This window comes from Eulemur rufifrons, chromosome 17 (genome assembly GCF_041146395.1).
Source record: "Eulemur rufifrons isolate Redbay chromosome 17, OSU_ERuf_1, whole genome shotgun sequence".
In the NCBI taxonomy this organism is placed as follows: Eukaryota; Metazoa; Chordata; class Mammalia; order Primates; family Lemuridae; genus Eulemur; species Eulemur rufifrons.
The window spans coordinates 26,071,561-26,276,193 of record NC_090999.1 but is presented as its reverse complement, the minus strand read 5'-3'; the positions used below and the strand labels follow the sequence as shown (position 1 = coordinate 26,276,193).

General features: G+C 36.5%; 3 protein-coding genes and 1 pseudogene across 8 annotated transcripts; 3 read left to right on the top strand and 1 right to left on the bottom strand.

The window, feature by feature from the left end:
• The first annotated feature begins 12,348 nt into the window (after positions 1-12,348).
• On the top strand, positions 12,349-85,088 carry LOC138398015 (rapamycin-insensitive companion of mTOR-like). The gene is made up of 7 exons (XM_069492228.1): positions 12,349-12,616; positions 55,758-55,855; positions 70,852-70,916; positions 71,772-71,903; positions 77,272-77,335; positions 82,392-82,518; positions 84,880-85,088. The coding sequence occupies exons 1-7, from the start codon at positions 12,349-12,351 to the stop codon at positions 85,086-85,088; spliced, it is 963 nt and encodes a 320-aa protein (XP_069348329.1).
• On the top strand, positions 35,001-35,057 carry LOC138398509 (U6 spliceosomal RNA; annotated as a pseudogene).
• A 6,142-nt stretch (positions 85,089-91,230) lies between the features above and the next one.
• Positions 91,231-134,031, top strand: RICTOR (RPTOR independent companion of MTOR complex 2). Of its 3 annotated transcripts, XM_069492108.1 has the most exons (30): positions 91,231-91,279; positions 94,978-95,060; positions 97,374-97,461; positions 98,544-98,634; positions 98,750-98,816; positions 98,947-99,027; positions 100,891-100,991; positions 103,214-103,379; positions 104,395-104,496; positions 104,614-104,660; positions 106,007-106,142; positions 106,555-106,754; positions 107,221-107,347; positions 107,718-107,882; positions 108,055-108,131; positions 108,905-108,983; positions 115,894-116,003; positions 116,751-116,838; positions 118,061-118,153; positions 118,505-118,611; positions 119,564-119,793; positions 121,224-122,232; positions 122,521-122,592; positions 125,788-125,965; positions 126,960-127,044; positions 127,813-128,046; positions 131,809-131,964; positions 132,319-132,442; positions 133,687-133,825; positions 133,957-134,031. In XM_069492108.1, exons 1-30 carry the CDS (start codon positions 91,246-91,248, stop codon positions 134,029-134,031), a joined length of 4,344 nt encoding a protein of 1,447 aa, XP_069348209.1. In that variant the 5' UTR covers positions 91,231-91,245. The 3 variants fall into 3 exon arrangements, with proteins under 3 accessions (XP_069348209.1, XP_069348210.1, XP_069348211.1); XM_069492109.1 differs by lacking the exon at positions 122,521-122,592; XM_069492110.1 differs by lacking the exon at positions 122,521-122,592 and having other exon boundaries at positions 91,246-91,279; positions 127,927-128,046.
• Positions 134,032-140,320: 6,289 nt separating this feature from the next.
• OSMR (oncostatin M receptor) lies at positions 140,321-204,398 on the bottom strand. Of its 4 annotated transcripts, none has more exons than XM_069492008.1 (18): positions 203,998-204,398; positions 184,295-184,380; positions 178,093-178,265; positions 173,124-173,295; positions 170,795-171,073; positions 169,447-169,582; positions 168,771-168,922; positions 159,344-159,486; positions 158,890-159,043; positions 154,672-154,748; positions 153,277-153,499; positions 150,634-150,813; positions 149,520-149,624; positions 147,767-147,940; positions 147,006-147,173; positions 143,474-143,555; positions 142,908-142,980; positions 140,321-142,576 (listed from the first exon to the last, which is right to left on the bottom strand). In XM_069492008.1, exons 2-18 carry the CDS (start codon positions 184,365-184,367, stop codon positions 142,001-142,003), a joined length of 2,940 nt encoding a protein of 979 aa, XP_069348109.1. In that variant the 5' UTR covers positions 184,368-184,380; positions 203,998-204,398; the 3' UTR covers positions 140,321-142,000. The 4 variants fall into 4 exon arrangements, with proteins under 4 accessions (XP_069348109.1, XP_069348112.1, XP_069348110.1 ...); XM_069492011.1 differs by having other exon boundaries at positions 158,890-159,040; XM_069492009.1 differs by having other exon boundaries at positions 204,105-204,398.
• Positions 204,399-204,633: the final 235 nt, after the last annotated feature.

The following is a 204,633-nucleotide window of genomic DNA, read 5'->3' as shown; positions in this document are numbered from 1 at the left end:
AGAATAATTATTGTAGTATATTGTATCATGTGAAATTAGTCATTATAAATATGATCAGCCAAATTTAAGAAGGAGAATGAGATTCCAGCCTAGCCTTCTTGGTCACATTATTTTGGTACGTCTATATCTGTTCTCACTGTATAAGCTAATTACTTTTTAATGTAGCAATGTTGCTTCAACAACATTTTAAGAAATAATTTCCATTTTCATTTTTTAAAAAAGGAAATAAAATGAAAAGCAGTTTCCAATCAAATCATGCCCCACCAGGAGTATAAAATCACGCCCCCAAAAACTACTTTTCAGAGACATTACAAGGGCAGAGGTCCAACACAAGAACATAACAAAGTGTCAATTGTGAGCTTTATGTTTATCAAAGAATCTGGTATTTCTTGCCATGAATTAAATTTGAAAAGTAAAAAATAGCATGCACATTTTTACATGACATTTTTGGATTAATTGCACTGTTATCAACACTGGAAGGTGAAAGTATTTAGAAAGTCGAGTCATAATTTCTCATAACATTACTAAGTCACCATTGGGTCAGATTTTCTTAAAGTCTACTTCCCAACATCTCGTTTTGGCCGAAAGTAAGTAAAATACATACGTGTGGATTACCATTACCACTCTTTGCAGTGCAAAGGATTAGCCTCAGTCACAGCAAACTGAAAAGGATATAACTGAGATGAGTATAACTACTAAAGATTTTGTTGCCTCAACTTTTAAAGCAATAGCTATAAATTCTGTTTCCCAGACTACCAGGCAGGCAAGAGGGTACTTAAAAGAACCAAGAAATTTTCTCCAGAAAATGATGTATTCCTCCAAACATTCAGAAGAAAATCTGTGGCATCTAGCTGATACTCTCAAACTATATTGAGCATAATAATCACCTCCATGTTGAATATTTGGTATTTTTGGCCTCTAAGCCTCCAATCTCATTTTTATTAGCACTGTATGCTGGATTGTGGGTTTGCAACTTGGCAGTAAAGCATAGGTCGAAGGCTGTGTGCAGAAAGAGTTAACAGAGCAGGCTGGAGACTGCTGCCTTTAAAAGTCTTGCTCATAAAGTTGGCTTTGGGTTGGTGTCTGGGGACTTGGATTTGGGGAGGATTTCAATCATTCCCAGAACTGATAAGAGTGGCTTACTGTACCTAGACTGTTTGGACAAACTATATGATTTATGCGGAACATCTGCTTTACTCTGGAAGGCTGGGATTTTGGTACATGCTAGGCAGAGGGCACCTAGGTGACCAGCCCCTGATAAAAACATCGGGCACTAAGTCTTTACCAACCTTCCCTGGTAAACAACATTTCACATGTGTTGTCACAAATTGTTCCTGGAGGGATTAACGTATGTGTGTCTCTCCACTGAGAGAGAATTCTTGGAGTTTCTACCTGTTTTTTTCTGGACTTCCTCCCTTCTGCCTTTTCCTTTTGCTTATTTTGCTTTTATCTTTCTGCTGTAATAAATCATGGCCATGTGTACGACTGTATGCTGAGTCCTGTGAGTTTTCTCAGCAAATCATCAAACCTAAGGATGGTCTTGGGGACTTCTGACACTGGGTGAAAACAACACTTCCCAGAACCACTTTTCCTGTATGGGTTAGCCTTGACCAGTGAGAGATTTGGAAGACAAGCATTAAGTAGAGATTATTTCTCTCAAAAAGTCATGGCAGTCAAACATGGTAATGGATACACACAGACATGTCCAGTGGATCCCAGATGATCCTTACTTTCCTACTCTGAGCTCATTTCATCTTGTCTGCTGGCCTCACTGATCATTTTCAGCCTCAAGTACACCACCAAGCCCTTGGCTCTCAGCCTACATAGGTGGAAGCTTCCACTGAGGCAGTGGCTTCCACAACCCCAGGTGCTATTCATTTGGCAACCACATATAGACAGTATCTTGGACTTTTTATTCTTGGGTATATACCCAACAAAGATGTACACATAAAAGGGCATGTACAAGAATATGTGACAAAGATTACTCCTAAATCACAAGTTATTTTTGTCCAGTATTTCATTTCTTCCCTTTTCAATTCCTTTAAAATTTAATAATATTAAATTATTACTAAATGCAGAGTGTTTTTGTTTAAATTTGTCTGCATATTTTACCAACTTCTTTACTCATATCTTTCTTGTATCTCAGGCTATCTTTCCAAGGCTTCTTGAAGTACACATAAATAACATTACTTTAGTCAAGCCTGGTGGTAAATGCTCTTTTTTTGATTACCTAGAAATGTCTTTATTTTTCCATTTTCATTAAAGATAGATGTTTTTATTTGGGAGGCTAAGTCGACAGGATCACTTGAAGCCAGGAGTTCAAGACCAGCCTAGACAACATAACAAGACCCTGTCTCTACAAAAAACAGAAAAAATTAGCTGGGCATGACGGTGGATGCCTGTAGTCCTAGCTATTCGGGAGACCGAGGCAGGAGGATCACTTGAGCCCAGGAGTTCAAAAACAAACCAATAATTTTAGGTACTGAAATTTTGGTTGACAAGTAGGTTTTTTTTTTTTGTTTGTTTGTTTTGTTTTCCTTTGTTTTGTTTTGTTTTTGAGACAGGGTCTAGCTCTGCTGCCAGGAGTAGAGTGCAGTGGCATCATCATAGCTTACTGCAACCTCCAATTCCTCAGCTGAAACGATCCTCCTGCCTCAGCCTCCCACATCCAGCTAATTTTTCTATTTTTTTATAGAGGTGGTGATCTCACCCTTGCTCAGGCTGATCTCAAATTCCTGGCCTCAAGCAATTCTCCCACCTAGGCCTCCCAAAGTGCTAGGATTACAGTTGTGAACCACCGTGCCCAGCCATTGACAGTTATTTTTGGTCAGCACTTTAAAGATACTTTTCTTCTGTCTTCTGGAATCTATTATTTCTGTTGAGGGGACTACATAATTATTCTAATTTTAGTGTCTAAAGGTATCTGTCTTTCCTCTTCACCTGTTTTTAAGATCTCTTTGCTTTTGGTGTTCTGTACTTTCACTATATGGCGTCTAGGTGTAGATTTCATTTTATTTATCTTGATTGATATACATTATCTCTCCTGTACTTGTTAATTTGTCTTTCAAATGTCTCAGAAAATGCATAATCTCTTCAAATATTGCATCATCTTTAATCTCTCAATTCTTTCCTCTGGGAATACTGTAAAAGTGCACTAGATCTTTTCATATGATGCTCCATATATTTTTTACCCCTTGCAATAATGATTTCTGTTATTTCCATTTTTTATTAAGATACAAATTACATACAGATAAGCTCACCCTTTTTAATATGCAGTTCTGTAAGTTTAACAAACACATACAGTCATATAACCACCAGTATACACAAGAATTAAAACCATTCCATCACTCCTAAAAATGACCCAGTGCCATGTTACTGTAGTCCCATTCTGTGGGTTGTCTTTTTACTTTCTTAATGTTGTTATTTGAAGCACAAACATTTTTAATTTTGATGGAGTCCAATTTAGGTACTATTTTTTTGTCACTTAAGCTTTTGGTGACGTATCTAAGAAACCATTACCTAACCCCAAATCATAAAGATTTATTCCTATGTTTTCTTCCAAGTTTTATAGCTTTAACTCTTACACTTTGATCTATGATCCATTTCCAGTTAATTTTGTGGATGGTCTAAAGAATCCAACTTCATTCTTTTTGTATGTGGATATACAATTATCCCCAGATCACTGGATCATTTGTTGAAGACTATTCTATCCCCCACTGAATTATATTGATATTTTTATTGAAAATCACTGACCATAAATGTAAGGGCTTATTTTTGGATTCTTATTACATTCCAATGATCTATGTTTCTACTCTTATGCCAGTAGCACACTGTCTTAATTACTGTAGCTTTGTAGCAAGTTTTGAAATCAGGAAGTGTATAGTTCATTTATTTTCAGTGTGATCATTGATATGGCAGGGCAGAAATCTCCCATGTATTTATTTGTATAACTAACTAATCACAGTATATCTTGAACTAATATTGCAACACTTCATATATAATATGAGAACCTTACAACACCCTATTTGTCATACTTTTACTTCTACAATTTAAATGTAAAATACATTATTACTGCCTTTGCTTTAAATGAAAAATTGTCTTTTAAAGTTGTTAAGAGTGAGAAAAATATCTTTTAAAATTTATCCATATATTAACCATTTTCTCCATTCTTTGTCCCTTCATGTAGATCTGAATTTTCATCTGGTATTATATCCCTTCCATCTGCAGAATATCCTTTAATATTTATTTTAGAACACATCTGTTCATGATAAATTCACCTTTTTAAAATCTGAAAATGTCTTCATTTTACTGTCATTCTTGAAAATTATCTTACTAGATATAGAATTCCAGATTGTAGTTATTTCTTTCCTTTTGCACTTTAAAGATGTCATTTCATTGAATTCTGGCTCCCATTGTTTCTGACCAGAAGTCATCAGTATTTCTTATTGTTGTTGCCTAGTAGTGAATTTACCTTTTGTTCTCTTTTCTGATTACTATTCAGATTTTATCTTTGATATTTGGCACTTTGACTATTATATGCCCAGGAATGGTTTTCTTTGTGTTTATCCTTCCTGCTTGTGATTCTTTCAGCTTTTTGGCTCAACATATTGATAGTTTTCATCAAATTTGGAACATTTCAGCCATTATTACTTTAAATATTTTTTATGACCCAATCTCTCTCTCTCTACTTCGCCTGGGACTCCAATTATACATATTTCAGACTACTTGATTTTTTTTATATAGGTCACTGAGGTTTTTCTTTTTCTTTCTTTTTTTTTTCCTTCAATCTTTTTCTTCTCTATGCTTTTTATTGGTCTGCCTTCAAACTCACAGTTCCTTTCTTTTTATACAATCTGTCATCATCTAGTGGATTTCTAACAAGTATCATATCAACGTTTCTGTTATTGTATTTTTCATTTCTAGAATTTTTACTTGGTTCTTTTTTATAGAATACATTTCTCTCATGAGAGTCTTCATCTGTTTACTTACCATGTCCAACATTTCTTTTAAATTTTTGATCATATTTATGAAATTCTACTAATTCCAAAGCCTGTGTTTTCTCTGGGTCTGTTTATATTGACTATTTTTTTTTCATGAGAATGAGTCATGTTTTCCTGATTTTTCATATCAAATAAAATTTTTATTGTATGCTGGACATTACAAACGCAATGTGTTAGAGAGTTGGTATATTGTTTTCTTTTTAATGGGTTTTGTTCCTTATCCATTAGTTAGTTTATTGGCAGATCAGCTTGATCCTACTGTGGCTTGGTTTTAGGCTTTGTGTAGCCATATTTATAGTAGCCCTCATTCTAGGGCTAGTGCATCCTATTCTCTAAGTTATAGCCTTTTGGGGGTCTTGATGCAAACTTTTTCCTATATGATATCCTTTTGGGGGTCTTAACTGAAAGCTGAAAGTGTTCACCAAAGTCTCTCTACTTACTCTAATGTCTTTCAGCAATCTGCAACCTCTGGACTCTCCATTCAGTTCAGAGTCCCCCGGAGCTGTTGTTTGCCAGGACTGAGAGTCTCACCCTGTGGTTGTCCAGCTTAAAATTCAGCTAAATAAGCAAAGGGATGCATGTGTAGATTTCTGGATCTCCTACTTTAACAGCCCTCTCATCTCTAGTATTCTGCCTCAAATTTCAATTGCCTCATTATTTCTGTACTTAATCTTTCTTTCCTCCGTTCAGTGAAACTGCTGTTCTGTTTGGTTTCTACAATTTGTGTGGTATTTTAGAAGGAGTCCTCAGGCAGAAAACAAAGACAATGTGAAACTCATCATGTTTGTTTCTTTTATCTCAGTCACAATGACACACACACACACACACACACACACACACAGTCTATTGTCCAATGCCCTATTGTCCAATGCCTAAACACAGTTTTTTTCATACATTTGCCTACATCAGTAATTGTTTATTGTGGGAAGGTAAGTCCAATACTCATTTCTCTACCATGAATGGAATCATAAATTCTTCATTTGAAAAAAATCATTTAATATATAAAAGCTACTTTATATTTTGTTTCTTATCAATATCTGAATTCCTTGGGATATAATTCTGTTGATTTTTATTTCTACTGATTCTTACTTATGGTGACTTTTTCCTGTGTGTTTGATGATCTTTGAATGTGATCTTTTATTTGTTTTGTCTTAATCTTGTGAAGATTCTAGGAGCTAATGGAGTGCATGATTTTCTCCAGAAAGGGTTTGTAATTGCTACTGCTAGAAGCCAGGGGGCACTACCAACCTGGGTGCACTTTGGTCCACCTCCAGGATCCTGGGCTTAATGCAGGAGTCTTATGTTCTGTTTTTCTTCTACCTTGTGGTGGCTTAGTCTGCAGATCTAGATAGTTAGATAGTTCCACTTTTCTGGTTTTCTACTTGATCACTGTTCCTCTCTCTGATTTCTGTGTCCTATTTTATGTTTTTTGGTGGAAGAGTTTTGGGAATTATTTTAGCCTCACTGTTCCCCTCCAAAAAATATGAGTAAAGAAAGAAAAAATTAAACTATTGATATTTATTATACAGATTGACAATGGACCTGTTATCTGGCCAGTAGGTTAAATTGCCATGAGTCACATGGAGCAGTCTGCAACCTTTTTGGCATCAGGGACTGGTTTCGTGGAAGACAGTTTTTCCACGGTGGGGGAATGGGGCCGGGGTGCGGGGTGGGAGGCAGAACTCTAGCAGCGATGTGAGTGATAGGAGCCGCTGTAAATACAGATGAAGAAGATGAAGCTTCCCGCCACTCACCTCCTGCTGTGTGGTCCAGTTCTTAACAGGCCACAGATCTGTACTGGTCTAAGGCCCTGGCGTTTGGGGATGGCAGATATAAGGCATCCTGAGGCAAGACGGGGAGTTCTACAACTGAGAGGAGTTTCCCAGGAATTATTCCCACTTTGACATATGGCTATATACTATGTCTAGTTAAGTGGATTTAAGGAGTATATTATAAACTATCCCTCACAAAATATACACATGGCTTAAAAAGAGTTTTGCAAAGAAACTATGTGTATTTAACACAAATAATGAAGGCATAAGCACAAGATTTTGAAATATGGCAGATCCGATAGTTCTCCTGCTTTTAGCACTTTATCAGCTTTGTTATGAGGAAAGAGCAATGATAATGTAATCAGAAGTCACAATGTTAGCCAAAATTTTAAAAAATTGAAATCATTGGGATTATGTGAAATACAAATTTACATGCATTATCCTTTACTATTACCTAAGCCTAAGTATATAATGTATCATGAGATGTTAGCTAATGCTATAAAGCTATCAAATTAGCAAAATATTTTAAAAATAAACAGAACATGAAGATAATTTTCTATATTTTTTCAGTGATGTTAGAAGTCATGCAATATTGAATCCATTACTTTGCACAAAGAAAGGCTTCTTATTAGCAAGAGACAAAAAGGCACCTATCAGTGGGGGAATAGAGTGGTATTTCCAGCTATGGTAAAAAATGGCTGGAAAAAGCAACAAAGAAAACTATTTGTTGACAAACTAAAATGCAGCTCTATTGGTCAACAAAGGCAGAAAAAGGAAAACAACAACACCACAAAGTATTTGAACAAATAGGCATTATGGATGCTTTACTGTGCAGATGGGCGAAAGCATAAATATTTCTAATCTTGTCTCAGTGCAGGTGTTTGCTTAATTCAGTTTAGTAAGGAATTAGACAAATAACTTTTTTCCTATGCTACCAAAGTAAAAAGTATCAAATAACATGTATCCTTATCGGTAAACAACTTTCTTAATACCAGCAATGTTTTATGAAAATTTATGCAGTTTCTGTAAGTAGAATTTAAAAAGGGTCAGACAGAAGTATAGAGATAGTACCACGTGATAACCTTGTATAAACAAGACCTTTAATTTTACACACTTTGAAATGAGAAGGGGAGTGACTATGAAAATCTTTTGTACCATGCAGATGTTTGATATTTATTTACTGGCAAGCTTTTTTTCATGATGGCTGGTGGCTTCTAGGAGCATGTGACTTATCAAATATTTTTTTTAAAAGTTAAATCTAATCTTTCCCTTCAGGGTAAATGTGGTAACAATAACTAAGAAAGTTAATACTTTTGGGAAAAAAATCATGCTAGGATAACAGCATTTAGAAAACAGGTATTTGGAAATGTTTCACAGTTTTGTGATTTTTTTTTGAAACAATTTAAAATATAAATATGTCACACATATAAATTTTCTTATCTGCACACTTCAAAATCATGGAACCAGAGTTTTCTAACCTGCTCATAAATCTTTCAGATAAATGGTTTTGTAAACATTTTGTCATCATTTACTGAAAATTTCTAAATGTTATGTCTTCTAGTTTGCTAGGAAAATTGGTTGACATTAGGTAAGATGGACATTTGTTAGCCAAATTGCATTTAAAACCTTTGTATAATTGATGGATGGAATTGAAAAACAAGTGTTATGGTTTAGAAATTGCAGCTAATAGAGTAGTTCTTCCAATTTTAACTTTGTTATTTAGTGAGGTTTCAGCTATTAAAACCCAATATCCAAATAAACTCTTCTTAGAACTAGTCTTTTGAATTGCTGTATCACAAGTATTTAACAAGAAATTTAAAAAATAATTAAGTATATTCAGCTCTATTGTTTTTATTTGTGCCATTAGTGAAGTAACATTAAAATTACTTCTAACCATTTTTATTTCATTTTTATGTTTTCATTAATAAAAAAGTAAATATATATGTATTGAGGTTCATGTGCAAATGTTCTTTTTTTAATGAGATGCACAATTTTGATTGTTTATAATATTTGATTGCTTATAAACTTGTTAAGCAAGTTATTACAGTCAAATGTTTATAATTGTGGTTTAGAACAGCCAACAAATTCTCTAAAATAGTTTTCCTAATCAAAATTGCACAAATTTAGTTTTAGAGCAAGTAAAATCAGAAAAAGGAAAAAAAAATCATTCAAAATTCTACCAACTGGAGATAATCACTGTTGAAATTTTAGTGGATACCCTTCTACATTTTATTTCATGGATATGTGTATGTGCCTCTTTCACAAACCTAGGTTTATTCTTCATTTAAAACTGTTTTCATAGAAGGTCTTTATATATTATAGAATTGTTTAAAATAAAATTAAAATGACATTTTGGGATAGAGATTAAAATTTAAAGGAACAATCACTAAGGGACTCCATTCTGCTGTGACCAAAGCTGAATCTTAATCAACCTTGGGTAGGATTAAACATTTGTTTAATTTAGTCCATTGCCTGTCATTTAAATGGCCTTTATCTAGTTGTTAAATGTGTGGTTTAACTATGAAAAGAAGTTACCAAGAAATAGTCTGACCAAATTTTGTGGTTTTTGATTTGCTTTATCTTCATATGGTCTATGTAACCAGGCAGATAGATTAAAAGGAACTAAGATTTTGGCAAGGCTTTTGTTTCTGTTCAGCATTACAACTGTATCTGAAACTGATAAAATATGGTTTATAAACTGGAATTAACTGCATGCAACAGGATAGAGTCTAGAACCCAGAGAGTGACTATCAATGGAGTCACTGTATCTTCAGAATCAACTAGTTATCTTTTTTTAGAAGTGTGGTCCTAGACCCATCTTTTTATATAACATTTTTTATCAATGACTAATACTACCAGAAAAAAACATTCATTGACACAGCAAATGAAACCTAGCTGGGAAATGAAAACTAAGAAGAGGAAGTCACATTCTCAAGGACCAGATTAGAATCAGAATGAAAATTGGAGAAGTAGCAAGAAGTAAACAAAATGAGTAAGTCATAAGGGTGGGCTAAAATAAGCATGGAAGAAAAACAAGTTTCACAGGGAGGAATGGGTAGCTATTGGAGAGTATCAAGGAAGATATCTTAGAGATTTCACCAAATAACAAGCTGACTAGGATCAATAATGTAGTGCCATTGTTTAAAAAGCAAACAAAACATTGCAAAATGTATCTCTTACTAAAATTTACCCAAACTCCTCCTTCCTAGTTGAGTGCCACTTGCAAATATCAAGAACTTGTTCTTTTTACCAGAAATGTCATTCACTTTATGTGTACCATATGTGTAGAACTTAACCACTTAAATGACTTAAATAGTAACAGAGGAAAAACTAGTTTCATTGTAAGATTGAAGAAAGATGATTTCTTTTTTCTTCTGGAAGAGATGGAGTAATTGAATAACGATCTTTAATAGGATCATAGTTATAACAATAAAAGACTATTGATTCAGGCACTTATGTACCTCAAGTAATTTAAAAGCAGATCAGTCATGAAAGACTGAAAGAGAAAATGAAGTTAAATTGTATTAGGAAGGAGTTAACTTAGTACAGATAGGGATAAAAAAATAACAGAAAGGATCGGTTGAAAGTTAGAACAATTGTAAGAATCTGGTAGAATGTCCATTGATAGATCTCTATTTTTCTGTAACGGTGAAATATGGAGGGATGAAATACAAAATTTTTAATGTCCGGGCCAGATTCAAAGACCTCAAGTTTTGTAAGTTTTGTCTTAGGTAGCAACTAGAATAAATAACTTTGCACCAAGATTTTAAAGCTGTAACCAGTAACGTCAAGATACATTTCCTTAAAGTACTGTAACTGTGTTATATTCTCAAATCTATGTGCAGTAGCAGCTGCAGATATCTGAATGCAGACATGGTAAAAAAAATCAAAACTGGAATTTTATTTTCCTGATGATGCTATTTTATGCTTTTATTTTTCTTTTTGAAACTTTTATGTTACAAATGAACTGTATTTAACTACAGAACATTTAAAAAGTACAGACAAACAAGACCAAAAATGCATGTGCAATTCCACAACTGAGGGGAGAAAATCAGTAACTATTTTGATGTATATCTCCTTTTTTCTATATACATGCATATATAAAATATTTTATAAAGTATACTTTTAATTTTTATATATATTTTAAACATTCACAAAAACAGGAAATTTGTAATCTTTTGTTTGATTTACTATCATGAACATGACTTCCTATTAACATACTAGATCTACATCTTCATTTTAAATGGCTGCCATAATCCCTAACTTTGGTCATCTAAGTGTTTCCAATTGTTCACTATTAAGAACTGCAGTAAGTATCTCCAATATTCCTTTTTTTATGCAAGAAGAGAATTGGAACAAATAAAGAATTCGGGGCATTACTTATCCAACAGATAATTATCGAACACTTATTTGTGCCGAACATTACAGTAACTGGGATCTGGGAAAAGAGAAGTGGTTAAGGCAAGATCTCCACTTTCAATTAACTTTCAGTCTCGTGGAATAGAAAGGCGAGTTGAGGAATTGGGAGGCGCCAAAATGCTCATCCTTCCTTTAAAGTAAATCTAGTTTAAGAGAAAGTTGCTGAGTTAGGGGTCAGGTGTAAATATATGTTAATTAACTAAAAAGTTCCTAGAATTGAAATCCCTACGGTTAATACGTTTATGTATAAAAAATATGAATCTACAACATGTACATGAGCCACGATCCTAGGAGCTACTAGACAGCAAACCCGGACAGCAAACCCCGGCAACCTCGCCCTGGTTCCAGGCGGGGAGGAAGCACGTCCCCGGGCCTCCGGGCGCCGGCGCGCGGGAGCGATCCCCCCGCGGGACGAGCTCCCTGCACGCCCGGCTGCTGCACCCACTTCCCGCGTTCTGCGCCAGGCGGCCACAAACAAAACCTTCACCCGACCACTTCCACTTGGAGAAGCCCTCCTAGCCGAGCGTGGCTTTGAAGACCAAGTGCAAGGCTCCTTAGCACGGTGGTCAGAGCGAGGGTGGAAAACAAACTTTGTTACGTGTTAACTTGGTTGGAGCAAAGTGATTCTAGGAAAGGAGACTGAAACTGTGTGCAGCTTTTTCATAAAAATCGTTTTAAATGATGAGTACGGAAGCGGAGCCGTCTCTTCCAGGGCTTGGAAGCAAACAGGAGGAGACTCTGGCAGGACGGTGTCAGCAGGTGGCCAGCCGGCCGCATCCTGACCTCCTCCACCCCTGCTCGCCTGGGTTAGGACTACGGTTTCTGCGGCGGGCGGAGAGGACGCATCCTCCACGCTGCAAACTCGCATCAATGGGATTCCTCTCGTGGAAAATGCCCCCTCCCGGCAGACAAACCCTTGGACCGCCGGGCTTGTGGCCGCGCCCTCCAGGTCCAGGACGGACGGGCGCCCAGAGATCCATCCCGACCTCTGGTCGGCACGGCGCCCCCTCCGCAGCCGGGCGAGCCGGCACCACCCGCAGCCTGCGGCCGAGGGGGCGGGGGAGGTGCCGCGGGGGGCGGGCGCGGCGCGCGGGGAGGGGAAGGGGTTCTCGCGCGATTGGGCGAGGTTTCCGGTGTTGTGACTGAAACCCGTCAATATGGCGGCGATCGGCCGCGGCCGCTCTCTGAAGAACCTCCGAATACGAGGTAAGCCTGCTGCAGCCCTCACTCCCCACCGCCCGGCGTCCGCCACCCCTAGCACTTGCTTGCCCCTGGCCCTGGGTGGGGGGAGCGAGCCGGGGCGCTGGCCGGAGCCAGGGCAGCCGCAGCTGGCCTGCGAGCGAATCCTAATTGGGGCTGTGTGTCTGTTTCGCGCAGGGCGGAATGACAGCGGCGAGGAGAACGTCCCGCTGGATCTGACCCGAGGTAACGCGGGGCGCCGCGGGCGCCAGCGAGGGCGCGCTGCTGGGGAGGAGCTGGGCCCGGGGCTGGGGGCCCGAGGCAGGGGCGGGCCCCGCTAGGGGCCGGCGGGGTTGCGGGGGACAGAGCCGGAGCCCCGCCTGCCGGCCCGCGGGAGCCGAGCCCGGGGCCGCCTCGCCGGACCCATCCCCCTTCCCGGTGCCCGCTTCCCTGGCCCAAGCCATTCTCTGGGCCTCGGGCTGCTGCGGGTGCGGGTTAGCATTGAGTAGAACTCGGCGGAGCCGGCGACCCTGACGGTTCTCTGGACCCCCGGGGGTGGGCGTTTTACACCTAAACGGGAGCTAGGGCTGCTGAATTCTGGGGCGGCCGGAGGGAGGTAGAGGCTGTTATTTAGGTTGCAGGAGGATGTTTGAGGGAAGAGCGACCACATCCTGCCCTCCCCGTCCCCCAGAGCAGAAGCCGGACCTGCTCGGTTCTTGCTGACTGCGTGACTGCTTTTCTTTTTGCCCACCGTCCTGTGGGGACCCGCAGCATTGATAACTCGGTAGTGAAACCTAGAGCTGGTCATTACTGCTAAGTGTCTGGTTTACGCTGTGTTTCCCTTCTGCTTCCCTTTCCCGGGCCGCTGGGACTGTAGTTGGCAAAAGACCGCCTCCTCACCCTGCTGCATGCAGGTTCATTGTTTACCTTCCGCAGTGATGGGTTTGTTTACACCTCTAGGAAGGGATAAACCCGCTTGTATTTTAAGGACCTAATCCGGCTTCTGGCCAGTATTTCTTCTATCAGTCACAGTACTAGAGTTTATTCGACAGTATTTCGCTGAAGATTTAGTAGTTATATACGAGATTCTTTTCTCTTTCACGATAAACAGGATTTGGTCTACTGATTCCGCCGGAGTCATATTTCTCACGGGCTGTATCTTGGGTTCAGCTGTACAGAATCAGTTTGTTTTTGCGATCTGTAAAACATCTTAGGAAGTTTCTTAAAAAAAAGTCGCTGTCTACATTCTATATGAGATCAATTTATGTAGTTTTTACTCTATGTTGTACTTAACGTGATGACTATTATGTACGGTATTTGTTAAACCTGGGCTCATTGTTGGCAACGGCTCATCTCTGTAGTGAAAGCATAGTGTATTCTCTAATTTGTTTTATTTTGTGTATCTTACTGTAAGATTACTGTTTTATAAACTGGATGGTCAGCTTTCATTTAGCTACAGGAGTACATTTTTGTAACTTAATATTTTATTCTGAAAGTTCAGGGACTTAGTTTTGGGTGAACCAGGTCCTTTTTACAGGCAGAAGAGTTTCTAAAATATAATATAGTAGGGGTTGAAGTACTAGCTACTAATTAGATCACCAGTGCACTAATTTGGAACATTTTTTTCAGCAGATAGGTATTGAGAATTAGTATAGAAAGATGTCAAGTTTTGACTTTGGTCCAACGGTTTGGAAACTTGACTATATAACACACACATGAAAAATCTATATGAAATAGATTTTCTAGTAAAATTCCTAACAAAATAAGGATAATAATTTAGTATTTCAGGTCTGTAAAAGGAGTTTATTAGTGATTTAATTTATATACAATTATATGTATTTTAGATGGAGGTGAAAAGAGAACTAACTAGGTAAATTTGAGTCTTAATCTGTGCATTAAAACCTGCTTAAGGCCAAGCGTGGTGGCTCATGCCTGTAATCCTGGCACTTTGGGAGGCAGAGGCTGGAGAATTGCTTGAGGCCAGGATTTGGAGACCAGCCTAAGCAAGAGAGACCTCATCTCTACAAAAAATAGAAAAATTAGCTGGGCGTGATGTTGCAGACTTATAGTCCCAGCTATTCAGGAGGCCAAGGGAAGAGAATCACTTGGCCCAGGAGTTTGAGTTTGCAGTGGACTATGATGATGCCACTGCACTTGAGCCTGAGCAACAGAGTGAGACTCTGTCTCAAAAAAAAAAAAAAAAAAAAAAAAAGGCTGCTTAGATGTGGTGCTGGAAATAAATTATAGTTATACTTTAAATTGAGTTTGTTGAGCTCCTATACATAGTAGTTTCTCTGGTGTTAAAATTTTGGGTTATAGAAAAGCTTATGTACAATTTGATTTGATACTTTTGATTTATTACGGTTTTACTCAGATACACAGATAACTCTGTATGTTTACTATTTAAATGGTGTCTTACTTTAGTATTTAGTCAGCACCTAATTAGGTCCATACGTGTTTCCAAGCTACTATAAAAAGTGCAGGAAATGTTATTTCTGCTTGCCCTGACAAAATGTACTGAGGTTTGAAATGAAATGTACACAGCCATTTGAAACTGATTGCAAAAGTACAACAAAGAATGAGAGGTTATATGATATCTGTATTCCTAAATCATGAAGTTTGGAATAAAAAAATAATCCGAGTTAGATTCCTTGTATAGTGACACTTTTGTTTTAAAAATTGTTATTCTAACAGACATTGCATTGTTCAAGGAAGGCTTGTGGATGTAACATGAAGAAAATTCACGAGGAATTAAACTTCAGTAATAATTTGAGAACTGAGGCAGTCTAGATGGCCACTGAAGGGCAGCTGTTTGTGGATTGTATTACAATATGTAAAAAGATAAAGTTTGGGCAACTGAAATTGTTTTTGTTTAATGCTAAGGCAGTGTTTTCTCTTATTCTAATTATTTTTATATAAGTTTTGAGAAATTCATTGTGTAGATATCTAGTAAAGTTCATTATAAAATAGAGGTTGTGGTCATTGTCATCCCTAAAGGAGCCATCAATGCATAGTGAAAAGAGAGCTGACTATAAAGTCAAATAATTCTGGGTTGTAATCTCAGCTGTGTTACTTAATAGTTGAGTGATTTGGGGCAAGTTTTTTGACCTTGGTTAACTCTTGATTTCTTCATCTCAAAAAGCAGAGATAACTTCGAAGGGTTATTAAGAATGTAAGAAGCAAATGAGCTAGTTCTTAATTATTCATCATAAGATGGGATACTTTGTGAGTGATATTTAATGTTAGTTGCCTTCCTGTATTATGAAATCAAAATTCTTTAAATCACATTAGAAATATTTCATACAATTGTTTTGAATATTACAAACTTGTTATTAAGGAATTATGGTATTCAAGCTTCATTGTTTTGCTATTGCTATCATTAACTACTCTCTCTATATTGCATGCCAAAATGTATTTTGAAACCCAGATGCTCTCCTTAGCTACTGCTACTACAAAGATAGACTGTTTATCATTCTAGTAGTTCATCTCTTCCCGGTACTGAATAACTTGAAAAGGTACAGTGTTCTTGGGTAAGCCCCTCCTGGTATGATTGAATTATTATGTTCAAAATGAATTCCCAGAACATGGACACAGCTGTATTAAATATAATTATTAGGATATAATTTATTTAAAAGTACAATTGAGTTTTGCAATTTTTGATTATCTAACTTAGATCTTTTACTTCTCCATTGGTAAGAATAAAAAAGTTGACTATCTTGGTTGCTGTTTAATACCTAGAAAAGTAGGAAGGTTATCTGAAATGATGTAGATTTGAACACTTTGTTTTCTTATTTCTTCTAGTTAGGAGTTTACTCATTTGTTCACTTTAGTTAGACCCAGTAGTTGTTGACTGAACACCTCTTATTATATACCAGATGCTGAATTAAGTGCTGGAGCAATAAAAATGAGGAAGATATTACTCCCTTTTAAGGAGTTTTTTGGAGCAGACATAAAGAAGTGATTGTGATATGCAACAGTAATGTACAAGGAACAGAGAAGTAGACCAATAGTAGCCAGAGGAGAGAATGGTAAATTGTCTGATGGGTATAGGATGAGAGAAGTCTCAGAGAGGGATTGACTTCTCTTAAGAGTTGTTGTGGTGGACATAGTAGAAGGAAATATGAACTTCTAGGGAATATACCACACTTCTGGAAAGGGAAAGTCAGTAGCTGCCTAGGAGGCTACCGACATAATCTGGCAGGTTGTAGAGGACTGGACCAGCGTGTTGGCTACAGATATGAAGTCAACTATGTATTAGAATGAGGGAATCAACTAATTTATTTACTTCAGATTTCAAGCTGCCTTTGTAATACCTCTCCTCTGTGCAGACAACTTATTATTTCTTTATTAAAAAGGTAGAGGCTGCCCATCCAATGTGAATTCCCTAATCTTCTCCCTATATTTAACCTTCTGTTCCCCTGATTCAGAGAATAAAGCATCTCTGTCTGTTCCTTTCCAAGGATAATTTTATGCTCCTACTACTGTTTTCTCTAAGATTCTTTGTAGAACTAAGATCTTCGCTTCTTCATTTCTTCTTTCCTGTTGGCTCAGTTTTCTCATGTTCAGTAAGCATTTGTTATAGCCTTCATATGGACTAAGTACTATCCCAGGCATGGATTGAAGATGGCATATGGGGTGATAAAAAGATTACAAAAGAGTTATTTTTCTGTAGGCTCTACAGAGAAAATAGTTTATCCTCACTCCACAACATTATTTCTTAATCACTATAGTCTTGTAATCACAACTCTCCCCTGTACTGAAAATAATTTTTTAAAAGATGCTAGTAACGTCTTGCAAAATTCATTGGCATTCTGTTAGTACTATTGCTATAATATTAATTTGTGCCAGGCACCAAAATGTATTATCTCACTTAATCTTGAACAACAGTTTGAGGTACTTTTATTATCCTCAGTTGAGAATATAGACTTTGAAATTTTAAAGGACTGAAACTCAGAAAATTAAGTAATTCAGCCAAGGTCACAGTGTTAGTGACTGGTATGTGTCTGATGATCATCTCAAGGTTGTGATGTATAAAACTTTGCACCCCAGAGTGTACCCACTTTTCACTTTCTATGTACCATCACTATCCTCTGTTATTCAAGCTAGAGACCAACTGCTTATCTTCTTTGTTCTGTTGCTAAATTCCTCTGTGTGCCTCTGAAATATCTATTGAATTCAGTCTTTCCTTTTATTCACACTGTCATTGGTCTAGTTCACATCCTCATTATCTCATTCCATGACAATAAAATGTTGCTTCCGTTCTCACATTTTTTCACTCCCTCTGCTGCACAACTGCCAGGATTATTTCCCAGAAATCTAGATCTGATCTTGTCATTCCCTTAAATAAAAAAACAAAACACATACACACTCACATTTTATAGGCTCATTTTTTATCACAAAACAAAGTCTCAATTTCTTAGATTGGCATTCAAGGCCTTTTCTGATTTATTCCTGTATTTTCTTCTGCACTACCTTAACTAGTCTCAATATATCTGCCTGTCTGCATAGTTCGCTACATTATACACAGTGCTTCTCAAAGAGGATTGGGAAGAGTTTGCTAGTTTAAAGCATCAAAACCCCCTAGTCCTGTTCTTTCCCCTTAGACACTGTTATGCTCCTAGTTGAGAATAATTGCTTTAGTCAAAGAAGACTGTTTGCCATTTCTTGAACATGCAATTTCATATTTACTTGATCTTGCATAGGTATTTCTTTTACCTAGAATTGCATTTCCAGAACTCTTATCTATAGAAATCCTAATTTTTTAAGGTGGAGGTCATGTGCTGTTTCTGGGACTCCTTTCTTATCATCCCAGTGGTAATTTATTGTGTCCTTCTCTACTTTTCCATGTCTTTATTTATTCTTTTCTAAGTTGCACTTACCATTGTCTTATTTTAATTCTTTGTCCAGTTTTCTTCCCTATATCTTAAGCCTCTTGAGGGCAGGGGTTCTCTTTTTCTCATTTTTAACATACCCTCCCCCCCAGCATCTATCATATAATAATCACTGAAGCATTTATTGATTGGAAAAGTGGAGGGGTAGAGTTGGGAAAAGGGATAGTACAGTATCAAGGAGAATAGAAGGAAAAAAGCACTTTAAGTTTGCAGTCCTGAGGGACAGTGAAATTGATGGTGCCATAAAGTGGAGGGATGATAATGAGTTTAGCTTTGCACTTTCAATTTCGGCTGATTGCCACTGCCAGAGATGCGTAAGGGGTAGCAGCAAATACTGAAATGGAGGTTGTAGTTGTTCTGAACTTATGATTTGATTGTTCTTTGCATAAGGTGTGGAGAAAAGGAAGACTGTAAATGGAGAAAGAGCTACAGATTTTTAGTGTTGGAGGATAAGATGATTAGGATGTATGTTGTAGGGTAGGAATCAAGAAGAAATGGGTCAACAGAAGAGAAGACAATTGAGATTATGATCTCTAAAGCCAAGAGAAGTGTTTGGAGTTGAAGGTGCTGCTAGAATATTGCACTGAAGTTGAGGTCTGGAGAACTATGTTGTATTCAAACTTGATCTGAGGACGATCTTGGCATGCTGTCTAACTAACCTCTCCAAGGCTTCAGAGTTTCCTCATCTCTAAAATGCAGAGTACTTTACATTTGTAGCACTTTCACTTTTGTCTTTGTGATTCAGTTGCCTCACCTCTAAAATGCATAATGCTTTACACTTGTAGCACTTTTGGCTTTCCATTTCTGTGATTCTGAGATATTATGTTCCTTGAATATTGAAAGGTTAAAAAGAAAGCATTTATAGCCTTGCTAAATCACTGTAAGGAGTATTCCTATAAACAATAATGAATACATGTAGGAGGGGTAGTATTTCATAGCACTTTAAATGTAAATTACAGTCAACTCTCAATTTCCTTTTAAGTAATCCACCTGCATTGACTTGCTACCTCCCCTCTCCCCTTGCTAGGTCTCTGGCTACTGAAAATAGGGCTGTGAAAAGCACAGTGGGGTGATTGAATGGTTCGCTTGCCTGTGTATCTATCTGTACCTCTATCACCAAGCTAAATACAGTCCACTTTCAGTTACCTGCCTTAAAAGGGGGAATAATGGTAGAAGAGTGCTAAATATATAATCTAAATATTTATTTTTATTTATAGTGGTTTGAGAAGATTTTGTTTTTTCCTCCCTACAGTAGACTGATGTACCTTTTCTTTTACATTTTATTTGAATTATTAGCATTCATTTTTATTTCTTAAGCAAATACATTAGAATAGTGGAAGAAAGTAAACAGATTAAAATATTTATTAGGTAATCCACATAATGAATAATTGATAGTTGACTGTTAATGTTTTGTGGGTCATCCGTTGTTTTGTATTTATGCTTTTTTGTGGACAAGTTAAAGCTGAATGGCTTCTTAAAATTATATCCCTACAACGAATGTAATTATGAAATTATACAGATGCCAAAGTAAATTGAAAATAATTGTGCAAAACTAGATAAAAATGTATTACATTCATATGTCCAAAGTAATAGACTTGAAAGAGAACCTAAACCTAAGTACATTCTTCATATTCATCTTATAAGTCTTCCAGCCAGATTGCATAAACTGAGGAATGTACCTGGTAGTGATGAAACTCATATGAGATATAGTAAAGTTGAGAATATTCCAATGCTTTAAACATATCTTGTTTAAGGAGTCAATTGAATTTAATAAGAAATAGAGAAAAGATTTTTTTAACCTTAATTACCTGGATTTTAAAGAATCTGGCTTCTGCAGTTACTTTTCCATTTTTTTTTTTACCCCAGTGTGTTGAAGAATTTGAATTTGTAACAGTTTTGTTAATGCCAACCAGTGTATTTTTGATAAGTGTATTATATAATCATGTGGGTTAGTACTGTTGTGATTGAGAAAGGCATAAATCTTTTTCAGGAAGTTTATATTATAGTTGGGATAGAGCTGTATTAGTGTATAGTATAAGACAGTAGTATTTGAAGTACCTGCCAATTATCTTTAAAAAGTACTCAAAAAGCTAGAGAAATTCAGAAAAAAATGGGAGATAGGTAAGGAATGACCTAGAGCAAAGACTTCTTAGAAGTGATGCAGTGATGACATTTGAAAGACCTTTGCATAAAAGCATAGCATTTAAACAGGTAGAGCTCTGGACTAGAGTTTTAAAAACCATAACTTAATTTTTCAAACTAACATATTCCTGGCATATTATTCCACATTTCAAGGTAATGTTAAGAAAAAGTTGGTAAATTTTTTTCTTGTATATAAATCCCTTAACTATTGAAGATTGATTATATTTCATACAGGCTCTTCTGACCTTTGAAGGTAGTGCTAGACTGAAAGATTTTGGGTATATTGTGAAGTACTACTTGTGTACTTGTGGCCATGAGTATATAAATGCCTGGATTCCAAACCCGAGCATAAATGATTTTTTCTTCCATTGTTTTGTATTGTAGTACACATCTCACACTTTCAGTTAACCCATCTGTTAATGGAGGGAAGTATGCATGCTCAAGTGGCTCTGTGAATTTGGTATCAAACTTATTTCTAGATGTATGCACCTAGAAATAGAGACTGTAAATAGAATGGGTAGTGTTTTATTATTTTCCACACTGAAAACCCTATTTTCTGATTTGAAAATTTAAACATGTAGCCTAATAATGAGATACAATATTTGAAATGAAGATATTCCTGAAACATGCATAACGTTTCATTGCCAAATCCAGACACCCTACCGAGCCCTCTAGTGATTTGGGTAAAGGATAAAAGATATTCCTGAAGCATGCATAACGTTTCATTGCCAAATCCATGCACCCTACCGAGCCCTCTAGTGATTTGGGTAAAGGATAAATAGTGTTTCAGGAAATAATTGCTCCATTATAGCAGCAAAACAAGACTTCAGTTTCCACTTGCAGGGATTTTAGTAATCTTGCTCTGAATCCAGTGAAATTTCATGTGTTTCTTATAATGAATAAAAAGTGAAGAGACACAGAAGCTGTAAACAAAGAAGATTGCCAAGTAATTTACTTTCAGTTACTAAGAAGGAACAGCTTGTTAGATAAAAGTGTATTTAACTGTTTTAGATGTGTGCACATACATATTTTTATCAGTAGTTTCATACTTTGAGAAATCACATCTTAAAATAGTATTGCTAATTATTTCCATGCTTAGTTGCTTAGTGTGCATCCTTCATATACTAAAACGTTTTAATTGTCCTATTTTTCACTCATAATTCTGTAATGCACTCCCTAATGTTCACCACACTTCTATCACCACCACCTCCCTCTCTCAAGAAAAAAAAAAAAAAAAAAAGGAGAAATGAAAAACTCTTGAGAGGAATAGAATTGTAGAGAGAGACTGTAGTGGTTGGGAACACATTTTGAGGTAGGTGAGCTGTGCACTCTAACATTTAGCAATATTATGGTTTCAGTATATGTGACCAGGTGGCAAGTGGAATACTGTGGAACTTTTTATTCAGCACGTGTGTTGTAGTTTTTAATCATATCTGTCACATGTGATATTAGCATAAAATCATGATAGTGGATGTTTGAATACTAATATCTATTTCTTACCTTGTTAACTTAGAGTGACTTGTGGTTTTATTTTACTATTGTAGGCTATAACTTCTAGTGTTATTTTTGAATGGTATAACTTAGTACAAAGCAAGTCAGATTAATTCTTATCCCATGTAAGTTTTCATATTTTATATGAGAATAATTCTTATATTAAATTTATAACAACATTTAGTGAGCTAAATTTTAGAATAGCTTTAAAAATGTTTAAATCACTTTATATATTTTGATAAGAACCTTAAAATTGTCTTTCTCCTTTCTTATGGGAAGTTTGTTGCATGTTCATGTTTTGATGTTTTGAATACACAAATACATGTTATTGTTTTACCTAGCAAAATGGAAGCAGTTATATATTTGAAAAGATTTTGGGTGTTCTTCAATAGAAAATAAAAAGATGATTAAGAGATTTGGGTAAACCATGGCAGTTGCCTTTTGCTATGTATTGTTTCTTCAGTAGTTATTTTATTTTATAAAAAAATTTAGTCTTGATTTTTGAGTCCTAGGAGGAATTTTTCACATACATCAAGGTTGTTCCTATGTTGTAAAAGTATAGTTATCTTTAAAATAAATATATTGCCACTAAGTGTTCACCTGGGGTACTTGAATATGCATGGATTTGGGGAAGGTATGTGTGTGTATAAATGTTTATTTTTAAGAATATTTGGAAGCTGCTTTAGAAATCATTAGTCCTCCCTCTCAAAGCAGGAATCTTCTCTGCAATATTAGACAGCTGTCATCTACCATCACTCAAACCTTTCAGTGATGGGTAGGTTATTCACAGTGGTTTGCTCTTTTGTTGAGCAGCTATGTTTGCTAATAAAACTCTTAAATTAGCCAAAAATCTAATGAAAGAATGACTTTCAGTAATTGGTCCTAGTTCTTTCCTTTGAAACAATTATTTTGTTTGATAAGTGTTTACACATAAAAAGTAGTGAGTGTAATGAAGTTGGACACTGCTGTATGCTATTAGAGATTCTTACTCTTTTTCTCACACAGGCCAGTCACCAAGTATTTATTGAGTACTGGTTATTTGTCCAGCATTGTTCTGATTACTAAATGTTTAAATCATCATCTTTGATTACAAGAAATAGTAGCAGCAGCTGCCATATTTTGAATCTGCAGTCCCCAACCTCCCAGGCAGCAGACCTGTGCTGGTCCGTGGCCTGTTAGGAACCAGGCCACATGTCAAGAGGTGAGCAGCGGGCCAGCAAGTGAAGCTTCATCTGTATTTACAGCTGCTCTCCATTGCTTGCATCACTACATAAGCTCCTGCCTCCTGTCTTACCAGCAGCGGCATTAGATTCTCACAGGAAAGCAAACCCTGTTGTAAACTGCATGTTTGAAGGATCTAGGTTTGCGTACTCCTTATGAGAATCTACTGCCTGATGCTATGAGGTGGAGCTGAGGCGGTGATGCTAGCGCTGGTGAGTGGCTGCAAATACAGATTATCATTAGCAGAGAGGTTTGACTGTACAATAAATATAACGTGCTTGAATCATCCCAAAACCATCTTCCCCCCGCCTTCTTGCCCCTGCTGTCTGTGAAAAAAATGTCTTCCATGAAACTGGTCCCGGGTGCCAAAATTGTTGGGACGACTGTTGTAGAGTATTGATTTGGAACCCTCAGGAAGCAAGTTATTAACTAAGCTCAGAAACTACGTTTTAACCATTTTGGATACTGTTTCTGGAACTGTTATATTAACGTATTTCCCTCCTTTCTTGAGAAGAATATGCCAACTATATTTTAACTTTTTCTCTTTGGCTAGAATGTTGACTTTTGTGTTTGGGGTGGGAGGAAGACGATTATTACTGCCCTCTGACATCTGACTGCTCTTTTGATTCTTATATGCTGCTTCATTTCTCTCAGCTGTCACTTTACATTTCAATTATTATTATATTTAGCAGTCCTTTATTTCTTTAGTTTTTTACTTTTGTACTGTAGAATGATAACTGTATAACTGGGCTTATGTTAATATTATCTGTAAAAGAAGGATAAATAGGTTGTGATTATGAAGGATTAAGGGCCCTACTGTCAATTATATATGTGACCTGTAGTGAATAAACTTGGTGACAATTCCTATTTTGAATTTTTATTGTCATTTTATGGATGCCTGCATTTGTATTCTAGATATTTTCCAGATAGATAATTGCTTTATAGTGTAGTTCAAGGTAGATGAAGTACGGCTTGGTATAGACTTGGCATATATATGTAATAAGAATAGTAGTATTATACGAAGGTAAGTGATAAGGTACAAAATATGATTAATATGGACAAAATAACATCTAACAAGGTGTTAACTACACGATACAAAGGCAGTGTAGCATTGTAGCTAAGAGCATAGCTTTGGAGCAAGTTGGATCTGGATTTGAACCTTTTTTTTTTTTTTTTTTAGACAGAGTCTCACTCTGTTCCCCCCGGCTAGAGTGCCGTGGCATCAGCCTAGCTCACAGCAACCTCAAACTCCTGGACTCAAGCAATCCTTCTGCCTCAGCCTCCCCAGTAGCTGGGACTACAGGCATGCGCCACCATGCCCAGCTAATTTTTTCTATATATTTTTAGTTGTCCAGCTAATTTCCTTCTATTTTTAGTAGAGATGGGGTCTCGCTCTTGCTCAGGCTGGTCTCGAACTCCTGAGCTCAAACAATCCACCCCCCTCGGCCTCCCAGAGTGCTAGGATTACAGGTGTGAGCCACTGCACCCGGCCTGGATTTGAATCTTGATCCTGCCTCCGGGCAGTTTAAGACTTTGAGTAAGTTGCCATTTCTAAGCATGTTTTCCTCATCTCCATTGGAGATAATATGTATTTAACGAGTGAATGAGATATTTGTAGAATATTTATTACAGTTTTAGCACATAGATATCAATAAATAGATATTGGGTGTTATAATTTATATGGTCAACAAAGAAAGGCAAAAAAAGAGAAGGGAGAGATCTGCAAGCTAGGAAAAAAATCTTAGAAAGTAGAGCATTGTTTTAACTTTGGATTTGTAGAATGTGGTTAAATCAAGAGGAATTAGGGCATGAATAAAGGCATGAAATGTTTTACTGAGAGAGGAAAAATATGGATATAGAATTTTAGTATTTATATTGGATTTGTAGAATAGGGGTAAATTGTTGAGGGCCTTCAAAACTATGTGGAGAGAACACATTGCTGTTTTGAACACTTTTTTATTGAAAGATAGCATAGATCCAAAAAGTATTTGTCATAAATGTACACTTCTATGAATTTTGAGAAATTGAACACATGAGTAATCTGAACCCAGATCAAAAAATGTAATACTCCAATGCCATAGAACTCCTGTTCTGTCTCCTTTCAGGCACTACTTCCCCTGTCAAGGAAGCCACTGTCTTGACTTTGACACCATAGATTAGTTTAGCCTGTTTTTGAACTTCATAAAACCTACTCATACAGTATATACTCCTTTGTGTCTGGCTTCACATGCCCAGTGTTATGTTTTGTCACCATGTTGTGTAACTCTAAAGTTACTTGAATCCAAATATGCTCATGTGTATCAGGTATGTCATGATGTGAATGGATTGTTTCCTTTTGGATTGACAGTGGATTTATATGATAGAGTTTGAAATAATTATAGTAATTCCACCTTAATTTAAGCATTTTAGATCATTCTCTGTGTTTGTTTTATTCCACCTCTTCAGGCTGACCTTTTGATTGAATTAGGTTTTGGCCAAGTAACACATCTAGATAGATGAATTTTTTTTTTTTTTCTGAATCACTATTTAAAGAAAAAATAGATAATCCAGTTACCATAAAGAGTTCAAAGCTACAGATTAGAAAATTGGTAAAATTAGAATTCCAATTCAGTAAAGGTTTTATGTTGACCTGATTAAGTTGCTGGTATGATTACCAAAATTGGTTTAGTATTTCTATAGAGAAAAAGGGAAGAGGGTAAACATTATTTGGTCCTCAGTTCAATAGCATGCTTGTGTGAGAATATCAGTATCTGGTAATATGTTAGATTTACGACATGTAGTTGTGCATCAAAGTTAAAAAGTTGTTAGAGTACAGAGTAGAGATGCTTTTCCTTTTCTTTTTTTTTCCTTTTTTCTTTTGTTCAAGACAAAGTCTCTTGCTGTTCTCTGGACTAGAGTGCAGTGGAGTCATCATAGCTCACTTCAACCTCTTACCCCTAGGTTCAAGTGATCCTCCTGCCTCAGCCTCCCAAGTAGCTGGGATTACAGGCATGAGCTACCATGTCTGCCTAATTTTTCTGTTTTTTTGTACAGACGGAGCTCAAAATCAACCATTAGAGCTATCTTATCCTGTTCCAGGTTTCACACAAGGAAAATCATAAAGTAATGTGATTGATTTTCTAATAGGTGTATTAGAAATTTATGAGACTAAGTAAGAGAGTCCAAGATCTTGTTGATAGTTATAACCTATCTCTGTTTGATTGTTTCTCTCTTTGCCTTGTTTTTCTCAATTTCTCTCTCCCATTGGTTTCTGTTTCTATTTTGCTATTTCTAGCCTTCTGGTGACTCTTCACTGTAAGAGAACATGCTACATAGGTGAATTACATTTTTCTTTTGCTGTACTTGATAGTGTTTATGTTCCCTGATTTAAAATAAAATTTAATATTTAAAGTTTTCTGGACTATTTGATAAAAGCCATTCTCACTAGGATTAGTTGATATCTTGTTGTGGTTTTGATTTGCACTTCTCTGATGATTAGTGCCGTTGAGCATTTTTTCATATGTTTATTGTCCATTAGTCTGTCCATCTTTTGAAAAGCTTCTGTTCATGTTGCTCACTTTTTAATGAGGTTGTTTGATTTTTTTCTTTCTGAATTGCTTGAGTTCTTTGTAGATTCTGGTTATTAACCCTTTATCAGATGTATAGCATGCAAATATTTTCTCCCATTCTGTAGGTTGTCTATTTGCTCTGTTGATTGTTTCCTTGACTGGGCAGAAGCTTTTTAATTTAATCAAGTCCCATTTATTTATTTTTGTTGTTGCTGTGATTGCCCTTGAGGTCTTCTTCATAAATTCTTTGTGTAGGCGAACATCTAGAAGAGTTTTTCCAACATTTTCTTCTAGAATTCTTACGGTTTCACATCTTAAAGTCTGTTATCCATCTTGAATTAATTTTTGTGAATGGTGAGACATATGGATCCTGTTTCAGTCTTCCACATGTGGCTATGCAATAGATGCTGGTGTGGATACAGAGAGAAAGGAACACTTATACAATGTTGGTGGGACTGCAAACTAGTTCAGCCTCAATGGAAAATAGTATGAAGATTCCTCAAAGACTTATCATTTGATCCAGCAATCCTGCTACTGGCTATTTACCCAAAGGAAAAAAGTCATTTTATCAAAAAGACACTTGCACTCAAATGTTTATTACAGCACAATTCACAATTGCAAAGATATGGAGTCAACCCAAGTGCCCATCAGTTGATGAGTGAATTAATAAATGTGGTATATGTATACCATGGAGTACTAGTCAGCCATAAAAAATGAATTAATGCCCTTTGCAACGATCTGGATGGAACTGGAGTCCATCCTCCTAAGTGAAGTATCGCAGGAATGAAAAACCAAATACCACATGTACTCAATAATAAATTGAAAGTAACTGATCAGCACTCATGTGCACAGATGGAAGCAAAACTCAATGGAAATCACACAGGTGGAGGGGATGGGTGAAATACCTAACAGGCACAATGTACACTATCTGAGTGATGGGCACACTTACGACTTTGACTCAAGCAGTACAAAAGTAATCCGTGTAACCAAAACATTTGTACCCTTGTAATATTCTGAAATAATAAATAAATAAATAAATAAATTTGTGTTGCTGTTCTTTTTTGCCTTAATTGTATGCTAATCTTAATAATTTGTAGCCATTCTTCTCTACGAATATAAGCATCTGACACTATACATTTCTAAGTATTTCTTAATCTTCATCCTGTAAGTTCTGAATAACATTTTTATTATTCATGTAGAAGTATTTAAAATGCTTCAATATGATTGATTTTTGTCTCATGGATTACAAAAAATTTATTTAAAGTTTTCTTCACTGATGTCTTTTTTCCCTCTAAGAGTTGGTAATGTGAGAGTTGTGATAGAAAAAGATTCCACTGCCTATCTCTTGGTGCTTGTCCCCAAGAAATTAAAATAGAGTATTTCATAGGAAATTGATTAAATACTTGACAGTAACTTGGCAGAGTATGTTTTGCATAGACTTGTAGAATAAAGAAAATTTTACTTATTTCAATATGCAAAACCAATAGAGTAAATGTGAAAGTGAAACAAAAATATCGAGTTATACTGAAGGCAAAGAAGTTTCTGATTGTCTTTTATAAATGCTGATAATTAAGAAATACTAGTATTAATTTTATTTTAAATATAATACTTGAAATGTATTACATTTTTATACATAAACTCTTTGGAAGGATGGAAAACGATGAGTTTGGAATTTCCTGAAGGTGGAAACATTTAATAACCTTGAAAAATTCTTGCTGATTCTGAGCCTAGACTATTTAGTTCACTGAGTGGATTTGAACTAAATATGAATTGTTAGCCTCCAAAAGAATACCTGTGTTTAGTGACTAATTTTAGGTGATTGCTTGTTTGATTCTATTAAAAAATGGCACAATGCAGTAAATATTTTTAACCAGGATTATATTATTTTAATCAGGATTGTATTACTTATTGCTCTTGTATGCACTGGCAAGTCATTTTTTTCCCCAAGTGTTTTAAATGACTTTTCCTAGAATAGAACTGAAGTAGTATGGTAAATTGTTGACATCCAACACGATCAGAACTTGGTGTCTAAAGTGATATTTTGATTATTAGAACATTGCCAAATGTGAAGGATTTATCAAGTGATATATTGTTTTAGCATACATTCCAGAAATAATATATTTCTAAGTAGGTGTTTTTTTTTGTTTTTTTTTTTTAAGCAATCTCTTTGGAAGGGCATGTACGTATTATCCTAGTGATGTTGCTACTATTCAAAATTTTTAAAATTCTACTTCTGAAGATTGCTAAAGCTTGTAAGTCCTTTAAATTTGTCCTTTATTAGTTTTTTAAATTGCTGTTTGGCACATCCTTTGAAGATGAATTGGAGTTTGGGAAATGGTCAGATATATTAATAAATCTGGGTTACATTTTGGAATTCATTAATTTATTCACTCATGTATTTGAAAAGAATTCATTAAACACCTGCTCTTTTTTCAGCACTGTATTAGATACTGTAATGTGGTATGCACAAGATGGATAATGTTTTTAATAAAGCACCACTATATGCAATGACTGCCATTGTAATCAGTCCTTGGCTACCTCTATAGTCATTCTTATTTCCTAACTCTTTACCCCTTATTCACTATGTTTGGTGAAATGATTTTCTTGCTGGCCATTCCTCATGTTAGTATCTTTGTACATCTATTATTTTCTGTCTGAATTGTTCTTCCTCTAATATTTGTATTATTAATACTTACTCCTTCACTTCAACTCTGTTGAAATGTCACCTTATTAGTGAGGCCTTTTCTGGTCATTCTGTCTAAAGTAGCCCTCATCTCCATCACTTTCCATTCTTTTACAGCATTGCTTTTTCTTTCATAGCCCTTGCCACTACTCACATTATAGTATATATTTGTTATTTGTCTCCCTAGAATGTAAGTTTTGTGAGGACAAGTAGTTTGTTTTGTTCACCACTGTTTCCTCAGTTCTTAAAACAGCCCTGGCATTTTGCATGTGCTGGATAAATATTTGTTGACTGAATAAATGACTATCAAATTTGTGTTCTAGCTTGAGGGCTCCAGACCAATTTTTCACTGCTTACTTAACATCTTAACCATGTAGTCCAGTACATAAAACTTAATAGGTTTCAGACTTATTAATTATCTTATTATCCTAAAAGTCTGTCTGTGTTTCCCATGTGGGTTAAGAGCAGTACCTTAACTGGGCCACATGAGACACCCAAGAGACATCCTAACCTGGTTTCTTGTCCTTATTCCACACATCAAATCTGCAGCTAGGTGGTAATGATTTTATCTCTGAAATACTTGTAAAATCTATTTTTTCCATTTTTTTTGCCATGCCTTTATTCAGGCCCTCATTTTCTTTTCTGGATGATTACATAGGCTTTATAACTACTCTCCCTATTCTAGTTCTCTTCTTTTCCAATCTACTCTCTTCTCTGTAGCCATCAGTAAGTTTTCTAAAAAAAGTCAATCTTCCCCAGCAGGGTTGAGCATCTTCTTCCTTTTGGCTTCTGTAGCATATTATGTTACCTTTCTTATAATATTGGTATGCTTTTGTTTACATGTCTGCCTTTCACTCTCAGTTGACAAATATTTATTGACCTTTACTATGTACTAGGTACTGATCTTTTGCTGGTGATTCAGTGGTGAAAAAGAAAAGAGTCCCTGCCTTTGAGGAACTTATATTCTAGTGGGAAGAACACAGACAGTAAACAAATGAACACAGAATTTTAGGTACTGATAAATGTTCTTAATAATGTAAAATTGGGTACATGAAAGAGAGTTGACTGATGTTAGGGGAATTGTCACAGAAAGTTTCTCAAACAGTAACATTTAGTTGGTATTGGACTAACAAGGAGGCACCATGTAAAGATGGGAAAGTCTTCCAAGTAGAAAGAAAAACTGGTACAAAGGTCCAGAGATAGGAAAGAACCAGTATGGCTGGTGCTTGAAAATGAGAGGGACAGTGGAGGAATATGAGATTAGAAGAGATAGGTAGACAAGTAGGAACTTGGAGAAGGCAGTACAGTTGCAAAGGGAACTCATTAGAGGGTTTTAGATGGGGGAGTAATATGATCTGATTATTTAGAAAAATCACTGTGCTCTAACGGAGAATAGACTGTAGCCCTTGGAGCAGTCTTTGCATGGCACGTTATCACTAAATCAGGGTTAGCTGGGTGAATAAGTGAATGCATTAATCCTTTAATTTTGGTTACAAGGCAGGCAAGATTATTCAGTGTGAATTACTTGAGACTTAAGTACTATATTGTCTTTCAAGAGGAGAAAGCAGCAAAACCAAATGTAAAAATGATAGTTGTATTAATTTTTTACTTCCTTGTAAACTATGTATGTATAACCTTAATATGATATTTTGCAGTTATCAAGTAATACCTGAACTACTATTTTAATGACAGTTCTTCATTGTGAGTAGAAGTTCATTCATTTGTTCTTTCAGTTAAAAGGTAGATTGACAAATCAGGAGGCCCAGAAGGGACTTGTTGCTAGCCTTATGTTTTCTAATCTCTGTAAAAAATAATTCTATTCATTTGGTCTACTTTCCTGCTGCTAGATGCTTTCATTTAGATGTTGAATCTGTCTTTGGGAGTATAGAGAAATAAGGAAAATAGAAGAATGGGTGAAGTTAGTGTTAACCTTTATTCTCTTTAATTTTTTGTAAAATTTTTATTTTGAATATGAGCTTTATTTACCTGTTTTTGCTTTCTAATTCTGTGGATTTAACAGACATTTATTTGATACATATTTATTTTTGTTTGCAAGGTGCTGTGCTAGATCCTAAATATTTTTTTAAAGAGATTACAGCATAAGCACATTTGTGCCTTTGGTGAACTAAAATCATGCCTCAGGGTTGGCAGATACATGAGTGCTGCTGTGGCAGAGATTGCTCAGCAGTCACCAACCACTCTTTCCTCTGAGTGACACTGAGGGTTTATAATCCTCAGGATAATATTCCTGGCAGTGCTAGGGTCAACACTAGAGTTGAAACCTATTTTGCCCTAACAAGTTATAATTGAATAATGTCTGCATTTTGGTTTCTTAGTTGAGGGATGTTTTGTACTTTTAACAAATAGAGAAGGAGGATTTAACTACATATTATGTTATTTTTTACTGTTAGCATTTTCCAAAGAAAGTATTATTGGTTAGGTGCATCAGGGATTGAAATAGCCTAAAATAAATTAAAGAAGGATTATGAAAAATTTTGGCTAGTGATTTGGCTTTTAAAAATTTAATAGATGAAAGTGTTTGTGTGTAAGCTAATCAATTGAACACCCTTCCATGTTGTATAAGTTTAATTGCTAGAAGTAGCATGGATGTTGTTCTTAACGGATACTGTTTTTTATTTGATATTTATCCCTTGGTCTAAACTGAGCATTCTTAGTAAGCCAAGCTTTGCACTAAAGAAGGGCTTTATGGGTTATGAAATAGTGTAGTTGAAGTTTACTGGTGTGACCCACAAAGCTGAAGCTGAATAAGGACATAGAGTTTAGAACTAGCAGAAACTTAGAGATCACTTAATGTAGTGAGTCTTTTAATGAAAGAAGAGGGCTTTCTATGTGCTAAAGGTAGATTAGCTGTCAGTGTGCTTTGAGGTACTAAAGGTAGATCAGCTGTCAGAGTACTTTGAGGAGACTGACAGTATTAAGAGGACTATTGGGATAAAGTAGTCATTTTCTCTGCCTTCCAGCACTACCCCCCCTACCTGCCTCCACTGGTTTTATTTTATGTGTGCTCACACAAAATAGGAACTGCAAATTATGGAAAACCTCTTTATTTCAGAGTTTATTGGTAATTTGTACAGGTCTGGGTTAACTGCAGTTTACCTTTGCAATACTGTGAAAAGTTGTTCTTTTTTACGCAAATGCTTCTTTACTTACAATGGGGCATGTCCTTAATTAACCCATTGTAAGTTGTAAATAGTAAATATCGTAAGTCTAAAATGAGCATTTTGTAGACATGATGGGATGAGAAAACACAAAACAATATCCCCCAATATCCAAAAAACGCTGATGACACAGTACATTGTAGGGTATCAGTTTTTTACCCTCGTGATCATGTGGCTGACCGATAGCTGTGGCTCGCTGCTCCATCACAAGAATATCATATCACATATTGCTAGCTCAGGAAAAGATCAAAGTTCAAAGTATGGTTTTAATGAATGTGTGTTGCTCTCATATCATCTTAAAGCCAAAAAAATTATAAGTCAACCCATTGTAAGTTGGGGACTGTCTATATATAAAGCTATTTTGTTTTTGAAAATTAGCCTATTGCTCCTCTTTTGCAAAACTACATTCCTAATTATTACTATGAAATGAAAACTGAGTTTGTAGTAGGCAAGATCTAAATTCAGATTTTTGCTCCACAATTTTCAAGGAAATATCAGACATAGTAATTTTCTGATCCTAAGTTGTTTTATTCGTAGAAATATTATATATCTTACAAGGTCATTCATTACAAGTATTAAGTGAGAAAATTTGTTCAAGACCCCAGCACAGTGTCTGGCAAATGCCTATTAGGTGGAAACTAAGAGGGCAAATGTTAGTAAATAATAGTTACTTATCTGTTCTTTTGATCATGGATATTTGTAGTTTCTTGCTGTTATAAACAATAATTTTATAGGTAGTCTTGTACCTGAATCCTGGTACTCATGTGTACGTTTCTCTAGGTTATATGATTTGGTGTGCAATTACTGGTTATATGGTGTGCATATATATATTAATATACACACATACACACAAAACAAGAGAGAGAGAGATTGTCCATTTATATATCTTTATCCTCATAGTAGCAATGTGTAAGAATTGCTGTTGATCATACTTTTGTCAACACTTGGGATTATCAGATGTTTATTAAAAATATTTCATGAGAAATTTCAAACACATATAATTAAAGAAAAATGTATAATGAACCCTCATAGATCCCTCACTCTATTTCAGCTATTATAAACATATGGGGCAGTCTTATTTTATTTGTGTATCCGTCCCCAACCCCTGTGGATCATTTTGAAGCAAATCCCATGTATATGTTATATCATTTGCAAGTACATCACAGTATGTATCTCTAAGGGATAAGGACTTTTAAAATATGCAATCAAAATGCCAATTAATACAACTAAATCAACAATAAATTTTTACATCATCTAATATGAAGTCAGTGTTCTGATTTTCTTGATTGTCTTACAGGTATTTTGAGTCATGATTCATACAAGGTCAACATACTTTTAGTTTTTTTTAATATGTAAAAAGCAAGCTGTTCATTGAATTGGTTGTCTTTCTGGGTAGTTTGTTTTTTCTGCCTGTATTAGCAGTTTCTCTTTTGCTTTGGTCATAAACATTGTGAATAAAATGTGTTTAGATGGTTATTTGTTCTGCTTTGGGATTCATTGGGCATCCTAATTCTGAGTATTTCAGGTCTTTAAATAATTCCAGAAAAGTCTCAGTCCTTGCCTTTTTAAGTATTGCATTTCCCAGTTTTCTCTTGTCATCCCCTTTAGGAGCTCTCATTAAATGTATGTTAGACTTTCTCATCATCTTTCTTGCTTTTTAAACTCTTTCGCATGTTTCATCTCCTTTCTCCTTAAGGGCCAAGTTCTGTATAATATCTTAAGCTAAGTCTTTGAGTTCATTAATTCTTCCTATAGCTGTGTTTATTCTGTATCCCTCCCATTGAGTTATTTGAAGAAATTCTATTTCGATCTCTTTAATGTCTTTTTTAATGCTCTCTTGAATGTTATCTTTTCAGTTCTTTCTTTCCTTCAAACTAGAGGTCTGCAAATTATGACTTGCAAATCTGCTTGCTGCTGCATTTGTAAATAAAGTTTTATTGGGACATGGCTATGCTCATTTAGGTATCTCCGTGTCTGCTTTGGTGCTCCAACTGTGGAGTTAAGTTGAAACAGAGACTGTATGAACTTTGAAGCCTAAAATGTTTACTGTATGGCCCTTTATAGAATAAGTTTTCCAACTCCCTTGCTTTAGATATATAAGCATAATTATTATTTCATTGTATGTATATGATATGATGATTCTGATATTTAAAGTCTTTTTTTCCTTGTTTTTTATTTCTGTTTATAATGGCTTATTTTGCTGTTTTCTTGTGTTTTTGTGGTTTTTTGTTGGCCCTTATATTTGTTAGGTTACCCAGGCTGAGGGTGGTTACCTGGTTGGGTGGGTGGGTGAGTTGGTGGGAAGTGGTTGATAGTTGAATTTACTTCTGCCTGCTGCCTGAGAACAGTGTAGACCAGGGCTACTTTAAATTAAAATTATCACCTTGGTGGTTTTTTGGGGTTTTTTTTGACCATGCAAAAGAGCACATCTGTGTCCCAAAGCCACATGTAGTGTCTTGAGAGTTTCAGAGTCTCGTGCTCGCTTCGGCAGCATATATACTAAAATTGGAACGATACAGAGAAGATTAGCATCTAAAAATTAAAAAAAAAAAAAAAAAAAAGAAGCAGAAGAAAAGAGTTTCAGAGTCTCTTTTTGTTTTTATTTTGTTTAAAACTTTACCCAGAGCTGCTTTTCTTTGCTCTTTGCCTCTGTTGGAGGGTGCTCTTCTAATTCATTCTTTTTCTTATGATGGACTTTCCTAAGGTCTCAATTATGTATAATGGATTGTTTGTCTTGTACTGGCCCACAGCCTTCATGTCCTGCTCTTAAGCTTTGGGAATAGGATTTCTATGTGGGCTCTTCAGAGCAGAGCTTCTGAAACTTAAATGTTTTATTGGAGGTCCCAGACACCACCCCTATGTTGAATTATTTGCTAGGAGGAGTCACTATGACAAAAAGATACAAAACAAAATCAGCAAAGGGAAAAGATGCGTAGGGCAAAGTCTGGGGGAAACCAGTGCAAGCTTTTAGAGTATTCTCCCAGTGGATGTGCTTAATTCCCTCCAGCAATGAATTATGACAACACATGAAATGTTGTCCACCAGGGAATCTCAGTGCCCAGGGTTTTTATTAGGGTTTACCAAGTAGGCAGTCTCTGCCTGGCAGGTAACAAAATTCTACACCTAAAGAGGAAAGCAAGTATATAACAGTTTGGGCCCAGTGAGCCCCTCTTACCACTTAGGGAACCCTCCTAAAATTTAAGATTTAAGTTCTCATGTGCCAGTCAAGGGTCAATCTTGTAAGCAGACTTTTTTTTTTTTCTTTTTGCGACAGAGTCTTGTTCTGTTGCCTGGGCTAGAGTGCTGTGGCGTCCACCTATCTCACAGCAACTTCAAACTCCTGGGCTCAAATGATCTTCCTCAGACTTCCAAGTAGCTGGGATTACAGGAACTGCACCACCACTCTTGGCTAATTTTTTCTATTTTAAGTAGAGACTGGGTCTGTGCTGTTGCTCAGATTGGTCTTCAACTCCAGACCTCAAATGATCCTCCTAACTCGACCTCCCAGAGTGCTAGGATTACAGAAGTAAGCTAGTGCCCCCGGCCATAAGTAGGCCTTTTTAAGGATAAGGAGGCCTGCTAGGTTAACTTTTTTTTCTGCATAAATGTACCAGAGAACCACATGAGGATCTTCCTATAATAAAGTGATTCAGTAGGTCTGGAAGGACCCAAGATTCTGCCTTTATACTATGCCCCCAGGTGTTTGTCCATAGACACACTTTAGTAGCCAGGTAGTTATTCTGAAGGCTACAAGCCCTTTTTTCCATTAGTATTTTTATCCTAAACGGCCAAAGTTTTTGTCTTGAAGTGGTAGAAAAATTCTTTGTTTGGGATTAAATTATTTCTGCTGACAAACAGTAGTTATTTCTGGAGTGATAGGTTTATTTCTTATTAAACTCTTTCCAACTTAAGAAGATTTAAATTTATACTTCAGTATTGCCACATATTTTGTGTCTTTGGAAGAATGGAAAAAACACTTTCAATAACTTTGTTGTAGAAAAGAATGCAAGATCTTCAGTTTGGTAGTATTAATTGTACAGGCCCACAGTCTCTTCACAACTTTGAAAACTCCAAAACTCTGAAAATGAAAGCTTTTTCCATAAATAATTTGATCTGATAAAACCTGACCTAACCTAAACTCATTTGGCAGTGAATCCTGACCGAAACTTGTATTCTTAATATTTATCTCACTTAGTGTGTCTAGTCATGTGTTTTACCTAAAAAGAAATTACTATTTGTGAATAGGCAGTTCTGCTCCTAACCCTGTTTGAGGATGTTAAATCCATGGCATATTAATTTTTATATGAAAAATTTTGAATTCCTAACCTTTTAACCCCAAAATTTCAGATGAAAGATCATGGTTCTATAGTAGAAGTATGGAGAACAAATATGTCTCAAAGGTGCTATCAGAATGCATAAATAAACATAAATGTATTATTTTTGCAAGATATGCCTAAAGAAATGCATTATACTGGTTTTATTTATAATAGTTCAAAGCTTTTAAAGGTTAAATTCAAAGAGCATTTGTAAATTTATTTTTAGATTTTGACTATTAGTGTTATGCAATTATTTATGACTGTCCAATTATGTGAATTGTGCATTATGGTATTTTTGGCAGATTATAGGGTCATCATTGACCAAGGTTCATGAAAAGGCTTAATTTAACATATGTTTCCTTTCATGCATGAGGCTTGAGATTAGCCAGTGTTTTTGTTCTGTTAATTTTAGGTGAGCTGTGTCTTCTTTGATGTATATAAACAACTATATTTAAGCATAAAAGCATAAACAGGATACTAAATATGGTAATATTTATAAAGTACTGATTCAGAACTTAATAGTGTATTAAAACAGGATACTGTTGTGCTATAGTCTATATAAGAGGTTATTAAGATAAATATACTAAGATGTCTCAGTGATACTTAGTAACTACCTGGATGTGAGTGGATTCCATGGAGTCCAAAATTTCTAACAGTAGTAATGTCTGAAGAAGGAAGTTTTTTTTTAAGATTTTTTTTTTAGGATGAATTAATTTAATTACAGAACATGCTAAATTTGAGGTAGACAGACCACAAAACACACAGACTGAGATGTGTTGTTTTAATCATGGATTAAAGTTTAGAATTGAAGTTTTAAAACAGTGTTCAGTTGTATTTGTTAAAGTTGATGGAGACAGTGAAAAGAGAAACCTGAGGGCAAAGGATATAGAACTTGAAGTAATGTTAAAGGACGTCAAACAGGAGGAGAGAATATAAACCTTTAAGACCAAGACACAAGGAGCAAAGGGAAATAAGTATGAAAAGGACTGAGACAGTGTAGTTGCAGAAACCATGGGAAAGAAGGTGGATTTGGTTAGCACTGGCTAATATTATAATGAAGAAGTCAGAGTTTGGGAAGCTGAGAAGAAAACCTTTGAACTGGGCAGATGGTAAGCTTGAGGGGGACAACTTCATTTGAATGATGGCCTAGATACTAGGTTGATGGAATTTAGGAAATGATGAGGTAAGAATAAATTCAGTTGCATCTCAGATTGGGCAAAAGAAAAGTAATGTTTCAAAAATGAGAAACAGTGGGCAGAAGCATTTTTTAAGACCGAGCTAGTGAAAGAGACTGAAGATTCATAAGAAATAGTAAATAATTAATGATAGCAATATTGGAATGAGATAAGATGTGGAATCAAGAATAGAAAATGGAAAGATTAGAAAGTAACATGGTAACAATATATTTTTAAGGTTTCTAACCCATAGTCAAATAGAGTGTTCTGTAGTCAAGATGTATTTGTACCTGCTTCCTTATTCATTTCTAAGAGGGAAGCCCTTAACTACATTCCTAGAAGCCACCTGTCAGACAAGTGATCTGAACTATAGCTTTGTTTCTTAGAGAAAAACAGAAACAAGAAAGTAGCTGTACATGCAAAATGTACAACTGACTTATAAATAATTCTAATAGACTGGGTGTATATCACAATTAATTGTCTCAGTCTTTAGGCACAGCTGTTCCATTCTTTCACAGGGTTCATTTACATAGTGAATTGTTTCAAAGACAAACAGAATTTTTCTCTTATAATAAAGGGGATTGTGGAAGCCTAATGATGTTACAAGTATCTGTAAAATAAAATAGATTAAGATGTAGAAATTGTAGCAGAACGGGCAGTAATTGTAATCTTTAAATAATAATTGCTTTTAGTTATTTTTACTATCTTAGAAAAGGTTTTAGTTGTAGACTACATTTTTCATATTGTTTTTCTGCAGAAAAATAACATTAAAATATTATAAATGACAAAGATTTCTTTGAATGATAACCATTTCTGTAGCCTGGTGAATGGCCTTTGTGAATTTTTTACATATACCTGTGTATACTTTGTGTTAATGTTTGTGTACAAAGTAAAAGTGCTTTGGGAATTTGGTTCGGTTCTCTACCACAATTTATCTTATAACAGGTGTTATGAGCCCCAGTACTTGATTCTGGCTTTCTTGTGAAGAAGGGAAAGAGATGAACTCTGAGAAAGTACTTGATACTTTTTTTACATTGAGTAGTTCTTAACCCATTTTCTACCTTAAACGTCTGTGCCAGAAAATCTTTATAAATTCTCTAATTACTTACCAAGTAAAAATAGACAGGGATGAAATGATTAGAGGATTAGGTAAAGTGAATGGTTAGGGTTTAGTTCTTTCTCCAACAGTGCAACCTGGGAACGTGATTTCTAGTGTTGTGTGAATGTAAATATAATATTTGAGGGAGCGGGGTAGAGAAGAATCAGGAATGTGATTTTCTGAAGATAGGTAGCAGGCTTAAATTTCTCTCTACCACTTTCTTTTTGTATTCCTAGGCATTGTCATTTGAAAAATTTTATATTTGACAAATTTGAGTGGGTGAAGACCATTACATTGTTAATTATATTAAATAGGTTTGCTCTTACCTTAGAAAGTGAGATTCTTTTTCAAAGCAATAGAAAGATGTCTGGTTAGGTTTTTGGAGAATTGTATTATTTCATGTCTTCTTGGTTTTCAGAGTTTGAAAAATAGATGACATTTTGAAGCAGCATGATCTTTTTTATTTGCTCTTTATATATGTCCATATTATTGGCTATCATTATTATTTCAAAATATTAATTTAAAGGGTCCAAGTGCTTTTGTAACATGGATATCTTGTATAATGCTTAAGTCACGGCTGTTGATGTGCCCATCACCAGAATTGTGTTCATTATACCTGATAGGTCAGTTTTTATATCACACTCACCTTCCCACCTTCTTGGTTTCTCATCTCCTTTATGTTGGTTTATGCCCAAGTGTGCCCGTCTATTTGCTCCCACTTATTAGTGAGAACATATGGTGTTTGGTTTTCTATTCCTGGGATACTTCACTTAGGATAATGGTCTGCAGTTCCATATAGCTATCGTTATTATAATTAATCATAAGACAGTATTTCCATTGTTAATTCTTATGTTTTAATATTCACAGTTCTGACCTGGAGACTTCTTTTTTTAGTAAATGCCAGATTTTGAAAAGTCAAGTTCAGGTAGCATAGTTCCTGTTGACTATGTAAAGAGAATATATATAGTCTGTAGTATCTGGCAATGTAACACAAAATATTTTTTCATTCTTGTTTTTTGACTATTTATTGAATTATACCTAGAAAGAAGTGAATTTATTGTAAATGTTTTTCTCAGTGAATCTTCAACAGATTGGGTTACCTGTGAAACCAGTACCCAGATCAAGAAGCAGAGTTTGGCATATTTTAAAGGTCTTTTTAAAAAAAAATTTATTTTTAATTGACATATCATAGTTACATATTTAGGGAATACAGTATGATGTTTTGATATGTGTATACATACATAAAAATAAAATCAGAGTATTTAGCATATCCATTTCCTGAGTTAGTTCATTTTCTGTTGCTTATCATGGAATACTTGAAACTGGGTAATTTATAAGAAAAGGAATTTATTTGTTACAGTTACGTAGGTTGAGAAGTCCAAGGTCAGGGGGCCGTATCTACTGAGAGCCTTCTTGCTTGTAGGGACTCTCTGAAGGATCCTAAGGTGGTGAAGGACATGACATGGCACTGGGGTGGAGCTGGCTGAGGAGCTATTAATAGCTCAGGTCTCTTCTCTTCTTATAAAGCCACCAGTTCTTCTCCCATGATAATCCATTAATCCATCCAGAGCTTTCATGATCCAATCACCTCTTAAAGTGCCCACCTCTCAGTACGGCCACATTGGGGATTAAGTTTCAGTATGAGTTTTTGAGGGGACATTCAAACCATAGCAGCCACCTCATGCATTCATCATTTCTTTGTGATGAGAACATTCAAAACCCTCTTTTGTAGCTATTTTGAAATATATAATACAATATTGTTAATCATAGACACCCTGCTATGCAAGAGAACACCAGAACTATTTTTCCTATCTATCTGTAACTTTGAAGTGTTGACCAATCTTTCCCCAATCCCACTCCTCACCTCACTTCCCATCCCCAGCTTCTGGTAACCACTATTCTACTCTCTGCTTCTATGAGATCAACTTATTTAGATTCCACATGTGAATGAGATCATGTGATATTTGTCTTTATGTGCCTGGTTGATTTCACTTAACATGAACCCTCCAGGTTCATCCATGTTGCTGCAAATGACAGGATTTCATTCTTTTTTATGGCTGAATAATATTCTATTGTGCATATATGCCACATTTATCCATTCATCTGTTGATGGACACATAGGTTGATTCTATATCTTGGCTCTTGTGAATAGTGCTGAAATAAACATGGGGGTGCAGATATCTCTTTGACATACTGATTTCATTTCCTTTGGCTATATACCCAGTAATGGAATTGTTGGATCATCCATATGGTAATTCTATTTTTAACTTTTTGAGGAACCCCTGTACTGTTTTCCATAATGGCTATACTAATTTACATTCCCACCAACAGTGTATAAGAGTTCCCTTTTCTCCACATTCATGCCAGCTTTTGTTATTTTTTATCTTTTTGATAACTGCCACTCTAATTAAGGTGAGGTTAAACTAGCACTCAGATCAAGAAACAGAGCTTGGTATATTTTAAAGTTTTTATGTACTTATTTCTGAATAGTATAGTCACTTATTCAACAAATATTTTTTGATTGTGGTTACTATGTGCCAGCCATTGTTTTTGGTATTAGGATGATACCACAGTAATAAACTAAAGCAGAGTAACAGTATAGGGAGATAAATGTCAAACAATCATACAAATGAATGTATAATTACAAACTAGTATGAACACCGAAGGTACATTCTCCTATGAAAGGCAGTATAATGAGGTAGTCTGTAATGTATTATATATTGAGGAATAAAAGGTGGGCTTTAGAGTCATACTGCTTAGGTTCAAATCTCATTACCACTTTTGGTATTTGTGTGACTTTAGGCAAGTGAACTAAAGTCTCTGAGCCTCATTTCTTAACACGAGGACAATAGTAATAGTACCTACATTATACAGTTGGTGTAGAGATTAAAAAAGATCATTCATGTAAAAATAGCACAATATAGGCTCTATGTACAGTACTAGTAATTACTATTTTTATGTCACTGGTGTTTGTTTTATATTGTAACATTTGAAGATGATACAGAAGAATATTTCATAGAGTAGGTTCTAATCTCTTTTAGATTTCACATCAAATAATCCAAAGGGATATCAGAATCTAGCTGTATAACACTCTGGCAGTCTTTACAGTATGTTTCAAGTTATAGTCTGGATAAAGATCACTGGAGTACTTCCTATAAATGCAGATTACTGTGAGCCGCTTTCTAGCCATACTTGACTCTGCAGTTGGTATTTTTTTATAATAAACTACATGTTTTTTAAGAACACAGATTTGAAAACTGATGGTCTATAAGTCCTATTTTGTCTCATCATTTTAACACTTAACATTGTAAGGGTTTGTTGTTTATTTTTAGTGCATATGCTTACTACAATGGTAGAAAATTTTCTGTAAATCTATACTTGCTCTAGGATTTCCTATCAATGAATGGAATCAGTGACTATCAGTTTAGCCAATCAAGAAATCTAGGATTCATCCTTGATTCTGCCCCCTGTGTTTTCTCCATCTCTGATTCATTATTGATGAAGTTTCTTGCTTAGAAAATTTTTGTAACTCCATTTAAACTTGCCCTTCTCCTCCCCTACAGTCCATTCTCCAAAGTTGTATTTCTATAACACAGAACCAATTGATCATGCCATTTACTTGCATAAATGTCTTTGTTAATAATTACCCATTGCCCAGAGATATCTAAGTTTCTTAACATGCCTTAGAAAGCCATGGGAAACCAGCTCTGTTTTCCTTTATTCTCTATCATCCTATTTTCGGGTGATATAGCATTTCTTGCATGTCCCTTGAGTTCATTGAGAAAAATACTTTTTTTCATGTTTCCTTGTTAGTGTGCATACTGCTCTTCACATTTGATATGGCTATAAGACTTACTGCTTATTTTCAAGAATAAGCCCCAATGTTAAGCATCCCCAAATAAGATTTGTCTCACTTACTCTCTTGCTCGGTCTTTCTTTCAAGCACTGTTTATTGACAGTCCACCGTGAGCCCTGCACTGTGCCAGAGGACAGGGACGCATCTGTGAACAGACAGGTTTCCTGTCCTCGCTTGTCTTTCACTCTAGTGAAGTCTCTATTAAACACCCTCCTTTATTTCGTTCCCATAGTATTTAATACCTATCTCTCTTTTATATTGTAATACTATTATGTGGATATATCCCTCTCTTTTCCTATTTAATTTTGATCTCCAGGGCTGAGGCTGTATCTTAGATTTTCTAATGTTCCTCCCCTGGCAGTTGGCACAGTATTTGGCCCATGATGAGCACTGAAATGTATTATTGACTAAAACTTAGAAATTGAAATATCCATGTAGATGTACAAAGTGACTCCCAAGATAGATAACTGTCATTTATTGAATAAATTTATTTTTAAAAATTATATAAGTAACAAAATGGCTAAATACAATCTAGGGGAAAACCTGTGTTCTATTTTATTGATAATGTTTGTGTTCTAAATTTTTTTTAAAGAACTTTGGGAGCACCATTGTTTAAAGTTTAATTTTAAAATATTTTGAGCTATTTATGTCAACTTAATTTATATATTCTAAACAAATGAATTAAAATACATGTTATAGCTTCTAATGATTAAGATTATAGGCCAGGTGCGGTGGCTCACGCCTGTAATCCTAGCACTCTGGGAGGCCAAGGCAGGTAGATTGCTCAAGGTCAGGAGTTCGAGACCAGCCTGAGCAGGAGCGAGACCCTGTCTCTACTAAAAATAGAAAGAAATTATCTGGCCAACTAAAATATATATAGAAAAAAAAATTAGCCGGGCATGGTGGCGCATGCCTGTAGTCCCAGCTACTTGGGAGACTGAGGCAGTAGGATTGCTTAAGCCCAGGAGTTTGAGGTTGCTGTGAGCTAGGCTGACGCCACGGCACTCACTCTAGCCAGGGCAACAAAGCGACACTCTGTCTCAAAATAAATAAATAAATAAATAAATTATATAGTCATATGACTTTTAATAAAAGTTCTATTCAAATAAATCATTATTTCCAGCTCACTCTCTTTATTTATAATCTTCTATACTTAGGTCAATCCTTGTCTGAATCTGGCACTTACAATATAGGATAACACTTTTGTAATAAACCAGTCCAAACAATCACTTCAGTGGGCTGGTAGATGCCCCTTGTTTACTTTATCCAAAGGTACAAAATGATAAACTTTCAACAAGGCCTTTTGTTTCTTCCATTGATATATAACTTTTTCCCCTTGAAACCAAAGTGAGCAATCCTTTAGAATCATAGAAAGGAAGATATGTTTTTATCTAAACATAGAGAGGAAAGTGTAAAATGAGGTAAATTTATAATTGAAAATTGAAAGAGAGAAAAAGAGATCTAAACCCCTGGGTCATTGGGAAGACAATCTTAATACGTTACAAATCAGAAGTTTCTATACCTCTTCCTGCCATCATTATTATAAGAGTAGGACACTCGTACAAGAAGCCACCAAAACTATTCCCTTACAGTCTCTGGCAGAAGAAGATAATAGAGCAGATGTAGTCCTACAAAAAACAGACACTGCAGTTGAAGTGTAACCATCTGTGCTTAGGGTGATCATATTTATAATCATTATTTATAATACAACCTGGATACTTTTGGAAGTGAAAGGTGGTATTAATAATTTCAGTGGAACAACAGGTGGAAATTGGAACCCTGGCAAATCAGATATATGTACTATGTCATAAGTACTATAACAATAGTGTGAAGAATGTGTTATGAGAATATTGTAGGTCAGGCAAAAACCTTTTACACACCTAATCTGAGCTAGACTTATAAAGAATGACAAAAGTTTTCCCCAAGTTGGGTGGAGAAACAAAGGGCATGTCAAAGGGACCCAGTGCCATCTTGCTGTGCATGTTGCCCTGTGTCTATCGATATCATTCCCACTCAAGAACTGCTTCATGGTTCATCATTGTTCTAAAATTGCCATATGAAACATTCAATTTTTATTTTACTTTCCACTTATTTCTTCTTTAATGCTCTTCTTTTCTTAATGAAAATTTAAGTTTCTGACATATTGTTATCTTTTTCTTTAAAGAACTTCTTTTAACATTTCTTGCAAGCCAAGTCTACTAGCAACAAATTCTCTCACTTTTTGTTTGAGAAAGTATTTCTCCTTCACGGTTGAAGGATAATTTCACAGGATACAGAATTCTAGGTTGGTGGTTTGTTTTTTTTTTCCCAACACTTTGAATATTACACTCCATTCTTTTCTTGTTTGCATAGTTTTTGAGAAGTCAGATGTAATTCTTATTTTGTTTCTCTATAGATGTTTTTTTCTTCCTTTCAGAATTTTTTCTTTACCTGTGATTTCTATAGCTTGAAAATGATATGCATAGGTGTAGTGTTTTTTGTTTGTTTGTTTTTGTTTTTGCTTTGCATTTATCCTGCTTAGTGCTCTCTGAGGTTCCTGGATCTGAGGTTTAATGTCTGACGTTAATTGGGAAAATTTTCAGTCATTGTTGTTTCAAGTATTGCTGTTCCTTTCTTCTGGTATTACCATTATGCATGTTACACTTTCTATAGTTGTCCCATAGTCCTTGGATATTCTGTTGTGTTTTTCAGTTTTTGTTCTCTGCTTTTCAGTTTTGGAGGTTTCTTTTGTTATATCTTCAAGTTCAGAGATTCTTTCCTCAGCTGTGTCCAGTTTACTAATAAGCCCATCAAAGGCATTCTTTATTTCTGATCTCTAGCGTTTCTTCTTGGTCCTTAGGATTTCTGTCTCTCTGCTTACATTGCCCATCTGTTCTTGCATGCTGTCTACTTTATCCATTAGGGCCCTTAGCATATTAATGATAGATTTTTAAAAATTTCTGGTATGACAATTGCAAGATCTTTGCCTTGTCTGGTTCTGATGCTTACTCTGTCTCTTCATACTGTATTTTTTGCATTTTAGTATGTCTTGTAATTTTTTTTTTTTTTTCGATAGCCAGATAAGATGTACCTAGTAAAAGGAACTGCTGTAAATGGGCCTTTAGTAATGTCATGGGGAGGGGAAATGTTCTATAATAGGTTTCGTTCAGTCTTTTAGTGAGCCTGTGCCCTGGACTGTGAACGTCACAAATGTTTTGCAGGGTTGTTTTGTTTTTACTCCCCTCTTAGGTGGGACAGGATGGCTAGCATGAGATGCAACTTGACATTTTTATTTCAGTGGAAAGCTAGAGCTGGCTGGAGTTGGGTATTTCCCTTTCCCCAGGTCAGATAAAACCTCAGCAGATCAGGTTCTGGTTATATAGCTTCTCCTAAGGGCAGGCCTTGCTAAGAAAAACAAAGTGCTTTGGCCTATTTCAAAATGGTTCCTTTTCCTCTCCCTCTGCCAGAAGCACAAGAGATTTTCTTCAGTGTTTACTGTGAGAATTGGTCAAGCTCCCAGAGGTAAAACTCACAAAAATATGGGGGCCCCTCATGCCTGAGTTCCCCTGGTGTTTTTAACACTTAAAGAATTATCCACACTGAGCCTTCAGCAATTTGTCACTTGCAGTATAGGTTTTCCTACCCAGGCACTGGTCTCACAGAGGTTTCCACTCATGAGTTTTTTGCTGGGAGTAATATGTAACTCCCTGTATTCGTGTGTCTGTCTCTCTGATCCTGGGAGTAGTGATTTTTCTCGGTGTCCTCACCTCTCTTAGGAATCCAAGAGTTGTTGATTTTTTAGTCTGTTCAGCTTTTTACTTGTTAGAATGGTGTGATGACTTCCAATTTCCTTATGTGCAGAACCAGAAATGAAGTCCTTGTTCAGTTTTTAGCATGATAAACCTAACATTTAGGAACAGTATAACTCAATTAACCTGATTTACTTGCCATTGTAATTGACTGATAGGTTTTCCTTTCCTGTTTCCACTGTTGCATATTTATATTTAAAAATATACCAATGATTAAAAGATTATTACCTGCTACAGTTGCTTGAGAGAAAAAATGGTTATTTTCAGCACGTGAAGGGAAGCTAATACTTGTTCTGTATTCCAGATGGTTACACTAGAACAAATGGATAAAAATTATAAAAGGGCAGATTTTGGCATCAGTATAAGAAAAAAATGTTCTGTTGCTCTATCCAAGGATGGGATAGCTTCTCTTGGCAAGTTCTGACTTCTCCTGTGTTAGAGTTATCATAATTTAGAAGGCCCTCAGGATGCTATCCTTGGGATGGATCCTTTCCTTACTAAATTATGTAACTCTTTGAAGTTAATAATTGTAAGAATTTCAGGCCGGGCGCGGTGGCTCATGCCTGTAATCCTAGCACTCTGGGAGGCCGAGGTGGGCGGATCGTTTGAGCTCAGGAGTTCGAGTCCAGCCTGAGCAAGAGCGAGACCCCATCTCTACTAAAAATAGAAAGAAATTATATGAACAGCTAAAAATATATATAGAAAAAAATTAGCCGGGCATGGTGGCGCATGCCTGTAGTCCCAGCTACTCGGGAGGCTGAGACAGGAGGATCGCTTGAGCTCAGGAGTTTGAGGTTGCTGTGAGCTAGGCTGACGCCACGGCACTCACTCTAGCCTGGGCAACAGAGTGAGACTCTGTCTCAAAAAAAAATAAAAAAAAAAAAAAATTAAAAAAAAAAAAAAAAGAATTTCAGGAAATGTTAGATAGTTTAAAGCAATGTTTCCTCATTTTTTGGACTTGTGGATAAGGGTGAGAAGATGTATTCCCAGTGTCTTAGCTGTTGGAGGAGACAGTTTTGCCTCTGGCTTTTTGCAAAGGTAATACTAACTATAGTAATTTTCATATATTAATACTTTTAGTCATTTATGTCTGCTCACGAGAATCACAGATTATATTAAAGACATAATTACATATCAGATTTTTATAGGTGGTTAGTTTTGACATAATACTAAAATCTTGTATGTACCCAATGTTTCTGGCTTGTTGCTTAAGTATTTTTTATGCGTATTCACAAATAAATCACAGGAAATATTGTCAGCTGTACTCCCACTCCCAATTTCTTTTTTAAATTTTCAGAAAGGCAGATAAGATGATAAAAGTTACATTTTTACAATTAATCTCTGAATGGTATGGAAACTGGATTAGAAGGGAAGACGATATAAGCATGAGGAATCTGTTGTATAGCTTTTGCCATAATTTAAATGTAAGGTAGAAGAACAATTGAAATGTGGTGGTGGTTGATAGAATAAAAAGAAGGAAGAGATGTCAGAAACATTGGAAAGGAGTAAATAACTTCTTGGCCAGTTTAAGATGGGAGATCAGGGAGAGGAAAAAGTCAAAGATAATTTTTACAGAGAGATTTTCCATAAGGTGGAAAAGAACTTTTAAAGGAACAGTAATCACTCACAGTTTGCCTTAACTGCCTTTTGTTTTCATTGCCTTTTCAAGGTTGTTATCAAGAAGCTTGGCCAGTCATTAACTGTAATAATCATTGTTTCTGAACAGTTATGGATAGAGAAGATAAATGAAGATACAATTAGACATTTGTTTTAAGATTCTGGTCAGCGTCCAGCCTTCTGAATGATTTTAATTGGAAAGAGCTGCTTGTTTGAAGCAGCCTTGAGGAATAGAGATAACGGGAGGAACTAAAAGTTTCTTTAGGTCCATGCTGCCTGGTATGCCGTTATACACCTGTGACCCTCCTTTCATACAGTCCTTTTACAGTTTCTTTTTCTTTTTTCTTTCTCCCTGTCCTCTTGCTGTTTTGCTTCATAGGGCTAATGGTAGGGGTAATAAGCAATACTACCTAGAATTAGGACATGACCAGACATACAGTCGATGTTCAGTAAACATTGGTTGGATCCCCCTTTTCCTGAGTACTGTTAGCAGCAACAACCTGGTTTTTCTTCAAAACAGTTTATTCACATACATATTTATTTTTTAATATAGAAAAATAATTCTCAAAAGCTTATGTGGCAGGGACTGCTAGGCACTTGAGATATAGTTGCAAGCAAGATTGTTCCCCTTGCTCTCCTGTAGCTTCAGAACCTTCATAGAATTTTGGTTCATGTTACAAATGCTCACCTTTTTTTTTTACTGTCTCATTTTGGAGTGAAAACATTGGAAATTCTTATATACAGATAATGGTCTAGTCCAGAGTATATGACAAGTCATTCAAAATAAAGAGTTTAGGTAAGACAAATGTTGGGAAATTACAGGTTAGGTAAGTGGAAAGTTAGTGTATTAAGAATTGAGGGTTTATCTTTAAAGTGACCATTAGGTGTTGGGAAACATATTCTAAGAATATACGTATGATAACAAAGCGGCCTGTTGAGTTATATTTGGCATTATTAAGCTTGTACTGAGAACCCCCTTAATTTATTATAGTTTACTACTCTTACATGACTAAAAAATAGTTTCTTCAGGGGTTTATTTGTTTGAGTTTTTATTATGTAATAATGTTAGATAGAATTATGTTAATATATATCATTACTGCTTTTTATAGTAATATAAGCAAAGCAAATTCTCCCAGCCTATTAAATGATTTCACGTCATTCACACTAAATAAAAGAAAGAGGGACATAATTTCCAATATTTGTAAAACACTTTGTGAGTTGAACATTTCTATATAGAATATCTAATTTAATTATTAATATAGCTATGAAAGGTAATTGTTTCTACTTTAAAAATGAACAAATCTTGGATTATAAAAGTAATGCAGTAAAACCCACATAATAAAAATTTATTAGACAGACTAATGTGTGAATTAAACATTTTCTTGGGCTAACCACATAACTTTCACATGATTAGTCCATAAAAATTATTTATGCTAAATAAATAACTTTTAATTATAGCTGTTACTATTTATTGAGTAGCCATTATGGGCTAGGCACTGTGCTAAGGAAGTTACATCTCACATTTTGCAACAGTGTTTTCAGGATAGGTAAATGTTTCCACTTTAGATTGAGAAAATGGATGCCCCTGAGGTTAAGTGACTTAGCCAAGGCTAAGGTTTATGGGTGAATAAGCTAGATTTGAATGCAGTTCTTTTTCATTCTAAGGTGTTTATTTTTTCCATTACTCTCAAATGGCACCTATATGGCAACAGTTTTTGCTCATTAATTTACTATATGTACTTGAACTCAAATTTATTTAAAAATTAGTTTTGTGCTGTATATTTATTGACAAGTAAAGATAATAGCAATATAGTTTATTTTAGTAAGTTATAAAGCAGTATATGTTGAAGTCATTTTTAAATTAAATGTTTACACACATACAAACATAAATGTGTGTGAACGTGTGCACATACACAGAGAAATTGAGCCAGGAAATAAATGCGTGAATGAATTAATAAATATAGTTTATATGATAGCTTTCTCTTGATATTTCTGTATATGTATTCTGTATATATATGTGTATTTCATATATTTTATTTATTGCATTGCTCATAGTATATTGACACATAAAGAGCTTTATGATATAATGCTAATTTTTTGTTCAGCTGCAATTAGCATAAAACATTATGCTACAATTAGCATAGTACATTAAAAATATATTTTAGGCATACGTTTATCTATTCATTTGATAATTGTATGTACCTACTACCTCTAAACAAGATATAGCATATTTTCATCCTCTTTCCTAAATTCTTCTGCCTGTTTCCAGTTGGTTACTTTGTCTCCCAGCAATCACTATCTAATTTATATCATCATGTATTGCTTTTGCTTATATTTGAATTGCATAGAGATGGAATGATACATACTCTTTGGCCTAGCTTTTTTATCTTAACGTTTTTTAAGATACATCCATGTTGTGTGTATCAGTAGTTTTTTTTTTTTTTTTAATTTTTGATTAGTATTCCAATATGTAGATACACCACAATTTGTCCTTACTTCCGTTGATGAACATTTGAGTTGTTTTCAGTTTGGGGCTATTATGAATAAGGCATAAGGCTGCTACAAATATTCTTGTACAAGTATATTTGTGGGCATATATTTCTGAGAGTGGAATTGCAGAATTAAAATATAGATAGATATATGTTGCCTGCAGTTCTCTAAAGTGGTTGTAACATTTTATGCTTTTCCAACAGTGTGTGAGAATTCCAGTTGTTTTATATCCTCTCCAACATTTGGTGTTTTCAGTCTTTTTGATGTTAGTCATTCTTATAGGTGTGGTTTTAATTTGCATTTCCCCATTGATTAATGATGTTAGGTACCTTTTCTCATCTTTATTGGCCTCTCCCTTATCTTCTTTTATGTTCACATCTTTTCAAATCTTTTACCCATTTTAAACTGGGTTATTTTATCATTAATTTGTAGATGATTTTTATATGTTCTTTATTAAAGTCTTGTCAGATATTTGTATTGTGAATGTTTTTTCCTATTTTGTGTATTATTTATTCATTTTTTTAATTTTTATTTTTAAATTTCCTTTCCATTGTTTAGAGACAGGGTCTCGTTTGTCACCTGGGCTGAAATGGAGTGGCACGTTCATAGCTCACTGCAGCCTTGAACTCCTGCACTCAAGTGTGGGCCACCATGCCTGGATAAGTTTTAAAAATTTTTTGGATATGAGTCTCACACTATGTTGCCCAGGCTGGTTGGTCTTGAATTCTTGGCCTCAGGTAGTCCTCTTGCTTCAGCCTTCTGAGTAGCTGGAATTGCAAGCTTGAGCCATCTTATCCAGTCATTTTCTTAATTGTCTTTTGATGAACAGAACTTGTACATTTTGATGAAACCAAATATGTATATTTTTTCTTTTATGGTTTTATTTTTTACTTAATTTGTTTTATTTGGTATATTGGTGGTTTATATATTTTAATACTGTTTTTGTAAAGTACTACATCTGAAAAAATTCTTTTTTTAAAAATCTTTTTTTAATTTTTAAAAATTCTGAATTATGGGTACATAATAGTTGTATGTATCTATAGGGTACGTATGTTTTGATACAGGCATACAATGTGAATTAATCAAATCAGCATAATTGGGGTATCCATCACCTTAGGCATTTGTCATTTCTTTGCTTTAGGAATATTCTAATTCTACTCTTTTAGTTATGAAAAATTTTTTTAAATCATCACTATAAAAGTGATGCAGAAAAAATATTTAATGACATCAAATGGAGAAGCTAGGCTGTAAATCTGTGTGTGTGTGTGTGTGTAAAAAGTCCTCTTTTCTGACTTATTCTGGACTGATAATTAATAAAGGATTATTCTGAATTGGAATTGCTACGGAATGATATATCTATAGAAAGTTTAGAATTTTGAAATTTTTTGAGCTAACACTTTTGTGTTTATTTCTTAATATTTTATAGTGTGGACTCTGAGTATGGGTTTGATAATGGGAGCTCCATATGATCTGTCTTTCATATTTCATTGGTGTAATTTATTAATGTATGATTTTCATTTTGTTTTCAAGTAGAGTGAAAAGTTAGATGTTTGTGATGCAGTCTGTATGGCTTCCAGTTTTTATGGCTTTTATGTGTTAATATTTTCTACACTTGCTTTCTGTTGTACAACATCATAGTTGCAACAGAGACCTTATGAGCCTGCAAAGTCTAAAATAATTTCTGTCTGGTCCTGTACAGAAAATGTTTGCCAGCCCCTAATCTAGCAGCTAAAGAAGAAACCAAGAATTTTTCATTTCACTACCAGGGGAAATTTAACTTGAAATATCAGGTTAAAGTTTCCCATATCAGCATTGTACTACATGAACGTTAGATAGTAGTTCAATGTCTACAATGCCTCTGATACTATTTTAAGTTGATCTGGGAGGAAATATGTTTTGTCTTTCAACAATGACATTATAAAGACACTTTGAAATACTTCTGTAGTTGGGGGTTCTTGGTAATTAATTGTATAAAGGAGAAAGAGATGAGGAAAAGTAAAGAGAAATGCTGGTGCATTTTGATATGGGCAAACATTTGATCCAATGATGGAATATCAACACCTCTCAGTTTTAAAATTGTGTGCATGGGGTTTGTTGTTGTCAATTTTCTTTCACTTTTATGCAAAGTATATGAGAGAGGGAGCTGTCTTGCTCATTGCTGTATTTCCAGTACCTAAAACAGAGCCTAATCATAATAGACATTCAATTAATACTTGCCGAATAAATAAACTCAAATATGAGGGACTTCATCTTAACTATTATTGGTCCTGTTAGATCATTAGACAGTAGTACTCATATTGTCATTTTAGTAAAACTTTTTGGTGCCTGACATCCTAATGATAAATTGAAGCAAAATGTTTAGGGTATGCATTTCCATTAGGTAAATTTCACACTGGCTTCAGTGTGTGAAGGATCCTTAACCCTGACTTTGTAAATTGCCATAGGTCCTAAATTGTCTTAAGGGTTACTATGAAATTTTTATAAACTAATCAAATGTTTTTAAATCATTTTAACATCATTGAGTTGCTTATAATTTTTCTTCTTCAATCTCCCCAGATACATGCTATAATAACATAAAGGTATTATTAAATACTAACAGTGACCTTTTCATTGCCCCTTGTAATTCTTTTTAATGGATCTGATCTCACCCGATGATGGCCTGTTTTCTTTCCACTTTGAAGATAACTCCAAAGAATCACTAATTATAAAGACATACGCTAAACCACTGAAGATTGAACTTCATTCACATTAAAAATATTTATTAATCTAAAATTCATGGGAGGTGCTGTGAAATCAAATGAATGATCTCAGCATGTATTGAATAACAACTTTAAACTGAATGGAAATAGCTGGGATAAGTATTGTGCTTAATGGTTTGACACGTAATTGGTTGTCACGGCCAACTCCCAGTATGACAGGATGAAGTAAGGTAGGTAGGTGCAAGCTAAATGTAAAGCAGGACAATAAAAACAGTTTAATTTGGTGAGGAAAACACTAATTCAGAAGAAATAGTTCCTTGGGTTTCTATTAACAGATAAAAATCTCAAAGGAAGTCATAATGGCTCTAAAACTAAAATGTCAACATGGCAATGTTTTTTTTTTTTTTTTTTTCAGATTATGCTTTTGTTTTATTTAAAACAAAAATAATGTTAAATGTATTAATAGAAGAATAGTTTATAGAGACCTGAGAAAATTGACATTGTATTCCAGGGGTGACAAGCTATTGTCTACAGGGACATATCTGGCCCATGGTTTGTTTTTGTAAAGCAAGTGAACTAAAAATGGTTTTTACACTTTTAAAGCGGGTTTTTCCTTTTCATTGCTTTATATGTTGCTCCACTGTCTTCTGTTGTGCCTTGTTTCTGACAAGAAATCTGCTATTATCCTTTTCTTTGCTCTTGTCTTTGTAAGTTGTCTTTTTTTTTTTTTTAATCTGGCTACTTTTTAGATTTTCTCTATCAGTGGTTTTGAGCAATTTGATTATGATGTGCCTTGGTCTAGTTTTCTTCATGTTTCTTGCTTGGGATTTGTTGAGCTTTGATTTACTGGCTTATTGTTTTCTTCAAATTTGGAAAGTTTTCATTCATTATTTCTTTAAGTAATTGTTGTATTTCCCAGCTGTTTCTTCTCTTTGGGGTCTCCAGTTGTACATATGTTAAGCCGCTTGAAGTCCCACAGCTCACTGATGGGGTTAAGTCCCAATAAATCCATCATAAGCTGAAAATATCATATGTTGAAAATGCATTTAATATCCCTAACCTAGTGAACATCATAGCTTAGCCTAGCCTACCTTAAACATACTCAGAGCACTTACATTAGCCTACAATTGGGCAAAATCATATAACATAAAGCCTACATTAAGTGTTCAATATCTATGGTAATCTATTGAATACTATACTGAAAGTGAAAAATGAATTGATTATATGGCTAAAGTACAGTTTCTAGTGCATATGCATTGCTTTTGCACCTTTATAAATTTGAAAAAATCTTTTTTTTTTTATTTCAGCATTTTATGGGCATACAAAAGTTTAGGTTATGTATATTGCCCATGGACTTGAAAAATTCTTAACTTAAACCGTTGTAAGTCAGGGATTATCTGTATGTTTTATCCAGTTTTTTGGTTGATTCAAACAGGATGGTATATTTGGTCCCTGTTGCTACATTTGTAACCAGAAGTGAAAGTTGGGATGCTGAGATTTGTCTTAGTCTTTTTTGTGCTGCTGTAACAGAGTACCTGAGACTGTGTAATTTATAAAGAAAAGAGATTTATTTCTTATAGTTCTGGAGGCAGGGAAGTCCAAGGTCAAGAGGCCTACATCTGGCAAGGACCTTCTTGCGGAGTCATCGCATGTAAGGAGAGAGAGAAGGAAGGAGTGGGGACAAGGGGGAGAGAGAAAATGCTTGAGCACAGTGGGGGATGGCACATGCAAGAGGGAGCTGAACTCACTTTTATCACAAACTCACTTTTATTATAAGGAACCCAGTCCTCTTCTCTATGACAACCTTAATTCATTCATGAGGGTAGAGTTTTCATAACCTAATTGCCTCTTGAAAGTCCTACCTCTCAACACGGTTGCATTGCGGATTAAGTTTCTAACACATGAACTTTGGGGGGACACATTTAAGCCATAGCAAGATTTAAGATTTTGTGGTTGAGTAATTCCAGGTGATGATACAGAGTTGGAGCATAGGTATGGGAGTAGAGATGTGAAGGTAATTGGATGAGTTATCCGCATGTCCTTTGAAATCACTTAAATGAATGGATTTGGGATGAATGGTAGGACTTTAAACCAAGAGCTGAAGTTGTGAAGTTTTAGTACTCCATGTTTTATGTGTTTGATTAGAAAAATCCTCTTAAAATTGTGTGAAAGTGTCTTGTCTTTCTTCCTAGATCCTTCTGATAACTTAAGAGAGATTCTCCAAAATGTGGCCAAATTGCAAGGAGTATCAAATATGAGAAAGCTAGGCCATTTGAATAACTTTACTAAGGTAAGTAACTTGAAGCTTTATTATTGTTTAAAATTCACTGTTCCTTAACCATACTTACTAGGTATTTCTTAACCATCATTAAAAAGAAATTCTTGTGTATACAGTGTTAATACTTTTCTCTACTGCTTCCATGGATTCATTCTGTTTTTTAAATTTAGAAATGTATTTGAGTAATAGAAGAATTATATGCTTATTGTAGAAAATTTGGTAGATTCAGAAAAGAATGAAGAAAGAAAATCACTGAGAAGTTCACATTTCAGTCTTTTATTCATATAATCATGTATTTGTTTTGCCTTTTTCTACTTATTTTGCTTGATAATAAATATGGGCATACATCAGAGACATCGGGCATACATCAGAGACATCAATTCTAGACCACTGCAATAAAGTGAATATTGCAATAATGTGAGTCACATGAATTACCTGATTTTCCTGTGTATGTAGAAGTTATATTTACGTTATACTGTAGTCTATTAAGTGTGCAGTAGCATTATGTGTTAAAAAACAATGTATGTACCTTAATTTAAAATACTGATTAGAAATGCTAACGATCATCTGAGCCTTCTGCATGTTATATATTTTTTTGCTGGTGGAGGATCTTGCCTCAGTGTTAATAGCTGCTGACTGATCAGGGTGGTGGTTACTGAAGGTTGGGGTAGGTGTGGTAATTTGTTAAAATAAGACAACAATGAAGTTCACCACATTGATTCTTCCTTTCATGAAAGATTTCTCTGTAATGTGTGATGTTGTTTGATAGCATTTTACTCACAGTAGAACTTCTTTTAAAATCATTCTTTTCAAACCCTGTTGCTGCTTTATCAGCTAAGTTTAAGTCCTTTATTGTCATTTCAACATTGTTTATGACATCTTCACCAGGAGTAGATTCCATCTCAAAAAATAACTTTTTTTCGCTTATCCATAAGAGGAACCTCCTCATCCATGAAAGTTTTATTATGAGATTGCAGTAATTCAGTTGCATTTTCAGTCTCCACTTCTAAATCTAGTTCTCTGGCTATTTCCACCACATCTGCAGTGAGTTCCTCCACTGAAGTGTTGAACCCCTCGAAGTCATCCATAAGGATTGGAATCTTCTTCCAAACTCCTGTTAAGATTGATATTTTGACCTCCTCCCATGAATCAGGCATGTTCTTGATGGCATCTAGAATAGTGAAGCTATTTCAGAAGGCTTTCAGTTTACTTTGCCAGGATCCATCAGAGGAATCACTATCTATGGCAGCTATAGTGTTAGAAAATGTGTTTGTTAAATAATAAGACTTGAAAGTTGAAATGCCTTCTTGATCCATGGGCTGCAGAATGGAAGTTGTATTAGCAGGCATGAAAACAACATTAATCTCTTAGTATCTCCCCATCAAAGCCCTTGGGTGAATAGGTGCACTGTCAGTGAACAGTAATATTTTGAATGCAATCTTTTTTGCTGAGCAATAAGTCTCAAAAGAGGGCTTAAAGTATTTGATAAATCATGCCATTAACAGATGTACTGTCCTTAGGCTTCGTTGTTCCATTTATAGAGCACAGAGTATATTTAGCATAATTCTTAAGGGCCCTAGGATTTTCATGGTAAAATAAAATAGTAAAAGAGAATCAGCTTCAAGTTAAAGTTACAAAGTCACCAGCCAGCTACATTAGCCCGTACCAAGAGAGTCAGCCTGTCCTTTGAAGCCAGACATTAACTTCTTTCTATCTGTGAAAGTGCTAGATGGTGTCTTCTTCCAGTTGCGGGCTGTTTTGTCTGTATTGAAAGTCTGTTGTTTAGCCACTTTCATTAGTTATCTTAGCTAGATCTTCTGTAGAACTTACTGCAGCTTTTCCATCAGTACTTGCTGCTTCACCTTACCCTTTTATGTTCTAGAGACAACTTCTTTTCTTAAACCTCATGAACCAACTTCTCCTAGCTTCCAACTTGTCCTTTGAAGCTTTCTCACCTTTTAGCCTTCATTGAATTGAAGAAAGAGAGTTAGGACCTAACTCTGAGTCAGGCTTTGGTTTAAGGAAATGTTATAGCTATTTTGATCTTCTGTCTAGACCACTAAAACTTTCTCCATACCAGTAATGAGGCTGTTTCACCTTCCTATCATTCATGTGTTCATTGGAGTGGCACTTTTAATATCTTTCAAGAACTTTTCTTTTGCATTCACAACTTGGCTAACAGTTTGGCATAAGAAAGGTAGCTTTCAGCCTGCCTGGGATTTCAACCTGCCTTCCTCATTAAGCTTAGCCATTTCTAGCTTTTGATTTAAAATGAGAGACATATGACTCTTCCTTTCACTTGAACACATAGAGGTTATGGTAGCATTATTAATTGGCTCAGTTTTTAATGTTGTTGTGTCTCAGGTTATAGGGAGGTCTGAGGAGAGGGAGAGAGGTGGAAAACGGCCAGTCAGTAGGGTGGAGCAATCAGGATACATGCAACATTTATTAAGTTTACTGTCTTACATGGGTGCAGTTAGTGGGGCCCCAAAACAATTAGAATGGTAACATCAAAGATCATTGATCACAGATCACCATAACAGATATAATGATAATGAAAAAGTGTGTAATGTGAGAATTACCAAAATGTGACAGACACTAAGTGAGCATATGCTGTTAGAAAAATGGTGCCAGTGGACTCACTTGATGCAGGTTTGCCACAAACCTTCGATTTATAAAAAACACAGTATCAGTGCAATAAAATGAGGTATGCCTATAAGTGTAAGTTTGTACATAAGTACGTATGTGCAATGCATTTTATAGATATAATTCCCAAAGAATGATTAGAACTTCCTTTCCCCTTTCCTGGTGCTATATTCCCATTATCTGGATCAAGGTAAATTGTTGGGGCCCTGGTCCTAGTTAAATATTTATTTTATCTGTAATAGCTGCCTAAAATTCTTGAGTTTGATGCATGGATTGGTGTTTTTCTCAGCCTTGTAATGCTGACAGCCAACTCATGCAAATACTAAAATTCCTGTTATTTTAGGTGATACCCTAAAATAGAATGGATTCTTTAGGATAAAGTTTTTTATCCTCCTTTTTAGTATACTAAATATAAATTGTTGTTAATGTGGGAATAGTTGTATGTTTTAACCCTTTACTACTCAAAATGTGATCCACAGTCCAGCTATATTGCTATCCCCTTGGACCTCTTGCTTGAAAATGCACTGTTTTAGCTTCACCCCAGCCCTACTGAATCAGAATCCATAATTAAATAAAGATTCTCATATGCATTTTTGCATACATTAAAGTTTGAGCAGCACTGCTTCAATTCTTCCAAATATTTAATTCTTTGTTAAGTAGTTGAACTGTGGCTTGGATTTGATTTTATTTCATAGAAGTGGAAGGGGATGAGAATATAGTCACTATGTAACAAAACTGTTTTTTCATTGTGGTATTATACAATAAATATAAAATAGGTTGGGTTTTTTCCCATGGTTAGGGAAGGAAGTACATAGGCATTTATTTTTCCTTAGGTTTTAAAATATTCTGACTTTTTAAAATATAAAAGATGAGCAAATGATTTTACATGATGGATGAGAAAGTGATTTTTTTTTTAAAAAAGCAACTTCCAAAAACATTGAATAGGTACCAGAGAATGGGCTTCCAAAAATATGTTTATATATGTTGTAATTTTTATGAATATAATGAAAATCCCCAGATGGCCTTTCTTCAATGTGCCAGTCAGATAATGTCAAGTCTTTAAGACCCAGCATTGTTCTAATGTCACAAAATTCATTTTCTGGTTTCATTTCCTTGTATTACATTTCATAATTTTTTTTTTCACCAAGTTTCACTCAATTCACAGAAGCCTAGCCACTTGCCTAGTTTTAACTGTTAAAAGTAATTTTAAAGGGGGGGAGGTCTGTGTCCTGTTTGAACTCATGGTTACTGTCATAACCAGGTTTGAGCACCTAGATACATAGTTCCACATCTCTTCCCAATTAGTCTTCTGAAAGTTGGGGATGAATGTAAGACTGGCAGTTATTTCTGTTATTTTGCTTTGGCACTGGCACTGTTCCTAAAGCAATCTTAAAAATCTAGAGCAGTGCTGTCTAATAGAAATAGTAATATAATGTGAGTCACATATATGATTTTAAATTCCCTAGTAGCCATACTTTTTTACACTAAAAAAGTAAGAAGAAATGTGATCTTAATTTTAATATTTTTAATCTATATATCTAAAATGTTATTTGTTATTAGATAAAACATTATAAAATATTATTTAACTTTTTTATGCTAAATTTTCAAAATATAGTATATATTTTACACTTATATCTGAATTCAGACTTAGCTACATTCCCAGTGCTCATAGCCACTTGTGGGTAGTGTAATAGCTACCAGCCATATTGGATAGTGCAGATATAGAAGTTTTTGGCATGGGAGTGGTTTAAACCTTCATTTCTAGGAATCTGTTGGACACCTCTCTTTCTCTCTTCTCTATTCTTCATTTATTTCTTTCTAGGTTCCAGGCTCTCTTGCATTAATATTATTTTCCCTCTTTTTCTTTGTTCTTCCCTCCTCCATTTCCTTGTTCTTCTGTCTTTGACTGAATTTCTCCTATTGTATTTCACTGTTATTCTCTCCACCAGGTGTTTCTTGATTTGTGGCCTCTCTGTTTCTTGATTTGTGGCCCCACACTCTCTTCTGTCCTGTGTCCTTCATCTCATTTCTTCTCTATTACTTCTTTTTTCCCCCTTCATCTGCTCTCTCCCCTCTTATCAACCTCCTCTGTCCTCTTTCTCTTTCTCTTTTCCCTGATTCCTCCCTCCTTTATCGGTTTCCTCTTTTCTTCCCTTCCTACTGTACCATTGTAGAGTGTGCAGTGACTTATTTCTGTAGTGAAGGCCCTAGACTTGTATTTTTTTTGTATTCTTGTTTGTTTTTTGTTTTACCATATCCTTTTTTAAAATAGTTTTCATATTTCTCTCTGGCCTTGATTCCAGCTTTATAGCAGCCCTTTTATAATATTTGTTTTTTCCATCAACTATGTATTTAAAATCCAAATGGCCAAACTTATTAGAATTTGTCTATACTAAGACTGACTAAGCCCTGAGTTGGGGTCTGAGGGGCTGCCCCATGAGTGAAGTCCGTGAACTTTGGACTTGATAAAATCTATTTTGACTGTTTGATGATGAGCTTTAGATCAAATAGGTAGAGACTTGCAGCTCAACTCTGATTAACTAGAAAGGCAATATTGGGCAGATTTCTTAGAGGTAATCGTGCTGTCTTTAGAGGCAAGGCACTCTAACAAGTAGTGCCTTTCAAGCAGGGATTTGTGGGGTTTTTTTGTCCTTTTTGCCACTTTTCTAGTTTTTTTGCTAAGAAGGTGGGTCTGTTTGAAAGTTAGAGTTGCCAGTTGGTAAGCTGTTACTGTAAATCAGTGTTCTTCATTGTTAGCACTATTGACATATTGGACCAGATAACTATTTGTTTTGAGAGGCTGCCCTGTGCATTGTATGGCTTTGAGCGGTGTTCCTGGTCTCTACCCTTAGATGCAGTAGCATTCCACCACCACCAGTTGTGACAAACAGAAATGTCTCCAGACATTGCCAGATGTTCCCTGAGGGACAAAATCTTCCCTGGTTAAGAACCACCACTGTAAATAAATGTCCGTAGATTTTATTATAAAATTTCTTTAAATATCTAGCACACAACAAACACTGAATTTAATCATAATATAATGAATGGGTTTTTGAATTCCATTTGTTAGAGAGCTGGGTTTATAAATACTTATGTGGCTGATATTCTTATAAAATCTGTAAGTTCATCTCCTTATTGAGTAAAATTTAGAAATTCTCAGAAATGTCTAAGAATAGTTCTGTAGAGTAAGAAAATAAGAAAAATAATTATGATGCCAGGAAACCAATGGAATTAGTTGGTCAGCCTCTTCTGTATTTCCATTAGATTACATATATATCTACTAAGTTTTATCTATCTTTTATTATTTGTCGTGGTTACTTACTCAAGAAACTGAGTTACTCGAACATAAGAAATATGTAGTATTTATTTTTCTACTGTCAAATCCGTCTCTACCCCAATGCCTGTCACATAAAAGGTGTTTAGTAAATGGTATGGTATTAGATTGGGAAGATTTTGCATTTTATATATGAGTTTTTGTTTTTACTAGCATTTTTTTTTATTAAGTATAAGCCTGTTAGGGTTAAGTTAGCTTAGTAGACCAATGATGTTAAAATGTCACATAGGGTGGACTTCATCTTCAAAATTAAACCTTCTTTTAAAGTACAAAGAGAGTGAGCTAGTGATGTGATCCTTTAACCATGTGAATGTCACACCCATGCTTGCCTTCTGACATCATTTCACTGGATAAAGTAATGTGCATACAAACTGCTGATGAATATAATCTTAGTATTCTATTTTTAAAACTGATAACATGCTATAATCTAAGGACCTGCTTTTTAAAGATGAAAATATTTCAGCTTTTACATTCTAAGAGTTTTCTTTTTCTATATTTAATCTCATATATTTATATTAAAAGCTTTGAAGTAATCTTTATTTTGTTCTTTTTTGAAAAAACTTAACAAGTATGGAATAAGTTAAATACAAAAAAAAATGGTACAGAATAATATATGGTAAAAAGTGAAAGTCCTCCCTTACATCCCCTTCCCACTCTCCTCCCCACTCTGACAAAAATACCACTCTCCTGAGGTAACCACTAGAAGGTATTTATCCTTTTCCGGTATGATTATACATATTGTGTATATATGTGTATTTTGTTGAGTTGTGAGAACTAAATGAGCTAAACAAAATGAAGTGTTTAATATCATGCTCAGTTTATTTACCACTTATTAGCCAGTGAAGCATTATTTTATTTACCGTTTATTATTCTACAGTCATGTGTTCCTTACCAATGGAATACATTCTAAGAACTCTGTAATTAGGCAATTTTGTCATAGTGCAAACATATAAAATAGAATGTACTTACACATACCTTGACTGTATAACCCACTGTACACCTAGGTTGTATGGTATAGCCTTTTGATTCTAGGCTACAAACCTATACCACATGTTACTGTACTGAAAACTATAGGCAATTTTAATCCAATGGTAAATGTCTAAACATATTTAATTATAAAACAGATACAGTAAAAATATGGTGTTACAATCGCATGGGACCACCGTTGTTTATGTGTTCCGTCATTGACTGAAATGTTATGTGCTGCATGACTGTATATGTATAAATGAAAAATTTTTTAAAAAATGAAAACATGATATATATTTATATGAATGTGTATATATGTGTATGTATATGTATCTCTAGATAGCGATTTGTAGCTTCCTTTTGTCCACATACTGATATAGCATATTAGTATCTATACATATATATCTATACATATTGATGTATTTTTTATAACTCTGTGTTTGTGTGTGTTTCTAAATTGCCTTCTAAAAGACTATGTATGCCGTAGAATTCTAATATGTGTGACAGAATTTTTTAAAGTTTAGATTATTCTTTCTGTTGCTTATTTAGGAGAACTATTCATTTAACCTTGAAAATAATATGAGTAAAATGGGAATAGCATTAAGTGCTACCTAGTTTTAACTGATATTTTTATATTTTTAAAAAATTGGTCATTTTAATAAATATAACAAGGTTTTATTATGTAGAGATAATTTATAATTCTGTTTTAACTTTGTCAGAATATAATTGTTGATAGTGCTTTTTGAATATTTTAGTATTTGTGTAAGAAAGTCATATAGATTAATTATAACAAATAACAGCAGATTGATTCACTGATGGCTTGGATTTTAACAGGCAAACCAGTGACATGTTATCAAAAGCTTTAACTCACTTTAAAAAATGATTTATGTAATAGTATTTGTTTTACTTATATAAAAATTAAATTTAACATGTTACTTATGCTCATAAAATAATTGTGGACTTCTGATGACATTGAATGCTTAACTTGGTTTATAAGTGATAAATTCAACAAAACTAATCTATCATGGCCAAATTACAAAGAAGTTACTTGCCTACCTAATTAGGAAGACCAAATGTTGAGTCTTAATTTCAGACAAAACAACCCAAGGATTGAGAAAGTGTTAGTTACATTCTGTCTTTCCATTTCTCAATCTTGTTTTCTTTTAGGTCAACTTCACTCTCAGATGAATACTTTCCGTATGACTAAGATACATGATCTTTAATACTTTTAATCTTGAAAAGGGGAGGGTAGTCCTCTCTTAGCATGATGTCTGATCCTATTTGGTCATATTTTCAGCTAGGAATTCTGAGTGGTAGTCAGTTAAAACAAACAAATGGCATGAGGAGTGCCATCCTCAATGAAAAAAGTGTGATATCTAGTATAATTTAGCATTTTAGGTGACTCATGCTAACTCTTAGATTTTTAAAGGTCTTTAACAATTTCTGTACATAGTCAATGATTTATTCTTAATATATAACAAACTTATGTGATAGGGTAGGCAGAATGACATTTTAATGACTTATATTAATACAGGAGATGGAATGTCACCAGTAATGGCTAATACGGTAGGGAAGAAACTGCTGCCAAATGCTTGAAGATTAGTGATTCAGTCATTAGTAGAGGCATGATAAAATGCACATTTTTTAAACTCACTCGGTGTTCTTTTGCTATTTCTTCCTGTCTGTTTCACAGAGAAAGAGTTAAAGGATTTGATTTGCACTTTAGGGTTTGGTTGTTTAAATTAGGAGATAACTGGTAAGGTGTAGTGAGCCAGTCATCACAAAAAATTTCTATTAAAATCTTAATCATAATATTTTGAAATTTATATGTGAAATCCTAGTAATTAACAGTGAAAGTATATTTCCTTGATAATCTAAAATTTAGAGTCCTATCACTGTCTTCTCAAATTTCTTATTTGTGATGTATGCGCATTTATTTACACATAGGAAGTTTAGTTTCTGCTTGTGGTAATTCTCCCATCCAAGTACTAACGAGGCCCAACCCTGCTTAGCTTCTGAGATCAGACGAGATCGGGCACGTTCAGGGTGGTATGTCCATAGACTGCTTGTGGTAATTCTAATTCAAAAGGGATATTTTCATTTAAGACTGATTAAAGACCTAGTTTATAATCCTATAAACAACCTGAAAGCATTTAATCACTATTGAAAGTATACCCCTAACATATCTTACTATCCCTGGAAAACAGGTACTGATTTTGGCAAGTATACTATGTTTCTGCTATAAATTGTTCTTCTTAGTTGTTGTTACTTATGATTTTCCAGGTTCTGACTGATTGAACATTTTTCTCTGAAACTTTTCTTTTAGTTGAAATGAGTCAACATGATCAGAAAATGATACTTCTTTCTAAACACTTTCCAAATTGTGTCTGTTTTTTAGAGATCATAATAACTGGATTTTTTACCTTTTCATCCAAACTGCTAACTCTAGCAAATGTTAAGTAGTGAATAGTCATATATTTTTGTGGTCTGAGAAGGTAGATAACTTGAATATTATGTTTCTCTGAATCTATTGTTTTCTATAAGGGTGGCTGGCAAGTATGAAAAAGATAATGCAGGAAATGAGAATCAAGTACACACTTAGGGGAGAAACCAACCCTTGATAGGACAAGACAGGATTTCAAAGCATTTCCTCTTATTAACATTCATTACTACTATGGAAGAAGAATAGAAATGCTGCCTTTTTAGAAATAGAGTTGATATGTATAATTCATAATTTTAGGAAACTAACATTTTTCCCATTTTAAAAGCACAATATTTTGTGTGTTGATATAAACAAATTCTAAGCTTCCTTTTTCTATTAAGTTTATATATTAGAATATGTCCAAAGTTTAAGTAATAATAGCACTATAAACTGACCTTATTTTTCTTTTTTATTCATTATGGTACCACATAGTGACAGTGCTAGTAATCTGAAATAACTGAGGGATCTTACATAGTAAATTTTTTTTTTTTTTTTTTTTTTTGTTGAGACAGAGTCTCACTTTGTTGCCCAGGCTAGAGTGAGTGCTGTGGCTTTAGCTTTAGCTCACAGCAACCTCAGACTCCTGGGCTTAAGCGATCCTACTGCCTCAGCCTCCCGAGTAGCTGGGACTACAGGCATGCGCCACTATGCCCGGCTAATTTTTTCTATATAGATTTTTAGTTGTCCATATAATTTCTTTCTATTTTTAGTAGAGACGGGGTCTCGCTCTTGCTCAGGCTGGTCTCGAACTCCTGACCTCGAGCAATCCACCCACCTCGGCCTCCCAGAGTGCTAGGATTACAGGCGTGAGCCACCGCGCCCGGCCCATAGTAAATTATTTTAAGTAGTGAAAGTGTAGTTTTTTGTGTTGAATTCTTTGAAATGGGCAATTTTTATATGGTTTATTTTTAGTTAACTGTTCTGGAGAAAACAATAGTTAAATTCACTTATTTATTTTTTGTATATATAGCCAGACTATGGTTCTCCAGACTCAATATCACTTTTGAGCCTGGAGAAATTTAATAAGATGGTAATTTTCAGTTGTTTTTTTTTTTTTAACCTCTGCTCCCCCCTCCCTGCCCCTGACCCTTTGTAAATAATTTCAATAAAAAGTTATAGTAACATTTTCCACAGTGGGCTCTGGGCTCACACTGGTTTGGTCTGATACCTGGTTTTACCACTTCCCAAGCCAAGTTAGCTCTGTGGCCTTGGGAAGTTATATTAACGTCTCTAAGCCTCAGTTGTTTTCATTTATAAAAACAACTACCTACTTTCTAAAGTAGAGAAGATTAACAATCAATAAATGTTACTTCTATATATATATATCCATTAATACTGTATATTAATACACACACATACACAGACACATATCTCCATCCCTAAATTGCACAGAGTGGAAAATAAATCACCTATGAATCTACTTTGTTTTTTGTTGTTAAAAAAGTTTTGATGTTGAAAGATTTGTCTTTGAGAAATGTATCTTTTTGACTCTTTTTCCCTACTTAGAAGTAGATTATACATGTTTTTCCTTATGAGTATATGTTATATTAATAGCTGCATAAGTTTCTTGCTTTATGAACATTTTATTTCCATTTCTTTAATATTGTAAATAATGTCTTAACATCTTGAGCTTGAACCTACCTAGTGTATTTTAGATTTTTTTTTTAATTTATTTATTTTTTTTTAATTTGAGACAGTCTCACTCTGTTGCCTGGGCTAGAGTGCTGTGGCATCAGCTTAGCTCACAGCAACCTCAAACTCCTGGGCTCAAGTGATCCTTCTGCCTCAGCCTCCCGAGTAGCTGGGACTACAGGCATGTGCCACCATGCCCAGCTAATTTTTTCTATATATTTTTTAGTTGTCCAGATAATTTCTTTCTATTTTTAGTAGAGACAGGGTCTCGCTCTTGCTCAGGCTGGTGTCGAACTCCTGAGCTCAAACAATCCACCCCCCTCGGTCTCCCAGAGTGCTAGGATTACAGATGTGAGCCACCGTGCTCGGCCTGTATTTTAGATTTTATTAGTAAAAATCTCTAAAAGTAGATCCTGATTTACATTTTCCAGTTTATTTCACAAAATATTTTCAGTTTATAATCCTTACCAATGTATCTTCTTACCTGTACAATAATATTTAAAAACAATTTCTTGCCATTTTGGTAAGTTTTAAGTAGAATTTTATAATTTATTTGATAAAGGTTTTAGGAACCATGAATATATGTCATGTGTATTTGTCAATTTCCTTGTACATTTTCTTTCCCTGTTCTTTTAGGTACTTAGCAGTCTTTCTCCAACTTGTTTGAACCTGTTACATTATAAGGGTCTGTATTAGTTTGCTAGGTGAGAATGGAGTGCTTTGGGCTGAATTGTGTCTCCCCAAAATTCATCTGTTGGAGTCCTTCAGTTGGAGACTTCAGTATGTCAGAGAGATAGGGACTTTGTCAGAGAGATTGGAGATAGGGCCTTTTAAAAAGGTAATTAAGGGGTCATATGTGTGGGCCTAATCCAATGTGACTGGTGTCCTTATAAGAAGAGGAGATTAGGACACAGACACACACATAGGAAGACACAGAGAGAAAATAGCTTTCTACAAGTCAAGGATAAAGGCCTTGAAAAAAAAAAACCAAGGCTGCCAACAGCATCTTGGACTTCTGGCCTTCAGCATCATGAGAAAATAAATTTCTGTTGTTGAAGCCACTCAATCTGTTGTTCTGTTATAGTAGCCCTAGTAAACTATATACAGGGACTTAACCTTTTGCTTATCATATTTGTTGGAAATATTTTTGACTAATACATTAGTTAACTTTTAATTTGGGGTATGCAGTTGGTTTTTTAGAAGTACAGAAAATTTTTCCTCTTGTCTCAAGACTTAGAAAATTTTACATTATTGTTTTAAATTTATATGTGTAAAAATGCATCCTTTTCAATTTTTAAGTACTTGCAACATTTTACAACAAACCGGCATAAAAGTAAAAGAAAAAAAAAACTATTCACACTCTTTGAAAGTCTGAAGCCTCTTTGTTCATCATGTTTCACAATTTTAAGGGTTTTATAGGAATACCAGTATTGAAATACCTACAATATTGTAATATTGGAGAGCAGGTATTCCTATCCCCTACCCTGTTCTATTTGGAATGTCTTTTTTCCTCACCCTCTAAAGTAGAAATTGGACAGGAAATTTTACAAGTGTCCTACCAATAGTTTAGTGAACTTATATTATTAGCTTTTTATGAGTGTCCATTCTCTTCACAGAGACAGATGTGATGATCACTTTGGTTTATTCTGTATGGTTCCAATGTTTATTAGCTCATACTGAAGAAGACTAGTAACAGCACTTTGGAGACCCTTCTGGGTTTTCAATGTTAATTAAATGATCTACCTTCTCTTTAATCCATTTCAGTTTAGCCACAATAAATAACTTGAGAACATTTTATGTAACTTTTAGATATTATAAAAGTCAATTTTTGAAACTCATACCTGGATTAAAATGGTATATAGCCATCCAGGTGGGATTTAGGGAACTAGTTTCAGACCAGTGCCCTCAGTGAAAACTAGGAAAGCCTGTTTGAACATAGCAGGGGACTGCTCAGGCAACAAATACAGGGACCAAACTTTGAAAGAAGGGAGAATCTTGTAGAGGGTGAGTTTCCTTCTCCAAGAACTTTTACCCAGGGAACACTTACTTATGTAAAGTATGGGAAGAAAATTAGGATTCAAGCATTAGGGCTAGCAGTACTGTTGCTAAAAGACAGGAAAAAACTGCACAGAGCTTTTGGTGAAGACCTAGGGTGCAAGTGTAAGGAGATTCTTCCCTCAGTACATTTTTTGAATCCTGAGGCTACCTGGGATGAGAAACTTAAAACCTTAAGCAGGAAATCTTTGAAAATCAGGAGTGGAGCTTATAGTATTTTTATAAGACAAAAATTAAATTTGTCACCTTCTTTGGACTAGGTCCCTTAACAAGTTTTCAGTTGAAACCTTAGGTGGCAAGGAAAAACTGCAAGTAGACAGAGTCTTACCGGGGCAGCCACGTAATCTGTTTAGTGGCCCAACAGAGAGCAGGCTGAACCCTCTGTGGAGACAGAGAACATTATCAAGAATCTCTGTGAGTTTTTGCATAATCAGAGATTATGGAGCCACCAAAGGATAGGATTACATGACTGGAACAAAAGGGAAAACAAATAATAACAGACCCAGAGATGATCTGCATCATTCAGGTGTATTTAGCTGACAAGTACTTTCAATAACTGTGATTAACATATTAAGAAAATATAGGAAACTATGGAGAAAATGGATGTGGATGCAGATTTTCATTAGAATATTAGAATGTCTAAAAAGATTGGAGGTTCAAGGAGGGAAAAATACAATATCTAAAATTAACTTGTTTGATAGGTGTAATAAAAGATTAGGCACATCAGAAGACAGGTCAATAGAAAAGATTCAACTGAAGCATTGAGTAAAAGAGAAAGGAAAAAACAGAAAAGAGGATTTATAGATTTGTGATACACATGAAAAGATCTGACACATTTAATTGAATTATCATAAGAAAACAATAGAATTAAATAGAAGTAATGTTGAAGAGATAATGTACAGAATTTTTGAAAAGTGAGAAAATTTACCAACCCAGAGATTTAGGAAGTTTTGTTTACTGTAAGCAGGATAAATATAAGGGAAACCATACCTGGACACATTGCATTAAGATTGCTGAAAACCAAAGATAAAAAAGAGTATCTTTAAAAGAACCTGAGAAAAAGGGTATGCCTTTCAAAAGAGTCAACAAGAAGTCTGATGGCAGACTTCTCAACAGAAATGATGGAAGCCATCTTGAAACTGATGGAAGAAAATTGCAGCTAACCTAAAATTCTATATATCTAGCAAAATATCCTTTAAGTCTGAAAGTAAAAAAAAAATCATTTCCAGAGAAATAAAAACTAAGAAAATAATTACCAGCAACCTGGGCTAAAATTAAATCAAAATACCAACAAAATAAGTCAGCAGCAACAATAATAGCAAACAGTACTTCAGCTAGAAGGAAGAATATTCCATCAAGGAACCATCAAAATGAAGAAAGGAATAATGAAAAGGGTAAACATAAATTGACATTGATTAAATACTGTTAAAGAAAACACTAACAGTAATGTCTTATGGGGTTTTAAAGATAGGTAGAAAAAACATAACAAAGTGGAATGTGAGGGGAATAAGTGAGATTAAAGTGTTAAAGTCTAGCATCATTAAGGACATGGTAAAATAATACTTTCTGTTAGACTGTAACAAGTCAACAATGCATCTTATAATCTCTATGGTAACCACCAAAAGAATAATTTTAAAATTTGGGGGGAAAATAGAATAATAGAAAATAATTGATTAATTCAAAAAACGGCAGAAAAGGAGGGATAATGAAACTTAAAACTGGTAGGTTAAATAAAAAATAATAACATAATAGAAATAAAGCTGCCTATTTGAATAGTAGAATCATATTTTTCAAAATATTGTAATAAAAATATTATTTTCCAGCCTAAAAATGTTTCTAAGTATGTAAAAAAACACAACACCTATATACACACTTGTTTTGTTTTTCTGACAGCTTCTTTGTGATATTGGCCACAGTGAAGAAAAATTGGGTTTTAACTATGAGGATATCATAATTTGGTAAGTGTAGTTCAGTCCCCTCCCCAATCCCTTCCAGATTTTAGCAATTTTGATTTTAGTAACTTTAAGGTAAAAATAAGATAATATAGCACTTCATACTTGATTTTGTAGAAACAAGTTGCTTGAACATTAGAAAAATTCAAGATCTTCAATAGTATTGTTATCTTGTGATTCCTAGTGATATTTTCTAATTACCGAATATGAAGAATCAAGGCAACTGTCCAAAAATACTTGAAATATTTTATTTGAACTTCTTATATCTGAAGTTTGCAGACTAAATTTCTCATATTCCAGGAATAAGAGGAACCTGTAACTATAGGTCTTACTTAAGAGAAAGTGTGCTTATGGCAAATCAAGTTTGCCATAAGCACACTAATAGAGGCATTATGTTATGCAGTTTTATAAACATTTTTTGGTATATTTATGAATTCAAATTGATATAAATGGTCTATGCCTGCTGTCATTATAAAGTATTTTTATTGGTTTAAACCAATGATTCTTTGGGAGAGGTGGAAGCAAATAGGCAGATAGAGGAGAGTAGATTGTAGAGGCATAAATGATATAGCTTGAACAAGGTGTATTTAATTTCCCATTGTTTATATAAAATACATTACAGAAGCTGGAACAAAACTTAACATCTTGATTGGTAAGAATGTACTAAGGAGGCACAAATTACAACAACATTAAGTGAAATTTCATGGAGTGAATGGATTTTTATATATGTGAAATGCAGTTAGGTAGAATTAACCATGCATATCTAGAAATTTTACATATTTCAACTGAGAAATAATTTGGTACTATAATTTTGTGTGTTTGAAACCCATACAGCAAAACTTCTTTTTTGTTTTCATACAGTTTGCGGTTAGCTTTATTAAATGAAGCAAAAGAAGTGCGAGCAGCAGGGCTACGAGCGCTTCGATATCTCATCCAAGACTCCAGTATTCTCCAGAAGGTGCTAAAATTGAAAGTGGACTATTTAATAGCTAGGTAATTTTCCTAGAGTTGTTTATATGTTTTAAAAATTTTGTATTGAGTTTTAGCATACCTATCAAAGTATATAGATTTTTAGTGTAAAGCTTGATGAATTTTGCATATATGTACCTTCAAATAACAAGATTTTAGAACATTTTCAGCATCCCAGTAAAGGTAGTAAACATTATTCTGACTTTACTCATTATAGACTGATTTTTCTTGTTCTTGAGCATCATGTATTGGAAGTACACAGTAGTCATTCTTTTTTCCTCATTATTTTTGAGATTCAGCCATGTTGATATTTTTTTGTTTATTGCTGTGTAATTGTTTCATTTTATGAATAGACTGCAACTTATTCCAGTCTCTTGATGATTTTCTGGATTGTTTCCAGTGTTTGACTATTTGGAATAAAGCTTCCCTGAACATCTTTTTTTTTTTTTTTTTCTTTTAAAGAGACACAGTCTCACTCTGGAATTCAGTGTGTAATCATAGCTTACTGCAGCCTCAAACTTCTGGGCTCAAGTGATCCTCCCACCTCAGCTTCCCAAGAAGCTGGGAGTACAGGCGCAAACCACTACACTGGCCCTGAACATTCTTGTACAAGTCTGTTGGTGGACCTGTGCACTCATTTCTCTTAGATAAATGTAGAACTGAAATTAGTGGATCATAAGGTATATATGTATGTTTAGCTTTAGTAGATACTGCTGTACCGTTTTCCAAGTGATTACACTGATTTATACTCCTACTGACAATGTATGAGAGTTTTAGTCTCTCTACATTGTCATCAACACTTGGTTTTGTCAGTTTTAAATTATAGCCTTTCTGGTGTGCTTTTCATTAGAGGGTCTCATTTTGATTTTAAGTTGTGTTTCCCTTACAAGTGAGGATGTTAAGCACTTTTCATGTGCCTGTTGACAGTTTGGATACCCTGTCCACCTTTTGCTCATTTGTAAATTGGATTGTCTGTCTTGTAGTGTAGGAATTTTTGATGTCTTCTGGATATGAGTCCTTTCAGATACATGTATTGAGAATATCTTCTCCAGGTTTGCCTTGCCTCTTTACTCTTTTAATGGGTCTTTGATGAACAGAAATTCTTAGTTAATGAAATCCAAAATGCTTTCAGTCTATTTCAAGATGTGTTTTCTTCTAAAGGTTTTATTCCCTTACATATGTTTAAGTCTTTGACCATCTGACTAGATTTGAATTATCTGATATAATTTGATTATATTTGATTGTTTTGTAAGGTATGAGGTAGATGTCAAGTTATGATTCATTTTTATTTATGAATATCCAATAAGTATTAGCACCATTTATTGAAATGATTTTCATTTCATGCCTAGACTCATGTCACCTTTGTTGGTAACTATGTATGGATCTATTTTTGTGTTCTCTGTTCTCTTTAGTTGTTCTATTTATCTGTCTGCTCTTGCACCAGTTTCTCACTGTCTTAATTACTGCAGTTTTATAATATATCTTGATATCTGTTAATGTGAATCTGACTTTTCTTGTGTAAGACTGTCTTGACTATTCTGAGTTCCGCATTTCCATAAAAATTTTAAAATCAGATTGTCCATTTCCATGTATCTAGCTGGGATTTTAATAGGGATTGCGTTGAAGCTCTGGATTAATTTGGGGTGAATTGACATCTTAATATTGAATCTTCTAGACATTTATTTATTGCGAACTTTGATTTCTCTCAGCATTTTGTAGTTTTCTTAGCAGAGGTCTTCAGCATATTTGTTAGGTTTATTCTAAGGTACTTTTATTAATGTAATTTAAAATGTTTTTCTTTTCTGTTTTTTGCTACTAGTATATAGAAGAATAATTGGCAGGGGTGGATATTGAGCTCTTATCTAGCAACCTTGTTAAATTCACTTGTTAGTTCCAGTTATAGATTATTTGGGGTTTTTCTATTGTATAAGCATTCAAATGATGACCATTTTATTTCTTCCTTTCCAAACCTTATATCTTTCTTTATTTTTCTTGCCTTATTGCACAGGTTAGAATATTGCACTGAATAGAAATGATCATAGTGGACAACTTAAGTTTTGCTTCTGAACTCAGGTGTAAAGTGTTCAGTATTTTACTATTGTTTATACTTTGTGTCAGCTTTTAGTAGATTTTCTTTATATTCCTTGTTTGCCTTGTTGAAACAGACACCACTTGTTCATGATGTCTTGTCCTTTTTATGTACAAATGAATTTGGTTTGCTAATATTTTGTAGATTTTTGCATCTATGTTCATGAGAGGTACTGGCTTGTATTTTTGCATTCTTCTAAGGTCTTTGGTTTTGGTGTTGGGAGTATATTTGTTTTGTAAAACAACTAGGGAAGTATTACCCTGTTTTTACATTCTTTGGAAGAGTTTAAGATGTGTATTGTTTTTTTCCCTGCATGATTGGTAAAATTCACCAGTGAATCAATCTCTGGCTGAGTTTTCTTTTTTAGGAAGTTTTAAAATTATGGACTCAATTTTTTTTCACAGATATAGTCCTCTTCAGACTTTTTTTTTTCTTGTGTCAGATTTTGAAGCTTTGTTGTTATATTCATATTTAGAACAAATCTTCGTATTGGGCTAACTCATTTATAATTATAAAATGTCTCTATTCCTAGTAATACTTCTTTTATGAATGTTCGTGTTATCTAACAATACAGCATCACTATCTTTTTTTTTTTTTTTGCCTAGTGTTTGCATGATATATCTTTTTCCATCCTTTTCCTTTCTTTATTTCTAGTTTGATCATCTTTATTTTCTAATTGGAGTATTTAGACTATTTGTATCTAGTGGTTTATTATATGTATAATTTATGGACTATAATGTAATTATATATATTTATGAATATCATCTTGCTGTTAGTTTTATATTATATTTGAGTTTGTTGGCCATCTTGCTGTTTGTATTTGTCACGTTTGTTTTTTGTTCTTTATTTCTCTCTTTTTTTGTTCGTTTTGGAATAATCAAGAATTTTTTTCCTCTTCTATTAGTGTCTTTGTTATAAAGTCTTTTTTTTTTTTTTTTTTAGTAATTGCCTTAGAGATTACATCATGTATCCTTGATATAGTAAGGTCTACCACTTTTGTTACTACCAGCATAGTCCAAGAAACCTGTTACAGTTTAATGTCTCCCCTCCTTTTTGTGCTGTTACGTTCTGCATATTTTTAACCTCACAGATAGTCTGCTTATTGTTTTAAATTGGAACTATTCATACTTACCTAAGTAATATACCTATTCTAGCATTCTTCCTTCTTGCATTTACACACTTTCATATTGGATCACTTTCTGTTTGATGAATTTCTTTAATCATTTCTTAGATCTACCAGAGATAAATTCTCTCATCTTTTGTCGTGGTTGAAGGCTGTTTTTACCACCAGTTATTATTTTTCAATGCTTTAAAAATAAGTTATCGTCTTCTGACTTTCTTTTTTTTTTCCTTCCTTTTACTGTTGAATTAAGGAGTCTCTTTTATTGTTTCTTTGTGCTATCTCTTTTATCCTCTGGCTGCTTTAAAGATCTTTTTTTCCTCTTATATGCTGTCCTACCATCTAGTACTCCATCTATACATATGTATACACATGTTAGGTCTTTTCATTGTCCCACATGTTTCTAGTGCCTTTACTGTATTTTTCAACTGTTGTTGTTGTTAATCTTTATTCTTCAGTGTGCTTACTTTCTACTTACTTGTTTGTTATTTTGATCTTACATTCTGCTAGTAAATCAGTCTCTTGAATTCTTAAATTCAGTTATTATATTATTTATTATACTCATATAAAGATTTCAGGTCTCTGCTTTATTTCTTTCTTTCCTTCTATTTTCTTGAGCATATTAATCATAGTTATTTTGAAGTCCCCTGTGACAGCTCCAATATGTGAATCACCTGTGTTCTATTTCTATTGCCCATTTCTTTTCTTGGTTTTTGGTTCTTGGCCCTTTATTTTAAACTAGGCCTTCTACTGTCTGATTGAACATGAAGATTGGTATTCAAAATTATTGGCTCAGGATCACATTATTTTCCTTTTAAGAGAGTTAAGTTTTGTTTTGGAATGTTAGTTTATTATACTAATTCTGTTAAAGATTGGTTTTAGCTTTGCCTTTGCTCCTAGGAAGTGGCTGTTTGAGATTTCAAGTTAAAGCATAGATATTTATTTAGCAGACTCTCTTTATCTTGGCCAGTCTTGAACCCTACCCTCTTTCTTAGAGTATTATGTACCTGCTGAAATCTCTGCTTTGTTCCTTTGCTTCTCAAAATAGCTTTTTGCTTTGTTTCTTAGAGTCTAATTCTGCTTTTGCAGAACATTGAAGTTGGCAAACATCTTAGAGAGAACATTGCATGCAGATTTTAGCTCACCTCCTTGTGTTTTCTTCTTTCTGGGATGTTTGCCCCTCAAGTCCTAGCTGCCTTGGCTGCCCCTGCCCTGAAGTGAAACCTGTGTTTTCCCAGTCCAGCTGGAGTTTTGCTTTCTGCTAGGACTCTATGCTTTTAAAGCCAGAGATTGACAAGTGCTCCAAGGGGAAAAGCCTGGTTGAATGTGGTACTTACTACCTGTGCTTCCCTTTTTAGGGATTGTTCTCCATTGCCTTTTAACAGTTGTTTTATACTGTGAAGTATTTTTTTCAACCTTTGAAGTTGTTTTTGGCAGGAAGGTTGGTCTCGTACAAGCATCTGTCATGGCCGGAATTGGAATTCTATGTCCATTTACTTTTTAATAGAATTGCCTTAGATTGTATTCAGATAGAAGAAATGGTTTTTTGAATAGCAAACTATCTATATATAAAGCATTGATTAGAATATTGAACTGCCTAAACTTAAATAAAAATTAATTATGCTTCCACATAAACCAAACACTTTCAAATGGGATAATTTAATAAATTTTACAAAGAAATCTCAGTTCAGTGATATTTGACCAAACATCAATTTTTGAAGTGAATTCAGAATTCAAATTATATTTTGGAAATCAGAGTTTTGTGGATAGTGCATAAGACCTTTAGCCATGATATCTAAAATTTAGGCCCTGGTTGAAATCACAATTAAACTAAAACAGGCTTGAAATACTTTCCCTTTACAATTTTTATAAAATGTTTGTGACTTTTATCAGAGATAGGTGTATTTTTTTAATCGATTTTTGATACCTTGCTCTATGTTTGTGAGTCTTTCTTTATAAATAAATGTAATCCTATAAATTACTGAAGTAATTTTTTTAACAAACATTTATCACTGAGATATATAGGTTAACTAAAAAAATGTGCTGCTCCTGAGAAATCATGTATTAAAATTTTAATATACCTTATTGACATTGCAAAGATGGGTCTGATATATAGTGGTATTATGATACAGAAAGTTGTTTAATAAAATTTTATCATTGATTAATTTTTGTGTATTATTTAGGTGCATTGACATACAGCAGAGCAACGAGGTAGAGAGGACACAAGCACTTCGATTAGTCAGAAAGGTATGCTCTATCTGTGAGAGTAAAAGGCAAATTTATGATTTTTGTGTTAAACATTTACATTTTTAGATTAGACTGTCTTATAAAATCTTTTTATTACAATTTAAAGACTAAAATTTATTAAACATTTTTGTTTTGTTAAAGTTATGTATGAATTAAATAGATCCATTAAACTTTGAGGTAAACATAAATATTTTGTGTAATTATTTTATGTGATTGGGTGTAGCTAGGATAATATTTCTTATAAAATGTTGTATGTGAAGCATATTTCTTCCTTCAGTAGACATGTAACTGTAATTACTGATTTGATAAGTTATTGGAAAAAGAGGATTACTTGCCCCCATCCTGATTTTCTCTTAGTTGCATACTTGCATTTAATGCTATTAAAATTGATGTCACAAATAGTTAACAAGCTCCTTGTTTTAAAGATGAATCTGGATACAATCCCTGGGCAGTGGCAATAAACAATTCAGGCCATTGTATAGGATAAAAGGTCACAATTTAAACTTGCAAGAGAGGGTGTTAAGAACAACCCATAATGCTTCTCATGAGAAGCCTTCAAGGAATGCTTTGTTGTTGTTTAATGTGATCCCCTAATGGCTGAGGAAAAGAGTGAACTGAGAGTCAACTTGGGACACAGCCTTTTAGTAAGACAAGTATCATACTTCATCCTAAACATTCGTGAGAATCGTTCAGTATATGTTTGCTAATATAAAAAATGTCTAACATTATTTAACAATTGAATTTTTTTAGCTTTTTCTCCTTTCCTACCTTTGAATTCAGTACGTGCTCCAAAATGGTGGACTAAGTAAGCTATTATACCAGCACTTTGATTTGGCTTTTCAAATTTAAATTTAAAAATTAGATTTATGGGTTTTGTTTGTTTATACAATTCCTCCTACTACCATGACTATGAGAATTCAAGATAAGAAAACAAAATTTGTTTCTGAAGACCCTAGAACCAAAAAATAACTTTTTGGTTATTTGGGTGATGTGTGTCAATGTTTATCATATTAGGAGTCAAAATATATATTACTATGTAAAAAATAGCAATAAACCCATTATATATAAGCAAATATTTTTATGAAAACAACTATTTTCAAAAAAAACTAGTGAGAAGAGTGCTATTGTTTTAGATTTTTGCAAATCTTTTAAATTTTCTCTTGATAGAAAGTGGCTGCATTATCACATTTGATTCTGGATTCAATCTGTTGTGTTATCAAATGCAGTGGAGCCTCTGGAAGAGTTCAGTATACACTTGTGAGAGAATAAGAGTAAAAAGGACAAATAATGTCTTTGTATTGGTATGGGAATAGTTTTAATTATGCAGAATCTTGGAATATATCTTAGGGACCCCCAGAATTTCCTGGCCCACACATTGAGAATTGCTGCCCTAGAAATTGCTTACAAAAGAAAAGACAACTTCAAATGGATTCAAACAAATTCAGCTTCTTTGGATTCAGTAAATATTTTACTTTAATTTTGTTAAATGTTTTGTATAAGTTAAAATTTAATTTAAAATAGCTTAGTAAAAGTAAACAGGCCCTTAAAAACAATTTAATAGCACCATGACAAAATTGTTATTTTATTCTGTTATCTTCTGAAGTGCAGAGTAATTTAAGCCAGATATCAATTTGTGAATCTAGGAGCAGGAAAATTGCTTGTGCTTGTGGTAGGATATAGGCTCAGAGGATGAATTGTGGAGCAGGGCTTTTCCTTGATTTAGCTAAAATGGTTATAGTTAAAGACAAAGCACGTTTGCTGAATGAACAGTGGCCTCTATAGGCCAGAGAAACTATAATTTCATTAGTACTTTTAGCATCTGAAGCACACATTTCTTTTTTCCAGCAACACCTTGGCAACTGAATTAGAGCTTTAGTATCCCTTATCTAAAATGCTTGGGATTTTAGAATTGTTTCAAATTTTGGATGTTTTTTATTTTGGAATATTTGCATAGATACAATGAGATATCTTGGGGATGGGACTCAAGTCTAAACACAAAATTCATTTATGTTTTATATATGCTTTATACACATAGGCTGAAGGTAATTTTATATAATATTTTCAGTAATTTTGTGCATGAAAGAAAGTTTGTGCACATTGAACCATCAGAAAGCAAAGGTATCAGATGTGGAATTTTCTACTTCTGGCATCATGTTGGCAACTTAAAAAGTTTTGGATTTTGGAGTATTTCGTATTTCAGATTACGGATGCTCATCCTGCAGTAGAAATTAATGTTTAATATTTTAATTATTAGATCATTGTGGAGCTTTTGTGTGGATTCAAAAAAATTAAAATTTTTAATAAAATTATTAATATCTTTTAAATTAAAAGCACAGACATTTTTGCTTTGAGATAACTTCTTTGTGAATAATTGAGGAACACTTATGTTACTTTTCCTTTTCTGTCACCTATCTCATTCATTTGGAAATTTTCTGTTTGCCCATTTCTTTTCAGCGTCTCCAATTCCCACCCCCTCTTCCCTCCTTCCCTCCCTCTTTCTCCAATCCAGGCCATCCATTTCTGGCCTTTAATTTTTTATATAATTTTTCCACTAGTCAGCTGTTGCTACTCTTTCCTTTATCCTATGTAAATTCTACTTACTGCCTACTTAATTTAAGCCATTATTTTCTTCATATATCATTTCTTTATTCATGTAATAAGGGATTAATAATTTCACAAATTTTTTACAGTTGAAAAAAATTATTTGGCGGAATCATATACCCTTGGTACACAGCAAATAGTGGCCAAGCAAGAGCGAAAACCCAATTCTCCAAATTTCCAAACCTACATTAGCCTATTGAGTTTTAAGTATTTAATACAACCTGCATATCTTGACATTCATAGCCTACTTTTGGTCTAACCAACTGTTTCTGTCTGGCCTGTCTTACTATGCTACCATAGATATAGACAAACTACCCGACACCACTAACAGAATCATTACTTCCTTCCTACTCTTTTCATTTCATTTCCACTCCTTCCCACATTATATTGATCTTCCAGTCTCAGCTCAAATTTTAGGTATTCCCCTTGGTTAACTCAGTGCTTCTCTAATTCCTTTCTATAGTATTTATTTCCTACTCAAGATCTTTAATTTGTTTTATATATCTGTTCTATCATGCCAAAAAAGATAAAACTTTTTTTATTTTGATACTGACTACGTTCTATTAATATGACTTGTTCCTCATTATTTATTGATTTGTGAGCAAAGCATTCTCTGATTTACCCAGAATTTAAGAGTTTCTTTGCATATATTTCCCTGAAAAATAAAAACTATTTTATTTGTAAGTATTTAAATTTTATACATCCATTTCATAGCACAGTCTATTGAATTAAATAAGTACATGTTCAGCAGACACCTGAGATTCATAGAGTAGAATTTTTTTTTTTATTTTTATTTCAGGATATTATGAGGTTACAAACATTTTGGTTACATTTTATGTCTTTGCCTCACCCAAGCGAGGATTAGAGGCATGCCTTTCCCCTCTACAATGCTCACCGCATCCATTAGTTGTGAGTTTACCACCCTCCCAACCCCCATAGAGTAGAATTTTATGCTGGTCATGAACACCTTTGTTTTACAAATAAGGAAACTGAGGCACAGAAAAAATTGATTTGGTGAAGGTAACATGGTTTATTAATGGCAAATTTAACTCTGAAAGCCAGTTTGCCTGGTTTCTCAGCTAACTCTTTACAGAATATATTTACATGCATTTTGATGTTTGGGGAAATTTTCTTATAAGCTTCTAATAATGGACCAGTAAGTATTAAAATACAAATTAATATCATCAGAATTTTTTCACCCAGAAAGATCAGTTTCCTGTACACCCATTCCTCCTCCTCCTCTTTCCTTTCTTCCTCCGCTTTTTTGATCAATGGAAAACATTGATTTAGAAATGGATATGAAAGCTTTTATAGATTCTATAGTTACTGGGAATGTGTTTATTCTATGGTTATGGAACTGTATTGTATAATTTCAATTGAACTTTGTAATATCACTTAATGCTGCTTAAATGACATAAACTGTTTACAACCACTCTAGCAAATACAGGTATTTCCTCTGATCCTGTGTAGGACTTACTGTTTATCTTTCATTTAGGTATAGTGCATCCTCTAATTGTTTCATAGCACAAGTTTCATTTTTCCAACTGGATCATAAATCCAGGACAGATTAATTTCCCTCGATATTTTATTACCTCCCAAGCAAATGAAACATTTTTTCCTGTCCCCATCCAGAAACCTGTTATTTTAAAATGCTTAATGTACCAAATAGCCTTTATTTATTAAGCAATCATTAGCTACATATTTGTTTTCTGTTTTCCAAATTGATGATATATGTTATGTATTTTCAACATTCCAAATATGTTATTGCCAGTTAGATTTTTCATTTAATGTGAGATTCATCCAAAGTTTTATCACAAGATATATACTATTTATATCAGGATTTTTGAAATACTAAAAGTAAATTATGAGTTATTCTGCTTTCTGGTATAGCAACAAGTTTGATTGGGGGGGGTGGCTAGAGATTAAGAAGATCATTAGGCATCTATGCAGCAGTCAAAGTGAGAGAAAGTAAAGACCCAAATCAATTAATTTTATGGGGAGGCTGGAATAGGGGTAAAGATGTTCATGAGGTAAATTGGTAGGACTTGGTGATGACTGTATATGGGGAGAGAAGCAGGAATGCAGTAGTCCCAGAAGTTTTGTTGCCACTAATATAATTTGTCTAGGAATTGAAAAGCTGTTTAAGATATAGTTCCTATTCTAGATTAACTTAGAATCTCAAACATTAAATCTTCTTTGTCAAGTTATTTATAGTCTGGATTATTAGAAAACAATTCAACACATTTTCCATAGTAATGATTATTAATATTTGTTCTATTAATTATTAGATATATTAATAAATCCTTTGGAATATCCATATGAAGCAGAAGATTAAAATTGGTGCCTGGATTTTATAAATATTCTGTGATATTAAATACCTCCATCTGAACAAAATATGTTTAAGAAATGTATTACAAAGTAATTCACTTCTTTTTCTGATTCTTCCCTGTTACAGATGATTACTGTGAATGCTTCCTTGTTTCCTAGTTCTGTGACCAACTCATTAATTGCAGTTGGAAATGACGGACTTCAAGAAAGAGACAGAATGGTCCGAGCATGCATTGCCATTATCTGTGAACTAGGTCAGAATTTTCTTCAAGTAATAAAAATGTATTTTTATATATTAGAATATATAACATTGTTAATTTTTTTAATACATGAATTCTTTGTTATTGGTATAAAATATGAAAAATTACATTTCTGAAAGGGAAGTAGAGGACTTGTTTCTTAACAGATAATTTCAAAGTGATATTAAAATTCTATAAATTTTAAAATTTTATTTATTGTGAAATTCAGTATAGGAATTATCTAAATTCCAGTAATTATAAGAAAACCTTATAAAGTCTGGCTCTCTGACATTAATCACATTATATCTTGATGTGGGTTAAAAACAATAAATAATCCACTATATATAAAAAATGAATTCTAAATCCAAAAGGATCTAACAGTTAAATGGGGAAAAAACTAGGGGGAAAACCATGGTTGAGTATTTATCTGATCATTGGGAGGAAGAAGAGTTTTAAATTAACAAAAGAAACCACACAGGGACTTCAGTAGTTACAGATTTTACTGTGAGAAGTCAAGAAAATAAGCAGTGTTAGAACAAACAAATTAAAAAAAAAATGCAACAAATAAGTAACTTATTTATATGCAAATCAGTGAGAAAAACAAATACAGTTGGCTCTTCATGTCCATGGGTTCCGCATCTGTGGATTCAACCAACCACAGATAGAAAATATTTAGAGAAAAAAAAATAACAACAATAAAAACAATACATTTGAAAATACAGTATAACAACTATTTACGTTGTATTAGGTATTATAAATAATCTAGAGATGATTTAAAGTATATAGGAGGATGAGCATAGGTTATATGCAAATACAACGCCATTTTATTTGAGGAACTTGAGCATCTGAGGATTTTGGTGTCCACAGGAATCCTGGAACTGCTCCGCTCGTGGATACAGAGGGAAAACTAATTCTCAAAGGCATGGCTAATCAACATTTTAAAAGTTCAGCCTCACTTATTATTAAATAAATTTTAAATGACAAAAAGATATTTTTTTCATCACCTAAAGTCAGAATGGTGTCACATTCCTTCTTGAGATAGTAAATAATAACAAAAGTGTAAGCTAAAGAAATAGAAGAACCATTGAAGATTTAATGGATTTAAAAGTACTATACATAATACCTATTAATATAGAGACAAAGAAAGAAATATGATTAAGGAAGTTTAGAAAAATAATAAAAAATTGACTATGTGCCTATGTATGGGATGCCTGGAAAGCTATAACCAGAGTTAACTTCTCATCATAAAATGCTTTAATAGTTAAGGAAAAAATGAGTGAGTGAACCAGTATACACAAATGTTTGGAAAATGCAAAGGTCAAAAAATTTTAAAAATGAGGAAGAGAAATAATAGGAGTATATTAAGTTATAAGATTTTTAAATATATTAATATAGTTGGAAACTTATTGAAATGAACAGGTTTTCAGGATAAATTTTAATTTCCCATTACTCACAAAATAGAAAACATGATAGATCGAAAACATTAGAAGTTTTTGAAAACATCAATGAAATAATTGCCTCCAAAAACACTCATCCAGGTAGTTTTGTTTTTAAAAGATAAAGAACGGGTAATCCTTATATAATGTAATCAGATTTAGGGACATGTTCAAAATTTATGGAACTGTACAATTAAGATGGTGCATTCTACTATATATAATTACACCTCATTTTAGAAAATGTAAGAGAAGAAGCTTAATTCTAAAATTCACCTAGAAGAATAAACAGTAAAGAACCAACCATAAAAACATTTTTGAAAAAGAATAAATGGAGGAGAAAGGAAAGATTTTCTTTCTTTCTTTTTTACATTAGCCTAGAAAAATGGAAAAGAATCAAGAGTTGCTGACCCTGATATACAGAAAACTTTAGTATATTGTAAAGTAAAAAAATCAGTTTGGGAAGTATGTTGGATTAATTGATTAAACATTTGGGGAAAAATATATTTATCATCCTAACAAAACTCAACTTTTGATAGGAAACTGAACGTGTAAACCATGAACACGTTTAAAACATGCACGCACATGTGCACACATGTAAAGAAATGGCTGATCTTGGTAGTAAGAGAGGAATTCCTGAGCTTAAAGTTACTAAAAAGTGTGTGTCTTTGTGTATGTGTTTCCTAAAAGTAAAGATAGGGAAATGAAATACATCATTTTAAATAAAATCTGAAGTTAAATTACAGATGAGATAAAAGATTTGAAACAGATAAATGGCAAACGCCCTCACTTTATAGAGAGCTCCCTGTTGATAGGAAAGAAAAACCATTTTAGTAAAATATGGACAAAGGATATATAAAAAGACAATCCAAAGACATTTTAAAAATCAGGTTTTGGGGAAGTATATTCAGTGACTATGTCAAGTTTTTCTCTTTTATTTTAGCACTTCAGAATCCAGAGGTGGTGGCCCTTCGAGGTGGACTAAATACCATCTTAAAAAATGTGATCGATTGCCAATTAAGTCGAATAAATGAGGCCCTCATTACTACAATTTTGCACCTCCTTAATCATCCAAAGACCCGGCAGTATGTTCGAGCTGATGTAGAGTTAGAGGTAGGAACTTTAACATTCTTTTATGGTTTTAAAATATGATTTTAAATGCATACTCTGAAATTTTGAAGTTTATAGATGCAGCACAACATCAATTATCAAACTTAAATTAACCAAGATTGACTTATTCCCAGCAATATATTATAGCTCATTCCATTTGGACTAAAATGAAAATATTATTCTGAAGAATATTTCATCAACATGCAAAGTAAAGTTTATTTTTATATTAACTACAAAACGTTTGTTGAGCAAATTAGAAGTAAGGTTATATAAAACATTTACCTATTAAGACGACCGTTTGTTTTCAAGGACTTTAGTACATTAATTATGTATGAGTAGCTCCTTCCAGTTATACACTGTTTATTCATTAAACCATACTAAGATTCTCTGAACTTGAAAGTACTTTGTTAGCAACTAATTATATCTACTTGAAAGTGTATGCATTTTTTTTAATACTCTGCATTTTAAATTTTTTACTAATTCAGATAGTGTTTATTACAGTTAAAGTACTAAGGCTATTATATGCTTTTTTTGTAAGAAGGTATGTAGTAGAGATTGGAACAATATTATCACTCACTATATTCTTATAGCTTATTTCTATGAATGTACTACATTGTCCATGGAGGAGTAAATTTAAATCAAGGATTTATCTGTATTTGAGTATGAAATTGTGCCAGGTATAAAAGATTTGTTGTCCCCTAATTTCTCTTTCTAAATCATTTTATGAAATTTTTCTTAAATGTTCTGTTTTTATTAGGACTATTTTTAAAATAGATTAATTTTAAAAATTTAATCTATTATTTAAAATAATAGATTATAAAATTGACAGCCTATATTATTAACAAATGCAAGTACAATATGCCTCTTAATAAGTGATTTCTAATACATTATTCATAGGAATCCTATGGGAATAAACTGGCATTGACATTTTAGGTGTTTAGCTTTAATTTTTTTCTTTATCAAGTAGAAAAACTATGATTTTAAAATTGGAGAGATAATTATGAGAAAAGAAGATAATATATAGGCTCTTTTTCATTCCTATTATAGTACAGTGGATTAGCAAAGCCTTTATATAAGTGAAAGAAACTACAAACACAGGAAAACCAGTCTAAAATAAGTCTAAAATATTTAATATTAAGTAATATTATTAAATATTTAATAAGACTTTAGTCTTGCTAAATTTGCATTGTAGTCTCATTTAACTCAGGTGATCATTAGGAGAAAGTGATTAGTCCCCTTGATCTATCTATCTCCAGAGGAAAGAATGAACTATCTCTGATAGAAAATAACATCACTTGGAACCTTTTATGAAATACACAATGCCTGACATTCAATAAAAAATTTCTAGTCATGCAAAAAGACATGACTATATAATTGAAAATCCAAAAGAAAAAAACATCTCATAGAAACACGCTTTAAAGGTAATCCAGATAGGGGAGAAAAGACTTTAAAACAACCATGATTAGTTTGCTCAGGAAGAAGAAAGTAGATGAAGTAATGGAGAATTTCACCATATAATTGGATATATGAGAAGAATCACATGGAAATTCTAGTACTGTAAAATATAATACCTAGAATTCAGAACTCAATGAAATTAAAAATTCAGTTTGAACAAAAGATATTGTTAGTAAACTTGAAGAAAAGTCAATAAAAATATCCAGAGTAAAATAAAAATAATTTTAATTCACACAGAGTAAAGCACAGAAAGAAAAAAGAAAGGAAATAAATAGAACAGAGCCAAGGAATAAAACATAACTGTAGACTTTGGAAAGGTGAGAGAAAATTGACAGAAGCAAAGATCCAAAGAGACAGTGGCCAAAACTTTGTTTATAAAATTGATAAAGCTTCATGCTTACAAAGCTCAAAAAACTCCAAATAAGATAATACAAAGAAAAACCATGTAGGCATATCATGGTGAAATTGCTGAAAGCCAAGACAATTGAAAATATTAAAAGTAGCTTAAGAAAAGACATTACTTTCAAAGTCTGACAAATGATTTCTCTGGAATCATGGAAAGTGGAGACCAAGGAATAGCATTTTTTAAAGGGCTGACAGAAACTAACTGCCATCCTAACCTAGAGAAAATATTAATATCTTTCAAAAACAAAAGTAGGCCAGGCAAGGTGGCTCATGCCTGTAATCCCAGCACTTTGGGAGGCTTAGCTGTGCATGTTGGCACACTCCTGTCGTCCTAGCTTCTTAGGAGGTTGAGTCAGGAGGATCCAAGAGCCCAGGAGTAGGGTGACAGAGTGAGATCCTGTCTCTACGATAGATAGATAGGCAGACAAACAACAAAAGTAAAAGATTTTTTCATATTAAAGAATTTTTAAATTTCTGAGGAATTTAAAAGAAACATTGCTCTTTCTTGGGTTGCTTGCTTTTTTGTCATGAGGACTCCAAAGCAGCCTGAGGTGAGGCACACATGGGGAGGAACTGAGCCCTCTTGCCAACAATCAGCATCTTGTGAATAAAACATCTTGAAGCAGATCCTCCAGCTCCAGCAAGCCTTCAGATGACTACAGCCTTGGCCGACATTTTGACTGCAATCCCTGGTTATGACCCTGAGCCATAACCATCTAGCCAAGCCTCTCCTAGATTCTTGACTCATCAAAGCTGTGTGAGATAATAAATATTTTTTGTTGTTTGAAAAAAGAGACATAAAGAAAAGCTAAAGGGAATCCCCACTTAAAAGGAAAATGATTTAAGAGAAATAAACAAATGTGAAAAGGAATGAAGAACACCAGAAAAGATACATATATAACAGAATATAAGAGAATACTGACTGGTAAAAGCAATTATTAATCTCATATATTTTAACTATTTAGAATTAAAATTCATATCCACAGTAATGTAATAGGCAAGGTAGGAGGGTTAATGAGAATAGTAGTTCTAAAGTTATAAGTGAATTTAGCAAGGTTTCTAGATATAAGGATAATATGTAAAAACAACTCGGATTTTCTTTATACGAGCACCAAAAGTGGAATGTAATTTATAAGGCAGTTTAAATAATTTTTCAAAAATTATTTTGTGGTATTAGAAGCTAGGATGGTTATCTTGGGATAGGTAGTGGCTGTGACTGCAAAGGGCTGTTAGGAGGGCTTTGAGGATGCTGGTAATCTTTATCTGGTGCTAGTGACATGAGAATGCTTTGAGAAAAATCCACCAAACTTCTCATTCGTGATTTGTCCCTATTATAGATGTATGTTATAACTAAATTTATGAGTTCAAAAATGCAATTTGTACATTAAAAAAAAAATTACCCAACATATTCCTTGATGAGTTTGAAGAAATAAGTCTCTTAAACAGTAAACCCAATTAAAGTAGAGAGAATGGAATTGATTTCAGCTTATTAGGAAGAATGTATTTTATAATAAAGATTCTTTTCTTTTTCTTTTTCTTTTTTTTTTAATTAGCGAATTTTAGCACCCTATACCGATTTTCACTACAGACATAGTCCAGATACAGCTGAAGGACAGCTCAAGTAAGTACCATTGGTGTGTGTTAATATTAAAGCTTTTAGGTTTGCCTGATTGCATGTAGTACCAGAAAAATGTGAATTTAAGTAAATTTCCTATTTATGGAATTATGTTGTTTTTCTTTCATAATTTATTGTGGTTTAAAGAGTTGAAAGCTTTGAGAAATTTAAAGACTAATTTTTTATTTCAAAAAATAAAAGAGAGTGCAGTGGAAACCTAGATCTTTATTTTTCTGTTGTGCGTATTTTTAGTGTTTAAGAGACCAAAAGAATGAAATAAGAGTAGAGAATAGAATGAAGAGTCACCTTAATAAATTGAGTCAGCAGAATAATGTAATATGTAGAATTTTGAGAGTAAGGTTAATAGGGAAATAAATGGGGATAAAGATTATTTTCTAGAAATGAGGCGGTATAATTTTCAAGAGTCTTTTTGGAGAGAAAAGCACATGTTCACTAGGTATTCAGAGATGACTATAATTAAAATGATTTAGGGATCAAATGTACTGTCTATGAAGATTTTGCAAATGATGCAATTCCATTAAATATGAGATGTTTTTCTAATAGGGTTGTTGGATTGTGGACATACTTACTATGATGACATGCGTTTTAAAATTCCTCGCTAATCTTTGAAACGTTGTTGAACAAGGGAGTGTTTTTATTTTCATTTTTCTCCTGAATTAAAAATAGTGGTTTTATATCTTCAATCACATCCATCGCTGTGGACTCATTGTCACACCTTAACATATGACCTGAGTTAAGAGATCAAAGTAGATGTCCACTATTCAAGACGTCTCAGACATACTCCTGCTAACTTTAGTCATGAATTGGAATTCTTAAGCCCCTTTCTTTGCTCCTGATGAGATATGGACACTCTCTTTATTGATGGAAAGTATGCGAATGTTGTCTCTTACTGCATAACAAATTACTACAAATAGTGGTTTAAAACGGCACTAGTTTATTAGCTCCCAGTTTGGTAGGTCAGAAGTCTGGCTCAACTCTTATCTGGAGGCCCTGATAAAGAATCCCTTTCCTAGCTCATTCATGTTGTTGGCAAAATTCAGTTCCTTGCACCTATAAAACTGAGGTCCCTTTTTCCTTGCTGGCTGTCAGGCAGGACCTACTTCACCTTCTAGAGGCCTCTCACATTCCTTGGCATATGGCCTCCTCCATCTGCAAAGACAACAATGCTTGGAATCATTCTAGTACTTTGAATCTCTCTTTCTCTTCAGTCACCAGCTAGAGAGAGCTCTCCAGTTAAATCAAGCCTGCCATGTGATCTCCCTATCTTATGCTCTGCTAGACTAAATAACATAAACATAGTCACAGTCATGCTAGTGATATCTCATCACATTCATAGGATCCAGAGATTGGCACATGGAATCTTGAGATGGAGCCATTTTTTGGAATTCTGCATACCTTGATGAACAAGGGATGACCCTACATGTTTTTTAGCATTGTGGGGTGGGATGGGGACATTCTACCAAAATCCTTCCTTTCCTATTTGATTCTGTACCTTAAGTTTCTGGAGTATGAGCAGATAATTAATAGATGCAGGTCAGATAAGGATACATTATAACCAGGGAAGAGAAATGGGTAATTTAAAAAATATTACAAGTTTATCTAATAGGTTAGAGATGGATTTCCAGGCAATCAATACAAGTATGTCACCAGCATTTTTAAGAGAAGGAGCACTGAGAGTTTAATCACACAGGCGTCTGGTTCTCTGTTCTTCCACCCCTCCCATTTTAATTACCATTATATTCTCATTTTGACTGGTGCTACAGAGCTTAGTCTTTTTCTTTTAGCTTTTCATTGATTTATAGACTATCTGATTGCTTACTGCTAATTTGATTTTTCTGTCATTGCTTGTTACTCCTTCTCCTCTCTTTTTTTTCTCAGTTCTCTGAATTTCTGTGTGCTCACAATCATTAAGAATTTAACTAGGGAAGAAAAAAAAGATGGCACAGGAAAAAAATGGACAATTGGCAGGGTACAGATGGTAGTTGGAGTAGCATAATAAAGAGTTATAAGATTGCTTTTAAGTGTTGAAACTGTCCATAAGCCAACCATGAAAAATGTTTAACAAATAGAAATAGTTCTATTGCTTAATTCATTGTCATAACAACTGTATGGAAAAGAACAATTGAGACAGATACATAATTGTCAAGGAAGAAAGTATCTGGTAATGTTAATATCTAGTTTTTTTGATAACATTTCTGTGACTATATAGGTTGTTGAACTTGCTTGTTGGAAATGCTCAAATAAGTTTGGGACCAGGATTTTGAAATAAAGAGAATGCATGTGATAAAATTAAGAAGTTTATATGGTAATTTTCTTTGCTAAGGGGCAGCCATGTACCCCAGATGCTTATTAAGCAGAGTAGTGTTCTCTCTAATGCTTAATTAAAACTCATTTAAGAATAGTTTCAGAAATAGCAGCGAACATAGAACTGAATGGAAAAGCAGAATTTATAATTTATTTTAAACCATTTTGTGAATTTTAAATTGGGAGTCAGTTTATAGTTGGGTAATTTGCTTTTCGGTAGATCTAATCTTTAACATCTTATTTTAATTTCATGTGTAAATATTTAAACATTAACTAATGATAGCTCTTATTATGATACAGTAGCGGGAAAAACTCATTTTATTTTTAACATTTTATTTCTTTGATGTCTCCCCATCCCTCAACAGAGAAGACAGGGAAGCACGCTTTCTAGCCAGTAAAATGGGAATCATAGCAACATTCCGGTCATGGGCAGGTAGGTTACTCTGTTTCTTTATTACAGCCAAGAAGAAAAACTTAGCTTTTTTCAAATGTTATATTATTATTGCAGCATTTAATTTAGATGTTACTCTAGTCTTACTTTATATGTTATTATTAGAACCAAAGGAATTTGTATAAAATTATTAAAATATAGTGAAGAAAATTTGTAATAGTTAATAGGAAACAGCTAGTATTGTATTCAGTATACACATGTTTATTAACTATTCGCAAGTCATTGTTTTAATAATTACCTGGACAGTTCAGAAAAATTAAGCATAATCTATACCAAAAAAGCCTATAAAACTTGAGTGCTAGCTGTATATGAAACTAAAGTTTATTACTTAAAAGTACAGTGTAAGATCATAAATACCTAATAAGCAAGATAGGCTATTAGTAGTCCCAAATTTCTTGAGAATATGCATGTTTTATTTTTCTATGGAATAAAAAGCAAATATTTTTCTTAAAATAATACCACTAGATGTGTTATTTTATACTGATTACATTATTCCTCCTTGATTTTGAAGAATAATTGAAGGGATAGCATGAAAATGAATGTAGTAATAAGCAGAACAAATTTACCTAAACATTTCTGTGTCCCTAGGTAACCCTAACTTACAAATACCTTTTCCATGCAAATGTTTACCCCAGCCATAGACTTGGCCCTTAGCCAGTGTATTTCCAGGGAATTCTTCTGTCCTCTTAGCGCCTTGGAAATAAAAAGCCCTACCTTGCTATACCTCATAACTGCCTGTTTTCCTTATACTCATGGACAACCACAGGATTCTATGAGGACCCAACAGTCACACGTCCTTTTTTTATACTTCCTCACCCACCTCTGCAGTACTCTTTCAACACAGAAACCAACTCAATCCTCCTGCCAAGCTTAACCATCACTGCCCTCACTCCAAAATTCAGTATAACTTTGTTGTTAGTAGTTGCAATCATCATTCTTTACCATCCTCAGCTTCCTTGTCATTACAGCAGTTTCTATCTTATCAAAAAAAATTAATTCTGTCCTACTTTAACTGCCAGTACCGCCTAGCTACTGACCCCTCATTCTTCCTGCTTTCAGACTCTACTCTCCCTGTCACTGTCCTGCCAGCCTCTTTCCTTACCAGTCTTAAACATTTTTTTCCCCTGTGCTTCAGTTTCTTCTGAAGCCCTTATATACTGATCCATCAGTAGAAACTTAGAAGGTTGGGAGTCTTCTACCCTCCTATTGAAGTAGGAAGAGAAATATCAGCATTACAAGTTAGAACTTTGAAAGCATTTTTCTCACAGAAATAATTTCATAAACAGTATTAATATTTAGATTCTGTAGTACTATTTATAAGTTAAATAAACTTTTATGTATTTATACCTTATTTCTGTGCATTTCAAATAACTGATTATCAAATGACCTTTTAAAACACAATTTCTTTATGAGTTGCAATAATCTATTTTCCATAATAGTGCAGAGTAAAATCTATAGAGCCTATATTTTAAATCCGTAATCTCTCAAACTACTAACAGACATCAAAGTTTGAGAACTACCATTTGACAATTTAAGCAAATAAGTCTGCTTCTTACATTTTAATTTGAATTTTGATCCTAAATCCAAAGAGGACATATAGATTATTCATATATGTGTGTGCATGTATTCATATATATATATATATATATATATATATATATATGCATGCTTACTAGAATTGGCAGGGAACTTCAGAGTCCTATATGACTTTTTAAAAAATATTTTCCGTAACATTTTATTATAAAAATTTGAAACATACAGAGAATTTTTAAAAAATTATGCCATGAATACCTATATTCTCCTGTCACCTAGATTTTACTGTTTGCTTTATTACACATCTGTCCATCCCTCTGTGTGTTCATTAGTTGACCTATGTTATTCTAATATATCTCAAAAGAAGTTGCGGACATTAGTACTCATCACTTCTGAACACTTCAGCATGCACATTATGAACTAGAACTCAATATTTGTTTACAGTCCTGGTTTGTTTGTTTTTGGTTTTGTTTCTGGGGGAGAGGTTTGAGGTAAAATTTACATACAATGAAATGTATAAATTTTTAGTCTACCATTTGATTCATTTTGACAAATGCATGTACCTGTGTAATTCAAATGCTTTCAAAATATAAAACATTATCATCACCTCAGAAAATTTTCTTACACACCTTCCTAGTATCTGACTCTACATCCTTAAGAAGCAGGCCGGGCGCGGTGGCTCACGCCTGTAATCCTAGCACTCTGGGAGGCCGAGGTGGGCGGATCGTTTGAGCTCAGGAGTTCGAGACCAGCCTGAGCAAGAGCGAGACCCCACCTCTACTAAAAATAGAAAGAAATTATATGGACAGCTAAAAATATATATAGAAAAAATTAGCCGGGCATGGTGGCGCATGCCTGTAGTCCCAGCTACTCGGGAGGCTGAGACAGGAGGATCGCTTGAGTTCAGGAGTTTGAGGTTGCTGTGAGCTAGGCTGACGCCACGGCACTCACTCTAGCCTGGGCAACAGAGTGAGACTCTGTCTCAAAAAAAAAAAAAAAAAAAAAGAAGCAACCACCATTCTGATTATTGTTACTGTGGATTAGTTTTACCTGTTCTGAAACTTCATATTAGTGGAATCATACTGTATATACACTTTTGTGTAAGGATTTTTTCACTTAGTTTAATGATTTTGAGATTCATTTTTGTCTGTATCAGTAATGTGTTCCATTTTATTGCTGCGTAATATTTCATTGAATGACTACATCACAGTATTTTTAGCTCTCCTCTTGTTAGTGAACATCTGATCTGTTTCTAGTTTTGACTATTCTAAATACTACTATGAGCAATCTTGCACAAGCCTTTTTGTGGACATGAGCTTTCATTTCTCTTGGGTAAATACCTACATGGAATTGCTGAGTCACAGGATGAATGAATGTATTTTTAGTTTTGTAAGATACTGCTAAACTTTTTCCCAAAATACCTGTACTATTTTATACTCCCATCATCAGTGTATGTTTCAGTTGTGCATCTTTGTCAGGTTTTGGTGTTGTAAGTCTTTAATTTTAGCCATTCTAGTAGGTACGTATTGGTTTCTCATTATTAATATAGTTTGCATTTCCCTGGTGATTAATGAAATTGAACACTTTGTGTTTTTGACTATTCACATGTCTTCTTTTGTGACATGATTTTAATGTTTAAAATTGTTTGACTTTATTCTGTAACTTAAAAATTTTTATTCCTACAATTTATTTGAAGTCTGTTGCTTATACTCTTCTGTGCATTCAGTAAATTTTAGGATTTAACCTTTAAAAGATAACTGCCAAGCAAAGTTTTTCATTTTAGATTGAAGAGCATTAAAGAAGGGAGACAAACCATTTTCTTATTCTCTCCTATGTTCTTACTCTCAGAGAAAGCGTTTATCAGCCACCAGGACAGTGTCAGGCAGTGAGATTCATGAAGTTTTTGGATGTGAAATACAAATTAAAGAAGGAATTTAAATGATGAAATTATTATTAATCTCTAATAGGGAACTACAGAGAATGCTTGAAATATGCTTCACTTATATAATACCACTTACAATAACCAAATAGTATAAGATAATAGTATAATTTAGCTTAGAAAAATATCACTGATTTTATATTATGATACATTGCTATAGAAATTTTTTTGAAATTCAAGTCAGTGATTGTTTTTTTATCCTCTGTAGGTATTATTAATTTATGTAAACCTGGAAACTCGGGAATCCAATCTCTAATTGGAGTACTTTGCATACCAAATATGGAAATAAGGGTAGGTGAAAGTTTGAATTGTCTCATTTCTGGACCTTTAACAGTGAGAATTAATTTTAAAAGTAAAAGTTATTTCAGGTGATAACATTTTCCTCATTAGTTGTTAATCTTGTATCATAGAGCATTTTTAAAATACATGAATAAATATTTACTACTTAGTTAAGTCCCAAGTGTATGAATCATTTAAAATACTGCTATTGTTAGGACCGAAGGCTATATTAAAAGTTGAGTTGAAAATAACAACTCAGTTATGCATTATTCATTAAAACAGTACAAACAATACAGAAAGGGCATTTTCAGTATAAAAGGTTCAAGCACTATAGAAATAAATTTAGCAAAAAGTAGATGCATTTATGTATCTGTGCTTTCTAACTTATTTTTATGTTATGAGTTTTTATTTTGAAAATGGTGGTTTTGATTAAAAAGGAGTTATTTATATGTTCATTTATTAGGTATATTCCTAAATTAATGGTGTGTAAGAATTTCTATTATACAGCTAAAAAAAAATTGAATTTAGAGGAAAAAAGAATTAACCCTTCAAGTAAGAGTTAAGTTTCTCCTTAAATGTTTTTGTTTGTTTTAATTTTATTCCTTCCTTTTACCCGTTTTTCTTTATATGAACCAAACTTGGTGTTGAAAAATATTGTTAAAAAATATTAGCCAGGTGTACTTTGCTTAAAATGTGAAATAAAAAGTGTCTAGATCATGGAATGAAAGGATATGATTATAAATGGAAAGATCTATAAGCAGGGCCTGAAAGTTTATAGTAATAATTCACTTCTTACTCTGCCGGTAGGGAAAGAAGATGATCTTTGTAGTCTGGCTGACTTGGGTTTGACTCCTGCTTTTATAATGTTTAGCTCCCCAACTTTGGGAAAATTACTCTTAATTTTTAAGTCTGTTTCTTCATGTGCATAATGGGAATAATGAAAGATGTATTGAAAAAATTAAACAATGTATGTAGTAAGCATTCAGTAGTTATCCCATCTATAATGTAGGCCTGATATATTAATGATAGTTTTCCAAAACATAGTACAGTTATACATCAATTAACGACAGAGATATGTTCTGAGAAATGCACTGTTAGGTGATTTCATTGTGCTGTGAACATCCTAGAGTTCACTTACGTAAACCTAGATGGTATAGCCTACTATACACCTAGGCTGTATGGCATAGCCTATTGCTTCTAGGCTACAAACTTGTATAGCATGTTACTGTACTGAATACTGTAGGCATTTATAACACAGTGATATTTGTATATCTAAACATAGAAAAGGTACAGTAAAAAGATGGTATAAAAGATTAAAAAATGGTACAGATGTATAGAGCACTTAACCATTAATGGAGCTTAAAGGACTGGAAGTTGCTCTGGGTGAGTCAGTGAGTGACTGGTGAGTGAATGTGAAGACCTTGGACATTAATGTACACTGCTGTAGGTTTTATAAACTTTTATACGTAAGCTATACCAAATTTATTAAAAGATTTTTCTTCAGTAAACCTTAGCTTACTGTAATTTTTTTACTTTATAAACTTAATTTTTAAAAACTTTTTGCTTCTTTTGTAATAGCACTTAGCTTAAAACAAACATTCTACAGCTGTAGAAAAACAGTTTCTTTATGTCTGTATTCTATAGGCTTTTTTCTATTTTTAAAATGTTTCTGTTGTTACTTTTTAAACTTTTTTATTAAAAACCAAGACACAAACAACATTAGCCTAGGGGACTACACAGGGTCAGGCTCATCAGTATCGCTGCCTTCCACTTCCCTATCTGGTCCCACTGGAAGATCTTCAGGGCCAGTAACATACATGGAGCTGTCATTTCCTATGATAACAATGCCTTCTTCTGGCATACTTCCTGAAGGACCTACCTGAGGCTGTTTTACAGTTAACTTTTTTTTCTTTAAAAATAAGTAGAAGGAGTACACTCTAAAATAATGATGAAAGATACAGTAGTATAGTAGATACATAAACCAGTAATATAGGCACTTATTATCATTATCAAGTAATATGTACTGTACATAATTTTATGTGCTCTACTTTTACACAACTGGCAGTGCAGTAGGTTTGTTTACACCAGTATCGCCACAAACAAGTGAATAATATTTTGCTCTACGGTGCAGGGATTTTTCAACTCCACTATGATGTATGGGACCACTGTCATACATGGCTCATCACTGAACAAAACATCTTTATGCAGCACATGACTGTAATTCTGTTTTTATCATTTTGTTTATTCTGTGACTAGGACATTTAAAAAAATCTTTAAATAAAGATTTCATAAAAATAAATGAACTATATTTGTTTGCTATTTCAGCGAGGTCTACTTGAAGTGCTTTATGATATCTTTCGTCTTCCCCTACCTGTTGTGACTGAGGAGTTCATAGAAGCACTGCTTAGTGTAGGTAAGTATTGAAGTGTGTTTTTAGCTATTCATATATTGTAATTTTTAAAGTGACTTACCTAATGGAGACAAAATTCCTAAAAGGGGAAATGCTAAACTAAATACTGAACATCATTTTATTTTCTTAGTGCATCATTGTGGCATGAAATTAATACAAAATTAAAACTTCAAATAAATTCCTAAGACTAAGAAATTTTAATTTCTTCTTTATCACTCTCTTACAAAAGAAGCAAGGAAATTAATAGGGTGATGGGCCAACAAAGGAAGGGAGGAGACAGTAAGAAACTTAGGTATTTCTCAAATTAGATTTTCTAATTCTGGTCTTATTTTAGCCAAATGATTCCTATTCCCCAAATGAAGGAAGTTAGATCTGTGGACATTTACATAAATAGGTTTTTTGTTATTTATTTATATATATATTTAATATATATAGAAAGGATCTTGCTCTGTCACCTAAGCTGGAGTGCAGTGGCGTCATCGTAGCTCACTGCAGCCTCAAATTTCTGGGCTCAAACAATCCTCCCACCTCAGCCTCTAGTGTAGCTGACACTACAGGCGTGCACCACCATGCCAGCTATATAGGTTTTATGTGTATCTTTTTGGGTGTATGGTTTTTTTTTTTTTTTTTTTTGTTGAGACAGAGTCTCACTTTGTTGCCCAGGCTAGAGTGAGTGCCGTGGCGTCAGCTTAGCTCACAGCAACCTCAAACTCCTGGGCTCAAGCGATCCTACTGCCTCAGCCTCCCGAGTAGCTGGGACTACAGGCATGCGCCACTATGCCCGGCTAATTTTTTCTATATAGATTTTTTTTTAGGTGTCCATATATAATGTCTTTCTGTTTTTAGTAGAGATGGGGTCTCGCTCAGGCTGGTCTCCAACTCCTGACCTTGAGCAATCCACCCGCCTCGGCCTCCCAGAGTGCTAGGATTACAGGCGTGAGCCACCGCGCCCGGCCGGTGTATGGTTTTTTAACCAACACTTTTTGAAGTTACTTATAGCCTGGCTGGCTGATGGTACCACAATTACCTGAAGTGTTTCAGTGTTATCTAATCTTCTTTTAAGTACCTAATTTTAACTATTTTAGATCCAGGGAGGTTCCAAGACAGTTGGAGACTTTCAGATGGCTTTGTAGCAGCTGAGGCAAAAACTATCCTTCCTCATCGTGCCAGATCCAGGTAGAATTTAAATTTAAAAATGGTTCCAATTTATTACAATTACTGTTTTTTTATGTTCGATTGTATAATATATGAAGCATTACTTAAATTATTTCTGGGCTGTGTCTATTTCTAGGCCAGACCTCATGGATAATTATTTGGCACTGATACTCTCTGCATTTATTCGTAATGGACTTTTAGAGGTAAGACTTATAAAACTTACTTTATTCTGTTTCTCTCTAACAAAATTCTTTCAGAGCAAAAAACATATTTGATGCATAAATATGTACATCTACATTATTTTGCAGCAATATTTTCTTTTTATTTTCAAAGGGTCTAGTTGAAGTGATAACGAACAGTGATGACCATATCTCAGTTAGAGCTACTATCCTTTTAGGAGAGCTTTTACATATGGTAAGTTTAGCAACTTCTGATTATACTTTCATACCTTTAATGTCTGAATTTAGAAAACATGTTGTTTTAATAGCATTGCTTTGTATTATCTCAAAAAATGTACTTGCATTTTTTATGAATGTTTATCTTTGCATTACAAAAAGCCTTTGGCACCTGTATCCTGATATATAGGCTGGTTTTATAAATGAAACAAATACAAAACATACAAAGTGCTCAATGTGATTTTTACACTCACTTTTGATGTTATTTTAGTCCTATAAATCTTAATTGATCTCAGAAAGACTTCCTACCCCAAAAGCAAGAAATTATAAAACTATAACAACTATTTCATTCTGCTAGGAATGGAACTGATACATGGTAGTTAGTGCCTAATTTTAGAAAGCTTTGTCTAAATGTAATTGCCTAGTTTGGACATCATAGCCTTCTCTATAAACTTATAGTTTGAGGTTTAGAGGATGGCAATCTTATTTTTTTTTGTGCCATGATTTATGACTTCAATAACTTCTGGAAACTAGGAGCTAGGAAAGTGACCTCTGCTCATTCTTTGCTCTTAGCAAATCAAGCAAGGGGGGAAACTTTGGTAGTTTGCAAGATAGAAATTTATATTTCTAGGTTATCTGCTAGTTAGTAAAATACTACATGAAAAACCATTTAAAACTCATTAAGAAAGACTTGACAACATGGCAAATCTTTTTATATTATGGCTTGATATTATTGGCAGGTATTTTTTGTTTTTGTTGTTTTTGTTTCCTTATCCTCTCCCTTCCACCTCACCTTTTATCCCCCACTTAGCAGCTGGACTATGTGAGTGAGGTAAAAAGAATTAAACAGAATTTAATATTAACTGCTTTTTTAATCAGTGAATTATTTAGCCATTAGGTCTATTCCTTTTTGGCCTGTTTGTGAAAGAATTAAATAGTGTCACAGGCTCTCAGGTTTGATTATTTGTATTTTAATTCGTAAAATACTATTTCCTGTAAAGATACCAATATCCAGAATTATTTGCTTTGATATAAAGGAATCTCTTATAAATTTCATCTCTTTCCCTTCCCTCATACACCAGAATTCTATAATTCTCTTGAAATATAGAAGCTGCTCATTTTGAGTATAGCGGTGTTAGTTCATTGCTTATTATTCTTATATTGCCTATTTTTCATGTTTAATTAATTTGCTTATCTTCATTGGTAGAAAGCTGGTTAGGTGGTGACATTTTGTTTGGAAAGCAGAGATTAATAAGTTTCTTATATTAAAGATTGTGGTATATGGGACAAACCTATTTTGAGAAAGTTGTTTTTAAAATTTAAGAAGTCAACTCAAGTTTTGATATTGCATCTAGCTTTTTAAGTTATCTTAATCATAACTTTGATTCAGTTTTGTAGTATTTTGACATATCCTTTCTGGCCATTAAAGAATTGAGTTTAATTGGGTACCACTAAAAATCATAATTTAATATTTTAAAAAAGATTTATGAAAATTAGCGATTTTTTTTTTTTTTCCTTGCAAGGCAAATGTGAAATGAAGTTTATTGAGGAAGGACAAGATAGGTTTACAGAGCAAGGGCAAGATACAGATTTATAGAGTAAGAGCAAGATACATTCGCCAGAGTGGCAAATGGACCCCTCAGTAGTAATAAAAGGGCCGAAAATTAGTGATTTTAATATCATGTGTGTATCTTTATATTTCATCGTTGTTCAAAGTAAGATTAAAATTATAGGTAAGTATGTATTGGGAAAAGTAAGTTAATTTTATGAGTAAAACCTCAGAATTTTTAATGGTCTTGATGCAGCATTATATCTGCAGATAGTCTATAACAAAATATTTCTATTTCTGAAAGCTCATATAAAATGTTATGTTTCATTTTAGGCAAACACAATTCTTCCTCATTCACATAGCCATCATTTGCACTGTTTGCCAACCCTAATGAATATGGCTGCATCCTTTGATATCCCCAAAGAAAAGAGACTGTAAGTATCAGAGCTTTAGGAAAGCTTTTATGCTTGGTATATTTAATATCCACTTAGATTACCTTCCCTTCTTTTTAAAAAAGTAGTATAGATAGGTTATGCTTGGACATTCTTTTAGGGAAGCCTTACAGGTAAGAGGAAAAATTAATAGTTCTCATTTGTATATAATAATTTGTATTTTAGGCCACAAAGTATGAATAGTATAGTAAAATCACATTTTTTCTAGCATATTTGTGGACAAAGACGTGGACTTCCTACCACATTACTAAAAATGTTGGTTGAGAGTTTTTGGGACTATTTTATGTTGTGAGTAACAATTCGTGCTCATTTTTATATCTGTAAATTATTTCAAATTAACAAAGCACAAAAACTACCAATGCATTCTTTTATATGTGTGGTTAAAAATTTTGGAATTTAGTAACCTGTACTATAGGCCTATATAGCAGTAGCTGAACTCTTAATATTGAAGGAGGTATTACAAACAGAATTTACAAACAAAAGTATAGTAATACAACTGTAGCTCTGCTGAAATTCCAGTGCTAATAATAAAATATAATATATGAAAGGTAAGAATGGAGAAGTTCAACTGGGAAAGGCAAGTAGGATTATTTTTTGATTTGGTGAAGATTTTATCTATGCCAGGGATATCTCTTTTTTTGGTCTTTTTTATTTGCTATTATGATCAGAAAAATTTATGTTTATGGACCACTTTATTTTTTGCTTGATGTTAGTGAAATGCAGTTCTTTATTCAGAACTGTGGATTTTTGTTAACAGTTATAATACATTTTTGAAAAGTTTAATTAGCTTTATTAATACAAAAATACATATAATCCATTAATATTAATTCTGTCAATGGAAATACTATTTAACAGACTGAAGTTATGTTATAAACTGAGGGCATTCAGGACCATCTTAGTTCTGACTCTAGGCTTACATCAGTAATGGCAGCTTTCAGCTTTTACATTAATAGTTTCATGATAGAAAAATGTACTCTCCAAAACCTGGTAGACCTATACTCTGGGTCAGATTATGGCCACAAATTTCAGGGCTTGTCAGGAATTCAAATTTACCTCCAAAATGTTAGCAATAATAGTCTTCTTAGAATAGTTTTTTTCTTTAGCTCAGTAAGATATCTCTCCTTTTTTTTTTTTTTTTTTGAGACCGGATCTCACTCTGTTGCCTCAGCTAGAGTGCAGTGTTGTCATCATAGCTCACTGTAACCTCAAATTGTTGGGCTCAGAAGATCCTGCCTCAGCCTCCTGAACAGTTGTGACTACAGGCACAGGCCACTACACCCAGCTAATTTTTTCTATTTTTTGTAGAGGTGGGGAGGTGTCTTGCTATGTGGCTTAGGTTGGTCTTGAACTACTGTCCTCAAGCAATCCTCCTACTTTGGCTTACTAAAGTGTAGGGTTATAGACGTAAGCCACTGGGCCTGTAAGCTCCCTTTACTGATAGAGTAAATACTTGCCAATCAGCACATCCCAAGGTTTTTAAATTCTGTTTACTAGGAGTTCTGAAGTTGAGACTTGATGGCTACCAAATTCTTGAAAACTGTACTTTACATACCACAAAAAAGATATTAAACATAATTTTTGCAAAGATACCATTTATAGTTACCAATCAATGCTGAAAATAGAGACTGTTCAATTAATACTGGGATCATTGATTATCCATAGGGGAGGACAGTGAAATTACTCCAACCTCATACCATAAACAAAAATAAGGCCAGGCATGGTGGTATGCATTTGCTGCTGGGGGGGTTGAAGCAAGAAGATTGCTTGAAGCCAGGAGTTCAAGACCAACCTGGGTGACAGATTGAGACCTCGTCTCTTAAAAAAAAAGTTTCAGGTGGATTAAGGACTTATATGTGAAAAGCAAAGCTTTAAAACTTTTCTAAGAAAATGTAGAAAACTAGGTTTCTGACCTTTAGAAAGAGTTCTTAAGACCAATATGCAAAAAATGCCCACCACCATAGAAGAAAAGATTAGTTAATAGTTACGTACATGTTGAGTTTAAATAATTTCTTTATATAAATCAGTGTTCTTGATTTTTTGTCTTTGTTTCCAAAATTGACTAAATTCACTTTTTTAATAGTAAGAATAGTAAGGCTAGTAATAATAGCCTTGAATTTATATAAGCTTTAGTGATTTACCAAAGTGATCTCTTTAAAATTATGCTAGTCTTGCTACTCTGTTAATCAACATTTTTTTCTCATTAGGAGAGCCAGTGCAGCCTTGAACTGTTTAAAACGCTTTCATGAAATGAAGAAACGAGGACCTAAGCCGTATAGCCTCCATTTAGATCACATTATTCAGAAAGCAATTGCAACACACCAGAAACGGGATCAATATCTCCGAGTTCAGAAAGATATATTTGTTCTTAAGGTACTGACATGAAATCATGATTTTTTTTTTTAATTTCAGCATATTATGGGGGTACAGATGTTTAGGTTACGTATGTTGCTTTTGCCCCACCCCGAGTCAAAGCTTCAAGCGTGTCCATCCCCCAAATGGTGCACACCGCACCCATTAGGTGTGTATATACCCATCCCTTCATCCCCCCTCCCATCTTCCCGACACCCGACGAATGTTACCACTGTATGTGCACTTAAGCGTTGGTCAGTTAAGTCACTTAATACCAACTTGATGGTGAGTACATGTGATGCTTGTTTTTCCATTCTTGGGATACTTCACTTAGTAGAATGGGCTCTAGCTCTGTCCGGGATAATACAAGAGGTGCCATATCATCATTGTTTTTTGTGGCTTAATAGAACTCCATGGTGTACATATACCACATTTTATTAGCACATATACCACATTTTATTAATCCACTCATGTATTGATGGGCACTTGGGTTGTTTCCACATCTTTGTAATTGTGAATTGTGCTGCTATAACCATTCTAGTGCAGATGTATTTTTTATAGAATGTCGTTTGTTCTTTTGGCGTTGGCGTGGTTGCTGAGAGATAGGAACACTCATACACTGATAGTGGGACTGCAGACTAGTACAACCTCTGTGGAAAGCAATATGGAGATACCTCAAAGAGATACAAATAGAACTACCATTTGATCCAGCAATCCCATTACTGGGCATCTACCCAAAAGAAATCACGATTTTTAACTTAAATATAATTTCTTAATTCTTAACCACTTGATTTTCTTAATAGTATGTATATGCTTGTTTGAGTTTGCAGTTTTATTCATGTATATGGATTTTCAAATGGCTTTTGAGTTTTATAATGACTGGGCAGTTCAGAGCTGGGTTTTTATAACTTTAAAGTTAAGCCTTGATCTATCCTTAAATGAAAAATCTTTGTTTTAGTTTTTAAAATTTGAACTTAGTTTTCCGATGTGAGGTCAGTTTACCTTAATTTTTGCTTTTACTTTGTGATGATTTTAGGATACAGAGGAAGCTCTTTTAATGAACCTTAGAGATAGCCAAGTCCTTCAACATAAAGAGAATCTTGACTGGAATTGGAATCTTATAGGGACCATCCTTAAGGTATGACAAGATACTTCATGGTGATGGCTTGATTGTCTTCATTTTATTATTAATTATAACTTACTATAATTATATGTTTAGGAATTGATAAATACATATTTTGTTATGTTTTTCTAGTGGCCAAATGTAAATCTAAGAAACTATAAAGATGAACAGTTGCACAGGTATGTATATAAGAATTATTTGCATTTAAATCTAAAGAACTTAGATTTAGATTGTGTTATACCTAATGCCTGCTAAAAGTAATAATTAGTATTTTTAAGATATATACACACATTTTAATAATTAGTCTTCAACAGATACATACATATATTTTTATATGCAGTCTTATAACCAAAACACATCAGCTAATTCTTTTCCTAATTGTTTACATTCTGCTTTTAGTTTTAGAACAGATGGAGTAGTTGAGATAAAATTTTCTCAAATTGGTATAATATAAACTGTGTACTGATCTTAGCCCTAACGTATGAGAATGACATAATAAGAACGTATATTTTTAATATGCAGTGCCTACCTCATGTTTGACTTTGAAGAGTTATCCACTCTTCCTCCTCTTTATGCTCCCCTTAACCACACCTCCTCTAACATATGCAAATGTTTGTAGCATGTAGAACACTTTAAGCTACTATCCTTTTCTCTGGTTTATCCATGCATTTATACTCCTTTTGAGTTTAGACTAACCAACTATCAGTACTGATTTCCTTGGATAGGAGAGCCTTACTTTGTGTTTGAGAAGTTTGTGTCATTAACATTATTCCTTAATTGCATTCATCAGCTCGTGATATGTAACAATATCTGTATTAAGTTTTGAGAAGTATACAGAACATATAAATTATACTGGAATGAAGAATAGTATTAACTCTTTGTACTCCTCGAGAACAGAGATGATGTCTCATTCAACTTTGTTTTTCCAATTCCTGGACCTGGCACCTGTATTAGATTGAATTGTAGTGCATGAAATCAAATTGAACTAAATTAAATAGAAGCTTAGAACATAATGTTGAAAGTTACAACATTGAAATACCATAAATTATGCCTATAAATTCAGTTGTCTAAATTGCAACTTTTATGTTTGGCCTTTTGCCAAATTGTGAAAAACTGACAAAGTTAGAGTGTGGTAACTTAAAATTATCTAATAGGAGATTATTTTATAGAACTGTGGGACAGTTTTTCATAGAATACAATAGAAGAAAATTTATGTCCAGGTGGCTTCCTAATATTTATTCAATTTTATAGTCTAACTATATTAAATCTCTATTTTTCCTGCTATCTTCTATTTCTTTCAAGCATCATATCATAAAATTCTTATTCCACAAAAATATTCTTTACAATGAAGGTTTTGTTTGTTTGTTTTGTGAAATATACCAAATGTGTTTATTTAATTTCTTGCTATTTAACCACAGTGGTTCAGCCACCAAACATGTTCAAAGCCATATTATATCATAAGCAATAGTTAAAATTCTAAAATAATTGTTTATCGTCTTTGTTGCTAATTTCATTTTGATCATAGGTTTGTACGAAGACTACTTTATTTTTACAAGCCTAGCAGTAAATTATATGCCAACTTGGATTTGGATTTTGCTAAGTCCAAGCAGCTCACAGTTGTGGGTTGCCAATTTACAGAATTTCTTCTTGAGTCTGAAGAGGTAAGCACTCTGAGTATTCTCCATAGCAAATGCTTAACATTTATTGGATTTTCACCCCTTCCCCATCCCCTGTTTCTACCTTCTGTCTGAATATGCGTAAATTATATTTAGAAACATAGGAAATAAGCCCAGACCTAGATTTGAATTCTGACCTAGTCACTAGTTGTAAGACTTGAGACAAGTTATCCACCATCTAGAAGACCTAGTCTACTCTTCTATAAAATGGAGAATAATATCATTTCTATGCAGCATTATGTAAAATAGGATTAAAAATAATAGGTACTCAGTGATTGATATCTATTATTGGTAAATTTATCTTTATTATTAAATTTTTTGTACTTTTTTAAGGTTCATTTTTTCAATTATAGGCATTGATGTTTTTCTCACAGTATCACAATGTATTTTCTTTTAGGATGGGCAAGGGTACTTAGAAGATCTAGTAAAGGATATTGTTCAGTGGCTCAATGCCTCATCTGGAATGAAACCCGAAAGAAGTCTTCAAAATAATGGTTTATTGACTACGCTTAGTCAACACTACTTTCTATTTATTGGAACACTTTCTTGCCACCCTCATGGAGTCAAAATGTTAGAAAAATGCAGTGTATTTCAATGGTGAGAATTCCTAGATTATGTTGCAATATATACATAAACTTTATTTTTAATGTGGTAAGAGATAGTGTGCTTTTAGTCTGTATACATGTGTTTGGTAAGTTTTATTTAAAAAGGATTAGAGTTGTCTTAATGCTTTGATACTTTTTTATGTGATAGTTATTAAATGCTTTCTTTCACTAATGTTTGTTTACATTAGGAATTTTAAAAATACTTGTTGAATTGTCTTTATGCTCTACCCCTAGCACACAAAATGGTAGCTGTGTGTGGTGACCGATATGTTAATTAATTTGTAGTAATCATTTCATAATGTATATCAAATCATAAATCATATTGTACACCTTGAATATATATAATTTTTGTCAATTATACCTCAGTAAAGCTGGAAAAAATATTCATTGAATTAGTCAATGCAGTAATTTCTAGTAACCTTTATTATTTTCATCCTTTTTTTTTTTTTTTTTTTAAGTCTCCTTAATCTTTGCTCTTTGAAAAACCAAGATCACTTGCTAAAGCTGACTGTTTCTAGCTTGGACTATAGCAGAGATGGATTGGCTAGAGTCATCCTTTCCAAAATCCTAACTGCAGCTACTGATGTGAGTATAACATAGGCAATAAAACTGTATTTTTACAACCAATTAATTGAATACTTTATAAATTTTCAGCTTAGTAAAATGAATTATAAATTCTAAGAATATGAGATGGAAATTGAGTTTACTTTAAGATTTTAGTTCCTCTAAGGAACTCCATATAGTACTCACATTTTTATATCAAGGGGAAGAAGCTGCTAGATGGAACGGGAAGTATTTTATTCTGTAAACACTAAAAAATTATTTATATCAAGGGCTATATCATTAATTTTAGTCTTTCTGCCCTTTTCAAGTAGCACAACTGTCCCAAAATAAAATCAAATAGGCTATTTATGATGAAGTTATCTTTTTTAAATGTATTCATCTATCTTTATAGGCCTGCAGGCTGTATGCAACAAAACATTTAAGGGTATTATTGAGAGCTAACGTTGAATTCTTCAATAATTGGGGAATTGAGTTACTAGTGACCCAGCTACATGATAAAAACAAAACAATTTCTTCTGAAGCTCTTGATATCCTCGATGAAGCATGTGAAGACAAGGTGAAGGTTCATTTTTTTATAATGGAATACTTAGACATAAATTTTTATTGAAATACTCAATTTTAATTGACAATTATGTGAAAGTATACTGTATATAATATAGGCACTGTGGAAATAATGAATATGCTATCTTTGTGAAATTATTAATTTGCCTAATAATCATCTCTTTTAGGCTAATCTTCATGCTCTTATTCAGATGAAGCCAGCTTTATCCCACCTTGGAGACAAGGGTTTGCTTCTCCTCCTGAGGTAAATTTTAAGTAAATTTTTCTTTTTCTTCTTTTTTTGGAGATAGGGTCTCACTTTGTTGCCTGGGCTAGAGTGCAGTGGCATCATCGTAGCTCACTGCAACCTTAAACTCCTGGGCTCAAGCAATCCTCCTCCCTCAGCCTCCCAAGTAGCTGGGACTACAGGCTACCAGCAGACTACAGCGCTACCACACCAGCTAATTTTCTATTTTTTTTGTAGAGACAGAGTCTGGCTCTTGCTTAGGCTGGTCTTGAACTCCTGGGCTCAAAGGATCCTTCTGCCTTAGCCTCCCAAAGTGCGAGGATTACAGGCAGGAGCCACTGTGTCTGGCCAGATTTTTCTTACAGTTAAATTTTGTGTTGTTCTCTCTGGCAGTGTATATTAAAGCTGGATTCAAATATGAATAGAAAGTACTGTAAAGAGTTTACCTTTTAACTTCTGAAATAGGTCTGTTTTAGAATTTGGACATCCTTTAATACTGAAACTCTGTCTTTTCACTGTTTTCCTTAATTTTTTTTTTCACATTTCTTTGTCTCCTAATACTTTTCATAATATTTTCTTTATTGTGATTGGGTTCATGTGTTTTTGCAAAACTTGTGAAAATTTATGTGTAATTGAAGTTATAATAAATTATAGTAGATGTTTTAGTTTTAGGAGGGAGCCATTTCTAAAGTCTTTTAGCTCTTTAAACATTTTTTAACATATAAGGTATTTTATCTCCTTAAACACTTTAAGTCGGACTCAATTTAACTATTGCTTGTTTTAATTTACAGATTCCTCTCCATTCCAAAAGGGTTTTCCTATCTCAATGAAAGGGGTTATGTAGCAAAACAATTGGAAAAGTGGCACAAGGTAACTTCTTATCGAATAAGTTTTAATTTGTATGCTTTTATCTTGGGAAATAGATTTGTGACTTTAGAGGATAATTTTTTATATTACCTCAATGTTTTGAAACTAATGAGGTTAAGCATTTAAACATTCATATGAAGTGAAGTCCTAAATTCTGTATAATCACTAGTATTTATATTTTCCCATTTTTTAAAAAGTACAGTTATTTCATTTATAGTGAACTGTTGACTTTGTGTACATTCTATTGAATTTAGCTTTCAACTCAGTCGATTTTATAATCTACTTATGTAATTTGTCAACCCTACTTACCGTCATTTCTTTTGTTCTTGAGTCCCTTATACAGCCTACAACTTTGCATGAACCCTTTTAAGCTAAAACTAAAGTAATTTTTCCAAATGAAGGAAGTTCGAAAATAGTTCTACCCAAGTAGATATGATTATCTAATCTTTATCTTAGGATGCTACTTCACATAAATCTGAGAACAAACTTTTTGCTATCATAGGTAGCAAAAAGGAAAACGTAGTAAGAAAGGAATAGTTTGAAGGTATTAAACAACTTCCTAGCTTTTCTTTAGCTGGTTATTGCTGTGGGTTTATTATTTTGTTTGAAACATTAAAATTGTTGAAGCATCTTGGAAACCCGTGGTAAAGGTGATCTATACCAGTGTAAATGATTTTTAGATGTTTCATCATTTCACATCATTCATCATCTGTTTTTTCTCCTTTGTTTACATAATTACAAATTATTTATATTGTCTACATTGAACATATTTCATAAGAGATATTTATTAAATGGACTAAAACTTTAAAGCATACAACTTAAGGCATGAAGTCTTTCAATAATTGATGAATGGTAGAACTGGGACAAGTTTTAGTAGTTTTGTTTCTTAGATAGAAGATATTTAAACCAATCACTATAATAAAATTTATTGCCTTACTGTACAACTCATAATATTAGAAAATCGCTTAGCAGGTCTGATGCAGTGCTTTCAAACAGTAGGTTCAACACATAAGTGCTGTATCAAAGGCATGTGCAAGTGTATACGGGAATACAGAGGAGAGATTAATGATTCTGCCTTAGTGTTTATCAAAAGAAATGTTGGACAGATATGGCAGAGGATGTGATATTTGAAATGGTCTTGAGGAGTAAATAGACAAAATTAATAGGAAAAAGGGTATTCAAGGAAGAGAGAGCAAAATAAATCTGTATAGATTATTGAAACTTTTTAGACTTGTGAAGTAAGCATATTACAGTGTAGTTGGAATAGTGGAGAGTGGCAAGATGAGGCTGGAATGGTAAATTAGAGCTAGATCATACAAGGCTTTGTAAGCCACATTATATCATACTAAGAGATTCCAATTTTATATGTAGTGGGGAAACATTACAAATATTTAGAGAGTTATCACAGAGTTGCGCTTTAGTAACATGACAAGTTGCAGTGTAAAAGTGGGATTTTGATTGTCAAAGGAATAGTCTAGGAATATTGACACCAGTTTAGAAGCAAGAATTAATGAGGGCTTGAATTTCAGTGGTAGCGAGGTTGGATAGGTAGAGCCACATTTTCTGGACATTTTTGAAATTAAATGGGCAGAATTTGTGGACTGGTGGGATATAGTGAATGAAGCATCCAACTTGATGCATAAGGTTTCTTCTAATTTAAAGAATGAGTATATAATAGATCACCATTAAGAGACTGAGATTGCAAAAAGTGGTTTGCCAGGATAAGGATAATAAATTTTGAATATGTTGAACTGACGTTGCCTGTGGGATTACCAGGTGATGGCATCCAGGCAGTATTTGAAAATGTGGATCTGGAGCTCAGATATGTGTGGAACATGGCAATTTGGGGGTCATGAATGTATAATAGTAGTTGAAACCTGAAATGAATGCGATCACTGGAGAAAATATCCAGAACACAAAAAAAGGGAAGACTGGAAATTTCTTCCTAGAGAACACCGTGGTTTAATGAGGGAAAGAAAAAGACAAGAACAGTGAGAAAAATGTCAGAGGGACTGGTATCACTAAAGGATGTTTCAGGAAGGAGAGATCGATAAGGTCACATAAGATGAACACTGAAAGATAAACTGTTAAATTTGACAGTTCATTGGTGAATTTTGCTAGCACAATTTTAGTAGAAGGTTACAAACAGATGCTGAATTGCAGTTACATGTATTAATAGTTAGGCAGTAAATGGGATGTGTAAAAATAAAGACAATATAGTCCACTCTCAAATTAATTAAAGGGAAGGGCACTTACTGACTGCTTACCATTGAGCTTGGTCCTTTTCAAGTATTATCTCATTTAATCCCCACGACAGCCTTTTGGAACTATATTATTTCTATTTTGTGAATGAAAATGTTGAGACTGAGAGCAGTAAACTAATTTATCCTGGGTCACACAGCTTGAAAATATCAGAGTGGAGCAGTAACCAAATTCTGATTTCAAAGCCCATGCTCTTTCCACTACATTTGATTTCCAGTAGCTTATAGCATGCTAAGTTGAAGGGAAACTGTGTGTGAATCTTATTTTTGTTTTAAGAGGAGGGGAGAGTAAAACATATTATGAGCCAAATGAAAAGACTTAATGAGGCAAGAGAGACTAATAGTAGAAGAATGGGCATAGTTGATGAAATGGATTCCTATCAAGGGGTAAGATATATCAGAGGCACAGAAAAAGAGATTAGTCTGTAAGAAGTAGAGACAGCTCTTCCTGTGAGAGAGACAAAAGATTTCATAGAGGACTGTGTAAGTCAATTTGAAGGTAGAAGGGAGGAAATCTCTTTCCACTTTTATATCTCGCAGCTCACTCAGACTTGGCTCTTAGGATACCTATGAACTTTGTAGACTGGTTACACATCCTCAAGACTGAAATGATTTTGGTGTATTTAGCCACACAAAAGTGTCCTCTTGATTCTGGTGTGACCGCAAGTGATAGAGTAACTAAAACTGATTGGTACCTCTTTTCTAGAGTTTAGGTAAACACTTCTTAGTATGTTTTCAATCAACTAGAGATTGATTGGTTTCACAAATTTTGGTTAAATGCAGATTCTTTCTTCTTTCATTTTAGTAGTAATTATTTTATTCAGACAGTTTATACCTGAAATTGGTTTAAGTCAAAGGTCAGCAAACTATGACTCCCTCCACCCCCAGACCAAATATAGCCCACTGCCTGTTTTTGCATGACTTGCTCAAAATGTTTTTTACATTTTTAAATGATTGAAAAAAAATTAAAAGAAGAATATTTTGTGTCAAGTGAAAATTATATGAAATTCCTATATCAGTGTTTATAAATAAAGTTTTGTTAAAACATAGACATGCTTATTTGTTTATTATCTACAGCAGCTTCCTCTCTAAAATGGCAGTTGAGTAGTTATGACAGAGATATATGGCCTGAAAAACCTAAAATATTTGCTGTCAGTTTCTTTAAGAAAAAGTTTGCTTGCCCCTGGTATAAATGTTGAGTTTGAGAGGAGAGAGACCAGTTATACTAAATAAATATAGATAAATTCTTCATGACTCAAAACCTTGTAGATAAATCATTGTTAATATCATCACATAATTATGATGGCAGTTGAGTATACCTTTCATCTTCTGTGTCATCAGACTCCTTTGCTAATTATGACTGTAGCAGTTGTTTTGGAAAGCATTTTATTTTGCAATTTCTTTTTTACTTCTTTGGTATCTTAACTGTCTGTTACTGTGTTTTTGGAACAAGTTGTACTCAGGAGCATAAATTTAAGTAACTCTTCTTTTTCACCACTGTACCTTTCAGCCTGTTCCTGTGTGATCATTTCTCTTTGCTCCTGGATAAAATGTTGGGCAGATCTTACAGCTTTTCTTATTAGCTAGTAAACAATTTGTCTCTTTTCAAGGTATAAACATCTACATCAGTGTAATATTGAAATTCCACTTATTCAATTTAACACTCTCTCACCCAGCCCAGGCCTGATGTACACTTAGAAACCTACAGAAGAAGAATATAGTTAATATCATCACTCTTTGTTTGAGTTCATTCTCCTTCACCATTTACTAGCTGCAAGTTTTGAGCCAGAAGGAGGAAGAAGGGGTGAGGGGTCAGAAGCAGCGATCACTTGGCGCAGTTGTCATCTGGGTTTTTTAGCTCTGAGTGTGGCAAATTTTAAATACTGAGACTTGAGAGTTTCTTTCATGGATTCCTCAAAGACCTCACGACTAAGGATCTCTCATTTGCAGTTTCCTTGACAAGGGCAGTGGTTCCTCTGGCTGCCTACTAATAATGCCTACCAATAGCTAAAATCCCATCCTCAGTTGGGGAAGGATCTTCTTGCCCCTCCAGTCAAACCTTTTTAGGCAGAATCCTCAAGATGATCCACCTTAGAAACTCTACCCATTTCACAGCTGTAAACTATGTCCCTGATGTGTGCTTGTGTTTACCAAATGAATGCCACTGGTCAGAAGATTAACCAGGCTTACCACATGAATGTAACTACTGCAAAAAGCTCAAACATCTGCCTTAGATTTTTGTGCTGAGATTTTCATATATAGAGGAGAGTATCATGGTAGTAGTATTAGCAATAGTAATAATAATGATACAGTGATAATAAGTAACTAAAACCTCATTACTATTGCAAACTACAGTTGACCCTTGAATAACATGGATTTGAATTCTGCAGCTCTATTTATATGTGGATTTTTTCAATAAATGGAAAATATTTTAGAGTTTTGCGACAATTTAAAAAACCTTGTAGACAAACCATGTAGCAAACCGTGTGGCCTAGAAATAGCAAAGAAAATTAGTGAAAATGTTAAACATATCATGAATACTTAAAAGATATGTAGATGCTAGTCTGTTTTATCATTTGGTACCATAAAATGTACACAAATCTATTATAAAAAGTTAAAATTTGTCAAAGCATACACAAACACAGACTGTACATGGTACTATTCACAGTAAAAAGAAATGTAAACACACATAAAGATGTAGCATGAAATCCTAATTACATAAAATTAACTGTAGTACATACACTGTAATAATTTTGTTACCTCCTATTGCATTTGCAGTGAGCTCAAATGTGAATATCCGCTTAAAATGCTGCATGACTGATACTAATCATACTAATCATCTCATGAGCAGTTTGTCTCTCCAGTAAATTGTGTATCACAGGAAAAAGTGATCTCTTGTGGTCATTCTCACATATTTTTCATCATTTTTATTCCAATACCATAAACCTTGAATAACACCATGGGACCCAGACGAAGTGCCACTAGTGATAATAGAAGTGTCCCCAAGAAACAGTAAAGTTATGACATTACAAGAAAATGTGGAATTTCTTGATATGTACCATGCATCAAGGTCTGTATTTGCAGTCGCCCATCATTTTAAGATAAATGAATCCAGCATAAGGACCATAGTAACAAAAGAAAAGGAAATTTGTGAAGCCGTTTTGCTGCAGCTGCACCAAGCAGGCACAAGAACCTTGTACTTTTTGCAGAATACCTTTTTATTGAAAATGCAGCTTTTATGTGGGTGCAGGATTGCTATAAGAATTGCATACCTATAGACTCTAATATGATTTGAAAAAAAGTGAAGTCATTATATGACAACTTTAAGCAAAAGGAAGGTGAAGGATCTAAAGATGGAGAACTTAATGCCAGCAAAGGGTGGTTTGATAATATCAGAAAGATTTGTCAAATTTGGCTTAAAAAATGTCAAGATAATGGGAGAAGCAGCTTCTACCAACAAAAAAACATGAGATAATTTCTCAGATACCATTAAGAAAATCGAGGAGAAAGGATACCTGTCTTGTGATAAGTGATTGTCCCCTGTGGGTGTCAGTGCCCTAATGCCCACGTTGTTCAAGCATCAACTGTAAATACAGAACTTAAGGAGTTAAGGTAACACACCAAATTCAAGTAGGCTAAATTGTTTAAAATGGAAAAGAAAAGTTTTCCTATTCTCATATTCTGTTTTCTGAAGGTAATGTCTGTTAACAATTTTTTGTGTGCATTCAGAGATGTATATATCTATCAGTACATATTCTTTATTTTAAAATACAAGTGAATTCTGTTTATAAATGAAGATAAAACTGAATTTAACTTTTTTCATTTAGCAGTGTTTGAGAGCTCTTTTCAGAGTAGTACATTTAGATCTACCTCATTCTTTTTAATGGCTGTATAATACATTATATGAACATAATTTATATAACCAGTCTTTTATTGATGGGCATTTAGACTGTACCCACGTTTTTGCTTTTGTAAGTAATGTTTGCTGGATATTCTTCCATATATATCTTTGCATACTTGTGGAAGTATTGGATAAATTTCTGGAAGTATAATTGTTAAGCCAAAACATATATTAGAATTTAAATTTTTGATAAATACTGTCAGGTTGCTCTATAAAGAGGTTCCATCAATTTCTTTGAGCAGTTTGAAGGGGAAATCTTTTGCAATAAAGATGGCAGTGTGATTGATTCTCAGTAGAGCATTTAACTAGAAGTTTTTCAGGTTTTAGAAAATATTTTTACATTTGACCTGATTTAAATCAGTAGAGAGAGAGTTATTCTTACTGAAAGGTGCTCAAATGATAATTCTCAGTTAATTTCCTTTTTAAAATTTCTAGTTAATATCTTCAGGGTTTAATATTAAGGAGGTAATTTTTTTAACGTAGAAAGGAATTCAAGATGAAAAAATTACTTGGGCCCCAAAATATTAATTGAAAAGGGGGAGGAAATAGAAGCAGAAAGCTTACAGATATGGTAGAACATTTGCATTCATAATGCCTTCTCCCCTTTGTAAAAATTTCTGAAATTTCATAAACAGATGCTTTCATTTTTCTAATATTTATACTTTTAAAATTTGCTAATTATTTGACCTATTATAAAATTAGTGACTCTCATTATGACACTATATTTGATTAAAACAACATTATCTTCTAGGAATATAATTCAAAATATGTTGACTTGATTGAGGAACAACTTAATGAAGCACTTACTACTTATCGGAAGCCTGTTGATGGTGATAACTATGTTCGTCGGAGTAACCAAAGGTATGGTCCAGTTAATGGAATAATTTATTGCTAGTTCTCAAATATCACATTTAAAACCAGCTTGTAATAAATCATTATATTTTTAAGTTTTCTGAGTACTTATATGTTCTGTTTCTTATACTGATACAGGAAAAATATTAATACACAGTTCTGATTGCTCAAAAATTTCAGCAGCATTCATACCATGTTGAATACCTTTACTGATAACAGCATTCAGATATACTCCATGCTATCACCCTAGTCTACTTTTCTATTCGTAGTTCTTTTACCAGAGCTAACAAGCAATTATAGGTTGGATATCCCTTATCTGAAATATTTGATACCATAAGTGTTTTGGATTTCAGATTCTTTCAGATTTTGGAATATTTGCACATATGTAATGAGATATCCTGGGGAGAGGACCCAAGTCTAAACATGAAATCCATTTATATTTCATATGCACCTTATACACATAGCTTAAACATAATTTTATACAATATTTTTAATTTTGTGCATGAAACAAAGTTTGTGTTAAATACTCATGTAGAATTTTTCCTTGTAGCATCATGTTAATACTCAAAAGTTTCAGATTTTGGAGCATTTTGGATTAGGGATGCTCAACTTATATTTTCATGTCTTCTCATTTCTACATTTTTATTTATGCTAGAGAGTTTTATCTCATTTATTTAGTACATTATTAATAGTCATTTGTTTAATTAGCATATTTAAATGATTCTGTGGGTATATTAATAATCTTTATTATATTAGATTACAGCGTCCTCATGTCTACCTGCCTGTACACCTTTATGGACAACTGGTACACCATAAAACAGGCTGCCATTTGCTGGAAGTACAGGTAAATACATAATTTGCTTAATTTAAATAGCTACATTAGTGAAAAAACAAAAAATCTTAATATTGCTAAAATATTGTCGTAGCAAAACCGTCTCAAAAGCAAGTCAGTGGCACAATTGCGTTTAAAGCTATCTATCTTGTAATTGACTTGGGCATTCTATGTTTGTTATCCTTAGAAATATTAATGGCCTTGTTTGTATTTCCTGACTTGTGTGTGACTTTTTGAATAGCTAACTTATTATAGAGTAAGCAGCCCAGTGAAGGTCTGAGTCCTTTTTTTCATAGTTCGTTGGAAAACTTCAACTATCCAAAAACATACCAAAAAACTGAGTTAGTTTCTTCCACCAATTGGGAAGTTAAACTGAACCTAATACAGATTCAGTTATCCTTGTTGAGCAATAAATTGCAAGTTGCTGCTTGTGAGTGCCTCCCTATGCTAATATACTTCATGGAATGTAACAGGCACGGACAAGAAGTTTTCCTTTGAATATAGTATGTGTACTGCATTTATGGCTGTGAGTATGACTTGCAACCAGGTGTTTTCAATAAATATAACCTTTTTCTTATTTTAGAAATAGTTAGAAATATTTGTGTGTGTAAACAATAGTTATCTAACAATTTAGTTCTTTTTGTATCAGCATTCATCTCAAGAGCACAAAGTTTTTTGTAAATATACTCTATAGTTTTATGTGTTTTTATATTATGTCTGTGAAGACTGTCTTGGCAGGTACTTTTGTATTAATATTTGAAAATAAATTCACTAAAAATGTAAATGATTTCCTCAGTGTCATTACCTACATAGTATGATAAAATGTAAACGCTATCTTATTTTCTATTTTAAAGAAATAATAATTATGACTTTTTATAATACTGCCAGGTACTTTATTAAGGAAAGTATTTTGTTAAGCACTTTATATATAATAATTTGTTAAATCATAAACTCTTATGAGACAGATACTATTATTATCACTATTCTAGAAGTTAGGAAATCAAGGCATGGGGAGGTTAGGTAACTTGCTCAAGGCCACACAGCTCATAAGTGATAATTCTGGAATATGAATTCAGAACCCATGCAGTAATGCTGCTTCTTGAAAATTTTACATAAAATTATTTTAGAATTTTAAATTTGCAAAAATGACTAAAAGCAAACCTTAGGTTTTAAAATGCATAAGAAAATACATTGAAGACATATTACTCATATGGTACATTTTCTCTTTCTCTAGAATATTATTACAGAACTTTGTCACAACGTTCGTACACCAGATTTGGATAAATGGGAAGAAATTAAAAAGCTGAAAGCATCTCTTTGGGCCTTGGTTTGTAATAAACACTTCTGTAAGATCTTCACAATTTTTAGATTTTCTTTTCCATTTTTTTCATTAATAACATAATTAAAAATTATTTTATTTGGAACTTGTTCCTAGATTAATGTCAACCTAAATATTATCTTTATGTTGAAGACTAGATAAACATTAATTTTACTGCTTTTGTTTTCTTGCTAAGACAACTAGAACGTGAACTAATTCCTAATGTTTTTTAATTCAGGGAATTTTTTGTATATTTTTTTCTCTTTCATAGATGGGGTTAAATTTGTTTCTTGGTAACTTTCCAAATCTCTTGAAAGAGTTACTCTTGTGACTATTATATAAATTATTTCTTTCTTTCAGGGAAATATTGGTTCATCAAATTGGGGTCTAAATTTGCTACAAGAAGAAAATGTGATTCCAGATATACTAAAACTTGCAAAACAGTGTGAGGTTCTTTCCATCAGAGGGTATGTCATTTAACGCAGAAATCTTTCTAATGTATATATTGTTATTCATAAATGAGTGTGAGGGAAAAGTAGTTTATGGTTTCAATGTAGTCCATAACTGTTAATTCACTGAAAGTCCTAATGATGTAAGATTTTTAAATCCATTAAGTTAAATATCTTAACAAACTATTTACTATTATTATTCCATTGTTATTGTAATATTGAAGTTTACATTGCAGGTAAACAGGGAAGGCACAGTGTATGTACAAATATTCCAGTAGTCGAGTAAGCCCAAATATTCCAAACTTATACTAGAAAAGTTAATATGTCTTTTATGCTAAGACTGCATTGTATTGTTTTTATTTTGTTGTAATTACTATTTTTATTAGGAAGGTCTACATGTTTTTTTATTTTTGCTAATTTCTCTCTTCCCTCCCCTCATCTCTTCTTTTTCCCTCCCCTCTCCTCCCCTCCCCGCTCCCCCTTTTCCCCTTTCCCCTTCCTTTCCTTTCCTTTGGCAGAATCTCCCTCTGTCATTCTGGGTAGAGTGCAGTGGCATTATCATAGCTCACTGCATCCTCAGACTCCTGGCTCAAGCAATCCTCTTGCCTCAGCCTCCCGAATAGCTGGGACTTCAGGCGCCTGCCACCCTGTCCGACTAATTTTTCTATTTTTAGTACAGATGGGGTCTCACTCTTGCTCAGGCTGGCCTCAAAAGTCCTGAGCTCAAGTGATACTCCCTCCTCAGCCTCCCAGAGTCCTGGGATTATAATCAGGCATGAGCCATCGTGCCCAGGCAATTTTTGCTAATTTATTTTTTAACTTGTTCTAATACATTTTTTTCCACAAACTAAATAATTTTCAATAGGTTTTAAAGAAAATTCAAGTGTACATGTAGCAAATTAATCTGTGGTTGCTTTAAGAAATCTCAGTTTGGGATTATAAATTATTATTACTATATCTTTATATACAGGACCTGTGTATATGTACTTGGGCTCATAGCTAAAACCAAACAAGGCTGTGATATTCTAAAATGTCACAACTGGGATGCTGTGAGGCATAGTCGCAAACATTTGTGGCCAGTAGTTCCAGATGATGTGGAACAACTCTGTAATGAACTTTCATCTATCCCAAGCACTCTAAGTTTGAACTCAGAGTCAACCAGCTCTAGACATAATAGTGAAAGTGAATCTGCGCCATCGAGTAAGTATGATGACAGGTTCATGTGAAGTTAGCCAATGTTAACATTTGTATTTGTATTTTCAAAATTTAAATGTATTTGTTACATTTCTAATTTACTTTTTTTCAGATAATTATTTGGCAATAATAGCATCTTGGATAATACACATCTTTTCACAACACAGAGTATAGTCATAAGCCTATATTGTTCTCTCCCCGTGCTTTCTAAATAGCTTTTGAAAAATCCTACATGCATAATTATATAAGCTATGTGCCAAAAGAACCATCCCGTTTTTTGTTCTTAGAAAAGAGACAAATATAACAAGTATTTATTTATCTTCTTCATTTATTACTTATTTTTCAGATATAGAGATTGCTGAACCAGAATATATTTTTAAGACATACTGTATTCACATATTCATTTTTGAGAGACGCACTGAATTTTAAAGCAGTGGAATTATTAAGAGATAGAGCATCAAAAGTAATTACATATAAAACGGTTTGTGGTTTTTAAGCCCTGTGCTAAGTGCTATTAGGTATATAAAATTTAAGGCATGGGGGTCTTCCTTTTAAGAAGATAGTGCAACATGTATTAAACCGTATTTCACCAAATCTAAGATTCCACAAATTATAAGATGCACTAGTATTTTGTATACCACTAAGAAAGAAGAAAAAAATGCTGCTTATTAAACTGTGACATACCACTGATTGCCAGATGAATTCTGATTTTAAAATCAGAGATTCTGTGTGAAAATAGAAGAGATTAAATGTGAAAAATGTGCATCTTAGAATTGACAAAATATAGAAATGCAAGTTCATTTAGGATTTTCGTTTACCTTCTTTCAAAATATATTTAAAGTAGTTTATTCAACAGAAGAGTTAAAAATTGAACAGAATCCTGTAGATGTGATTAGGCACCTGGGTTGAGTCTTCTATTAGAGGTAGGCACTGAACTTAGGTAAGTTTCTTAGTACCTAAGGCAAAATAGGAAATAAACATAATTAGTATAAATGTGTATTTATAAAAAATATAACATAGTTCTTTGTACGTATGTTTAACATTGGGAGTTCATTTCTTACAAGATTATTGTGATTTGAAGAATAAGCCACTGGGAATCTGTACCTATTGAATTAGCATGCATGGTCAAGTCTCTTTTTTTGCTCCCCTTTATTTTCATCCTGAATATTTGGAAGATCAAAAGAAACTTTATGTAACCTGTGCCATAGTGAGTCTTGTGGTTTTTCTGTGGAAATAACAGGAGATGACATAATTTTACATTTATTCAAGTCTAAACTCTGGGTTTCAAGGAAGCTCTTTTCATGTGGCTCAATAGTTTAACTCTTTACTTTTGAATTTTGTTCCCCCAGATGACTAAAAAAAACTATATGTCACTAGTAGTTATCATGAATTTATCATTTTATATGTGCTTTTATTAATTGATCTTTCAATCATAGGTATGTTCATATTGGAAGATGACCGGTTTGGCAGCAGCTCTACTAGTACGTTTTTCCTTGACATCAATGAAGATGCAGAGCCAGCATTTTTTGACCGATCTGGACCCATAAAGGATAAAAATTCATTCCCTTTCTTTGCTTCCAGTAAACTTGTGAAGAATCGTATCTTAAATTCACTTACTTTGCCTAATAAAAAACATCGCAGTAGCAGTGATCCAAAAGGAGGGAAACTGTCATCTGAAAATAAGACAAGTAACAGGCGAATCAGAACACTTACGGAGCCCAGTGTTGACTTTAATCACAGTGATGATTTTACACCCATCTCCACCGTACAGAAAACATTACAATTAGAAACTTCATTTGTTGGGAATAAGCACATCGAAGACACTGGTAGTACTCCAAGTATTGGAGAAAATGACTTAAAATTCAACAAGAGTTTTGGTGTAGAGAATCACAGAGAAAACACAAGCCGAGAGAGGTTAGTTGTAGAAAGTTCAACGAGCTCACATATGAAAATACGTAGCCAAAGTTTTAATACAGACACTACAACAAGTGGCATAAGTTCAATGAGCTCAAGTCCTTCACGAGAGACAGTAGGTGTAGATGCTACAACTATGGACACAGACTGTGGAAGTATGAGTACTGTGGTAAGTACTAAAACTGTTAAGACAAGTTACTATTTGACGCCACAGTCTAACCATCTCTCTCTCTCCAAATCAAACTCAGTGTCCCTGGTGCCTCCAGGTTCTTCTCATACACTTCCTAGAAGAGCACAATCCCTTAAAGCACCCTCTATTGCTACGATTAAAAGTCTAGCAGATTGTAACTTTAGTTACACAAGTTCTAGAGATGCCTTTGGGTATGCTACACTGAAAAGATTACAGCAACAAAGAATGCATCCATCCTTATCTCACTCTGAAGCTTTGGCATCTCCAGCAAAAGATGTGCTGTTTACTGATACCATCACCATGAAGGCCAACAGTTTTGAGTCCAGATTAACACCAAGCAGGTGAGCAAATATGTGTTTAAAAATGACCAGTAATGGTTGCATTTTAACAGATTTAAATGTAAAGCATTAGCCAGGTTTTACACGGCTTACGCCTCGTAACTGACCTATTATAATTATTTACTGTGATAGGTTATAAGCTCCTTGTTACCCCCGATATGATTTGAAATGGATTCTTGCAGCTGCAAGGGGGGAAAAAGAAACTCCTGTAGGCCCTGAAAATAAACATAAATGTTTTGCAAGGACACATAAGTCATAAGTTTTTTTTTATTTATTTCTCGCTTCTGCAAGGATCGATTTTAAAAAGAAGCATGTCGGGGGAATCAGGAGCTTAAGACCTACAATAACAAACAACCTTGTCAGGTAGGTCAATTTAAGGCTCCGAAAGTTGACCTCTTCATTTATTTATTTTTAAGATAACTGAAAATTTCAATGAAATTATTTTCAGTATAAGTAGCTGTGATTATTAACTAGGAACCTAATAAACACTAAATGAATTACTTGGTCCTCAAGACTCAAGGGATTTCTATACCATATTTTGATTATATCAGGCTGGTCAAAGTATAAAGTTTAGATTTTACCTTTAAAAGGTATGCAATATTAAACTTGATCGTTGCAAAAATTTCTGTACCTATATTTTTTGTTGTTGGGTCAAATGTTTCTAAATAACTTTCCTTGGTTTTAAATTATTTATTTACATTTATTTAAATGGATTAATATATGTCAAGTACATATATGTCAATAATATATGTTAGAATAGTGTCTGACACAAATTTTATACTCACCTAAAGTTAGCTATTATTATCGTCATCACTAGTTACTTGATGTACTCCATCTGGCTCTTACATTAAATTCTTAATAATATTAGAAGTTTTGTTTTAATAATGCTGAACACATTTAATAGAGAGTTTCCTGGTAGCAGATGAGGAATTATGTCCCCTCTTATAGGATTTAATAAATTATGCAGTAATGCCTCATCTAACTGGAACTCGCTGGCTTTGGCAGCCATATCCAGAGCAAAGCCAGGCAAATCCCTGAACAGCTCACTGTGACAAATCTATGCAGTAAAGTTTATGAATTTTGAAATTTCTAGGCCCGTTACCTCATCTAGTGGAGATTGGACTAGATCAATGGTTTAAAGCTTTTCGAATGTTGCTTTTTAAGCAGATAAACCATTTTTTTTAATTCAGGAAAAGGTTTCTGTAGAAACCCAATATGAAGAATAAATAGAAATGGAGCTGCACTGGTTGCAATGGCAATTGGGAAGGAGAATAATCCAATAATTCTTTCCTCCCACTCTAATAGTCCTTGAAGAGTTTTATGGAGTCAGGTATAACAGAGTATAATTTTTTAACCTCTTTTATGAAATTCATAAATTTCACTTGAGTGGTTTTTAGGTGGAAATTAGGTGGATAATCTTATTGGCTACTATTAATATTTATGAAGCACTTATTTTGTGTATTTTATGAAATAATTCTTTGATTTAGTATCAGGGTACATCAGTACATTTGAAAAGATTTGGTTTCCCAAATAACATTTCCAAATATAGAAACGTGGAACCTTCCCTAGTACCTTATATATATAGCAGACATCAAGTAAATATTAGGTCATTAAGTGTGAAATGTCCACTTTCCTTAAGTACTATGTTTGACAGTTGATCTCTCTGACATTTCACTTTGACACTTGAGTTTTTTGTGGGTTTTCTTTTTTTTTTTATTATTGTGAAGGTACATCCTAATTCTTTCAAATGGATGTTTTGGCTTGTGATTATCTTTCAAAAATTTTTTTAGAGCAGTTTTTGTGAAACCATGGATAAGTCAAAAATTCATGTTATTTTTGAATATGAATTCCATCATGGAACCAATGCATTACAGACAGCTAGAAATATCAAAGAAGTGTTTGGGAAGTATGTGGCTAATGAACACACAGTACATCGATAGTTTGAGAAGTTTGTTCTGGTGATTTTCATCTTGAAAATGAGCCATATAGGTGACCTGAAACCAGGGTGTGGATAATGATGAGCTGAAAGCTGTAGTGGAAGCGAATCTATCTCAACCTATGTGTGAATTAGCAGAAAGGTTTGACATTACTATTCCAACAATATTGGACCATTTGAAACAAATTGGCAAGGTAAAGAAGCTGGACAGATGGGTACAGCATGAATTAATCGAGCATCAGAAGAGAAATCATCTCAAAGCTTGCCTTTCTTTGCTGTCATGACATAAAGGCAAACCATTTCTACACTGTATTGTTACATGTGCTGAAAAATGGATTCTTTTCGACAATCACAAGCATTCAGCACAATGGTTGGATAAAGATGAAGTACTGAAACGCAGTCCAAAACTGAATATTCATCACAAAAAGCTAATGGTGTGTGTTTGGTGGTCCAGTGCTGGTATTATCCACTACATGAAACCTGGTCAGTCGATTGCAGTGAGTGTCTGCTGCAACCAATTGGATGAAATGATGAGGATGCTTGCAATTAAGCAGCTGAGATTGGTCAATAGAGACAGTCCAATCCTGTTGCAAGACCACATGTTGCAAAAAAACAACATTGCTCATACTACAGGAGCTAGACTTGGAAACTCTCCGTCATCCACCATATTCACCAGACCTTGCACCAACTGACTCCTTTCAGTCTTTGGACCACTGCATGCAAGGAAAAATATTCAATTCTCGGCAAGCTGTGGAAATGCCTTTTGTGGTTTCATTGCCACTTGGTGTCCAGGCTTCTTCACTGCTGGCATAAACAAGTTACCGTGAAGATGGCAAAATTGTGTTGATAGTTTACTTTGATCAATTGTACTGCTTCTTGTTTGAGTTATAATAAACTTTTCATTAGAAATCAGACATTTCATATTTAATGACCTAATGTCTTTAGCATGTCTATTGCATAAGAATCTATATGAGAAAGATACATCTTATAGAAATAGCAGTATATCATATTTGTAATGGAATCTCTAGTAAGGAGTACACTGTAGAAATAGTGTTTCATATGAGGCTCTCTCATATATTGTAGTGTTTATAAATGATACCATTTTGCTGTCTTGTGTCTTCTGTGTTATATAAATCTTATGTACATAATGAAAGATTACCACATGAATAATGATAAGTAATTGATTTTATTTTTCATAAACATAATGTATAGAGTTAATATACATATCATTAGGTATATGATAGCAAATCTAGCAGTCTCAGTGATTGCTAAGATAGTCCTTAGAACATATCTCTGACTTCTGAAGTCAATGTTTTTTCACGTCTAAATGTTGAAAGTTATTCTAATTGCACATCTTTTCACCTTTACCTGGGAGATCATAACAGTTGTTATGTCAACTGTTATGTAACAGTCAACATTACTGGTGACCTTTTACATATCAACCTATAACAGCTATTATTTTAAAGTGTATATGTGTTCCCAGTAAACAAGATGGCACTGCTTAGTCCTAGTACTTGACTAGCTACTTGTCTGTTACAAGGATAGGAATATAAGTTATTTCTTTATATGATTAATATTACAAATCAAGAAACTAATGCAGTGGATTTTTTATGGTTTTATAGGTTCATGAAAGCTTTAAGTTATGCATCATTAGATAAAGAAGATTTATTAAGCCCTATTAATCAAAATACCCTGCAGCGATCCTCCTCAGTGAGATCCATGGTGTCCAGTGCTACATATGGTGGCTCAGATGATTACATTGGTCTTGCTCTCCCAGTAGACATCAATGATATATTCCAGGTATAATGATAGATTTTATTGTTATGAGTTGATTTCCTGCTTTTTCCTATTCTATAACTGCTTACTAGAAATTATGATTTAGAGTCGACACTAATTTGGGGAAGTTCCCCCCTGCCAAAGACAGAGCCTGGCTCTGTCACCCAGAATGGAGTATAGTAGCATAATCATAGCTCATTATAACCTTAAACTCTTGAGCTCAAGTGATCCTCCTGCCTCAGCTGCCTGAGTAGCTAGGACTACAGGTGCATACCACTGCACCTGGCTAATTTTTTTTTTTTTTTTTTAAGAGACAGGGTCTCACTATGTTCCCCAGGGTGGTCTGAAACTCCTGGCCTCAAGTAGTCCTCCCACCCCAACCTACCAAGTTGCTGGGATTATAGGCATGAGCCACCAGGCCCAGCCAGGGAAAATGATTTTTTAAGGCAGTTTTGTTTAAAAAAATTTTTAGATGAAAATTATTTCAGCTTTTTCAACTATTCTATACTCTTTTATTTAGTATCTCTAGGTCCTTAGAACCTTATCCTTTCCTCTCTTCTCATACTAAATCAGTATCTTGTTTGATTTCTTTTTTCATATATTCTCTGTAGAAATTTACTAAATTCCTGACCTTGTTTTTTAGTCCTTGATTATTTTTATCCCATATAAGGCAGCCGCATGGTGCCCAGTGATATAAGGTAGCCCTAATCCCATGAGATACAAATCTCTAGGATAGTACTAAAGAATACACTTTTGTTTAGAGGTCTAAAGACATTTTAGATAAACACTAAAATAATTATTTTAGTATCCATTTACTCACCAAGAATATGGTAATGACTTTCAGGGTTACTAATATTTTGTCAAGTTTTGATAATTTAGCCTTCTTCAGTAAACTTTTCATTATGGGTTCATATGCTATAGTAATTCTATTTTAAGCATATTTCATTTAATTTTGCTAATATTCATAAAATGGATTTCATTTTATAGCAGGACTTACCATGATTTATATGTGTTTTAGGTGAAGGATATTCCTTATTTTCAGACAAAAAACATACCTCCACATGACGATCGAGGTGCAAGAGTATTTGCGCATGATGCAGGAGGTAATACACCTTCTTTGTTCTTACGAGATTTCCTCTTTCTATTAAAAAGAAAATTTTTAGTTCTTTTTAATAGCATGACACTTAAAATTTAGGTCTGCCCACTTTTGGGTCAACTTAAAGATGATACCAAAGTAATTGGTTGAGTCAACTTAAAATTACAATATTTTTTTGTGAGGTACTTAAAGTGTTTTTCCAACTAAGTACTCAGCGTCTCAAGAAGATAAAAACCAAATGAGTTGTTTCCATTTTTTAGAAAATAGTACATGAAAAATTTATAAAGCTAATCCTTATAGGTCCAAGAAATAGCTGTTTGTGTGGAGTAAGGAGGGAGATAAAAATGTACTTATAAATTATATGATCTTTTTTGGTATGAACTGTTATATTTTAATGAATATATGCATGTAATCCACAGGTTTAATAGCTTTATAATCTTGATAATTTTTTTTAAGAAATACCTGTTTTACTTAGAAATATTACTTTAGGCAAATATTGAGGATAATTGAAATGATACATTAATTATATAATCTCAGTTTTCTATTTTGTATTTAAAACTATATTAAAGTAATATAATTTTATCTGCTGACTTTGATTATTTTCATAATTTGAAGCAAATTTTTCTTTTTTTCCCCAGTTAAAGTCAGATTTTGAGTCATAAAAAGTGTTTTGATTTTCATTCCTAATTTCCCTTCCTTAAAATTTTATATAATTTAAGGCACTTTGAAAAGTACTATCTTCATCAGATTGTATTTTATATTTACTTCTGCACAGGTCTTCCATCTGGAACTGGAGGTCTTGTAAAAAACTCTTTTCACTTGCTACGACAGCAAATGAGTCTTACGGAAATAATGAATTCAATCCATTCAGATGCGTCTTTGTTTTTAGAAAGTACAGAAGACACTGGTCTACAGGAGCATACAGATGATAACTGCCTTTATTGTGTCTGTATTGAAATTCTGGGTTTCCAGCCCAGTAACCAACTAAGTGCGATATGTAGTCATTCAGGTAAGTGATCATGTCCTTTGAGATGAATCCATCTGAATTCAAATCTGCTCCAGTCAGAGAAGTCATCTCCCAGCCCCGTTGGTGATCCCCTCTTGCCCCATTCCCACTACCTCTACCCTATTCAGTCACTCACCATTTCCCTGTTGGAGTGTTAGTCTTTCAGCCTCTAATTTTGGTCCCTTCCAACTCATCTTTCATACTGTTGCCTGGAATTAATCTGTATGCAGTTCTTTACTGGCTATTCATGCCCAATACACAAGACCTTTTGTGATCCTTTATTTCACCATTCTGCTATTTTATAGGTGACATACCATTATTGATTGATTTTGAAGTTTTTGAATAAACTTCTAGGCATGAAAATGTGTTTTCCCTGCTGTTCTCTCCTTGCCTCTCCTACCCTACGCAGACATACATCTGGTCTATTTAGCAAGTCCACCTCATCCTAAGTGTCAGCAGTATATGCCTGTGAAGTGCTCTCTGACTCTCTAAGTCAGGTGTTGACACTCCTTTCTCTTCACTCTCATTGCCTTTTGCACATAGATCTCGTATGATAATTATGATTATTATTGCTTGGTTATTTTTGTCTCTTACACTCAGTAAGTTTCTTCAGGGCATGATCTGTCATGTCTTTTCATTTTTATATTTCTAATACCCAGGTAATACTGCTTTGTACAGTAGGCCCTCAATATGTATTTGGTGAATGAGTAAATAAAATGGACCTAGATTGCGCTTTTTTTTTTTGAGACAGAATCTCACTCTCTTACCTGAGCTGGAGTGCCGTGGCGTCAGCCTAGCTCACAGCAACCTCAAACTCCTGGGCTTAAGCAATCCTCCTGCCTCAGCCTCCCGAGTAGCTGGGACTACAGGCATGTGCCACCATACCTGGCTAATTTTTTCTATATATTTTTAGTTGTCCAGATAATTTCTTTCTATTTTTTAGTAGAGACGGGGTCTCACTCTTGCTCAGGCTGGAGAAATTCTTAATTTTTTTCCAAAATAACTGTGTTAGTATTTCCCATAAAGTATTTTGTGACTTGCTGCTTTCTGGTAGGAAAAATGTAGCGTATGATTTTTTAAAAAAATTAATCCAGATGTTTGTTTCATTTTGTTTTTGCCTCCTAAAGCTTTTTATTCTTTCTCATATGGAGTGGCATTTAGCTGGAGCCAGCCTTATGCTGAGCTACATACATGGTGTAAAGAAAGCAGCTAGTCTCTTTGTTTAGGGTATGCTCTATATCCTGTGCTTTTTGTCTACATTTCTAATTAAAAGATAAAGCTAAGGTAGAGTGTTTAGTAATTAAGAAGAGAGGAAACAATAAAAGCAAACAACTGTGGTTAAGAAGTTAAACGTCAACCATTTAGATAAAACCACTTAGTTTATAGCCATAATGCTTTATCCAAATTAAATAACATCATACTGAATGGGGAAAAGTTGAAAGCATTCTCAGTAAGAAGTTAAACAAGATAAGGATGCCTACTGTCCCCACTTCTATTCAGCATAGTGCTGGAAGTCCTAGCCAGAGCAGTCAGGCAAGAAAAAGACATAAAGCGTATCCACATCGGGAAAGAGGAGGTCAAATGATTGCTTTTTGCTGATGACATGATCTGATATCCAGAAAACCCTAACAGGTACACTGAACACTATCTGAGTGATGGGCACACTTGTAACTTTGACTCAAGTATAACAAAAATGATCCATTTGTACCCCCATAATATTTTGAAATAATTTTTAAAAATAAAATGAAATTGCTCAATAATTCAAGCTAAAAAATAAAGTATATTGAGTAAAAATGTGTCTAGGTTTCATTGCTTAGAATATTGCTTAATAGAGGATAGAAAATAAAAGTCCCTAAAGGTAAATATCTTCAGTCTAGAATGTAGTTTTGCTATCAGCTAAGGTATGGACATTATCTTCCATATATAAGAAAGAGCAGGCCAACTAGCTGTTACGTTCTCCAAATTCCAAGAATTTTTGTTTCTCTTTATCCTGCCAATTTATAAATAATGCCCATATTGTGCCCACATAATCTGTGAATTTTCCATTTAATGTGTGTAATTATGTCATATGGTTTAGCATGTTTCACAAAAAAATACTCTGTAATAAGAGCCTTCTATTATTATATTTAAAATGCTATTTTACTTCTCCAGATGGAATAAACTAATTATTTTTTAACTTTTCTTACCTAGAGGAATGAATTTTTTTTTTTTTTAATGAGAATGAATGACTTCTTTAGAAATAGGAAGCAATTCCAACAGATTAGAAATATTAGGAGTCATTAGTGGTCGAAGGTTAAGCTGAAACAAACTAGTTTATAACTTTCAGAAGCATGTTGATTGAGAAAAGTGTAACTTTCTTACTATAACTTGTACAGGAGTATTTTTGCCATTCTCTGGGCAGTTCATCGAGTAAATCTGAAATATTCGCCTTGTCTTTTGTGATTATTCAGTATTACTGAGGAGAGCTAGATTAAAAAATTGTTTTTAAGTACATCTTTATTTCTCAAATCTTTTTTGCAGTAGTTTTTTTTTTTAATCACTGTGTAATTTAAGTAGCATGTTTCACTTTTAAGTGCCTGAGAGATACCTAATAACCAAAATTTCAAAACTATGCTAAATTTATAGATCTTCTTTTTCCAAGAAACAGAAGCATTTTCTGTTTAGTATTATGTAAATAGTAATTTTAGGGAGTGCTTGGAGGTGAAATGAAGTAGTGATATTTCTATTTGTGGAAACCAAGATAGCTCCGGAGAGGTAATATGTGTGGTTGACACTGGCCTGATTTCCTGGACTTTTAAAAATACAGCTGTTTTTTTCTACTCAGACAACATATTATAGAGGAAAGGGTACTGGAGTAGCTTTCAAGAGGTCTTACCTTCTAGCTGAGCATGTGTCTTCTTTCTCTGAATCTGTTTTCTTTCATAAGATGAAAGCTTTAACTAATTTCCAACATTTCTTATAGCACTAAGTTGTATGACTTTATAGGTTGCCCAGTGTTAACTTCCTTAAAAGGATAACCAAAAATTTCCTGATTTCCATTTGCTCTAATCACTTAGTGTAAGTGCCCAGGAAAATTTTAAATTAAGAAAGTATTTTAACAACACTAAGATGTTTGATTGACTTCAAAATCCCATCTAGGAGTACCTTAGCAGTGCATGGGTAGGATAGTAAATTTAATTCTAAGGAACAGATTGAACTTTAGATAAGCCAGGGAAGTGTAATTCTTATATTGGTACTTATTTAATGGGGGGTGGGGAAGCAAGTCATAGAATAATACATATGGTATAATCCCATCAATACACTCAAAGAGCAAGAGAGAAAAAATTAAAATAGTGTAAGGGCTGAAGTTACGTGTATATACTATACAAAGACATACACACGTATATAAAGCTTTTAATGGCACTTAGCAATGGAGGTAGGTATTTAGGTGGGTGTAGGAGGGATGGAAGAGAAGGGGTTAGATAACAATTTAAATTTTATGTACTTTTTTATTTGAATTTTTTAAATAATCACAGATTCTATATTATTTTTGTTGCTTAGGAAAATAAAGTCTTATTTATAAATATCTTTAGAATTTAACAAATTTCACTCTGAGCAATGAATTTCTGAGCAGTCTAAATTTACTTTGAAAATCTTCATCATGGAGAGTAATTGTTGAAAGTGGAAAAAGAAATTACAAGGAATAATCTCTTTTATTCATGCAGGGTAAGCACAGGAATCAAGCCATTATGATGCTTTAATTGAAATAATTATTTTTTTCTTCAGACCTTCAAGATATTCCATATTCTGATTGGTGTGAGCAGACTATCCACAATCCCTTGGAAGTGGTTCCCTCTAAATTTTCAGGGATTTCTGGATGCAGCGATGGGGTGTCTCAAGAAGGCTCAGCTAGCAGCACCAAAAGCACAGAATTGTTACTAGGTGAGTTTTCAGATTCAGTTGTAATCATTATTAATAAAACTGTAGTTATTAGTTGATTTTGTTTTTCATAAATACTGTAAATTAAAGTTGTTTCAAAACTATAGCAAGTCAATTTTAGTGAAGCAATTTAGCAGACTTTTAAATATTACACCTGTATCAGCTACTGACATGTATCCTCTTAGCTGTCTGCTTTTATTAGAAAGAGTTTTGCTCTCTAAGTGATTGGCAGGTGATGTGTAATTAATCTCAATTTTAGATGTTTAACTAGTTTAAAAACAAATTTCATGAGTTATAATCATTTTTTATTGTGATACGGATAAAATATTTAACTTCACACTGAAATCTTCTTTTCAGGTGTTAAAACAATTCCAGATGATACACCAATGTGCCGTATACTCCTTCGAAAAGAAGTTTTAAGATTAGTCGTTAATTTGAGTAGTTCAGTTTCAACTAAATGTCATGAAACTGGGCTTTTAACGTGAGTAAACTATATAAATGTTATTTGTTCTGCTTTTTAAGGTGAGAAAAGATACCTGAAGCAGTTCAAAAGTTACTACTTAACTTACATCAGTAGTTCTAAATTGCTTTGCATATCTGTGTGAGACTAGATTTTCTTTGTCTACTTCAACCAAAACAACACATGGTAACAGATTGAATGCAAAAGCGGGAATGAGAATCCAGCTATCGTCTAGCATGCCAGACTTTTAGAGATCTCCAAAAATGTAAAACAAAGCCATTCTTCTTTTTTTAGTTTTGGGAAATAGTTATTTGTCATTAAAATGTTATTTATGTTAGCATGTAATGGATTTTTTTTAATAAATTAATATTTTGAAATTTTCTTAACTTCTTACATAGTAGTTAATGATGGCTATAACATACAAAAAAATAGGCTTTTGGTGGTCCTCAATAATTTTCAAGAAAGTAAGAAAGTCCTGAGACCACAAAGGTTAAAAAAAATGAGCTTACATAAAACAAGTGACATATTCTTAATTTTTTTCCCTATGTTTCCTTTTTTCTTTTAATAGAAATTGTGGAATTTTTATTTTTCTAAATCACAGTAGCGTGGTAAAAGAAAATTCAGATGGAATCTTCAGCACCTTTATTTGCACTATTTGAAGTAGTGGTTTTCAGAAGACATGCACCTCAGAATCTCCTGTAGGGCTTTTTAAAAGGTGCTGTACATGCCTGGGTTCTACTGCAGACCTCTGAGCTGGGAGCTCTAGGAGCTAGGCCTTAACCTGTGTGTCCCCCACCCCACCCGCAGCAGATTCTGAGGTGCTGTCCTAGCTAAAAGCCACCATTTGAAGCATTGAAAGATACAGACAGCACAGTCAAAGATATCAATAACTTTAGTCTAACTTTAAAAATGTATTTCTGTTGTAAAACTTAACTTTAAAAATATTTGAATCATCCTAGGCTGATAAAGATTTTGCAATTTCTCATGCCAGTGAAAAAGAATATTTCTAACTTTACAAGAAGCATTCAGGTTTTAATAATCTTAAAAAAAAGGAAAAAAAAAAAAAAAACCCCAAACTTAGAATATCTAATTTAAGTGTGAGATGAGAATATTTAATGTTTTTTATTCTTCAGCCATTATCCCAAATACGTATCTAATCAATATCTGGAAGAAAAACTATTTTTAAAGTAAATGATACTTTAAAGGAAAAATAGGTACATCATGATTACAGTTTTTTGTTATACCAGTCATTTCTTTCATTTTAGAATTAAGGAGAAGTATCCTCAGACATTTGACGACATATGCCTTTACTCTGAGGTTTCCCATTTGCTGTCCCACTGCACATTTAGACTTCCATGTCGGAGGTTCATACAAGAATTATTTCAAGATGTACAGTTTTTACAAGTAAGTAGAATTTGTACTTCTGAAATTTGTCTTCCAAGAATAATCCTGTGTTTGAATTAAGTTAAAAGAGAGATTATGTCTATAATATATGCTATTTTTACAAAAGTCAATTATTCACCATTTTTTTCTAGATGCATGAAGAAGCGGAGGCTGTGTTGGCAATACCACCAAAGCAACCTGTAGTTGATACATCTGCTGAATCCTGACCTCATATTTATGATGTATATAGATATATACTATATATATTCGTATTTGTGGATTTCCTAAAAGCCTCAGAAAATACTGACTGGACAGCAGAGACAGGAGTATCTTCTGTACACTGTTCCAGCAATTACTGGTACATGAACAGTTGGAACTGCTGACTTTCCTAACCAAAACAACTTCCTTCTCTCCGCTGTTGAGCCCTTTGAGGGGTTCATGATTCATTACCACAGTTCTAAGACTTTTAGTTACCATTGTATGCAAGAGCCAAGCACTGAATTACCTTCATAGGTTTTCTATTTTTTCATTTTAAAAGCATCATGACAGTGGAACAATAATGGAATATGCAGAAGCACCCTTCACAGTTGTTTCTGAATTCTTTTTTAGGGTAAATATAAAGATGCCTTGTTTGTTAACTAATTCGTGGAAACCAGGAATCAGTGTCTCTAAGGCTGCATCCTGTTACCACAATGGGGTGTGCTATAACTGCTGGTATTAGAGGGGGAACTTTTGGCCCTTTCACATTTTTCTTAATGTTTGTAACACTACTTCAGAGGTTTGTAACCTTAAAGTGAAAGAAGAGCTTCAACAACCCGGGACTTATAAGTTATTTTTTTGTTACTAGACTTGCATAAAGATTCTTATTTGTTTTCTGTCTCTTCAGTTTTGTTGCAATGTGTTATTATAGGCTATTTGAACCAATTAAGGTTTTTCACTACGGTTCCTGATTAAAATCAGAAAATCATTTTGTATTTTAATTGGAAATGTTTCCCACTTACGGAATGCATATACGAGGGCTGTCCAGAAAGTATCCAGCCATTGTTAATAAATTTTTCTTATTGCATGGCCGGATACTTTCTGGACACCCTCGAATTTCAGTAGACTTCCATTTTCATCAAATTTCCTTATCATTTTAAACAGGAACTTGAATAAGCACTATTAATTGAGACCTAAAACAAAAGAAAGCATTAAATAATACTTTGGATCTCCTGAGGAAAAGATAAGTTTGCCTGCAATTTACACATTCCATGGGGAAAGAAGAGCCATATTTCCTTTTTAAAAATCATTAATAAAATATGTTATTAAGGTTAAAAGTTGTAGTGAAAAGCCTTAAGTACCAAATTTTTAAGCAGCAGTAACTTAATCTTTATATCAATGTTTTTGTTTTGCACAAACTACATGCAGTAATAGGTGAGTTTATGAGTATAGTAATTGCCTTTATCACATTTGTGAAGTTGTTGATGAGGGCAAGGTTTTTTGTTTAATTTGTATATGTCTAAAGATATTTGGAAATCTTCACAGGAATTAAACATATATGCAAATTTGTATATAAAAAAATAGCATGGCCATCATTAGAATGCTTGTAAATGAAAGGATTATCTTTTTTGAGGTCTATATATAAATAGAAATAGAGGAAAAAAATCCAGCTGGACTGATTAGGACCCTTTTTAAATTCATTTGTGTAAACCATTTTTACAATTACACGTCAGTTTTGACACAGTCATAGCACATGGGTTAAAATTTTCCCATGTTGAAGATCCTTATTGTAATCTAGTTGTTCTTTGGATCTCTGTAAAGAACCCTGTGAACTAGAAAACATAACTCACAAGATTTTTTTCTTTTTTCTTTTTTTAATTTACTGGCACTGAAAGTTCCAATTGGGATGAAGCATTTCATCTCACTCCGCAACACCTCTTTGACTGCACTTCAGTGAATTGTTCTTATGTGCACTGTGTAGCAACTTGCATTGTAACAAAGCAGATAAGGGCTGTAAGCTGCTGCTTATGTTAAAAAGTGGTTCTTCAGATTTTCTCTCATAAAATCTAATTGAAGATAAAACAAATAATTTTTTAAACTTTATCACTGAACCCAAGTGTTTATTTAAATGTCAACAGTACTTCTAAGAACGTTGCCTGTCACCTTGGTCTTTGGTCTTGGATAATTAAACTGCCTTTCCAAAGAACCAAATGTCAGAGATACTAGACCAAATAGTGGTTAAAAACTCCAAAGGAAGTAATGTAGTAATCTTATTCATAATGGGATTAACATATTTTAGACATTCATTTTAAACACTACCTCAGTTAATATAGAGTATAAAATCTGTGGTTTAACCCCTTAAAAATTAACAGTAATTTTTTTCCTGTTACACACACACACACACACACCCCCATCCATCCATCCCTATTCCTGTACCCCACCTTGGTCATCCATCCTGAAATTAAGGCTTAGTTACTATTAGCCTGAACAGGTTTGTTTGACTATTACTCTGAAAGACATGTATGTATACATCATCATATCTGCCTATAGCACTTACTTTGGGGAAGACACTCGGAGCTTTGTGGTTGTCAGTATACTAAAAAAAAAAAAAAAAAAAGTCTACATAAATTTATAGTGCTATTTGGTTTATCCATAGTTTCACTGACAGGTCTGATACGTTTTCTTTGAGTACTTTTTTGTATAAAAGTAGACTTTATGGTGAAAAATACATGCAGTGCCAAGTGATTAACTTAGGTGTTTAAAAGTATTAAATTATAGCAGAAAAGGTTAGGAATGGCATCAGTGGTAATAGAAATAATTGAGAAAATCATCTGTAAATAATAGATATTACCAGATGATAGAATACCAAAATAATGTCAATACTGTAGTTTTTCAAGATTTTAGAATTAATCTTAGTCCATATAAATTTGTACTATTGGTAATTATTGAATAATTTGGAGGAATTTGGGCAGTTGTGCTGGGTGTAAACTGTGAATTTCTAATTGTAAAGTGAAATGTCATTTCAAATTGAATTTTTTTTTTGAAATACAGATTTCAGCTTCACATACTAAGCAAATACTGATAAGGAAATTAGAAATTTAGTGTTCATAATTAAATATGGTCTGAAATTTCTTACACTTTTATTTCCTGTTTATGCTTAGGTAGATTTTGGGGGGGTAGGGAGTCTGTTCTCCATAATTAAAGCTTTTCTAATAAAGATTAGTAACATAAGGACATTCCGTAAGACTGTGACATTAAAAGAGGCTCTTTGGAAGTATATACATTATTATTGTAATAATGTGTACAAGTCCTTTTGAAATGGTGGCTTTAATAATTTTCAGCTCTTTTATCTAGAGCTTGAGATAATTAAAGCTGAATTTTTCAGGGCATGTCACAATGGCAAAGTGTTCAACAGTGAGATGTCAATGCTTATTTAGATTTGCATACTGCTATTTATATAAAATTTCTTTCCATTCAGAGGATGCCTTTTATCCCCACATTAAAGCACAGATCATTAAGCAATAAAAACCAAATTGTCTGTCATTCAAATTATAACTGCAATTATTTTTGCATGGTAAGAGTGAGGTGCTAATTTTGTGTGAGATGAACTTTTGTAAACTACTTTGGGAAATGTTCTTTGGAAGTAAAGTTTTTTCCCCTTTAGTCCTATGCTTCCAGTTTTGTCTCAAATTCACAATCCATTAAAACATGGGAAAAAAGAAAAGATAAAATTGAGACTTTTATAAAAAGAGAAGAGCTGTTTGGAATGGACAGACATTTCAGATTTTCCAAACTGTTCAGTTGGGAAAGGTCTCCATTGTCTCTGCATTCACAGAATACATTGTTACCATCTTAATTTCAAGAGTGTCATTACAGTGAGAGTCTCATTAAAAAGTGTACCAGTGAAATTAATAGCGGTGCTTCTCAAAGAATATTGAAATCTGTGAGAATCTTCCCAGGAGCATTCTTTTTTTTTCTTTTAGTTCCAGGTTCCCAGGATATTTTTCATTCATAGTAGGTTTATATGACTCACAGAATATGGAATTTTTCCCCCTTGGAATATTTTTGTAATGTAGGTGGATAGCTACACCATTGCATGCATAAATTGCACATTTTGTTTTACTTTCTTTATAAAATATTTAATTTGAAAAATATAATTTATGCCAAAAAAAAGCATACCTTACAAGTCTGCCACTTAACTAGGTTGATTTAGCACAAAATGCAAAGGTTGGGGTGGAGAGAGGGAGTGAAGAAAAATTTTATAAGTAATTGTTGAAAAATGCCTGTCAGAAACCCTAAAGCTGCATTGTAAAACAAATGGTATAAATTAGTTTTGAAAAGTGGTAAGGGATTGTGAAAAAAAATCTCAGACTTAATGCTCTCTAACCACATGATTTTCTTCTTTTTTCTAATTTAGTAATATGCTGCTACATATTTGGAGGTTCTGGTGTTTGTAGGTCACTGAACAGACATTGAAATCTGATTTATATTGTATAACTGTAACATAGAAAGAAAAAGTATTTATATATTTTCCGTAAGAATATTTCATTGAGTTGTGTATAATTTAAATAAGATTTGTCCCCAAATGGTTTTGCTCACCTTGATTTTTTTGTTGTGGTTTTCTTGTTTTTGTATAATGTGTACAGTTTATGTCAAGGGCATTAAAAGCCTCCTGAAGCATAATCTTATCAAAGGGATACATTGTTAATAAAATGTACTTAAAATTCTTAAACTTGTGTTGTTTTATTTGAGAACTTAAAACAATCAATAGTCATATGGCCTTGATTTGAATCATGTAATTCTAATGCTGACACACGTGACACCCAGTAAAAGTTACCTTTAGGAACCACAGACAGTTCAGTAATGTGTAGAGCAACTGTTCCAAATATTTTAAAATAACACTTTCTCAAACATTCTTTGTAATTTAATCAAACATCTTTACAGTTTTTTAAATTTAAAATCATTATGGGGTTTGGATCTATCTTTAAATAGAACATCTCTTAATTTTTTGAGGAAATAATATACAATAAAAGTGATGATGTGATAAGGTAGACTTTTCTGTGGAAGGTATTTGTTTGAATTCTCTTGCATAAACTGGCCTGATCAGATAAACTAACTTGTAGCTACCTACTAGCAGGAAAAAATACCACAAGGGAAATTATAACGATGTAGCTGGTCTTTGAAAAAAGCATAATATAGCTGGAGTTTGAAAAGATTGTTTAATTTTTAAAACTCTTCAGCATATAAAAATAAGGTACTACTTCTGCATTGAGTTTTTAAAAAGAAACTAAAATATACTAAAACTTTGTTTCTTCAGTGGTTATCTTAGAGGAATAAGACAATATGTTTAGTTCTTCAGATTGCATATGCCTAGTTATTGTGTTGTAAAAACATTATTTTAATTGCTAATTCTGAAGACTTTCTGTTTCTGTTCCAGTGCTTTAGAAGTTCAACCTTATGCAAAGTGTTTTACATGTTTTGTAAATTCTTTGAGATGAAAGCCAGCTTATCTTTCAACAGAGCTCTTAGGAGAAATGTTAGATGTTAAGTCTAAGTCAACCTGATTTTCTTAATAAATACATGTTCTAGTCAGTAACCAGGTTGACTATGACTAGTATGGGTTAGGTGTTTGAATGTAGCAAGTGTTTTCAGCAGGTGTATGACTGTTGTGTGAAGAGGTTCCTGCCCGAATCACCATGGTCCCCTGTACACAGCTGAGTACTGCATACTGGCTGACGTGGGATTCAGAGGCCATTAATGCCAGCCCTGCCCACCACCCAAAATGATCTGATGTTTCTAAGGAATTTCTACTAATGTGATTTTAGGTGCAATTTTTTTTAACAGTATTATGATCACATTAAAAAAAACCAGCTCATTTAGAGAAATGCAAATATACCCATGCATCATATGATTTGCTTCAAAGTAATGTAAGGAGGGAGAGTGAGCAAGCATATGGATGGGGCTGAAACAGCCATGGGTGTGGCTGTTGGGGTTGGTGAGAGTACATGGGGGTTTCTTAAACTATTCTACTTTTATGTGTGTTTGAAGTTCTCCATAATGTGTTTTTTTAATCCTGATACTTCTGCTGACACGTGAATATAAATTTCAGTTTCTGAATAACTCTTGTTAAAGCAATGTTAAGATGGCATATAGTATTGAAAACTAAGGTTTTAAGTACTAATTTATTTGTTATGAACATTGGAGAGCGATGTTTACAGCCAAAGCTACCAGTCATAGTGGTATTGTAAACATAAAGTCATGTAGCCCAGTATTTCCTGTTGATATGTTGTTGTATTTCAGAAAGACTTCATTTGATTTAGACCAGTGATTCTCAAATTTACTGTATATCTGAATGCCTGGTAACATGAAAAATACAGATTCCTGGTCCCATGTCCCAAAGATTCTGATTAGGAAGTTTGGAGTGGTACCTGGGAATTTAGTGAGTTCATGAGGTGATTTATCAACTATACTGAATAATTGTTAGATTTTCATTTAATTGAGGTAGGTAAAACACAAAATAATGGTGAAATGTTTTAATTAAGGCTTATTGCAATAGCAAAGGTTTAAGGTTTTGTGGACTATTTTTTAAACAAAATCTATAAGAAAAATACCATGTACAAATCAGTCATCAATGTCATTGACATTTCTGAGTACAAGTTTCAAATGAAAAATATTGTATCATGATGGAGTGTAAATAAATAGGATAAATGACGAGTATACTGGCCCCAAAGTCTTCTCACAACTATTAGACTAATCAAGATACAGCTCTGTACTATATTAGGAGCACATAACCAATTTGTCCAGCAGAATACTTAGTTACATAGTAAGGAAAAAGTTAAGAAGCTTCAACTGAAGAACTGGTTTGTGGGGGTATATTTAGGCCACTTGACAGCTGCTTTATTTTGCGATGTGGATGCTTGTCTCTCTTCATAACGTTGAAAGGCACAGTGCAGGGCGCTTGGTACCAGGGAGAGGCGTGAGCACAGGCAGAGTCATTTCCACCATGCTGACGGCAGTCAGGGAAACAAAAACCCATTTTCGTGCTTGTTTAGAAATGTGACAGATTAAACATTAGGAGTTGATGAGCAGAGGGAAGAAAAAGGAACTAGCATGTACTGAACGCCAGTTATGTACCAGGTGCTATTGGTTCAAAGCATGCAAAGTTGCTTCAGAGCCAACACAGAATTTCCTCCTCCACAGAGTTTTTTACAGGTATATCTAAATTATGTCCAACAATGAGGTTTCATTTTACTTTTTTTTAGCATAATAGGAATATAAATGAGACAGAGATCTTAACCCAGACAACCTATTACAGAGTCCAAAGGATGCTAAGGGAAAACAGGTCATGTGCATATAGTTCTTGAAAGAAAAGAGTAATCCTAAAATGTGAATGGAATTACTTGATAATATATTTTCCTTCTTCTATTCTGAGGTAGTCATCAAAAATTCTGGTAGAATACTGATACCTTACACTAAGCAGAAGTGCAACTGACACTGGGAGTTTTTTGCCAATCTCATTCTTTAACTGCCATAAGCTTGACAGAAGAATTATGGCGATCTTATTGATTTATTCATACCTCTTTCCTAGTAGGTTAGGTCTGTGCCCCTCCCCCACCAAAAGTTAATTTCACTGTGTCAATGAAGTACAAATTCTTATCCCTTCAAGGCAATTCTAAGCCTGTTTGGTCTGAAACACCTGTGACTTTTCATTAAACTCAAGAAATTTACATTGACAATTTATGCTCTAGTAATAAATCTATGGCCTTTGCAAAAACTTTTAGTCTAACTGCTTTACCCTTAGGATGTTAGGCATAGGGTAAATGTTAATGAAAATATTTGCTTGATAAAAACTGAACTTCTAGGACACAGCCAACCTGTAAAGTACTGAGTGGGCATGGTCTGTGGGGGGCGCTTCATGCCCATCCTTAAGTTAGGTCTACTGATCGGAAGGTGAGTCTGGAACAAACAGCAGCAAGGTAAGCACATCCCCGTGATCCTGCCATTTCTAGAGCAAGCCTGTTCCAAGGCGGAATACCAAGTTCCATAGCTTCTGGCCTTTAACCTAACCAGACTGTAGTGGTCTTACATTAATCAGACCTGCAAGTAGTGGTAGCTCACTGGGATTAGGGACCAAGGCACCTGGTGACGAGAATGGTGGTGCCAGCTCTGCTCCCCTTAGTGTCTGTGTAGTGTAGAGGTAAGAAATGGGCGTGCTGGTTAACGGTAATGTTCACCGGGACCTAAAAGGGTAATTGAGGAGAGGTTATTATTCTTGGTCGGGGGAGGTGAAGCAAGACAGAAGGGTACTGCCATTTGCATTTTATACTCTGAACAGGGTGGTGGCACTAGTGCATTTGTTGAGAGACTGTCCTTATCTCCAGACATGGGTGAAGCCACCTGGGACACATAATTCAAAGTAGTTTCTCCAGCTGGGATTTCTCCCAGGGAGTTCATGTAGTTTTTTTCTAGTGCCTTTAGTAAATTTTCAGGTGAGGTCAGTAGTCCCAGCTGACTTGGTGGGGCTTCTGGGGGCACTGGAGCATGAGCACAAGAACCGCAGTCAGAAGCTGCCTGATTATAGGTGTAATTCTCGAAGCAGATGCAGGGTCCAGGGCCAGAGTAATTCTTTTCTGTTGGAAGGAGGTAAAGGTAGGTAGGCTTAGTCAAGTCTCTTTCTGTGAGTGACTTCCTAGCGCCTAAGGACTGTATCTTAGTCCCTTCTGGCTTGTTTACAACTTCGATAGCATCTGGAATGCAATCGCTGATGCTCATTATTGTTCGGTGAGGATTTTCCTGGAAGAGAAACAAAAAATATGTAAATATGAGTGTGTGTGCGCATGGGTGTGTGCATGCATCAAAGTGTATTAAGTATGTGAGATGCACTTAGAGCTTCAATTTTGTTCCTGGTCACAAGTTACCTGGAGGTGGTGTTGAAAACCAAACGATTTCTTCTGACAGAAGAAATCAAAGCACCAATCACCTATTTCATGGCCGTGGGAGCAGAGGGGGCTTTTACTTTGTTAAATTTTCCTGAGGAGGTCTAGGAAAGTCTGGTTATTACAGCCCCAATTCTGGATTAGTCCTCAATAGCCATATGGTGTCCATACAGTTTCCCAGCATTTACCTTAGATTTGATTAACGACAGGACGCTGCTCTTGTAAGGGTCTGGGATGTCAGGATAACACTTATCCTTCATCCTAGAAAAACAGTGAAAATGAGACTGAATTTCACAGTATAGTGGAATAGTTAAGAGCAAGAACTCTGGGGTCAGACCTCTGGCTTCTAATCCTTGCTTTATCACTTATGAAGCAAGTTACTTAACTCATGCGTGCTTTAATTTCTTCATTGGTTAAATGGAGATAATCAGGGTACTTTAGTGTCCTCAAGAGGACGAAGCGTGTTACTACAGGTAAAGCACTGAAATCCCTGCTGAGCATACAATGAGATATAAATATGAGCTATTGCTATTGAAAAGCTTTTGCAATCTCTTTATGTTAAATGATTATTATTTCCCTTGTACGGGGACTTGGAAAGCAAAATTGTGAAATAAATTACTCTCACCTCAGCCTCCTTTGTCCTTTTCATTTTCAGCACTGTTTTTTAATATCATGCAATGTCATTTCCATCTTACTAAACCTCTCTCTTGATCTTTCTGACCCTTCTTGGCTGGCACCTTCCTCACACACTCACCACTGACTCTTCAGGTGGCACCCAAGCACCAGGAGCAGGACGCACAGAATCACGGGCAGGATGACACGAAGCAGCATGTAGGCTGGAGGAGGGAAAGGAAAGTGCTGTTCTTAAAGAGCACGTCTCCCTCCTCAAAGAAATAAAAATACCTTTATGATTGAGAGTAGTTTTGCATGTTTATTAGTCCTCAAATGTCTATTTTATGAAAGCTTTAACATGAATTCTACCTAACTGGGGAAAAAAAAACCAGCCAACCAACCAACAGGGAAGCCACTTGCCATCAACATGTGTGACCCAAATCTGTTCTGATAGATTGGATCATGACCCCCAGGGTACATATATGCTCACTTTAGAAAATAATACCAGTTTTCCAAAATTGCGCGTACAGATTTACTCCCACCAGCAAGGTATGAATTAATGTTTTTATATCCTCATCAACGTTTGGTATTTTTCATCTTTCCATTTCAGCTATTTTCAGGCTAATTTTTAAAAACAAACTTTTGGAACATAACCTACTTCTATCCTCAGGATTTAAAAATTACTCAGTACATCTACTGAAATCAGAAGGAAATGTGGTACCGAATGCCCAAATATGGAAACACAAAGTACAGTTGAGATGGGCGCCCTTTACCGTTAAACACACCGCCTACCTCTCGGTGCCTCCCAGCCTCTATTCGGTACCCTCGTCTCCCAGTCAGAGAAAAAGTTAAACCAATTTACAAAAAAGAAGGAATTACTTTGAAAAACCAATAGAATGAACATTTATGCACAATTTTGCAATTTCAATGTTACATTAATTTTTTGCATTTCTGTTCTTTTTTATTGTGTAATCATCCCAGCCTCATTTTAGCAGATGCCAATCTGAGGTACAGTTAATTGGATGCTAGTCACATAATATTCTTTTAAAAATAAGGCCGGGAGGCCGGGCGCGGTGGCTCACGCCTGTAATCCTAGCACTCTGGGAGGCCGAGGCGGGTGGATTGCTCAAGGTCAGGAGTTCGAGACCAGCCTGAGCGAGACCCCGTCTCTACTAAAAATAGAAAGACATTATATGGACACCTAAAAATCTATATAGAAAAAATTAGCCGGGCATAGTGGCGCATGCCTGTAGTCCCAGCTACTCGGGAGGCTGAGGCAGTAGGATCGCTTAAGCCCAGGAGTTTGAGGTTGCTGTGAGCTAAGCTGACGCCACGGCACTCACTCTAGCCTGGGCAACAAAGTGAGACTCTGTCTCAACAACAAAAAAAAAAAAAAAAAAAAATAAGGCCGGGCGCGGTGGCTCACGCCTGTAATCCTAGCACTCTGGGAGGCTGAGGCGGGTGGATCACTCAAGGTCAGGAGTTCGAGACCAGCCTGAGCAAGAGCGAGACCCTGTCTCTACTAAAAATAGAAAGAAATTATCTGGCCAACTAAAAATATATAGAGAAAAAATTAGCCAGGCATGGTGGCGCATGCCTGTAGTCACAGCTACCCGGGAGGCTGAGGCAGGAGGATCCCTTAAGCCCAGGAGTTTGAGGTTGCTGTGAGCTAGGCTGATGCCACGGCACTCACTCTAGACCAGGCAACAAAGGGAGACTCTGTCTCAAAAATAAATAAATAAATAAAATAAAAATGTAAGTTAAGGCTGGGCATGGTGGCTCATGTCTGTAATTCTAGGATTTTGGGAAGCTGAGGTGGGAGGATCACTTGAGGCCAGGAGTTCAAGACCAGCCTGCTCAACATAGTGAAACCCTATCTCTACAAAAAAATAGCAAAAGTAGCCGCGAGTGGTGGCACTCGCCTGTAGTCCCAGCTACTCAGGAGGCTGAGGCAGGAGGATAGCATGAGCCCAGGACTTTGAGGTTCAGTGAACTACGATGACACCACTGCACTCTAGCCCAGGAGACAGAGTGAGACTCTGTCATTCCTACATACATACATAAATCCTCTGTCAGGGAAATTATAAATACTTCAGATATTTTCTTTTTAAAAATAATCAATAGAGTCAATAGAGTCACAAGCCAAGGCCAATGAGATTTAGCATAAGGGAGATAAACAAAATTTAGGGAATATACTTAAAAAGACAATTGTGTGTGTATGTGGAATTTACCAACTGAGTAAATTCCAAAGCTGGAAGAAAAATAACATGAAAATAAATTAAAAATTAACTGCAAAATGGCAAAAGTGCTCAAATAATGTAAACCGTTGACTCACACCTTAATGATAGGGAGCTCTGGACTTTGGCTTGGAGACCCAGGGCCGTGATTCAGTCCAGTAGTCAATGAGCAGCGAGTGCCACAGCCTGCCACTGCAGCCATGTGTGTGTCTGTCACTGGCCAGGGCACTCCAGGGTCAGCAGTCCTGCGTGATGCGCCCCTTCCCCATAGCTCTGCCTTCAGCGAAGGAACCCTGCACTGAGGAAAACTGGTAACTTCGGGCAAGACTTCTGAGCCTACTAGTTTTTCAAGGAGTAAGTTCTAGGACCTTCGGTGATTCTCTCATTGAAGATGTTCCTTTTTCATCCTTCCTCCATCAGTATCTATTTTCTATCACCACATTCCTGTTCATTGGATGTCAGGGCTTTACCATGAGAATAAAATTTTCCATCAATCACTTCCTACCATTCTCCTCCCTTCCCTCTTTTTTTTTTTTTTTTGAGATAGAGTCTCACTCTGTTGCCTGGGCCAGAGTGCCGTGGCGTCAGCCTAGCTCACAGCAACCTCAAACCCCTGGGCTCAAGCGATCCTCCTGCCTCAGCCTCCCGAGTAGCTGGGACTATAGACACATGTCACAACGCCCTGCTAATTTTTCTATTTTTACTAGAGACAGGGTCTGGCTCTTGCTCAGGCTGGTCTCAAACTCCTGAGCTCGAGTGATCCTCCTACCCCAGCCTCCCAGAGTGCTAGGATTATAGGCATGAGCCACCACGCCCGACCCCTTCCCTCCTCTTTCTCCATGTTTCCAGCCAAATGCATTTTGAAAAGATCTATCTCTTCATCTGGCCCCGTCCCTGGCCAGATATGCAAACATGGAGTTTGGGGACAAGCATTCATGCCCCTGCCCCATCCCCATCCCACCCTCCCTGTTTGTCCCTGGAAGCCCCACCAAAGTCAGGAAGCAATTCGTTTGCCACCGAGGGAAACCAGCCAGACGGACGGCTGTCTGCAGAGGGCCACTGTGTTGAGAAGACCCCACCACTCTTCTCCAGACGGAAGCCTTGTGGTTCGGATGCCAACACTAAAATACGCTCTCTGTGGTTTCCAAACTACATACAGTATTATGAGACTGAGTTCCAGAGAAGTGTCTCAGGGGCCCCTGAGGGAGGCAAAAAGAAGGTTCCAGGCCATTATCAGTTAGGTCAGCTTCACTTTTATCTGTTTCGTGTAGTGTAACATTTTTGGTGAAACAGAGGGTTTCGTCGAGAGAAAGAGGGTAGGATGGGAGAAGAAACGTTTGAAACTTCCTTATCTAGACGAAGCCTAAGCAACATTTCTGTACGTTGTTAGTTTCCCAGAAACCCCAGAGGGAAGAGTTTCGATTTGGAAAAACTCACGGTATTCATCCGGAGTCCTGACCTTCGTGAAAGTGCGACGGGGCCCCTCCCCGGCGCTCGTGTATGGAGTGACGAGAAACTCATAGAAGGATTCCGGCTGCAGGTTTTCCACAGTGAATGTCTTTTGTTCCGGGTTGTCGATTTCGTATTGGCAACATACTGTATTATCTGTGATTTTCAAAAAATGTTTTTATCAAGAAGAAAATTATTTAAAGCATGGTATAGATCTTGTGAGAGTTGGACACTAATATTCTTCTTGTCTCAGCACTGTCAACATTTTTAAACCAACCAAAACTTAAATCATAATTTCATCGCACTGGGGACACTGGTGAAGTGTTGAGAAGATGGCATGAAACGCAAAAAATCCACTAAACAAGGGATGTTGGTGACTAGGGAGAGCATACGGGGCTGCAAGAAACAGAGTTTGTGAGGAACTTCGAAATAAATTGTAATAACATTTAATTAGTCAAGAAAAAGAAAAGGGGGTGAGAAAGTTTCACAAGTAACAGGCTTTCTTAAGGAGCTGATGGTTGTTCTGGTGCTTCTAAAGATATCAGGCCACTTTGCTTTTTAAGTAAGTTAAAATACTGGCCCCTCCACCGTCTTGCTCACCCTACTAATTTGCTTGAGAACACCGTTTGATCATAAAGTCGTGCAAGAAGAGGATTCAGCCTGACCACAGGCAGAGGTGGTAGCCTTTTTAATGATTTCCAATAATGGGCTTTTGAAAGAATAAGCAAACAAATAAAAATAAATGTCACCTGGAAGAACTGCCTTTTCAGCTCCTGGGTGGCACTGCCCGGCCTTGGATTTCAGATAGACACGGTACCCTTTTATGAAAGCAGGCTGGGATTTAGTGGAATAATTCTTCCAACTCAGAGTGAAGGAGTGGGATGTCAAGTTGTTCATGACCACTTGAGGGTTGTCCGAAGGAGCTAGGAAAGGAAGGTGGGATAAGACAAAAGTCATGCTCTGGAAATCATCTGAGAACATTCATGTAAACTACAAGTGGAACTACGGCCAGCAATGGAGGCTGTAAGAGGGTAGGCCAAGTTCTGTTGCTCTAGAAGATTTATGCCTTGACGTAGGAAGGAGCTGAACAACTTCTCATTCAAGCCTTGCCTTTCACAGATGAACAAATGGATACCCAGAGAGACTAAATAATCTGTGCAAGGTCACATAACCAAAAAAAACAAAAAACACAGAGAGAGAGAGAGAGACTAAGTCTTTCTTAGACTGAGTTCTGTTCTTGAATTCTAAACAGTGTTTGAGAGAACACCTGACCAGAGAAGCTACTACAGTGAGGGGCAGGGGGAGGAGGAGGACGGGTTATGTTCAAACAGGCAAGGGAGGGATTTAAAGAACTCCAGTGCCCAGGTCGTGGCAATGCACAGTTATCCAAGTGTCACCAAAAACGTCTGGGAACGTTTATTCCGAAGGCTTCCCTGAGCCTGTTTTCCCACACTCCCTCACACACAGTCTGCGCACACCCATGCACACACCAACAACGCACCTCACGCCTGTCTCAGAGCCAAGCGTAACTGTGGACCAGCTCCTGCCGAACGAAGAACCCCTGAGAGCTGGTCTGACCCCTGTGAAAGTTAAGCTCCTGGGGGTCCAGGGCCAGCCCCCCAGCTCTCAGTGGACGTGACACCCTGGTGCCAAGGAAGGTGAATGAGCAACGCCATGGGAGGGTCAAAAATCCCTTACACTTCTACTGGGATGGTGGTGACACTTCCAGGAGACAATTTCACAACATGTATGAAAAGTCTTAAAAATTATAAAAGAAATTAAAAAATATTTAAGAAGTTCAACCCTTTGACTCAAGTATTCCACCTCTAGGAAGTCATTTAAAAACCATTATCATGGATATAAGGACAAAGATTTCATTAAAATGAAGACTCAGACAGGGCACAAGAGACTGGGCAAAGGAAGAAAGAGAGAATTAGCACTTGGAACTGCAAGATGCTTGAAGATGAATTTTATAGTTTATGGGTGAAAAACACTGTAATCATTATAAATTGTCCAACAACTGGTGGTTTGACATACACAGACAATGGGCCACTTGTAGTCATAAAGATGACACGGCTAAATAACATGTAGTGACATGAGTAAAGAAAGCAGTTGACAAACTGCATACAGTAAGATCCCATTTGTCATTAAAAGTGTGTATCTGTACAGAGAAAGGAATATCTGCATATGCACAAAATATTAACTCTGCATATTTGCCTTGGGATGGTAAAATTAGCAATAATTTCTCATCATTTTTTTCCTCTTTGTATTTTAATGGCTACAGATTGTCTTCTTCTTTTGCATAACATTTTATAAATCATCCTTAATGAAAATGTTTTAGGTTTGTATGATTAAAAATAATTTCAAAAACCCAATTACCAGAATAAATGGGACACCAAAAATTAGGAAAGGCACTGAAATCTTCCTAGTCCCTAAAGCTAGGAGTTTCTGGATTGTTTGAACAATTCTGCACCTGGAGCAAATTAATTGCTTTAAACTTACCCAGCTCTTGAGTGTATCCTGTTTTGTTCTCTAACAAATAAGCAATCCTTCTTGTAGATAACCCATAAATTCTGAAGTTGTATCGGACCCCTGGTCTAAAAGCATCTAGGGAAAAAAACGTTAACAGATTTTCAACAACACAGAATGACAATCTCTTTAAGTTTGAAAAGGAAAAGAAGAAAAAATAAGCATGTATTCCCCTAATAATTTTCTTCTAGGATTTTTGCATTTCATCTGCACCACCTTCCCTCCTTCCGTGAAGCCCTGGCGTCCTCCATGTTGCAAACACCTGGCCGCACTGTCTCGAGCCCAGCAGAGCCTGCAGGGACTGGCCCCTACCGTGTCCTCTCAAGCAAGAGCTCTCAAACATGCCCTCACCCATGTTTATGGAACTGGGCGCAGAATCAGACCAGACAGATAAAACCATTTCAAACCCTCCCTTGACTCCAAATCCCACTCCAGTTACTTGCCTTCTCTTTTCTCGTTAAAGCCCAGGGTCCTGAAAGCTGTGCTTCCCACTTCCTCATTTCCCCTCACACCTGCGCCCCTGCAGTCCACCTCCGAAACCCACCAGGCCACAGAAACCAGATAATTCCCACACCTTTCCTTGAGCCCAGCAGATGGCGCCACCCTCCCCTCCAACTCAAGCCACAAACCCCGCCATCTCTGACTTTGCAATCTTCAAATCACAAATCCAGTGTGGGAGGTGAGAGTTTGAGTGACACATGTTCTATGGAAAGTAAAGAAGTTCAAGATTGACTTCTATCGACTTCATGTCCTAATATTTCCCAAATCCATGTACTTCTCTGCTTTGGCAAAAGCTTTCTGGACAACTGTTACAAAGTCCCTCTGCTGTTCATCTGAGACCACCAGTTCAGAGGAACGAGTTCATGAAAATCATGAATGTTGGTCACAGCCTCGGGTCTAGACACGCTCCGAAAAAGTAGATTAAAAGTTTAAATATTAACTCACATTCTTGTAAAATGTGAACTCCTAGCCCCCATGTTGGATTTGGCATTTCGAAATTACTAATCTACGAGATCATCCAGAAATCCTAGTTGAACTTGCCACAAGGTAGATGTACCAAGACAGAAATAGGGAAGGTTCTTCTTACCGGAGCTAATGACTATACTTGTAGTATTGGGACCTAGGTTCTTCCACTGCAAGTCACAGAGTGGGTCCTGGGGACGGTCACACCACTCTACAACATAGCCCATGACATCTCCAGACTGGGGTTTCCAGGACATAGAAAATCCATCTTCTGTGCCTTTAATTATTTCTTCTTCAACCTCTTCTGTACACAAAAAATATAGAGCAATGCTTCAGATTTAATTAATTTTAAAGTTTTTTAAGTGTCTAAAGAAGAAAATAAACGTACACACACTGTATCTAGCAGGTAAGAGCCCCACCACTTCAATGGCTGCAGGAGCTTGGCTGGAGATGTTTTCCTGCCTCTCACTCCCCAGCAAATACTCACACCTGACTTTCAGATGGCCTCACCTTGGCCTTCGGAGCCCCAACCAGACCTCAGCACATAGAACAGGGGTCAGCAAACTACTGTCAGCGGGACGATTCCAGCCTCTGAGGCTTGTTTTATATGATGCTTGAGCTAAGAACAGTTTCAAGACTTTTTTTTAAGTGTTGTAAAAAACCAACCAAAGAAGAATACAGACTATATAACAGAGACTGTGTGACCTGCAAAGCCCAACGTGTTTCCTATCTGTCCCTTTACCAAAAAAGTTGCTGACCCCTGACCTAGAACTATGTCTGGTACTTGATCTGCTTTCAAGAAAACACCTGTCAAACGGATGACTAATGCAGCTTAATTTGCCTACAATAATGTCAGCTGTGCCTGAACTTACTACTGCTTCTGATACGTTAGGAGTGAGAATTGAGTAAAAAAGAAGGAAAAAAAAAAAAGCATGTACATACTAAGTGGGATTACAGGGGGATGTACACACAATTTATGAGTCAGGCTGCCACTCAACACAGTTTATATGGCCAGGGTAGTTTTCCTAACGTCTGATAATTGGAAGAAGGGTGACGTGGCCTCAAGGCACTACCAGTTCTACCACAAGGGAGTTTCCCCTATTTCCACAGACTTACACTAAGAACTAATTTGTGTATCTGCAATTCCAGTTTAGCTGGGCATCCTGTATTTTATCTGGCAATCCTGGTCACAACTGAGCATTGGTGTGAACGCCTGGTGCTATTCATTTTTCTACGGCACCCAAAGAGGAATATGTAGCTAAGTATAAGGCAAAAGCCCAAGAAGCCTGTATATAGCCCACCTGCATGGCTTCCCTGCCTTCCTCCATCACAGAAACAAACCTCCCTCACACTGAGGCTGACATTTTTACTTCACTTATTCATGTTGACTAAAAATTAAATCCAAACCAAGGTTATAACTCTTAGCAGGCTGCTGCTTTAGAATTGCAAATATGTTTTGAGGGATGGAGGCAGACGAAAGAGTAAGGGAATCTTTTTTCGGCCATTCACATCCTAGTGTGAATCGGCTTAACCTTATTGTTTTTGTTCATGGCTTACGAGTGACTTTCTACACACCAGTGACTTGGGAACAAGGACCACTGAAGGAAAGCTGGATGGAGCATCACATGGCAAGGTCCGGGGTTCTGAAGGCAGGGTAGGGGGTGGAAGGTATGGTAGGGACCCACAGACGGAGAAGACCCGAAGCAGATAGGAGCGCTGAGCAGTGTAACCCTGGCCTGGCCCCATGGAAGGCAATCTTGATTTTTCCTACTGGCTCGCCCAGGCCCAGTGAAATGCCCACTTTTCCTGTTCTTGCCCTAATGAAGTCAGACTACATCTCCTTTCTTTACTGTAGTTCTTCACAAAGCAAAGGTTAAATAACTCCTAAACCAACTCCTAGAGTTTTTCTTCTGTGACACAATACTAATTTCTTTCCTTTGTCTGACGCATACTGGATAATTCTTCAAAAAAATAAATAAAACAAACACCACCTTCTAATACAGCTCACTGAACCCAAATTTCAGCTGAACTTGAATAATAGCTACAGTACAACCTGCCATAATCTCCTGAGCAGGGCCTGGAAAAATTCATAGCAGGAACTGAAGGTGACATTATTGCAAGGTGCATGAGTGACCTTAGGATGTCAACTGCTGATTGTATTATGATCATTTCATAGCGTGTGACTGTGGGGAGTTTATTCTTTTTACGGCTAAGAAGGAAATTAGTATCACTGTTGATTGTAAGGTCATTTCCACCTTGTTTGTTCTTTCATAGGTGAAGGGATTAGGCAGTTATTATCTTTTATTCTACAAAGTTGGCACAACCCCTGGTGAAAGATCGATCATGACAATTCTTATGATCTTTGGAAACATTCACGGGCTCTTTCTAGGTGGCAAAGACTGACAATATATTTTACAACATAGTAAATGCAACTCATATTTCACAAGCCACAAAGCACTTAAATACTAACTCTCTCGGTGAGGACTGGTTACATTTACTTGAATAAATTTGATATAATTTCCCAAGTATGTTGAAGAACCCCCAGGACAGAAAGATTCTGAACCATAGCTGAAATCTTTTTCCCAACTGAGGGAGACTGTCCCACAGAAACATGTTGCCACACCTGACCCAAAAGAAAATGACAAACCGGTGGCTAGACATTTTATCTTCCCAAGTTCTTGTCTTCTCCATTTATCCATCACTAGTTAACAACATCATCAACATATTCCCAGAGAATGAAAACAACCAAAATGAAAAACAAACTCACTGTTTCCAGGCTCTGCGGAGACAGCCATCACAGCAGCGGGAGAGGCGCCCGCGCTGTTACTGGCCGTGACGCGGATCCGGTAAGAACCCTGGTCCAGGGTTAGTTCCATGCCATTGGCCGGCGCAGGGATGGAGTGCGGCTCTAAGCTGGATGGCTTGTCCAGATTTTCTATAACTACATTATAGAACAGGATCTTCCCATTGGCATGAAATTTTGATAGTGGCTGAAAAAATAGTGATAATCATTTCAAAATGGGTTTTACTTTGAACGGGGTTTGTATCATTACTTTTCCATCTTTTCTGTCTCTCAACTGCCTTACACATACACACACACATACACACAGGCAAATTCAAACAGTTGGATAGAGAAAATAACCATCTTAACCAAGCCTGAATCAGACATTCTAATCTAACTGAAGCTGAGCAGAGAAACGGGTCATTTGGGGACGGGCTCCTCACGAGCACAGTGTGTCCAGAGAAGAGTGATCGAGTCGGGAACCGAGAGGAAGGGAAACTCTTTAACCTGCAGAATAAAAAGTCTAGCCGAGGGGAGAAGACCCAGGAGGAGAGTCAGCAGCACGATGGGGCCCTCCAGGAGAGGCCTGCGCCTGGCCTCACCCGCTCCTCCAGTTATGTTGTCCCCACACAGCTGCTCCCACAACCCAGAGCCCTCTTCTAGACAGTCCTCCAGGTCGCAGAGCATTTCCTGTCCACACAGTCCCAAGCCCACTTCCGGGGCAGTTCCCTGGGCCTCCCCTTCCTAGGACACGCCTTGCCCCCAGGGTATGTTGCTGTCTGCTTGGGGGTGGGCAGGACCTGGACGGGGATGGGCACGTGCTCATGTGTGTACACGGAGGTCCGTGAGTGTGCCACACTGCAGTGGGAGGGAGAGCGGGGCGGGCTGTGGCCAGGGGCCGACTGTCCCAGCATCATCATGCTTTGGTGTGAGACCCTGAAGAATCCGAGAGTTCTGACTACAAACCTGGCCTTCCAGGTGGTCATGAAGATATGTTAGGTAAGATAGAAGGATAAAATTTATTTTATATGACAGTTTTTTAGGTGATTCATAACTTTTAAATATAAATAGTATGAATGTTTAAATATTCCTAACTTTTAAGTATGGTACGTGGTTGTACCCTATACCTTTATATCTACTTGTACCTTTGCCCGGGGCCTTGCAAAAGTCAGGGGTGGCCTGAACTGCAGTCTCAGAGAAGGAGGCTGTAACAGGCAGAGCCGCCGTCAGCAGCAGGGGCTGGAAGGAAGCAGGGTGGGGGTCCTCCTCGGGGTGAGGAATCCCATGGGTTAGAGTGAAGGTCCCTCCCAGCGGGAGACCGAACTCGTCCACAGTTTCACAGCGGAAACAAATCAGACTTTTTGGATCTTCGCATCCTACCTTCCAGAATAAGGTCACATTATGACTTCCTGGCCCCAACTTCACAGTTCTCCAGACATCAGGAGCCTCTGAGGGAGCTGAAATGAACCAAAGAAAAGTTCTTGGTTCGTAATGTGTATGTGGAGCAATGCACTCAGCCCTTCGCTAGGGCTGCCAGGAACGTGACGATGACCTGTCCTAGGCGTGCCTCTCCCCTTTCCACGTCTGTGACTCCTACCCACTTGTCCAGGCCACACTGCTCCTCCTCGCTAGGTGCACACGGTAGGTGCTTTATAAAAAGGGCAGCTGCCTCTGAATAGGACACTAAACTGAGAACCTTTATAAATGTCAAGCTTCAGAGCTTCTAGAAGCCACCAAAGAATTTTGGAATAATTTGTCAGCTAGACCAATTAATTCTAGCAAGTGAGTGAGGTGAGTTTCCCATTTTTTGACTTTCTAGGCGGCAGAGCATTGCTACTTCCACGGCCCATCTGCGAAGGCTGCACCCGAGGCACACTAATGTCCTTCTGTGATCTCCCAGGGCTGCCACCCTTGCTGGAGTCACAGCCTGGGAATGCCTCCTTGTCCCCTCCACTGGTAAGGCACCACCCCACTCTTCCCAGCTCCTGCCTGAGCCTGGGTGGCTGCCGCCTGTGGACTGTTCCTCTACCACGGCTCTCACCGCGCTTTTGTGGAATAGCGTGCCTCCTCATCTCTCCGTGGGATCCCTGGGCTCAGGGGCCTTGGCTCATCGGCTATGAAACTCTAGCACCTAGCTCAGGGCCTGGAACTTCGTGAAAGCTCCACAAACCCACTTGAATGAATAAAAAGCAAACTAAGAAAGAACCCAGAAAACAACCTGTTTAAATATGCCAACCTTTTCTTGTCTCTATCCCTTGCTCAGAAATCAGTGCAAACTGATTGATTGATTGATTGATTGATTTTGCATCTGAATCTGTCCTTGCTCAATCAGCTTATCATGAAGAGGGATCAGTCTTTCAATCCAAATCAACTCTGGGTACCTCTGTATGAAACTGTTCCAGGGATCTCATTTACACACAATAATAGCTACTATTTACAGAGGGCCACTAGGTGCCAGCCTGCTTCCAAATGTTTTACGAATGTTAACTCATAAATCTGCATAACACCTCCATGGAGCAGGTATTATTATTTACACGATTCTCTAAATAAGGAAACTAGGGCCCAGAGATCAAGCTAATGGCTGAAAATCACCCAGATATAAGTAAAAGTGAAGCAAAGATTAGAACTCAAGGTGGCCAGTGTCTCGGTCATTGCATTAGTCCCCTTTAGAAGATGGAGGGTCAATTACAGGCTTGGCTTGTATGACAAGTTCAACAAAATTCTCATTTAAAAAATAGTCTTAGTGATTGAAAATTAATAAAATCGATACATTTTAAAATCTTAAAGAGGTACATATTCTTTTTAAAGAGGTACATATTTTAATCATTGATCATTAAAAATATTATAAAAGTCCTATTAAGATGGGCATGTATTTTTTAGTTTGTAAATTATTTTGTTGTATATTTGTGTAATACTCTGCATTCTACATGGAATCAAATTTTCTACCATGGGTTTTGTTATGGTATGACTGTCACAAGAATAGGACAACAAAAAAGTAGTCAAAAGAGAATTTATAACATTCCTAAACCACAAGAAATATAAGGCTTTAATTGCTGAAGATATAGATGACACAATTTTAGCACACCCATGAAGACAAACAAGGAAAGAACTCACAGGTATTGACATCATTCTATAACAAATTCTAACGAGATACCTCATTTTCAAATCTAGTCTTAAAAACATCTCCATCTCTCTATGCAACCACAGTTTGTGAATGTGCTTAAATTCCATCTCAGCTTTCTGAATCTGAAAATAAAACTATAGCATCTCTCATATGACTTCTATTTTTTAATATAAATTTTCCCTCCTAAAATGGTTTAAATATTTCAGCTGCTAAATGTGAAAATGCAATATAGCAACTGCCATAAAATTGCCAAAATTTAACAAAATTAACAAAGCATTTCACCTTGTTTCAAATATTAAAAATTAACTATTCTATGTACTTTTATTTTTTGTTTCTGAGAGGATATGTGATTTGTGTTTTGATTTAAAACATCTCTTTGAAAGAAGAAATGTTTTGGAATATAAACAATTTTATGATTTATCTGTTTTATAAAAATATGGTCTATTGTCCCCAATAGTTGACATTTAAGTTCTTTTCTCTTTTAGTTGCTGACACTTTATACTCAAGTTAAAGGAGACCATATATGTTTGGTTTTTTTTTTTTTTTTTTGAGACAGAGTCTCACCCTGTTGCCTGGGCTAGAGTGCCATGGCGTCAGCCTAGCTCACAGCAACCTCAAACTCCTGGGCTTAAGCAATCCTCCTGTCTCAGCCTCCCGAGTAGCTGGGACTACAGGCATGAGCCACTATGCCCGGCTAATTTTTTCTATGTTTTTAGTTGTCCGGTTAATTTCTTTCTATTCTCTAGTAGAGATGGGGTCTCGCTCTTGCTCAGGCTGGAGGAGACCATATATTTTTTAAATCTATTAAAGCAAATTTCAATTTGCTATATAAGCCATTGTCAAAGACAATATTGAATCAAAAACTTTATTGAAATACTCAGGCACAATATTGGACTCCAAATTCAACACAAAATCTTCAGATGGTTTGTAAATTACTACTTGTAACAAATGAGTGCTGCAATACAGTTGATAGCACTGTATATTTATATACAATATATTAATAGTTTCTATCAGGATATCATTTAACCCAATGTCTGCTCACTATGATTATATGTAAGTATGATTATACTACACAAAAACATTGGATTTTCCAGCATTAGGCAAAGTGTCATCAGAGGTAAAACATATCTAAAGATTCATCATCAGTAGATTCATCTCATTTTCTTGTCATTGTCAAAAGCAAAGTTAAGTATTTTCAGGATTATTATACTATAATCTAAAAGAAATTATCCTTTCACCATTTTTCCTTTTGCACATAACTTTACCTATTATGTTGTTGTTGTTGTTGTTTTTGAGACAGAGTCTCACTCTGTTGTCCCGAGTAGAGTGCCATGGCATCAGCCTAGCTCACAGCAACCTAAAACTCCTGGGCTCAAGCGATCCTCCCGCCTTGGCCTCCCAGAGTGCTAGGATTATAGGCCTGAGCCACCGCGCCTGGCCAATTTTACCTATTGTGTTAAAATGAATTTGCAACCCCCCCCCCAAAGAAAACCCAAAGCAAGACAGACTAGTATTATTAAAGTAAAGATTCTTTAATAAAATACAGCTAAGGAATATGCCTGATTCCTCTCAGGAACAGGGCCTTTTGCAGCAAAGAATCTTGAGGAGTCTGCATCCCTGGGAAAAATTAGTGGTGTCTTGGTAGGCATAAGGGTGGGCAGGGACCTCCAGGAAAGGTGGGAGGTCTGCTGGGCTTGACTAATGAGCCACAGGTGTGGATTCTGCTTAACCGCCCTCACCAGCGCCAAATTAGAGTCACTGCTTTAAAATGGTCCTGCCAGAATGAAACAGAAAGAGTTCTGCCAGCCTCCACGCACAAATAATGAGATGGAATGAAATACATACATATAATCCTTCCTTTGGCAGCAAAATAGCCAGGACTTGAGTCAACAAGATCTCGAAGTTGTAACAACCACCGCGAGAGAGCACACAGAATGGAGCTCTGGTTAAGGGTGGAAATCTGGCGTCAGACTGAGGACACCCTTCCACTGACACCACGCCCGAGAGCACTCACCGTGTGCTGTGGCTGGAACAAATGACTTACTAATAATGACGAAGGTGCCAAACGTCATTCCATCTCCAAACATGGCCTGAAGTTGTTTAGTATGAGACCAATGCCTTTCCTTGGCATTAACACTTCTATTTGTCCCTAGTCCTGAATTAAATAAAGGCCTATGCTAATTTACATAGCCCCAGATCCAATGTGAATCCAGCAATAGCTTTAGAAACCATTTTGGGAAAGTGAAAGGTAAGAGAGGAACTATGCAGTGGAAATAATACTCATGTCAAATGTTTGAGGTTGAGGTCGACGTACACACTTCTCATTAGACATTTAATCTAATTTTTTAAGTGCTATTCCACTTCTGTTTTAATACTTTCCTCCCAGTTTTTGGTACAACCAAAGGCTCTCAGGGAAACCAACCCATCTCCTGAGGCTGAGATCACTGGGGTGAATGCCGGGGAGCTGAACATACCAGCTTCAGTTGTGGTGAAGTCTTGACCGCTCCATTCACTCCATTTCCAGAAGTGCTTGGCGTCAGCACAACGGACTTGGGCTACATACTCTGTGTAGGGCTCCAGTTCATTTAAAAGGTACTTGCCATTCACCTTGACAGAAACATTGTGCTGCTTGATCAAAAGAGAGAAGAAAGAGAAAAGTAAAAAGAAGACAAAAGTATTGGTGAGCATATCTCACTTGCAAATCCAAACCAGGACACAGCAAATCCTGATTTGGAGTAAGACCAGCTCTTTGGAAAAAAAAAAAATTCTAAGGCCCTCTTCCCAACTCTAAAAGTCTATGATTAATTTCATAGCCCTTTTAAAATAGATGACCCACACCCTTTGAACCCACACAGAAATGAGTTTAAATTGATTTTATTCAGGACATAAAAGGGTTTTTGAAAAGAGAAAATTAATCCATGTTCTTACTTGTATCATTTTTCCTTCACCATGGAGTTCAACCTGACACAAAAGTGTGAAATAATCCCCAATGGCGTGCACCTTCCAGGTCATGACAGCATTTGTGGCGCTTACATTTTCAAATTGGACACTAAAGGGTCTCATTGGATGAACTGCCAGAAAAAGAAAAAGAAGCAAAGAAAAAAAATTCAAACATAGATCTGAAAAGAGCTTGGTAAATAGGCAGTTCATAGCTTCATTTATGTGTTCAATACATATTTTTTGTTCACATTTGAGAAAGTGACAAACAAGACCAGACTTACAGACAAGATGGAGTAAGCTAACTACAGGTTTTCTCTCTTAATGATTCTATCAGACACATTGAACAAAATACAAAAGGAAAAATTAAACACAAGGAAGATTGTAGAGGGGAGTCAAAACTTGGAGAAGGAAGCCCATGGGGAGAATTATAACCAAACCCAGAGTTTAACCACAATAACCTTCACAATGTCAAGAACACAACACAAAATACATAGAATGTGCTTGGAGAGCAACATCCTGAAAGGAAGGGGGAACAGCCAGAGCTCTGTTCCAATTCCCCCTAGAAACAGGATGTTCTAACACTTTAGTCCAGTGAGTCACATATTGCCAGGATATAAAACCTAGGGCAGGTGCTTTCTGAGGCCCCTCAGCAGCAGTGCAAGTGAGGAACTCAGCAATGAGAGTCTATTTGCCCTGGGCATCTTTCCTGAGCCTTTGGGAACCAGCTGGCATGAATCCTAGGCTTCTGTTGTCCCTCGCTGCTTATCTGTAAGCATTAAATCCATTTCAAGTACGTTGTTGCATATGAGTGTGCTCTGTCTTACAGGACTCAGACAAGTTGGTACCCAGTGCACAGTGACCTGCTTCACTAAATTGCCACAGCAAGCAGGGTTCAACCTGAGGAACCACGGCTTGTTGGCAAAGTGGAAGGGCAACACCCCACCCTGTGCCTGGTGCAGGGTGGGAACATCAGACTGGGGGTGCCAGGGCTGGACATGTAGCAAGATGCTTTATTGGAAGCGAGGAGGGAGAAGAGGGAAATCTCTCTCTCTCTTTCTCTCTCTCTCTCTCTCTCTCTCACACACACACACACACACACACACACACAAAGATGAGGGCGAGCTGGCTACGAGGGACTGAGACAGAGAAAATAATATGGAACCAGGAAGCTCAGCGCCCTGATGTGATCACCCATTCCTGAGGCCCAAGAGCTCAGGAAGTGGGTACTTGGATGCACCCTGAGGCATCTGAGAGAGAATGAAAAAGAAATCCTGTAACTGTCCTTGATGAGACATCAGAGAGGGAACCAAAATGCGCAATGCGGCCTTCACAGAGAGGGTGACTCATGAGCCCAAGGACAGATGCACACAGGAGCCAGGGAAGCCAAGTCTCATGCAGCTTGGTTGGTGTGTTTGTTTGACAAAGGGACACTGCAGACCCCAATGGCACAATTAGGGGACGGAATAAAGTATCTGGGTCCCCACTGGAGGCCAACGGCCCTACAGTCCTGTCAAGAGGAGAGTTCAGATGTTCCTGGGGCTCCTGGATGCTGGAGCCCACATGAAATTATCTCCTCGTCACTTTAGGGGGAAATTTAAACTGATGATATTGGGAAGTTTTAGGACAAATACAGTGACCCCTGGTGCTTCCCTGCTGGTGGGTGGGTGGGACCCTTTGGGCCATTTTGGGTGCTGGTGACCATGGTTCTCAGCACTGAGTATGTTATAGACATTGACATTTTGGCTGCTTGTGGCACACAATGTCACCCCTACCTGAGGGGCAATGGCCCCTCACAGCTAAGAATTCCAGCCGTAAGAGTGGGGCACATGCACTCTCCCTGCCGTCTATGCTACCTAAACCCCAATGGATTACTCAGCAAAAGCTGTTCTCCATACTAAGTGCAGAATCATACATTGCCTTATTAATCAGGATTGAACAGAGATAAAAATGTCACAAATAGCATTGCCGCAATGTAACAGCCCAGTTTGGCAGTCAAAAAAGCCTCCTGGGCATGGAGAGTAACAACAGACCATCTCAGGCTAAATGCCAAGGCCACTTGGGCCAAAAGCCAAACAAGTATCCCAGACGTATTCAGCCCAAATGGTTGCCTCTTACAGCCCCAAACAGCTGCTAGCCCTCTTTGGGTACTGGAGACAGCATGTACCCAACTTGAGTGTCCTTTGGTCCCTTAGTTAAAGTGACCAACAAAGCCACTAACTTTAAATGGGGTCCTTTGCCACAGCAGGCCTTGGAGGCCATTCAACAAGTTGTGGTCTAGGCACTGCTTTTTAGAACTTTTAGAGCCTGCTAGCCTGAGAAAATCACAGATGCCTGAAACCTCCAGGCATGCTGATTGGAGTCCCTGGCAAGAGAAAACTGCTTCCAGGGTATACCAGCCTATCAGATTTTGGACAAGTAAGTTGTTTGAGGCAGCACCAGATATACCCCTTCTACACGGCAATTCCTTGTTTGCTATTGGGCACCAGTCTCTGGAGACTGAGCATCTTAGGGCCACTGCGCCTCACGTGATACTAGGACATGAACTTCCCATTCCCACTTGGGTGCTTACAAACCCCACCAATGAAACTAGCCAAGTCCAACACAGCTCAATTATTAAATGAACAGGCACATTTAAAATGGTGTTTAACCGGGACCCCAAGGGACCAGTAGTCTCTATGAACAAATGGCTAGGTTATCAGAAGGGACCAAGTAACTTGTAGACGATGCTTTGGCTCCTCCTGTGGCTTCCTGGAGCCCAAGATTCAAAAACTTGCCTACCAATGGTACGGAATGGTTTACTGACAGCCCTGACAAGCTAAAAGCAGATGGGATTGATGGGGATGCTGCTGCCATCCAGCCAGTGGATAGCCATCTTGTGACTGGGACTGAACATCGTTATTCTGTCCAAACTATATGCAGTGGTGTTGGCCATGCTGGTGACCTCTACCACCGTATCTTGCTATATTTTCACCAACTTATGAACCACTGCCAACAGCCTAGCCATCGGTCAGGAGAATGACAACTGAGTGACTGGACTCTTAAAGAATCCCTCATGTGGGGACAAGAAGTATGGGAACAGCTTGCTGTGCAAAGGTTGTCAGAATCAAACTGGAGTCACTTGTGTTAAAAAACAAAAATCTGAATAACAGAGCCAGGGAAAGCCATGAAGGGAGGATTCTCATGCACGAATGCCTGATAACAAAAACAATCACAAAAGATTCTGCAAAAAGCACAACTTTGCACGAAGGTCATCACACCTTTACACCAAAAATGCTTCTGCAAGGACATCTGCCCAGCAACTGCCTGTCCAACCTTGGACTGATGCCGCCTTTGTTTTTGATCCTTGTAGCCAAGGATAATGATCTCAGAACAATTATGTAATCCTCCTCATTAAAAAAAAACAACAACTTTATCTTCCTTTACCTTCCTGAATACGTACATAGTTACCATGGCACATGTATTGCCATTGCGATGCCTCTTCCCAAATACATATCATTTTCTTTCAGAGAGTCTCCCTCTCTGCTTGTTATTCAGGTTGACTTAACAGCATCTCAGATGTGGGACCCAAGTGGGCACCCCTGGAATCAAGTGTGGTGCCAACGGAGCCCTTTGCACTCGTCACTTCCGTGGGTTGCATTTTTGGCCCTGGTGAATCTCCTTCTAGATTCATGGACTCCCTCCCTTTGGTGAGTTCTGTCTGACTTTATTCAGGATCCGATTTGGTCTTAATGCCACCTTAATAAAGGAGCTTTCATTCCCCCTGGGATGATAAAAGACTCTTCGACTTTTGTGCTATAAAGACAACGTTCTGGTTTGAGTTCTCCAGTTTCTGCAGAATTTACATTCTGTCTTAATATTTTATTTGATCTGCCTGCCTGGGGTAAAATTCTTGTGAGCACTCTGATTTTGGTTTCGATTTGGTTTGGTTACTTACGTCTGTAAATGATTTGGCTCTTTTTCCCTTGCTTGTTTCTGAACATCTTCCAGTAGCAAAAATGAACATTCTAAATGGTGGGCGTGAGATGGCCAGTTAAAGCCAGGAGTGTCATTATCACCATCTAAAACACCAGTCTCAACTCCTGCTAGTCCCCGACAGCATTTATAGGATTTCTTTGCTCTGGAGAGATTAAGAAACAGAATGGGATTCTCAAATATTAAGGCTGGCCAGGTTTTCTGGGACTCCAGCTATCTACATGGCTTTTCCTCATGCATATTTTAAAATCAATGGCCATCATATGAATCATTCGAAGTCTCCATGCTTGCTTTTCTTGGTACCAAATGAATAAACTGCAACTATAGGGTTAAAATAAAACGCTAGGATATAAAGGCTCCCAACTTCTCTCTTTTTCTCCTTTCCTTCCTCCTCTTCCATACTCTGAATCTGTTTACTTTTTCACTTGTTAAAATACTCTACTGTTGTTACTTTCAAAAGCCACTCAGAAGTTTTTCTTAGGACATTTCAGCCAAGATAAGAAAAAAAGAGAGGGCTTTCAAATTACAACATCTCCCTGTAACAACCTATACTTGTACACCTAAGAGTCACCTGTTTTGGAAATGTAAACGTAGGTTTGTTTGGCTAACAATCACTTAGGGTGATGAGTTAAGTAAAAGATTGATAATCTAAAAAGGAAATAACTAGATAAATGTTTAGAGAAGTTAGGCTCTCAGATCAAACGGGTCAAAATCTTGAGCAAAGAGCAATAATATAAGGTCTCCCTGTTCCGCATAAAAATTTTGCTTTGTCAACCACACATGAGCCAGAAAAAGCCAAGGGCAAACAAAACAAAACAAAACAACCTCAAACCAAACCAAACCAAAAAACATCAAAAAACTGTAAATACCTTTTGCTTAAATGCTTCCTCACCCACGTTGACTAATCAAACAAACCAGATTGGCAAACCAAAAAATAAATTTGTTGCTGAAATTCAAGACCACTTGGAGATTATGTTTTTCTTAGAGAATCCAGCCAGTTTTAGCTAAAATGTAAACGTTTGAATATTTAACCCCAAACTCATGTGAAACTAAAAAAGGATTAAAAGAAGTTTTTATAAATATAATTATTATGGAGACTGCTTTACCCAAAATTTTGGTCCAAAGCCTTCATAAGATTACCTATCTGGGCAAATCAAATTCAGCCATGTGAACAGGTTTCATTTTGTCAAAGAATGTTATTTCTCCTCGTTTCCTCCAATATTTGGCTACAACTGTCCAACTAAGAACAAAAACTGATGTCAAGGGCATAGTCACATACATGGATCTACGGCTGGGAAGAGATCTGTCATCTGTGTAGAGGAAGTTACGAGAGCCATGAGCATGGGTGAGGTTGTCTGGAGGGAAAAATGCCAAGCGGATGGGAAAACAGCACACCGCCAAGGCCTGTGGAACTCCAAATATTGGTGTCTGAACAAAAGAGAATAAGTTGGTAAAGAAAACAGAGAAGCAGTAGCCAGAGAAGTGAGAATAAAACTGGGAGTGGTGTCTCTATCTGAAAGGAAAGCCTAGTTTGGGGTCTGAGAATAAAAAGGTCAGTTCTCTATTGAAGATAAGGAAGCACAGCTAAATTACTGCTGCAGTGTTTCTGCTATAGCTGAAGGCCTTCGGGGGTGATATAAAATATAGGTCCTGTCTGATCAGTACACATGCCCACCTCGGACAGAAGAAAAGGGAGGTGACAAAGGGAGAACTACTCGTGATTTGCTGAACAAGAAGGATCATGGCTCCCTCCCCCATAAACAATGGAGAAAACACTACAGGGACATGAGGATTCACAGGAAACAAGAAATTCTGCACACCACCCCACACCTCCCCACACCCGTGGAAACTCAGACCCAGTGCTCCCAGCAGTAAGATCACGGAAGAACAGAAGCCCTACAAGGGCAAGGGTCTGAGCAAAACAGATAAAACCAACTGGCTTGGGGGGGCCTCTCTCTTCCCTTCTCCTCCCCCACACCCCCACGTCTGGTGGATTGCAGCCTGACCTCCTGATGCTGCTAGGCAGCAGGGCTGAGGGTGAAACCCTGACCTGAAGCCTTGTTCAGTATAATGAGGAGTGAATGATTATGGTTTTCTGGGGCCTATGGCTCCCCATCCTCAGCTCAGCCCTAGGCCACGTGCTGCTTTACACTTTGAGCTGACAAGACTGGGGCCTGGCCTCTAGCCTTCCCCAATATGAGACATCTGCATAGCACAACGATGACAATAGAAACACAACAAAGTGGCCGGGCGCGGTGGCTCACGCCTGTAATCCTAGCACTCTGGGAGGCCGAGGCGGGTGGATCGCTCGAGGTCAGGAGTTCGAGACCAGCCTGAGCAAGAGCAAGACCCCGTCTCTACTAAAAATAGAAAGAAATTATATGGACAACTAAAATATATATATACAAAAAATTAGCCGGGCATGGTGGCGCATGCCTGTAGTCCCAGCTACTCGGGAGGCTGAGGCAGTAGGATCGCTTAATCCCAGGAGTTTGAGCTTGCTGTGAGCTAGACTGACGCCACGGCACTCACTCTAGCCCGGGCAACAAAATGAGACTCTGTCTCAAAAAAAAAAAAAAAAAAAAAAGAAACACAACAAAGTGATTTACAGGTTGCAATGTAGCTGCGGTCTTAGAACAAACAGATACAGCAAATCTATGTAATAGTATAAAGAAGATATAGCAATCCTAAACTATGAACCTGATAAAATACCCTCAAAATATATAAGGCAAAAATTTAGAGAACTACAGGGAGAAATAAATAACTCTACCAACATAGTGGGTAATTTTAACACACCCTTCTCAATTATGCATAGATCAGTCAGGAAAATCAAGAAAGATATAGAAGATGTGAACAAAGCAGTTAACAAATTTAATCTCACAGTCACATGGAACAGCCATCCCCAACCTTTTTGGCACCAGGGACGGGTTTCATGGAAGACAATTTTTCTACAGCCCAGGGTGGGAGGGATGGTTTCGGGATGATTCGAGTGCACTACATTTGTTGTGCAGTCAAACCTCTCTGCTAATAAGTATTTGCAACTGCTCCCCAGTACTAGCATCATCACCTCAGCTCCACCTCAGATCAGCGGGCATTAGATTCTCCTAAGGAGCCTGCAGCCTAGATCCCTCACTTGCAGTTATTTGATTCTTGTGCACCTGTGAGAATCAAATGCTGCCCTTCATCTGACAGGAGGCAGAGCTTCTGCGGTGATGCTAGTGACGGGGATTGGCTGTAAATACAGATGAAGCTTCGCTCAGCTCACTTGCTTGCCACCTGCTCACCTTCTGCAGTGTGGCCTGGTTTCTAACAGGCCACAGAGCAGTACTGGTCCATGGCCCAGGAGTTGGGGACTGCAGTACTAGAGAATGAATTTAAGATAACCAAAATAACCAGAGAAGCATCTGGATAAGAACTAATGGTAAACATTAAAGATATATAGTTACTTGTAGACCTATGAGATTCAGCAACATTTAAAAAGGAGATGATATAATACGTAATATCTATGTGCTCTGACAATGAAGATATGACTATTTTTAAATAGGGAACGGGTTCAAAATTTAAAAAATTTCAGAATAGAAGGAAAGTAAAAGAGGAGAATATATGCTAAACACATTTTAAACTGTTTCCAGAAATTCTTCCAGTGGTCGTAGTACAAAAAACATGCAAGAAGTATACATAGGAAAACTTTAAAACTTTACGAAAAGGCATTTACAAAGGCCTAAATAAATATAAAAAGATACTGTGTGCATGCATAGGAAGATTTAGTAACATAAAGATGTTGATCTCCTCAAATTGCATTTATAGATTAAATGCAAACCCAATGAAAATCCCAGTAGGGGTTTTCATAGAATTTGATAAATAAATTCTCAGATTTATACAGAAAAGTATGGCACCAAGAATAGTGAGGATATGTCTGAAAAAGAACAGGGAGGAGGACTTATCCTACCTGATATCAAGACTCATCTGAAACTTTTTAAATTAAGTTAGTGTGATATTAGTACAGGAACGGACACGCTGCCCAGTGGAACTAAAAATCTAGAACACCATTATACTTTCATAATAGTGAAAGAGCTGAAATGTCAAATCAGTAAGGAAAGAAGAGCTCACTGATAGATATGGAACAATGGTTACTGATCAGAAAAATTCAATGTCATATCCCTACGTTGCTTAATACAATTAAATTAATCTCAGATGGATCTGGAATTTGTCTTTTTAAAAAACTTAAATATTCTTTGTAGAAAATTATAAGAGATTATCCTTCTGATCTTGGGGTAGGAAATCCTTTCTTTAAAACATTTTGGTATAATTCTCTATATTAAAATTGAGAACTTTTGTTTATCAATAGACATCTAAAAGAAAGTGTGTTACAAACTGGGAGAAGACATTATTAGCAGTATAGATAGAAATCAACAACAAAGAGTTAGTATTGATAATATATAAATAACTCCCACCAAAAAAAAAAAAAAAAAGCATAAGCAAGCCATAGCATGAACAAGCTTCTCATAAAAGAGAAAACAGGTGTGTCCAAAGCATAGGAAGAGATTCAACCTCACGGATGTGCAGATCAAGACCATCCTGTCATAACTATTTTAAAGCCATTTAATTGCCAAAAATGAAAAGTGTGCCAATACCAATTTGGAGAGAGTATCTGAATCCATTGGATGGGAGTATAAATGATAAAACCACTTCAGAAAATAATTGGACCATATCTCATAAGTTGAACATTCACATATTCTATGTCCCTACCAATTCCATTCTTAGGTATATACTCAAGAAAAACAACTGTAGGTGTACACTGCACGCGTGTATAAAAATGCTCAAGTGTACTGCACACATGTATGAAAATGTTCTGTATCCAAGAGCAAAAACCTTGATACAACCGGAAAATCCATCAAAGGAGATGTACTAATAAAATATTGAATATTTACACAAATGAAATACTATACAGCAGTAAAAACAAATGGACTAGAGAAACACTCAACTATGGGCAAATCTTAGCAATTTAATGTTATACAAAAATAATTACTAAATTATTACATTCAGCTTGATGCCCTTCACATTCATTAAAATTAAAGAAAATAAAAATGTATTTTCAGGGGTACATAAGCAATGAGAATACACACACACAATTTAAAGTCATAATTATCTGGGTGGAAGGAGCAGGGTGGGAGGGCCGTGGGATGAGACATGGAACAAGCTATCATCAGAGTCCTAGTTTTGAAGTTGGGCAGGAAGCTCTTTGGTGCTTACAGCATAACAAGACCAACAACAGTGGACGCAGGCATCCATGAGGAGACGTGCGGCATGAGCAACAGGTATAAATTCTAATTTTCACTTAGGCAGGGAATTAGTAAAGATCTATTGTACATTTACTCGAGCACAGTCTGTCAAACAAAGGCATGTCAGTGGCCACCGTGGGCTGTAACACCTCTTGTCTCACCTCGATGAGTCAGGTTAAAAAGGAGATTGACACTTCTCGTCCTAAAGTAATTTGCAGTCACGAGTGTGAAGTTATATATTTCTTGTGAGTCTTGAGTTATTTGCCAGTTGCACCGGGTTTTCTCTTCACAACTTTTCTTTTTCCCGGAAAATCTTAAAAAACAAACAATTACAGGACTTATACGTTTGTCAAAGAAGATGTATCCCTTATCCCTCAGTGACTTTGAAACTATGTTCCACATCATGGTATTGATCCATCACCAACAAATACTAATAAGGAAAATATTGTTTCAACAAATTTGACATTTGTGGCTGAATGTGTTAATGAATCACTGACTCCTCCTCATGGGTGGGGAGAACATCCCTTAATTTAGCTGTAATATTTTTAAAAAGGGAGAAATTAGGTAGACCTAGATCATCAGATGGGACTATTTTCATATCAAGATACACCACTAACTGTCTTATTTTTATGCTAAATGCTCTTTTTTTAAAAAAAAAACCTCAGGTAGAAAATATTATATACTGTGATCACTTGAAGATTTCTTCTTGACCTAGGCAGGTGTTTTCAAAATATTTGTCCACATTTCCTGCAACATGGAAGTGCAGCTTTTGTGATGTTGTCACAAGCACCTTAAATAAGGAAGACTCTGTCAGTAATCCAACCAGAGCTAACTTACGATTCAAATAAAGTGTAGCTTTGGGAAGGTTGTTTAAACCAAGCCAAGGCGGTGTCTGCGCCCGGATCCCAAGTACAGATCAAAGTCTTGAAGTCCCTGGTTTCACAAGAAAAGTCCTTGGGCTCCTCAAGTACTTCTGTCCATACAAAAACAAAACAGACAAAACACCTAGTTAAAGTCTCTCTACGGAAAGACAAGTCCAATGGAAAGCTCTGTTTGGGCTCTGAAGCACAGAGTTATCTGAATGACGGAGGATCACTGAGGAGAAAGACTACGCATCAATAGCCCCTGAAAGCCACTTTTCATCATCGTGGCCCCTTCTCCTTCCTTTCCTTTTGGTTTCCTGGGATACCGTGGGGATGGGTGGTCAGTGATACGCAAGTGGTTGACACTGAGTCCATTTGACAAAGGCTGTAACCCCAGTGCCTGCAGGTGCTGTGGTTTGCAGACAGCCTGGGGGATGTGAAAAGTCAGATTCTGTGAGGCTGCTTAAACTCAACAGGCTAGACCTGAGTATTCCAAGGAATGGCGAAGCACCCCTAAGTTCCCGGAATCACCGCCATTCTTAGCGACCACACTAAGGGGCACCGAGGAACTGAGCATGGGGAGACTGGAAATCTCCTCTGGCAGGGGAAGCAGGGAGGGAGATGTCACAGGGATTGTCCTCCCATGCAGGGGAAGGGGGACCTCAAGACTAAACACAAGGGTCCCTGGGCGTGCACACACAGACTAACATAAAACTGAAAATGTCCCCACTCCACTGGTATATCCAGTGGAGGCACACAGCTAAACACAGTAATGGCCTCTATTTGCGGACTCCCTATTGTATCGGGGCCAAGTGGGCCTCTTCATTAACCCTCATGGTCACCATCCTCATCCCCATGTCACAGTGGGGGAAACTGGCTCAGAGAGGCTGAGAAACTTGGCCAAGATGACACATCCAGCCAGGGAAAGAAGATTCACACCCAGGGTTTCCGGGCCAAACCCTGGCTGACTTTCCGTGGTGGTCAGACCTGCAGCCCTCTGCCTCCCTCTGTGATCCTGTGGAAATTCCAGCAGGGCTGAGGCAAAGCAGGGTATTTCCCAGCAGCCCAGGTCACGGCCTGAACTCTCTCTCCTGTAACACTTTCAGCCTCTAGGATACACTTGTCAGTAAGGCCAAGGAAAAGACAGGAAATCCTGGAAGTGCTGCTTCAGGACTACCATTTCCACGCCTCTCCTAGAGACTCGGGGAACAAAAGAAAATCAAGACCACGCGTAGAAATGTTTCTTTGTCTTCTAGTAAAGGAGATTTGATCTATTTCTCGGGAATTGAGAAGCGCAGGCCACAGAGAACTTGCACACTTACTTGAGACAAAGAGAACGGTGCCATTGCTTATGGCATTTCTCTGGTTCTCCTCACAATAGATATTTGTCCCTCTTTTCCTAATGAAAGGAACGTTTTTCAACTTGAATGTGGATACATGTGGATCAAGTTGTTTTCCATGAATCTGTTCACCTTCCAAGTAACAGGATATGTTATTTCGAATGTTTCCAGAAATGTAACAAATGGTGACATTGGAGCCTTCTTCTACCAGCTTATCTTTAGGGAAAACGAACAATGCATCCTGTCCAAGAAAATCTTGTACTGCAAGACAAAAAATAAATAAAAGAAAAGAAAAAACAGCTCAGTTTGAATCTCGCTCAAAATCCAAGCCCGTGCCCTTCTACCTCACTCTGAGCAGATAACTTTAGCGTTTTCTACATCCGGGAGAAAATAGCAACCTAAATTTCTCCACCAAACCTCTACCCTTTGGAGCATGTAAAACAGTCCTTCCCGCCATTACTCCTACTGTTCCACTAATCCCACTGCTATTGCTGTTACTGCGCCTGCCGAAGATAGCGCCAGTATTGTGACCACTGCGGATTGCTGTGCTACTGCTACTGTTAGGTTATTGCAACAGCAGTAGCTGTTCTCTATAGAGTCCCAGCTGCACGGAAGTCCCTGTGTTAAGCACTTGTGTACATTATGTCATTTTTACTACCTTACAACAAAACAGGTAGGACCGAGCCCAAGTTCGCTCAGCTGTTAACAGTTAAGTGGCAAAGTCACATTCCGACTGGCCAGGTCTACCCAGCTTCAAATCCACGTGTCCCTTGTAATTGTACTGGAGATCACATCTCTTCCCACCTCCTCAGAAATGCCAGTCACTCAAATATCATCTCCTTTTGCTTCAGACTCTCCTTCTTCTCTTGCTTTAATAAGCCTGATGGCATATTAAAATCCTCAGGGCTGTCCCTCTTTCAGGAAACCCACCAACTTTCCATGGCTCCCTCCTGGCACCCTCTCTGTTCTCCCCTCCACAGTCCCCTGAGGGAGTTGCCTGTTACTGGGGCTAGGATTCAATACCCCTGCGCACTCCCCAGCTGGCTGCAGTCTGGTGCTGGCCCATTGGGCAACCCTGTGGCCTGGGCAGGGGGACATGGGTTTTAAGGTCATCAGATGATTCTACTGTTCAACCATGGTTGAGAATCTGTGCTCTGGGGGTTGGGACTAATTGGGTTCTTCCTTTATTCTTAAGTTAGTTTTAAGGTTATAGTTTTGAGAAATGTAGTCTATTTTATTAAAGCTGTTTCTAATGTGGTTCTTTTCCTTCTCTTACTATCTTTTTGATCTCTCTCTCTGTCCTTTATTTTTCCTGTAAATGCATCCCTCTTTCGTGGTGGGATGTAATAGTTAAGCACATGGCCTCTGGGGCCAGACTGCCCAGGCTGGAATTCCGGCTCCACCGCCCAGTGGCTTGATGATATTACATGGGTCCTTTAATCTCGTGGTAGCTCAGATTCCTTATCTGTGAAGTCAGAGTAGGAATGATGCATATTTCACAGGGCTGAGGTGAGGACTAAATTTATATGTATTGTACTTAAAACAGTGACTAGAATGCAAATGTAATCCTACTATTATTATCTCATTATTGTTAGTTTCATTAGCACATAAGAAACTGTGACAAAACCCACTCTAAATTTTAATTACAACAAAATTGTCAAAATTAAGGGACATTTAAAATATATTTATCCATCATCTTCATCACTTAAATGGAGCACAGCTTTCATTTTTCCATATTTCCCGCCTTCTCTCTAGATTTGGGATGATCCAATTCAAGCCCACCATCTGTTTCTATAAATACAGTTTTATCAACAGGGCACTCTCATTCCCGTACACATTATCTATGGCTGCTTTCACGCTACAGTGGCGGCGCTGAATAGTCACAACAGGGACTGTGTGGTCTGAAAAGCCTAAGCTATCTCCTATCTGGCCCTTTACAGAAAAAGTTTCCCAAACGCCACCGTAGATGTATACACATTTTGTGTTGTTCTAATAAAAACATACATATACTATATATCCTGCTTTGATCACTTAGTGTTCTATCAATACACACACTGTACATGTTTGAAAAAAATATGAAACTGAATTTGCACAATTGTCGTAATGAATAAGTTCAGAAGCAAAACTTCTGACATCAATCCCCCAGTGGCAAGTTTCTTACCTCTGGTTTTTAGTTCCAGTAGGAGCCAAAGGAAAATTATGTTGGTGTCTACCCAGGGTTCCTCAAAAGGGATTTCCACTATTTGACTTTTGATCCCCCGTAATATAAAATATTACACCTCTTCACTCTTGTGACCACCTCACTTCTTACCATTGACCTCCTGCCAAGAACTCCAGCTGCTCCAGAAATTCGGCTCAGGGAACTTGGCATCGTCCGCCACACTCCTTATTCTTACAAAGTGTGCCGTACATTCCAAAGGAAGCTCGGATTCCCAGCTCCAATGCACAGTTTCATTCCACTTCACAGTGGTGCTGTAATTCCCCTAAAAGTAAAGGGCAAACAAATTGGAAACATATAGCCATTCTGTCCTGGAGAATAGCTTGACTTGACTTATCCCAAAGCACAATCTAAGACTCCACTGTACATCCACGATATGCACAAGGGAAGTCCATTCCTACCCAGTCAACTCCCCTCACTCTGATGGCTCAGCAATGAGCCACCTACGACCTCCTGCCTTCTCAAGCTCAGCGTCCACCCCCGTGGCCCTCCGAGTCAAGGGGGCTTGTGTGGAGCAACTGGGAGAGAAAGCAGAAGTCTCAGGGGGACAGATTGGAGACAGAAGGTGTTCACAGTGCTGGTCACAGAGAACCTGCTAAGAAAATTCTTGAAAACTAGAGAATTCATTGAGTCATTCATTAAAAAACAAAAAGCTTGATGGGTATTTTTCTAATATTCATTTTTAGCCAGGTTTGGATCAATTTGGCCAAATCCCAGTAGAGAGTGTAGTCCTTTAGGGCACCCGGGAGTTCCATTGTCTCCCAGAAGTCAATAGATGGCTCTCCATGTCTCCCTTGGTTTTCTGTCTCTTGTCTTTTCAGATATGGTGGCCACATGGGCCACACCCCCTCCCTTGAGCTCCATCTGTCAGAATCTTAGGCCCTAAAGATGTCAGTCACACAGAATGCCGGGACTGTTCTCTGGGAAGCTTGCCCAAGTTGAACTGTGAGTTGGTCTTTTGGCGTAACCTCTAGCCTTAATCTTTCTGAGACACTGGCATTTCCGTTCTCTAATTCCATAGGTGTCAATGCCTGCTTTACACTTTACCCTGTCATGCAAGGCCCTCTATAATCTCGCTCCAACCTACCAGACCCTTGCAGGAATCCTCTGTCTGGACATAGAGTCTATCCCACACTTCTGGAATATGCCTTATGCTCTTACACCTCAGTGCTTGCTTATGCAGTGTCCCTGGTTTGGTGTCCCCCACTCCCCTCTGCATTGGTATCTGTCCCATCCTTCAAGCCTGAGTCATATTCCATCTCCTTCCTGAAGATTTTCTTGTTCTTTCCTCTGAATTCCTCTCATATCCACACCCCCTTGAAGCCCTGCTGTATCCTGTGGTTAGTTGCTGGTATTTCATCTGTGACTCAAGCACGGCCCTAGAGAGAGCGGGGACTGTGTGTCCTTCTTCTTCATGTCCCCCTAGCTCCAGGCTCTCATTCTCCGTGCGCTTCCTTCAGGAGTCCTGCCTTCTGCTCCCACAGCTGCAAGGGAGAAACAAACACCCTGCACTTCCTGGCGGAAACTGAGTCTTGAGTCTGCACCCATGTTTCTAAGGGCAAGTGATAATTCCTCAGTGGCGGGGAGGGGAACACTCGCATGGCACACACTACCCGGAGTTAGCAGCTTGGAGGCCTTCTTCCACTTACACCTGTGCTGTCCAGGTCGCTAACCTGAAACAGCGCCCACGGCAGAACCAAACACAGCCAGGGGCTGAGAACACCCTAGTCCACCCAGGTGGCATTTAATTGTGCGCCTCCTTTTTCATTCTAGGCAGAGCTGTGGTTTTTGAAATGCTTATATTTTATTTCAGTTTATTGCATTACTTTATTCCTAGATAACAAAACATATTTTTAAAAGTACAAGTTGTGAAGTCCTGATCCATGAAACTTTCACTATTTAACATGAGCAATTTTAAATACATTTTGCTTCAATAATTTTTAACTTTAAGAGTGAATACTGCCTTCTCCCTCCCCAAAAGAATCTCTATCCGTAATAGCGACCTGACTATAAGCAACAAGTCTCAGGCTGACTTTTCCCCATATCTCCCTCAAACCCAGCAACTTCTCCCCCACGCCCTGTCTGCCCTGGCCAGACCCCACAGCTCACTTCCTACTGGACACACTTCACCTTCCCCCTTTCCCCCACCGCTTTGCTACTGTGCAGCTGAGTGGGCTCCTTAAAAACTCCCAATCAGATCTTGCCACATCTCTTGTTCTTATTGTGCTCGGGGCTCTAGCAGGGAGGGTGCTTTCCGGCCTGGAAGTCCCCCAGCCCCTCTGTCGGGGGTGGGGCACACCTGTTGGATCTTCCCAGAGCATTATGTTCCACCCATCCTCCTTGCTAAATTAACTTCCAATCCTCTTATATTTTGGCTCCAACAGTCCTTTGTCCAAACTGTGGGAAAAGGTCAGGCCTAACCCTCACCCCAGAACACCTCGTCAGCGACCTGCACACACACCCTGTATTTAGAACACCCTATTGTGTCTTCATTTCCTCATTCTCCCAGGGTGCTCGGCACTGATATCGCTGTGCCTTGTACAAGGTCTGCCCTTGGCCCACAGTCTAAAACTGTGCTGAATGATTTGGTCACTTCCCTAGTAGGCAACGGGTTGGATTTCCCCACACACTATCTGTGTGGATTCTCTCTAACCTCAACTTGTGCTTTGTAGTCTTCACAGCCTTGTTAACGAAAGAGATAAATCTTTCCTTGAATATATCAATTCAGCGATATTTTAAAAATGGGATGAGTTGTCTTTGGGCCATTTTCATTCATAGAAGCAGCAAGTTTAATTTTGTCCTTGCAACTATTAGTAAGGCACAACAAATTGACACATACATTTACACAGAGGCCTGACTGAGGTCACTGATTTGCTACTGAGGCGTGAGCTCTATTCCTAAACTGACGCACACTCCCAGCTTCCTTCCAAGCTTGAGCTGTTACTCCACTCTGTCTCCCCCTGGCATTGACAAAATCATAAATCAAGTGGCTGTAAGGAAAAGTCAGATCCTTGGCCCATAGCAGGGCGGTGTAGCGCAGCTGCCGGGAGAACTCTGAATGGCCAGCGCCGTCCAGGAAACGGCTCAGGGCCCCTGGCCCAGCCGCAAGCACCTAGATCAAGATGCTTTGCCTTTGGCTTGTTTGGGAACACAGTGATCTGAGAAACTAAAAATGGCTCCTCTCCGTGTACTGAGGGTGCCCTGTCAGACTTGCATTACAGGGAGGTGCCCTACGAAAGGGAGACTTGGGTCCAGACACAAGCGGCACTCTCCTCCTTAACTGGAGGAAGATCTTATGTCTCTCGACTTCAGGCATGAGAGATTCAGACAAGGGCTTCTCATGGCATCACATGTTCCGTGGAACATGTGCCCACTGATGGCCTAGGGGGCTGCATGTGACTGTCATCCCTGTCTGGGTATGGGGTGAAGGATGACACTGCCATGCCTCTGTCACCTGGAATAACACAAAAAACCTCTCTGCGCCATGGTTTTCTCCTCTGTGGTAGTCCGGCTGGGTTGGGCACTGTGAGGACAATACTATGGACACGGCAAAACTCTACCCTTCAGGGTCTCGAGCCTGGTAAGTTACAGAAATAGGCTACACGTGCTGCTTTGCCTTGCAAAGAGGACCGTTACATGAATCAAATGTGAAAACAGATATGAGCAACTGCTTTGTAGAAAAATAAAGAATGGGATCCATTTGGTCTACGTTAATGTTATTTTTGCTAATGGTGCTAAGTGCTAGTTTTCCACAAATTTTCCCTCATATGTCTTTTTCTTGGATAATTCTTAGCTTCAATATGACCTCTGTGCAATGTTTTACTGGGCCCAAATCATCAACCACGGTATCCAGTAGAAATACAAAAGTCAGACTTACTAGCACGAGGCGGGATGGTGGGAAGATGTGCTGCTGTTGGGACAAGAACGGCCACACACCGGCATTGCTGTTGCTGAAAATCAGCACATAACCAACCCCCACTGCAGGAAACTGCCCTTTGAAGGGGAGAACTACAGACCTGGTATTAACCCTAAATGGACAGAGTCCAAATATTATTTAACTTAGGCCACTTGCTCAGATAGCAAATGCAATAATGGTTGTAGAAATTAACTGAAGACTTTACAATTAGTGAAATTTAGGCTTTGCTAAAGGAAACAATCACTCTGGATCCTTGTACCCACTGTCTCCCCTGCCTGGGAGAAGAGGGCACCTTGACTGAGCGAATGAAGGTCCTGACGTGGCCTTGAACTTCCCTCACCTCTAGGCGAATTCTCAGGTCCCTTCAGCGAGAAAATATTCCACTGTCCTTAAACACCCCACGATAATGACTGAACATTATGTGTGTCTGGATTATTAATTAAGGTTCTCCAGACCAGCAACAGCAATCAAAAGACAACACCCATGTGTCCCATTGCACTGGATTGGGTAGGCAACCGGGGAAACAGACACAATCATTACTTCAACCAAGATAAGTGAAAAGTCTACCCCAAATAATTTAAAGACAAAAAGAGTACAAAATTAAGGATTTTCTTAATTTAATTTACTGTAGAATAAGCCCATGTGTGGCAACAAAGGACCCAGTAGGCTAGAACATAAAGTGCTAGGATGTACTCTCTCTCTTGCATCTTGGCACACTATAAGCAAGTAAACTGATAAGAAGCTGCATCGGCAAGAAAAATGTTGCCAAATTATTACATCTTATTTAGGAAAATCTCTGGTAAACAGGGAAGAAAGAGGGAAGAAGAATGAGATGGCGGATCTCCACGGATCTCTAGAACCCAGTAGTCACAGGACAGACCTGAAAGCCCTCTTAAGGGACAGAGCAAAACTGAGAAAATAATCTCTTTCCTTAGCGCATCCCATCCTACCTACCAAACCAAAGTTGTCATGTTACTTTGTCCTGGATCCTCTTATCTGAAAACACAGAAATGTAACTGTTTAGGAAAACTGTTTTGAACAGCTAATATATTTCCATAATGAGATTTTTTTTGGATGTTATAAAAGACAAATCGTGGTGTCAGAAAAGAATTTTTAAAATACTGAGCCAAAAAAAAAAATACTTACCACCCAGATGACATTGGATGTTTTAGTTCTACTGATCTGTATCTGAAATACCATTTTAAATTCCTGATTATAAGGAAGGTTGTGGACAGTCCATTGTAAATGCAAACACTGTTGTGTAGAATTGATGGAAACTTGAAGTGCTTCAGGAGTCAATGGTAAACGTTCAGCCAAGACTGAAAAGACCAAAACAAGGTATGAAATAACATTTAACAGGAGCGTGACTGATAGTCATGGATAATTAAACTGTTCAATATCATCATTGTTTAGCTTTAGAAAATATTGTTCATATGTACATCCTTGAACCAGACACCTTGAAAAGCTGGAAGAGAAATTAGAAATCACTTAGCAGACATAGAAATTAAGACCTAGATGAGTGAAAATGACTTGCTCAACAATACACAGCAAGTTCATAAACTGAAAAACCATTAAAACAAAACTAGAGGATCCTTTATTAGACAATCTAACTGGTTTGGAAATTTATAACAAGGCTGAAAAAGAAAGGAATTTTGCTATAAATTTCATATTTCTAGAAATCAAAAATGAAAGTTTTATTTTGCAAGTCAATATTTTATAGTTTATTAGAAGAATATAAAGTAGGAGCACATGCTATCTCTAGAGATGATCACTTAGATCTCAATCTGAAATTAAAACACCTCTAGCAAGAATTTACTGAATTCTTGGAACGAGTGTAGCAACATACTAGGCACTTAGTATGAAACAAAATAATTGTGACGAGGTTTCTAGCAAAAGAAGGAACTTAGCTGGAGAGACACGATGGACTCCCATGAAATAATTAGAAATTGTAATTATAGAGTCGTTAGTGGTGTGATGGAGTCTGTAAAAGAATGGGGATTCAAATATGAAACAGATTTGCTGAGGTCAGTGGCCTTGGGAAGCAGTCCAGCATCTCTTAGGCTGTCTTTAAACCATCAGTGATGTCACTGCCTATCACCTGCACACAGATACATCTGTCACTTGAGAGAGGATGGGCCCTGACTAAGTTGATTCTTAGAAAACAACAAATCATGACTTTCCAGTTAAGAGGAGGAAAGTATCATATAGATTTGAAAGAAATTGCGTATTCCTGATTTAACTAAACTATTCCAATTGTTGGATTGAGGGGATCTGAAGTAAACTGGGAATGGTACAAAGGTATTGAAAAGATAAAGACCATATTTATAAAATCAGCTGGTATCTGATGACCCATGGTATAACAGATACCATCTTTAACGCATTCCTTTTTCTAATTCCATGGGGATTTCTCTTAGCCATCTGAAACACTCTGGCACTAAGTTTAAAAGGCAAGAAAGTATCTCCCTTTGACAACAAAAAATGGAAGCAATCTCCAATACTGAAAAAAATGTCTCCAAATTTCTATTCTGCACATGCTGCTTTTCTCAAAATAGTAAAAATAACAACAATGATATTGAGCATGTGCCATTTAGCAGGCACAGTGCTAGGTGCTGTCCCATGTGATACCTGCTATAGAGCTGTTAGTAATTTTTTTATAGATGAGGAAACTGAAGCTCAATGAGGATAAACAACTTACACAAAGCTATGTGGAACTTAAATGGAGATATCGCTTATACCCACACCCGTGCCCCACTTTACAGCACCAGCCTCCAACTGTTAAGACAGGAGCAATGGCCCCATCTGAGGTCTCATGGACTGAAATGTTTGAGAAATGCCGCACGGCTCCAACAGTGTCCTGCCACACGCAGGACACAGACATCGGGACAGGGCTCTGGATGGAGCCCGATGAGCTGAGGAGCAGCCCTGGTGGATATGAGACAAGTGTGAAGTCCTTCATGTGGCTGGTCCACATGGTAGGAGGCTTCAGATCCAACTAAGGCATTACCCTCAGAATTTGGAGGAAAACCCTCAGAAAACTCATTCTAGAGAAGTGAGATTAACAAGAAAGCCCATAAAAGGAAAGGCATTAGCCATCAACAGCCACGTTCCCAGAAAGTTACCCATGCCTGGTGACATTCTGTAAATGCAATGCTGGGGAGGGCTAGGGTGATAACTAAAATCTCAATGTGGATTCCATGACCTTGGATTTGGCAAAGGGTCCTTAGAGATGACACCAAAAATATGAGCAACAAAAGAAAAAACAGATAGACTGAACATCATCAAAATTTAAAAATGTTATGAATCAAAGAACATTATCAAGAAAAAAAAGTGAAAAGACAACCTATAGAATGTAAGAAAATATTTGTAAATCATATATCTGATAAGGTTCTGGTATCTAGACCATATAAAGAACTCTTAAAAATAAGCAGCAAAAAGACAAAGCACTCAATTTAAAAATGGGCAAAGGACTTCAATGAACATTTCTCCAAAGAAGATATACAAATGGCCAACAAGCCCATGAAAAGACGTTCAACATCATTAGTCATTAAGGAAATGCAAGTCAAAACCACAATAAGATACCATTTCATACCCATGAGGATGGCCATAATAATAAAAAAAAATGGGAGTAACAGGTGTTAGTAAGGATGTGCAGAACTTGGAGCCCTCATACACTGCTGGTGGGAATGTAAAAGGGCTTGTATTGTGGAAAACATTTTGGCAGTTCTTCAAGAAGTTAAAATACAATTAGCATATGACCCAGCAATTCTATACCTAGGTATCCAAAGAATTGAAGGCAGGGATTCAAATAAATACTTGTCCACGAATGTTTGAAGCAGCATTATTCACAATAGCCAAAAGGTGGAAAGAACTCAAATGTCCATCAGTGGATGATTAGATGAGCAAATTGTGGTATATACATATGAAGGAATATTACTCGGCCGTAAGAAATGGGATACTGATATATGATACAAATTGGATGAACCTTGAAAACATTATGCTAAGTGCAAGAAGCCATATACAAAGGATACATATTGTATGATCCCATTTCAATGAAATACCCAGACTAGATAAATCCATAGGTACAGAAAGCAGATTGGTGGTTGCCAGGGGCAGGGAGAGAAGATTAACTGCTTAATGCAGTTTCCTTTTGAGGTGATGAAAATGTTTGGGAACTGGATAAAGGTGGTGGTTGCACAACATTGTGAATGTACTAAATGTCACTGATTTGTTCACTTTAACCACAAAACGGTTAATTTTACATTATGTAAATTTCACCTCAATAAAAAATGTTAAAATACATGATCATGATAAAAATGTTCAAGTAACATGGAAATTGAGCTCCCACAATCCTACCAACTCCAGTTTCACTCCATTGTCAAGTTTAAACCATACATGCTTTTCTTGAAATTTTGTACACACTTTTAAAAACCTATTCGACCATGCACCCAATTTTATGTTTTTTAGAGTACATGTTATTTTTCTGAAAACCTATAAAAAGGAAATAAAACTAAAATGCTAAATGTCATTATTTCTGGATGATGGGGTTGAGTGATTTTAATTTTCTTCTTTATACTTTTCTGTATTTTGTAAATGTTCTTCAGAAACATGAGTTAGTTTCAGAATCACATCCTAACTTGTATTTTAAAAGAATTACTCCTTTAAGATATCTGGTTCACTCCACTATAATGATACTTCAGAGAGTGTAATTCCTCCACGGCATTTCTAAGCCCTTGTTTGGAGCCACGATTGCAGCTTGCTGTAAAAATCTGTTTCTATGTTTGTCTCCCTGTAGACTGTGAGCCAAACAAGGTTGCAGCTAAGTCCTACTCAGCTCACGGAAACCAAGACTAAGAACATGCCACATGCAGGACGAGATATTCAGTGACTGGTTGGTGAATGCATGAGTCAACACCAGCCTGAACTTTATTTCTGGAAGCCTGAGAAAGCTACCATATGTTGCTTTAGACAAAAAAGGAACTCCTTACATTAACATAAATTATCAGTGAGTGCTGAATGACTCAGGTGCTCAAGTGACATCAGTCAGAAATAATCTAGTCAAAAGCAATCTAGCACTTCCTTGGGCAAGAGTGGAAAATGCCAAGGTAAAGTCAGAGAGATCAAAGGCACCATAAGGATTATCAAGTCCAGTCTTATTACTTTTCAGATGAGGAAGCTGAGATGAATAAAAGGGAAGTGACCTCGTCATAGGCACGCAGCCAGAGCAGAGCCCCGGGCTCCCGGCTCCCGGCTCCCAGTCCAGCCCTCCTTTCACAGCACTGGAGTGTGGCCAAGAAGGTCAGGTTTGGGAATCAGACTGTCTTCCCACTTTCCCACCCTGTTTCCCAGACCGTCCTAATGCTACTGGAGGAAATAAACCATGGTCCATTCATAGATGGGATACCATGCGGCAATTAAATATAATGTTGTTTCTAGAAAAACAATATCAAAGAAAAACACTCATTATATGTTGTATTAATTGGTTTAAGTACCCCCCCAAAAAACAACTGAGTATGTATATAGTATAATTTAACTTTTATTTAAAAACACACTACACATTTACATCTCTATCTGTACCTACATACACACAAAAGGCGAGGAAAATACGTCAAAATGCTGCAGTCATGATCTCTGGCTGATGGAAGTATGTGCCCAGGGTTAACTGAAGAGAGTATTGGCTCTGTCTCCCTGGTCAGGAGAAATCACTCCCGGTTACTTGAAATAGATTCCCAAATCTGAACCTGGCTGGGAGATCGAGTGGTAAGCCAAACTCTTTAATAGTTTGAGTGGGAGTTTAGTAAATATGTGGTCAAATGCAGCAGAAATCGAGACAAGAAATCCAAAGGGTACAGGTGAGGACAAAGACAGGATTATTTACCAAAAAGCCATGCTTGGCAGAGAAAGCTGGAAGCAGCGATGAAGACTAATTGAGAGAAAACTGGGAAATGCGTGTCTGACAGAAACAAAGGAAGCTGAGAGGGCAAGCAGCAGAGCTTGCTCCAAGAGTAGAGTGCCTTACGCGTAGAAGGCACACGGCAAGGAGCGTTGGATCAGATAATGAGAACTCACTAGGAAGATGAGCTAAGCTGAGAGTTAAATGCCTGGGATTTCCTGGTGAGCCTGGTGCTGGGGCGGTGGGTCTGGCTGGGCCTCAACATTCTTAGTGTGCAGGCTGCCCACTCAGCCCAGCTGCCTGCACTTAGATTTTAGCAAGTGAGATAGATTGTGGACGTACTGTAAATGAGAAATCCTAATTCCCACCTTTCGGCCCCAAATGATGGAAGAAACCAACAATCAAACTATGATTTTTTTAATAAGCCATAGGAAGTAGCATCTTCCCATGTGCCCTGGACCTAAAATAAACAAACTCAGACCTAAAGAATATCCAACAGAGAATTGAGCTATTATCAGAACAATATCTCCTTCTTTTTCCAAATATCTTTTCATGGAGTTTTAAGAGAAGATGAGAAATTCTATGCATATTCCTTGCAAACATCATTTTCTTGAATCCATGGACAGGAATTGTGCGGGTAGTTGGTAAGAGCATACACCTGTGTTCTCTGTTACAAAAGAAGTACAGCAAAGAACAAATACAGGGAGAGAAAAATGTAAAGCTTTATATTAATAAAATGTGGATAAAAGCAAAGAAAATTTATGAACCAATAGAAACTCTCTCCCGGGTTTAAGAATCTACTCTTAAATAGGTTCAAAGTAATAATAAGTATCCATAAACATTTTGGAGGTGTTGACATCTAATTGACCTTATTTACAAAGTTGATTTATCTCAAAATACCCTCCCTTGGGGAGTGGCTAAGTGACAAATATTTCTTTATCTATAAATAGCATTTCAGCACATAGTATATTATCTTGCAGAGACTTGAGAGATTAGAAACTTACAAATTTTCATTGCTTCCACCCATATTGTACAGGCTAACAGCTTCTCAATGAATATATTTGAGGGACATGAAAACTTGTTCTAATCTAGCAGCAAATAGTGGTCTGGTATAGCCCATGTCTTTCCCCAGCAAGGTGCAGCAGGAACAACTTTGGTGATGGCCTGGCAAAGTACATAGATTATGAAGTTCTACAGGATTAGCTGTACTCACAACTGCCCTGATGACCAGTGCCTTGGCCAGGAAGGCAGGGTCATGGAGTGGCTTTATTAAAATGAGCCATGAAAATGAGGGGAGCCAAGACCAAGGCAACCACTGCTTTGAGAGACTGACAAATCTCATTACCTCCAAGTAATTCCCAAAGAAGAAAGAAGTGTTTAAGTTTTCTCCAAAGCACCAATTACTTCATTTGGGCCCTATCTAATGTTTTTTTCTTTACTGTTCTTCCCACGTCTTACCTTCACCCTGATAAGTCCTCAAGGACAGCAATGTTAGGAGGAATGTTGTCTGGAAGACTGCAAAGAGAGCCATAGATTCTGGTTTTCTGAAAAAGATAAATTACAAAGAAGGAAAATTTTATTTAATTTTAACTCTTAGCAGGTTTCTTGGAGACAATTGTGGTAGAGGATGGCATTAAAGGCTCCCATTCTTCTCCCCTTCCTGTATCCATTTCTCTTGTCATAGGAGCCCCCCCCAAAATAGGAGTAGTATGTTTCCCTGGCCCACGTGGCTTTCTCTGGCCCATAAATGCAGCATAAATGATAGTGTGCCAGTTAGGAGACTAGGCCTCAAGACACCTCGTGTGTTTTTGCCTGCTCTTTGGTATTTCCACCTTTGACATGAAAAGAGCATTTCTAGGCCACCCTCCTGGAAACAGAAGGAGAATGAGCAATCCATGACGCACAGCCAAGCCCCTCCCTTGGCTACTCCAGCTGAGGCCAGCCTGGGTGAGCCACTAGCTGGCCAGCCCCCAGCTGAGAGCAGCTGACCCCAAATGTGGGAGCCACAGATGCTTATTTCTGTGTGCTGCTGAGGCTTGCTGGCCATGCACAACTGATTAACCCATTCTTTCAACCAAGCAAAGGTTGGTGAAGGTCAAGCAGAGAAATAAGAGTTAAATATGAACAATGAACTTGGATCAGAAAGAGAACAAATACCATAGTCTTAAAAGAGCTAAATGTAAAATAATTCCTTGGGGTGAGGGGGAGCATCCCCATTCCTCCCTCATTAAAATTTAACTTAGGACAAGTTAGCACATTCTCCCAAGAGACACAGTTTCTCATTGTTCCAAATAATTTCCGGTTTTCCTTGCCTTAGAAAAGAGCTGTAAAGTACAGGCCAAAGGGTTTCACTGATTCATCAGGTACTGGGACCGTGGGACAATATGAGGCCATAAAGAATCAGCCTGGATGACCTCAAAAAGGCTAATATGTTCTTAATTTAATAACAAATGTGTTAGTCAGGGGAAACATTGAGTTTCACTTTTCTACTTCAAACTCTGACTCAGCAGAGGGCAGCAATGAAACAATTCATTCCAAGGCAATTTTTGTCTGTCCAGCCACCTGGATTTCATCAAAACCTAGAAATTCAGGGAACCAGATCATCAATTGTCACTACCCACGCCCTCTATTTCTCTTTAAAATAACAGTTTACAGGTAAATGGGAACAACAGTGAAGACAGGAAGAGGGTAAACCACACCATTAAATTACTCTAGGGTGGTCAGACCTGCCTACAGCTGAGCCCAATTGCAAGCAGAGGCAAAGTCTACAAAGAACAGCTTTTGGTCGTATTCCTATAAAGGCTGCTTTCTGCTCCTTCCTATTTTGGGCAAACAAGTCATTCATACCTCTCTGAAATCCCCACTTAAAACTTCAGATAGTATCCACTGAGGGAGGGGACTTGAAGAGAGCTGACTAGAGGCACCTGGCACCCACCTCCACACAAAGGACCAAAAATACATGAGTAGATAATCACATGTTGAATAGAGCACCTAAGAGAAAACACTGGAATTCAGCAGAGCAGTGACAGGGGACCTCTGAGGCTTGGAAGGAGAGGAAAGCAAAGCAGCTGACCAGCCAGGGCTGGCTCAGAGCCAGGGGAAACTCCCCAGTGCCAGGAAAAGGTAAGTGAGAGATCCCCAGTGGTTCACATTCCTATGGCGGACTCCTGCAATCCTAGCCACAAGAGAGCCCTCTGCCCTCACAGGCCCTGAGATTAGTATAGTAAGCTGCCTGGAATCCAGTGACGGCATTGTTCCAGAGGGCGTTCTGCTAGGTCCCAAACACCTCGAGACCCAAGCAACTGCAGCATGGCACCATGTTGAGAGCCCAGCCCCCACCAGAGTACATTCTGCCCTTGGGACCTAACAGCTCCTGCATTTCCAAATCCTTGGAGCCTCAATGACATCACCCAACATCCACCCAGAGGGCTGCAGTGTTGTAATGTTGGCTGGACCCAGCCGTGCAGCTGGGCCCCTGGCACTCTAGCCCATGTAATGTCCTACACCCAGGGGAGCAGGGAGTGTAGTACAGTGGGAGGCTGCTCCCAGGACAAAGGGAGCTGAAGCACATGCTCCACAAAGCTTGAGAGCCCCTTGCCTGGGGCTACTGCAACTGACAGCAACCCAACCCCTGGCAGCAGGCCTGCTGCCCACCTGCATATGCCTTCAGAGGGTCTGGGGACCAGCCCACCCCACTGACCACTCCCACCACTACTGCCTGAGTGTGCCAGACAGGTGCCTGGGAATCGACCTGACCCACCCACCAGAGCCTATGCCCAAGCACACCATTGGGTAGTCTGAAGACAGGCTTGCCCTGCTCACAGCCAACCCACCAGTGTCCATGTTTGTTATCCGGGGGCCTGGGGATTGATCTGCCTTGCGCATCACCACTGGCACCTGTGCATACCTTTTGAAGGCCTGAGGATGGGTCCACCAAGTCTGCTGGCACCCACACACATTGTCTAGGAGCCTGGGGATCAACCTGCCCTTTCTGTCACTGCCAGCATCTGCACATGCCTCCTGGGGGCCTAAGGAGGGGCCTACCCAGCCTGCCATCACCACCACCACAAGCACCCACCTGCACATGCCACCTGCAGAGCTAGGAACTGGCCCACCAGCCTGCTGTCGCTACTGTTGGTGCCCACACATGCTGCCTGGGGGCCCAGGGATTAGCCTGCTGCTACTGCCAATGCTGACACCAGACATGCTACCCACGGGCCAGAGGACCTGCCTGGCTGCCTGACCTACTATTGCCACTGCTGGCACCCAAGCAAGCCATCTGGAGGCCCAAGGACTGGCCCACTCAGACCCACTACCACCAGTGCCTGCATATGCCACATGGGGGCCCAAGCATGCTATGCCTGCCGCCACCACCACTGGGGCTTCAGGGTCTGACCACTTGGTGTCTCTGTCCACAGCAAAGTCTCACCATGGCCTCCACTAACAATAGCAGCCTAAGCCACGGAGGAACTCACAGACACCATTGACAGTGAAATCATACATAGACTACACTACTGCACTCACCCAGAATCAAAGCCAAAACTCTATTCAACAAGTGCTAAAAATATAGGAAAAAGTCTTTCCCTATGAATGCAAATCCATATAATTGGAAGTGACTGTTTCACTCGATATTCAGATATCAATATAAAGAAACATAAAAAATCAAGGAAACATGATATGTTCAAAGGAACACAGTAATTCTCCAGCAACAGATTCTAAAGAAAAAATCTATAAAATGCCTGGAAAAAGTTCAAAATAATGATATTAAAGAAACTCAGTGAGATACAAAAGAACACAGACAAACAGTACAAAGAAATCAGAAGAACAATTCATAATCTGAATGAGACATTTGACAAGAGAAAGATGTCATAAAAAAAGAACCAAATAAAAATCCTGGAGCTGAAAACTTCAATGAATGAGTTAACATATTCAATTAAGAGCTTTAGAAATAGTCTGTTTAAAGCACAAGAAAGAATTTCTGAACTTGAAGACAGGTCTTTTGAAGTAACCTAGCCAGATGAAAAATAGAGAGGGAGAGAAAAAAAAAAAAAGAATAAAAAAGAAGGAAGAAAGCCTATGTGACACCATAAGACAATCAAATAGTCAAATTTTGAGTGTTCCAGAAGGAGAAAACATGGGAAAAGACATAGAAAACCTATTTAAAAAAAATAATAGCTGAAAATTTCCCAAGTCTTGCAAAAGAAATAGACATTCAGATACAGGAAGCTCAAAGATTCTGAAATGGATTCAACCGATAAAAGTCTTCTCCAAGGAACATTATAATCAAACTGTCAAAAGTCAAAAACAAAGTGAGAATTAAAAAAAAAACACAAAAAGGAAGAGAAAAGCATCAAGTCATATATAAAGGAACTCTCATCAGACTAATTGTGGATTTCTCAGCATAAACCTTACATGCCAGGAGAGAAGGTGTTGATATACTTTAAGTGCTAATAGAAACACACACACACACACACACACACACACGCACACACAACCCTGCCATCCAAGAATATTATACCCAGGAAATTATCCTTCAAAAATTGAAGAAGGAAAAAAGTCTTTCCCAGACAAGGAATAACTGAGGGAATTTATCACTAGACCAGTCTTAGAAGAAATAGTTAAGAGACTCCTACATCTGAAAGTGAAAGGACGATATCTGCCATCATGAAAATACAGGAAAGTCTAAAGCTCACTGGTAGAATGGACACACAAGTGAGAAAGATGGGACTCAGATGTTACCACTATGAAAACCACCAAACTGCAATGATGATCAATAAGAGAAGATAAAAGGAACAAAAAGATTTAAAAAAAAAAACAAACCAGAAAACAATTAACAAAATGACAGGAATAAGTTCTAACCTATCAATGATAACCTTGAATGTAAACAAATTAAATCCCTCACTTAAAAGATATGGACTGCCTGAATGGACTAGAAAACATGACCACCTACCCCCTAAAAATGACCCAACTATATGCTGCCTACAAGAAACTCACTTCACCTGTAAAGACACATATAGACTGAAAGTGAATGGATGGAAAAAGATTCCATGTAAACTGAAACCAAAAGTGAGCAGGAATAACTATATTTATATCAGCTAAAATATATTTTAAGTCAAAAAGTGTAAAAAGAGACAAAGAAGGTCATTATATAATGATAAAAGGATCAATTCAGCAAGAGGATTTAACAACTCCAAATATATATGCACCCAACACAAGAGCACTCAGATATATAAAGCAAATATTACTAGACCTAAAGGGAGAGATAGACTCTAATACAATAATAATTGGGGACTTCAACACTCTACTCTCAGCATTACACAGCTCCTCTAGGTAGAACATGAATAAAAAAAATTGCCTTTAAACTGCACTTTAGAACAAATGAAGCTAACAAATATTTACAGAACATTTTATCCAACAGCTGCAAAATACACATTATTTTCATCAGCACATGGAACATTTTCCAGGATAGATCATGTTAGGGCACAAAACAAGTCTCAACAAATTTTAAAAAAAAACTGAAATCATATCAAGTATATTCATAGACTACAATGGAATAAAACTGAAAATCAATAACAACAGAGACTTTGGAAACTGTACTAATATGTGGAAAATAAACAACATGCTTCTGAATGATCACTGGGTTAAGGAAGTAATCAAGAAGTAAATGAAAAAAATTTCTCAAAGCAAATGAAAATGGAAACACATCATAACAAAGCCTAAGAGATACAGAAAAAGGAGTTCAATTAGGGAAGTTTATAGCAATACATGCCTAAATCAAAAAAGTACAAAGATTTCAAATAAACAACCTAACAATGCACCTCAAGAAGCTAGAAAACCAAGAGCAAACCTAACCCCAAATTAGTAAAAGGAAATAAATAATAAAGATCATGTCAGAGATAAATAGAGACCAAATAATTATAGAGGATCAACAAAACAAAAAGATGTTTTTTTGAAAAGATAAACAAAATCAATAAACTACTAGTTATTCTAACTAAAAAAAAAAGAGAGAAGACCCGAATAAAATCAGAAATGAAAAAGGAGTCATAACAACTGATACCACAGCAATACAGAGCATGATCAGTGACCATTATGAGCAACCATATGATAATAAATTGGAAAACCTAGGGGAAATGTATAAATTTCTGGACACATACAATGTAGCAAGATTGAACCAGAAAGAAATAGGAAAACTGAACAAGTTAGTAACAAGATTGAATCAGTAATAAAAAGTCTCCCAACAAAGAAAATCCCAGGACCAGATAGTTTTACTGATGAATTGTATCAAACTGATAAAGAATAACTAACACCAATTCTCTCAAACTAGTCCAAAAACTGAAGAGAAGGGAATTCTCCCTAACTCACTTAACAAGGCTAGCATTATCTTGATACCAAAACCAGAAAGGACACATCAGAAATACAATATCCCTCATGAACACAGATGCAAAAATGCTCAACAAAATACTAGCAAATTGAATCCAATGACACATCACAAAAATAATACACCATGATCAAGTGAGATTTATCCCAGGAATGAAAGAATGGTACATCACATTAACAGAATGAAGAAAAAAATTTATACAATCATCTCAATAGATGCAGAAAACACATTTGATAAGATTCAACTTCCCTTCATTATAAAAACTCTCAAAAAATTAGTCATAGGAGGAATATGCCTCAATATAATAAAGACCATATATGACAGACTCACAGCTAACATCACACTGAATGGGGATAGTTTTCTCTAAGAACTAGAACAAGACAAGAATGCCCACTTTCACCACTCTTATTCAACATAGTACTGAAAGTCTTAGCCAAAGCAATCAGGCAAAAGAAAGAAATAAAAGGCATCCAAATTGAAAAAGAGGAGGTCAAACTGTCCCTCTTTGCAGATGACATAGTCTTATATGTAGAAAACCCTAAAGACTCCACTAAAAATCTCTTAGAACTGATAAAAAAATTCAGTAAAGTTGTAGGATACACAATCAGCATGCAAAAATCAGTAGTGTTTTTATACACTAATAATGCACTGGCTGAAAAAGAAATGGAGAAAGCAATCCTATTTACAATAGCCTCAGAAAACACCTAGGAATATATTTAACCACAGAGGTGAAAGACCTCTCCAAGTAAAACTACAAAACACTGATGAATGAAATTGAAGAGGACACAAACAAATGGAAAGACATCCCATGCTCATGGATTGAGAGAATTAATATTTTTAAAATGACCATACTCCCAAAGCAATCAATAGATTCAATGAAATCCCTATTAAAATACCAATGGAATTTTTCACAGAAATACAGAAAAAAAAATCTGAAAATCTATATGGAACCACAAAAGATCCCAAATTGCCAAAGCAATCCTTAGCACAAAGAATAAAACTCGAGATATTACACTACAAAGTATGCTACAAATCTGTAGTAATCAAAACAGCATAGTATTTGTATCAAAACAGACATATAGACCAATGGAACAGAATAGAGAACCTAGAAATAAATCCACATATTTGCAGCCAACTGACTTCTTTTTTTTTTTTTTTTCCAGGACACAATTAAAATTTGCTTTAAATATTTCTTTAGGGGAAGTGACACACTTCTACTCAATGAAGAGAAACATTTTTACACTCCAGAGGTCTTTTATTTTTTACACTTATTATGCCATGAATTCATAGGAAATAGGTTCCAGCAGCTCGGGCTCCTTTCCCTTTCCATTAGTTCTCACAAAGTGTGCCTCTCTGGATGGAGCAGGTTGGCACTTCAGTGGAACCTAGGTGTCTTTCTCTTTGGCTTCCTTCTTTTTGTGATAATTTTCCTTCAGATGTTTCAGGAGACTATTTTGGTTCTTAGAGTGCTTACTATGCTCAATATGCACATTCTCTCTCTTGGTAAGAATCTTGCCCTTAACTTGTTTGTTTACAACAATGCCAACAGCATGCTAGGTAACATCATAGACTCTTCCAGTTTTGCCATGATAACATTTTTTGGCATGCCTTTTTGAATAGTACCCATTCTCTTGATTTACAATATCAACTTTCTTGTAGATTCACATGTATGTGGCCAAAGAAACAACTCCATGTTTTCTAAATGAGTAGAGAACATACATTGGGTGCCTCTCCTCTTTTCCTTTGTGTTCATCATTTTGGTGAATTACCAGATGATAGTTCCAGCCAAAAGGAAGCCCTATGACTTTGGCAAATGTTCCAAGAACATACAGAAAGGACATCCTCTTCAATAAATAGTGCTGGGAAAACTTGATATCCATATGCAGAAGAATGAAACTAGACCTCTATCGCTCACTATATAGAAAAATTAACTTAAAATGGATTAAAAGCTTAAACATAAGACGTGAAACAATAAAACTACTAGAAGAAAACTTAGGACGGAAATACTTCAGAACATTGACTTGGCAAAGATTTTATGGCTAAGACCTCATAAGCACAGGCAACAAAAACAAAAATAGACAAATGGGACTATATTAAACTAAAAAGCTACTGCCCAGAAAAGGAAACAATCAACAGAGTAGAGAGACAACCTATAAAATGGGAGGATGTATTTGCAAACTATTTATCCAACAAGGGACTAATATCCAAAATATACAAGGAACTCAAACAATTCAACAGGAAAAATAATAATCCAATTAAAAAGTGGGCAAAGAATCTAAACATATATTTCCCAAAAGAAGACATACAAATGGCTAACAAGTATATAAAAAACATGCTCAACATCACTAATCATCAGGGAAATGCAAATGAGATACCACAATGAGATACCATCTTACCCCTAGTTAGAAGGGCTATTATCAAAAAGTTAAAAAATAACAAATGCCTGTAAGGATGTGTAGAAAAGGGAACTCTTATACACTGTTGGTAGGAATGTAAATTATTAGTACAGCCATTATGGAAAACAGTATGGAGGTTTCTCAAAGAAATAAAAATAGAACTATCATACAAGCCAGCAGTCCCCTACTGGGTATTTATACAAAGAAATGGAAATCAGTATATCAAAGGGGTACCTGCACCCTCATGTTCACTGCAGCATAATTCACAATAGCCAGGATATGGAATTAAAAGTCCATCAACAGATGAATGGATAAAGAAAATGTGGTGTATATACACAACAGAATACTATTCAGCCATAACAATAATGAAATCTTGCCATTTGCAGCAACATAGATGGAACTGGAGGTCATTATGTTAAGTGAAATAAGCCAGGCACAGAAATACAAATATCCCATGTTCTCACTCATATGTGGGAGCTAAAACAGTGGATTTCACAGAGGCAGAGAGTAGAATGATAGGTATCAGAGGCTGGAAAGGGTGGGGGTGGGATGAAGAGAGTCTGGTTAATGGGTACAAATACATGGTTAGATTGAAGGAATAAGTTCTGCTGTTCAATAGCACAGTAAGATGGCTATAGTTAACAATATATATTTTATATTTCAAAATAGCTAGAAGACAAGATTTGAAATGCTCCCAATGCAAAGAAATGATAAATGTTCAAGATTACAAATATCCTAAAGACCCTGATTTGATCATTACATATTGTATCAAAATATCATATCCCATGTACCCCATAAATATATATAATTATTACATATCAATCAGAAAAATTTTTGAAAAGATAGTTGGAAGAGAGGATTTTACATGTTACCACAAAGAAAGGATAAATGTTTAAAGTTATATGGAAATGCTAACTACTCTGATTTGATCAGTATACAATGCATATATATATACATTGAAACATTGCACTGTATCTGTGAAATATGTAAAACTATTATATATCAATTATAAATAAAATAAAAGTAAAAAAAAAAAAAAACAAAACCTTCTAATAGGTTCTTATTACAACTCAGTATCAAAGCCAGGGGGAAAACTGATTCCAGAGGAAATAGTTTCTGCTCACAACACAGAGGAAGTCAAAGGGAAACGCCCAAAGTGAAGTGTCGACACTGTGTAATTTTAAATACCTTTTTTGTGCTACAGGGCTAGTGTCTCATCCTCCTACATTCACAACAGCTGAGGAATGCAAGGTGTCACCACTGATAGGAAATCTCCTCTCATAAATTTAAAAGCAGGTGATTCAGAGGGTGATGTGCATGCTGCCAAATGTTTTCTTGATGAAAGGACGATTTAAAATGTTGTCAAAAATTTGGAGTTTTCCTAGTAAATCAAATATTTTACATGCCACAAAAATTCAACAAGTCACAGAGGCAGAAAAACTTAAAACTGAAAGCGAGAAGCCACCTGCTATGTAAAGGTAAGCAGAGATTAGAGAATAAAGGCTGTCATACTACGCCATGGAAAAACATGAGTATTTACAAAAGATGTATTTTTACGGTTTGGGTATCACAAGAGAGTCTCTGCAAATCATGAAGATAGTCTTGTCTGGAATTCCTTCCCCACACGCCGGGCTGACTCCTAGGCTTTGGCTTCCGCAGACACTCAGAGTTCCTATTCCTTCCGCCATCAGTTCTGACCTGCACTGTTTTACACATCGGGGGCAGGTGGCAATCGTGACTCAGCACATGAGCAGAGTGACTATTATTTCCAGCGGTGTGGCTGAACACGGCACCTCCAGGGTTTCACATCCCAGACCACCTAAGGACCATGGGCGGAAGGAAGGAATACGAGTCCTAGCTGTTGTCCAAACACCTTCTGGAAACACCAACAAGGTTTACCAACACTTGCAGAACAGAAGTTGGCAGTTGGAAGCACCCCGCAGCGACACCCCTCTTTGGGAAAATGCCTCATGAGCAGTTTTCCTCCCAGGGACGCTGTGTGGAAAAACAGACATCAACGACTCTTGAGTTAGCTGCCGTCAAGCCCCACGTGGTCCCGACTCCACACCTGTAAATAAACCCTCCCCATGTTACCCTATTCTGAGCGTGCCCACTGTTCCTGGTGGGACCCTGCCTACTACAGTGAAAACCTGGTCTGCGGAGCACACTCTGCAGACCCTGGGTGGGAGAGTGCTTGGGGGCGTCAAGGAGCGAGCAGGCAGCACAGCATGCACAGAGGCCAAACACGGCGACACGTGGGCTCCACTCCCGTGAGAGCCGCGGGAGCATTTTAAGTCGAGGAGTAACGTGGTCTGGCTTACGCTGAGCTGGACCCGGAAGGAGGAGACCGAAGGGGCGCGTGCAAGGAGGGCAGCGGCAGCAGGGTTAGCGCAGGGGGCCAGCCTACAATGGGGGGGCTCAGACCAGCTGGCAGCCGTGGGAGCGGAGAGCAGTGGTGGAATTCGGCGAAGATTTTAAAGACGACAGGACGTGGGATAGTGACAAAGTGAGACATCATGGATGGCTGCTAGAAGTTTGGTCTGAGCCCCCTTAAGCATGGAATTACCATTTATGGAAAAGCAGAAGGTGTGGAACAGAGTCTATATCAAGAGTTCAGTTTGCCAGATGTTAAGGGATTCTTCTTTGACTTCCAAAGAGAGATGTCAAACAGCTAGCTGGAGACACAATTTGGAGTCCCTGGCAGAGGTCCTGGCCGCAGGTACACATCTAGGGGTACACATTCAGGTGTCCGTGGTGCATACGCACAGTACTTAAAGCCATGGGACTAGGAGATCATCAAGGCAGGGAATACAGACAGAAAAGAGCGGAAGCCCAGCACAGAGCTCTGGGGCGCTCCACACCTTACATTATGGCCCCTCGTGGAGATCGACATGAAGACCCAGGATTAGGCCAGGCTTTCCTGGCTCACCTCGAGGTGGCAGGTGGGCTGGCGTGCGAGGAGGAACCTGCGGAGCTCCTGCACCGGCAGTGCAGTCTCGCTGCTGTTGGCGGTGCGCCAGGCTGGGTGGGCGTCTCCTCCGCTCCGCCTGCGACATGGAAAAGGCCACTCCGGCCCTCTCACCCACCTGGCAGGCCTTCTGTCCCCACAACTGCCGTGACGAGCATTGCTACGTCCAATTTCCAAGGAGAAAAGGAAGTCAGAGAAGTGTGAAGTAGCAGCATTTGGAAAGGAAAAAACAAAAAACTTTCCTGCCTCATCCACATTACCTAGTCTTTTCCCCAAATGTATCCTTTCTATTTTTCAGATCTCCATCATTTCCAACTAAACTAGGAGCCACTGTGGGCAGGCCTGGGTCTTACTCCCCGGCCTCTGTCACAGTCCCAAAACACAGTTCCTGCCCAGTGAATACTTGGTGAATGAATTGAAATTTGTACCAGTTTTCTCTCTTCTTTGCATTCAATCTTATTTTATGAAAACAGATTCCTTTTCAGGACTTTCTACCTTTACTATTGCCGAGTATTGCCTAACTCATTATCTTATGTTGACATTCCTTCTGGGGGGAGAAGGAAGGAAGGAAAGAAAAGAAAAACCTCCCACTCATTTTGTAGAACTTCAGATTTAAATCTTGTGTTTTTGCAACATCTCAATCTCAGTCGAGATATTGCAGCAGAAAGAACGCATGCGTAATAAAGCACTACTTTAAAAATGGGTATTAGTCTGGCCTTCCTCACCGGCACTTCTTGTTCTATCAGCAATGAAATATTTATTCCTGAGAAGTTTCCTCTCCGCAAATAATCCCCATGAGAAGCAGCGTGATAGTAGTCATTTGCTTCCCAAGAATATGGGTGTGTTGCCAAATTCTTCAAAACTGGCTGGGTGAGCCGATGATGTCACATGCAAATGCTGTCTTAAAGAAAGAAGCTGTTCACGAAGAACGCGTGCCTGGGTGTGTGCATTTATGAAAGAGTTCCGTGCAGAAGTACAAAGAGTTGCTTGCCACTTCTTGGAGGTTCTCCACAATTCTCAGTTTTATTTATTTATAAAGAGCACTGCCATTTATATTTGGGAGTCCCTCCGAAACTCCACCGTTACAGCCTAAGATTGGTTACCTATAAGGTTTCACTCCAATTTCCTTCCTCCTCAAGGCTCCACCACCACAGCTACCCCCCACAGCAGTTCTGAGCACTTCTCCCCCTCCCCCACTGCTTGAACCCATCCAGTGCGTAACAGTTAAGTGTTTCTACCAGTTTTGGAAGGTAAACCCTGATTTATGGGACTAAATTAGCTCATGCACAACTGATTTTTTTAATGCGATGTTCAGTTAAAGATTTCAGTAATTTGTGACATCAGCTAGGATTAAAGCTGAGTCTCTAAGTGGTAATGAAGCCAAAGAAAGAAATGAAAAACCAGAATCCAAGGAATATTCTAGATCCAAAAAATGTCAGGATTTAATACAGTATATGCTAGTGGTGATATTTTAAATCATTTGAGAAAAGATACATCATTCCCCAAAGTGGTCCTGGAACAATTGCCTGGCCATTTGTGGGGAAAGGAAGCTGTAGCATTAAGTTCATGGACCGTGACATTAGACTGCTTAGGGTCAAATCTCTACTCTAGTACATCATAACTGTATGGCCAAGGACAATAATAAAAAAATCTACCTCATAACATTGGCATGAGGATTAAATGGGATTATGAGAATATACACACAGTAAATCCAGTTAATGTTAATTGTATCATTATTGCTACTGTTTACTGCCTTCAGCAAAATAAATTCCAGATGAACAAACATATCAATGCAAGAAATAAAACCATTAAAAGTACTAAAATAAAGCATGGGTGAGTATTTGTATAATGTGTCAGGCATGATATAAAACACAGAAGCAATAAAGATAAAGAGAGCTACACTGATTACATAAATATTTAAACATGTTAGCACTATAACTGGAAATAATAGTTTCAGTATATATTGCAAAGAGCTGCTATCCCTAATATAAAAAAAAGCTCTTAGAAATAAGTTTTTAAAAAGGCAAAACACTCTCTAGAAAAACATGATTATGTAATTCATGAAAAGAAGGAAGTACAAATTCCCAAAAAAAGAATAAAGAAAAACTTAGCAATATCAGTAAGAATTAAAGACATGCAGGCCCAGCATGGTGGCTCATGAGTGTAATCCTAGCACTTTGGGAGTGTAACTGGCTCCATAAGCAAGAACACATTTTTTATAGTTTCTTCTTTTTTGTAGTTCTGTTGTTTCAAGTTCCCAGGCCAGTAAGATTTGCTGACCAGAACTTTGTAACTTTCTGACACATTCCCTTTTGAGTTGCTTTCCCAGAAATGGCAGAGCCTTCTTGCAGCCACAAGATAACTGCAAAGCCTTACACCACCTGTTTGTCTGGAGAAGACAAGATAAGTGACACTCTACCACAGATTGTGCCCAAGGACCAGCTCAACAACCTACTTCCTGTATCCTGCCTTGCACAAAGCTGAAAGAATGACCAATATTAACCTCTCGCTCATTATACTACTAAAATTCCCACCCTGAGAGGGACCTATCCACCATTTTTTGAGCATAGGATGTATGTACTAGCATGATTTCTCACTGTGCTTGTGTGTCGTTGCACTCCACCCCAAACATGTAATGATGCTCACTCCCCTCATGCATTATTCATTTCACCTCCAGACAAACCCCTGACCCTGTTGGTTGGGGAGGTGGATTTGAGGCAGTTCATTCTTCCCACCTCCCAGTTGACATGGCCTCTACAATAAATCTTTTCTTCTTTGACAATCCTCTTTGTCTCAGTAATTGACTTTCTGTTCTGTGAGCAACAGAGAACCCCCATTGTGGGTTCATTAATAGGAGGCCAAGGCAGGAGGATTGCTTGAGGCCAGGAGTTCAAGACCAGCCTGAGCAAGAGTGAGATCCTGTCTCTGCAAAAATTAGAAAAATTAGCCGGGTATGTTGGCATGTGCCTGTTAGTTCCAGCTACTTGGGAGGCTGAGGCAGGAGGATCACTTGAGGTTGCAGTGAGCTATGATGATATCACTGCACTCTAGCATGGGCAACAGAGTGAGACTCTGTTTCAAAAAAAAAAGACATGCAAATTAAATCTGTAGTTGTGTATATCTGCATGTGTGTGTCTGTGTAGTATCCAATTGGCAAAGCTTAAAATAGTCTCAGTATCTCACACTGGTAAGAGTTTAGATAAATAGGCATTGTCACTCATTAATGATCAGAGGGTACAACTTTATAAAGGTCAATTTGGCCACATCTACTAAAATTTTATGTGCATTTCCTTTGACTCAGAAATAATTCTATAATTCTATTTCTGAAATTTTATCCTATAGATAGTATAAAGATATATATATGTTTAAAGACTTTTTGTTGTAGCATTGTGTATATTGAGGGAAAAAATTTAAAACAATCCAAGATTCCATCAAAAGGAACTGAAAAATACAATTACTGTTCATTTCTACAAAGGAATACTAAGCAACTGTTAAAAAGAATGAACTAGATCCATGTGTTGACATGGAAGAATGTTCTAAAATATCTAACAAAAAAGCAAGTTTCAGAATAGTGTGTGCACAAGAACATCTCTGAAAGATTAGTGTGGTAGCTGTGCAGCTGTGCCACTCAGAGCTCCCTCCGAGAGAGCACAGATGACTGACAGCCTCCAGCCACTGCCCAGAAGAATGGATCTGCTGCTCATTCACACCCCCAGGCTGCTCAGCCAATGATCAAGTCAAGCCTTTTCACCTGACATGGGACATCTGTAATGGGCAATGTTGATCAGGATCTACCTCTCGGCCTAGCCAAAACTTTCTCAGAATTGCACTGTAGCTGGAAGCAACTCCTTCCCACCTTTCCTCTCCCTACGCCCATTCACAGGTGTCAGACCTGCAGGGGTTCTGAAGGCTCTCTCTGCCTTCTCCTGCCCCCTTTCCCCTCTATCCCTCCGTAATGTTTCCCCCAGCAAACCTCTTACACATCTATTTCTGTCTTGCTGTCTTCTACTTGAAGGATCTATACTGGCCCCAAAAGACACACCCACCTACTAACAGCTGCAAATTTATATCTGGGACAGAAGGAGGGAGGTGAGCAGGATGAGGGAAACTGTGGATAATTCCTTTCAAGTTATGTAATTCTGTAACATAAAGCATTCTTTAAAATACGTGTGTGTGTGTGTGTGTGTGTGCATGTTTTAAATATATTGGGTTCAGTCTTGTGCAAGTAGTGCCAATTCCATCATTTCCATACTGGAACCATATACCCCAACAGGATTAAACTAGTTGACAGTGTTCTACAATTCAAATCCAACCCATGGCTAGTGAACAGACCTGAAAAAGTATTTTTTAGGTACTGGATCAGCCTAGGAGGGTGTTTCTGTACAAAAAAAAAAAAAAAAGTGACCTCTTAGCTTTTGAGAGAGTGCAATACTTTAATAATGCATTTCCAAATACAAAAAGTAACCAATATCCTGGGTAGAAAAACATACTGCCATCCCCTTCTAACAGATGAGCACATGGAGGTATATATGTGAAGTTAACGTGCTCAAAATCCCCCCATTGGGAAGCTGTCCAAGAGATACCACGATGTGTGAAAAATTTACTCACAAGAAAGGATAGCTTCAGTTGATTTACATCTTCTCAAAAGTTGGCACACACACAAACAGTGGAACCTCATTCCCTGTCTTCCAAGAGTTGTTTTTTTCTTACATTTTGCCAAGTTTCCCTTATGTCTTACCTTTTACTATTTGCTAAACCGCTTGCAATTATGACTTTTCTTTCACCTGACTTTAGATTTCATTCTCAGACTGGATTTAGGTGACTGTCTTCACCTTAAGTCAACAGTTTTAAATAATCTAGATAGTTAATTGCCTCAATGATTTCAGATCTAAGAATAGAACTAGGTGTTACATTCAGTGCTCTCATTAACCTTTCTTTAAGCACACACACAAAACAAGGGAAGGAAGGAAAAAAGTGAGGGAGGAAGGGAAGAGAGAATGAAGAAAGGGAACCAACTGTAATTCACTTCTTTAACATTTAATTTTAAAAGAAAGCAATTTATAAATCCTGTCAATCACATTTATTACAAATAGGAAATACTACCACTAGCAACATAATTTAAAATAACAGTGAAAAACTGTATACTCAAAGTGCGGACAAAGGACCATCAGTATTGAGATCACTTATCAATAGTAGCTTATCAGAAATGCAAAATCTCAGGCCACACCACAGACCTATTAAATAAAAATCTGCACTTAAAAAAGATCCCCAGGTGATTCATATCCACATTGAAGTTTGAGAAGCACTACTATATTTAATATTTATTACATATTTTTGTCTCCTAAGATACCATCAATAAATATATAAATAATATATATAAAATATATATAAAGGTATTAAATCATAGTAGTAATCAGCAAAATGCAAATTAAAATGTTATATTGAGTTCCACTCATTTACCAGATTTGAAAATTTAAAAAAAAGATAACAGCTGGTGTTAAGAAGGATAAGGGGAAACAGATTCCCATGCACTGAGTTTACATTAGTACATGGGGGGGATGGGGTGGTAAAATTTGGAGGGTTGATCTATCAAGTGGAAAAATGGGCAATTTTGACTCAAGAATACCTCTCCTGGTATTCTACTCCACAGAAATACTCCGCACTTGAGCACAATGATGAATATGCAATCTTCCCTGAAGCAATGTTGCTAATGCGAAATAATTTTAAAGAACCCAAATGTCCATCAATAAAGGAAAGGATGGATAAATTATATTACATTTTTACTTTGGAATAACATGTAGCCATTAACAAAAGAGGTATGTACAGACATGGAAAGATCTCTTAGACTTGGAAAGTGAAAAAGCAAGCTGCACAATAATTAGTAAGATCTCATTTACATATTTTAAAATATATGTATATACATATATAAATCTATAAAAAAGAAAAGAAAAACCTTCTCTCTTCTGAATGGGAGTAAGGTGATGATGGTACTCCTAAATTTCATTCCAAGTGCTTTTATATTGTTTCAATGAGAATGTATTCAGTTATAACTTTTATTATTATTGTTATTGCTGTTTTGAGATAGGGTCTCTTTCTTTGTTGCCTGGGCTAGAGTGCAGTGGCATCATCAGAGTTCACTGCAGCCTCAAACTCTCGGGCTCAAGCGATCCTCCTGTCTCAGCATCCCAAGTACCTGGGACTACAGGTGCACACCAACATATCCAGTTAATTTTTTCTGTTTTTTTGTGGAGACAAGGATCTTGCTTTGTTGCTCAGGCTGGTCTTGAACTCCTGGCTTCGAGTGATCCTCCTGCTTCAGTCTCCCAAAGTGCCAGAATTACAGTTACGGTTCACCATCCCTGGCCATAACTTGTATTATTTTTAGAATACAAAAATAAGATACAGTCTGAAGTAAATAAATACTGAGGAACTAAAATGTGGAACTAAAATGAAGAGAGAAGGAAGACTGCAAAGCCAAGGACACAGCCATTGGAATAGAAGCTCTCACTTTATATATTAATGGCTACAAGAAAGCCTGCCTGGAGGAGGGGGTTTCTATAGCAAGGCCATGATAATCCATTTGTTTTGTTTTTTCCCCTTTTACATATTTTTTAAACCAAGAAGGACTTCCTCCCCCAGGGAAAGGAGGGCCAGGCTCACTGTTCCTGTAAATGATCGAGACAACATTCACTAAGTTTTCCTTCTACTGTAGCCAACAAACGCCCCAGCTCAGTTCCGCAAGGAAAACATACTCTCCCCTCTTGTCAAATACAGTATCACTAATCTCTCTTTCAAAATCATAATAGTTTTCCTGACTTGGTTCCTTTCTCAGGACAAAAGGGTTACAAAAACATTAGAGATCTGGAAACACCCTGTGTGTCCTGGTACATGTTCCTGTTCTGCTCTCTCAGGTTAAAAAAAAAAAAAAGCTAAAGGGAAGAAGACCAAGTGTGTAAGTGTTCTCCCCAATGTGGCTGGAGTCCCTGCTGACCACCCAAGATCAGCCTTTTTCCTCAAAGCTGCCTTTGATACAAAAGGCTTAGACACATTTGTTGGGACAACTGGAGGTAGAACTGGGGCCCAGATGTAAGTTACAAGCAGACAAGTTACAGCTGAGAATTAGCTCTGTCCAGCAATAAAATGTTAACTGGTGAGTTTCCTGCCACTGGAAGCATTCTAACAGTACTGAATGCTTCCAGGGGAGATGCCAAACTGAGCACTCAGTTTGGCATCTGAATATTCTGAATAGGTAGCTCCAGGAATGATTCTCAGACACAGCTGAGTTTGGAAACCCCTGGCCACTATGACTGTTTGAGGCCCTTCAACCTCAGGGTCTCTGAGTACATTTTAAAGCAGCCCAAGACAGAGACAAAGCAAGACAATAACGAAACACCACCCCCAAGGCACACTCCAAAAACAGTCCTAGAGTTTGAGGTATAGCGCAGTGGTTATGAGCAGACTCCAAAGCCAAATCCCGACACTGCTACCTGCTAGTTATGAGTTCATAGACAAGTTATTAAACCTCCCTGGGCCTCACTGATAAAAAAAAGAATGACAAAACTAGTACCTGCCTCATTGGCGAAGCTTAAATGAGCTAACATATGTAAAGTGCCTAGAATAGTCCATAGTAAGGATGAACCATCATTATTTTGCAGATATACTGAGGCTGAGAGACCATAAGTAATTTGACCAAGTTCCAAAGTCAGTTTTAGACTTGGGAATAAGACCCCAACTTTCTTTCTCCTCTACCAGAATTCCTTCTAGCTCAAACTAAATACCCCACATTCAATTCTATCTTCTCCTCTGCCTACATAGACCCCCACATCTACTTCTCTGGAGTAGAATAGTTTGTTCAGAAAGTGTTCTCAAGGCAGGTCTGTCAGCAAGCCCCTCTCTCAGTCACACCTAGCATTGTCCCTCCGGCCACGCTGCAGGCGGGACGTACCGGCGGATGCATGGGTGGGGGGACGAAGGACTGGTCAAGAACTATCAGGAAAAAATACCATCATCAGGGGAAAGGCCCCGGCCTGGGAGACCTGGGCTCTGATTTCAGCGCCCGCACAGTTAGCTATATGGCTTTGGACGGGTCACTGAATCCCTCCGTGCCTAGATCTCTTGTCTATAAAAGGGTGTGTTTGGGGGATGGGGCGCTACTTCCATTCCAGTGGCTGGAGAAGAAGGTAAGTGCCCCTGACACTACCGCGGACTCACCGGGGATTTCCTCTCTCCACCTGTGCGTGAGCTCCTCCCACGTCTACCCCGAACAGGCACTGGGTGGAGAGAGGCAGGATTCCCAGGTGGGCTCGGTCAGGTGGGAGTTGAGGGTGGGAGGGGGAGAGTTGAGAACAGCGACGAACTCCCACACCGTGTGTTGGGAGAGAGGCAAAAGCGGATCAAATGGGAATTTGACCTCCCCTACCGCTTGAGAAAGAGGCGACGGGATGGTGAACTTCCAAGCGGGCTAGGCAACGCTGATGACCCGGCAGGGTGCGCTCTGTAAGGAATTGATCTTGGAGTGCTACCCACCAGGTAGGCGGGCGAGAGGCGAGGACCCCCCGAGCCCCGTCTCCGCGCAGATGGCAGTCCCAGCCGAGCAGGGGAGCAGGCGAACAGGCGGCCGCGTCCCGCGGGGAAGGGCTGGGAAGTTGTGCGAGTCTCCCCGCGCCGCCCGTCGGAAAAGTCAGCAGGGGAGGCAGGGCGGCCGCGCGGGGCGCGGGTACTCACGCCGCGGGCGAAGGGCTCGGAGAGCCGGGCCGAGTCCTCGGCGGCGCGGGGGGCGCGGGTGCCAGCGCCGGTGCGGACGCGGGTGTGGACGTGCAGAGGCGGCCGCGGCCGGGCTATGAATCAGCTGCGGGGCGAGCGCCGAGGGGCGGGAGTTACGGGAAAGCCACGGGGGAGGGCAGAGGGGTGAGGACTTTTGCAATTTCCCGTCTTGCTGTGCACTCTTGGCACTCCTGGGACCCACAGGAATTCGCCTCCTTTTGGTCCCGGGGTGGGGCTAGGGGAGACGGACGGGACACTGAGGGAAGAGCGGTCCCGGAGAGCCGGACTAGGC

Excerpts from the sequence above, each read along its gene's own strand:
- LOC138398015 (XM_069492228.1), top strand. The coding sequence starts at position 12,349 with ATGGCGGCGATCGGCCGCGGCCGCTCTCTGAAGAACCTCCGAATACGA. Across the intron at positions 12,617-55,757 it reads CCCGCTGGATCTGACCCGAG|ATCCTTCTGATAACTTAAGA; the intron begins GTAACGCGGGGC and ends CTTTCTTCCTAG. Across the intron at positions 82,519-84,879 it reads TGCCATTATCTGTGAACTAG|CACTTCAGAATCCAGAGGTG; the intron begins GTCAGAATTTTC and ends CTTTTATTTTAG.
- RICTOR (XM_069492108.1), top strand. The coding sequence starts at position 91,246 with ATGGGAATCATAGCAACATTCCGGTCATGGGCAG. Across the intron at positions 100,992-103,213 it reads ATCCCCAAAGAAAAGAGACT|GAGAGCCAGTGCAGCCTTGA; the intron begins GTAAGTATCAGA and ends TTTTCTCATTAG. Across the intron at positions 131,965-132,318 it reads AAGCACAGAATTGTTACTAG|GTGTTAAAACAATTCCAGAT; the intron begins GTGAGTTTTCAG and ends TCTTCTTTTCAG.
- OSMR (XM_069492008.1), bottom strand. The coding sequence starts at position 184,367 with ATGGCTCTCTTTGCAGTCTTCCAGACAACATTCCTCCTAACATTGCTG. Across the intron at positions 168,923-169,446 it reads AGCTACACTTTATTTGAATC|ATTTTCCGGGAAAAAGAAAA; the intron begins GTAAGTTAGCTC and ends TTGTTTTTTAAG. Across the intron at positions 143,556-147,005 it reads CAGGACTCCGGATGAATACC|CCTACATGCTGCTTCGTGTC; the intron begins GTGAGTTTTTCC and ends TCCCTCCTCCAG.